Here is a 288,358-nt window from a genome sequence, read left to right on the forward strand (position 1 = left end):
AAGGCTAATTTTTCCCTATTTCAGAATTGGAAAAAAGCTTTTATGTGTCATCTCAAGAATATTGGAAAAATAAAGTTAACTTCTAATATAAAAAACAAAACCTATGATTCTTGTATATAAACTTGTAATTCTATGTAATATTTTATGTATATTATGTAAAGATAATTAGACAATAGTGATGCAAGACATACCTGAACCGTCTTAAGTGCAAAAAGCGATAAGGGCGGTTCTCTACGAGGGGCCTTTGAAAAGTCCATGCAAAGTCCGAGAGATGGCACCACTTGCATGTATTGAGGTCATGTTTAGTTATTAGCATCTTTGGAAAGAACACACACCAAGTTTCACCCATATTGGTCTATTTCTTTGTGTTTGGCATTCGTGTGAATCACGGAAGTTAAGTGATTGTCAAAAAGTGGGTGAAAAAGAATTTCATGTGGTGATTAAACATTACTTTATGAAAGGCAAATTGCCTCAGGAGACTAAAGAGAAGCTTGATAAACATTATGGTGACTCTGCACCTTCAATTAGAACAGTTTATAAGTGGTTTCAAAATTTTCGGAGTGGCCATATGGGCACAAGTGATGCCGAACATTCTGGACGCCCTGTGGAGGTTACAACTCCAAAAATCATTGATAAAATCCATGATATGGTGATGGATAACAGAAGAGTTAAGGTGTGTGAGATTGCTAGTGCTGTGGGCATCTCGAATGAAAGGGTACATAATATTTTCCATAAACATTTGGACATGAGAAAGCTATTCGCATGATGGGTTCCACGATTGCTCACGCTTTACCAAAAATGGAATCGTGTGGAGTGTTGCAAGTATGGTTTGCAGCTGTTCAGGAAGAATCTACAAGACTTTAAGCATCGTTTCATTACTGTGGATGAAACATGGATACATTACTATACTCCTGAGACCAAACAACAATCTAAACAATGATTGAATCTGCACCAAAAAAGGCGAAGACCATTCCTTCGGCTGGAAAAGTTATGGCGACTGTCTTTTGGGATTCGCAAGGGATGATCCTCATCGACTATCTGGAAAAGGGTAAAACTATTACAGGTGCATATTATTCATCATTATTGGACCGTTTGAAAACCGAGTTGCAAGAAAAATGCCGGCGATTGGACCGCAAAAAAGTCCTTTTTCTATCACGACAATGCACCAGCACATACCTCAGCAGTTGTGGTCGCAAAATTAATGGAAATAGGATTCCAACTAGTTTCACATCCACCCTATTCTCCAGGCTTGGCTCCCTTGGACTACTATTTGATCCACAATTTGAAGAAATGGCTGGCAGGACAAAGATTTTATTCAAACAAGGAGGTGATTGCAGAAACTAATAGCTATTTTGCAGACTTTGACAATTCCTATTATTCGGAAGGGATCAACAAATGAGAACAGTGCTGGATGAAGTGTATACATCTAAAAGGAGACTATGTTGAAAAATAAGAAAGGTTTACCTCAAACACGTAAGTAGTTTTTATTTTTGCATGGACTTTTCAAACGCCCCTCGTACCATGAGTACAGCATGTGCCTGCAGCAAGGATAAATCTTTTATAGTGGTGCAGCAGCACAGTACATGGCTACAGGAGGGAAGTGACGAAAAAATGAAGGTAACAAAATTACCTGGTCCTTGACAGACACTCGTGGTGTCGATTGTACAAAGTGGCTGCTTCGGACTCTGCAGTGATGTAGGATTCGTCATAGTCTATGAACAAGTATATGGGAACTTGTAGGGCTCCTACATTGTAGCTCCAGCAGAAATCAGAGGCACATGAGGTCACAATGCTACACGGACAGACTGACTGGCTCAAATACTGTACGATGTGTTATCTCATGCTAACAATGTCGAGTGGAGACAGAACTTAAATAATCAATATACCCACTTTAGGGACAATATGTAAGAAAATATAGACTGAAGTAAGGAGGGCATAGAGAAGGGGAAAATGTAAATAATATTATTGTATAAAATAATTTTGTGAAATGAATATTACATAGGGGGAAAAAAGAAAAAAAGAGAAAGAAAGACTGAGAGGGAGAAAAAGCTGACGTGTAGGAGTACAACAAAAACATAAATAAATAAAAATAAATTGTAATGTAATGTCTGCTCTGAATAAAGAAACCCTAAACATCCCAAAAGGTGCACCACTGTTGTATACTCCCATCCAGTAAAGTCTGGACAATGCCAGTATATGGTAGGGGACAGTCGTAGTGTACCTGAACTGGGGTACCCAAAAGACTGTGTGTGTGTTTTTTTTTTTTTTTTTTTGAACTGTCTATCACTTTCTCATGACTTATACGAAAATAAACCTAACAACATTACATGACATGTGGCATAAAATCAATGTTATCTCAGTAATTTCAATTTTTTTCACCTTTATTTATTAACAGTTTTCTTTTTTCTTTTATTATCACTTCTCTTATTTCAGATGCCTCCATGGTAGGATGTTTTATGGAGATGCTTCATCTTTTGTGCAAAGAAAATAGTCTAAACTTGTATCAAAAAGTAATCAACACAGTGTTTATTACATGTCTAGAGTGGGGTTTTATTTAGTAGGAGGTTGAACGTCTATTATGATTCCTACTACAATGATTTTATGTCACAAAGACAATGCCTTATCGATGTGACACGGTCAGAAAAAATTTATTTATGTCGTAAGAGGAAGGCTGCAGAAGATTCTGGAGCTGCTGCTATTAATACGAAATGAGGTAAAACGATAACTTCCGTGGACATTTATAAGACATGAATGAGAATTGGTAGTGTTATAGGTGAACGTTACAATAGCAGCTGTTCAGTCTGCTGCCCTCCCCACATATCTTCAAAGCTTACCATTATTTATACAAATTGTAAGGAAAAAAATTACTATACCATGTCACTCCCACTTCACCATCTGTACCACTTCTGCAACCTGCCACTCCATGACCGAGACACCAATGTGGCCCCACTCACCCTGTGTCATTGTAGAGTGGTGTCAGAAATACTCGTGGGCCTCATCTGGCAACTGGTTGATCTCCTTGCAACACAGCTTCATAATCACACAACACAGAGGGGTGAGTGAGCAGACTATTGGTTGTTTTTTACCAGTTTTATGTGCAGAAATCATGAAGTTTAGGCAAGTTGTGTATAGGGATTTGAGGGTACATTTGAACAGCCAGGGGAACTGGCTGATCTTTCATGTTTCTCTGTTAATGTGGAGGAGCATTCTGTATGACCTGCGAGATTTAATTTGTGAGAGCATTCTGCATCTTATACGGGGTCAGTACTAGTAACTGTATTAACTGCAGTTGCTTTGAGCATGTGGTTAATAGTGCACAGAGGCAAGATCAGTGATGATTTAGCTGAGAATCCTAATCCGTTAGTAGATCCCCACAGCCAGTTTCATCACACCCTTCTCCTGCAGTTAGCAGCTAATACTGGGGGTGGTCACAGGATTAGTTATTACAGGTGAGAACATTCTGGTTAGTAGGGAAGCAAAGATGTATGTCAGATGTACACAGGGACTAAGAGGTGCACAGACATATGATGAACTGAACAGAGGTCTGCTACAAAGGTACAAGAAGCAAAATAGTGCATGGATTTTTTCTTTTTGTTTTTTTTTTTTTTTGTTTTTTCTACGAGCAGTTGGATAGAATGTCAAAGAAGCAAAGTGAGTCGACAGAGAATTTTGTGGACAGAATACAGAACGTGAATGTGCAGACATATGAATTAGGGGAAAGTGATGCAAATAGAGTCATACTCCTTGGAGTGGAACAGAAAGCACTGGACACATTTTTGAGGAGCTTGCCACCTGATACATCTATAACGATGAGAACAGACACCATGAAGGATTAGTCCCATGGTGTTTGAAGGAACTGATGCAATAACAGGAATACGGCATAAGAGAGGCATATTTTCCACTGATGTGAGGGGTTATAGATGCGACAGGATAGGACATGCGCAGAGGCAATATCCTCAACCTTGGTATAGTAGATTTTGTGCAGTTGGACATCACCAATGTGATTGTAGGAATGGTAAGGGAAAACAGAACTCTTAGAAGCAGGCATTAAATGCAAAAGGGAACCCCAAGGCTGCCACACAGAGTTACCAATAAATTTTGATGCAACGAAAATGGATGCAGACTTGGATTGTAGTATAGAGGGAAAGTGAAGGGTGGAAAGCACAAGTTCTTAATGGACACAGGTGCACAGGTGTCAGTAGCAAGTATAGAATTCTTGGGTCAGAAGTGATTAATCCCTCTGCAGTACATAATTTATGTGGAGATTGGAGATAGTGATGTGGAGTCTTTGGGTACAGCAATGACAGATTTTCTGGTGGGGATGCAGCATTTTAGATAGTGTGCATAAATCATGCATCAAGTAAGTGATGGTTACTGCATGATTTTAGGATTGCACTTTCTGCCAAAACTGACTTTAAGCGACAAATAGTTTAACTAAGGGGAACAACATTCCAGCTATGGGGGATGGTCATCAGTGAAGTATGAAAGCTAAGTGCACCAACAGTAAGGGATGAACCAGTTAAACTGCAGACAACAGCACTAAGGATTAATTCATATGTGATTGTGCCACAAAGTATTGGGAAGTTGGTCTGGGTGAATGTGGGAGCACAATGGCCTGTTAATCCATTGTGCTTGGTAGAACAATCAGCAGAAAATGATGTATTAGACTCATCGTGATGCTTTGTAAGGAGAAGCTTAGTATGCATACAGGAGGAACTGGACAGGAACGAACAACAGCAACAGTAATCCAACCATTACCAGCTTGATGTGCATCTAACTGGGTAAGTGTAAAATTAATAAGACAACCACAAAACACAGATGGACCTTGCAAAATAATCTGTGCTCCTTTGTTAGCAACTTTGACCTTCAGATCTTCTAAGGCCTTATAAACAGTTAGACGCGAACGTCTATATCTTCTCCTATAACGAGGCATCTCAAATAATAGTCCGGAGCTGCTGCACGCGCTGCTGCACGCCGACTGAAGCCGGCTTAGACTGGTTACTCCTTATATGAACACATGCGCGCCAGGGCAAAAAATGGCCTGAAGACGTCACTAACTTGATTCTCAGCGGCCGGCGACAAGTTAAAACTAGTGTCGTCGGCCGGCCCCCCACTCCGCCCCTCCCCTACCTCCTCTCCCGCCTCAAAGACACTCTCTGGCGGCGCGCCAAAGAACTTAAACCACACAGAGGTGCCTCACACTGAGAGCATCCCAGAGTGCCCCAGAGGGCTACAACACTAAGAAGAATCGCTTCTCGGCTTTTGACAAGATCAATGCAGTTTTTTTTTTTTTAATAAAGGAAAAGGAGAAAGGATCTACATCTACATCGATACTCCGCAAGCCACCCAACGGTGTGTGGCGGAGGGCACTTTACGTGCCACTGTCATTACCTCCCTTTCCTGTTCCAGTCGCGCATGGTTCGCGGGAAGAACGACTGTCTGAAAGCCTCCGTGCGTGCTCTAATCTCTCTAATTTTACATTCGTGATCTCCTCGGGAAGTATAAGTAGGGGGAAGCAATATATTCGATACCTCATCCAGAAACGCACCCTCTCGAAACCTGGCGAGCAAGCTACACCGCGATGCAGAGCGCCTCTCTTGCAGAGTCTGCCACTTGAGTTTATTAAACATCTCCGTAACGCTATCACGGTTGCCAAATAACCCAGTGACGAAACGCGCCGCTCTTCTTTGGATCTTCTCTATCTCCTCCGTCAACCCGACCTGGTACGGATCCCACACTGATGAGCAATACTCAAGTATAGGTCGAACGAGTGTTTTGTAAACCACCTCCTTTGTTGATGGACTACATTTTCTAAACACTCTCCCAATGAATCTCAACCTGGTACCCGCCTTACCAACAATTAATTTTATATGATCATTCCACTTCAAATCGTTCCGTACGCATACTCCCAGATATTTTACAGAAGTAACTGCTACCAGTGTTTGTTCCGCTATCATATAATCATACAATAAAGGATCCTTCTTTCTATGTATTCGCAATACATTACATTTGTCTATGTTAAGGGTCAGTTGCCACTCCCTGCACCAAGTGCCTATCCGCTGCAGATCTTCCTGTATTTCGCTACAATTTTCTAATGCAGCAACTTCTCTGTATACTACAGCATCATCCGCGAAAAGCCGCATGGAACTTCCGACACTATCTACTAAGTCATTTATATATATTGTGAAAAGCAATGGTCCCATAACACTCCCCTGTGGCACGCCAGAGGTTACTTTAACGTCTGTAGACGTCTCTCCATTGATAAGGATAACAGAATCTTTATTTTAATTTCTATAATAATGTGTTACATCTCCAGTAACTTGTACTTTAGCACATCTTCCTGCACCTTTAATCCACAGACACACACTCTCCTGTTCACTTATTTTACGATGATTCCTTGTTCTGAACGAAAACGCCTGGTTAGATATGAAGTAGGAAACACCCAAGTCCCTATTATACACTTCTCCAACATGAAAAGTGCGGTAGGCTATAACATCTCTTGCATTAAATGCTTCCAAACCAGTAACATTCTTCACTTGATTACCATCATAACGAACAACAGCAACAGTAATCCAACCATTACCAGCTTGGTGTGCATCTAATTGGGTAAGTGTAAAATTAATAACACAACCACAAAACACAGATGGACCTTGCAAAATAATCTGTGCTCCTTTGTTAGCAACTTTGACCTCCAGATCTTCTAAGGCCTTATAAACAGTTAGACGCGAACGTCTATATCTTCTCCTATAACGAGGCATCTCAAATAATAGTCCGGTGCTGCTGCACGCCGACTGAAGCCGGCTTAGACTGGTTACTCCTTATATGAACACATGCGCGCCAGGGCAAAAAATGGCCCGATGACGTCACTAACTTGATTCTCAGCGGCCGGCGACAAGTTAAAACTAGTGTCGCCGGCCGGCCCCCCACTCCGCCTCTCCCCTACCACCTCTCCCGCCTCAAGGACACTCTCTGGCGGCGCGCCAAAGAACTTAAACCACACAGAGGTGCCTCACACTGAGAGCATCCCAGAGTGCCCCAGAGGGCTACAACACTAAGAAGAATTGCTTCTCGGCTTTTGACAAGATCAATGTAGTTTTCTTTTTTTTTAATAAAGGAAAAGGAGAAAGGATAAGAGAATCTTTATTTTAATTTCTATAATAATGTGTTACATCTCCAGTAACTTGTACTTTAGCACATCTTTCTGCACCTTTAATCCACAAACACACACTCTCCTGTTCACTTATTTTACGATGATTCCTTGTTCTGAACGAAAACGCCTGGTTAGATATGAAGTAGGAAACACCCAAGTCCCTATTATACACTTCTCCAACATGAAAAGTGCGGTAGGCTATAACATCTCTTGCATTAAATGCTTCCAAACCAGTAACATTCTTCACTTGATTACCATCATAACAAACAACAGCAACAGTAATCCAACCATTACCAGCTTGATGTTCATCTAATTGGGTAAGTGTAAAATTAATAATACAACCACAAAACACAGATGGACCTTGCAAAATAATCTGTGCTCCTTTGTTAGCAACTTTGACCTCCAGATCTTCTAAGGCCTTATAAACAGTTAGACGCGAACGTCTATATCTTCTCCTATAACGAGGCATCTCAAATAATAGTCCGGTGCTGCTGCACGCGCTGCTGCACGCTGACTGAAACCGGCTTAGACTGGTTACTCCTTATATGAACACATGCGCGCCAGGGCAAAAAATGGCCCGATGACGTCACTAACTCGATTCTCAGCGGCCGGCGACAAGTTAAAACTAGTGTCGCCGGCCGGCCCCCCACTCCGCCCCTCCCCTACCTCCTCTCCCGCCTCAAGGACACTCTCTGGGGGCGCGCCAAAGAACTTAAACCACACAGAGGTGCCTCACACTCAGAGCATCCCAGAGTGCCTCAGAGGGCTACAACACTAAGAAGAATTGCTTCTCGGCTTTTGACAAGATCAATGTAGTTTTTTTTTTTTTTTTTAATAAAGGAAAAGGAGAAAGGATAAGAGAATATTTATTTTAATTTCTATAATAATGTGTTACATCTCCAGTAACTTGTACTTTAGCACTGTGTGGACTGTGTGTACTGGGAACCGCCGTCGGCGCAGCCGGATCCGTTTACATCTAACACGTGTGGTACAGATGTGCCAGACCGTTTGGGCTGCGTGCCAGCTGCGTCGTTGGCTGCAGTGAGGGGAGGCGCTGGAGGGGAGGCGGGTGGGGGGACGGCCGGCGACACTAGTTTTAACTTGTCGCCGGCCGCTGAGAATCAAGTTGGGCGTGGCGCGTGCAAAAAACCGATGACGTCACATGGCGGGAAGCGTGCTCGCGCAGGCTTAAAGAAGGGGCAGAAGCTAGTGAAGCCTGGCTCAGTGTATAGTGTGACTGCGCCACGTACGGTTGTTGGTAGTAAAGTGGACTTTTATTTGTGGTTTTCTTGTTTACTTAATACAAATTTGAGTGAATATTGTTTTGCTGAGGAAGAATATATTGAAGGTGGGTTTCATATACATGCTTACATTAAAGTGTCTGACCCTATATTCATTGAAAGCATTCGGGCAGCATACGTTCGTGATTTTGGTGTGCGGGGTGATGATGGTAAGAAAATTACACCTGGATTTGATTTGCAACCTTGTAAGAGTACAAAATCTTGGCTTAATTATATTACCAAAGAGGATGTCGATCAATTGTTTAATGTAAAGAAATCAATGTTAAACTTCTTTTATCAATTGAACGATTATGCTGCCAGTTTGAATTCATCTGTGATTGATTGCACGCACCCGTTCATTGTACGGAATTGGGCAAAATTGAAATTAATAGAAAGATTTGTTCATGATTATAGACACACACTCTCCTGTTCACTTATTTTACGATGATTCCTTGTTCTGAACGAAAACGCCTGGTTAGATCTGAAGGCCTTATTACAGAAATTAAAATAAAGATTCTCTTTTCCTTTCTCCTTTTCCTTTATTAAAAAAAAACAAACTACATTGATCTTGTCAAAAGCCGAGAAGCGATTCTTCTTAGTGTTGTAGCCCTCTGGGGCACTCTGGGATGCTCTCAGTGTGAGGCACCTCTGTGTGGTTTAAGATCTTTGTGCGCTGCCAGAGAGTGTCCTTGAGGCGGGAGAGGAGGTAGGGGAGGGGCGGAGTGGGGGGCCGGCCGGCGACACTAGTTTTAACTTGTCGCCGGCCGCTGAGAATCAAGTTAGTGACGTCATCGGGCCATTTTTTGCCCTGGCGTGCATGTGTTCATATAAGGAGTAACCAGTCTAAGCCGGCTTCAGTCGGCGTGCAGCAGCACCGGACTATTATTTGAGATGCCTCGTTATAGGAGAAGATATAGACGTTCGCGTCTAACTGTTTATAAGGCCTTAGAAGATCTGGAGGTCAAAGTTGCTAACAAAGGAGCACAGATTATTTTGCAAGGTCCATCTGTGTTTTGTGGTTGTATTATTAATTTTACACTTACCCAATTAGATGCACATCAAGCTGGTAATGGTTGGATTACTGTTGCTGTTGTTCGTTATGATGGTAATCAAGCGAAGAATGTTACTGGTTTGGAAGCATTTAATGCAAGAGATGTTATAGCCTACCGCACTTTTCATGTTGGAGAAGTGTATAATAGGGACTTGGGTGTTTCCTACTTCATATCTAACCAGGCGTTTTCGTTCAGAATGTTACTGGTTTGGAAGCATTTAATGCAAGAGATGTTATAGCCTACCGCACTTTTCATGTTGGAGAAGTGTATAATAGGGACTTGGGTGTTTCCTACTTCATATCTAACCAGGCGTTTTCGTTCAGAACAAGGAATCATCGTAAAATAAGTGAACAGGAGAGTATGTGTCTGTGGATTAAAGGTGCAGGAAGATGTGCTAAAGTACAAGTTACTGGAGATGTAACACATTATTATAGAAATTAAAATAAAGATTCTCTTATCCTTCCTCCTTTTCCTTTATTAAAAAAAAAAAAAAACTACATTGATCTTGTCAAAAGCCGAGAAGCGATTCTTCTTAGTGTTGTAGCCCTCTGGGGCACTCTGGGATGCTCTCAGTGTGAGGCACCTCTGTGTGGTTTAAGTTCTTTGGCGCGCTGCCAGAGAGTGTCCTTGAGGCGGGAGAGGTGGTAGGGGAGGGGCGGAGTGGTGGGCCGGCCGGCGACACTAGTTTTAACTTGTCGCCGGCCGCTGAGAATCAAGTTAGTGACGTCATCGGGCCATTTTTTGCCCTGGCGCGCATGTGTTCATATAAGGAGTAACCAGTCTAAGCCGGCTTCAGTCGGCGTGCAGCAGCACCGGACTATTATTTGAGATGCCTCGTTATAGGAGAAGATATAGACGTTCGCGTCTAACTGTTTATAAGGCCTTAGAAGATCTGGAGGTCAAAGTTGCTAACAAAGGAGCACAGATTATTTTGCAAGGTCCATCTGTGTTTTGTGGTTGTATTATTAATTTTACACTTACCCAATTAGATGCACATCAAGCTGGTAATGGTTGGATTACTGTTGCTGTTGTTCGTTATGATGGTAATCAAGTGAAGAATGTTACTTGTTTGGAAGCATTTAATGCAAGAGATGTTATAGCCTACCGCACTTTTCATGTTGGAGAAGTGTATAATAGGGACTTGGGTGTTTCCTACTTCATATCTAACCAGGCGTTTTCGTTCAGAACAAGGAATCATCGTAAAATAAGTGAACAGGAGAGTGTGTGTCTGTGGATTAAAGGTGCAGGAAGATGTGCTAAAGTACAAGTTACTGGAGATGTAACACATTATTATAGAAATTAAAATAAAGATTCTCTTATCCTTCCTCCTTTTCCTTTATTAAAAAAAAAAAAAAAAAAACTACATTGATCTTGTCAAAAGCCGAGAAGCGTTTCTTCTTAGTGTTGTAGCCCTCTGGGGCACTCTGGGATGCTCTCAGTGTGAGGCACCTCTGTGTGGTTTAAGTTCTTTGGCGCGCCGCCAGAGAGTGTCCTTGAGGCGGGAGAGGAGGTGCCTGTGAATTTAGATAATTTTGGCATCGATGTAATACAGCTCAGCACAGGAATGTTGGTAGCTTATTCGGAAGTGGATACAGACTCAGTCAGAGTAACTGAGTCACTGGTGTATCATAGATTTCACTAAAGCCCACACTGTATGCAACCAGTATTAGAGAAATTCATTGAGCAATGGCTAGGATGGGGTAATAAGAGGAAAGCAGACATCATAGTTGTACTGAAAAAGTCACCATGGGACCAAAATATATAGATTCTGCTGTGACTATAGTCGTCTTAACAGTAAGACCATAGTGAAAGCACATCTGATGCGAAACATTACTGAAACTATTGACAGTTTGGGGCAGTGTAAGTAATTCTCTATCTTAGACCTGAGGAGTAGGTACCATTAGATAAAGATACACTTTGAGGATCATACAAAAACTGTGTTCTTGGTCCCCTGGGGCCATTTTCAGTATCACAGAATGCTATTTGGGTTGAAAAATACTCCAGCAATGTTTCAGCATTTGTTTTATGGACTGCTGAGGGAGTTGAAAACTCGCCAGTGCATGGTGTACCAAGATGATGTAATCATTTTTGTGAAGGATATGGCAGAGTATACACAACTTTTGTGAAAGGTTTTTAGAAGATTGCAAGTAGTGAATTGAACACTAAACATACAAAAATGTCACTTTGCATTAGAAGCAGTTATATATTATATTTAGAACAGTCAAGAGGTTAAGAAGGATCTCAGGCTGACATACACAGTACAGGAATTTCCAGTTACTAGTAATACCAAGGAGTTACAATCTTTCTTGGGTTTAGTGAGTTATTAATTATTACAGCAAAATTTGTAGAAGGGTTTGCACATATAGCAAGACCACTTATGCGAGTGTTAAAGAAAGGGCTAAAGTTTGAATGGACAAAGGAATGCCAACACGCATTTGAAGAGTTAAAGAGAGTGTTGACATCAAGTCCAGCAATAATTTTTCTGGACTAAGGGAAAGAGAGTATCTTGTCAACTGATGCTTCCAATCAGGCAGCAGGGTGTGTTCTCAGTCAAGTGATAGATGGGGAGGAGCAAACAGTGACATATGTCTCAAGGCAGTTGAACAGACCAGAGAAAACTACTCCATGACATGCTTAATGCGATATATGGAACCATGTATTTCAGGTATTATTTATATGGGAAGACATTTAAAGTAGTCAGGGACTGTGCAGCCCTTAAAGAGTCTTTGGAGCTTAAGGACCCTTCCAGTAGGGTGGCTAGGTGGGCACTAATGTTAAATGAATTTGAGTATGAAGTTTTACACAAGCCTGGTAAGAGACACACAGACACAGATAGTTAAAGCTGGAAAGTAGCTGTGATACAGACACTGGGTCACCACCTTGTGCAATGGCAAGCAGCACAATAGGCAGATTTGGAATGTAATCAGTACAAGTTGCATCCACCTTTTGCATTATAGAATGGGTTATTGTGTAAGACAGTGAGTTTGGGACCACGGGTAGTGCATAGTAGTGCCAAAAGAAGTGCATGACCATGTGTTGTGGGGACGTGGCAGTTGTAGAGCAACGAATAGGCCTGTAGTAAAGTGCTACTAGTGAATCGGTATGTAAGGGGTAGTTTGCAATGTGTGCAGTGGGCAGGTACAAGCCCTAAGCTAAAACCTTTGCAGAGGTACCAGAACCAACAGAGACTTTTACGATGACTGGGTTGGACATCCATGGGCCATTCAACAAGACTACAGCTGGAAATCAGTTTGTGTCAACCATCATTCATCATTTTTATAGGCATTTGGAAATGACTGCAATCCCTAACCAGCAGGCAGCAACGGTAGCACACGCATTGGCCAACAGCTAGGTACTCAAATTTGGAGTGCCAGAAACTATGATCACTGATCAAGGAACAAACAAGTTCGGAGCGAGTACAATAAATCACATCAATTACATGAGCAACTGCAAGGACAAAAATGCACCAGACAGTGAAATTAGTTCCACGCACAGTACGGTGGTGTAAGCAGGGTTGGTTGGATGCAGGGGGTTAGGTTATTAAAAACAATTTTCAGGACTGAGTATGTCAGGGACATCCTGGAACTAAATGACATGATAGGCAGAGTGGGAGATGTAGCAGGGAGGAATAATGCCATCAAAAAATGGCACACTACACAGTTAACCAGTTTGTAGCAAGAGGTACTGAACAATACGTTGATACTGTGAAGGCAATGGACATAATGCACCTGGAAAAGACAAATAGTCTGAATCAGGACCTGGAAGTTATACAAGCTTGGGTGGATACCTTGAACTGGAGAGTGGCAGTAGCATGACTGTTGCAGTCCTTAGCTGATAGCTTGAGGGATGCTTGGACAGTAGTAATGGATTTGCAGGAACCAGTCTTAAATGCAGCACATGGGCAGTGGAGCCCAGTTCTGGTAATGCCAAATTAGCTCTTGGTAGGCCTACAGAAAGTGTATAAAGAATTGTAGATGTACTTAGAATTTGTACTTGAACCAGGTAAGTCTAATTTAGCACTGCATCAGATCAGAAACGATTTAGCAAGAACTTGTATACTGGTACGGTTTCTGATTAGCTATGGGCAAGCCAGATTCAAATATGACACCATGCAGGCTTAATCACTAAGCGGGGAACTTCAAGGAAATTTATCCAAGTAAAAATGCTGGAGATACTACTGATTGCAGAAGATGGTGGTGGTCACATTGTGATGTCATTAACCAAATTTTAACATTGTCAGAAGGAGAGGGGTCCTACCTGTCCGACCCAGGTGGTACATGTAGGTACTGGCCAATGCGAAATACAGTTGTACTTAGGTAAAGCAGGGGATTAGGACTTCCCATGTGAATAATGGAGCCACAACCCTATTTTCAGCAAGTGCATTTGCAATGGATGTTTTCTGTAAACAACATTGAAGTTGTAGGAGAAAACTGCTATGAGCGAGGTAAGCTTTGTAAGCTTGGGAGAGTTGAACATTTGGATTTGCTCGCCAGTGGAATAATTATTAATGTAATGGACTGTGATGTAACAAGGCAGACTCTTCACCTGGCAGCTTCTGTTACAGGGGAAACAAAATTGAATATTACGCAGCCATAATTGTACTGGCCAGAGAAGCCACTAGTGATCCTTCAAGTGAAAAATCTGACCTACCTGAATAAAATGCTGGGCCCTACATGAATCATGTCCTTGAACCACCTAATGCACACACTAGTGGGGCATACTTCAGTAGAGCAAATGCTTTCACATGTTCAGCAAGATCAGGAGGAGCAACACATGATCAAGGCCATAGGCATCACAACCACAAGCAGCATGTTAGTGTTGATTCTGCTTTGCACAGCCTTCATCAACCTTAGACAGAGTGTCACTGGCCAATGCAATCCTCCAGTACATCAGATACTAATGGACTGGTTAACTGTTCATATATGAGAAGGTACAACAAATGCAAAAGCTAGATGTAGTAATATGTGAATTATATTGTAGGATGTAATTAGTTGTGATTTCAAGAACAAGAAATTTAGAGTAGTGTTGAAATGAGCACTGTGGTTGCCTTATGAGATGCCATGATGGTGTAACAAGGATGTATTCATGTAAATAGTTATTTACTGTTTTGGTGACATTGATGGTTAAGAGATAGCGCAAGTGAGAGTGGAGGTTCTAGGTAGTAGAAGAAGGACCAATGAGCCAGCAGGCTAGGATTTGCAGGGAGAATGTGCCTTACTTTTGGAGTTTTGTTGCTTGATGTAAGAGGAAAAACTGTAAAATAATCTATGTCATAACGTTTTGGTGAAGTCTTCTGTTACAGCCTGGTCACGAGTTTAGACATATGGTCCATGTCTTCCCAAAGAGGGGAGGTATGTAATGCCATCGCTAAATTTTGGGCATTACTGAATTAAAGCAGCTCAATTGTAGCCCCTTGTGAGGCAAATGGCCAAGCACAGAGATGCTAACATGTAATTCCACAAGTGAGCCTGTTTTTACACTCCACAGCAGCCAGGTTAACCGGTGCAATTGTGGTGACATCACAGAAAGGCCATGCAACAAAGGGCTGGCCTGCAGTATATTTCCACAACATAGGGTCAAAGAGGTGTTGATCTGTACATGCCTGGTAGCAGTGTAATGACACAGCAAGAGAGGAGCTACCTATCACTACAAATACTTCTGTTACTAGCACAGTTTTTGCAGTCTGGCAGAACCCTCCACAACATAGGGTCCAAATTAGTCTGCAACAAGCTATGGGCCACCCAGCAACCGATGCTGGTCTGGGCAGCCTGCTCCACCACACCAGTTCACTATTCTAAGCCCATCCAGTGGACTTAGGTGACACAATGGGGAGCCATCCCCCATGCTCCACAGCAACACCAAACTTCTGCCACAGAGGGCAGCAGTTCACAGCCGGGGTGGGTACTTCCACCGTCCCTCTGCACCAGGGTGAGCTTCTAACCCAGCAGCCGTGACCACCTAAGGAAATTCCGCAAATGTACATGTTGCTGGCACTGCTTACTCAGCGTTACATTGTGCTAGCTCAGACACATGCTGCTCAGGAAGGTAAACAATGTTAGCAAAGCAGAATGCAGACTTCAAATGGCCATCCCATTGCCACAGCCTTCCGATGTCATTGGTATCACTGGTGGGTCACACACCTGCAGAGGGTGAAGCCAGGGGTGTTGCAGCAGTCCAGCACTGTAATCCAAGATGAATAAAAGTTGTTTATCTTGTGGCGAAGTTTTCTAGTCACCCCTGGGTGGCACCATTGCTTCCACAACTTGCTACTCCACTATCTCTCCACCATAGTGGCCCCACTCATCCCACATCAGAATAGGATGTTAAATTATTTAAGTACTGCATTCCATACAGTCTCCTGTTTTCTTCATTCATAAACTGATTTAGCTTGAAGGGTACTGCACACAACCACAAATTATTCTGTAGATATTATCCTCCACTATTTACTCATCAATTCTTAGTCCTAAAACTAAATTGTAATATTTGCTACATGTGTGTGTGTTACAGGAAAATCATAACTAAACATATGAATAATGTGATGTTACACATCTTTCACGGTCTTTAGACACTATAAAGAATGACAAATGTGATGTTTTCTTTTTGATATTGCTCCAATTTATTGCTCTACATGTACCGAGCTATGCAGTTTTTCAGTACTGACAAAGGCAATTTCCTTAAAGTTAGAATTCTTCCAGGATTCTTTGAAATAGCTTAATATGGTAAGAACTTTAAACAGAGTGATATGAATCAAGCATGGTCCAGATCTGTTTGTCACATTAATGAGTAACAGTAACCTTGAATTCAGTATTTGAATAGTACCATGGCCGGATTATAGGGAGGGAAGGGAGGGGAGGGGTTGATTGCCTCCCTCCACCCCTCCTGCCACCAAGAGTTGAAACTAAATTAAAATCAAACAGTAATTTTTGTAAGCTGCACCAAAGTTAAGCACACAAATTTAGAATCTGGGTCAGTGGATCAGTCATTTAATTCAGTATTCCCCAAGCCACCTTACTTTGTGCGTCCAAGAGAATGTGCTACCTGTACCAGTGACTTGTGCTCCCCCTCTTGTTTGAATTGTGGGTGCCAAATATTAGCAAGGTTTCCCAATCTATCACACCAGTGCGTGCTTTGTGTTTTCCTTAAGGCACTATCTGCTTTGTCCCCATTGTTGTCATTGCTACTATTGTTAGACAGCTGGCCTACAATTCAGGAGCATATCCAAATAGTTTGGGCACCTTCATGTGACGCCACTGAAAAGTGTTTCTATGCAGTGCCCAAGCCTTCACACAGTGTGGCTCGATACACTGCCATTGAGAACAGTTGCCGCTGTTGCTGTGATCAGCTTTTGATGCTACTGTGAATAGCTTTGTTGGTACCATTACTACTATTGCTCTGCCGACATCATGTGCCGACCTTTCATAGGTGGCAATCCGAGGCTTGGCCAGTCAAATGCACCACCGAGTGACGTCATGTGAAGGCCACTACTGGAAACAATGTTCTGCCAGCAGTAGCTCAGTGTGAAGGGGATGTTCATCTTGACAGTGTGGAGTTTTTCAGTTTTGTGTGTCATTAAGTGAGTTTTGAAAATGACATCTTTCTTCTATTCAAAACAGAGGACAACATGTATGTGACTCTTTGCACATTATGATGACAAGTACTTTTTGTTCCTATATTACTTAATTTTGGAATGAGCTTTTTTCTGTGTGTTAACAATAATATTAAAGAAGTTACTCACAAATTGTTCCTATATTACTTAATTTTGGAATGAGCCTTTTTCTGTGTGTTAACAATAATATTAAAGAAGTTACTCACAAAAAGGGTTGCAAATGCTATACATTTCAAGAAATTTAAAAACTTTTTTGTCTAAAATAAAACACATTTTTGCAATTGGTTTATATTTTTGTGTGCATGTTATCCCTGAATGGACACAAATAAGAAATAAAATCAGTAAATTACTTGAATTAATGCTTTAAATTCCTTGTCAAAATCTTACAAAAACTGTATAAGAAACTTTGATTGTTGTACTGTGTGATTCACAACAGCAAGCAGATCAAAAACATCTTCATTACACATCACAAGTTAATAGAACTTGAGGAGAAAGGAGCAATAACAATATAAAGTTGATGGCATAATGAGGTAATATTTGAAAAGAGATAGAATATCTGTGCAATGCAGTTTGTCTCTGGAACAGATAAAAATTAAAACCTAGTTGTACACATTGTGTAAATAAAAGATATTGTTTATGAACTATTTTTAAGTATAAATTTTATTTCCTGTATTTCTTTTGTGCACCATTTACTTGACATGCAAGCAATGCTGCACCATCTTTCAGGAACAAGGTGTAATGATTGTCTCCACTTGTGAAAAATCCTTGTTCTTTGAGGCCCCAGGTAACAGGACTGTCAAGGAAGCCTTGAACATTCATACTTGTCCAACAAAGATTTCTTCTTTCTTCTGTATACTTCCTGTTACAACAATAAAAAATTATGATATTGGTGATGCTGACAACAGCAAAACAATTACAAAAATAGTGCATTACAAAGATATGAAATAAAGATAGACGTAACATACAGGAAAATAAAAGGGACATTTTGTAAAGTAAGAAGCAACTGTATAAATATTAGGAGTTCAGATGGTAGACTAGTATTAGGCAAAGAAGGGAAGACTGAAAGAAGTAAAGACTGCATAGAGGATCTATAGAATGGAAAAAGACTTGAAAGCAGTATTACAGAAAGAGAAGAGGAAGTACATAAAATGAGATGGGAGGTGTGATACTGCAAAAAGAACTTGACAGAGCTCTGAAAGGTTTAGTCAAAGCAAATCCCCTGGAGTAGACAAAATTCTGTATGAGTTACTGAGAACTTTGGGGGCCCCATGAAAACTATTCCACCTTGTATGCAAGATATATGAGGCAGACTTCATGATGAATGTAATAATTCCCACTCCAAAGCAAGCAGATGCTGACATTTGTGAATGTAATCTAACCATCAGTGTAATAAGTCATGCTTTGCATATTACTGATATGCATTATTTACAGAAGAAGGGAAAAACTGGTCGATGATGACCCTGGAGAAGATCAGTTTGGGTTCCAGAAAAATCTAGGAACTCCAAGGCCATACTGATCCTACAACTTATCTTAGAAGGGAGACTGAAGAAAGGCAAACCTACATTTACAGCATTTATAGATTTAGAGAAAGCTTTTGACAAAGCTGACTTTGACATTCTGAAGATAACAGGGACATACAGAGATTGAAAAGTTATCTTTTACAGATGTCAGATTGCAGTTATAGGAGTCAAGGGGCACAAATGGAAGAAGTAGATGAGAAAGGAGTTATACAGTCTGTCCACTGAGCAAAATGTAGGGAAAAACCGAAGAAACATTGGAAAGGGAATTAAACTTCATGGCGATGAAACAAAAACACTGTTCGCAAATGACAATTCTCTCAGAGATGACACCTGACTTGCAAGAGATGAAATGAATAGTGTCATGAAAAGATGTTATAAGATGAATATCAACAAAATTATAACAAGGGTGATGGAATATAAACAATTTAAAGCAGGCAATGTTGGGGGAATTAGAATATGAAATGAGGCACTAAAAGTTTTGCTATTTGAGCAGAAAAATAACTAATGATGGCTGGAATAGAGAGGACATAAAATGCAGACTGCCAATAGCAAGAAAAACAATACTGAAAAAGAGATAACTGTTAAACCAACTATAAATCTGAGTGTTGGAAATCTTTCTTGAAGGTATTCATGTGATGGTGTAACCCTGTACAGAAATAAAATGTGGACGATAAACAGTTTAGACAGAAAGGGAATAGAAGGTTTTGAAAGGTGGTGCTACTAAAGAATATTGAATAACTAATGAAGAGGTACTGAACTGAACTGGGGAAAAAGGAGTACTGGACCAAAAATGGTTCAAATGGCTCTGAGGACTATGGGACTTAACATCATCAGTTCCCTAGAACTTAGAACTACTTAAACCTAACTAACCTAAGGACATCACACACATCCATGCTCAAGGCAGGATTTGAACCTGTGACCATAACAGTCGCGCGGTTCCAGAATGAAGCGCCTGAAACCGCTCGGCCACCACGGCCGGGCTGTACTGGACCACAACCTGACTAAAAGAAGTGATTACTTGATAACACACATCCTGAGAACTCAAGGAAGCATTAATTTGGTAATGGAAGGAAGCATAAGGGGTAAAATCTGTGGAGGGAGACCACAACTTGAATACAGTAAACACGCTGCAGTAGTTATGCAGAGATGAAGAGTATTGTTCAGAATAAACTAGTGTGGAGGATTACATGAAACCAGTCTGCGGACTGAAGACCACAACAACAACAACAACTAAGTGTGTAAATACATTGTTGTTAGAGGGCCCGCAGAACCGACATGCAAGATGTGTTGCTAACCCCCCTTTCGGAAGCGTGGAGAGAAACATCACCAGCGGACAGAAACAGTAACAGACTTCCAAATAAACATGGAACTACTTCGCCAGACAACATGTGACAGTGTTCCACCAATCAGAACTCATATGACCACTGTAGCACTCTGCCGACCTGGCTTTATAAGCACGCCTAGTCCGTCAGACTGGCAGTGTTTATCAACTGCTAGGAACAGCTACCATCAGTACTTATGCCGGCCCTAGCCTTGTATTCACTTGCCTTAGTCTTGTAGTAGCACATTGTACTTTGTAGAGTAGTTTTGGTCAGTATTTTCTTCCATTGTCTTGTTTTCTTATCTCTTTTGCTGGCACAGTTTTTTTTTTTTTTTTTTTTTGTTCTGCGTTTAAAACTTAATTTATGCCAAGAACATGTTTTTTTTCTTTAATTGTAATAAAGTGAGTTAAAATTGAATGTTTGTTCTTTTCTGCCAACTGCAGCATACTACAGTTACTGGTGACGAGGATGGGATTTTCCTTTTCCGATGGAATGGCCTCCTCTGAGGAGCTTCTTCAGTCCTAGGTGGAAACTTTACAACAGATTCAGGCAACAGTCACACATTCAGAAATTCACTCTGACTCGCCAGCGTTGCAAGCAGCAGCCCATAGGGTTGATTCCATTGCAGGTAAATTGAACATGTTGCACGTGGCTCCAACGACGTTTCTGGCATGTGGGATCCATGATGAAACTTGAAGTCGAGCTATTTTTTTTTTTCAAGCAGCAGTCAGTCCACAGGTATATCGTTTAATTCAACAATTGAACCCTGAGCAGCCCCTCGAGATCTCTCATTTACTCACATTAAGGGCTGTCTTTTTGAGTGCTTTGACGCACAAATACATGTCACCCCCCACCTGTCAGACTTTCTTTTCTTGTCGAAAGTCTTCAGGTCAGACTTATCGGGAATGGATTACAATGTTCCAGGGTCTCTCCCGCGATTGTAAATTCCGGTGTGCCAACGTCACCTGCAGCCTTATGCCTCTTCATTGATTCGTGATATGGTGATGTTTCACACACCAGACAAGGGTCTTCAGTCTGATATTTTGAAGTTACAGGACCCATGTCCCTCGACACCTGTCTGCCGATCATTCATGCGTTTGAACAGTCTCACTGGCTACAACCACCGCATCTTGATCAAGCTGTTTTCGCAGCTTGCCAGTTGTCTAGCACCGAGTGTGAGCCTCATCTATCCATTGGCCCACTCCACGACAGGAAGTCATTCACTTGGCTTCTATCCCGTCTGGACTGTTTCCGGACTCAGCAATGGTAGGAGTGCCCCCACCAGCGAGCAAGATGTATGGCTCGCAGTCGAGTGGGCCACATCGCCGTGGTGTGTCAGGCTTCACAAAAACATCACGTTGATGCCATGCTTCCTGGGGATGCACAGGCTCGTCACAAATCACCACCTCAGGACCTGGAAGCCTCGCACTCTATTGACGGCCAAGTATTCTCAATCATTCCCCAATCAGGTGCCCATTTTATCATTACCTTGGAGGTTGCACATATTCCGGTGGTTTTCCAAATTGACACTGCATCATCTGTCTCTATTGTGGATGGTGCCATATACCAACGTTTGGGCTTGCCAGCTTTATCCCCGTACACTCACTTCTTGCAAAGTGCAGTAATCACTCTACATCCATCCACACAAATCTCTTACAATGGTCATTCCTTCACCGTTCAGTTTTTGGTGCCCAGTAACCTTCTGAGTGTGGAAATTTTTGGTCATCTGGATTTACCATTGCAGTACACAGTACAAGTGGTGTCAATTCCCTCATCAGATACCCTCATCGCCCCGTTGCTCAGAAAATATGACACATTGTTCCCATCCTCCACACCAGAGGTGAAGGGTTTCATCGTGCATGTTCAGCTTCTTCCCTCTGCTGTTCCTCATTTTTTTAAGGCCCACCTGGTTCCCTTTGCTCTCCGAGACAGGCTCCAGGTGGAACCTTGCCGCTTACAGGATGAAGGCATCCTTTTCCCCATTGCGCAGTCACTGGGCGATGCCTATTGTGATAGTCGAGAAGCCGAATGGTGCTTTATGCATCTGTGGCAACTTTAAGGTCACAGTCAATTCTCAGTCCGTCATCGATGACCATCCTGACCCATCGGTGGATGACATACTCACACGTCTCACGAGCTCGACCGTTTTTGCCAAAATTGATTTCCGCAATGCTTATTTGCAGCTGCCTTTGGACGAGGAATTGCAGCAGATCCTAGTCATCAGCACCCCGTGTGGCCTTTTTCGGTAGAACTGCCTCCTGTTTGGCACTGGCAGCACCCTGTAATTTTCCAATGTTATTTGGAACAGCTCACAAGCCAGATGCCCGGGGTGGCCAATTATCTGGATGACGTCATCGTCGGTGGCTCATCAGCGGTGGACCTTACGGACAAGCTAGACCAGCTGTTTCTGGTTTTTTCCAAGGCTAATCTGCATTGCCAGAAAGAAAAGTGTGACTTTTTGGAGCAAGAGGTCAGCTATCTCTAGTTAACGATTGATGCCTGCGGCCTACATGGCTCTTACGAGTATGTCGAAGTGATTCAAAACCTGCCTCCTCCCACCAACATGAAGCAACTGCAGTCTGTCCTCAGTCAAATCAACTATTATCGGCATTTTATACCCCATGCTGCTGAGATTCTAGTACCCCTGACTGGGTTATTGTGCAAGAGTGAGCGTCAGGTTTGGGACATGGCATGTGAGCTGGTTTTAACCAGTCTCAAGTCAGCTCTCTCCTGCCCTCCTTGTCTAGCTACTTACGATCCTTCCCTGCCCCTCATCATTGTTGCCGATGCCTTGGACTATGGCCTGGGTGTGGCCCTCTCACAAGTGGTTGACGGTGTTGAGAGGGTAGTGGTTTTTGCATCCAAAAAATTGACCGACGCTCAAAGTAAATATAGTCAAATCGAAAAGGAAGCTTTGGCGCTGGTTTTTTGTCTTGATGAAGTTCTATGATTTTGTGTACGGTCATTTCACGCTGCCAATCACAAATCTTTGCTTTTTTTGTTGCACCCAGGTGCTGCAGTGCTCGCCCTGATGGTGTGCTGCCTCCAGCATTGGGCGCTCTTCCTGGTGATGTTCGACTTTGATATTGTCTACTGAACTTCTGAACAGCATGCAAATGCCAATTTTCTGTCCTGGCTGCCTGCCGGGGTGGACTGTGAGTTTGACGCTTCCCCCTTGGTGTGTTTCCATGTGAACCTGGACATGGATGCAGCTCTGGACGCCCTTCTGTTGGATGTCAATGCAGTCCGGCAGGCCACTGCTCAGTATCAGACACTGCAAACTCTCACACTGCAAATGCTCCGCCACCAAATCACAGCGGGTTGGCTGGCCAGCCATCACAGCATCTGCAATGCAGAGGTCCAGCACTTTTGGGATCATTGGCCCAGTCTCTTTTTCCGCAGTGGAGTTATATTCTTTTGCACAGTGATTCTGACATTCCTCGGGTGGTCATATCACATGTGTTGTGCCGTCACGTCCTCGATGTTCTCAGTACTGGTCATTGGGCGTTGTTCTCACCTAACAGCTGGCCTACCGACACCTTTATTGGTGTGGTATGGATAAAGACATAGCATCCCTCATGTCAGCCTACAGCACATGCCAAACGTATCAGGCAGCACCCTCGCGCCAGTGTTTTTCATGGCCGGATGTTACTGCTCCATGGGAACATCTCCATTTGGATTTCGCAGGGCCATTTCATGGTTCCCAGTAGCTCATACTGTTCAACTCCAGGTCGGGATACCCTTATGTCTCCCGCATGATGTACACCACATCTGCTGATACTATCAAAATTCGCCGGCACCTCTTTGCTGTCAAGGGACTCCCCAAAACAACTGTTATGGATAATGGTCCACAGTTTACTTCAACCGAGTTTAAGCAATTCTGTACTGCCAATGGAATTTCCCTTGTCCATACCACCCGATTTCACCCTGCATCAAACAGCCGGGAGGAATGTTTTGTGGGGACATTCAGGACCCAGCTTGATAAGCTGCTGAGCCATCACCCGCTGGAGGAGGCTGTGTTTTTTTTCTTGGCTACATGCTGCGCCACCCCCATGCCAGTAAAACTTCAGTGGAGATACTTCACTGGCGACCATTCCATCCCCCCTTATCTTTCTTAGTTCCAGAGGCTTCTCACCCTCCTGCCCGCATGCTGACACACTCCTTTCACACCGAGCAGGAGGTCTTGGTGTGGACCTTCTCTCATCCATGGGCATGCTGGGTGCCTGGCGTCATCACCAGGCTCTGCAGCTGGGCGATGGCGTCTCTCCGGTGGGCCGACATGTCTGCAGCCCGCTGGCACCTCAACCAGATCTACCCCTGTTTGGTGGACCGCGACGCCCTGGGGGAGCTGCTGACCACCCTATGGCAGAACCTTTGCTTTCGCCTCAGCCGCATTCTCCACTGCCAGCTGCCCCTGCTGCGTCACCACCTCCCACTCCCTTGGACATCGACCAGGATGCCCTTACTCCTATGGACATTTGTGGTGCTGTGTAATCCTCCTCCTCCCCCCCCCCCAACCCCCCCCCCCCCCTCCCACCCCCCCCCCCCCCCCCCAGGTGGAGAAATGTTGTAGTGGCCCCTTATTGTTAGAGAGTCTACAGAACCAACAAGCAAGATGGGTTGCTAACCCCCTTTTAGCAGAGTGGAGAGATACATCGCCAGCAGACAGAAACAGTAACAGTCTTTCCAAATAAACACAGAACTATTTAGCCAGGCAACAAGTGACAGTGTTCCACCAAACAGAACTCATACGACTGCTGTAGCACTCCATCGACCTGGCTTTATAAGTAAGCCTAGACTGTCAGACTGGCAGTGTTTACCAACCGTGAGGAACAGCTCTGGCCAGTACTTACACTGGCCCTAGCCTTTTATTCACTTGCCTTAGTCTTGCAGTAGCATGTTGTATTTTGTAGAGTAGTTTTGGTCAGTATTTTCTTCCATTGTCTTGTTTCCTTATCTGTATTGCTACCACAGAGTTGTGGTTTTTCTTGTTTGTTCTGCATTTAAAACTTAGTGTATGCCAAGAAGGTGTTTTTTCTTTAATTGTAATAAAGTGTGTTCAAATTGACTGTAAGTTCTTTCCTGCCGACTGCAGGACACTACACAAATGATGAAAGACACCCCCCCCCCCCCCCCCCCCCAAGGATATAGTAAAGTTAAAATTTATTAATAACAAAAAATGAAACGCCGATCAACCATAAGCATTGGTAAAGACGTCAATTATGAATGCGTGCTAAGGCACAGACAAATGAGAAAACCATCATTCATTTTTTTGTACATGATTTTGTTATTCAAACTCTCTTGTATGTAGAAGTTCTGATAGGAAGTGCCGTTTGGAGGATGACAGGCTACGAGTGTTTTGTATCAAACACATTTCAAAATAAGGAAAAAATTGATACCAGTATTAAGTATTTTTTTATTCAAGTGAAGTGAAACCAAGTGAGGAGGATTTTCTTAATGACGACATGCACTGGTGTACTTGGAGTCCGCTGTCTCCATCTGCAATTGAAATGTAAGAGAAGAAGTCTGATAGCCTAAAAATTGCCTTTTAAAATGTTTCTCATACATACATGTATATTATATTTTATTTATTTTATTTACAACACAAATGTCGACCTGTGTGCCTGGACTCCAGGGCACCGGTTGTGAGTAGGGTTTGTTACCTACTGTTATAATAAGAAATTTCTATTGCCTTCTTGTTGTTGTTGTTGTCTTCAGTCCTGAGACTGGTTTGATGCAGCTCTCCATGATACTCTATCCTGTGCAAGCTTCTTCATCTCCCAGTACGTACTGCAGCCTACATCCTTCTGAATCTGCTTAGTGTATTCATCTCTTGGTCTCCATCTGTGATTTTTACCCTCCATGCTACCCTCCAAGGCTAAATTTGTGATCCCTTGATGCCTCAGAACATGTCCTACCAACCGGTCCCTTCTTCTTGTCAAGTTGTGCCACAAACTCCTCTTCTCCCCAATCCTATTCAATACCTTCTCATTAGTTATGTGATCTACCCAACTAATTTTCAGCATTCTTCTGTAGCACCACATTTCGAAAGCTTCTATTCTCTTCTTGTCCAAACTATTTATCGTCCACGTTTCACTTCCATACATGGCTACACTCCATACAAATACTTTCAGAAACGACTTCCTCACACTTAAATCTATACCCGATATTAACAAATTTCTCTTCTTCAGAAACGCTTTCCTTCCCATTGCCAGTCTACATTTTATATCCTCTCTACTTCGACCATCATCAGTTATTTTGCTCCCCAAATAGCAAAACTACTTTAAGTGTCTCATTTCCTAATCTAATTCCCTCAGCATCACCCGAATTAATTCGACAACATTCCATTATCCTCGTTTTGCTTTTGTTGATGTTCATCTTATATCCTTCTTTCAAGACACTGTCCATTCCGTTCAACAGCTCTTCCAAGTCCTTTGCTGTCTCTGACAGAATTACAATGTCATCGGTGAACCTCAACGTTTTTATTTCTTCTCCATGGACTTTAATACCTACTCTGAACTTTTCTTTTGTTTCCTTTACTGCTTGCTCAATATACAGGTTGAATAATATCGGGGAGAGGCTACAATCCTGTCTTACTCCCTTCCCAACCGCTGCTTCCCTTTCATGCCCCTCGACTCTTATAACTGCCATCTGGTTCCTGTACAAATTGTAAATAGCTTTTCGCTCCTTGTATTTTACCCCTGCCACCTTCAGAATTTGAAAGAGAGTATTCCAGTCAACATTGTCAAAAGCTTTCTCTAAGTCTACAAATGCCAGAAATGTAGGTTTGCCTTTCCTTAATCTAGCTTCTAAGATAAGTCGTAGGATCAGTATTGCCTCACGTGTTCCAACATTTCTGCGGAATCCAAAATGATCTTCGCCGAGGTCGGCTTCTACCAGTTTTTCCATTCGTCTGTAAAGAATTCGTGTTAGTATTTTGCAGCTGTGACTTATTAAACTGATAGTTTGGTAATTTTCACATCTGTCAATACCTGCTTTCTTTGGGATTGGAATTATTATATTCTTCTTGAAGTCTGAGGGTATTTCGCCTGTCTCATACATCTTGCTCACCAGATGGTAGAGTTTTGTCAGGACTGGCTCTCCCAAGGCCGTCAGTAGTTCTAATGGAATGTTGTCTACTGCCAGGGCCTTGTTTCGACTCAGGTCTTTCAGTGCTCTGTCAAACTCTTCACGCAGTATCGTATCTCCCATTTCATCTTCATCTACATCCTCTTCCACTTCCATAATATTGTCCTCAAGTACATCGCCCTTGTATAAACCCTCTATATACTCCTTCCACCTTTCTGCCTTCCCTTCCTTGCTTAGAACTGGGTTGCCATCTGCGCTCTTGATATTCATAGAAGTGGCTCTTTTCTCCAAAGGTCTCTCTAATTTTCCTGTAGGCAGTATCTATCTTACCCCTAGTGAGATAAGCCTCTACATCCTTACATTTGTCCTCTAGCCATCCCTGCTTAGCCATTTTACACTTCCTGTCAATCTCATTTTTTAGATGTTTGTATTCCTTTTTGCCTGCTTCATTTACTGTATTTTTATATTTTCTCCTTTCATCAATTAAATTCAATATTTCGTCTGTTACACAAGGATTTCTACTAGCCCTCGTCTTTTTACCTACTTGATCCTCTGCTGCCTTCACTACTTCATCCCTCAGAGCTACCCATTTTTCTTCTACTGTATTTCTTTCCCCCATTCCTGTCAATTGTTCCCTTATGCTCTTCCTGAAACTCTGTACAACCTCTGGTTTAGTCAATTTATCCAGGTCCCATCTCCTTAAATTCCCACCTTTTTGCAGTTCTTCAGTTTAATCTGCAGTTCATAACCAATAGATTGTGGTCAGAGTCCACATCTGCCCCTGGAAATGTCTTACAATTTAAAACCTGGTTCCTGAATCTCTGTCTTACCATTATATAATCTATCTGATACCTTGTAGTATCTCATGGATTCTTCCGTGTGTACAACCTTCTTTTATGATTCTTGAATCAAGTGTTAGCTATGATTAAGTTATGCTCTGTGCAAAATTCTACCAGACGGCTTCGTCTTTCATTTCTCTCCCCCAATCCATATTCACCCACTACATTTCCTTTTCTCCCTTTTCCTACCTTCGAATTCCAGTCACCCATGACTATTAAATTTTCATCTCCCTTCACTACCTGAATAATTTCTTTTATCTCATCATATATTTCATCAATTTCTTCATCATCTGCAGAGCTAGTTGGCATATAAATTTGTACTACTGTAGTAGGCATGGGCTTCGTGTCTGTCTTGGCCACAATAATACGTTCACTATGCTGTTGGTAGTAGCTTACCCGCATTCCTATTTTTTTATTCATTATTAAACCTACTCCTGCATTACCCCTATTTGATTTTGTATTTGTTGTTGTTGTTGTGGTCTTCAGTCCTGAGACTGGTTTGATGCAGCTCTCCATGCTACTCTATCCTGTGCAAGCTTTTTCATCTCCCAGTACCTACTGAAACCTACATCCTTCTGAATCTGCTTAGTGTATTCATTTCTTGGTCTCCCTCTACGATTTTTACCCTCCACGCTGCCCTCCAATACTAAATTGGTGATCCCTTGATACCTCAGAACATGTCCTACCAACCGATCCCTTCTTCTGGTCAAGTTGTGCCACAAACTTCTCTTCTCCCCAATCCTATTCAATACTTCCTCATTAGTTATGTGATCTACCCATCTAATCTTCAGCATTCTTCTGTAGCACCACATTTCGAAAGCTTCTATTCTCTTCTTGTCCAAACTATTTATCGTCCATGTTTCACTTCCATACATGCCTACACTCCATACAAATACTTTCGGAAATGACTTCCTGACACTTAAATCTATACTCGATGTTAACAAATTTCTCTTCTTCAGAAACGCTTTCCTTGCCATTGCCAGTCTACATTTTATATCCTCTCTACTTCGACCATCATCAGTTATTTTGCTCCCCAAATAGCAAAACTCCTTTACTACTTTAAGTGTCCCATTTCCTAATCTAATTCCCTCAGCATCACCCGACTTAATTAGACTACATTCCATTACCCTTGTTTTGCTTTTGTTGATGTTCATCTTACATCCTCCTTTCAAGACACTGTCCTTCAACTGCTCTTCCAAGTTCTTTGCTGTCTCTGACAGAATTGCAATGTCATCGGTGAACCTCAAAGTTTTTATTTCTTCTCCATGAATTTTAATACCTACTCCGAATTTTTCTTTTGTTTCCTTTACTGCTTGCTCAATATACAGATTGAACAACATCGGGGAGAGGCTGCAACCCTGTCTTACTACCTTCCCAACCACTGCTTCCCTTTCAGGTCCCTCGACTCTTTTGTATTTATAACCCAGTATTCACCTGACCAAAAGTCTTGTTCCTCCTACCACCGAACTTCACTAATTCCCACTATATCTAACTTCAGCCTATCCATTTTCCTTTTTAAATTTTCTAACCTACCAGCCCAATTAAGGGATCTGACATTCCACACTCCGATCCGTAGAACACCAGTTTTCTTTCTCCTGATAACGACGTCCTCTTGAGTAGTCCCCGTCCGGAGATCCGAATGGGGGACTATTTTACCTCCAGAATATTTTACCCAAGAGGATGCCATCATCATTTAACCATACAGTAGAGCTGCATGCCCTCGGGAAAAATTACGGCTGTAGTTTCCCCTTGATTTCAGCCGTTCGCAGTACCAGCACAGCAAGGCTGTTTTGGTTAGTGTTGCAAGGCCAGATCAGTCAATTACCCAGACTGTTGCCCCTGAAACTACTGAAAAGGCTGCTGCCCCTCTTCAGGAACCACACGTTTGTCTGGCCTCTCAACAGATATCCTCCATTGTTGTTGCACCTACGGTACGGCCATCTGTATCGCTGAGGCACTCAAGCCTCCCCACCAACGGCAAGGTCCATGGTTCATGGGGGTAGGATGGTCTCGTTACGAATTATAAAAGGTAATTGTCTTTATTTTCTGTTTGCATGAATCATGACGGGGAGTGAGTAAAGCAAAAAGGTAAAAATTAAGGAAATTTTTTGGAAAGTAATAAGAATTGGATGCAGGGTACGTAAAATTTTCCACAATAAGTTGTTTTGTTCGGTGCAGCAAAGCTAGGATGGCTACGGAAGTTGCTTGAATGGTTGCACTTGGTAGTGCCTCTTTTGATGTAGGTAGAAATCTTCTGCTCATTATTCCCTTCCTTGAATTTTATTGTGAAAAATTTACAGGAAATTTGCAATGTGATACATATTGTCATTAAAACTTAAAGAATTGCAATACAATAGTTTGCACATGATAATAGATGTAAAACAGGCTTTGACATCACGTAAATTACAATTATCAACTGTAATAATTAGCATATGAAATTTTAATGCTTTTGTGAAATTTTTATTTTTTTCATATTCATACAACATGGCCGAAAAATAGATGCCCATTGTTGATAGAGACTGTGAAAACGCCATCAGCTAGGATAGCATAGAATTGCGTGATCGAACATTTGAAGTTCAGGCACCACGTGTGCCTACCGCAGAAGGTTGAAGTAGGTCAGAGGTGAGTGTCGCAGGTGTGACAAATGATAGTGATGCACCACAGCAGAATATCCTTGATGACACAATATTTACAACTGATGAGACAATGTCACACATCTCCCAGAGTGACATACCACTCATGAATGAAACATTGGAGAGAGATTCCAATATGAATTTTGACAACACGTTACGAACATACTTGGTCACAACACAAACATTAACTTCAGAAGTACAGCTGACGGCAACCACCGTAGTACAACTAATGCACTCCTATGGCCGCTATTATCTAACATAAACACAAAATTAGATAGTATCAATACAAATTTCAGTAATATGAAACAAGATATGAACATGGTAAAACAGCAACAAAACACTGTTACACAAGATCTAAAGACAAAGAAACAAGAACAAAAACAAGTATTTGAAGATTTGTAAGACACGGTCTCACAGGACTTAGAGAAAAATTTTCACACTGAAATTGACAAAAAATTGAATGATATGAAAAAACAAGTAAAGCATGAAGTACTTTCTGAATTTAAAGGTTAAGACAGAAGGTAGAATCTTTTAATGACCCTCATTATCTAGTAGAGCAACAGATAAAGAAAATCACAAACATTGAAGCCTCACAAAGCCAGTTGTGTTTGACAGTAAAAAAGGTAACCACTGTTCTTAACAAACTAAAGACTCTGAAGGAGTACCTCTAGCTGGAGAAGAACTTACTTTAAGAGTAGCTACATTAGAAGTTGACTCTCAGGATGTACTAAGAAGGAGAGAGAGAGGATCAATGAAACTCTGAGTGATATAATTAGTCAAACTGCAGCAAGTACATTAGATAAGGGTAAAACCACTGCAGATTACGGAGTAACAGAAAAAAAACACCTAGTTTTGGTAGGGAGCAAGTCATTTTTTACAACATATTGTGTATCCTTCTTTCATAAATTTGTACCACAGCAACTGATGAACAGTGATATATTGCTCAACTTTTTTGCAAAATAGGTCTTGGTTATGGGATTATAAGTGTCAAGAGGACTTTCATAACATTAAGCATGTATTAGTCAATGCAAACATTCTTAGCCACCCTGATAAGTCTGAGGATTTTTGTTTATGCTCAGATGCCTCACCTGAGGGGCTGGGGGCATGCTTGTTCCAGACATGAGAAGAAGAAGAAGAAGAAGGTAAAGAAGTACCCAAGGTCATCAGTTCTGCTAGTCACATATTATCAGAAGCAGAAAGATCTTACTCTGTGTCAGAAGTGGAAGTTTAGCTGTAACATGGCCATTTAAAAAGTTTGAATATTTTTTGTGGGGCATGAACACTAAAGTTTAGTGTGACCATCAGTCACTGCCATTACTTTTAATATGTAACTTATTGCACCGTAGATTAGCTAGGTGGTGTCTATATTTACAAGAATTCAATTTCAAGATCATTTATATTAAAGGAAGTCAGAATGTTATTGCAGATGCCTTGTCCAGGTTACCGTAAGGTTTAGAGGAATTTGTTGAATTAACAGAGCAAGATATAGAACTCACAACATTATTAATGCAAGGTACAACACAACAGTCTGATTACCATAAGTTTTGTAAGCAAATGAAAGTTATACAACATCAAGATTGCAGATGGAGGAAAGTCATGCAAAACCTTAAGCAGGATGAAGGTGGAAATGTAAGTGAATGGTATCAGGAGTATAAGGGCATTTTGTTTCATAGGAAACATGAAAAATCTCATCAATGGTGTGTGTGTGTGTGTGTGTGTGTGTGTGTGTATTCCTGAAGATTATGTCGATGACTTTAAAAGACACAAACATGAAGTATGGAGACATTATGGAGTAGGCAAATGTACTGAAAAAATTGCAACACTTTGTTATTTTCCAAATTTGAGAAGGTGAGTCCTACAGGTATTAAGAAAATGTGCAATATGTCAAAAATCAAAACAGTCCATTGTGTCAAAATATACTGAGCTACACCCAATACTCACCAAAAATCCTCTAGATATAGTATCCCTCAACATAGCTGGTCCATATCTGTGAAGTAAAGGAGGAGTAAGATATGTAGTAGCACTATATGATATTTTTTCTAAACATATCAAAATGTATGCCTTTGAAAATGCAACAGCCACAGTGTGGTTTCAGTTGCCTAAGACTGACTGCAGTCGTGTGTGTGAGTTGTGTTTGTGTGTGTGTGTGTGTGTGTGTGTGTGTGTGTGTGTGTGTGTGTGTGTGCGCGCGCGCATGTGCACACCTGTGCATCTATTGTTAACAAAGGCCATTGGCCAAAACATTTACGTGTGAAAATCTTTTTATTGTGCCTATCTGCTACTCAGCAACTCTGCTATATGGTGAGTAGCAACTTTCCTTCTCATAACATTGTTACATTCCATCCTGGATTTTTCAATGTTTGATTGTCTTATGTATGTCCATACTCAAATTGGTCTTATACATATCTGCCATATGAAGAGTCAGGGTCATGTTTTCAGAAAACCAAGCAGAATGGCCATCTTAAGTGGTGGGTGAATGATCAAGTTCACAATATTTTCTCACAATGGAGACTATTTTTGAAGACTCGTGATGTATGCTAGGAAGGCCACAAAATGAAATCTTTCCTTGTCAGCATCTTGAACTGCGATGACTGGCTTCAGTTTGTATTGCAAAGCATTATGGCTTTTATGAGGTCAGTAGCCTTTATCTTCAGACACTCTCTACAAATGTGTGAGTTCCTCAAGCATTTGGGACTCATTACACCATCCACCATCCACCTGTGCACTAAACAGCACGTCCACAAAGCCACCAGTTTTGCTGTGAGCCAACACATCCAAAAAAAGTGAGGCATCTGTCCTTTCTTATCTCCATGATTAATTGAATGGTCTCATGTATGGAACTAAGATGATAAAAAAATTGATATAGTTGGTCTCTGCCTTGAGGTCATACTACAAAAGTATCATCCACATACCTAAAGAAAATATTAGATTTAAAACAGCAGCGTCAAGCACCTTCTCCTCAAGTCTTTGTAGAATCTCTGTTATGAAACCTGATAATGGATGATTGCCATCAAAAACTAATCATCAACAAATTTTATGTGCAAATGAGACTGCATACTGTGTACTACTTCTCTTCAAAATCTTCCATAAACAAGTTGATCAGCATGGGTGACAAGGGGCTACCCATGATGATGTCATCAATCTGTTCATAACATTAAAACATTAAACTAAAGACAATAAGCTAACAACATACCGTAAAATTCGTAGAAGCTTTAGAATGGGCTTTTTAGTGAAGAATCCTTGCCAGCTCACATAAGCAACTTGGCCAATTAGTTTACAGCCATCAGGAACACTGTAGGTTGACAAAAAATCCTCTCTTGGCTCCAAATTTCTATTTATAAGGAAACAATAGTTAAATACATATATCTGGTTTCTTGTTTAAACATACATAGTAAAACAAGAGTTAAATATGAAGGTGTAATAAATTTATTCGAATGGAAGAAATTTTGTCAAAGCAATAATTAGAACAGAGTCCCTCTAAAAGAAAACCAGGGTGGTATTTGGTAAAAGAGGGCCTTCTCCCTTTATTTGTCTATTATCAGGTCAGAAAAAATACAGTACTTAACAAGTATTCTCACAATGATAAAGTTAGCCAATGAGACAATGGAATTCATATGATAAAAAATTGAATTTTGAGAGATTTTGTACACAATTTTACCAAATAAGAATTTATTATAGTATTTAAAAATGTTTGTGAAAAAATTCTATTAAGATGCCCCACAATTACTTACAAACCTCATACCCGTAACTGTTACAGTGATAACAGAAATTACACCATGCCAAGAAATAAACAATGCTTATGAATCACTAGAATTTATTCACATCAAAAATTTATTTGCTTTTTACATACAAAAGTAAAAAGGAGAGAGAAAAAATATGGAATGTGTGGAATGGTCTCATAGTTCATCAGTGTGGTAAGTCCTAGTATGTTATACAGTGACATGTTCCATGATTAATGTGCATCAGCCACAGACATTTAATAGAATAAAAATAAAAGCAAAATAAATAAAGATTACTGAGAACATCTGATGTAGTAGGCACGAAGGTGCAAAAATATTGGCATGAGATAGCAAGTGACGAAGGACTGCATTAGATAAGTGCAAGGGAATATGAAAAAGTAAGCTGCTGGGCCAGAAGAGATTACTTTCATGCCAGCAAGCTGTCACATCTGCTGTAACGGTAGTTTGCTTCGCCAGGTACTGCCCTGCAGCTAATCACCGTTCTGAGTGTCTAAGGACCAAACACCCTCTGTCTCTTGCCAAACATCACTACATTCTAAATTATTGCTGCTGTTTACAACTCCGTAGTTCTTATATTTCAATTTTAGTGCTTTTGCACTTTGGATAATTAAAAAATATATTTGTCAAAAGTGAGAAATACATGCACAAAAACAGTAAAAATCTAGAAGGCTCTATTGAGTGAAGTACATTGTGGAATATATCTCCATTTACTAATTCTGTGTCACTTTAAATAATCTATCTGATTTATCTAAATAATTTATCTGATGAGTATATATTTTGAGCTGATGTAGTTGTTCTAAAGTAAATTCCATTTCTGCAAAGGAAACATTATCACTTGTAAAATATCCTCAAAACCAAATTGTTTAATTGAAACAATTCTGCCTTATGTATTATTTCAACATTATTTTTTTAAATAAATTACTTTCATTACTTGAAAGATCCAAGGACGCAACCATTATTTAGAAATACTATTATCAATGAATAATTCCTATTTGTAAACTAATTTACAAAACTTATGTTTGAAAATCCTATCACTATTAATTTCACCGAACAACTTTATTTAACCAAATGCTTAATGAAATTTTAATGTCAGAAAGGTCAAATGTTCGAATTGTCATAGATTTGTTAAGAATGTGTATCAGCCTTACGCACAATGCAGTACTGTCTTCATGTAAGACTGCAACTTACGTCAAGAGTGATGATGGTAGTTTTTATTGATGCAGTGATTCCCACTGTCACTACATAATACTGGAAAACTTGAAACTTTCAAGCTCCTTTGCCACTTGCATACGATGAGTTAGCACAATTATTGACTCCAATTTGCAGCAGTAATGTTATGGCTACATAATACATTGGTTTGCAGTTAAGCCTGCCAAATCTATGAAAGACTGAAGTAAAATTGAAAATTATGAGCATCCAATGCTTTCTTTCAGTCTATAACATATTATTCAGTTTTTTTCATCATAAGACTGCACTAGCTTACTGTTTACGGTATTGAACTTATAACATAGTTGCAAAATCACACACTCAGTTCTTTTGCACACAGCACTCCTTCAGCAATTCGTGATGAACTAATTCCACTTTCATGGAAAAATGCAGATATTTTCAATAACGAATAACAAAAATTTTAGTGGGAGTTAATGTATGGAGGTATTTAATGAAAAACTTCAGTTCAACAAATATCCATAAAATGTGACAGAGAGCAATTTTTACACTATACTTTTTCATCAAATTCAGAAAATATTAAAGTCATTTCCATGAAACATCAGTAGGATAGTGTACACTTTGCTATAATATTGCTTGGAAAGGATCACATTATGGGGTGTACATAAAGAGCTCCACTATTTGAATTTGTCATGGTTATGAGTCAAAAAAGGAAAATTTTACGGCAGAAGGCTAAAACTTCCTACAGCATAAACCTTGATTATATTTATTGTTACTGTAATGTAAATAGTTATTGAGTCTTGAGTATTGAGTCTTCAAGGACTGCAAAGCACAGTGTATTTTTGTTTTGTAATTTACAGTTTAGCAAAAACGTAAATTTAAAAATTGCTAACTGATGATCTTTTTGTGATGAACAACTGTTCATTACAATAAATGAAAGCTACACTTGGAAAAACAGGTGGATTTGAATTACAGAATCAGTGCATATGCTGTACTGCAAGCTCAAATGAGGGTGCTAGTATTTTAGTCACATTCTGAGCTGTAGCTGTACTTCTTGTAACAATGGTGAATAAAAACATATTAAAACAATATTCTTGATCATAATAATCATCATCATTATTGTTTGTTCCCCTGCTATTGACCATTCTTCCAATTGGTCAAAAAATTTCATATACTCAGGTGGAGTATCTCTCTTCACTTTCACTATATCCATTATTCAGGATACCCTAACTCACTAAGAAGTACGGGGTCCTTAGCAAAACAGTAAAGGAGTTGAAATATCTCTCTGACAGCACCATCAATGAACTGCTCTACTTTTACTTACCCAGGAAAATGTGTATCATACTCAAAACTCATTAATGTAGAAGAGGAAAAAGAAATCTTATGTTCCTAAGGAAATTTTTCCATACCCGATTCAGAAAGGCAAGACTTTTTAAAATAGACAGGCTACCAGTTTTTAAATACTAATATAACAACATTGTCAACATTTTCCCTTGAGAATCTACTTGAAGCCTTTTTTTTATCATTATGGCATATTCTTCAAGTATATAATAGGTCCCGGCATGATGGCTCACCTGCTTTTTTGTATCCCATCTCTACCATTTGGGAGAAAACTACATCTGTGTATAGGGAAGTACTGTTTCACCTTCTCAAATCTCCCAGTTGATACAAGTGTTAAACAAAAGTGAATCATTGTGTTATTCTTATTCTAAACAGCACACCTGTTGGAGAACAGGTTAGTTCATTCACATTTTTTGGGATATGTTTCTGGATATATTGATACAGAAATGTGCAAATTTTATTTCCACTTTCCTGGCTTTGTCCTCATGGTACTCAAAATAGTGTGAGTGCTTTTCAAATTTTATGTATTAAAAACATTGTCCCATAGCTTTTCCACATAAAGGTCACCACAAACAGAAATACTTGATAACTGCAAATTTTGTATGTAGTCAAATTTCAGTCCACAATCGTTATTTTTCTTTTCAAGGTGTTCAGAAACTTTAATAACTTTATTGCAAAATTTTTTAGACCTTCTAGACCAACTAGAGTGTTACAGGTTGTCAAACGTAACAAGAACATTTATACGTGAAAGCAGCAACAGGCCACCAATGTCTTCTGCACTCAATTAAATGCCCTTCCATATAGTCACTGCAAAAAGGGCATGAGTCAATGACTCATGACCTTTCTACATGGTGTGACGATTTCAAAGTCTGATACTGATGCCATTTGATGTTTGGCTACAGACCTCCTTGTATGTACTAATCTGGCTACCCTTCATCACCCAGTTCCAATATTTAGCTAAGTTTTGTAAAAAAGGTTGATTCATGACCTTTCCTCAATGACTGATTCATTTGTGGATTAAATTACATCTGCGATAGAAATCATGATACACTGGTATCTCTGGCCATTTGTTTCTATGAATACTACCTTGCAGTGGCAGTAGAGTACTTGCCAAATGTTGATGCATTTATTACAGCAGATGCTGTTTAGTTCACAAATAGAAATTAGTTTCAAAAATACATCTCCTAAGAAGCTTAAAGATATCAGCATGTACTTAATAAATCATAATTCTTCCAACTATGATAGTGTTACTAATAAAAAGGTAAAGTAATGACTATGATGCAAGCCCATGACCTTCCTACTGGCCTAACTGCAGGTAAAATGCAGCGTTTCTTTGTCATGACACTAGATGGGTAGTGTGATGGGGCCCATCACAGCGGCCACCATTTTCACTGGGAAGGATCCCCAGTACATATTTAATACCAGCCTTAGTGGACCTGGGACCATCCTGGAGTCATTGGAATGAGGAAAATTTCTTGCTCCATTCTGAGACTGAACCAGGGACTTCCAGCGCCGGAGTCTAGTGCTTTCCCACTAGACCGCCATGGCCACAATGTTACTGATAGAGTATTAAAATCTTATATTGATCAATATTTTCTATTATTATTGTTTTTACTATTATTTTGTTTTTACTAGTAGGGCCTGCAGCATGAACTAAGTGAAAATATAAAATTTTATAAGAAGTGAATTCCAGCAGCTGCAACATAATTTTTATTTTCTTATATTTAGGGATTACTGCACAACAGACTTGGCTTTTTTGCCTTACAATTCCATTTTCAAGTGCACCTGTGAGTGCTGTGAACAATGAGTATTATTTATGTCTTACTGATGATCGATAACATTTTTACTTATGTACAAGTGGAGTTCACAATCTTATGGCATCCAAGGGCCAATTGTGAGCTGTCTGTTATGAAATGATACCCATGTAGTTTTTTAATATAAAATTTTTTGTGTCAGCTGTTGGTCAACTGTTGGTATCCTTAGAGGTTTTATGTTTATAGATTTTTCTTCTTTGGGAATCAGGGGTGCTGTGTCTGTTGCATAGATGTTATTTGGGTAAAATTTTTTGTATATATGTTACCTGTGATTTCATATGTTCATCCTTTGTAATGGTCAAAAATTTGAATGAAATTTTCTAAGTAAGGCTTTTGTTTCAGGCCAGTTTGCTCATTGAGTAAGTTGTTAGAGAGATTTTTCATATCTGTGTATATCTGTAGTTTTTACAAAATATAGTACATCCCTTAGGTGTTCTGTGTAAAAACTGTACAGTGTTTTCAGTGTGGTCTGCTTTGTTGTTTTCATTTTCATTTTCAGTGAAATGGGAAGAAACATCAACATTAGATTCAAAGAACATATGATAGCACATGAAAGCAATCAATCAATCAGCTTTCTACATACATCTTAAAAATGAAAGCCACAAAACAGAAAACATATTTTAAATGAAATATCTAAACAACATACTACAAATATTTTGGAAGAATTAGAAATACACACCTATGCAATAAATTTCCCAGACAACTTAATCAATGAACAAACTGAAATGAAACACAAGCCCTACTTAGAAAATTTTATTGAAATTTTTGATAACAAGAGAGGATGAGCATATGAAATAACAGATAACACATGTACAAAAAATTTTAACCAGATAATATCTATGCAACAAACACACCATCCCTGAGTCCCAAAGAAGAAAAAAATCTGTAAATGTACAGCTTCTAAGGGTCCCAGCTTTCACATAGCCATCAAAAAGCTACAACAAAAAATGTCACACTGAAAAACGAGTAAAATAACATTATTTCATACCACACACTGCACAGCTGACCCCTGGATGCCATTTGATCATGAACTCCACCTATAAGTAGGTAAAAATGTCATTCATGAAAATGACGTTATTGATCATAAGTAAGATGATAACAAGATTCACTATTCACAACACCCAAAGGCGCACTTGAAAATGACATTGTAAGCCAAAACAGGCAAGTTTGGTGTGCAGAAAACATAAATAGAAGCAAATAAAGATTAGTTTCAGGTACTGGAATTGACTTCTTATATTATGTTGATTTGACAACAACACCCTTAAACTATCTGTTTAATCAACCAAAGAGTCAAGGGATATTTCCTGGAAGTATTTAATATATTATAATAGCACCCATGTATAAAAATTCAGTTAAGAAAGTCATCTCTAGTTACAGACACATTTCATTCCATCCAGCTCTGTGAACAACAATACAAAAAAGACTAACTGCCTCTTAGTTTAGTTTTTATAAAGGATTCTTTATAGAGACTCATCATCAGCCATTTGTCACCTACTGTTGAATAAAGGCCACCTCCTGACTTCTCTACCCATTTGGGTCTTCTGCTCTGTACACCATATTGGTCCTGCATATTTTGTAATGTCTACACATCTTTCATTAGCTTGTATTCTTGGTGTTTTTTTATCTCTTGGTGTAATCCAAGTATTCCCTTTATCTATTGAGCATCCATTTGTCTGGCCCCATGTCTTACCCAAATTCACATTATTGTCATAATTTTGTCTTATAATTTAATTTGATTTCTTGTCTCCATAGAAAGTCCCAACACGCATCTCTCCATAGTTCAAATAACTTATAAGAATGAAGCTGAATGATGTCCTAGACAATTGCTAGTATACCCTGTAATTTTCAGGGTATAAACGCACCAATCTTCCTCATAATTCCCAACATGCACCTCTTTATGGTTCAAATAACTTATAAGAGTACAGCTGCCTACTATTATAGAGTATTTCAACAGGTGAACAGCCTGTTGAGAGAGAGAGAGAGAGAGAGAGAGAGAGAGAGAGAGAGAGAGAGAAATATGCCCTTGTCTCTATTTATGAGGTCACTAACTAGTTTAATATCAATAGCTTATTTAACAAAGCTACCCAGTAACTGGAAGTGTATGCTTGAATCTCTGGCTTCTTATATGCCATAGTATGACCACCACCAAGGCAATGCTCTGGAATCAAGATTGATCCCTCTCTTAAAAGTGTGTCATGTTCTCTATATCTTAATGGTCTGAAATGTGTGACATGCCAAAACTCCAAGGGATATGAAGACACCCATCACAAATGCTTTTACAGACTCTATAAGGCCCTAATCTTAGAGAGAAATTACAAAACACACTTCATATCAATTTTCTTCAGAATACAACCCATCCTACTGGAAATAATGTCTGTGAAACGATAGAAAAGCTGAGACTTAGACACTGCCTCAGTATCACCGATCACCTGTTTCATAGTTGGTCAACAACACAATATGTCATGTCTGTCTCTCACTGTACATACTATTGTGAGGTCGTTTTTTCCAAAATGGGTACATGAGACACACATCAGACATGATTATCTTTTAGCATGAATGGTACAATGAGAGCCAGATCAGACATGCACTGTGCTATTGACCAACTGAGAATCAGGTACTGATGAGGACCATGACATAGTACTTAAGTAGAGTCAATTGAACCTACTGATACCAAACATCTGTTTCGCCCCACCATGATAACAATTATGTTTATAATGTCATACATGTGCAAACAGAAAGAGAACAGAACACTGAAAATATTTATTTTGCATATGTATTAGTTTTTGGAATGCAGGAATGATCTGTAGTATAGCCCAATCTCTAGATTAGGTCAGAAGATGACAGTCTGGTTATGAGATGGCACAGACGATGAATGTGAACATGAAGTCTTAGATGTGGTGACACACTGAACTGTAGTGTAGTCTGAGGTCTAGGTTAGGTATAAATGTGACAGTTTGTTGTGAGCTGGCAAAGCAGTTCAAATATTTTAGTTAACCTCTTAAGTCTACAGTTTTTCCCCCTATGAAGGTAGTCTTTCCAACAGGATTGGTCATTTTCTAAGGAAACCCTGTATGAAGTGTGTTTTTCAACCACCTTTCAAGATTAGTGCACTTGTACAGTCTGTGAAAGACGGTCATGGATAATGTACGGGAGCTGTCAATCACACCCCATTTAGTTTAGCATTCATACATAAATCAGACCATAGCACCATGGAGAACCATTGTATAGAGCATTGTTGGTTGTGTGCGGTGCCAGCTGTTTACTGTGTATGTTGTCTTTCCAAATACAGTGCACTTTGGTTTAAGCAACAATGCAGCCCTGCCCACTGAGGGCTTAAATTGCCATGCTCAGCGATCTCTCATTGCATTTGTGCCCTTGAAAATAACACAATGTCACTCAGCTATATTCTCATAAGCCAAGAGGAGCTCATGTCTCACAACTCTCCTTTTTCAGATAAGGCTTAAACTTTTGAATGTGTGTCAAGTTATAATTTCATATATCACTGCCATAACTCGAAACTGGTAAGACCCCATGACTGTAAACCTACAACTTAGGCATACTGGAAATGCAGCTTGAAAACTTTGCAAAAGCTGACTCTGCTAAGAACTGATGAGAATAGTCCTTATTACAGCATATTGATGATGAAGAGAACCAAACCAGATATTCACACTGTGCAGCTGTTAGTACCCATACAGTAAGAATCTTGATGTATTATCTTATGGGGAAAAATATAAATGGGCTTCTCGCCAACCCATACTGCAGAATGAGTGGTGACTAAAAGTCTGCTACTCTCCTGATTAAATTTACTATGGGTCACACGAAGACTCACCGCCCACTAAATGACAAACTGACATGAGATCCTTGCTTTCATATGATCAGTAAACAAACTAGTTATCTTGATCTGAGGCTAGGATACTGAGAACCACTCAGGCCTGGACTAAAACTGCTGTGAGCATAGTTCTGCCAAGGTTCAAACTATTTCCGTGTCTTATGACACTCTGTGGGCCCTGACAGGCTAGTGTACCATGGGTAAATCTGTTGAAGGTCCTACTGTCACATGTGGTGGACTGAGAGAACTTGGATAATGGCTGCAGACTATGGATGGATATGGATATGGCCAAATATTCTTTTGTCTGAATCTCACTGCATAAAGTATGGCTACACAGAAAATAACATAGACTTTAGAAACCCAACTGCTTCTGCTACATTTTTATTTAGGAAGACTAAATTAGCAAACTCTAGGATCTATACATAAGTTAGTTGTGTTACAATCAACTCAAGCATTTTACTCCAGAGTAACAGAAGAGAAGGCAAATTCAGGTGTAAGCTTTATTGCAAACAAGAAATGTTACAGATACTGAAGCAATCTTAGACAGAATAGCAAGACTTGTTTTTGAAATTAACAAAAGGTAGTACATGAAAATCATTCAAATTTATGTACAAAAATTCTATGGTGCTGATGAAATAGTAGATAAGTTCTATGGTGAGTTACAGAAACTGATAAGTGATAGCAAATTCCACTGCAAGATGATAACTGGCAATTTTCAATATTAGTTCCATCCTTCCCCCCTCCCCTTCAAAGCAGCAGCTTTCCAGTTAATTTGTATATGTAAAATTTAGTTTGACTAAACATAAATACTTTATAGTAGCTTAACAGAAGTTAATTATTAATGTACTTTCTAACAAATGATTTACTTTGTTCACAGGTATCTTGACTTGTTGCAAATCCCTAAGGACGCTGCTTCCTGAGGGGGATCTGCCGAATGTGATGTAGGAGAAGAAGTGAGGGAAACAGTAAATTCCTCTGTGGCAGAATATAGGATTGGGGCAGGTGGTGATACAACAAGAACCAGTTGTATTAATGAAATGAAAATGACAGTATCCTGGTCCACTCACGACAGAAAATAATCTGGTTTACAGCATTGGCTGTAAATGGAATTTAATAAAGGTCAAAGTCTACTTAACAATCTCACAACTACAGGAAGGAGAGTTAGTTGTGAAACTCTGAAAGAGAGAAAACAATTTTCATGTAATGAAACCCTTAAGAGTGGATCATGTAACCTGTCTTATAATCTTAATTCTCTCTTTTTGCCTACAGGTATTTGGCTATGGTAGACTGTGGTGATAGGAAATAATCATTGTAGTACTCATTATAATGGTAGTATACTTGTCATGATACCAGAATGTACAAAAAATCTGTAGAACTGAAAAGCTGGTATCTCTAAAAACACTATGTGAGTTTACTCACTGCCACATTACACACTACAATTCAGTGTCCTATAGCAGTAGGGAGCTGCAAACATGTAAATACAATTTGTTTTATTTAATTCAGAGGCATTACTTTTCAGCACATCCTCATTACATTTAAAGGTCAAACAGAAGTGAGAGGTGGAGAAGTGAAACGAAAGAGGTGAGTGAGCTGGAGAAAAGAAAAATAAAGAGGGTGAGAAAATGGGAAACTGCAACCAACAGAACTTCTGCAGCAAATCAAGATACTGTACGTGGATGCAAGATAGGGAAATAATAAATTCCACTGTAATTAACTTCACATCAGAGGACAAACTAGACTACACTTCGAAGGCCATCTACTAGACTACTCTAAATTTGAAGACAAATTCAAAGAGCAGTTAAGTCACCACATAAATAATAACTCTGCAGGTAAAGTATACAAATGTGTGGAAGTGACTGCTCCCAACTGGTTTATCATCTAGTTAGTAGAAAGAATCCCCTCTACGAATCAACCACGGGAGGGAAAAGGTCTGGTTTGAAATACTGTGGACAAGTTACCAATCAAGACCCAGGAATTGGCACTGATAGTTCAAGTCGGCTCAGTGGAAGAAAGTTTGTTTTTCCTTGAAAATAAAGACACTTTGTAGGAGTTGTCAGTGAAAAAACGTTGCAATGCTTCCCACATATGCTCAATAATATTCATGTCTGGGGAGTTTGGCGGCCAGTGGAAGTGTTTAAACTCAGAAGAGTGCACCTGGAGCCACTCTGTAGCAATTCTGGATATGTGGGTTGTCGCATTGTCCTGCTGGAATTGCCATAGTCCGTTGGAATGCACAATGGACATGAATGAATGTAGGTGATCACACAGGATGCTTACGTACATGTCGCTTGTCAGACTCATATCTAGACATATTAGGGATCCCACATCATTCCAACTGCAAAAGCCCTACACCATTACAAAGCCTCCACCAACTTGAACAGTCCCATGCTGACATGCAGAGTCCATGGATTCATGAGGTTGTTTGTCTCCATACCTGTACACATCCACCCGCTCGATGCAATTTGAAATGAGACTCGTCCGACTACGCAACATGTTTCCAGTCATCAACAGTCCAATGTCAGTGTTGATGGGCCCAGGCGAGGCGTAAAGCTTTGTGTCATATAGCCATGAAGGGTACACGAGTGGGCCTTTGACTCCGAAAGCCAATATCGATAATGTTTCATTGACTGGTTCACATGCTGACACTTGTTGATGGCCCAGGATTGAAATCGTCAACTGTTTGCAGAAGGGTTGAACTTCTGTCATGTTGAACGATTCTCTTCAGTTGTCATTGGTTCTGTTCTTGCAACATCTTTTTCTGACTGCAGCAGTGTTGGAGATTTGATGTTTTACTGCATTCCTGATATTCACAGTACACTCATGCAATGGCCATCCAGGAAAATCCCCACTTCACTGGTGCCCCAGAGATGCTGTGTCCCATCACTCATGCACTGACTATAAAACCACTTTCAGTCTCACTTAAATATCGATAACCTGCCATTGTGGTAGCAGTAAGCAATCTAACAACTGCACCAGACACTTCTTGACTTTGCAAAAACAGACATAATGTCTCATGGGATAACAGCAATCAGTAATTTTATAATGTCACTTTAAATCCGTCTTGATTGCAATTTTTTTTTTTTTTTTTATTATTCATATGACCGGTTTTGGTTCATTCAGAACCATCTTCAGATCTGTAAAAATAATTATACTAATTTACTATTTCACGAAAGCAAATCTTTTTCATCCTATCTAATCAACATCAAGTGTACCAGAACGTACCTGATATTTAAGTTACAGGAGTAACCCGTCCAATTCAGCAACTTTCACATGCTACGTCACATAAAATTGGTTGGCAGAGTGCACGTCATTTATATTAATTATAATACTATTACCGACAGGTGGCGTCTGGTACATTTGTTACATTAGCTTTGACATCTACATATTTTAATTAAATATTTTTAATATAAAAAAAGATCTACTGAATACAATATGTGCAAATGGAATGTAACAAATGTACCAGACGCCACCTGTCGGTAATAGTATTATAATTAATATAAATGACGTGCACTCTGCCAACCAATTTTATGTGACGTAGCATGTGAAAGTTGCTGAATTGGACGGGTTACTCCTGTAACTTAAATATCAGGTACGTTCTGGTACACTTGATGTTGATTAGATAGGATGAAAAAGATTTGCTTTCGTGAAATAGTAAATTAGTATAATTATTTTTACAGATCTGAAGATGGTTCTGAATGAACCGAAACCGGTCATATGAATAATAATAAAAAAAAAAATTTGCAATCAAGACGGATTTAAAGTAACTTCTTGACTTATATAGGCGTTGCCGATCACAGTGCCGAATTCTGCCTGTTTACGTATCTCTGTATTTGATACGCATGCCTGTACCAGTTTCTTTGGCGCTTCAGTGTAGAATAGGAAAGTTGCCATCAAGGCAGAATAGGAAAGTTGCCACCTAAAATGGGCACTAACTGAGGGGGTCTCTGGAGGCAGTGCGAAATCCATGGAAAGAAGGAGAAGGGTTAAGAAATGGGAACACAGAGAAAATGAATAAGTTTCACATGTGGGCCTGAAATACCAGAGCAAAAGAGTTACCACCCAAAAGTTCAGATTAAAGTAGGCAGAGAAGAAACCAAAGTCCTCTGAGATAGTTGTAGCAAAGTATCAGTGACCAGAGTGAAATTTTAAAATAAAGGTGTGGAAAAGAAAGGATACAAACTTTCCATGCTGGAAGGCTACAAATCATTCATGCTTAATAAAGAATTTCTTTTATTACAACGTACCTGGCAAACAAATGCTGGGAGAGGGTATTCAAATTTACAGCATGGCATTTCCATTGGTTTCTGATCAGTGAGTGGAGCACTAATCCCAATTTCTCTTACAGAAGATTTAAGTGAGTATTGTATAATGTTCTGCATTATATTTTTCACACATGGCCCAAACAGATCTTTCCCAGTCAATGCTGCTGTTTCTCCAGTAACTCTCAAATATGTAAGAGTTACTTTTGGTGTGGCCATCCCAATTAGCTGACAGGTGAAATGGCCGAGAACCCCTTACGATAAGGCTACCATCATTTCCAGTGTTCAACTGAAATCTTGTAGTTTGGCCAAATTATATCTCCAGAGCGAACAAAATTTCACCACGTATCATGTATCAGCTGACACTGAGCACAAATCTTTCCTTACTGCTCATGCTGTTGCTGACATCTTTCAGTTGGTGAAAAAAGTATGTCAGAAATTAATCCACTGACTCTGGCCAATAGAGAAATTTAATGTAAATTAAACTCACATTATGAGGCTTAAGTAACATGTTTCAGCTGCCAGGCATAGTTTTTTAAGATGTGAAACAAATACTAACAAAGAGATAGAAGGGCTGGCCAGTACTTATCTCAGCTCAGTACAGCCGATAGATACACAAAAAACAGAACTGAAAATTTAAAATTGAAAATTTAATTTTTTTTGTGTATCTATCGGCTGTACTGAGCTGAGGTAAGTACTGGCCAGCCCCTCTATCTCTTTGTTAGTATTTGTTTCACATCTTTATATGAGATTTTCCATTAATCATTTAGGCATAATTTTTTTTATGTTTTAAGAAGCTGAATCAAAGTTATAAAAAGTGGGTACCACAATTACAGAGCTTAACTAGAGAGCGAAAATTTCAGTGCACAAATGGCGACTGTAAAAAGTCATATGCATATTCTCTCATACAAGACATGTTGATCATGCAGTCAGCAGACAGTAAATTTCTTTGCAAGGCTGCTGCCATTAGTTTGGGCACATGAGCAGATGTGACTATCAGCTGAAACACTCCAGTGCATAGGCAGATTCTTGTTTACACTGCAGAGGCAGCTGGTGTGGCCACGTGATCAGTGCAGTCACACCACAACCTTACAGAGCATGCAAAGACCATGATGGAATCTACATCCCATAAACAGTTCTCTAATACTAAATTAAAATCTTGTGCATGGTGTGGTATCAAAACATGCATTGCAATTGTTGTCACAGGTGAGGACATAGAACAGAGCTGTGTAACACTTAGCAAAACAGGGAACAAAATAAGTCATTTAGGCATTTAAAAAGTGATTCAGAATAAAAATTCAAGTGATGTTCAAAATGAACATGAACAAATCAATAAACTTTTACAATCAAAACATAAAGTGAATGTGATCTTTTCTGCGAATAATGAAGCTTTATCTATCACTCTCAGAGTGAACAAATTGCCATTAAAATTTCAAACTGACACAGGGTCATCAATTGATGTAATTAGTCTTCAGGCATACAAGAAATTATGATTGTAGAAATTAAATGAATTTCAAAGTAAGTTATTTAGCTATACCAACCAACAGATACCAGTCAAAGTCCAAATTTTTAAGGGTGTTGCATACAAGCAATTCACAAAATATGCCAGATTCATAGTTGTTGATTCTCAGAAGGCAACAAATTTGCTGGGATTTAATCTCTTCAATATCCCTAGCTTCACCATTCATGAACGAGTGAATCAGATTCATACTGACATCCTGACAAACTGTTGCAAAACCAATTGCAAAAAATGGTTCAAAACCCATTGCAAAAGTACGATAATATATACATATTTTTCCAAAGCAACAAGTAGCATTAATGATTAGAAGGCACACACCGCAATGAAGACAACAGCTGTGTGAAAATTTATTGAAGCAGTTTGTATTAAAGGATAAAGTTAAGCAGGACCTTGACTCCCTTGAGCAGTATGGTATTATTGAGTATATGACCAGTAGTCAGTGAACAACATCAGTAGTGCTGTACAGAAATCAAATGGCACATTACGGATCTGTGGTAACTTCAAAGCAAAATGTGCAACATATCACTGATTCTTACCCAAATGCAAAACCAGAACAACTGATGTCTGCCTTAGCAAGCGGTGTATACTCTACAAAACTTGATTTCAAGGAGGTCTATTTTACAAATATCTTTAGATGACAACATACAAAGATTCATGGTTACATATACTCCGTTCAGTCTCTATGGAATACAGAAATGGTGCCATTTTGCACATCAGCAATATGTTCTGCACAGTCAATAGCATTCATGTCAGAGACACTGATAGTTGCCCAGAGGGACTACAGTCAGACTGTGTAAGAAGCACTTGTGACTACTTTCACTGTTAAAAATTTCATGACTATATCTATGGCTGTAAGTTCATTTCCATCACAGCCCACAAGAATTCAGCAGCTCTCTTTGGACCAAATAATACTGTTCCTTCAAAAACAGCTCAATGATTGCAGCATTGCACACTACTTTTGTCCAATTATGAATATAAAATCATTTTCAGGTCCACAGCACAAAATGTGAATGCAGATTTACTTTCACGACTGCCAATATAGTAGGATAAAATTTTTAACAATATTAGGAAAAGGATCATATAGAGGAGATGTTGAGTTGCAAATAGGCACAATGAAAAGACTGCTATACATTTAAGCTTTTGGTCAAATGGCCTTCTTTTGACATACAAAACACATGACATATTAAAACACACACACACACACACACACACACACACACACGGGAAGGTTGGACGACTTGGGGAAGGGAAGGGGGAGAAGGGAGTAGAAAAGCAGAGAAGTTCAAAAGGGAAAAAGACTAGTGGGTGAATTGGTAGAGTAGAAGGCTATGTAGTGCTGGAGTGGGAGCTGGGAAGGGGATTGGTAACTGGAGGACAGGGACTAATGAAAGTTGGGGCCAGGGGGTTTTTGGAAACATAGGATGTATTGCAGGAAAAGTTCCCAGCTGCACAATTCAGAAAAAGGTTAGTAGGAACTAGATGGCGCAGGCTGTGAAGCACCCATTGAAGTGCAGCGCATTATGCTAGGCAGCTTGTTCAGCAACTGCATGGTCCAGCCATGTCTTGGCCACAGTTTGTTGGTGGCCAATCATGTGGACAGGCAGCTTGTTAGTTGTCATTCCACATAGAAAGTAGAGCACATTGGTTCAAGATTAGCTTGTACATCACATGATTGGTTTCACAAGCAGCCCTATATTTGATGGATACGAGATCCCTCTGACTGGTCTGGGGTAGGTAGTGATGAGAGGACGTTTGGGACTGGTCTTACATCTAGATGTTCAAAAGTGACCAGGGCATGGCTATTAGGCATAGGGTAGAGGGAGTTGGCGTTAAGTGATGAGTAGGGTGCCGTGTGGTGAAGGAACAGGAACTGTGGGGAGTCAGTGGAAGAAATGGTTGTTGTGTTTTATGTAGGGAGGTAGGTAGTGAACAACAGGGTGAAAGTGTTAGTCCATGAGAGCGGAAATTTCTCAGTGGAGGCACAGTAACTGGCCAAAACGTGGCATCCTGGGCGGTTGGCCTTTTGGGCTGCAGGAAGCACACGAAAGGCAGGAGTGTGGGGAGTGGCAGGTGTCAGGAGAGAATGACACTTGAGGGGCAGGTTCTTGGTTGAGTCTAAAGATTTGAAGAGGGACTGGAGATCCTGTTGATTTCTGCAATGCGGTCACTGAGGCAGGGTTTGCATCAAATCATGATCCACTTGCACTGTCCCCTAATCACCTGTTGCTAAAATTCCAGAATTTCTTAACCTCAGACCTTGCCTCACCATCATTCCCCAAATCCCTCACCAAGCACATCAACCTTACATCAACAGGAAGAACCATAATCCACCCCCTAAAAACTAATACTGATCTTATAATCCTACCTGTCGACATAGGGTCCACAACTGAAGATTTGAACCACAGTGACTACCTGATGGATGGATTCTGCCAGCTGTCAGATTCATCCACCTGAAAACTCAGCCACAGTGACCCTATTCCATAAATCGAACAGGATCTTCGATCCCTCCTCAACCTGTTCCCTGAATCTATCTCCTCTCCTTACTTCAACACTAGTCTCACTGCATTCCTACCTCCTACATGTTTTCTGAAGTCCAAAAATCCAACCATCCAGGATGCCCCATCAAGGCTGATTACTGTACCACCACTGAGAGAATCTCTGCTCCTGTGGATCAACACCTTCAGTTTACTTATCGCACCCTACTCTCCTATATAAGACACCAACCATTTCGTCGATTGACTCTCCATAGTATCTGTTCCTTTACCACATGGTGCCCTGCTCAAATTACTTCTCCTTTGAGGGCATCACATATAAATAAACCCATGGTACGGCAACGGGCACACACACAGTACCATCTTATGCCAGCCTATTCTTGGGTCACCTATAGGTATCCTTCCTAACCACCCAGTCCCCCAAACGTCTCACATGGTTCAGGTTAATTGATGTGTTCCTCCAGTATCTCAACACTTTCTTTCCCTTTCACTTCACTTGATCCTCCTCAACTCAAAAAGTCACCTTCATTTTTACTGAACGCCACTTCAAGTATGGCTACATCAGTATCTCCATCCATATCTAACCTACCAACCAGCAACAATACCTCCACTTTGACAGCTGGCAACCATTTCATACCAAGATGTCCCTTTCCATACAGCCAAGGCACCTGTGGTTGTCACATCTGCAGTGGCAAGCAGTCCCTCTCCAAATACGAGGTGCGGCTAGAAAAAAACCGGACTGATGCTGGAAAAAACATTTATTTACAATTTCATGTTATCTCCTTCAATGTACTCTCCTCCTCGGTCTCTACACCGCTCCATACGAATTTTCCACTGTTCATAGCAATGCTGCAGATCATTTTCGGTAAGTCCACACATTACTTCCATCGCTTTTTCTTTTACTGCTTCAACAGTCTCAAATCTAGTTCCTTTCAAAGCTGACTTGACTTTAGGGAAAATAAAAAAGTCACAGGGGGCCAAATCAGGTGAGTAGGGTGGATGATCTAAGATGGGAATGTTGTGTTTTGCCAAAAACGTCTTCACTGACAACGCACTGTGAGCTGTGGCATTGTCTTGGTGAATGATCCATGACTTTTTTCTCCACAAATCGTTCCGTTTTCTCCGTACTCGCTCACGTAGGGTAGCCAGGACGCTAATGTAGTAATGCTGATTCACTGTTTGTCCCTCTGGTACCCAATCAATGTGCACAATCCCTTTGATGTAAAAAAAAACAATCATCATTGCCTTGAATTTCGATTTTGACATTCGTGCTTTTTTTTGTCATGGAGAACCAGGAGTTTTCCAATGCATCGATTGGCGTTTAGTTTCGGGATCGTAAGTAAAAAACCACGATTCATCGCAAGTAATAACATTTTGTAAGAAGGTGGGATCACTTTCAATGTTTTCCAGGATGTCAGAACAAATCATTCTTCGGCGTTCCTTCTGTTCAATTGTGAGACACTTTGGAACCATTTTTGAACACACTTTGTTCATGTTGAAACTTTCATGAAGAATCTGCCTAACACTTTCCTTGTCAACTCCTGTTAACTCAGACACTGCTCTGATTGTTAAACGGCGATCTTGTCGAACAAGTTTACTGATTTTTTCAATGTTTGCATCAGTTTTTGCTGACAATGGTCTGCCAGTGCGAGTGTCATCACTGGTGTCTTCGCGGCCACCTTTAAATCATTTAAACCACTCAAACACTTGTGTTCGCGATAAACAATCATCGCCGTACACTTGTTGTAACATTACAAACGTTTAACTTGCAGATTTTCCTAGTTTGAAACAAAATTTTATGTTAACACGCTGTTCTTTCTGTACACTCAACATTTTCCGACGCACAGACAAAACGTCAACTACTTAAAACAGATGCCGCGGGCAGACTGAGTGCAAGAAGCAGATGAAACTCGAGCAGTAGGCGGAGCGAGAGTCACGTGACAGGCCACGCGACTTTCAGCCGCATTGCATTCGTTTTATTGTTTCACCAGTACTAGTCCGGTTTTTTTCTAGCCACACCTCGTATACCAAGTGTCTCACAGAGGCCTTCACAGACTGAAATTACTCTCCCAAACTTATCCAGAAACAGATCTCCCATGCATTGTCTCACCAGTCACCTACCACCTCCCACATATTCACCAGGGTTTTTATTACCTCTCATTGTGCCCTGAAATCAGAAAGATCGTACCCACTATCCTTCTTGCACCTCCCACAGTGATCTTCCATCAACCACCAAACCTATGCAATATCCTTGTTCATCCCTACTCTACCACTGCCCCAAATCTCTTGCTTCATGGCTCACAGATGCAAGACCTGTCCCAAATATCCTTCTACTGCCACCTACCGGAGCCCAGTCACAACCATCTCATATCCCATCACAGGCAGGGCTACCTGTGAAAGTAGCCATGCGATCTACAAACTAACCTACAATCGCTGTGCTGCTTTCTATATGGGCATGTCAACCAACAAGCTGTCTGTCTGCACAAATGACCACCAACAGACTGTGGCCAACAGACAGCTGGACCACCCAGTTGATGAGCATTCTGCCCAACATAACACATTTAACTCCAGTGGGTGCTTCACAGCCTGCACCATTTGGATACCACCAACCAACACCAGAGTTTCTGACTTGTGCAGGATGGGAAATCATCCTACGTTCCCATAACCCACCTGCCCCCCCCCCCCCCCCTCCCAACAGCACCTAGGAGCTCTGTATTGTCCCCACCATGTCCCGGCACACTCCTACAACAAGCATTACACCATCCCCTGACCTGTCCTGCTATCACCCTCTCCCTGCCCCATGTCTCCTCATTACCCCTACCACCAGCTGCTGCTACCACCAGGCACAGTTATGACTGACAAGGGAATGATCCAATCTGCCATGTCAAAACCTACCCTGAAATTTTTCACACACACACACACACACACACACACACACACACACACACACAAAAAAAATTGCAGAGTTAAAATTTTAGCTGTTAAGTTGCACTGCAAGTATTTTTTTTTTAATGTTTGCTGCATGAAGAGACATTCCTAACAGTGGTTTGTACAGCCCTTCCTGTCTAGTGTGCAAAATTGGCAAATAAGCAGATGCAGCTGCGACAGGAGAATATAGCCCACATAGTTCGAAGTCTACTGTGTATGCATGCAAATTTTAAGTATTTAAACCATGCCAAAAATATCTAAAATCATTAACTTTTTGAACAACTTGCAGTTCACATTGACAGCTAAGCTGTTGCAGATGTAATAGTTACATGAGTGACTAGTAGAGAAGAGAAAATCAAGGAAGTGCATTACATTACATTAGAGATGTCTTCCACCAATCGGTACTCTAATTTGTTGACATGAAATATTTTATAACAATACCTGTAATGCATATTATAAAAAGCTTTTTTAAAATATATATTGTAATAATAATGAAACAGACCCTTGTTTATTCCCTTTAGTCTACACAAAAATGTGAAGTGTCTATTTGATGCCAAAAACAACCATTTCCTTTATATCAGGCAAATGTGGTAAAAGAAAAATTATTGGATTCAGGCACTTCACATTAACCACTAGTTTTATTTAGAAAATATTGGGATGGAGGAAGAAATGGTCATGGCCATTTTTCCTCAATTGTGCTATGTACCAGACACAATGGATCAAATTCATAAAAATGTAGTGATGCAAACTGACAATGGACAAATGTCTGAAGATTAACAATACCATTCCATTGATAAACCTGAAATGGCAAAGAAGTATCAGGCATTATACTATCTGAGAATTTTATGAAAAATGTTTTACACTGTTCTTTAGCAAGAGGCTGAATCGCACTATTAGTTTTGGGTGGAATCCGAGTTACACTAAGTCTTTTCATCATCCTCATAAAGAAAGAGGTGTTACGTCCAGGCCAAGAGACCAACAAATGCACTGAATTATTTTCTGAAACTGTTAAGACGACATTTCTGATGTAATATCGAAACTTACTCCCTCCCATTCTTCCAGATTTTGCTACGTTGATAACAAGATTTTTTAAACTAAACAGTTGCTTTTTATATTTTTGGTCTAATTTGCCTTGAGGTTCCTGAAGATACATTGAAGAGCCAAAGAAACTTGTACCCATGCCTAATATCGTGTGGGCCTTCACGAGTATGCAGAAGGGCCGCAACATGATGTGGCTTGGATTCGACTAATGTCTGAAGTAGTGCTGGAGGGAATTGACACCATGAATCCTGCAGGGCTGTCCATAAATCCGTAAGAGTATGAGGGGGTGGAGATCTCTTCTGAACAGCATGTTGCAAGGCATCCCACATACGTTCAATAATGTTCATGTCTGGGGAGTTTGGTAGCAAGCGGAATTATTTAAACTCAGAAGAGTGCTCCTGGAGCCACTCTGTAGCAATTCTGGATATGTGGGGTGTTGCACTGTCCTGCTGGGATTGCCCAAGTCTGTCGGAATGCACAATGGAGATGAATGGATGCAGGTGATCAGGCAGGATGCTTATATACGTGTCACCTGTCAGAGTCATATCTAGATGTATCTGGTGTCCCATATCACTCCAAATGCACACAACCCACAACATTACAGAGTCTCCACCTGCTTGAACAGTCCCCTGTTGACATGCAGGGTCCAGGGATTCATGATGTTGTCTCATACCCGTACACGTTCATCTGCTCGATATAATTTGAAATGAGACTCGTCTAACCAGGCAATATGTTTCCAGTCATCAACAGTCCAATGTTGGTGTTGACGGACCCAGGTGATGCATAAAGCTTTGTGTCGTGCAGTCATCAAGGGCACACGAGTGTGCCTTTAGCACCAAAAGCCCATATCAACGATGTTCTGTTGAATGGTTCCCATGCTGACACTTACTAATGGTCCAGCATTACAATCTGCTGCAATTTGTGGAAAGGCTGAACTTCTGTCACATTGAATGATTCTCTTCAGTCATCATTGGACATATTCTTGCACAATCTTTTTCTGGCCGCAGCGATGTTGGAGATTTGATGTTTTTACTGGATTCCTGCTATTCACAGTACACTCGTGCAATGGTCATATGGGAAAATCCCCACTTCATCGCTGCCTTGGAGATGCTGAGTCCCATCGCTCATGTGCTGACTATAATACCATATTCAAATTCACTTAAATCTTGATAACCTGCCATTGTAGCAGCAGTAACCGCTCTAACAACTGTGCCACACACTTGTTGTTGTATATAGATGTTGCCAAACACAGCACTGCTGTTTTTTGCCTGCTTACATATCTCTGTATCTGAATATGCATGCCTATGCCAGTTTCCTTGGTGCTTTAGTGTAGATCTAAAGATGTGGACACAGTAATCCACTGATACTTATCAATGGTATTGTTGTATACAAATGTCTAACAGCATTCATTGACTGCGAAGCAAATCAGTCTCTTTTTGCTTGAAATGGTAAAGTGTGGTTTACACCCATTTCTTGCACGAACCTGACCAATTGGCTCTTTACACAGGATTTTAGGGTACAAAAAAAGCTTCATCTTACGTGAGCTGCAAATTTCCCTGGAGTTTTCCTGAATCTATTTAACCAGGTCAAGGAAGCATGGAAGTCCTTAATGTTCATCTCACTTGCAATCCAGCAATCCAGTCTCGTAGATCTCTACCCCCCATCCCCGCCCTTCCCCCCAGTCCATGAACCATGGACCGTACTGTTGGTGAGGAGGCTTGCCTGTCTCAGTGATAAAGATAGCCATACCATAGTTGCAACCACAAGAGAGGGGTTCTGGTGAGAGGCTAGACAAATGTGTGGTTCCTGGAGAGGGGCAGCAGCCTTTCCAGTAGTTGCAGGGAAAAAGTCTGGATGATTGACTGGGTAACATCAGCCAAAATGGCCTTGCTGTCCTGGTACTGTAAATAACCGAAAGCATGGGGAAACTACACCAATAATTTTTCCCAAGGGCATGCATGTCTACTGTGTGGTAAAATATTCTGGAGGCAAAACAGTCCCCAATTCAGATATCTGGGTGGGGCTACTCAGGAGGAATTCATCATCAGGAGAAACAAAACTAGCATTCTACAGGTTGGAGCATGGAATGCTAGAACTCTTAATTGGGCAGGTAGGATAGAAAATTTAAAAAGGCAAACGGATAGGTTTAAGTTAGGGTATAGTGGGAATTTCTGAAGTTTGGTGGCAGGAGGAAGAGGACTCCTGATCTGGTGAATACAGCATTATAAATACAAAATCACATGGGGGTATTGCAGGAATAGGCTTAATAATGTGTAAGGAAATAGAAATCTGAGTAAGCTACTACGAACAGCATAGTGAGTGCATTATTGTAGCCAAGATATACATGAAGAGACAGAGACAGAGCGAGAGAGAGAGAGAGAGAGAGAGAGAGAGAGTGTATGTGTGTGTGTGTGTGTGTGTGTGTGTGTGTGTGTGCGCACGCGCATGTGCAAGTACAGTGGTGTCCAAAATTAAAGCAACAAATGGAAATTTTGCAAAGTTGTGCTTATTTTCCCTCGAAACAGTATAAAGAGATGACAGCAAAGTAGAAACAATGTACATAATACAGAATGTAAACAACCGCAACATGCATAAAGCTAGACAAAAATGCTCTTTATTTTTCCAAATTAATAGATTTGCACACACTTTCTGACAACTGGTTAATGTGCTCAGTATGGGGTGTGTCCACCTTTGGCAGCAATATAGGCCTGACAACAATAGGACATGCTGTGAATCTCTTGTTGAGGCAATAACATCCATTCTTCCTGCAGAGCTACTTGCAAGTGTTGGGGAGTATTTGATGAATGCTGACATGATACGACCCACCTTCCTAGGGCATCCCAGACGTGCTTTATGGAATTAAAATTGGGAGAGTGAGTAGGCCACGTCATGTGTGCAATATTTTCCACTTTTAAGAAAACATCAACCACCAATGCTCTGTGAATTCGACCATTATCGTCCATCGGTACAAAGCCTGGGCCCACACTACCTCACAACAACTGCACATGATTTCCCAAGATCTCGTCATGACACCTGACAACACTTAAACCTAGTTGATCCACCTGTACAATTTAATGAAGAGGTGTTTGAGTGGTCAACATAATCCGTACTCACACTGTTAAGAATCCTCATCAATATTGGCCTTTTTCCACAATTTTTGTGTCCCAAAATCATGTTCTACATTCCCTCCAGATGCGAATATGCTGAGAATCACTTTCCAGACCAAACTGGGACTCGCCTGTGAGAAGAACATTGGGCCACTGTTCAAACATCCAGGTGGCATGGTGACGACTGCACTCTAGATGTTTCCTTCTGTGAAGAAGCTTCAGAGCTACACATAACAGCAGATTTCTGACAATAAATGCCTCTCTGCCAAAGCCTTCTGTATGCTGTTTGCCTTTAAACAACACACCCAGTGGTGGCTGTGAGGTCAGATGCCAGTTGCCATGCAGTGCTAAGGCAGTACCATTGTGTACTTACAGCCAAATAATGGTTTTCTGTTTCTGATGTCACACGTGGTCGGCCCTGCCCTCATCTTCAGCATACAGTTTCAGTCTCTACAAACTTCCACCACATTCGAGAAACAACAGAATGATTCTGAAAACCTGTCTTTGCCACTCATTCGCCTAACCTCCACAATATAAGTTGTAGCTGATGACTCACTGCTGCAACACTGGAGGAGAAACAGAAACCAGCAAAATTGTCCACAAATAAGGAGCTTTATATGGGAATCCTTACAGCAGACGTGCTACTGTCTATGGCTCTGGTAAAGTGGGTAAAACTTTTAAAACGCTTCCCTGAGGGACACCCAAATTTATTTTACAGCGTGTCACGAACTCTGGACCTAATAAACTGCTTACACAGGAGAGACTAAATAAAGATGAGGAGGTGGCAACAAAAGTCCCATTGATGCAACTGCATGAAAATACAGTGCCTCCAAGTAGTATCGTATGTTTTACTGATATCAAAGAATATGCCAATACAGTGATGTTTACATAGGAGAAAATGGTTCAAATGGCTCTAAGCACTGTGGGACTTAACATCTGAGGTCATCAGTCCCATAGACTTAGAATGACTTAAACCTAACTAACCTAAGGACATCACACACATCCATGTCCGATGCAGGATTCGAACCTGTGACCATAAAAGCAGCGCGGTTCCGGACTGAAGAGCCTAGAACTGCTCGGCCACAACGGCCGGCTTTACATAGGAGAGCCTGCTTAATAGACGCCTCTGGCATGGTCATGTCGTCAACAGTGGATCGAAATCTCCCAAATCCACACTGAGGGTGGCTAAGAAGTTGCCTGGTCTCTAACAACCATACCAGACGTTGGTTAACCATTCGCTCCAGGGTCTTTCGAACACAACTTGTTACAGTACTACTCCGGTAACTACAGGGACATGCGCGGTCCTTTCCTGGTTTGAGGAAAGGTATCAAAACTGCCTATCTCCATGAGTTGGGGAATTGACCTGTCTGCCATTCCCTTTGACACTGCCATTCCCTTTGACACTGCTGGCAAATGTTGAAGCATGCAGTATTGGGTTTGGTCATGACCAGATGCAGTATCATGATCTTCAGACAGCGCCAATTTCAGCTCCCACTTGAAAAAAGGGTAGTTGTAAGGCTCAGAATTGTTGGGTCTGAGGTCCATTGTGCCCCTCCCTACAGTCACATGGTAGTGGCAAAACATCAGATCCTTGCTGGCAATGGCAGTAGTTTTTGCAAAATGATATGCCAGCATCTGAGCAGTGTCTCCAGGAGTTGTCTTGGGACACTCGTTTTGCATTGCTGCTATTGGTGAATGACTGTGTTTACCAGAAATCCTCCTGATGGTTTCCCAAACTTTTGTAAATCAAGGGGAACAGTTGATGGAGTCCAGGAATGCTTGCCATGACATTTTCTTGCTCTCTTTGATTACATGCTGAGCCTTGGTTCTTGTGACCCAAAATGCTGATAGGTGGCACTTAAACTGTTGAAGAGCCACACATCTGACCCAGATTGCTGAGTGGCAATCACCAGTCCACCAAGGTACAGGTTGCCTCCTAAGATAACGTGAGGATGGATAAGTCAGTGGCATGTAATATGGTCCACCCATTTCTGGACACGTTTGCAATGTTCAAACACAACCAGATGGCTGAACAACGTCCAGTTAGTCCTGTCGACCATCTATTTTGGTGACCTCTCTTCAGGTAATGCTCCAACTAGTAGGTGAATGCAGCATAGGAAGTGATTACTGGAGTGAAGATTGTCAATGATTACCCACCAAATGCGAATCAATGAGGGCTGGAGAGCACAAAGGGAGGTTGGTGCCTGAGAATGACCTAGTAGCAGCACAGAAATGGGTGGGGATACATGTGCTAAGGATGCACATTTCATGAAATGTCACGAGGTGCTCCAAAACCCAACCCTGAGGCCAAGTAGAGGTTGAGCCTCACAAGACATCTTGCAGTAGACTGCTTCTTGCAATAGACTCTCCTCCAACACACATGAATTTCAAAGGTCAGTAGACAGGGAGAAAGCAGAGGAATGGTGAACGTTATTGACAAACAGAGTGGCCTCTCCCTTGGCTCTTTCCACAGTCAGGTCATTCTTGCGATAGAGAATATAGCCCCACAGTACAGGGGTATCAGATACTTTACAAGGTGTATCCTGCAAAAACAAGCACAGGAAGCATCCCTGTGCAAGGAGTTTCACTTCCTCCATATGTGTCATGAACCCATTAATGTTCCACTACAGGATGGGAGCTATCTGTCACAGGAGTGGCACTTTCAACCTGACTTACTGCCAGCGAGTGGGCCCCCAATGGTTGAAGCTCAGTCTTGGGGCACGATGACTGTCACAGTCTGACACCAAGGTCCATTGCCTCTGAAGAAGATTTCAAGAGAGACGTGAGAGAGGATGATGTCGACATCATCTGACTGTGTACTTTCCACCTCTGTCAGTGCACTCTTCTTCACCTTCAACTTTGATTTCAATTTTTTTGTCTAAGGTGGTTTCAGAGCCACAACTGTGGAAGTGGTAGTGGCATCACTGGACAGTGGACAAGACTTGCTCTTTGGAGGGGCAGGGAGTTCAACAATGTCAACAACCACAATGGTATATGTGGACCCTAATCACAATTTATTGGTTATGAACTGTAGATTAAAACTGAAGAAACTGCTAAAAGATAGGAAGTTAAGGAGATGGCATATGGATAAGTTGAAAGAAAGAGAGGTTGTTGAGAGTTTTAGAGGGAGCATTAGGCAATGATTGACAATAACAGGGAAAACAAATGCAATAGAAGACAAATGGATAGTTTGAAGAGCTGAAATAGTGAAGGCTGTTGAGGATCAGAAGGGTAAGAGGACAAGGCCTAGTAGAAATTCTTGGATAATACAGGAGATTTAAATTTAATTGATGAAATAAGAAAACAAAAAATGCAGTAAATAAAGCAGGTAAAAGGAAATACAAATGTCTAAAAAATGGGCTGACAGAAAGTGAAAAATGGCTAAGAAGGGTGGCTGTAGCACAAATGTAAGGATTTAGAAGCACTTATACTCGGGGAGAGATAGATTATACTTACAGGAAAATTAAAGAGGCCTTTGGAGAGAAAAGAGAAGCAGCTGTACAAATATCAGGAGCTGAGATGGAAAACCAGTCCTAAACAAATAAGAGAAAGCTGAAAGGAGGAAGGAGTGGACAGAGGGTCTATACAAGGGAGACGTACTTGATGGCCATATTATAGAAATGGAAGAGGACGTAGATGATGATGAGAGGGAAGATACAATACTGTGAAAAGAAAGTTTGACGAAGTTCTGAAAGATCTAAGTTGAATCAAGGCCCCAGGGATAGATGATATACCATCAGAACTATTGATAGCCTTGGGAGAGCCAGTCATGACGAAACTCTTCCATCTGGTGTGTAAGATGTATGAGACAGATGAAATACCCTCAGATTTCAAGAAGTATATAATAATTCCAGTTCCAAAGAAAGCAGGTGCTGACAAGAGTGAGTATTACCAAGCTATCAGTTTAACAAGTCATGGCTGCAAAGTAGTAACACGAATTCTTTACAGAAGATGAAGCTGAACTTGGGGCAGGTCAATTTGGATTCCAGGGAAATGTAGGAAACAAGTGAGGCAATACTGACCCTACAATTTATCTTAGACAATAGGTTAAGAAAAGGCAAACCTAAATTTGTAGCATTTGTGGGCTTACAGAAAGCTTTTGAGAATAGTGACAAGAATACTCTCTTTGAAACTCTGAAGGGAGCAGAAGTAAAACACAGGTAGCAAAAGACTATTTACAACTTGTACAGAAACCAGTTGGTAATTATAAGAGTCTAGGAGCATGAAATGGAAGTAGTGTTTGAGAAGGGAGTGATATAGAGTTGCAGCATAATCCTGATGTTATTCAATTTGTACATTGAGCAAGCATTAAAGGAACCCAAAGAAAAATTTGGAGTTGGAATTAAAGTCCAAGCAGAAGAAATAAAAACTCTGAGAATTGCCAAAGCCAATGCAATTCTGTGACAGACAGCAAAGTACTTGGGAGAGCAGCTGAACAGAATGGACAGTGTCTTGAAGAGAGGATATAAGATTAACATCAACAAAAGTAAAACACGGATAATGGAATGTAGTCACATTAAATCAGCTGGAGGGAATTGGATTAGGAAATGAGACAAAGCATTACATGAGTTTTGCTATTTGGGCAGCAAAATAACAGATGATGGCCAAGGTAGAGAGGATATAAAATGTATACTGGTATGACAAGAAAAGCATTTCTGAAGAAGAGAAATTTGTTAACACAGAATATAGATTTAAGCCTGAGGAAGTCTTTTCTGAAAGTATTTGATGGAGTGTAACCATGTATGGAAGTGAGACATGGAATACAAACAGTTAAGACAAGAAGAGAATACACGTTTTTGAAATGTGGCGTTACAGAAAAATGCTGAAGATTAGATGGGTAGATCATGAATAGAATTGAGAAGAAATCTGTGGCACAGCCAGACTATAAGACGGGATCAGTTGATACGATACATTCTGAGACATTAAGGGATCAACAATTTAGTGCCTGTGGAGAGTGGGGGGTGGAGATGGTTTAAATCATAGAGGGAGACCAATGGATGAGCATAGAAAGCACATTCAGGAGGAAGTAAGTTGCATTAGTCATTTGGAGAGGATAATGTTTGCAAAAGATAGAGTAGCATGGAGAGCTGCATCAAACCAGTCTTTGGACTGAAGCCCATAATATCAACAACAATGATGCATTGACTCTCACAAACAGTTCTAAAGGTTTCCAAAAGTTCTTCTTCCACACTTTTATGAGTTTCATTTTGGTGCATATTTCATACCTGATTCACATATAATTCATGTTCAGATTTTATGAAACCAAACCAGTTTTGCACACTGCTTGCGTTTAAGCGTTTTCTCCCTCCTTCATTTCACCAAAAAATTTACAGCCTCTTCTTTGTCACTGAAAGATAGAACTGCACATGTTTGACTTGAGCTAGGAAGGTGCTCTGTTTTTGTTCTGGACATAGCACAACATTCATTGTTCGAACCACAATTCACGGAATCATCAGAGTTATTTCCTGTTTCTTCTGATGTTTCCACAATTTCTGACGAAACCACAACATCATCTGAATGAATGTCCAATAAATTAACTAATAAATATCACATATGTACATTATCAGGAGAAGTAGGTTAGTTCAACTGTATACCATGTTCTTCATAGTTCATCTTTGCAAGATTGAAAACATTAGTTGGATTTCACATTACTGAGAAACTCTGGGACATACATAAAGACAACACTATTGGCAAGTACATACAAAGGAAACATGAAGAACATTTATTCAGTTTTATCTCCATCATTAACACTTAGTGATATTGCAACAGCAACTGCTAATTATTATGGATGTTAAAGGAACGGAAAATTTGAGCAAACAGTAACTGCAAACAACTGTGTCAGAAAAACTATCAACGGAAATTGAAATTCATTTTACAAATTATGATCACAACATTCTGTGTTATCTGTTTATTGAAGTCCATTGACCAAGGCTCTGCAACTGCTGCATTGTGTGTGTGTGCTGTCTGCTAAGGCTATGGTAGGGATGCACATTTCTCCAGTCACACAGAGAGCTTAGAATTTGGCAATTTCTAACTTCTTTTAAAAAACACTTGCTGTGTCTTAGCAGCCAAAATTTTGACACAGTGTTTATTTCTGTGCATTTATCCTGTATTAAAAAAAAAAACATAGGGCAGGTTTCAACTTGTCAGTCTGGTGACACAGACACATTGGTGATGTGTGGGAATTGTGTTTGTGTGAACGTGTGTGGGCTTCCTATGACAAAAGAAGGACTTTTGGCTGAAAACTTATATGATAGTCTTTTTATTCTGCCTGTCTGCACCATGGTGTCTCCTTCCTATGGTGAGTAACAGTCTAGTCTTTTCATAATATTGTTATTACTCCATCTTGAACTTTCCACTGTAGGATAAAAATTTTGATTTTTCAGCAGACGAACATTTCTCATTAGATATACCCAGTCAAGATATTGTGGAAAATTATGCTTTGAATTCAAATTTAATTGCCACAGTTGTACCAAATGATTAAGTTTTATCTAAGGTTGAACAGTACATTCAGAGTAGCCTTTAAACAAAAAGCTGATTACTCATCCTGAAATTAAATCATTCTAGGATATGTGACATGCTCTTGCAATTTATAAAGACACCATTCTGCTACATTCCAAATCAGGAAAGATACAAGTGGTTATGTCGGAAGTGCTTAAATCCAGATGCTACTGGCTCATCATTATTAATGCATTTCCAAAATTTCCTTCTGTGATTCGAATGTCATCAATCATATCTATAAAAACAATTAAGCCTTTGTCAAGGATCTTCTGCACTGAAGGACTGGTGAAAGCTATCATTGCCAACAACAACATTCAATTTTTCTTCTGAAGAGTTCAAATTTTTGTTAAAGAAATGATATTTCACACTTTAAAACAGCACCATTTCATCCAGAAGCCAATGGACTTGCAGAAAGATTTGTGCAGATGCAAAGCCCACTCAGCAGTACATATGGACAATGCTTTACTTATATTTCTTTCTCAGTAGAGAGCCACTCCATACGATGCAAAATATCCAGCTAAAAGACTATATGTGAGACTGCATTGTACTTTAATATCAATTTTACAGTGTTTTGTGCATGTTTAGACCCAGTCTCAGCAAAAGTCGAGAAAAAACTTTTTAAAAAATGAAAGATCTGGTATGCACATAAATCTGAACATGAACTGTGGGTACCAGGCAAAATCAGACAGCAGCTCAGCTGTGTCATGTATAAAATAGAAACTTCTCATAGTGTCACAATATGCCATAGCAATTGGATGCAGCTGCAATGCATTGATGCACACCTATGCAGAACTCCTAGGCTGTTCTGTTTTTCAGATTCAGGAAACGTTAATGCAGCGGGTCCTACTGGTGCAGCCTGCAACGACCCTCAACCTCATCTCTAGCAATGGGAACCAGCTGCAGTCAACCAGTGATGACCAGATGGTTTGTTATGTCACACCTCACCCCACAGATGAACCAATCGACATGGATTGGTCAACCCTCGAATGACCGCCCCCACATGGTGATTCTGTACATGGTTTTCCATGGTGCCACGAGTGAATGCCAGGGGCAGTAACGAGTGTACTGCCCACGACATACTCACACATAGGGAAGCACGGAAATAAAGAAGCTTATGAAGCCAACTTCATCAGTCCCTATGCCTCCCCAGTTAGGGGTGCTGTATCTCTGCCAGATGCAGTACACAGAGTTATCTTCAGAGGGCACCTCATATGAGGCAGTAACAGCATGGCACCTCAAATATCAGCAACTATTTTGTGCTTCTGAACACAATATTCAAATAGGCCATTCATGTGACAATAGTAACATCTGCCACCAATGAAAGTGCAGAAACCTGGAACTACTTAACGCATCCATGAAATAGATCACAGAATGACATTCACACACTGAGTGCATAATTATGTAACCGCAAGGTGACACTTGGTCAGTTATTACTCAGTAATTGCCCAGTTCCTGCAGTTTTGTTTGGTTGATTTAAAAGAGGAGGGGAGGGACCAAACTGCTAGGTCATCGGTCCTCGATCTGATTTAAATAATTCCGCAAGGGTGGGAGTAAAATAATTGAGACATACAAAACACAGCTGGAAGAAAGGAGAAAACCACAAGAACAACGGATTGACAGCAAACACTAAAATGGAGGACAAGAAAACCACAGAGAAACAAGAAACATGTAAAAGAGATCAAAAGAAGAGAGCAGATTACCATGGCTAGCTAACAATGAGAATCAAAAGGAGAAGCTAGCCACTCTGTAACACATAAAAACCTACACCCTAAAAGCACTACAGTGGAGCACACAGAGGGTCAAAGGACTTGCACTAAAACTTAGATCAAATGATAAAACCCACCCTCACGAATAAAGTGTAAAATTAAAAGCTGCTGTTGAGGCATTGCCGCCCAATACTGAAGGTAGGGTGCTGCAAAAGTTAAAAGTCTGCCACAGAGTGGCTAAAAGTGGGCAGTCCAGCAAGACATGGACGACTGTCATTTGTGAGCCACAGCAACACTGAGGTGGGTCCTCGTGATGGAGGAGGTAGCCATGCATTAGCCAAGTATGGCCAATGTGGAGCCTGTAGAGGACAACTGATTCCCTGCAAGAGGACCACAAAGAAGGCTTCCACATATTCATAGTTTCCTTAATGACACACAGTTTGTTGTGCATACTATTATGCCATTCTATCTCCCAAAGCCGAAAAATCCTGCAGCATAACACAGAACACAGGTCAGCTTCGGCGATGCCCATCTCCAGATGTGGTTTCCGCATAGCCTGTTTGGCCAGCCTGTTGGCAAGTTCGTTGCCTGGGATTCTGACGTGTCCCGAGCTCCACACAAACACCACTGAACAGCAGGATCATTCCAGAGACAGATGGACTTCCGAATGGCTGCAACCAAAGTTAGGCGAGGGTAGCACTGGTCGACAGCTTGTAGGCTGCTCAAGGAGCCGTACACAAAAGAAATGACTCACCAGAGCATGAGCGGATGTGCTCAAGAGCATGAGATATGGCTGCAAGGTCTGCAGTGAAAACGCTGCAGCCATCTGGCAAGGAGTGCTGTTCAATATGTCCTCCATGAACATACGCAAAGCCTACATGACCATCAGCCACTGTCCTCTAAATTCTCCACAAAAAAACTGAGGTTTCATTGACAAGAAAGACTCCCCATCAACTCTCATACATACGAGGTACTCGGGTGAATAAGCTTAGCCTGGTGTTCCTCCAGTGGTGTGGCCAGGGGGGGGAATGATTTAGGGGTCGTATTTCTTAGCATTGAAGTTAGACCTTGACATCTAAGAGACTGCTAATGTTTGACCACCAGCAAGAGGTGACATACTACGCTTCATGGCATTTCATCTGCCCTGATGCCATCCATTCTGAACAGGGGCCCTCCCCATGGGAGCCACCCAGCTGCAGAAAAGGTCATCTGGCAGGATGGCGATTGCCAGGAGTCCTGATGCCCCAGGGTGATGGGGATCTACTCCTTGGCATATGTGGGGAGTTAATGGAGCAGGCATCAGCAGAGCAATCCCTGTGTGGTCAGGGGGCTACAACCAACATGATATATGGCGGCCCCACTACAACGGACAGGCTACCGTGCTGGATATCAGGCGCAAATGAGCTAAGAAGTCCATTATCGTTGACAGTGCAAAAAGCAATACTGCACAGAGGATGGAGGAAAACACTCCCAGGAGGGTGACCTCAACCAACAGATGGAGAATGAGCGGAAGTGCAGATCCACATTGACAAAGGGTCTCAGTGCATGATGGGCACTATGCACCATGAAAGACGCCCTTCTCCAGCTGGCTCGCTCTTCAGGACAATTTTGAAAAATGGAGGACAAAACCTACAGGGGACCATCAAATACAGGCCGAAACATGCGAGACTCCATTTAGTCACCTCTTACAGCAGGCAGGAGTAACTCAGACCTATTATAAGCCCTGGACACACAGGGGGGCCTGCAGCTTTCACCCAGATTCAACAGTTCTTTAGTTCTACAGTTGCCTAAAAGTAATCCACAGTACAAACCAGTTCTAGTCACTAAACATTCTATGCTGAGTGTCAAACATTATTCAAAGTGATTGTCAAAGTGTTTACTTATTGAGAGACTGGACTTAAACTCTTTCCATAATGAACTTCAGTTAGATTAGTTAGTAATTATCTACTGCATTACATTAGCTTAGGCAGAGAAGTTTATATCAGTGCCATGCCTTCAATAGAAGCCAAACAGAGTATATTTTGATGTACATTATTTTAGCAAATTATTGTTATTGTTTCCCATGTGAACTAGTGATTCTACTTTACAGATATTGCTTTGTGAAGAATAAGTAGCTAGCAAGCAAGCAGGCCACTTCCACTTAGGCATGGATATCAATGACAGGAGGATCACTTCCTGCAACCTTAATGATGTGCACCTACTGTTGGTGAACACAACACAAAATAACTGTAATATGATGCAACATACATAAAAAGATTTAATATAATTCAACTGCATGATTAACTGTCACTCACTGGAATCAGTGACAACTGGCAAGTTTATAGGAGAGTTTGTCTGGAGCAATCTAAGGAGTTAAAACATAAACCTAGCTGTGGGTAAGGAGATAACAGACCAAATTTATCACAGGAATCCTTAGGATGTCTAATTCATCCATGAAGGATGTTACTTGGAAAACCCCATTTGATTAGTCGTTGAGTAATGTTCCCAATCCTCAAGCACGTTACCAGATAGGATGGAGATAGAGGAGATTCAAGGAGCAGTCTGCTTTGTCATAGGTTTCGTCAGTCGGCATGAGAATGTCACAGAAATTTTGGCCAACTTTCTATAGGATATGCCACAAGAAAGTTGTTATTAATCACATAAAACTTCACTCTCAAATTTGTGAGAGTTCTTGTACCACTGTTGGACCAGAAACATTTTTCTCCTTCCAAAGCATTTTTTGTGTAATGACCAAGGCACAGAACTAGAGAAATTCTGGCATTAACAGAGCGGGAATAGCAGGAGGATACACCATATACCCCCTCCCCCTACCATTCCCTGTTCAATGACTTGCAAAAAACAGATGTAAAAATAAACATGAAGAAAGTAAGTCACAAAATATATTGTGTGTTAAATCTTTAAACAATATGTCTCCTTCCTTTTCTTTTTAATGTTTATCTTTTCAACTTTGATTTTGTTAACTAGTTGTCATTATTCTTGAATTTTCAAATATTTTGCATTTCTATACAGTACTTGCATCCCTCCAGTTTCATACATTCTTCAGGGCTTTTCTCCTTCACATTTATTCTTGTGCTGCCTTTTTGTCTCCTTCAGTCACATATTTCATTTTTTTCTGTATCCATTCCACTTCCTTTCCTAATTCTCATCCTCATTATGCTCTGTTCAGTTGTTGTACTCCTATATATGTCATTTCTTTACCACCATTTTGGCTAATGCTCCTAGTGTACACACTCTCACAATATAGCACTTAAACTGCATTTGTCATCACAAAGTTATCAAAATCATGTTTTCCAATGTACTAATAAAAACTTTTAAGTATTTCCAATTACTCTGGCTAAGACACATAAATACTGTATGCAACTGATTACTGTTATTTTACAGATTATCATAATTGCTCATGGTATCCAATTATGAAAACAGTCTAGACTCCAAACAATTGGCCTATAGGAAACCTAAAATCTGGATTCAGATGTTGTAGAGAAATGATGCAACATGGTTCTTGTGACAGGAACCTCGATGTTAGTGTTGTGAAACTCAGTTTATGGATCAGCTGTGACTATTTACATATTATTTTTTGACAATGATCGAGTGGATACTTAGAATGCTCTAGCCACATGATACACTGCTTGCATGTAATGAATAATCTAGAGTAACAGTTTAATTTGTTCATCTGTTGTTTATGTGTATAGCTGAAATATCTCTGGAATGACTAAACAAATAAATAAGTGAATAAATAAATAAAATGTTGAATCACAGTGATCATGAACAAAATGAATGTGTTACATTTACTATTTGTTGCATCTCTGTGAGCTATTTTAGAAAATACATCCATGTGTACGTAACTAATTCATTTTCTAAATAAAGTTATGTTACAGCAGTTTATTAACTGAAGTCCCATTCATACTGGCAACATATAACTAATAATGTAAAGTTATGAACTGTAGCAACTATGTATTAAAACTTTTGAAGGCGCAATGTACTGCAGGGCTGAGAAGTGAATGGAGAATAAAAAAAAAATGTAAAATGAAATCTTACAGATCTACTCCAACTGAAAAGGCTCCAAGCCATTCAAGTACATCACAATACTCTGATGATTCGTCTTCTTTTCTTGCTGTCACAGGAGGTACAGGAACATTGTAGCTAATTCGTTTTGAAAAATGTGGATGACACTGGTGTACATTATATCCCTTGTCATCAAAGTAGGCAGCAACTGAAGATGGACAGATATTTTCCGCTGAAAAGAACATATAGATGACAGATGAATTTGTATAATTTTAAGTAATAGTGCTTTTATTTCCAAAAATACTACAACAGTGATGAAGCATTAAGAAATACACTGCCAAAAGATGTCAGCATTGTGATGGGTTGAAACCAACTATTGTAGATTACCAATGTGATGATGTCACTGCAGATGAGAACTACTGCACTTAGAGCTACTGATGCTCAACTTTTGTTTGTTCCCAACAGTAACATTTCTAATAAGAGTAAAAGGATATTGTGATTGATAACTTATTTCTAAATCTGTTTTCCATGGAACAGATGTGAGACTCATTACAGTTTAGTATTATGCCAAATAATACTACCCCACAGAGAAATGGCAGCAATGGATAACAAGTAACATCTCGTACACTCAGCATAAATTCCTGGGAGCCTCATTCAGTGTGTTGAGGAAGCTATTCTGCTTGCCACGAGGAAACATGGTGCAGCCAGCTACATTTTGCGGTGCACACTGGAACAACACGGTACCAGTCAACTGGCCTTTGAGGTACCCTTGGATCATTCCAGCAACGGCAGAAAGGTTTGAGAAGATGAGTTTTCACGATAGAATATCAACAAACCTCACAATCTGCAGAATTTTTCCCAGAACATATCACATCAACAGGTTCTGAGTACAGAAGAATATTAGCCCATCCAGTTAGCCGTGTGGTCTAACACACTGCTTTCTGGGTGAGAAGGTGCTGGTCCCCGGTACAAATCTGTCTGGCAGATTAGTGCCGAGGTCCGGTGTGCTGGCCAGTCTTTGGATGGTTTTTAATGTGATTTTCAATCTGCCTCGGTGAATGCAGGCTGGTTCCTCTTATTCCGCCTCAGTTGCACTACATTGGCAATTGCTGTGCAAACACTTTCTCCATGTACACATACACCATCATTACTCTACCATGCAAACATTGGGGTTACACTCGTCTGGTGTGAGACATTCCCGGGGGGTCCATTGGCGGCTGAACCACACAATAACCCTGAGTTCGGTGTGAGCAATGATGGGGTGAGTGGAATGCTGTAGCACGTTGTGTACCACTGCGGGCTACGGCGGGGACAGAGCCTCTCCATCGTTTCTAGGTCCCCAGTTACATACAATACAGTACAATACAAATACAGAAGAATATTTGAACAAGGAGCTTCTGAGGTTCTCAGACATGCTAGGCTGCAACTTCCTAAATTTCCTCTGTACTGTTGGGAATTACAGGGGCCACCTAAATAGCTCAGGGGTACACTACACACCAAAGGTGACTGACTGTGTTTTGAGCATACACAAAGCTATTTTAGACCAGGTGATTCTTTATCCATTTCAAATAATGAAGGTTGTAGAAGAAATCTCAAAGTATTAGCATAAAACAAAAGAAATGACCTCCCTAAAACTAGCATGAGACTGTTATAATTCTTGTGATCAACTGTGAATGCATTCACAACAAAGTCGCAAAGTTTGCAGCAACCCTTAACAGCAGTGGAGCTCACATAACACTAGCTACATAAAGCTGGGTTAAACCCAGAATTGATAGCAGTGAGATTTTTGGGATAAAACTAAATCCATATCGAAAGGATAAGATTTGAGAAACTGAGGTGGCACATTTGACATAGTAGAAAAGAATTCAAATTCTCTAAGATACAAATCGAAACTGCATGCTATATTGTTTGGACAAGACACAGTCTAAAGCATGGGCATAAACTTATAATCGGATCCTTCAATCAGTCCCCAGAACCACACCTAGTTGTAACCAATAACAATAGAAAAAACCTTATCTGACTAAAACATATGTTCCTCAATTATATGATCATCACTGGAAGAGACCTTAATCCTCAACCAATTGATTGGGATGATTACAATTTTGTAAATGGAGGACATGACAAGACATTCGAAAAAGTAATTCTAAATACCTTCTCTGAAAACTACTTGGAGCAGACTGTTGTAAGGTCCACTTATGATGGTAATACACAGGTGTGCAAAACTTCTTAAGGACAAAAGCAACCTTCACATGTTGTGTCACTGTCAAGTAGCTTGACAAGATTTGGACTGAATAGAAAGTTCTGCTACAGAATGTAGAGAAGGTAACTGAAAGAAACACACAATGAGATAAACAGAAATGACACTTTTATTCAAAGGAAACAATTACACTGAAATCGCCATGAGTTATGATAGGCCTCTGGACATAACAAAAAGGTGGACACTGTTCTTAATAGGGTGTATGATCATGAAGGACAGCAAAGTATGCTCTGCAATGTGCTCCCATGATAGCCACAAGGTTGGTAAGAAGTTCTTGTGCTAGGGGGTTCCATTCTTCCATCAGGGCTGTTGACAGCTGCTGGATAATATTGGGAGCATGTGGACATGCTACAATATGTCTCCCCAACACCAACATGCATCCCACACGTGCTCAATGGGATTTAAGTCAGGAGAATGGACAGGCCAGTCCATTAGCCAAATATCCTCTCAATCCAAGACAGCCTCTTCCTGCACTGTACAATGTGGTCATGCATTGTCATCCATAAAAATAAAACCAGGACCAAATGCGACAGTGGAAAGATGCACATGGGGAACAAGTACAGTGACACAATAATGTTGACTGGTGAGGGTACTGTGTTCAAAGATTTGGAAGTCAGTATGCCAATGCAACAATATGTCTCTCCACATCATAACTCCTGGACCAACAAAACCATCATTTTCAATGATGTTTCTGAGTTTATTATGTGTTCCCACCTCTCACCATATGAGGTTATGTCCAGAATCAAGACTCAGACTGAATATGCTCTCATAAGAGAACATTGCACAATCCAAAACCACATCGGTTCTATGTTCTTGACACCATTGCAAAATTTTTAGTCGATATCTGGGTGTCAATGGAACACAACATACTGATCAATGGGCAAGCAGACAACCCCCATGCAGTTGACGTGCCACTGTGGAGTGAGAGACTGTGTATGTTGCAGTTCTGTTAAAAGTGGTTGCAACTGCATTTGCTATTTGACATGGGTCCCTTCTTGTCAGTTGTACAACACAGTGCTCATCTGCTGCTGTAGCTGACTACAGTCGACCACCTGCTCTCATTCGAGCAGCATGGTCTGTGGTTTGGAATGCTCCCCATGCATGTGAAACAGAGCAAAGAGCAATACCAAATTCCTAGGCTACAGTCATCATACTTCATCCTCCTTCCAGTTTCCAAATGATTATTATCCATGTGAAGTCATTCAAATGCTGTCTCTGGGCCACGTTATAATGCAGAACACCAGCACACTCCACCATAGCTGCTCGCTGATTGACAGATGCTATCTTCTTCATTTCTTTCAACTGTCTTGTTTTGTGGTGCCAATCCCATTTGGCACTACAGTCATGCTGACCTCACACCATGTGACATCCAGCTATATGTACGTGACTGGGGGAGGCCTCTGGTAACATGCTCCCACACTTTCATCCATCTCCACTGAGTTGTTCATATGTCATGTTACATTACCTATCTTGTACTTTAGTTTTGCAGAGAAATGTAGATCAGATCCAATAGCAACAAATAGATCTGACCTCCTTAATAAATAATATCAACGTGTATAAGGTAGTTGTAGCAACAATGGTTAATAAAGTATATAGGGCAACTAAAACATGCAGAAAGATATATGTGTTCAGAAATAGTACTGTGCTCAGTAAACTAGATAATGAAGCAGTAGTGACATAAATAATCTAACCATAATATAATAAATAATATCAATGTGTATAAGGTAGTTGTAGCAACAATGGTTAATAAAGTATATAGGGCAACTAAAACATGCAGAAAGATATATGTGTTCAGTAAATAGTACTGTACTCAGTAAACTAGATAATGAAGCAGTAGTGACATAGCCCCCCCAGGAGGCACTTGGAAAATTTACCGTGGTTCAAGTTTTGAAAATTACTTGACGAAACAATAGACAGATATGCACATAGTTGAACAGTTTGTGATGAAAGGGAACCTCCATGGTATACAGGATCAGTAAAAGAGCTTAAGAGAAATGGTGTCTACTGCATAAAATGTGTAAAACAAATGAGAAGGATGCTGAATGAAACGTGCTGGGCTCTCAAATGTGTGAAGCATTCCCTTATTACCATAGTGGAGAGTTTGTTGAAGCAGCAAATCCTTGGTAGTTCTGGCAGTTTACAAATTGCTTTCTCTGTGCACGTGTGTTACAAAGTATAGAATTTTAGCACTGCTTGAACACTGTGTTTTTGTGACATTTGAGATGTATTGTGAATTGTCTAAGTTCTTCATTTGTTCTCCATACACAAGGGGTGGCAATCACTAATGGGTGGAAACATGTGGCAAATCTCACTTCTGTACACATAAGTCAGTGTTTCAAGAAGGTTTTGTTTTTCGTTACAACTGACTAGGAAAGAGTGACAAAAAGATCCAACTCATTACATCTTTAATTAGAAACTGAAAAAAAAGAAAAGATTTGATGCCTGCAACCAGAATCAAACAATTTTAGTGATACTGTATGAAGCAATCTGGCATTTTCTCAGATCTTCAGATGGTGTTGGTTATATTTGATATACAGCATCCTCATTTCTGCTATACTTTATTTGAACAAGTTATCTTTTACATTAAACAATGGAAAATCTGGACTGAATGTAATAATATTATGCAAAAAGGTTAGTTGCTACTCAACATACAGCAGAGATGCTGAATTGCAGATAAGCACAACAAACTATGAGAAAGTGAGCTTTTGGTCAACAAGGCTTTCATTGGAAACACACACACACACACACACACACACACACACACACACATACACACACACATTACCACAGTGTCTGGCAGCTGAGACTGTGAGGAGCAGCACCTGATCAGAAATGCAGTTGGATGGTGGAGGCAAAGAGGAGGGTGGGGCACGGAGAGGGAGGAATAGCAGGGTAGGAGTGGGGTACAGTAAAGTGCCACTTGTGGGTGTGTACAGGGATGAGGTGGAGAGAGAGTAGGGCAGCTATGTGCAGTCGGGAGGCTACATGGAGGGGGGGGGGGGGGGAGGGGGAGGTAGTGGTAAAGGAGAGAGTAAATACATCCCAACTGCACCTGGCTGTACTACCCTCTCCACCTCAGCCCTGTATGTTCCCACAAACTGCACTTTACTGTCCCCCACCCCTACCCTACTATCCCCCCCCCCCCCCCCTCCTCACCCTAGCCGTCTCCTTACCGCCACCACCCGGTTGCCTTGCCTCTCCCATCATGTGTTGCTGTCACAGTTGGGCCTCAACAGCCAGAGACCAGAGACTGGTCACACATGGGTGAGTTTCAGGCATATGTGTGTGTGTGTGTGTGTGTGTGTGTGTGTGTGTGTTTTGTTTATTTCCGACATAGGCCCTGTTGGCCGAAAGCTCACTCTCTGACAGTCTTTCTGTTGTGTCTATTTGTGACTCAGCATCTCAACTATAAGCTGAGTAGCAACTATCCTTTTCAAAACATTGTTATCTCTCATTAATATGACAGGATATTCCATATTCAGGTATTGTTGTCTTGAAACTTTCACAAATATTAACTCCGGAATGTAGTTACAAAGTGAGGGTATTATCCACACTGCTTTTCAAAATATAATCACATGTGAAGCACAGAGTTTACACACATTATGAAAATCTGTTACAATAATTTCTATTATTATTATTATTATTATTATTATTAGTGTAAAACTGACAAAGAGTGTGACTGATCTAAATTGATGTCGCACATTTCACGGAGTTTTATTTCAGCCAAAGCAGCTTGGTCACCACCCAAGATTATCTTCTAGAGAAATATTAACAATCTTCCATTAGTCTTGACTATTTAGTGTTTGGTTAACAGCAGTATTATTTATCTTTTGCAAATTAGTCCAGAAACTTATTAAATATCTGAATAAGAACAAATGAATAAAGAAAGGGCATTCATAAGAAAATATTTGTTGATGATAAAATTTTGGTATTTTCATTCATTATTAGTATTACTTTGTAGACATTACCTACTCACTGTTTACACACACATCTGTTTTAATATTGGGGCTGATTTTAATAGGTACCTGCACACAACGTTCAGTTTGAACCAAACTAAAAGAAATTTTAATTTGTTAGGCAGGTAGGTTAGAAAATTTAAAAAGGGAAATGGATAGGTTAAAGTTAGATATAGTGGGAATTAGTGAAGTTCGGTGGCAGGAGGAACAAGACTTTTGGTCAGGCGAATACAGGGTTATAAATACAAAATCAAATAGGGGTAATGCAGGAGTCGGTTTAATAATGAATAACAAAATAGGAGTGCGGATAAACTACTGCAAACAGCATAGTGAACGCCTTATTGTGGCCAAGATAGACACGAAGCCGATGCCTACTACAGTAGTACAAGTTTATATGCCAACTAGCTCTGCAGATGATGAAGAAATTGAAGAAATGTATGATGAAATAAAAGAAATTATTCAGGTAGTGAAGGGAGACAAAAATTTAATAGTCATGGGTGACTGGAATTCGGTAGTAGGAAAAGGGAGAGAAGGAAACATAGTAGGTGAATATGGATTGGGGCTAAGAAATGAAAGAGGAAGACGCCTGGTAGAATTTTGCACAGAGCACAACTTAATCATAGCTAACACTTGGTTCAAGAATCATAAAAGAAGGTTGTATACATGGAAGAAGCCTGGAGATACTAACAGGATTCAGATAGATTATATAATGGTGAGACATAGATTTAGGAACCAGGTTTTAAATTGTAAGACATTTCCAGGGGCAGATGTGGACTCTGACCACAATCTATTGGTTATGAACTGTAGATTAAAACTGAAGAAACTGCAAAAAGGTTGGAATTTAAGGAGATGGGACCTGGATAAACTGACAAAACCAGAGGTTCTACAGAGTTTCACGGAGAGCATAAGGGAACAATTGACAGGAATGGGGGAAAGAAATACAGTAGAAGGAGAATGGGCAGCTTTGAGAGATGAAGTAGTGAAGGAAGCAGAGGATCAAGTAGGTAAAAAGACGAGGGCTAGTAGAAATCCTTGTGTAACAGAAGAAATATTGAATTTAACTGATGAAAGGAGAAAATATAAAAATGCAGTAAATGAAGCAGGCAAAAAGGAATACAAACGTCTCAAAAATGAGATTGACAGGAAGTGTAAAATGGCTATGCAGGGATGGCTAGAGGACAAATGTAAGGGTGTAGAGGCTTATCTCACTAGGGTTAAGATAGATACCGCCTACAGGAAAATTAAAGAGACCTTTGGAGAAAAGAAACCCACTTCTATGAATATCAAGAGCTCAGATGGAAACCCAGTTCTAAGCAAAGAAGGGAAAGCAGAAAGGTGGAAGGAGTATATAGAGGGTCTATACAAGGGCGATGTACTTGAGGACAATATTATGGAAATGGAAGAGGATTTAGATGAAGATGAAATGGGAGATACGATACTGTGTGAAGAGTTTGATAGAGCACTGAAAGACCTGAGTCAAAACAAGGCCACGGGAGTCGACAACATTCTATCAGAACTCCTGACGGCCTTGGGAGAGCCAGTCCTGGCAAAACTCTACCATCTGGTGAGCAAGATGTATGAGTCAGGCGAAATATCCTCAGACTTCAAGAAGAATATAATAGTTCCAATCCCAAAGAAAGCAGGTGTTGACAGGTGTGAAAATTACCGAACAATCAGTTTAATAAGTCACGGATGCAAAATACTAATGTGAATTCTTTACAGACAAATGGAAAAACTGGTAGAAGCCAACCTCGGCGAAGATCAGTTTGGATTTCGTAGAAATATTGGAACACGTGAGGCAATACTGACCCTACGACTTATCTCCTGTAAAGTTTGGAAGGTAGGAGACGAAATACTGGCAGAAGTAAAGCTGTGAGTACCAGGCGTGAGTTATGCTTCGGTAGCTCAGATGGTAGAGCACTTGCCCACGAAAGGCAAAGGTCCTGAGTTCGAGTCTCGGTCGGGCACACAGTTTTAATCTGCCAGGAAGTTTCATAATGAGGAGGTATTGAATAGGATTGGGGAGAAGGGAAGTTTGTGGCACAATTTGACTAGAAGAAGGGATCGGTTGGTAGGACATGTTCTGAGGCATCAAGGGATCACCAATTTGGTATTGGAGGGCAGCATAGAAGGTAAAAATTGTAGAGGGAGACCAAGAGATGAATACACTAAACAGATACAGAAGGATGTAGGTTGCAGTAGGTACTGGGAGATAAAGAAGCTTGCACAGGATAGAGTAGCATGGAGAGCTGCATCTAACCAGTCTCAGGACTATAGACCACAACAACAACAACAACAACAACAGGAAGTAAAGAGACTATTTTCACAGAACTGTGCGTGCATTACATTAACCCTTCTGCACAGAGCACTTCATTACAGAGAACTGCTTAATATAAGATGTCTCACTCTGTGATGACAGTGATTGAAGTCATGGAAAATAGATAAGTAATGATGCCAGGATACAATGACTCCCACATTAGAAATAAAAAGTGGAAGAAACTGACTGGAAGGAACAATATCATAGAACTTCTAGATATTTACCAAATAAAAATGTGGATTTCTGCAGCTTATCACTTATAGGTAGCAAAATTATCTAATACTGACCACCAATGCACTATATTGTTGATAAGTATAAGTTTCACAGGGGCAGAGGATTATCAGTTTAAAAGTATGTAAGTTATTAAATCTTTTAATAATAATTTACTCATTGTAATGGAAGTAGTTTCTACCACCAAGTTTTTTTTCCTCACTTGAATACCAGATCTGAAGATAAATTTAAAATATCGGAATTACTTAAGTTGAAGAACACTCTACTAGGACAGACTAAGTGACTCACTGTAGATACATGTAAAGCACAAGATAAAATAGCAGCCTCATGCAAACTGTAAGTTTGGAGCAGCTTGAGAAAAATCTTCAGATATGTTCCATGTTGATCAGTTCAACTGCTGATTGAATAGCATCCTGCTGGTCAGTAACCGTTGGAAATATTCAGCAGCATTGCCTGAATGCCATTTTGACAATGCACATGACTGTTTCGGATTGCTGCTCAAAAAGACTCAGAATCTTACTGAAAGATCTCTAAAAAAATCCAAAGATATTAAGGTCATACATTTAGGCTCATTCATTGTGGCTTGAAAGTTGGCATACAGACATTCATGGATGCCACATGAACTGATATCAAGGATGGCAGAGTAAAAGCAGGAACAAATTAAACAACAAGTGTATTATCACCAGTCACTGTTTATCTATATTCACAACACATTTGAAATGTTTAAATCTCCATCATTAAATGGATTTATACAGTCTACGAAGAAGAAGAAGAAGAAGAATGATGCTTCATGGAGGATTTATGTGAATGGGACAGAAAGGACTAGATGTGATGTTCATGTCCAGACAAACAACTGATTACAACTTCAGAAAATTTGGATGATTTATTCAAGAGAAATAGCTTCACAAATTGAACAATTCAATAATGCAATGATCCACCTCCAACCCATATGTGAGCAGTTATTCAGCTTGGCATTGATTGATACAGTTTTTGGAGTGTCCTCCTAAGTGATATTGCGCCAAAATCTATCCAACTGGCATGGCACATTAGACCATCAAAATTGTGAGCTGCTTGGAGGGTCCTATCCATAATGCTCCTAATGTTCTCAATGTCTTACTGGTCAAGGTAGGGTTTGGCAAGCACAAAGACAAGAGGGTAGAAACTCTCGCACTTGAAAACCAAAGGGGTCCTATTAGGTAAAGAAATGGCACACCAGACAATCACTCCTGGTTGTCAAGCCTTATGGTGGACAACAGTCAGATTGGTATCCCAATACTGTCCGCGATGTCTCCAGACATGTCTTTGGCCTGGAATCTCACTGAATGGAGTAACATTGTGTCCTGCTTCGAACTGAGCCCCAATAACTGGGAAATATGAGTCTGGAGAGACCACAGAGAGCGGTGTGATACCAACCTGACAGTCGCCCACAATATGGCCCGACAACCAGGAATGACAGTTTGGGTGCCATTTCTTTTCATAGATTGCAGAACACCTTTGGTAGTCAGCCGTGGCAGCCTTACACTATAGCATTGCATTGACAATACTCTATGCCCCATTTTGTTGCCTTTCATGATAAGTCATCTAGGGCTCACATTTCAGTAAGGTAACACCTGCCTGCATATGGTGAGAGTTTCTACCTCTTGTCTTTGTGCTTGCCAAACCTTACCTTGGCCAGCAAGATTGCTGGATCTCTCCCCAATGGAGAATGTTTGGAGCATCATGGCCAGGGCCCTCAAACCAGTTCAGGGAGTTGATGATTTAAGGCACAAATTGGACAGAATTTGACATGATATCTCTCACGAGGGCATCCAACAACTCTCTCAATCAATGTCAAGCTGAATAACTGTTTGTGTAAGGGTCCAGGGTGGGCACCACATTATTGACTTTTTCAATTTATGATACTCTTTCTCTTGAATATATCATCCAATTGCTCTGAAATAGTAATCTTTTGTTTGTTTGTACATGTGCACCAGATCTACTGATTCCCCCTTTTTTTTTGTTTTTTTGTTGGTTTTAGGGCCCAAAACTGCTATGGTCGTTAGCACCCAGTCTGTTGCTTAGGGAAAGGTTAAAAAACTGGAAATCGGCAGAAATGGGAGCGAAACTCAAAAAGTGGGGAAAATAAAAAGCAGAAGGAAAGCTTAGAAAACCACTACAGAAGGGGGGGGGGGGGGGAGGTTGTTTTCCCCAAAAAGGGCTTCAAATGACCGACGTCATCTCGCTGACACTAATAAACTCGAGGACGCGATCGGCTGAGCACGTGTCATCTGCTAAGATTGAAGATATATCAGGTGACAGCTGTAGACGGGCGTGTAGCAGAGTAAAATAGGGGCACTCAAGTTAAAGGTGTCTCACCATCCACAGCTGAGAGCAGTGGGGACAAAGCAGGGGAGGATCGCCACCTAAAAGATGTCGATGACAGTGCCCTATCTGGAGTCTAGTTAAAATTACCTCCTGTCAACAACGAGTTCAGGAGGAAGAGGTCGAAGCACAGTGAAGAGCTTTCATGTTGCAATTTATTATTGGGAAGTGTAGACCAATGTGCGTGCCATAAAAGAGCAACATGACGACATAAAACACGCTTTAGATCAGTGAAGGGAACCATGCGAACAGCAGGCTGAAGTAGAGAGACTGCAGCCTTGGCCGCTATATCAGCCACCTTGTTTCCACAGATACCAATGTGTCCTGCGATCCAGAAGAATGCCGCAGAGATGCTCCCCAAGTGGGGCAAGTGCAGGCAGTCCTGAATCCGGTGTACCAGAGGGTGGACAGGGTAAAGAGATTGGAGACTGAGGAGAGAGCTGAGCGAATCTGAGCATATAATATACTGCATCCACTGATGGTGACGGATGTATTTGACAGCTTCACAGTAAAAACCAAACACTGGTCGGGAAGCCAAAATCGATTAGGGGTGTCGCGAACAATATAGGGACTCCCAAAACCAAATGATACTTTTGAGCCATCAGTGTAAATAAATGTGGCATCCTTCATTTGTGCTCATAGAGCAACAAATGCCTGATGATAAACGAGAGAAGGGGTACCATCCTTGGGAAGCTGACCAAGGTCATGGAGTAGGCAGGTCTGGGGGCGGAGCCAAGGCAGTGCTGTACCCCAAATTGTCAAGAAAGTTTTAGGAAAGTGGAAAGAAAGAGAACGTAGCAGTTGACGGAAGCGGACTACCAGTGGTAGAAGAGATGAAGGGCGGCCTGCATACCCTAAATCCAAGATGGCTAGCATAACGACTCAGAAGGACAGCTCACCAATTGGACAGCAGAGGTTCAGCAGTCTCAGCATAAAGGCTTTCCACAGAGCTGGTGTAAAAAGCTCCAGATGCTAAACGCAATCCATGATGGTGGACAGAGTCGACATGCCGAAGAATAGACAGCTGAGCAGAGGAGTAAACTATGCTTCCATAGTCCAATTTTGAGCGCACTAAGGTGTGATAAGAGGTGGAGAAGGACCACTCAGCCTGCTCCCCAGGAGGTACCATTCAGAACACGGAGGGTGTTGACAGATTTGCAAACAGTGAGCCGAGAGACATGAAACGTGGGAGGACCAGCACTGTTTTCTGTCAAACATAAGACCCAAGAATTTAGCGATGTCTGTGAACGGAAGGAGACAATCCATAATTGGATTTATGGTGATGGCAAACAGTACAACACTTAGCACGGAGCCCTGGGGTACCCCGTTTTCCTGGAAGAAAGTACAGGAGAGAGTAGTGTTCACCTTCACACTAAATGTGCGCTCTGCCATAAATTTGTGAATAAAAAGGGGCATCCGACCTCAAAAGCCCCAAGAGGACAGTGTGCAGAGGATGCCTGTTCTCCAACAGGTATCGTATGCTCTCTCCAGATCAAAAAATATTGCTACCACTTGGCATTTCCTAAGAAAATTGTTCATGATATAAAAGTAGAGAGGAACAAGATGGTCAGCTGCAGAACGATGCTTTCGGAAACCGCATTGGGCAGGTGTTAAAAGGCTTCAGGACTCTAGCACTCCAGCCACCAGTCTAAACGGCAATTCACCATACGCTCCAAAACCTTACATACACTACTCGTGAGAGAAATGGGGCGATAGCCAGAGGGGAGATGTTTGTCCTTTCCAGGTTTCAGAACAGAAACGATGATAGCTTCCCGCTATCTTCTGGGAAAAGTACTGTCGGTCCAAATTCAATTATAAGGGCGAAGGAGGTAATGCAGACTATGATATGATAAATGCAGCAACATTTGGATGTGGATACCATCCGGTCCTGGGGCAGAAGAGCGAGAAAAAGAGATGCGTGTTGGAGTTCCTGCATGGAGAAAACAGTATTATAGCTTTCGCTATTTTGAGAGGAGAAAGCAAGAGGTTGCACTTCCACTGCACATTTATTCAGGAGAAAGTCTGGCGGGTAATTTGAAGAGCTTGAAATCTCAGCAAAGTGATGACCCAATGAGTTAGAAACTGTGACGGGGTCCACTAAGGTATCATGCGCGACAGTGAGCCCAGAATCTGGGAGAAACTAGACGCGCCGGGTAACCGTCGGATTTGACTCCAAACTTCTGAGGAGGGAGTGAAGGTGTTGAAAGAGCTAGTAAAGAGGTCCCAGCTTGCCTTCTTGCTATCGTTGATGACACGACAGCATCACGCATGTAACTGCTTATAGCGGATACAGTTGGCCAAAGTAGGATGACGGCAGAAAACGCGAAGAGCATGTTGCTGTTCAGGTATTGCGTCACGACACGCTTTGTTCCACCAAGGAACCGCAGAGCGCCGGGGCAAATCGGAGGTGCGAGGTATTGAATGTTCTGCGGCTGTAAGAATAACTTCTGTAACATGAGTGACCTGATCGTTGATGCTAGGAAAGTGAGTGCCATCGAATGTCCAATTGGCTTGGGTAAACTTCCAGAGTATTGGGTGTGTAGATGGCAGTTGTGGCTGCAATCAAAGGACACATGGAAAATGGTCACTCAAGTGTGTATCAGCAAGAGCAAACCATTCAAAGCACCGAGCTAGCTGAACAGTACCAACCGAAAGGTCCACATGAGAGAAATTCGTTGTGGAGGCAGACAAAAATGTAGGTTCTCCAGTGTTGAGGCAAACAAGATCCACTTGGTGGAAGACAGCAATCAATAGGGAGCCTCGTCATTTAACTTTTGCTTGTGAGCAGAAATGGTAGATGTAGAGGAAACCATTGCGGAAGTATCCCCCCATGATTACCGGCTTCTCCGATGGCGCGCTCCTTCTCCTCTCTGAGGGCGCTCCTTCTCCTCTCTGAGGGCACTCCCACCTTAGGTGATTGTTCACACCTCCTGAGAAATGGACAGAGGGAAGGTACCAGCTCGGGTAATCACCCCTCCCTGGGCCTGGCCATTACCAGGGGGTACGTACGTGTCCTACCTGTCTATCCAGGGTGGGGAATTACGCGTTACCCCGTCACCGGCTATGCGTGGGAATGCGTGGGTTGGCCTCCAGACACGCACAGGGAGGAAAGAAAGAGAAAGAGAGGAACAAAGAAAAGGAAAGAAGAGAGGTCTCAAACACTGCAGTGGAGAAGAGGGTAAAGAGAAGAGGCAAGGAAAAGAGAAGGACAAAGGGAGGACAAAGACTTTCCAGCATAGAAAGCAAAGAAGAGAGACTGTCTTACAGTTACAAGTGTCCGTCTCCAGACATAGGCATGAAACATACTCCCATAGGGGGAGAAGGGGAAGGGAAGGGGCAGAGGTGAGGGGGGCAGGGGGGGGGGGAGGGGAGGGGATGTGGAAAAGGAAGGTATGCAGCCCAGAAAGGAAAGAGAGCCGCACTAGTTTGGGGTCCCATGCTCGCCACGCACATATCCACAAAAGAGTTGTGGACCCCCTAGGGGCTACTGATTCCTGTCCCATTTGGATAATTCCTTCATGGTGTGTTGTTGTTGGATTCTTTCCCCCTCACAGAGTGTATTATGACAGAGAAAGGACATCTGAAACACGTTGTGCGTATAAATAACCAGTGACTGGTGACAGTAAACTTGTTTCATTTGATATCAACAATAGTCACAGTAAAGCCTAAACTAAATTGTTCAAATTTAAAAACAGAAATCTTAAAGTCCATTTTAAAATTTCCCTTTACAAAGGAAGTTCCACAATCACTGCTCCAAATTAATTCTTTCACCACTGCAAAGACTGTAATATAGGTATTAGTGTCAGTGATGATGAGAAATAGCTGAGTTAGCACATATTTGGTCACAATATACTGTAGCTGATAGCATTTTGTGTAAAGTTGCATAAATGCTTAGTTTAACATATCAGGGAAAATTGCATCTAAGGAATCTCAAGTGGAGGAACCATCACTGTTTTCAAAGTGCTGCTTTTCTGCTTATATATATATATTAATAAAAGAATAAAGATGTAATTCCCATGAGAAATAATTAACACAGAACAAAATTCCTGACTGAACAATATTTATCTCTGGCCACATGGTTAGAAAAATCATGGCTTATTTATGCTTCCTAGAAGCTGTATTTTTGTGGACACTGTCACATTCAACATTTTATTCTACAGCTACAAAGAATTTGTCTCATAATTTTTATACATACACCAATATTGCATTTGTGTGTGTGTGTGTGTGTGTGTGTGTGTGTGTGTGTGTATGCATCTGTCGTCTATTGTTGACAAAGGCCTTAATGGCAGAAAGCTTTAATTGTGAGAATCTTTCTGTCATGCCTATCTGTGACTCAGCATCTCCTCTATAAGGTGAGTAGCAACTTTCCTTTTCAAATATTGTTACACTCCATCTTGAATTTTACATTGTTTAATTTTTATACATATGTTTACAATATTTGTATGACATGTATCTGAGGCTGCACTGGGAACTTAGTTCAACATTCATCAAAATTAGCACAGGGAGGTGTCTGAAAGCACATATATGATAATTAACAATTTAGATTTAATTTTTGGTTATTTTAATGATGAACGTGGAATAATGCTAAATAAACAAAAATGTGAAATTAGTAGAAGACCTAGATTCACTGTGTACAATGGATTTCACACTAGTCAATTTAGGTTGCATCCATTATATATATTTTATGGGCTGCAACAGCATTTGGTACTTTGCTAACAGTTTTTGGAAGGCTACATGATTTTTGGAATCATAATTAGATACCGGTTACAACATTCATCTAGCCATGCTCACATACTCATGTTATATTCTGAGGCAACATCTAATGAAATATGAAAGTTCTATAATTGCTGTTTTTAACATCCCTGTATGGCTATCATCTTTCAAATTACCAATATTATGGACATAATTCTGGTAGACTTTATGGTTTAAGGATCTATACTGAAATTACAGACTAGGCATACTGCCTCACTCATACCAATTTCTTTACTTCTTTACTGAAATGTTTCAATGATACCAGCTACATTCAATAAGAACATTACTTGTGAATAAACACTTTATAATTAAACACCATCACAATAAAATATGGTGTACATTCTGATTTCATAAACTAAGTAAGTGCAAGGTATTATCAGTCAAATGTATATCAGATTATCTATGCAGAAGATGCTCACATTTCCAGAAAATTGGTAGAATTTGCTTAACTGCCCTATGCACTCCTGCCTTTCTGAGTTCACCTCATAACCACATTGCAACTTAGAGCATAATCAAGTATGAGCACCACAAGTGAACAGAAAATGCTATAACAACATTAGGGACACAACATCTTTTCTGGACATCAGTCAGTACTGAAACAAGTAATTTCAGTCAGTAGTCTTCTTGAACCTCCCCCGCTGTGATGTACTTCCCCATAGGAGCAGCATAAAAATGCAACAAACTAAGCCAAGCATAACTGCTTGTAGGTAATGTCTGCAACATTTGCTAGTTTGATCATGTCAGTGCGTCATACATTCAATAATGCTGGATGGACAGAACAAGGATCATGACAACAACAACGTTGTGTCTTATTTACCAGTTCTGTTGCCAAAATCTCCTCAATAATGAACCCTGTAGCTCAAATATTTATTACAATGACTTCCATAAAAGATCTAAACTATTTGGTACACTGACACCACCTAAGATTGCCCAAATAGAAATAGTGTAAAACTTAAGGACAATATAGTGACACAGCCTACAAAACTGCCAAAAAAAAAGAAGAGCATTAATTTGAATCTTTGAAGTTATGTAAGATAAAAGCATGGCTGGACTAAAAAATTAGATAAAGATTAAGATGGATTTGAACAAAATGCATATTCAAGATATGCAGTCATCAATCCTTCTAATAAAAGCAATGGGAATAGTTTGTTCCAAGGCATTTGATGGAATGTTTTACATGAAATAAAACTGGATACTAATGCAGACGTCTACATGTTGCAATATTGACAACATCTATAAGTAAACTGAACAACAAGTTTCAAATTCATTATGACAGACAATAACTAAATTAAATTTGTATGGAATATTCATATGTGACATGTATACTATTACAAACATAAAATATAAATCATTTCCTAAAAATGTTCTGCACAATTTATCGTAAAACTAAAGTACACATTTTAATTAATTTATGAATCAAAACTCAATGAAATATTACCTGGAGGGTCCCATGCTAAGACAATATCAAACTTCACATTGAAACAGTTCTTTAAACACCAAAAAACTCGCTCATAATTTTTATTTCCAGGCCCAAAATTACTTGCTTTGATGTCCAAGTTGATGACTAGAAAAGAAAGACAGACGCACTCATAAATTACTTTCCTTAGAGTAGTAAACATTGAGCAGTGCTGGAGAAGAACTGTATCTCTACATGATTCATTAATTTTCCTAGTTTTTTGGTGTAATTTATAAAACCAATTTGAAGTGAACTTTCTTGGTGCAAACTGTATTGCCAACTGCATCCTTAAGGTAATTTTTCTGGTTTTGCAAGCAATGTTCTAACAACTGAGCCAGTCATATATTTTCAGTGTCTACCGCCAAATTACGAAACCTGAGTTTTATTACTGTTATTGTTACTATTATTATTATTCTTTCTCTTCTCAGACGTTATGTCTGGTCAAAAATGGAAAGTGACGCGGACCTTGATCAAGCGTGACTTCCTTTTAACTGTACGGTATATGTTATATTGCATTTAGGAACTTTCGGGTAACTGAACATGTATCAATAATTACGGATTTCTGTAGTTGTATATATAAGTTTGGATGTAGACGTATTGCATTGATGTACTGGTGGATATTGTGTGGTATGACTCCTGTAGTTGATAGTATAGTTGGTATAATGTCAACTTTATCCTGATGCCACATGTCCTTGACTTCCTCAGCCAGTTGGATGTATTTTTCAATTTTTTCTCCTGTTTTATTTTGTATATTTGTTGTATTGGGTATGGATATTTCAATTAGTTGCGTTAATTTCTTCTTTTTATTGGTGAGTATGATGTCAGGTTTGTTATGTGGTGCTGTTTTATCTGTTATAATGGTTATGTTCCAGTATAATTTGTATTCATCATTCTCCAGTACATTTTGTGGTCCATATTTGTATGTGGGAATGTGTTGTTTTATTAGTTTATGTTGTAAGGCAAGCTGTTGATGTATTATTTTTGCTACATTGTCATGTCTTCTGGGGTATTCTGTATTTGCTAGTATTGTACATCCGCTTGTGATGTGATCTACTGTTTCTATTTGTTGTTTGCAAAGTCTGCATTTATCTGTTGTGGTATTGGGATCTTTAATAATATGCTTGATGTAATATCTGGTGTTTATTGTTTGATCCTGTATTGCAGTCATGAATCCTTCCATCTCACTGTATATATTGCCTTTTCTTAGCAATGTGTTGGATGCGTCCTGATCGATGTGTGGCTGTGTTAGATGATACGGGTGCTTGCCATGTAGTGTTTTCTTTTTCCAATTTACTTTCTTCGTATCTGTTGATGTTATGTGATCTAAAGGGTTGTAGAAGTGGTTATGAAATTGCAGTGGTGTAGCCGATGTATTTATATGAGTGATTGCTTTGTGTATTTTGCTAGTTTCTGGTCGTTCTGGAAATAATTTTCTTAAATTGTCTACCTGTCCATAATGTAGGTTTTTTTATGTTGATAAAGCCCCTTCGTCCTTCCTTTCTACTTAATGTGAATCTTTCTGTTGCTGAATGTATGTGATGTATTCTATATTTGTGGCATTGTGATCGTGTAAGTGTATTGAGTGCTTCTAGGTCTGTGTTGCTCCATTTCACTACTCCAAATGAGTAGGTCAATATTGGTATAGCATAAGTATTTATAGCTTTTGTCTTGTTTCTTGATGTCAATTCTGTTTTCAGTACTTTTGTTAGTCTTTGTCTATATTTTTCTTTCAGTTCTTCTTTAATATTTGTATTATCTATTCCTATTTTTTGTCTGTATCCTAGATATTTATAGGCATCTGTTTTTTTCATCGCTTCTACGGAGTCGCTGTGGTTATCCAATATGTAATCTTCTTGTTTAGTGAGTTTTCCCTTGACTATGCTATTTTTCTTACATTTGTCTGTTCCAAAAGCCATATTTATATCATTGCTGAATACTTCTGTTATCTTTAGTAATTGGTTGAGTTGTTGATTTGTTGCTGCCAGTAGTTTTAGATCATCCATGTATCGCAAATGTGTGATTTTGTGTGGGTATGTTCCAGTAATATTGTATCCATAATTTGTATTATTTAGCATGTTGGATAGTGGGTTCAGAGCAAGGCAGAACCAGAAAGGACTTAATGAGTCTCCTTGGTACATTCCACGTTTAATCTGTATTGGCTGTGATGTGATATTATTTGAATTTTTTTGGATATTAAGTGTGGTTTTCCAGTTTTTCATTACTATGTTTAGGAACTGTATCAATTTAGGATCTACTTTGTATATTTCCAATATTTGTAGTAACCATGAGTGGGGTACACTATCAAAAGCTTTTTGGTAATCAATGTATGCGTAGTGTAGCGACCTTTGTTTAGTTTTAGCTTGATATGTCACCTCTGCATCTATTATCAGTTGCTCTTTACATCCTTGTGCTCCTTTGCAACAGTCTTTTTGTTTTCTTCATTTATAATTTTGTTCTGTGTTGTAAATGTCATTAATTTCTGTGTAATGACTGAAGTTAATATTTTGTATATTGTTGGTAGGCATGTTATGGGGCGATATTTAGCTGGGTTTGCAGTGTCTGCTTGATCTTTAGGTTTCAGATAAGTTATTCCATGTGTAAGTGTATCAGGGAATGTGTATGGGTCTGCAATGTAACTGTTAAATAATTTAGCTAGATCTGAATGTGTTGAGGTGAACTTCTTTAGCCAGAAATTTGCTATTTTATCTTTTCCAGGGGCTTTCTAATTGTGCGTAGAATTAATTGCTCAAGTGACTTCATGTTCCAAAATTATCACTTCAGGCATTTGTGGTATCATCTTGTATGTGTCTGTTTCTGCTTGTATCCACCATGCATGCCTGTTATGTTGTACCGGGTTTGACCATATGTTGCTCCAGAAGTGTTCCATGTCTGTTATGTTTGGTGGATTGTCTATTTTAATGTGTGTGTTATCTATTGTCTGGTAAAATTTCTTTTGGTTTGTGTTGAATGTTTGGTTTTGTTTCCTTCTATTTTCACTTTTTTTGTATCTTCTAAGTCGTTTGGCCAATGCTTGTAATTTCTGCTTCTTTTCGTCTAATTGCTCTATTGCTTCTTGTTGTGAGATTTTACCTAAACTTTTTCGTTTTTTTTCCTGACATTTCATTTCTTATAAATTGTGTTAGCTGTCCGATGTCTTTTCTCAGTTTTTCTATTCTGATCTGTAGCCTGTGTTGCCATGCTGGTTTTGTGGGTTTCTTCTGTGTGTTGGTTGGTTCTGATCTCTGCCTAGTGTGTATATTTAGTGTAGTGAGTGCTCCTATATAAACCAGTAGTTGTAACTCTTCCATAGTTGTGTTTTCATTTATTTTGTTGTGTATGATTGTGTTGATAGTTTTTACTGTTGTTTTGACTTGTGGGTTATTTGGCGGTCTATGCAAGAATGGTGTAATGTCTGTATTTGTGTCTTTGTATTCTATATATATGTCAGCTGAAATTTTTCTTCTACATCTAACATGTGTGTCACTTCGTGTTCTATTTGTGCTTGTTCTGGTGGCTGTCTTACGATTTCGTTTTCCTCTGATTGTTTAATTGATGCGTGTTGTTCTTTGTTTGTTTGCTCTGGGATGTTTGAGTACATTACTGTATTTTCTTGTTCTTCTGATTGCACATTATTTTGTTCCAGTATTTGTTGTACTTGTTGTTTGATGTTTTCTAATTCTGACTGGGGTATCCCGTTATTTTTGATTATTACATGGATCTGATCAGCTAGTCGTTGTTCTGTTAAAAATTTTAATTCTGGGTATTTGGTAATAAATGTTGTGTATACTTGTGATCTGTATCCAGTAGTGTTGGTTCCTAGGTTTGTTGCTTGGTAATAACAGAACATGAGGTATCGATTAACTTCATCTGACCATCCCATCCTCTGTCTTTGTTTTCCTTCTAGGGTGGTTGCAGGAAGCATATCCTGCAAAACACCTCTATTTGGATTTAAATCATTTTCCAGTTGGCTAGCAGTGTCGTTACCATTGTGGGCGGGCATAGGGTTCAAGCGTTGTCCCCGACCATGACGGCGCTTGTCCGAGGCTTCTTTAGTTCTGTCCTGAACCAAGTAATCACACTAAAAGGGGGGTTAGCCCTATTAGTGGTTTGTTCTTTTCGCCGCCTTTTACGACTGGCAGAACATACCGGAGGCCTATTCTTTTCCCGGGCCTCCACGGGGATTATTATTATTATTAGGCTTATTAGTATTATGAAGAAATTATGTTATTCTACTCTTTAATAACTGACAGAGATTGCCCACAAAGCAATTGTGCAACCCATCCTGGAACATTCCTAAGTGTGCGAGACCTATGCCAAGTAGGACTAACAGGGGATGTTAATGTACACAAAGAAAAGCAGCAGGAATGGTTACAGATTTGTTTGACCAACAGGAGAATGTAACAGAAATCCTGAAAAACACAGTCACACACACACTTGAAAATAAACATCAACTACCATACAAAACTTGCTTACAAAGTTTCAAGATCTAGTATTAAATGAGAAGTCTAAGAATGTACTACAATCTCAAATACCACAAAGGTGGGCTTCCAGAAGTTACAGCACAATCAAGGGTATTTAAGTAGCATTCTTCCTGTGCTCCATATGTGAATGGAATGGGAAGAAACCCTAAAATGTGGTACAATGGGAAATATCCTTTGCCATGGACTCTGTAGTTCTTTTTTAGAGTATACTGCAACTGATTTTTTTAAAATTAGAACTCAAGTGTGCCCATACAATAGTGAGTAGTGGGAGAGTGAGAGTGGGGGGGGGGGGGGGGGGGGGGGGGGATATATGGCAAGTACCCACTAAAAGTTGTGTGTGGATACTAAGTTTTAAATAATTTTCTTGATAGAAAAACACTTGACTAAGCTACATTTTTCACTTTACCTGAGAGCTAGGTGAGTGGGACATAGCACCTTGGTATGGATGCCCTTGGTAGTACCTTTACCTTTGCAGTTATACTAACAGTCTATCACAGAGTTAATCTGAATCATAAGCATTTACATTACTGTTACCACAAAAGAAAATTCAGAAGATATTGCATATGTGAAGTCACAACAGGTGTTGAAGATCTTCACGTCACATTAATATCACTATTGATGTAATAATATAAGGAAAGATAGACTGCTACTAATGTAAAGATGACACTTGAAGTTGCAGCCAGGCATAACTAAAAGATACTTACACATGCTCTCTGCCACAGCCTTTCCCAGAAAATGAAAACACACACACACACACACACACACACACACACACACACACACACACACACACATATCATTCATTCACACACAAAAGCACACCTCTTCTACATATGACTACCACCTACGGCAGCTCAAACTATAATGCACCTCTCACACTGAATGGAAGCAGCAATCAGGAGGGGGTAGGGAAGTGCAAGGGACTGTAATGTACGGGTGAGAGGAGGAAAGAGTGCTGTCTGGCGGAGCATGCAGGGAAAAGACTGACACAGTCACTGCATTGGGAGGGGCAGGGAGGTGGGTAGGGGGACAGGGGGTGAAAAAGAAGAGGAGCAAGGAAGGGGTAAGGTGGGCAGGTGCAATGGCAGAGGGTGGGAAATGAAAATGGGGAGGAGGTGATACAACCGAGGGGATGAAGACTATTGGATGGAGGCTGTGTTGACAGTATGTCACCACAGGTTTAGGATGGGATAATTCTGGGAGTGGAGGATGTGAGAATGTGTTGTGAGGACAACTCCCATCTGTGCAGTTTAGAAAAGCTGGTGGTGAAGGGGAGGATCCAGATGCCTCAGGTAGTGAAGCAGCCATTGAAATCAAGAATGTTGTGTTCAGCTCATATTGTGCCACGGGGTGGTCTCCTTGGCTCTTGGCCACAGTTTGGTGGTGGCTATTCATCCTGCTGCACTGCTTGGCTGGTAGTCATACCAATATAAAGAGCTGTGTAATGATTACAACCAAGCTGCTATATGACATGGTTGCTTTCGCAACGGCCTGACTTCTGGTGGAGTAGGATAAGCCAGTGACAGGACTGGAATAGGAAGTGCTGGGTGGGTGGACTGCGAAGGTCTCGCACCTGGATCTTCCACAGGGATATGATCCTTGCGGCGAGGGGTAGGATTGGGAGTGACATAGGGATGGACTAGGATGTTGTGGCCATTGGATGGGCAATGGAACACCACTTTAGGAGGGGTGGGAAGGATCTTGGGTAGGATGTCCCTCATTTCAGAGCTTGATGATGACTAATCAAAGTTCTAGCAAAGGATGTAGTTCAGTTGCTCCAGTCCATTGTGGTGTTGGGTGACGAATGGGACACTCTTTTGTGGCTGGCTCTGGGGGGTGGTGGGAGGATTGGGTGTTTGAATGGGAATGGCAGGGAGGTCTTTGTGCAGGTTTGGTCTGGGTGATAGTGTCAGTCTGTGAAGGCCTTTATGAGAGCAATTTTTTTTTGTGAGGAAGAGATGACAGCTGTTGAAATAGAAGAGCTGTTAGTGGTTGGTGGGTTTAATGTGGACTGAGGTATGGATGGAGCCATCAGAGAAGAGGTGGTCAATGTCCAGGAAGATGGCATGTTGGGTTGGGGAGGACATGGTGAAAAGGATGGGAAAGAAGTTGCTGAGGTCGTGAAGGAACGAAGATAGGGTTTCTTGGCTCCAAGTCCATATCATGAAGATATCATCAAAGAACCCCACCCACTCTAGGGGTTTGGCATTTTGGGAGGCTAGGAAACTCTCCTCTACAGGCCCGTAAACAGGGTGGCATAGGAGGGTGCCATGCAGGTGCTCATGGATGTGCTGTGGATTTGTTTGTATACCTACTATAAAAATAGTAGTGAGTTAGGATAAAGTCAGTAAGGTGTATGAGGGATGAGGTAGTGGGTATTGAGGACATTGGGAAAGGTAATGTTCAATAAGGGTAAGATCATAGGCATGAAGGATGTTGGTGTAGAGGGAGGTGGCATCAACAGTGACCCGTAAGGATCCAGGAGGTAAAGATGTGGGGCTGGTGGAGTCGGTGAAGGTAGTGGTTGGTATCTTTGACATGGGAGGCTAGATTAGGTTCAAATGGTTGGAGGTGTTGGTCAATGATGGCCAAATTCTTTCAGTGGAGATTCAATAACCAGCCACAACGGTACGTCCATGATTGTTGGTTTTGTGGATTTGGGGGGACATGTAGAAGATAGATATGTGGTGTGCATGAGGGTGAAAAAAGAAATAGATTCAGGGGAGATGTTTTGGGAATGGCCTTGGGCTTCTGGGATGGGATCACTCTGGAGGAATCAGATAATTGGCAAAGGCCTTCTGCCAGGTAGTCAATGTGATTCATAACAATAGTGGTAGAACCTTTGTCTGTAGGTAGGATGATTAGGTCATGATTTGTTTTGAGGATGTGTGCACTTTCCGTTCTTCTGCTGGAAGGTTGTTGTTCTGAAGAAGGGATCTGAGGAAGGATGTTGAGACTAAATTGGAAGTAAGGATTCCTGGAAGGTGATCAGTGGGTGGTTAAGTGGGAGGGTTGGGGGATCATGGTTGGATGGTTGTATGAACTGGGAAAGGTAGGATTCAGAGTTGGGATTAGAATGGCTTTGATTGGAGGGATTGGTGGCAAAGTGCTTCCATTGCAGGCATTGGATGAAGGAGAGTAGGTCTTTGAGAAGTTCAGCAAGTTAATTTAATATTGAGTGTAGGGCTATAGGGGAGGCCTGTGGACAGGACTGAAACTTATGTGGAGCTGAGGGTTTTGGTGGAAATATTAACAACAATTAACAGGCTTTCACAAACAGGGCACTATCCCCCAGACCAAGTCCGCAAACAGATCTCCCATGATATTTCCCATCGCACTGCCAATCCTCCCACCACCCTGAAGAACCAGCCACAAAGGAGTGTCCCCTTCATCACCCAATACCAAGCCAACTACACTATAAATCCTTCAGCACGGATTTGTTCACTTACTATCAAGTCCTGATATGAGGACATCCTACCCAAGATCCTTCCCACCCCTGCTTCATTGGTGTTCTGTTGCCCAACTAACCTCCACCACATCCTAGTCCATTTCTATTTCAACTCTCAATCTCAATCCAAATCCCAATCCCAATCCCTTACCGCAAGGATCATATCTCTGCTGAAGACCCAAGTGCAAGACCTCCCCAATCCATCCACCCAGCACTTCCTATTCCAGTCCTATCAAAGGGTTATCCTACCTCATCAGAAGCCAGAACACCTGTGATAGTAGCCATTTCATATACCAAATTCGCTGCAATCACTGCACAGCTTTTTATGTCTTTATACTCATATGACTACCAAACAGTTGTCCAGCAGGATGAACAACAACTGCCAAACTGTAGCCAAGAGCCAAGTAAACCACCATGTGGCTGAGCATTACATACTTGATTTCAATGGCTGCTTCACTACCCGAGGCATCTGGACTCTCCCCTCCACCACCAGCTTTTCTGAACTTCACAGATGGAAGTTTTCTTACAACACATTCTCCATTACTGAAATTATCCTGGCCTCAACCTAAAGCAACATTCTGTCCCCATACGCTCCACCCAACACTTTCCACCCTCTCTGTTTTATCATCTCCCTCCTATTCTTGTCTCCCACCCTATTTATGTGCTGCTTGCTGCTAACGTACACACCCATCTTTTCCTTTCTCCACCCCTCTCCTTTTTGTCACCTCCTCCCCTCTACCCATCCCCTCACTGCCCCCCCACAAACCTCCCTGCCTTCAGTCTCCCAACACTGTGCTTGTTGGCAGTCTAGACCCTGCATACTCTGCCAGACAGTGCTCTTCCCATCCATACACTGCTATCCATTCCCCTTCCCCGCTTCCTCCAGATTGCTGCTTCCATTCTATGTGACAGCTGCATTCCACTCTGAGCTGCTGGAGATGGCAGTCATGTGTACAAGGACATCATTATCAGGAGAAAGAAAACTAGCACTCTACAGATCGGAACATGGAATATAAGGTTCTTTAATCAAGCAGGTAGATTAGAAAACTTAAAAAGGGAAATGGATAGGTTAAAGTTAGATATAGTGAGAATTAGTGAAGTTCAATGCAGAAGGAACAAGCCTTCTGGTCAGGTGAATACAGGATTACACATACAAAATCAGATAGGGGTAATGCAGGAGAAGGTCTAGTAATGAACAAATAAATAGGAACGCGGATAAGCTACTATGAACAGCATAGTGAATGCATTATTGTAGCCAAGACAGACACAAAGCCCACACCTACACAATGGTACAAGTTTATATACCAACTAGCTCCACGGATGATGAAGAGATTGAAGAAATTTATGATGCCATGAAAGAAATTATTCAGATAGTTAAGGGAGATGAACATTTAATAGTCATGGGGAACTGGAATTTGACAGTATGAAAAAGAAGTGAAGGAAAAGTAGTAGATAAGGAAAAGTAGTAGATGAATATGGAACCAGGTTTTAAATTGTAAGACACTTCCAGGGGCAGATGTGGACTCTGACCACAATCTATTGGTTATGAACTCTAGATTAAAACCGAAGAAACTACAAAAAGGTGGGAATTTAAGGAGATGGGACCTGGATAAACTGAAAGAACTGGAGATTTTAGAGTGTTTCAGAGTGAGCGTTGGGGAACAGTTGACAAGAACAGGAGAAAGAAGCACAATACAAGAAGAATGGGTAAATCTGAGAAATGAAATAGTGAAGGCAGCAGAGGATCAAGTATGTAAAAAGATGAGGGCTAGCAGAAATCCTTTGGTATAAGAAGATATATTGAATTAAAGAGAAAATATGTCTGCTTGTGTCTGTATATGTGTGGATGGATATGTGTGTGTGTGCGCGAGTGTACACCCGTCCTTTTTTCCCCCTAAGGTAAGTCTTTCCGCTCCCAGGATTGGAATGACTCCTTACCCTCTCCCTTAAAACCCACTTCCTTTCGTCTTTCCCTCTCCTTCCCTCTTTCCTGATGAGGCAACAGTTTGTTGCGAAAGCTTGAATTTTGTGTGTATGTTTGTGTTCGTTTGTGTGTCTGTCGACCTGCCAGCACTTTCATTTGGTAAGTCACATCATCTTTGTTTTTAGATATATAAACAAAGATGATGTGACTTACCAAACGAAAGCGCTGGCAGGTTGCTCCCGGGTTGGAATGACTCCTTACCCTCTCCCTTAAAACCCACATCCTTTCCTCTTTCCCTCTCCTTCCCTCTTTGCTGATGAAGCAATCGTTGGTTGTGAAAGCTTGAATTTTGTGTGTATGTTTGTGTATCTATCAAATGGCATATGTATGATATCTGTACAATGTTTGGTTCTCGTGCAATAAATAATTGAAAATGTTCCCGGACTTCATGCACACCCAGTATTTATCCGTTTCCAAGATACAGCAGTTCAGTGATACCCTACGTCTACATGTAACACATGGACATAAAACCCAGTGTGAGGTGAAAATGTAATTTACAAAGTGATGTAGAAATGGAGAAATATGCTGCAAAGTATGTTCATTATCATCAGAAGAGTTCTGGAAATCTCATATTGTAGTATTGAAGCAAAATTTTTATGCACGTAAAATCTGATCTGACTGATCTGAGGAGTAAAATTAGTTTTCGTTACTTGAATTTCAATAAGTAAACTATAAAAAATTTTCTGACCTATAAAGTTCATTTCATGTGAGTGACCATGTCCTGTTGTGGCCGGCAAAAGAAGGGAACCAGTGGAAAAATATGCCTACTGAAGCCAGTGGTGGATACATATGGGAGGATGGGAGGCATGCACACCCCCTCCCCCCTCCCCCCCACCCTTGCGGGGCTGCTCACACTACCATCCACGCTGCCCCCACCAGTCAGTCCACATCGTTTGTCAGTCGACTTGGTAGAACTGAGTTATCGAGTAGCTGTACTTTCCTAAGTAGCACGCACGTTCGTGTCATCGTATTTCATATGTTTCTGTCTGGCACATAGATAGCTAACACATACCTATGAGAAAAGTCATGGCCCTTCTAGTGCTCTTGATACGTTATTCGGTCTGGCATTTGTTTGAGAAAAGTTGTAAATATTCTACGGTTTTCTTGTACAGAGAAACTTCGATACTTAGCATTATAAATATGGACTATTCACCGAATAGGAAGTTAGTTTACATTCAGAAGAAGAAATATTAAGACTGAAGAATGAATAAGTAAAAAGTCCTAGTTGCTGCAAATGCAAGTGTGAAGATTAGTCAAGAGTGAGTGTGATCAGTTGATTGAAAAGAATTAATAATAGTAATTCATAGTAATTTCTCAGTAAAAATATTGTTATCAGTCTCGTAACAATATTATTACTAATAACATAACAATAGTTTCCCATATCTAACTTGTAATACGAGTTAGGTATGGCAAATTATTGATGCATATATCTCTGGTAATAGTGACTTTCGAGAATATTGCTAAAAACACATTGTTACTATATAGGCCCTCTATTGAATGCACTAGAAAGGAACAGAATCGACAATAAAAGTTCCACACACATAAATTGCTGGATGATGACATCATTGGAGATACACCCTTATATTATATGTTGTAAGGTACATATTGGCTTGTCGCTTTCACAGTAGGTATTTGTTCACACTCCATAAAAGTCTGGAAGCGAGCACCCTGGCAGCAAATGTTCTCGAAACAACCATGCCACGTATATAAGGGAAGCAAAGCCACTGCTAGGTAGTCAGTTTGAAAGCTACAATCATCGCGACAACTTGGAAGTGAGAAAAAGAGAACAACTACAATTATTGGCTATTACCACAGACTTCAGTCAGTGTTGTGCTTAGTGATATTAGAAACACGTGAAGTGTGACCGTGTCTGTTTTATTGCTAAGTGTACTAGTGTTGCATTTTTCAGTGCGAATAAAATAAATGGTTCAAATGGCTCTGAGCACTATGGGACTTAACAACTGTGGTCATCAGTCCCCTAGAACTTAGAACTACTTAAACCTAACTAACCTAAAGACATCACACACATCCATGCCCGAGGCAGGATTCGAACCTGCGACCGTAGCAGTCGCGAGGTTCCGGACTGAGCGCCTAGAACCGCTAGACCACCGCGGCCGGCTCAGTGCGAATAAAGTGTGCATTTGAGAATAATTGGCACCTCATTTTCCTCTGTCACAATATTATAATAAAATGGATCATAATGCAATAAGAAGCAGAAAAGTAGAAACATCTGAAGATACCAGTCACCATTCAGCTACAAAAACACCACCAGATGTACAGGCAGAGCCCAGCACTTCTTCGAAAATTCCACGGCAGAGCCCAGCACTTCTTCGAAAATTCCACAACAAAGTTTATTTACTGATTCCTTTATTCCCATGGATATTGGCAATTATTTGGATATATTAGCATCAGGAAATATTAGTTATGATATAAAACACAAGCTGCTCACAGTTGCAAGGAAACCTGAAAAGGGTTATATCTTTCCTTCTTCCAAGCACAACAAGAGGGGACGGATTGAACACAGACAATTGCATGATAATCACTTTGAACAGTATCCATGGCTGGTGTTCTCACAAGTCGAAAAGGGACTTCTTTGCATTAATTGTTCAATTTTTATGAATAATAAAATGGTTGGAGGAAAGAAATCCATTATCGCCAAGAAACTTGTGACTGAACCACTAACAAAGTTTGCCAAAGTTATTGACAAAGATGATGACCTTGAGACTCCCTCTCAGCTCAAGTACCACACTGAAGCATCAACAGAAGCAAAATTCCTTTTGGCAACACGAGACAACAGCGAACTTGAGATCATAAATCAGTTGTCAAGACAGAGAATGGAAAGCATTAGGGAAAACAGAGACCATCTTATACCTATAATAAAAACAATCATATTTCATGGAAAGGAAAATATTCCTCTGTGGGGGCATAGAGATGATGGGATTCTATTAGAAAACAAAAACGATCATGAAAGTATAGTGAGTAATGAGGGAAACTTTAGAGCTGTTCTAAGATTTAGAATAGACGCTGGAGACTTGCAACTAAAATAGCACCGTGAGACCACTACAGGGAACACCACTTACATAAGTAAAACATCATGTAACAAACTTAATTCATGCCGTGAAACAGTGATGTTATCGAGGATACTGGAGGAAATCAAAGATTCTCGTTATTACAGCATAATCTTCGATGAGACTACGGACACAGCACACATTGCCCAACTGAGTTTAGCTACAAGATATGATGGTGATTACGGCAAATTACACGAAAGATTTTTGGGTTTCATTGACATCCATAAAGACAATGATTGTAGTGGAAAATTTGACAATGAACTTCAAGAGAGTCAAGATGAAGAGCGTAGCATTAATGGTGAAGTATTAGGTAATAAGATTCTAAGGAGAATGGAAATCCTTTCTCTGTCACTGGAGAACCATGTGGATATAGGCTATGATGTCAGAATTGAAAGGAGCTGTGGCTACAATAAAAAAGGAAGCAATCAACACGGAATTAGCACCATGTCGAAGTCATCAGCTCAACCTCACTCTCTCTTGCAGTTGCAAAGTTACAAGTGTGAGAAATTCACTTGGTACATTTGAAGAAGAAGTAGCATTCTTTACAGCATGTTTCAAGCGGTTCCCAGCATTGAAGAGTCACCTAAAACACTCGCTCCAGTCACATTGTCAAACGAGATAGGTTGAGCGACATGATGCTGTTATTCAATTCGCAGTTGATCTCGGAACAGTTTGCGAAGTTCTTACAGGAATACAGTGTTGGAGGGATAGAACAATGGCTGCAAAAGCCAATAGAACAATAGCTGCCAAAGCGAATATTCTCCTTCGAGCTCCCTCTAGTTGCAAGTTTATTATCATTCTGTTTACACTGAGTGACATTGTGAGCATAACATATCCAGTCAGCAAAACCTTACAAGACAGCTAGCTTGGACATCACGATGGCAAAAGCAAAATTAGATTTGACGCTCAAGGTGTATGACAGCATGAGAGCTAATGCTGATAGCCACTTTGCTCTTATTGTTGAAGAGACGAAGGCAGTTATGGAAGAGTTAGACATGAAGATGAGCGTTCCTCATCTTACAGGCACACGAAGACACAGGGAAAACTGCAATCATAATTATGAAGCTATGACATACTGGAAAAGAACTGTTTTTATTCCAGTACTGAACCTTGTTACAACTGACATGAGAGAACATTTTGCTGAAGAAAATATTTATCATTTAAAATTCAACATACTTTTGCCCTCACAATTACTGAAACATGATGGTAATGATCTGGCACATAAATTGAATAAGTGCTTAACTTAACTACCGTTCTTTGAAGAAGAATTACTCTTTGTGATTAAAAAGTGATTAATGGGAGAGATTCTTCAATACAAGCAAACGAGCATAAACACCCTTAATGATCATGATTCTGTTATGAAAGTGTTGTCTGTTTGTCTCAGATCTGACTATCCTACTTTCCACATGCTATACAAAAAATTTGATTGTCTACCTGCATCTATTGCTACATAGGAAGAAGCTTTTCAAAACTGCAGCTTACAAAGACGTGGCTGAGGTTGACAATGAAGGAGGATCGACTTAATGGCTTTGCTCTGTTGAACGTTCAACCTGACATTGACTATCCTATTGATGATATAATTAACCAGTTTACCAGGAAGAATAGGTGTATTAGAAGTCATCGCTTAAGGAAGAGAACCACAACTCTAACTTTTTTATATCATAAGATGGCATTGTCTTGTATATGTATATAATCAGTTTAAATAAAACTTTCTTAAACTTTGCATTTGAGTTGATTATTTTTTATTACGGTAAAAGTAAAAGTAGCTCAAGATATCTTTAGTGCCCCCTCCTTGAGGTTTTTCTGTATTCACCACTGACTGAAACACAGAAAAGACAAATGTGCTCCTGTTTAAAAGACTGACTAAAGAAGAGAGACACCAACAGCATATTCTACCCTATTCAGCAACTTTACAAAAATTTCCAAAAAATTTTGGCATTTAGACATATTCACACTTCTGTATGCTGAGAAAGAGAAGGAGACAGTGGCAGCAAGAAAGAGACAGAAAAGTAATAAATACTGAAAGATAGTAGACAGAAGATGTGGTATAGAAAGATTAGATTAGATTAGTAATTGTTCCATAGATCACGAATACGATGCTTCATGATGATGTGGAACATGTCAAGTTAATAAAAGGTGTCTATACAAGATATTACATTACACAAAATATTACATGACACTTAATTATTATTTTTTTTATTTTTATTTTTATTTTTTTTTTTGGGAGGGGGGGGGGGTTTTCGGGAAATTACCCACTTCCTATATCCAAAAATTCATCTAATGAGTAGAAGGAGTTGCCAGTAATAAATTCTTTTAATTTCCTTGTAAATGCTATATGGCTACCTGTCAGTGTTTTGATGCTATTAGGTACGTGACCAAAGACTTTAGTGGCAGCATAATTTACCCCCTTCCGAGCCAAAGTTAGATTTAAACTTGAGAAGTGAAGATCATCCTTTCTCCTAGTGTAGTAGCCATGTATACTGCTATTACTTTTGAATTCGTTTGGAATGTTAATAACAAATTTCATAAGTGAGTGTGTGTGTGTGTGTATATATATATATATATATATATATATATATATATATATATATATATAATGGAAGGAAACATTCCACGTGGGAAAAATTATATATAAAAACAAAGATGAGGTGACTTACCGAACAAAAGCGCTGGCAGGTCGATAGACACACAAACAAACACAAACATACACACAAAATTCAAGCTTTCGCAACAAACTGTTGCCTCATCAGGAAAGAGGGAAGGAGAGGGGAAGACGAAAGGAGGTGGGTTTTAAAGGAGAGGGTAAGGAGTCATTCCAATCCCGGGAGCGGAAAGACTTACCTTAGGGGGAAAAAAGGACAGGTATACACTCCAAGTGTAACATGAGGTGAAATGAAAATGAAAATAAAAATATATGGGGAGAGATAAAGGTGAACCGGAAAGAAACTGGAGATCTGGAATGAAAAAAGGCGAATAGGTGTTGGTTACAGCTGGGCTATGTTGGACTTGGGTTGGTAGACAACGATGTGCATAAAGGTTAGGTGGTTGTGTTGCCGCCAAAACACGTTAAAGGACGGAGAAATTCGGGAAAATTCCGAAAAAACTGCGTGTAGTATATTAAAAGGAGTGGTATTGTGGTGGCAGATTATGAAAATGAGGCTAACAATTGTCTGACGAAGAAATAATCGCGTTAAAACCTGTGGGAAGCGGCTAAAAATGATCAGTGGTGTGGGAAAAACGGAAATGGAAATGAAGCGAAAGTTATTGGAACTGGCCGAAATGGTTGTTTAAAAGGTGAAAGGAGCTGTTTGTGAACTAGAAACGGTGGATATTATAGCGGCGGTAGTGCTGAAAGCGGCAAAAAAATTTTTGGTTATGGTTTGGAAGTGGGTTACGTATTATTGAGTATATATATAGGCGGGATAAAATAGTATAGCAGATTACGGTAAAAAGGAGAAGGTGAATACAAAGTGAAACTACTGGCAAAAACAGAAAGAGGAAAATAAGACGACAGAAAAGATTTCGAAATGCAACAGTGACAATAACAAACGTAATTGTTGGATTCAAATTAATGATATCAATATAATGGAAGGAAACATTCCACGTGGGAAAAATTATATATAAAAACAAAGATGAGGTGACTTACCGAACAAAAGCGCTGGCAGGTCGATAGACACACAAACAAACACAAACATACACACAAAATTCAAGCTTTCGCAACAAACTGTTGCCTCATCAGGAAAGAGGGAAGGAGAGGGGAAGACGAAAGGAGGTGGGTTTTAAAGGAGAGGGTAAGGAGTCATTCCAATCCCGGGAGCGGAAAGACTTACCTTAGGGGGAAAAAAGGACAGGTATACACATCTGCTTGTGTCTGTATGTGTGGATGGATATGTGCGTGTGTGCGAGTGTATACCTGTCCTTTTTTCCCCCTAAGGTAAGTCTTTCCGCTCCCGGGATTGGAATGACTCCTTACCCTCTCCCTTAAAACCCACTTCCTTTCGTCTTCCCCTCTCCTTCCCTCTTTCCTGATGAGGCAACAGTTTGTTGCGAAAGCTTGAATTTTGTGTGTATGTTTGTGTTTGTTTGTGTGTCTATCGACCTGCCAGCGCTTTTGTTCGGTAAGTCACCTCATCTTTGTTTTTATATATTTTGTGAGGCTACAGTGAAGATCTCTAGCTCTTTAAATAAGTGTCTGTAGGATGATCTTGGGTGAGCTTCAGCAATTATTCTGATTACACGCTTTTGTGCAATGAACACTCTTTTACTCAATGATGAGTTACCCAGAATATGATGCCATACAAAAGCAGAGAATGAAAGTAGACGTGGTAAGCTAATTTACACAGATGTATATCACCAAAATTTGCGATGATCCTAATAGCATAAGTAGCTGAACTCAAACGTTTCAGCAGATCCTCAGTGCGTTTTTTCCAGTTCAACCCCTCATGAATGCATACACCTAGAAATTTTGAATATTCTACCTTAGCTACCAATTTCTGATCAAAGTCTAAATTTATTAATGGTGTCATTCCATTTGCTGTCTGGAACTGTATGTACTGTGTTTTGTCAAAGTTTAATGAGAGCCCATCTGCAGAGAACCACTTAATGATTTTCTGAAAAACATCATTTACAATTTCACCAGTTAATTCTTGTCTGTTGGGTGTGATAGCTATACTTGTATCATCACCAAAAAGTACCAGCTTTGCACCTTCGTGAATATAGAATGGCAAGTCATTAACATATATTAAGAACAGCAGAGGACCCACGACTGAACCTTGTGGCACCCCATTCTTGATTGTTCCCCAGTTTGAGAAATCACCAGTTTTTTGCATATTACGTGAACTGCTTATTTCAACTTCGTGCACTCTTCCAGTTAGGTACGATTTAAACCATTTGAGCACTGTCCCATTCATACCACAGTACTTGAGCTTATCTAGAAGTATTCCATGATTTACACAATCAAAAGCCTTTGATAGATCACAAAAAATCCCAACGGGTGACTTCTGGTCACTCAGAGCATTTAATATTTCATTAGTGAAAGTATATATATAGCATTTTCCATTGAAAAACCCTTTTGGAGATCAAACTGACATTTTGTTAAGACTTTATTTTTACAAAGGTGTGAAGTTACTCTACAATACATTACTTTTTCAAGAATTTTGGATAAGGCAGTCAGAAGAGAGAATGGGTGGTAGTTGTTGACATCAGACGTATCCCCTTTTATATGCAGTGGTTTAACAATGGCATACTTCACTCTATCTGGAAAAAATACCATTTCGGAGAGCTATTACCTATGTGGCTAAGAATCCCACTTATTTCTTGGGAACAAGCTTTTAGTATCCTGCTGGAAATGCCATCAATTCCATGTGAGCTTTTATTGTTGAGAGAGTTTATCATCTTCCTAATTTCAGAAGGAGAGGTGGGTGGAATTTCAATTGTATCAAATGGTGTGGGTAAGGCCTCTCCAATTAACTGCCTTGCTTCTTCTAATGAACATTTAGATCCTATTTTCTCTACAACATTTAAAAAATGATTATTCAAAATGTTTTCGACTTCCGGCTTGTTGTTTGTCGAGTTTCCATTCGCTTTGATGGTGATGCCGTCATCCAGTACTTTTGGTTGCCCTGTCTCCCTTGTAATAATATTCCAAATTGCGAATGAGCAAATGAGACAATGGCAGTGAGAGAGAGAGGAGGAGAGGGACAAAATAGCAGTGGAAAACAGACAACAGCGACATAACAGTACTAGGAAAAAGGGTAAAGGAGACAGTGCCAGTGGGAGAGGAACCAAGAGAATGAGAAAGAGAAAGTGGAAGTGGGCGAGAGCCAGTGATGATGAGAGGCAGAATCTATTACGATGACAACAAGAAAGAGAGAGATAGTGACAATGAGAAGAGAGCAACATTGGGAAGAAATGAATGAAATAGTAGCAATAAGAGAGAGCAAAGGAAGAAATTGGAAGTAAGAGGAGACAGCAGTAGTATGACAGAACAAAGGAGACTGCATCCGTGAGACACAAAATTGTGACAGTTACAAAGACACATAGAGATAATAACAATGAGTTGGGCTGAATGAGTTAGTGAGAATGGGCAACTGAGAGAGGATTAGTATGAAAAAATTGCTGCGATTGACTAGTGGATGGAAATGAATAACAGTTAGGGTATGTTGTAGGAGGAAGAGATGAGTTGCATGTTAAAAAGAGTGTGAACGTGTTCACATGTCAAATTTTTGGGAAGATTTATACAGGTGCTGAGAAGATAGAATGAAATAGCTGGTACCCCACTTGTCAGTCAGAGTCTGAAGGACAGAACAAATGTGATTTACGGAACTTGGCACTTTACAGGGAAACACGCAAGATAGGTACAAGTTGTGCATAGCACTGAACACATTGACTGGACAACATTAATACAGGTTACAGGATAGGCCAAACACTCATCTGCAATCGTTTAAATAATACTGTTTCTTTGATTGCTCACCAGAGTGCACCAGTGGGCTGAACCACTTGGCCTCTATAAGTGGGCCAGTGAACTGTATGGAGGCATAATCTGTGAAATCATGCACGTCATGAGTGAAAATACATCAGTTTGTTGATGAAAAGCTATGAAGTTACAATAAATCACTAATGTTGAGAAAAGTGGAAAACAACTCCAGGTTATTCACTATATACTTTCTGCAGCAAATGAATACACTGTGTTAAACTGATTATCAATAATGTACATCATCAACTGAGCAAGGCAAGTATAAATTTTGGAACAAAATCAGCTTCAATGTTGAATATAATTTAAAAATATAAAATCTAAATTGTGTATGGTAGGTGGTAATGACAAGTACATGTGAGGCAAGAGTACAAGCTTTTAGGTCCCTAAAGCAGAAATTCACCATTCTCTCACCAGAAAGCACATATATCATCATTTCCTCACTTCTATTCTGGGACCTCGTTTCCATCAGGTGCTTACAGTTTGAGAAAATGGAGTAAGTCACTTTTGTACATTTTCAATATAAAATTTGTATAGTTTTGACTGAGTGTTAGGCGAGCCTATTCCATTTAAAAATTAGATAAACTTGGCAGCGGAACTGGTAGCTATAAGCTTTCAAAATCCACCTTGATCCCCATGACTTTAGTCGTGTGTGTTATCTGTAGATTTCCAAGAAAGAAAATTGTGGAATGAGGTAAAAGTACAGAGGTCTAATAGGGAAGAAATTAGCAGTGAGTATTGCTACCCCATCAAGTAACTATCTGTGGACTTTTATCCCACTGTGTAGCCTCTTCAAGGTAATTCAGGCATTTTTTGTTAGTAGTCATTTATCTTAGATGCCTCAGTAGTCACATTAAAGAACTAAAATGAATTTTTGTTTTCTGTAATTTTGCTTTCATTGGGTAGCAGTTTTTTCAAAGATAGCTACCTCTCAAACACACTTTGAATTTAAAAATGTCTTCCATAGCAGCATTTTTCCCCAGAAACTGACTGAGAACACCAACTCAACAGCCATCAACAGAGCTGCTCTATCATCAAGCCTTTGTCCTTACTGAAAATGGGAGCTCAATATGGTAAGCATCCAAAGCTATCAGGTGTCCTGAGGCTGCCTTAAGACAATGTCTTAAAACTGGCAAAGGTATTGATTCACAAAAACTTCTTCATTGGAGGAAGAACAAGCTATAGTGCAACACTGCATTTCCCTCAATGATGATGATGATGATGATGATGATGATGATAATTATTATTATTATTTTGCCTTACTCTCAGATCATTATAACATTTATTTTTTGAATTCAATGGAGAAAAAAAAATCAATCATAGGTTCCCAGCTGAAAGAAGACTTGCTGGTAGAGACTTCACTTGTGATTTTATGAAAAGAAATAAAGTGTCACTCAGAACAGCCTTGAAAACCAGCATGTGTAATGGGGTTTAGTGAGATACAACTAAACAAATATTTTGACAACCTGGAGACAGTCTTCAAGAAATATGATATTCCTCCTGGTTGCATTTATACTGTGGACGAGGTGGGCCTTCGACCTGTTCTTAATATGCTTCCTAAACATGTAGCTCCAACAGGGAAGAGAGAAGTGGGGAAATCTATGGCTGCAGAACAGAGGCGGTCACCGTTGTCTATTCCATGAATGACTTGAAACATCCTGTTCACCCTTGCCACAGAAGTGACTTCATTCATTACTCATAAATGGAGGTCTAATGGGATGGGATGTGGCTATGTGACCATAACACCACTTCTTACATAGCTTGATCATTTCACAAAGTTTACAAGTCCTGCAGACAAAAAATCAGTTTTATTAATCTTAGATAACAGAATCCCCCACAAAAGCCTGGAGGCTAGTTTGTTTGCTAAAGATAGTCACATGCACAGTTTGCCACCCCACAGTAGCCATAAGAGACAGCCACTCCATTGCAACTTTTTCAGACCTTTTAAGGCATTTGATGAGACGGCAGTAGATTTGTGGAATGTGTCTCATCCCAGGCAGGTCTTCAGCTTGTATAATGTAGCCAAACTTGTGAGAGTGACACTCGAAAAGGCAGCTACTATTGCAAATGGTGTCAAAGGATTCAGGGTTGTGAGACTGTTTCCTCTTCATCAGAACAAATTTTCAGATGCTGATTTTGTGCCATCAGAAGTGACAAATCAATCTCTGTGGAGCTTGACAACTGAGGCTTCATAGTCATTGGTAGAAATGAAGATACTGAACCAACAAGGAATGAAGAAGTCACTGTAGAAAACAGGGAGCATGGTGGCAGGAGTCGTGCAAAGTAAGAGCGACAGGCTATTGCTTCTGAACCAGGACTTTAGAATGTTTCTCTCATTGTGAGTGAGTCACCTTTCTTCTTCTTCAAACATGGAATATTTTAATTGCTGTGCTAGCTCCTCCCCCAGCACATCCACCCTTTCTGGCAATCCTACATCCGTTGCACTCTTGCTACCATCAGAGGAAATAATTCAGCTTTCTTAAGTTCAAATAAAATGGAAATGTAGGAAGGGGTATTCATCAGCATGATTAATTTTGACCTCTCTTAAGGCAGCCCATGAGGTGGAATCTGCTGCAAATGAGACGTTAGACAAGGAGAAGAAACAGAAAGCCCTTGTTAGATGTAGTAAAAAGAATCTCAAACTTTCTACTGTTACAAAAGTCCATAGGAACAAACTATTTTGTCTTATGCAGTGGAATCTGAGACAAAGATGTGTCTGCATAACAGTAGCTCAGACCTGGACACGAATTTTTCAGCGAACAATGCTGATGTCGAAGATAGTTTTGTTATAAGTAAAAGATAACTCACAGCTGCAAAGGTCCTCGGAAAAACTAGGCATGATTTCACCTTTACCTACATAATGTGGTCCATTCTTTAAATCATGGTTATGACGGAGTTTTTTTACAAGCATCTCCCGGAAACATCAAAGTTTTAAGAAACAAACAAGGAAAGTTATGTCAAAAACAAGGACATTCATAAGAAACTGGCAAAACTAATTTATAAATGCTCAGGAAGGTTTGCTAATGCTATTAGCTTTTCGGATAAGCTGTCCAGATTACCAATTTGCTAGAAGTAGTGTTAAAATAAGACTGAATATGAAACCTCTATTTTATTTAATTATGTTTCTTAATTTCAAAATGGCTCTTTTCTCTTCTTTTCCATTGTTCCATTAAGGCTTTTTCTATTTTGTTCCACTGTCTTTATTAGTCAAGTCAATATCCAAAAGTCATCCTTACTTGTCAACTAGCTCTAGTTCGTAAGACTTTAATAAATAAAAGGCTATCGCTAATTATTATTATATTGAAATGAATTAAAAAAATAAAAATAAAGTTCCTGGTTTGTTTTTCCATGTATTTTTGTAATCATTTGGTTTCCTTCAATTATGGGTAAAAGCATGTACTGTGTACTCTTACCCTAGGCGCACATGCTCTTACCTCACAATGTGTAGTGATTCGAGAATTTCTGTGTAAATTCTAGAACCACTCAGCCTTCTACTGTCTCGAACACACGATATTCTGGATATGAGTGTCGGATGGTAAAATCCTACCTACTGCGCTTCACATGTTTGTGTGTGCAGGTTTAAAATCAGTCGCGGGAAGAAAGTAGACGCGGCGGTCGGACAGCACCGACAAGTACCTGGCGGGCAATCAATAGATGTTTTAGTGAGTGTGTAAGGAAGAACCATGGAGTTTATATGCAGCTCTGTGCTTATTGTGTCATTGACTATTGTTATTAAAACAAGAACAGTTGAAAAAGTACTCTTGTAGACTTTTGACGCTACTCTGTTAGAGGCAAGACTCATTTTTATGATTCATGTTAAGAAAGGTCATGGTATCCAAGCCAACTTTCTTTTAACTGTAGCTCTATTTGTTTCTAACATCCAACTGTACGAGAGACTTGCAGGTAGTTACATATTCACGTGGAAAGCGAAATTTTTGTGTATGGAGGTCAAATACATCATTAGTTGACGAAAAGTAAAGTTTGTACTTATTTCATAAGTACAAAGAGTCTAAAATACCTAGTGTTATTCAATGGAGAAGAAGTCAAGTGGGTTTCCAGCAGCTGGCTATTCAGTAAAGAAGAGTGGCTGCAAATTCCAAGTAAGCCATCTCATAAAGAAGTAGAAGGTAGTTTGAGAGAATAAGCCGATATAACCCAGATCCACACTCACACCTTAAGTCGTCAGAACATTAGACATGGGGTACGAGTTTGAAAAATTATTTTTTAGGAAAACTTTTGTTACTCCTTTAATAATAATTGGAGACAATGAAACTTTTATGCGATCTTACCAAGTGTCAAACTGGTTGTTGCACATTTAATTTATATAAAACTGCTGCAAGTCTTTTTTAAAAATATTTAATAAAACCAAAAACGCATATTTTTAACCCCACCTACTCTATTGTTTAAGTAGTACATTTTAATATGCATGTTATTGAGCAAACGACTTGATATAAATTTTGTTTTGCATTTGGAAGACTTATCAAATCTTCTACCACTGTTAGTTTTAGTCTCACTGTTGGTTGTATTCTAGTTGTATGTGTATGGCTGTGGGTACAATGACTACGTGTAAATCTTGCATTGTGTATGTTGTATGTATCTTGTAAGTTTTCTTGGTAAATTCTGCATCAGTATTTTGGTGTCATGGATGTTAAACAAATAGAAAGTTTGAGAAAAACCAAACTTATCAACTAAGTACAGCAGACAAAAGGAGCATTCCAACTAGATTTACTCCAGCCACCTTTTCTGAAACTTTAGCCCATGCCCTTGGTCATATCAAACACATGAAAATTCCATCCAAACTGTGGGTGTCATTAATTTCATCTTTTACCATCTGTTTATAGCCATATGTCAGAATAGCTTGACCAAAACTTCTTATATGTAAATGATGGTACTGATATTAGCTTCAAGAAATTTAGTTATAGTGGTGATTTTACAATGGTTATGTGAGATCAAAATTTTGTGAAAGAGCAACACTGTAACTAATCAGGAAACTGTCAGGGTCACACCCAAAATGAAATTACAAAAAGACTTTGTAGAAGGGAAGAAGACTGACTAGTGTGGTGAATACTCATAACAGGGCACATCTTTACAAGCCACTTTTAGCACTGGACAGCAAGGAAGAACAATACTGTCATTTTGAAATAACAAGAAGTGGATTTATACTGATGTGAGTTATCTCCACCATGGTTCAGCACTAATCACATGTCTTAGAAATCTCTTGAGGTATGCCTTGTTAGTGAACATGGATAGTAATAGCAATGGTCATGACATATTTTTGTGCACCAGTATTCTCAAGATGAACATCTTGATGAAAAATTACAGAAAACACTTAAACAAGACTGAACTTCAATATACAATGCTTTACTTGAAAATAAGAGTAAAGGTGAAGTAGAAAAATGATTCTCAGATATGACATTTTGGATTTATTACCAGAAATAGTTGTGGAATTTTCTGAGAAGAAAAGAATGTGTATGCTAAATATAAACTCATTTATCAAAACAGATAAATTTATCCCATGATGGGTATTCTGGTAAGCAAAAATTCTATAATTTTAAGGTCAGGCAAATATCTTGTTTACCCAGCAGTGTGTCTCCCTCAGAACTAGCATTATGCTGAGGGCAGTGACACCACTATAAAAGCTTTCCACATATACACTTTATACAAAACCTGTTTCTATTGCAGCTATCCAGCATGCTTTTTAAAGAAAACTTAACATAATTTCACAAGATAATTTGATGGTGCTCTAGAAAATTTTTAATGCAATGGGTGTTTGTTTAAAGGAAAACTCCAGAATAACCAAGTTTCTACCAAAGACGCAGAGAGATTTTGAGAAGCATGTTTACAGAGCCCACCAACAGCCACATTTAAATATAGTTTATGAAATCAGAGAGATGGAGATTTTTCATTATTTGTTTGTATGGGAAAGTATGGCAATCTCATGACTAACTTATGCGGGAATGAGTTATAGATCCATGGAGCTTGATGCTAATTACCTGAAGAGTTGCTTGTTCACTGTATGGTATGTTTATTCTTGTCAAGTTGCATTACTACTGATTTGCTAATAAAAGTGACTGTCATTATTTGAGAGCATTAATTTTGCCTTCATAATTGGTGACCCCGAAATAAAAGTAGTTTCACACTGGACAAGTGGTTTTCACTTTTTGCATAAGACAATGTTTTCATGGAAGACACACACAAACTGTTGCATGCCATCAGCAGCAAGATCCAACATCCACAGCAAGATATTGAGGTTTTGGAACTTTCCTCATCTTCATAGCAATCAATGAGTGGAGTGCCACAGGTAAATCCAACTGTGGACCAAGTTGTGTAGTCCCACTACACTGATATGTGAGGTGAGACCAGATATAACAAAGCTACTGGTTCCGCAACTGCACAACAAACTAAAGACTTTTTGGCCGCCAGCTCATGCAATTCTTCCACACTGCAATTATAGTTCTGTGCTTCAAAATTTACATCTGCACAATATAAAATCATCATCATCTTGGACAGTTTCCAGCCACTGGCTGGGTCTGTCGGGAACACAAGCCTCTCCATCGTGTTCTGTCTTTCCACCATTCCCCCCTCTTCCACCTTTGTCCAGTTCTCTCCTCTTCTCGTCACACATTCCTTCACTCCCTTCACCCATCTATCTCTTGGTCTTCCTCTGGGCCTCTTCCCCTCCAGTTGCAGATCAAACATCCTCTTCGGAATTCTTCCCTCATCCATTCTCTTCATGTGTCCATACCACTGCAGTCTTGATTTTTCTACCCTGTCCTGTACTGGTTCCTCCTTTAGTCTTTCCCTCACATACACATTTCACAATCTGTCTCGTCTTGTTACACTCAACCTGCTCCTCTGGAACTTCATTTCACTAGCCTGTATTCTACTTTTGTCGCTTTTGTGCATTACCCATGTCTCTCTTCCGTATGCCAATATGGGGACAAAGTAGGTTCGGTATATAATTCCCTTGTATTTCTGTGGCACCTCCTTGCTCCAAATAAGCCCCCTAATGCATTTGTAGAACTGCCCTGCTTCTCTGCACATTTCATTTATTTCCATTGTGTTTCCCCCCTTACTTTCAATCATGCTTCCCAGGTATTTGAAGTTCTCTACCACTTGTAGTTTTTCCCCTCCACAAGTTATATCCACATTTGGCCTATTCTTCTTCCTTGTTGTGACAATTATTTCACTTTTCTTTGCAGAGAAATGCATTCCATATTGTGCTGCCGTTGCCTCCCATACATCTAACTGCTCTTGCACCTCCTTCTCGCAATTTCCCCATAACATCAGGTCATCGGCAAAAAGCACTGCTTTCATTTTATGATCTCCAATTGCATCTGATACTTGCTGTAGGATTTCATCCATAACAATAATAAACAATAAAGGCGAAAGTGCACTTCCCTGTCGCAGCCCATTTTCCAGCTTGAACCATGCAGTACGTTCCCTCCCCACTTTCACACAACTCTCACTTCCCTCATACATTTTTCTGACTTTTCGTGTTATCTCTTCATCTATCCCTTTTGCGTTCAGCACATCCCAGAGCTTGTCCCTACAGATACTGTCATACGCCTTCTCAATATCTAAAAAGGCCATGATTAAGTCCTTCCTGTACTCATAGTGCCTTTCCTGCAGTTGCCTTACCGCAAATATGAGGTCCGTTGTTGATCTTCCCGGTCTGAAACCATACTGCTCCTCTTGCAGTCTTCTTTCAATACTGCTTCTTATTCTCTTCTCCAGGATCTTTTCATAGATTTTTCCACAGTGGCATAGCAGGGTGATTCCTCTGTAGTTCTCACATCTCCTTTTATCCCCTTTCTTGAAGATCGGGACTATAATTCCTTTCTTCCAATCCTCAGGAATTCTGTTCTCCTTCCACACCACCCTCAGCACTCTGTATAGCCACTGGGTTCCTACTTCTCCTGCTGCTCGTATCATATCCACTGTTACTTCGTCCCAACCTGGTGCCTTACCCCCTTTCATCCTCTTTATGGCTTCTTCCACTTCATTTCAAGTTAGATCATCAATTTCCCCACTATTATAATCGTCTGCTGCCTTAGGCTCTCCAACGCTGTTAGTTACCCGCTTGGCGGTATTCAACAGATCTTCAAAGTACTCCTTCCAAATCTTTTTGAGCTCATGCATTTCCTCCACAACTCTTCCATTATTATCCATGATCCTCAGGCACTTGCTTCTGTCATTCCTCTTATTTCTTACCATGGTGTAAAGTACTTTTTTGTTCCCTTCACTGTCCTCTTCTAACATTCTTGTCCATTTTTCCATCCACTTCTTCTTCTCCGCCCTTACTATGGTCTGTGCCGCTTTCTTGCTTTCCTTATATTTTACCCTAGCTTCCTCTGTTCGGGTCTGGAACCATTCTCTGAAGGCTTTGTTCTTTCGAAGTACTGCCTCTTTATATATGTTGTTCCACCATGGGGTTTCCTTACTTCTCCTCTTTGTGCTAGTTCTTCCGCACAGTCTCAGCTGCCTCAACTAGAGCCCTCTTAAAATCTCCCCATTCTTCTTCCACTGTTCTCTGATCTTCCTTTGGCAGCTTCTTCCTGATCAGTGTCTGGTACTGGGTCTTCCGTTCATCCTCTTTCAGCATCCATGTCTTCAACCTTTTCTCCTGTATATCTGTTGCCCTCCTATCTTTTTTCTCTCTCAGGGTGGCTACCAACAGCCGATGGTCACTGTCTAAGGCCTCAGATGGAAAGACCTTAACATCTGTGAGGCTGCTCATCATCTGCCTATCCACTAGTACATAGTCTACTACTGAAGTTTGGGACCAGTCTCCACTGTACCATGTTATTTTGTGGCTACTTCTCTTCTTGTACCAGGAATTTGCGATCGCCAGCCCATTCCTCTTGCAGATTTCCAGCAACAATTTTCCTTCTCTATTTCGGTTCCCCCAGCCCTCTGGTCCCATTATCTCCTCGAATCCTTTCCTGTCTGTGCCAACATGTGCATTGAGGTGGCCTATTATAATCTGATTACCTCCATTTAGCTGCTTTTGCATGTCATCTTCAAATTCCTCCTTCTCCTTTTTTGTACACCCCACCTGTGGGGCATATGCTTGGATGATTTCAATGCTTTTTCCTTTCACTCGTACTCTGGCTTTTATCATTCGATCATTGATACCTTCCACCTCCTCCTGCAGACCCTCTCTGACCACTATTGCCACTCCATTTCTTCCCCTCTCATTCCCTATCCAGTACAGTTTATATCCTTTATTTAGTGGTTTTTCACCAACTCCTCTCCACCTAGTCTCAGCAAGTCCCAAGATGTCCAATTTCCTCCTTTCCATCATTTCTACAATTTCTTCTAACTTCCCAGTTAGAGTCCTTATGTTTAAGGTGCCCAGTCATAAACCATCTCGTAATCCTTTTCCATTGCTTGGTCGGTTTCCTTTAAATCCGTTCCGTGATCCGAGGCATGTTCCCTTTTTAAAAGCAGTTGATTTATCCACTACTGGCTTGCTAGGCCTATCGCAGCTTCACCAGAGCCCTGTTAGCCGTCACGTTTCAGGGTTCCCATAGGGCCTTCCCAGCTACCGTAGCGGTCCTGGGGCACACGAAGTCCCCGCTGTACATCGCCCCTATAGGCAGTCTAGAGAAAGTTTTTGTAGGTCAGCAGATTGTGGAAGACCACAAGCAGCTTACACTGGCAATCAACAACCTAGACCAGAAGGAGGGGTTCTTTGGGGAAGGAGACCAGACAGCGAGGTCATTGGTCTCATCGGATTAGGGAAGGACGGGGAAGGAAGTCAGCCATGCCCTTTCAAAGGAACCATCCCGGCATTTGCCTGGAGCGATTTAGGGAAATCACGGAAAACCTAAATCAGGATGGCCGGACGCGGGATTGAACCGTTGTCCTCCCGAATGCGAGTCCAGAAAGCGATCACCTATGTTTTGGACATTACTTTGAACCCACCTCATCAGCAAGCCTACCTTTCTCTCAAAATGGCTTTAGTTGCCTGTTACACTAAATTATCTGATCAAAAGCTTAAACAAGTGCTGTATCACAAAAAATGTGGTAACAAAATCCTATCAGAATTTGGAGACATTTATGTATTATGGTCAACAATAGTGTGGTTCCTGGTGAATTATCATTACATGTTTGGCAACAACTGCACCTCAGCTGCACTTAGTTTTTATTGTGCACAAAGAACATTCTTTACAAAAATTACTTCAGGTTATCGATAGGATGCACACAATGCTAGATTTGACTGCTGTGGTACCATAATGTCAGCTACTAGCAATGTTACAGCCAAATACAACTGCTGAACTCACCTGAAGAGATGATGCCTCACTGCACCCCACTTTGTACTGTCACTTTCCGACCATAGCTGAAGAGTCCAAAGTCTACATGCCATGGCTGAGATAATAGCCAAGCAGTTTCAGACATTACTGTTACAGACTGGCCAAAATAAGAGGTTGCTTTCACAATATTTTTATATTTGTCAATGTCAAGATTGCAGGCAAGTCTAAGCTAGCTCTACCAACACCTACTGGTACCACAGATGTTCCAGGACATGAGCTGAAAAGTGCACAATACTGCATGGCTACCCAACAAGCAAGGACTATCTTTATTATGTGCAACAGAGTGCAATACCTGCAAACAGTGCCAACAACAAAAGACGAGGTCTAACAACTGATCATAGATGGCAGCAGAGCAGCAAATTCACTATCTACAGAAGTTCAGCACCTGCTCAAACAACTCAATCACAGCTAACTGTAGTGTGCAATACAGCATCACAGCAGTCACACATTTCTGATAAAATTCCTGGTTTGGTTTTTTTTTTTTTTTTTTTTTTTTAAATAAGACACTGGTTCAGAGGTCAGCATACTACTTGCCTCATGTGCAACCGATGTAATCCTCGATGAGCCTTTACATTTAAATGGCTATAAGCAGCTATATTATCCTCACTAATGGCCACAAAAATCTGATGATTGATGCAGGGTTTTCTGACCACTTCAACTGTGGTTGCAGACACTGATTCAGCAAACTTCTTTCATGTTTCACACTTACAGTGGACTTGATGAATACATGTTGAATAAACAGGACTGATGGTTACAAAGTTATTTCATTTATGAAGCTTTGCAGGGACTGGCATTCTGTTTTGCATATTTGGATGATATCCTGGAACTCTCTTCCAACACTCACTCACAGGACAGACATGATCATAGAGTACGACAGACTATATGGCTCTGGATCTGTGTTAAGCAAAGACAAATATGTCACTGCCAAAAGCGAAGAAAACTTCCTCAGCTATAGGGTCTTGGCAACAGTATCTACCTGTTAGTGGAGAAGTTATCCATTTTAGGTGACCTGCCGAAACCAAATGATTACCAAACATTAAGACTTTTCTGTGCATGGTGAATTTTTATTGCTGTCACTTTCTGGTGACTGCTTCTATTCAATCACCTCAAACAAACACACTTTCTGGTCACAGCACCAAGGGCTACTCAGCGCTCAGATGGGCTCTGGAAATGGACACCCCTTTCTGTGATCTGCAGGTGAGCCTTGCAGAGGCAGTGCTGCTCGCCCACCTCATACTATCTATGCCATTGTTTATTGCTGAGGACACCAGCCAAAGACAATGGGTGCCCCTCTGCACAAGGAAATCAGCAATAACTGACAATTGTTAAGATTTTTTCTTTTTCTTACAAAAAATAGTAATTTCAAAAATGGAGCACTTACAATAGAGAGCTGTTGGCCACATATTAGAGTGTGAGGCATGTTCACCCTCAAATCGAACTCTGGCCAGTGACAATCAATACAGTCCACAAACCAATCATGTCAGCTTTTCAAAATATCAGTGTTAGGTGTTCCCCTCAACAATTCTGGCACATCGAATATATTGGTCAATTTACCTTGGGAACAGGGCGTATTATAATATGCGAAAACACAACCCCCTACTATTTTTCTGGCATTTGCAGTTTGGTTAACATGTTGCACTACAACAATCTTACAAAGGCCCAAGTGACAGATAAACAATTGAAAATTTTACTAAATGATCATTCCATGGGACTTAGGTTGAAGCAAACCAAGGTGGCAGGTAGCAATTCCAAAATGTAGTGCGACGAAAGTCACAGCCTTACATTTCACCACATTTTCACCAAGTGGCTTTCGACAGTGTCCACAATCTAGTACATACAGGGGCAAATGCCACAACTAAATTATCAACCAACAGTTTTTGATGGCTGCCAATAGCAAAAGATGCTTCAATATGGGCTCAAAGGTACCTTCAAAGCCAATGCTGCAAAGTGGGTCACCATCTTCATGCAGATAATGGACACTTCCCTGTGTCTCCAGCAACATTTGGTAATGTACACATTGACCTCACTGGGCATCCGATGCCTTCACGAGGTTACAAGCAACTGTGCGTGGCAGTTGGCAGATGCACAAGGTGGGCAAAAGCTATGCAAATCATGGACACACATGCCAAGATGATTGCAAAAATGTTCATTACAAACTGTTTAGCATGCTTCAGCTATCCACTACATATTACAACACACTAGTTGCTGTTAATTTAAGTCCAAACTGTTCAAAAAATTGGTTAAATTGTGCAGCTCCCAGTTCCACCACACAAGTTATCATCCAGTCACAACAGAATGGCTGAAAGGTAGCATAGAATTTTTAAGGTCACCCTTGTGAATGGCAAAGAGATGTGGACAGATGCACTTCCTCTGGTCCTTTTAGGACTACACTGACATACACATTCTGCAAGTCACTGTACACTGTAGGGCGCAACATACCCTGTACCAATACTCATCATTTCCTTTTCTGTTCCACTTACAAATCTAGTGAGGGAAAAACGACTATCTGTACGCCTCCATATGAGCCCTAATTTTCCTAATCTTATCTTCATAGGCCATATGTGAAATGTACATCGGCAACAGTAGAATCACTCTACTGTCAGCCAAATGCCTGTTATTTAAATTTTGTCAGTTGTGCTCCTCAAAAAGAACATCACCTTACCTCCACCAATTCCCAAAGCATCTCTGTAATACTTTGAATTGTCTTCCCTGAATCTGTATGTGGTGTGGATCCCAAACATTTGAACAGTCTCAACAGTGGATCACACTAGTGTCCTATATATGGCCTCCTTTACAGATGAGCCATACTTTCCTAAAATTCTCCCAATAAACTGAAGTCAACTATTTGCCTTCCCTAATACAAGCCTTACCTGCTCGTTCCATTTCGTATCACTCTGCAGTGTTACAACCATATATTTAAATGATGTTACCGTGATGAGCAGCACGCTATTAATCTGTATTAAAAGATTATGGGTTTGTTTTCCCCACTTGTCTGCATTAACTTACATTTTCCTACATTTAGAGGTAGCTGCCATTCAGTACACCAACTAGAAATTCTGTCCAAGTCATTTTGCATCCTCCTACAGTAAACTGCTGCTTACCTTGTCTGCCAGATCGTTTATGTATATAGAAAATAACAGTGGTCTTATTACACTTCCATGGAGCACATCTGATGATACTTTTGTCTCTGACAAACACTCATCATCAAGGACAAGATACTGGGTTCTGTTACTTATGAAGTCTTACAGCCACTCACATACCTGGGAACCTATTCTGTATGCTTTTACCTTCACCAATATTTGGAAGCGTGGCACCTTGTCAAACGCTTTACAGAAATCTAGTACATAATCCACCTGTTGCCCTTCATACATGGTTCACACCATCTGATGTGAGGAAAGGGTAAGCTGAGTTTCACATGAGTGATGCTTTCTGAAACTGCGCTTTTCCCTCTCAAGAAAATTTATTATTTTAGAACTGAGAATATGTTCAACAATTCTGTAGAAAGCCGATGTTAATGAGATTGGTCTTTAATTTTGTGGGTCCATTCTTTTACCCTTCTTATATGTAGGTGTCACCTGCACATTTTCCAGTTGCTGGGACATTGTGCTGGGCGAAAGATTTGCGATAAATGCAAGCTAAGTAACGGATCTATGGTGTAGAGTACTGTTTGAAAAACCAAACTGGGATTCCATCAGGACCTAATGACTTATTTGCTTTTAACTTTTTCAGCTGTGTCTCTACATCAGCGATGCTTATTACTATGCCCCCCATATGGGGGTCTGCGCAATGGTCAAATGACGAGTATGCTTGTATGATGCTCCTGCATGGCTGATTTCTTAAATACGACATTTAAAATTTTTGCTTTACTTTTGCTATCTTTCACTGCCACACCAGACTGTATAGAAGCCTTAGACTCAATAAGCAATTCTACATGGGACCAAAATAATGTCTGGTTCTCAGCAAGATCTATTGCAAAGGTAAGATGGTTGTAGTAGTCGTAAGCTTCGCGCATCGATCTTTTCACAGACACACAAATTTCTATTAACTTTTGTCTGTCATCATTTGGGCATTCTCTGAACCAAGAGTGCAACAGCCTTTGCTTCCTCAGAAATTGTCCAATTTTGTTGTTAAACCGTGGTGGGTCTTTTCTACCCTTAATCCACTTATTCAGCACATACTACTCAGGAGCATGATTTACAATATGCTTAAAGTTTGGCTTATAAATCCAGCATTGATGCATTGGTGGTTCAAATGGTTTATGGGGAAATATTGATGATTCCAGCAGACTACATCACATCTGCACCACTGCCATATCAGGTGGAACTACTACTCTTTGTACAGCAGATTCTGGAGATGCTGCAATATCCAACAGTTACCTGCTTCATATCATGTCAATCACTTGACTTTTTACACAAGGCATTGGCGGACTGCCCCCATGTCATGCTACACACCAATGTAGATTGAGCCCCTCTTCAGCTCCAATAAACTGGACCTTACCAAATGTTGCAACATGGGAGCCGTCTGTTAGAATTTTGCACAATAGCAGATGCAGCAAGGTTTTATTGAGGAAGTGAAACCAGTGTCAGTCATACCCTCAATGCCTATGGACAAAACGTCGACAACCATGATTATGTAATGGCTCAGGTGGAAGGTTGGCCTGACAAGGAGTTATTGAGTGTTGTGAAATTGGGAGTAACAGAGAAAGTTACAACTTACATGGGGTGCACAGAAGTTCTTAAGGGAGCCACAACATTTGAAGAATTTAAAGAAGGGTTAATTCAGAGATATATGAAATGAAATAGGGCCAGACACTATAGGGAAGAATTAGAGGTAGTAACTACAAGAAATATGGAAACTGTGGAACAATTCATAAATAGGATAAGGAAAATTAATGGATGTACCTATGAATTAAGACAGGATGCTGCAGTCAAAGAAATTCTTTTGCAAGGAGCTGAGCAAGGGGCGACTGACACTTTTTTAAGAGATTTGCATGCAGAAATGTTAAGATGACTCTGATGGATTTGCGAACAGCAGTGTGGTTAGCTCCAGAATGTGAGAAGATCGATCTGTTGACTGGAATGCAGGGTAAATGCACACTGTTTGCGGCTAATATAAAATTTTTCATTTGTGGACGAATGGGCTTGTAAGTAGACATTGTTGCTAGCCTCAGGGCGATGTGAGGAAGTAATAGTTCTGGAAGTAGAGGACCAGGGAGGAACAGGGTGTTAAATGCCAACTAGAACCACAGGTCCACCTTTGGTAATTCTTCCCAGTAAGACTGGATGCTATGAAATCATATGCAGAAGTGGATAGTGAAATAAGAGGAATAGTAGGGAAGAAGGGTTGCAGGATATTACTAGACACAAGGGCACATATGTCCGTTGCCAGTGGTGATTTGGTGAAACATAAACAATGGGACCCACCACATACAGATTGCGTGGAGTGGATGATAAAAAGTCACACCATTAGGAAAGGTGGACATAGGCTTTTTGCCTGGATACAATTCTGTTTAAATAATGTGTAGAGATTGTGTCACACGTGAATGAGGGCTACAACATGATTCTGGGATTATATTTCTTATATCAACATTGTGCCATAGTCAACCTTCAGTAATATACGGTGGAACTTGACGGAAAAATGTTTCAGCTAGGTGAAGCCATTGCCAGTGTATCAATGTCGCAAGGGAAGTCTGTCACGAAAAACAAACCAATTAAACCGTGAATGATCACTTTAAGACTCGATTCACACAACTGCATACCTAGAGGGACTGGGAAATCACTCTGGGTCAGTACTGAACCTAGCCTGTCAGTAGGAATTTTGTGTGGAACCATTAGAAGAGAATGTAGTATTAGATCAGATGGGTTGCTTAGGAAAGGAGGTACTGTACACGTACAAGAAATAAAAAAGTGAAAAAATAAGATAATTTTAACACAGAGAACATAAGCTTAACATAGGGGCTGTTAATTGCCAATAAGGATATCCTGGAGGCACATGAATGGGATACGAGGGGCGTCAGCCACGGACAAATGCTGGGTACCACTGAAACTGCATTATGAGGAAAAGTGAAACACCTAGAGAGAAGCAGTAGGGAACAGATGGAAAAATTACTTTTGGAATTTAACGATTTATTTTTTTTCCAAAAGGGCCATTACCAACTACACATATTACACTCAACCGACAAAGAAACTGACATAGACACACATACTCAAATACAGAGATATGTAAACATACAGAATACAGCACTGTGGTCAACAATGCCTATATAAGACAACAAGTGTTTGACACAGTTGTTAGGTCAGTTACTGCTGCTACAATGACAGGTTATCAAGATTTAAGTGAGTTTGAACACAGTGTTTTAGTTGGCACCAAAGCTATGGGACACAGCATCTTCGAGGTAGCGAAGAGGTGGGGATTTTCTCGTATGACCACGTAACGGTAAAATATCAAATCTCCAACATCGCTGCAGGCTGAAAAAGATCCTGCAAGAATGGCACCAATGACGACTGAAGAGAGTCGTTCAACATGACAGAAGTGCAACACTTCCATAAATGTCTGCAGATTTCAATACTGGGTGACCAACAAGCGTCAGCGGGCAAACCATTCAATGAAACATCATAGATATGGGCTTTTGGAGCCAAGGGCCCACTTGTGTACCCTTGATGACTGCACTACACAAAAGTTTACACCTCGCCTGGGTCTGTCAACACCGACATTGGACTGTTGATGACTGGAAACTTGTTGTCTGGTTGGCCGAGTCTCATTTCAAATTGTATAGAACAGATGGACGTGTACAGATATGGAGACCACTTCATGAATCATGGACCCTGCATGTCAGGAGGGGACTGTTCAAGATGGCGGAGGCTCTGCAATGGTGTGAGTCGTATGCAGTTGGGGTGATACAGGACTTCTGATACATCTAGATATGAATCTGACAGGTAACACGTACATAAGCATCCTGTCTGATCAGCTGCATCCATTCACGTCCATTGTGCATTCCGACGGACTTCGGCAATCCCTGCGTGACAATGCAACACCCCAAATGTCCAGAATTACTATACCGTGGCTCCAGAAACACTCTTCTGAGTTTAAAAACTTCAGCTGGCCACCGAACTCCCCAGACACGAACATTATTGAGCATATCTGGGATGGCTTGCAACATGCTGTTCAGAAGAGATCTCCATCACCTCGTACTCTTATGGATTTATGGACAGCCCTGCAGGATTCATGGTGTCAATTCATTTCAACACTGCTTCAGTCATTAGTCAAGGACATGCCACGTCATGTTGCAGCACTTCTGCGTGCTCGAGGGGGCACTACAAGACATTAGGCAAGTGTACCAGTTTCTTTGGTTCTTCAGTGTACATAGTGCTACATTCCAACAGGAAATGAATCACCAGCCTACTGTAAACCATACAGAATACCTAGGTACCTGCATCCAATTTTGGAGGCATTTATCGATCAACAGCTGAAAGATGGAATAATTGAAGAAAGTAATAGTGCATGGGGAATATGGGGGGGGGGGGGGGGGGGGGGGGGGGGTAGTTGTTGTGAAGAAATAAATCGATGGAACATGAAAATATAGGTTTTGTTGTGACTACAGACATCTAAATTGCGGAAACCATAATGGATGTCTACTCTCTGCCAAACATCACAAAAACCTTGGATCATTTAGGGAAATGCAAATATTGTTCAACAACTTATTTTAAGAATGGTTGTCACCAGATAGTGGTTGCACCACAGGACCAACAGTGTTTTCGGCGTCCTGGGGATACTACCAATTAAGAAGAATCCCATTCAGATTAAAAATGGACCCGCAACTTTTCACGGATTGTTAGGCAGAGTGCCAGAGGTTTAAAACCATGGCAATGCTTAGGTATCTCAATGGCATAATCGTCTATGGGAGTGATACGAAACAGCATATGGAGTGATTAAGGGAAGTATTCCTAAGGCTAAAAGCAGTAAATTTAACACTGAGTACAGAAAAACGTGATGGAAGAGGTGGCATACCTTGGTCATATCATAAGTAAAGATGACGTTAAGACAGATCCAAGATTAGTCAGAGCTGTAAGTGAATTTTCTGCGCCAGCATCTATAAAGGAGTTGCAATTATTCTTAGGAGTTGCAAACTATTACAGCCAGTTAAAAAGAGGTACTAAATTTGTTTGGTCCGAGGTGTGCCAGCATGCTTTTAAGGAGATAAAAAAACTTTAACGTTAAGCCTGATATTAGTATTTCCAGATTTTAATAGAGAATTTGTTTTATCATGTGATGCATCAAACCACACACTTGGCTGTGTGTTGAAACAAGAGGTCAAAGGCATAAAGTGTCCAGTAGCTTATGCATCAAGACAAATAAATTCTGCAGAAGGAAATTATTCCACAATGGAGATAGTGATTTTCAGACTTAATTACAAAATCGTGTATTTCAAATGTTATCTTTGCATTAAAAAGTTTACAGTAATAAAATATCATGTGGTGTTAAATCAGTTGTTGGGGTAAAGGGAACCTTCTAGAAGACTGATGTGATGGGTAGTAAGACTAAGTGAATTTGATTTTGAAGTCACGTGTAAACCTGGGAAGAAGCACAAAAATTCAGATGGTTTAAATAGAAAAGAAGTGGTGTTATATATTGTGAGTAATTAGCATAAGGAAGGCAAACCGTACACAGAGCAGATGACAAATGAAAGCAAAATTTTAAGCAGTCGCACTTTTGTATGTGGGGTGGGTTGCAATGCACAGAAACCAAGTTGTGACTGTGGGTAGTGGTAACAGTGAAGTTAAGGAACAGTGTGAAGCTCATAATTACATATTAGCAGATCATGAAGGTTGCAGATCTACCAACAGAAGAGTAGCAGAAAGGTATTGATGGAAGAATAGGCAGACAGATGTAAACCTGTATGTGTAGAATTGCCTACAGTGCACACAGAGAGTGGGTTTGTGTCAAACAAGAGTTCCATTGCAACATTAGCACCATTCAAACTTCTGAGGATTGATGTTTTAGGTCCATTCAATAAAACACCTGTAGGGAATAAATACATACTCAGAACCAAAGATCATTTTTCAAGATACATAGAAATGGTTGTTATGCCATACCAGCAAACAGTAACAGTAGTGCTAGCACTTGTGAATAATTGGATATTGAGGTTTGGAGTGCCTAAAACAGTAATAACAGACCAGGGAATGAGGCTTCATGTCAGGTCTATTCAAGGTACTTTGTAAGTTATTGAATGTGAAGAAGTTAAGAATCAGTTCTCTCCATTCACAAGCCAGTGGAAGAACTGAAAGATTGCAAAGAATAATCGGGAAGATGTTTGGGTTCTATGTTGACTCACATTACACCACTGTACCAATACCTGTGGTGTATTTAGCACTGGGTGCACATATATTTCAATCTATGATACAGAGCTTTCATTTAAGGCATCTCAAACAGGAAATTAAAGTCAGGTGAAATGGTGTGATATATGAGAGAGCTATTTTCCATTTTATATGTGAAGTATATGTGCTAAGCATTCCTCAAAGACACGACTTGATGGTCGAGTCCTGCATAAATAAAGAAATTACCAGAACAAATAGGATATTTAGGAAGATATGTAGCAGCTTCCCAAATGTGACTTTCATAAATGCAACAAGCTCACAAAGAGAGCATTTCACAAGGCATGGTTTACACAGAAACAACCGCGGAAAAACTATTCTGTGCAAAGAAATTTTGGAAAAATTTGAAAAACTACAAGGGCAATCACACACAGCCATAATACTACCAATGAAGGAAGAGGCAGGAAAGTCTCCACTGTGCCATATAAAAGAAAAAGAAACAACCTCATCACCAACAGAAGCAGACCCACAAACCTCACAATGCCCGACAGAGGAAAAAGAAGCAACATCAGCAACAGAAGAGGACCCACTACCCCCACCCCCAAAAGAGGAACAGATAATGCAAACAACAGGAAAAAAAGTAAGGTCATCAGAGACCCGACAGATAAGATATGGGAGGGGAGAAAGAAAAAAGAAACCTATCAGGGATCAGGACTTCCTACATAATGAAGCCGGAAACCGGCCAACCTACAAGAGGCTGTCATCGAAGGAAACTCAGGATTTTCACTGGCCCAAGACCAGCAATGCCACAACATAGCAGACAATCTGAGAAGCACACCAGTACTAGAGTGTCATAACCAGATGTACCTGGAGATGACAAAACCAGGAGAAAACGAAGGGAGAAAAAACATGAAGATAATGTTACTGAATGAAGAAGGATTGAAAAACGCAGCATGCATAGCTCCAACAGACTTTCTCGAAGGTTATGACGTAGCAATATTCACAGAAACTTTTCTCACAGATCATTGGCAACACCCGAAATTCTATAGCATAAATATGCAAAGCAAGGAGAAAGGGGGCGACCCCAACGGGGAATAACAGTCCTACTGAAACCATGGATAACACCAATTATAGCGACAACAGAACTAAATCACTCCATTCTAATAGAAGTAAAACACATCACAATATTAGCAACCTACTTCCAGTCAAGCAAATCGGCCATAGACATAATCGATGAACTGGGCCAACAAATAAGACGGAGCAAGAAAGACATCCCTTTACTTATCACAGGGGATTTAAACTGTCGGTTGGATGTACAGAATCACAAAACAAAATTAGTAATCGAATCACTACAAGAAGAAGGCCTCATCCTGCTAAACGACACAAACGTCCCTACGTGCTTCTGCCATAATGGCTAAAGTGCTATTGATATCGCCCTCATAAGAGGAAACATAAAAGGGGACATAAACCCACTTTGGAATGCAAACCACACGCCTATAAGAAAACACATCCCGATGAACATAGCCATACAAAGTGATTGGAAGGCAAGAGAGAACCAAGAGAAGAGACTGCGCTCAAGGAGACTGGGTCCAAGGAAAGTGGAAGAATACCACGACCAGATAGAACAAATTGAGTCCTTAATCGACAACTCAAAAGTAGAGGAGGCAGCGCTTGAACTGGAGAAACTCTTAAAATAAGCAACTACCCCCAGGAAAGTGAGAAGAGCTAAACCATGGTTCGATCAAGAGTGTTATCAGCAAAGAAAAGAAGTACTCCAAGCTTTACACCGACTAAAAACGGACACAGATAATCACTCACTACTACAAACATACGCTGAGAAAAGAAAATCCTACAAAACACTAACAAGGGAGAAGAGAATGGCACACAGGGAAGAAGAGGGAAGAAGACTAGCTGAAGAAGCCAGGAGAGACCCATTCATTGCAATCCACCCGCGAAAGCAGGCACAGTCACACTATATAAGCATGGAAGAATGGACGAGACATTTCAAAGACATTCTCAACAAAGATGGTAGAGAAGGAGCACAGGTAGCAAGTCAAGAGCTCACACTGCAAGAGATGTCAGCCTGGTCCCCACTCACTCCAAATGAGGTCTGAAACATCGTTGAATCAACAAAAAGGAAGACAGCAGCGGGACCGGACATGCTTTACAACGAATACCTTAAAGACACAGCCCATCTGCTAGCACCAACCTGGACAAAACTTTATAACAAATGCATTGAAACAGCAAAAATCCCAGGCCAGTGGAGAAAATCAATAGCAAGGGTAATGTACAAAGGGAAGGGCGACCCAAAGGACACAAACTAATACAGAGGAATAGCCTTGGAAAACAACCCTTTTAAGGTATTCACAAAACTAATCACAGGAGGAATAAGACACACTTTGGAAGACCACCTCCCAGAATCTCAATTCGGGTTCAGGGAAAAAAGATCCACTATCACAGCAGTGGAGCTGCTTTCAAAAAACATATGGGAAACCATCGATAAGAAGCAAAAATATTATGCTGTATTCATAGACTTCACAAGGGCCTTCGACCTCCTCGATCGATCATTAGTAAACAGGATGCTTGATGAAACCCTGGGAAGAGACAGCGTCTGGACGAGGATTATAAACTCCATAAATGAATAGAATGAGATAAGGATCTCGGACAACCTCGACCTGTCTGAAATAATAAGGCAAACAAACGGAGAACTCCAAGGAGACCCACTAAGCCCGCTCCTGTTCATTCTGGCAGCAAAGGACATTACGGAAATCGCTCATGACGAATAAAAGGAAAGCAAATATCTATCACAAAAGATTACAAATATCTAGGGATAACACTCCAGCCGTCCGCAAAGTGCTTCACTAAACACACAACAGAGAAAGCGACACAGGCCATCAGAGCGATAAACGAAATAAGTTCCATCAGAACACTAAATCTAGACACAGCTATGGCACTCTTCAAATCGAAAATGATACCGATTCTGGCTTATGGGATAGAAACATTGGAAAGAGTAAAAGAAACCTATATCAAAAGAGCATTAGGGGTAGCAAAAACCACAAGATCAAGATTAGTCTACCTTCTCGCCCGAGAATCTTTCCTCATCGAGGATCTAAGGACAAGATTCTTACTTCCCAACACATCAGCATCGGAGAACCTACTAAGATCACTACTCAAGAAAAGAGAGGAAGTACCAACGGAATTCTATTGATCCGGGGCCATGATCGACCGCACTTGGCCAGCAGCAAATTTTGAGATGAGACATGTACTTACAAGGCTCGCAGTACACGAATTCCACCATGAAATTTGTGCAAATACAACATACCATGAACCGTCAAACCTTTGCAAGGGTACACTATGTGGACAGTCTTGTGAGAGAGGACAAGATCAATTAGAGAATATGCAATAAATGGTTCAAATGATAATCTGTTATAATACATGCACTGAATGTAATCTACTAAGAATTATGCAGACACTCCATACATCCTTGTAATTCACTCTCAAATGATTGCAATCTAATGTATAACTATAATGGCTATTTTGCTGCAATAAATCGTTTACATTTTCCATTTTCCTAATTATTCTATAAAATACATTGAAGACTCAAGTTCAAACAGTCTCACTACAGTCCTGAGGCAGTAGAAATTGAAAGCCTTTGTACAAAAAGCATATTTGCCCCCGCAAACACTCACTGACCTTTGAGATCATACAATACTGTAGCGAAGTAGCAGCAATAATTCCATTCTTGAACAGACACAAACTGTTTAGCTGGCAGCTGTGTATACCAAATGCACCGTTGCTACATATACCATGTTATCAACAGACGTCTGTTCGGTATTAGTAATTTCTTTTGCTGCTTACATGAACTGACACTACGAAAACAACACTGTGACAACAGCAGGTATTTACAGTAGTGCGCTGGCGGAAAGAATTCTTCCCTTAAACAGCAGATAGGAACATAAGAATTAGGGAGCACTCATGTACCTATCCAATTAAATTCTTAAATTGTCTCTCGAGTTGTTACTTTAGGTATGTTTTGCACCCTGCATTCTGTGCCTGCACCCTTGGGGGACATCTCACCATCCCCTCAGTAGAGTACTGATCTCAATAAACTACAACCCTGCTACTGTCAAATTCCATTACTTTCTGCCAGATGTTTCTCCTTACACACAATCTTCTCACACACAAATAACATTCAAATACAATTTCTGAATGAGAAACTCACTGTGTAATTTTTTTTAATGTACAAAGCGTAAACAGAATTGCTACTACTTCATGCAGTTGCACCAAAATGCTAACCATTTTTATCTAAAGGCATGTGGTAAACCTTGTGCCAATTTGATACTTGTTGCACGCTCTCTTCATGGTGTTACAATTTTAATGGCCAGAAGTGTACACTGTGGCAACAAAAGTCATGGGATACCTCCTAATACGGTGTTGGACATCCTTTTGCCCAGCATAGTGCAGCAACTCAATGTAGCATGGACTCAACAAGTTGCTGGAAGTCCCCCAGCAGAATGCTGGCTCTGTAGCTGACCATAATTGCAGAAGTGTTGCCAATGCAGGATTTTGTGTACAAACTGACCTCCTGATTATGTCCCATAAATGTTCAATGGGATTTATGTCAGGCAGTTTGGGTGGCCAAATCATTCACTTAAAGTGTCCAGAATGTTTTTCAAACCAATCGCGAACAATTGTGAGCTGGTGACATGGCACATTGTCATCCATAAAAATTCCACTGTTTGGAAACGTGACGTCCATGAAGGGCTGCAAATGGTCTCCAGGTAGCTGAACCTGACCAGGCACCCAGTCCATACCATTTAAACACAGCTCATACCTTTATGCAGCCACCACTTGCTTGCACAGTGCTTTGTTGACAACTTGGGTCCATGGCACTGTGTGACCTACACCACACTCGAACCTTACCATCAGTTCTTACCAACTGACATCACGGGTCATGGGACCAGGCCATAATTTTCCAGTTGTCTAGTGTCCAACAGATATGGTCACAAGTCCAGGAGAGGCACTCCAGGTAATGTCATGCTGCTAACAAAGGCACTTGCGTCAGTCATCTGCTGCCATAGTCCATTAATGCCGCACTGTCCAAACAGATACGTTCGTCACATGTCCCACATTGATTTCCATGGATATTTAATGCAGTGTTGCTTGTCTGTTAGCACTGAAAACTCTGTGAAAACGCCACTACTCTCAGTCATTAAGTGAAGGCCTTTGACCAACGCATTGTCCATGGTGAGAGGTAGTGCCTGAAATTTGATATTCTGGGCACGCTCTTGACACTGTGGATTTCAGAGTATTGAATACTGCAACGATTTCCAAACTTGGATGTTCCATTCATCTAGCTCCACCTACCAGTCTGCGTTCAAAATCTGTTAATTTCCATTGTGTGGCTATAATCAACCTTTCCACATTAATCACCTGAGTACAAATGACAGCTCTGACAATGCAATGCTGTTTTACACCTTGTGTACACGATACTACTGCCATCTGTATATGTGCACATTGCTGTCCCATGATTTTTGTCAACCCAGTGCTTAATCAAACAACGATTCTGGTGCTCAAATGCTTGTATATACCTGCTTAATAAGTGTGCATACAGGAATACAACTCCTTCCCTCAGCTTAACACAAATGTGTGAGGTGACCAACTAACTGCCGTCATTTAATACCCATTAAGAGAAACCATCAATGATAATACTTGTGGTAACGTTTATGCAATTGGCTGATGGGCATTATAAGAGTGAAGAAATAAAAAAAAATTAAAAATTAACTATGTAATCAGGAATGTGACAACATGAAAACAGTTTTTCAATGGAATTCTGTATATTATGGAAATAAATGATAATTTCTTTTCATATGCAATCTTTCACAACAAAGTGACTTTTCATCAGAATGTGTGGATATGGAAAACAGAATTCTTCTACATTCCCAGTATCTGTAAGAAATAAAGAGTTTCTCAGTAAATTTTTCACTCACTGTCAAGTACTTCTGTGATGACAACACAAGAAATATTATGTCAAAAGTTATCAACAATATTGCTGCAACTTCAATCATATTACACAAACAGGATGGATAACTCAAAAAAGGGAAAAAAAGACATGGAAATATTTATCACATCATACTTGAAGCAGCACACAGATTTGAGCAATTGAATGCTTTTCAGTTTAATTTCCATATCACACAGAAGCTGCACTTGTAACATTATGTTTCCAACCAGGGAACTAAGGACAAAAGAGCTATATGGCACAATCTGACTAAAATAAGAGAGAGGCTCACAGCACATATCCTGAGGTGGCAAAGGCTTGTTAATTTGGCAGTGCAGTGCAGAATTTTGATGGTGGGGTTAAAAATGAACAGTACTCCAAAAGCAACTTGTGTCTGAGCCATTACACATCCCTGCCCCACATCAGCTAGCTGTGACTGAGTGATTTCCTTTTCTTGATTTCATTTATTTATTTGTTTTCATGCCAGAATATACACTATTCTAGTTTGGAGAAGAGTTAATCATAATGCGTTGATGGATTATCTTTAAATTTAAAATTACACAATTATGCACTTTGCTTGGACTGCGAGGGGAGGAGGGGGGGGGGGGCAATATCTGCTACTCTTTACTTCCTGATTTGTATTTTGATATAACGAACAACAAAGTAACACTAGGAAAGAGTTATTGAAAAAGGCTTTTGAAGCAATATTAGTACACATTTTATAGTGATTTTCACATTACTGTGTAAAGGTAATGGTCACCCAACAAAAAGTCTTAAAATTTTGGAGATTGCAATAACTGCAATAAACTTAATAGTGGTGTGTAATGAATCACGTCAGACCTTCAGGCGAAGTTTTACAATGATCTAATAACATGCCTCGGTGTAAAAATAAATTAAACTGGATGATTTATATCCATATCACTTTTTCTCTCTTAAGTGTGTGAACCTATTTACTGATTCTTTGACTGGGACTCACGTCACAAGCTTCTGTGATACTTGAAATCAGTTTTAGTCAAACAGCACATCATCCCTCTGGTCAAACCTAGAGCTTACATTAAATACACCACCAGTTTATAAATTCTTTCAATTCTCATTTGCAGTCTACATTCAATGATATATCTCAGTAATCATTTGACTGCTTCTGATGCCTCAATTTACACCAATCTGTCTTTCCCTCAGTGCTGTAGACATGTTAACTTGCACTACCTGCTCAGCCTAAGGCCTGAGGAAGCATATGGACGCAGTGTCACTCGAGTGCTGGTTCATGTGGACACATCAAACACACATATTTGTATTTCTGTCCTGTTCTCTCAGTAGCTTATTGAGGTTTGGGTTGTTTGGTTAGAGCATTTGTGACCATTTGCTGTTCGGGGGTCTCCTGTTGATGTTTTCAACTTCTCTTTTGTTTATGGGTCAATGAATGCTGTTGATCATTCTTTAGAATCTGAAAGAGACAGCTGAACTCCAGAGAAAGAAGTACACTTTGGAGTCTTGTTTGGTGGATAAGAAAGTTATTTTGTCTAATAATGAATGGAATTAACAATTCGATTTTAGTGTTCAACAGTCAATTACGAAATTGACACAGTACCTGATTAAATCTGAAACCAATTTATTTTATGCATACATTAAGATGTACAAGAATTTGTAAATTTTCAGCAGTTAAAGAAGAAATATTTTAGATTTGACAAACTTCATTGCTTCATTCCCATTTGGTCTTTCACGGTTTGCATGAAATGTTAGCAGTATTTGGCCAGGGAAGAACTTTTGAAGACTCTAATTTCAAGCAAAATTATGCTCCAATAGTGTTTTGTGTTTCACCTCAGTGTTAACTCTGCCAGTACCTAATGAGAAAGTTCATGTAAAATTAAGAATGTTGTCAAAAGCCATCAGATAGTGAATTTAATCTGCATCAAGAATTTTCACTGATGAAAGTTTATTGTTGTTAAAGGGCAATTATTCCTTAAACAATGTATTTCATTCAACCAAAGTAGTTTTTAAGTCGGCCAAAGGTATTCAAGTCCAAATGAGTTACTCTGGCATTACTACCATGAAACATGCATCACCTGTTGTATTACTTTTAGACATGGATTTAACATATCAAAAGTGCAGTAGAAACTGAACCAAGGCCAGTTCTCTTTATATAAACTGATACAATGCTCAGTAATCAAGCAATATGACACAGAACTCCTCCCCAAGACACATTGACTTGTCAAAGGCACCTTCTGTGATGGGCTGGGAGGCTTGTATGCTCCAAGGAAGCTGGAGCCTACGCTGGCAGTAGCGTAGCTACTGGCAGGGTCATCCGAGCCAGATTGGCCCAGTGGAGAAGCTAGACGAAGTGCATCTCACACCATAGGATGCAGGGTGGTGCTATAGACTAGTTTGTAAACCACCTCTGAGGGCTAAGCCTGAAATGAAAGCCCGATACTCCAGGCTCGGTGTCTAGTGCAAACTCGATACCACATCCCTGTAATAAGCCTATAATTGTGGATAATTTAACAGGAAATGCTGGATTGTGCAGATGAAGACGAATATGCACATATTGGTGACTAAATTTGGTACATGGAATGTGCATATGTTATGAAACTATTACCAATGAGATGCTGAGGTATGGGATGAGACTTGTTGCAGTCCAGGAAATTAGGTGGAAGGGAAGTGGTAAGATACATAAGCAGAAGTTTTCCCTTAATATTCAGTAAAAGATGAAAGACTAGGAGAGCATGGAGTTGGGTTTATAGTCTACAAAGACATGTGCAGATCTGTTACTGCTTTCACTCCACATAATGACAGAATATATATGCTGTGTATTGAAGGGAAATTTCACAAGGTGATCTTTGTGGTTGTATATGCACCAATGGAAGAATCAGATAAAGATGTGGTAGACAGTTTTTATGATCAGCTGGAGGAGGTTTGTGTTAAAATACCTTAATACAACTCCCAAATAGTCCTTGGTGACTATAATCCTAAAACGGGCAAGGAGGAGCCCTTCATAAGTGTGTTTGGTAAGGAATGTCTACACAAGGAAACTAGTATTTACATTATGAGGGTTGGCTACTTTACTGCTGTAAACAAATTAAAGGCAATAAGTACCTGTATCTCGTAGAAAAATATCTACAAAGAGACATGGAAAATACAAAGAACAAATGAAGGAGACCAAAAAGACTACTTATTGGATCAAAGAGATGGGCATCTGATATGGAAAATGTGCACACTTTCCAAGGAGCTAATTCAGACTGATCAGTACCCAGCAGGAGTCAAAATTAGGCAGAAACTTGCTGTTACTGCCAAAGAAAATAGAACCAGAATAAACAAATGGAATACAGTACAACTTGAAACATAAGTCTACTGTTCAAGAGCATAAGGACTGACTGAGACAGAGTTACAAACAGATGACAGAGGCTATACAAACAAAGAATGGAACTCTATTAAAAATGAAATTTTGACAACAGCCCATGAAATACTTGGGAAACCAAAAAGAATTAGAAATGATGAGTGCAGACAGGCACAGGAACAGAAAAAGGAAGTAAGACTGAAATGTGTACAACAAAATATAAGATCAAATCAGGCGTTATATAGGGTGGTCAGAAACAGTATGAAAAGTTTATAAAGGTGTTGCAGGGTAGATTGTGCTGAGAAATAACAATTAAGAAAAAAATTCAATATGCTACACCATTTCTGACTTAATTAGCATTGAAGTTAGCCTATCAGGTCACTGCGTGCACAAGCTCAAGCAGCCTGCCACTGGCAGTGTTGCTAAATGTGTTCACCATTTGGTTTACTCAAACTGAACACATTTAGCTTTTACTCACCCAACTTAAATTTATCATTTCCAAAGAGGGCACATTTTAACTCGTAATGAGCATTTATACATGTGGTAACTTGCAGACCCATAGATATCTGTGCATCACCGCATTTTAAAGCACGCAAATGAATGTGCAATGGTCTGATTGGAAAACATCAATGCCAATTACATCAAAAATGGCCCACATATAGAATTTCTTAACAATTATTTCTCAGCACAACCTATCCAGCAACACCCTTACAAGCTTTTCAGACTGTTTCTGACCATTCTGTATAAAGACAAGAGAATAGAAGTAGCAGCAGAATGTAGGAGGGAAAAAAGTGAACCCATAAAAAGATAGAAGACCTGGCAGAGCACTATCAAAGGAATGAAAGCAGAAAATTTTAGAAGGAAATTAAAGAAGAATACAGACCGAAAATAGCAGCATGTAAAGCCAAAACATCAAATTTGTTGATAGATAAACAAATGTCCTGGAAATATGGGGAGAACACATCGGTCAGAAAATGAAAGACGCAGAGAACTAAAATGGAGTAAAGAAAGGAGTAGTTACTGTGAAGAAATGCAGAGATTAAAGAAATTAACGTAAATGAGGGCCAGGTGGGTGTCGAGAACAAGGACATGTTCTAACTCTAGCTCCCACCTGCAGAATTCTGGATAACTGGTGTCTGTGGGAATACCCAGACAGCTCGTGTGTGAAACGGGTACCACGGTCATCACTGTCATGTTGTAGAATGTGCTCTGCAACAGGATATTGTGTATTGCCAGTATACACCCTTTGTCTATGACCATTCACATCCTAACTGATAGCTTGGTGGTGACCATGCTGATGTAAAAGGCTGAATAGTGTTTACATAACAGATGGGATATGACTTGTCACTTCACAGGTGGCTCTCCCTTTGATAGTATATGTTTTGCCAGTTACAAGGTTGGTGTAGGTGGTGGTAGGAGGGTGCACACGGCAAGTCTTGCAGTCGGAACGGTCACAGTGGTAGGAGCCATAGGGTAGCGAGATGGCAGCAGGATCATGGGGTTGACAAGGATGTTGCGGAAATGGGGAGGGCGACGAAAAGCTATTCTACGTGTAGTGGGCAAAATCTCACACTGAATGAACCTCATTTCAGGGCATGACTTTAGGAAGTCAACACATTGTTGAAGTAGCTGATGAATAAATTCAAGACCAGAATAATACTGAGTGAGACGTGGTGTACTTCGAAATTGTTTTTTAGTGGGACCAGCAATACCAGGATTGGGTGTGATGGCCTGGGAAATCTGCTTTTGAAGTAGACTGGTGGGGAAATCATGTCCAGTATAAGCTAAGCTGAGAATAGCGGTATACTGCTGTAAAGAGTCTGCATCAAAACAAATATGTTTGCCACAAATGCCAAGGGTGTATGGGAGGGAAAATTTGACTGGAAAGGATAGCAACTGTTACAATGTAAGTATGGTACAGTTGTTTCTCAGTAGGTTTAGTGTGGACAGGCATGTGTAACTGGCCTTTGGTGAGGATAAGATCAACATCAAGGAAAGTTGTATAGATTCAGAATAGGACCAAGTCAAATTAATTAGGCATATACACTCCTGGAAATGGAAAAAAGAACACATTGACACCAGTGTGTCAGACCCACCATACTTGCTCCGGACACTGCGAGAGGGCTGTACAAGCAATGATCACACGCACGGCACAGCGGACACACCAGGAACCGCGGTGTTGCCCGTCGAATGGCGCTAGCTGCGCAGCATTTGTGCACCGCCGCCGTCAGTGTCAGCCAGTTTGCCGTGGCATACGGAGCTCCATCGCAGTCTTTAACACTGGTAGCATGCCGCGACAGCGTGGACGTGAACCGTATGTGCAGTTGACGGACTTTGAGCGAGAGCGTATAGTGGGCATGCGGGAGGCCGGGTGGACGTACCGCCGAATTGCTCAACACGTGGGGCGTGAGGTCTCCACAGTACATCGATGTTGTCGCCAGTGGTCGGCGGAAGGTGCACGTGCCCGTCGACCTGGGACCGGACCGCAGCGACGCACGGATGCACGCCAAGACCGTAGGATCCTACGCAGTGCCGTAGGGGACCGCACCGCCACTTCCCAGCAAATTAGGGACACTGTTGCTCCTGGGGTATCGGCGAGGACCATTCGCAACCGTCTCCACGAAGCTGGGCTACGGTCCCGCACACCGTTAGGCCGTCTTCCGCTCACGCCCCAACATCGTGCAGCCCGCCTCCAGTGGTGTCGCGACAGGCGTGAATGGAGGGACGAATGGAGACGTGTCGTCTTCAGCGATGAGAGTCGCTTCTGCCTTGGTGCCAATGATGGTCGTATGCGTGTTTGGCGCCATGCAGGTGAGCGCCACAATCAGGACTGCATACGACCGAGGCACACAGGGCCAACACCCGGCATCATGGTGTGGGGAGCGATCTCCTACACTGGCCGTACACCACTGGTGATCGTCGAGGGGACACTGAATAGTGCACGGTACATCCAAACCGTCATCGAACCCATCGTTCTACCATTCCTAGACCGGCAAGGGAACTTGCTGTTCCAACAGGACAATGCACGTCCCCATGTATCCCGTGCCACCCAACGTGCTCTAGAAGGTGTAAGTCAACTACCCTGGCCAGCAAGATCTCCGGATCTGTCCCCCATTGAGCACGTTTGGGACTGGATGAAGCGTCGTCTCACGCGGTCTGCACGTCCAGCACGAACGCTGGTCCAACTGAGGCGCCAGGTGGAAATGGCATGGCAAGCCGTTCCACAGGACTACATCCAGCATCTCTACGATCGTCTCCATGGGAGAATAGCAGCCTGCATTGCTGCGAAAGGTGGATATACACTGTACTAGTGCCGACATTGTGCATGCTCTGTTGCCTGTGTCTATGTGCCTGTGGTTCTGTCAGTGTGATCATGTGATGCATCTGACCCCAGGAATGTGTCAATAAAGTTTCCCCTTCCTGGGACAATGAATTCACGGTGTTCTTATTTCAATTTCCAGGAGTGTATATTTAGAGATTCCAGCAATTTTAACAGATCAGCCTCACCATAAGTCCATATGGTAAAGGTGTCACCAAGGCCTATGGATCACAGGAACTCCGCCCATGTGACCCATGAAAAGATTGGCATAGGAAGCAACCATCCTGCTTCCCATGGCCATACCCTGCTCTGTTGGAATGTATGCCACTCAAAGGTGAAGCAGTTTCCAGAATGAGATTTTCACTCTGCAGCGGGGTGTGGGCTGATATGAAACTTCCTGGCAGATTAAAACTGTGTGCCCAACTGAGACTTGAACTTGGGACCTTTGCCTTTCACGGGCAAGTGCTCTACCATCTTATATATTAAGTCTCCATACTCTTCAATCATTCCATCAATAACTGTTCCAACAGATGGTGTAATAATGAATGCAACTTCAGAAAATTTACTATTCATATGTCTAATTTCAGCATGTGCTACCTGATGTACAAAACAATGAATCCCATACAAATCATCTGTTGACCATTATGACTTTTGCTCTTTCTCATCATCTAAATCTTTAATCTCTTGCTATTGTAATGCTATTCCACAGCAAATTTGCGTATCTGTCAATAATGTGACTGCATAGTAGATATTAAAAATTCCCATCCCTCTCTTCCATGATATCCATTAAATTTTAAAGACTTGTAACAACAGATCACTAGACTTTTTGTGCAAACAGCGACTGGGCCTGTAAAATTCCTTTCTACCACGAACAAAGAGCGAAGGATAAAAAGTGCTGGCACCCCGTTTCCACATGGCTAAAGGAGGTTGTGCTGAGTGTAAACTGCTACACCATTAGAAATAGCGTCATACTGCACGATTAAATAAAAAGTAGCGCTGTACCAATCGGTTCTATGAAGAACTCAGCAAAGCCAAGATGCACTGAGTATTCAAGAATAGACTGAGCCTTGGACTGCACACATGCAACACATTGTGCGCACATGCAGTTTTGCATGCAGTGGCTGACCTCGATTTACATCAACGATATAGTAATTGTATCTAAAACATGGGTTGACCACCTTCAAACTTCAGAACATTTTTTTTACTAGATTAAGTTCACAAGGCACCAGGATTAAACAATTAAAGTCACAATTTGGTAGGAAAGATGTGAAGTTTTTAGGAAATATTGGAAATGTCACAGGAATTAGCTCAGATCGACAGTCTAGATGATGTTAGACTGGGTCCTGAACTGTCAAGTCAACTAAAATCATACGTAGGAATGGTATGAAACAATATAATGATGTGTGTGTGAGTTCCATTTTTGTGAGTGTGTGCATTTGTGTACGTTGTCTACTTTTGACAAAGGCCTTGTTGGCTGAAAACTAACTTTCTGACAGTCTTTTTTGTTGTGCCTTTCTGTGACTCAGCATCTCCGCTACATGGTGAGCAGCAACTATCCTTTCATTATACTATTACAACCCATCCTGGATTTTCCTACAAGTGGTGTGGTTTTACAGAACATTTCTGCGAGATTCAGTATTAAATGCACTAAACATAATGAAACTGTCACAACAAAACACTCCATGGAGCTGAACTACACACAGTAAACAAGTATTCAATAACCTAACGAAGTTTAGCACATGCTCCACTACTGGAGAATGGAGTCATTTAAATGGAATAGATTATTATGAATCAAGTTGCTCTTTAACATAACTCAGCGTGACTTCTGGAAACATTGTTTCTAACTCTATTTTCAGACAGCATTAGTACTTAGTGTAATGGTGGAAATTAGTTTTGAAAATCATACCAACAATTAGCTGACTCTCACACAGACAAATTATGCATTGTCAACAAGTAATGAACTATTCTCATGCTGACAGATGGATTTAATGCTTGCTCTTTTACACCTACTCTGGTAGCTGTGTTCAAAGTGGTTGTATTCCAGTAATGCAGCTGAGTGAGACCCAACAACTGCTGTATAAAGAATATTGTATTGCATTACTAATGCCTAAATTAAAGAAGTAGTACACATGATATGTATATATATTTAACACTAAAGTAAAGTTCTTTTTGAACAGATTCCTGTTATACCAGAAATATTCATGTGTGCTATTCTGGAGTGGGAATCTGAGCTCTTTCCATCATGTGTTTAAGACCTTTATTGCGGTTTGTGGGTAGACAGTATGTGAAATTTTCAAGGTGTGTTCAAGAAGTAAGGTGACTATGTTTTTATGAAAAAATATTTATTTATTTATCAATATTCATGTTGTCCCCCTTCAAAGTAATCTCCCTCGGATACAATACACTTGTGCCAACGCTTTTTCCAATCCTTGAAGCACTTCTAATAACACATTTTGGTACAGCCTCGAGTACTTCCAGAGATGCGGTTTTTATTTCCTCAATCGGTGAAAATCTTTGTCCTTTCATACGACTTTTCAGTTCTGAAAACAGGAAAAAGTCACAGAGGGCCAAATCCAGCAAATACAGTGGCTGAGGCATGACAGTCATGTTGTTTTTGGCCAAAAGATCTCTCACAAGCAATGATGAATGGTCAGGTGCATTGTCGTGATGCAAAAGTCATGAATCGTTTTTCCACAATTCCGGATGTTTTTCGCGTATTGCTTCTTCCAAAAGGTGCATAACATCAAGATAATACTCATTATTGACTGTAAAACCTTGAGGCAAAAATTCATGATGCACTACACCACAGTAATTAACAAAAACAGTGAGCAAAACTCCGACTCTTGATCGAACTTGGTGTGCTTTTTTTGGTCTTGGCTCTCTGGGCTGCTTCCATTGGGACGATTGAACTTCAGTTTCGACTTCATAACCATAAACCCATGTTTCATCACCAGTTATGACACTTTTGAGCAAATCATGCTCATTACTGATGTCATTCAAGAGCTCCTGAGCAATGCTGATGGGACAGTTCTTCTGATCAAAACTGAGAAGTTTTGGAACAAACTTCGCTGACACGCGTCCCATGCCCAAAACATCCGAAAAAATTACATGACATGAGCCGACTGATATGCCAACATTCTCAGCTACTTCTCTTACGGTAATTCGATGATTTTCCAAAATAATTTTCTTCACAGCTTTGACATTACCACATGTTGTTGATGTGCTGGGGCATCCAGAGTGAGGTTCGTCATTAGCATCTTCTCAGCCATCTTAAGAGCCTGTACTGCTTGTACACTTTTTTTTACTTAGAGCAGACTCACTGTATGCCACTGTCAATATTTCAAGTGTTTTAGACCACTTGATTCCATTTTTCACACAAAATTTGATGCAAATTCTTTGCTCCATTTTTTATAATAATTGAAAATCGCTGAACACACTAAAACACGTCTAACCTTTCTCTCTATCAAAAACAAACAAAGTGTGCTGTACACTTGAAACTGTGAACATATGTTCAGGACATGTGGGGGGGGGGGGAATTGTAATCGAATGTACACGCAGTTTGAAAAGTCACCTTACTTTATGAACAGCCCTCATATTTAATGCTAAATAAGTTATGTGATAACTTGGTATAACAAATGTGAGCAGAGGCTGTGGTCTCATATTGGCTTTTGGGTTAGGAAAGCAGATAAATAGTTCTCAAGCTTACACATATATGGGCCCAGCATATGTGAGGGTACAGAGGTACTCTTCAAGCTGGCTGTAAATGAGCTAGCATGTTAAGATTCAACAATAAGCTATTCAAATAAAGTCTTAATGCATGGGCAAAGGTTGTTGAAATGATTCTGAGGGCCTCCATTCAGCTCACTGACCTCAATGTAAGTTTTTGCCTTTAGTATGCAGTGCCATATGGTGCGCCACAAGGTATAACCAATCACAAGACTACATCTTGGAGTTGTGCAACAATGACATACAATTCATGTACTTACTGGAGAGAGTGTTGGTGTGTGTGTGTGTGTGGGGGGGGGGGGGGGGGGCGGGTGTTACTCAATACAAAGATACAAAAGGGAGATTTTTTGCTAGAACCCAAGTTAAATAACTAATTAAATTTGCATTCTGAATGAATAAATCAATTGTTATTATTGCAAATATGTGTGTCTTATTCGAAATAAAGATGGGTATATGAAGAAAGTCTGGAAGAAGCGAAAGTTCAGATAAAAATACATAAAAAAATTATGCCAAGATCATTGGAAGCCTCACAAAGTGTTGCAAATTAGCTACACTCTAGAAACAGATTCAGGTAATGTACAAGATATAAGTACAGGACAGATTGCGACATTTTCTTTCAGTAAAACCAAAACACCTAGGAAGACAATTCCATGAAGTCAAAACAGAACAAAAGCTCTTAAACTATTGCCATTAATCAAATACTGACACTGAGATAAAGTATCCCTCCTCTCCTCCTTCCTTTCATTTCTGTCATTTGCCCCTGGGGCCCAAACAGCAATGTAAATGTCTTTTGTTAAGTCTAGCTTTCCTTTTCATACCTATACTTGCACACAGCTTGACTATTCCTGGACTAAAGAAGAGACACACAAAGATCCAAACTCTTGTAATTGGTAAACAAATCTGTTGCAAAGGACAATGAGACATGAAAACAAGGCGAGTGCCTTCATCAAATGTCAGTCAGAATTGCAACAATCATGAAATACAATGAGGCAAATTGTCTGCCTCTCATAAAACTTCAGTTATACATGCTCCATAAATGCAGTAAGTGAGTAAATATGCAACTATTGGTCACTTATTGCTTGTTTAGAAAAGGCAAGCCAATGTTTTTCTGCATTCCTTTTGACTAAATTTAGACACAGTGGAGGAACTTTTTAAAGTGTTTTACACTATCAGTATCACAACTCTGTAGCTTTTGATACATCAGTTCGCTACACTAAGTTTTATGTCAAAAATTATGAGTGGTGGTGGTGGTGGTGGTGGTGGTGGTGGTGGTGGTGGTGGTGGTGGGGGGGGGGGGGGGGGGGGGGTAGTCCTGTCGCTCTTTCTTTTTGTTACCTGCTACCTTTCAGTTACTCTCCATGTTTCCTTCTAATTATGTTTAGAAGGCTATGGACTAAAATATTTCAATCATTTTTCCTGTGAACTTCAACGCTGACCTGATATTTTCACTTTTTTCTGAAAGCTTCCTTCCTTTTATTTAGTACAAATCTTGCCTGGCTTCTTCTTAGATTTCAACTGGAAACTGTAGTCCATCAAATTGTTGTTATCATCTAGATTGTCACATTGCACCTTATGGTACGAACAAGTAAGATTCCTGGTTATTGCAAGTATTATTATACTCCATGAAGCACGATATTTTGCTTTCTCTATATTATTATTAGGTGAGATCCCTGGCTATTGCAAGTATTATTATACTTCATGAAGCACGATATTTTGATTTCTCTATATTATTATTATTATTATTATTATTATTTCTTTCCTTTCCCAGATGTTATATCTGGTTAAAGATGGAAAGTGACGCGGACCTTGATCAAGTGTGACTTCCTTTTAACTGTACGGTATATGTTACATTGCATTTAGGAACTTTCGGGTAATTGAACATGTATCAATAATTACAGATTTCTGTAGCTGCATATATACATTTGGATGTAGCTGTATTGCGTTGATGTACTGGTGGATATTGTGTGGTATGACTCCTGTAGTTGATAGTATAATTGGTATAATGTCAACTTTATCCTGATGCCACATGTCCTTGACTTCCTCAGCCAGTTGGATGTATTTTTCAATTTTTTCTCCTGTTTTATTTTGTATATTTGTTGTATTGGGTATGGATATTTCAATTAGTTGTGTCAATTTCTTCTTTTTATTGGTGAGTATGATGTCAGGTTTGTTATGTGGTGTTGTTTTATCTGTTATAATGGTTCTGTTCCAGTATAATTTGTATTCATCATTCTCCAGTACATTTTGTGATGCATACTTGTATGTGGGAACGTGTTGTTTTATAAGTTTATGTTGTAAGGCAAGCTGCTGCTGTATTATTTTTGCTACAGTGTCATGTCTTCTGGTGTATTCTGTATTTGCTAGTACTGCACATCTGCTTGTGATGTGATCTACTGTTTCTATTTGTTTTCCGCAAAGTCTGCATTCATCTGATGTGGTATTGGGATCTTTAATATTATGCTTGCTGGAATATCTGGTGTTTATTGTTTGATCCTGTATTGCAATCATGAATCCTTCCATCTCACTGTATATTTTGCCTTTTCTTAGCTATGTGTTGGATGCGTCTTGATCGATGTGTGGCTGTGTTAGATGATATGGGTGCTTGCCATGTAGTGTTTTCTTCTTTCAATTTACTTTCTTCAAATCTGTTGGTGTTATGTGAACTAAAGGGTTGTAGAAGTGGTTATGAAATCGCAATGGTGTAGCCGATGTATTTATATGAGTGATTGCTTTGTGTATTTTGCTAGTTTCTGCTCGTTCTGGAAATAATTTTCTTAAATTGTCTACCTGTCCACAATGTAGGTTTTTTATGTCAATAAATCCCCTTCATCCTTCCTTTCTGCTTAATGTGAATCTTTAAGTTGCTGAATGTATGTGATGTATTCTATATTTGTGGCATTGTGATCGTGTAAGTGTATTGAGTGCTTCTAGGTCTGTGTTGCTCCATTTCACTACTCCAAATGAGTAGGTCAATATTGGTATAGCATAAGTATTTATAGCTTTTGTCTTGTTTCTTGCTGTCAATTCTGTTTTCAGTATTTTTGTTAGTCTTTGTCTATATTTTTCTTTTAGTTGTTCTTTAATATTTGCATTATCTATTCCTATTTTTTGTCTGTATCCTAGATATTTATAGGCATCTTTTTTTTCCATCGCTTCTATGCAGTCGCTGTGGTTATCCAATATGTAATCTTCCTGTTTAGTGTGTTTTCCCTTGACTATGCTATTTTTCTTACATTTGTCTGTTCCAAAAGCCATATTTATATCATTGCTGAATACTTCTGTTATCTTTAGTAATTGGTTGAGTTGTTGATTTGTTGCTGCCAGTAGTTTTAGATCATCCATGTATAGCAAATGTGTAATTTTGTGTTGGTATGTTCCAGTAATATTATATCCATAATTTGTATTATTTATCATGTTGGATAGTGGGTTCAGAGCAAGGCAGAACCAGAAAGGACTTAATGAGTCTCCTTTGTATAATCCACGCTTAATCTGTATTGGCTGTAATGTGATATTATTTCAATTTGTTTGGATATTAAGTGTGGTTTTCCAATTTTTCATTACTATGTTTAGGAACTGTATCAGTTTAGGATCCACGTTATATATTTCCAATATTTGTAGTAACCATGAGTGGGGTACACTATCAAAAGCTTTTTGGTAAGCAATCTATGCATAGTGTAGCAACCTTTGTTTAGTTTTAGCTTGACATGTCACATCTGCATCTATTATCAGTTGCTCTTTACATCTTCGTGCTCCTTTGCAGCAGCCTTTTCGTTCTTCATCTATAATTTTGTTCTGTGTTGTATGTGTCATTCATTTCTGTGTAATGACTGAAGTTAATATTTTGTATATTGTTGGTAGGCATGTTATGAGGCGATATTTTGCTGGGTTTGGTGTGCCTGCTTGATCTTTAGGTTTCAGATAAGTTATTCCTTGTGTAAGTGTATCAGGGGCTGTGTATGGGTCTGCAATGTAACTGTTAAATAATTTAGTTGGATGTAAATTTGTTGAGGTGAACTACTTTAGCCAGAAATTTGCTATTTTATCTTTTCCAAGGGCTTTCCAATTGTGCATAGAATTAATTGCTCAAGTGACTTCAAGTTGCAAAATTATCACTTCAGGCATTTGTGGTATCATCTTGTATGTGTCTGTTTCTGCTTGTATCCACCATGCATGCCTGTTATGTTGTACCGGGTTTGACCATATGTTGCTCCAGAAGTGTTCCATGTCTGTTATGTTTGGTGGATTGTCTATTTTAATGTGTGTGTTATCTATAGTTTGGTAAAATTTCTTTTGGTTTGTGTTGAATGTTTGGTTTTGTTTCCTTCTATTTTCACTTTTTTTGTATCTTCTAAGTCGTTTGGCCTATGCTTGTAATTTCTGCTTCTTTTCGTCTAATTGCTCTATCGCTTCTTGTTGTGAGATTTTACCTAACCTTTTTCGTTTTTTTTCTGACATTTCATTTCTTATAAATTGTGTTAGCTGTCCGATGTCTTTTCTCAGTTTTTCTATTCTGATCTGTAGCCTGTGTTGCCATGCTGGTTTTGTGGGTTTCTTCTGTGTGTTGGTTGGTTCTGATCTCTGCCTAGTGTGTATATTTAGTGTAGTGAGTGCTCCTATATAAACCAGTAGTTGTAACTCTTCCATAGTTGTATTTTCATTTATTTTGTTGTGTATGATTGTGTTGATAGTTGTTATTGTTGTATTGACTTTGTGGGTTATTTGGCGGTCTATGCAAGAATGGCCTAATGTCCGTATCTGTGTCTTTGTATTCTATATATGTCAGCTGAAATTTCTCTTCTATATCTAACATGTGTGTCACTTCATGTTCTTTTTGCGCTTGTTCTGGTGGCTGTCTTAAGATTTCGTTTTCCTCTGATTGTTTAATTGATGTGTGTTGTTCTTTGTTTGTTTGCTCTGGGACGTTTGAGTCCATTACTGTATTTTCTTCTTCTTCTGATTGCACATTATTATTATTATTATTATTATTATTATTATTATTATTATTATTATTATTATTTCCTTTATTGTAATTTGATATATCCACCTTTGAAAGCTGTAAATGCTGATACACCCTGAGAACAAAACTAAACATCAATCATGCAGATATTATTCTTTGTGCGAAATGCAGAAGTATCAGTGTCAATTACTTGAGTATTTCTTTGAGAGCTGAACGTTTTAAAAAGGGTCATCCAGCAATTCAAAAAAATTAAATAAATAAAAAAGACAACCAGTGCCCCCCTGTACTTGCTAAAGATGCATACACTATGTGATCAAAAGTATCCAGACACCCCCAAAACCATATGTTTTCCATATTAGGTGCATTGTGCTGCCACCTACTACCAGGTACTCCATATCAGCAACCTTAGTAGTCATTAGACATCGTGAGAGAGCAAAATGGTGTGCTCTGCAGAACTCACAGACTTCGAGCGTGGTCAGGTGATTGGATGTCACTTGTGTCATACTTCTGTACGCGAGATTTCCACACTCCTAACATCCCTGGGTCCACTGTTTCTGTTGTGATAGTGAAGAGGAAACGTGAAGGGACACATATAGCACAAAAGCGTACAGGTCGACTTCGTCTGTTGACTGACAGAGACCACCGACAGTTGAAGAGGGTCGTAATGTGTAATAGGCAGACATCTATCCAGACCATCACACAGGAATTCCAAACTGCATAAGGATCCACTGCAAGTACTATGACAGTTAGGTAGGAGGTGAGAAAACTTTGATTTCATGGTCAAGTGGCTGCTCATAAGCCACACATCACACCAGTAAGTGCCAAACAACGCCTTGCTTGGTGTAAGGAGCATAAACATTGGACGACTGAACAGTGGATAAATGTTGTGAGTAGTGACAAAACACAGTACACGGGGTGGCGTTGCAATGGCAGGGTGTTGGTATGATGAATGCCCAGTGAACGACAACAGCCAGCATGTGTAGTGCCAACAGTAAAATCCGGAGGTGGTGGTGTTATGGTGTGGTTGTGTTTTTCATGGAGGGGGCTTGCATCCCTTGTCGTTTTGCATGGCACTATCACAACACAGGCCTACAATGATTTTTAAGTACCTTCTTGCTTCCCACTGTTGAAGGGCAATTGGGGCATGACAATTGCATCTTTCAACACAATCAAGCACTCGTTCATAAAGCATGGCCAGTGGCGGAGTGGTTACATGGCAATAACATCCCTGTAGTGGACTGGCCTGCACAGAGTCCTGACCTGAGTCCTATAGAACACCTTTGGGATATTTTGGAACGCTGACTTCAGTACAGCAATCTGTAAAGAATGGGTTGCCATTCCCCAAGAAGCCTGCAAGAGTGGAAGCTGTCATGAAGGCTAAGGGTGGGCCAACACCATATTGAATTCCAGCATTAGCGATGGAGGGCGCCACGAACTTTTAAGTCATTTTCAGCCAGATGTCCAGGTACATTTGAACACACAGTGTATTATTATAGGCATATATAGGGATACAACACAGATTATGCTTCATCTGAGTTGCATACAGTCAATTCTGATAAAATGTCAGCTGATAATAAATCAATAACAAATTTAGAAGTTGTATTATAGCACCTGGAATGGTTTAAAGTCTGAGAAGTTAAACCAAGCGTTCTTTTGTTGGCAGAATGAAATTTTCACTCTGCAGTGGAGTGCACACTGATATGAAACTTCCTGGCAGATTAAAACTGTGTGCCAGATCGAAAATCAAACATGGGACCTTCGCCCTTCATGATCAAGTGCTCTAGCAACTGAGCTACCCAAGCATGACTTACAACATATTGTATCAGCTTTACTTCCACTAGTACCTCATCTTGTGCCTTCCAAACTTCAAAGAAGTTCTGTGAAACTTGCAGGACTAGCACTCTTGTAAACAAGGATATTTTGGAGACATGGCTTAGTCACAGGCTGTGGGATGTTTCCAGAATGTAATTTTCACTTTGCTTGGGTAGCTTAGTCAACAGTGCACCTGCTCATGTAAGACAAAAGTTTCGAGTTTGAGTCTTCGTCCAAGACACAGTTTTAATCTGACACGAAGGTTCATTTTTTTGTTGCTATGAAACAGCACTAGCAGTTAACAGTTGCAAAACAGTCTCTACAAAAGAAATGTTACTTGACCTGTAGAAGCAAAATATTCATGGTATTACTGCTATAAATGGTTCAAATGGCTCTGAGCACTATGGGACTCAACTGCTGAGGTCATTAGTCCCCTAGAACTTAGAACTAGTTAAACCTAACTAACCTAAGGACATCACAAACATCCATGCCCGAGGCAGGGTTCGAACCTGCGACCGTAGCGGTCTTGCGGTTCCAGACTGCAGCGCCTTTAACCGCACGGCCACTTCGGCCGGCTTATTACTGCTATAGTCAAGCCTTTTGCTAAAAAGTGTTTTCAAAGAGGCAGCTTCAGTGGAGCAAAGAACACAACTAGGACTACCAATCAATGTAAACTTTTAAAGTGTGGGCTGTAATTATTGTACGACAGTGAAACTGGTAGATATTCTAATGTGTTAATGCAAAACCAATTTACGCTGGAAACAATTAGTTCCAATTCTGGCCACTAGGTGGCCTGTCACTGTGAATGCACATATAGAAATGTTTCCACATGTAATGGGTTAGGAATGGGACGTGGGCAGAAAAGATAACAAACAAGTGGGAAATGCATGATGTGGATTTTATTTTTAACCACTGCTTACATGATCTGTTTGATACGAGCACCACAGACATTGATGAGATGCTCTACAATGCCAGATTTGCAGCTGATGGTCAAAATCGGAACTAATTTTTTTTCAGCATAAATTGCTTCTGCATTAATACATTGAAATATCTACGAAGTTTCACTGACATATGATAATTACAGCTCCCACTTTAATTATAACTGCCTGGTACTTTCACTCTGTGTTCCCTACATGTTTATGCATGGAGAACACTAGAAGCAGGATGAAATCAAGATAGTGTGTTATTGAAACTATGAAACACATTTGACGAAAGGTATGGATGGCCGTACCAAGGTTTTTAGTATACTCTATGAATGCAATGATATCAAGAAAGGATCTTGGGTGACTATGTTCAATGTAAACATAATTCTCAACAGAAAATTGTATTTTTAATCTTCATAATGCTACTGGAAATGAAATAAAAGATCTACCACAGTCTCAAGCCACTGAGGTCTGCAATGGAACAGTAATTAAGGGCCTGTTCTCCCCTCCTGTGTCTTTCAAAGAATTTCAATTGTTTCTTGAAGTAGAATAGTGTAAAAACTCATTAATCACCAATTTGGATTTGTATACATCGATCCATGATGATTTAGGCTGTCTGAAATACTGAACAGTAGTCCTAATTATGTGGATCCCATATTATTTTGTCTAGCTTCCCTATTTCTTACCAAGATGAGGCAGCAGCACATACATGTGTAAAAAAATCTAGAATGTCTAACTATTTCAGATTCAGCCCCTCAACCTGTTCATTCATTGTGTAATACAGCCTTAATTCATTCTATTAACTTATCATTCTCTTACAGGAATACAACAGGTAACAGTAAAAAGTAAATAGTATTCACACAATATTAGAAGAAACATGTATATATAACCTCGAAATCTATGTAGTGCCATGAGGAATGGGTCATCCTGAAAAGTTAAAGCTTCTTCCCTTGAAATGTGTTCTGTTCCCTCCCTACATACAGCAACAGGTGATGATACAAGTGTTTATCAATTACAGCATTGTTATAAGAGCACGGAAAATTGACTTCCTCTACTTGTACTTTGCATTTATGACAATCTAAATTATTCTGCAATTCTTGCAGTCCGTTTTTGTGGTATTTTCACTTGACTTCTTTTGTATTCTCTGCCTCAATGTTTAAAGAGAGAGAATGTGTAAATGTTCATACATAAATGCTAATATTGCATACAGAATTTCATTAAATGAAGTTCTGATGACAATGTGGCACAAGATTTTATCTCAATTGCTTTTATGTAAATGCATGATTTTACGAATTTAATTTCTCTGCCAGAATTCATCCCAGTCTCAAAGACTTTCCGTAGTGCTTTTATCCCATATTTTCTGATTTTAGTAATAACAAGCTAGTTCACAATGATGCAGATAATTGCACGGTTTTCTTTAACATGGGATGGTTCTGTCTTCAAGTATTAATATCTGAAATAATGAAATAAATGTTGAGTACTGACTAACTCACAGCCATTAACAAAACCACCACATACTATATCAACATTTATTCCAAACAGGCTTATTATCACTGACATCAGTTTTTAATATTCCAAGAATTAAAACACCAAGAACAGCTGCCTAAGCACTGAAATTTAGTTCACACAAATCATACACACATACATGAAATAATGTATTTAACATAACATAACTGTAGATTACAGACAAGCCAATTACAGTAAACATACATATATTTGTATATTTTTGCACTACTCAATTTGAAAGATATTTATACACTTTGACATATCACAGTTTCAGCCTCATTTCTTAATAGAATAAAAATTTTCAAAAGGACAAGCCTTTATACAAAATCATAATGGATAGTGAAGCAAACATAGACAGTTACTCTGTGTGTGTCAGAGACGGGAAAGGGGGGGGGGGGGGGGGGATTGGAGTGAATCGTAGCTAGTGCATTAGGAGAATGAAATAGTGGCAGTGGTGGTGTGTAAAGAAAAGAGAATTAATTTCAATAAAATGTACAAGTAAAACTATTTCAATATTTAATAATCAAGTTGTTGAAACTAACTGTATACAATACTTTATTCAGAAACCTATATAGGCACAAAGTTCTATAGCAAGTAACAAAGCAGTAAACTTAACAAATTTACTTCTATAAAAAAAAAAAAAAAAAACTTGCCACTCATTTTTGCCATTGCCTTTAATTTGCTGTAACTTCTTGTGGAAGTATACACATATTAGCTGAAATATTGTTTTGCAGCAATATTATTCCAGCTTTTCTGTCTGTCATACTGGGTAAGACAGATCCAAATAGTATATATAAACTTTTATAACCAGATTTCTCTCTCTCTCTCACTTTCATGTTCAGTGATTCAACTCCAGTTGTGTCAAAAGTTTAGTAGCACATATTACCACTGCGCTCCATAAGAAGCTATTTTCATTTAATACAATAAATACTTTTAATTACACTCCATAACTCTAAATGAAGTTTATCTTGGACATTTGGTATTGACAATATTCATGTTATAATTGCATATTAATCACTACATGGAATTTCAGAAACTTTTACATCAAGTTCTTTTCCTTCTTGCCAGTGTTCAGTGTAGTTATTCTTCACCTATGTCAGGTGTTATATTCATGGATATTTGGAGGACTTACAATAAAACTGTTCTCTCTCACTTTAATCAATTGCCTCAGCCAATGTTATTTGTAAACTAGCTACACAGTATAACAATGATTAGCACCAATAACAGTAGTTAAACTGATTTGTACGGCATTACATAATATGTGTAAAGCATAGGTAAATAGGAGGAGGATTTGTTCCATGAAATTTCAGGTGAACTACTGGATGTTGTTAACTTCCAGCTATGATAAACACACACAGTGCCAAAATATTGTGGCAGAAATTATTATCTTCTGGCAGTTTGCCTGAAGTTTTAGGAACCACTATATATGCCAGGAAAGTTTTAAATGTCACGGAACAGTATGTTATGAGACACGAGAGGATGAGTTATACACTAGAAAGTCACACATTAAAACCCAAAACAATAAAGGTATATAAACCAGATCACACACATCATGCATATTTTATCTTGGCACATGAATTTCCTGGTTTAGAATTGGTAGAAATCTCACGACTTCAAACCAATAGTGTCCCTGTCCATCCACTGCCAACTTTGGTGATCAAACAATATAATGTGTGGTAGTACTGTAGTCCCTGTCAAATGCCATGTTTTATTCCCTTCTACTATGTGTGCTGAATGTGTGATAAGCAGTTTCTGCTCCATTGTGGGTAGTATCTACAACTCCTCATCACTGTCCAGAGAGAGTAGATATTTACTACACAGTACTAGTATGATGCTTAGCCTGTTTGCTCCATCGATATCATTCCTTTCACAGTGGTATGCTCCATCGACATCGTTCCTTTTGCAGTAGCAATCTACTTACAGGAAGAGCCTTGTCACCTATGTTCCTCAAACATCCCTCTAAAATCAATCAAGTTAAAGTGTGTGCATATTAATGAATCTTCAACATAGCAGTAGTCTTGGTTGTGAATACTTAAACTTTCAACTTCTACACTGAATGAAGCAATCCCAGTGATGACAAATAATAAAATAGAGGTACCACTAGAAGAAACAAATCAGTGCAGGGATAATCACCAGGCCACCGTCAGAAAAGTGTAATATTTAAACAATAATTCATGTTTACTATTTCAATAATAATACTGATTGCATGCCATTAAATGACAGCTGCTTGTTACTCACTTAGAAATAATATTTGCAGAATCTAAAAATGTTACGCATTTATAGGTGAAAAATAAATTCAGATTTTTTTTTAGCATAGCGAAGAAAGATTAATGTTAGCTGTACCTCTCTCTTGTGGCCATACAGACTCAAGTGTCCCTGTGTGACAGATCCAATGAGTATTTCATTTCCTTTGTCAGCACAAAGTGAAGTATTTGCACCAAGTGTAGGCTACAATTGTTTGATAAACAGAGTAATTAGGACTATGGAAATTAACTCTTACTAAAATACATAGTCTTTGGTGGCTGAAATAACAAACAAAACAGCTTGAAACATTAAGCTGAAACTGCTAAAGGTCCTGTACAACAGCAGAGAGAGCTAACAATCAGATCAAGAATCTGGTTGAAATGATCTGCACTGAACCACACAACATGACAATAGTTTATTTATCCATGTCAGATGAAGATGATCAATAAAAAAAAGGACAGCTGCCATTACGGTTGCATTTGTTATATTACTGTATGATGGGAAGTAGCTTCCACTGCACTTTTTTAATAGGTATTGCTAGAGGTGACGTGGTCTGAGGCCGAAACTGAAAGATTCTAGAATCATTGAGTAGAACTATATGGAAACATTGAAGTGTCTCAAAGTCTCTCAAGAAAATAGTGGGAAGCTATCAAGTCTATTTTATGGAATCAATTTTGTGAATTTTTAGATAAAGAAAAAACTAGTCCAAGGTAATACCTGGAGAGAGAGAGAGAGAGAGAGAGAGAGAGAGAGAGAGAGGGGGGGGGGGGGGCAGAGAGTAGGGATTGCTTTAGTATCACGTTTTTAATTGATGACTATTTAGACTTGGACAATATAAACCAGATAGAGGGACTAAAACGTCAACTGACTTGGTACACTTCCTGACATGACCAAAAAAATAATTAGTATTTCTTAGCAGGATTTAAATACAAATTAGGTTGTTCCTTAAATGAACACATCTTACCTTTCTACAAAGGTTCATGGAATTTTGTGATTAGACTGAGAAATGTGCATTAGCTAAATGATAAATGAGTTTACTTTTTGGCAGAATGGAGGTGCGACCACTTGTAAAGACTAAAATTTATGCTAAAACGCATTAATTTTTCCCATGGCAAATTTTATTAATTATATACAAGTACAAAAGTAGGTGTGTGTGTGTGTGTGTGTGTGTGTGTGTGTGTGTGTGTGTGTTTACGACACATGCTCCTAAACTACAGTACAGATTTCAGCCAAATTTGATACACATATTGATTATTGTCTAGGAAGAAGTACTGCAAGAACCACCTACATCCCAAAAGTGATGGGGTGTGGATGAAAAAGTTGGTAACCTAACATCTAGCCTGCTCAGCACAACAGGCGTGTTATGGGATTGTATTGGAATGCATTAAAGGGACCTTCTGAGTGGATGGGCATGGCTGAGCAGAGTGTGCAGAGGGGGAGATGGACAGACAGAGAGGGCAGAGAAAGGGGAAGGATGGGGTGGACAGAGAGGGTAGGAGGATGGGATGGACAGGTAGGGGGAGGAGGGGATGGGCAGGTAGGGGGAGGAGGGGATGGGCAGGTAGGGGGAGGAGGGGATGGGCAGGTATGGGGAGGAGGGGATGGGTAAAGTGGGAAAGAGCAGATAGACAAGTACGAGGAGGAGGCGATGGACAAAGTGGAGGAGGGGGGGATGGACAGTCAGGGGGAGGGGGGGATGGACAGTCAGGGGGAGGGGGGGATGGACAGGCAGGGGGAGGAGGGGATGGACAGAGAGATGGGATGGAGAGCATGAGGGAAGGAGGGAATGGTGAGGGGAAGAGGGCAGAAGGGAGGGAAGGGGAGGAGGGAGGAGGAGGAGGAGGAGGAGGAGGAGGAGGAGATGAACAGAGAGAGGGGGAGGGGGACTGGAAGGAGGAGGAGATTGACAGAGACAGGGAAATGACGGGATGGACAGAGAGAGTAGATGGAGAGAGAGAGAGAGAGAGAGAGAGAGAGAGAGAGAGAGAGAGGAGGAGGGGATGGGGAGAGCCAGTAGATGGACAGAGTGATGGGAAGGAGCAGAGAGGGGGAGTATGAGACACATGCAGGAGGCAGGTGGAGAGAGGTAGTGGGCAGCTGGAGAAGAAAGAGGGAGAGGAAAATATGGACAGAGATATGATGAGGAGGATATGGACAGTGAGATGGGGGAGAAGGTTACGCATAGAGAAAAGGGAGAGGAGGACATGTGAGCAATACACAAGTGTCAAGTGCACACATGGGCAAAGTTGCGTTCTACCAGTTGACATCACAGCAGCTGAGAAGAGTGCTTCACCTACCATCTTTGAAGGATGCCATGGGTATAACAAGTCTTATTGTATTTTATCCTTATAAGCATTTTGTCATATTTTATTGTTAATCTAGTAAGGTTTCTATTACTTTCTAAATTAAATTACAGGTCTGATGATTGTCATGTGATATGACCGAAACTGGTCACCTATGTTATTGCAGCATACGTGGTGCGATCAAGCCTGAATTTTAAAACGAAATATTTTTTTAAAAATTAAAATGTATACTGAGAGCAGTACTGTGCAGTTTTAACTAGCTGAATAGAAATTAGTGGGTGCTAAATTTATATTTCATAAATTCTGGAGTACCTGCAACCAGAATATAGCTGTAGCAGTAATGCAACCACAAACAAAAAATGTTGGACACTAGTGTAACACAGAAACAATCAAGTTTCTGCACACCCATTTTTGCTTACTGAATATTCTTAATTTAATGTCTGACAGTGAAATGAAGTTGACAGTCCAAAATATGACCCGTGCTACAAGACTGTATAGTGATTTGTTTTTTTCTTCATCTAGAGTACTTTGCACTATAGAGTATAACAGAAAAATAATTCCAAAGCAAAAGAAACTAATAATATTTTTTATATTATTCCACCAAACAAACATTATAAAATTGAGGTGAATGTAATGTTCTTGCCAATAAATCACACCAAGACTAACCACATGAGACTAAAATGACATACAGTGGGAACCATAACTGTCAGCTCCTCCTTTTTACTATGGTAAAGAGAAAGGGGGGGGGGGGGGAAAAAGAGGGGGGGGGGAGGAGAAAGAGGGGGGGGGGAGAAAGAGGGGGGGAGAAAGAGGGGGGGGGAGAGAAAGAGAGAGAGAGAGAGAGAGAGAGAGAGAGAGAGAGAGAGAATACACACATGTAAAGTGGGCAGATATTTTTTAACAAGCCAACAGTGCATAAACAGCTTCCTATCTGGTGATCTGATTGCAATAAGACATAAGAAAACAAATTTTGCTGTTGAGGAAGTATTCTTTTTTTCTTCCTCCCTGCGCTATGCAATTACTGCCAAGCAGGGGGTGGGGGAGGGAGAGGGGGGAGAGAGAGAGAGAGAGAGAGAGAGAGAGAGAGAGAGAGAGAGAGAGAGAGAGAGAGTCTCAGAATCTACATACTGTATGAGTGGGTAGGAGAGAAGGGACTGTGATAGGAAAGGAAGGGGGCAAGATCATTTTGCAAATGAAACTGCTTGAAAAGAACACTAAGTCAAAACCACTTCACACATAACTGAAAAATGTCTATCTTATTTGTTGGGAATGAAAATGGCTACTTTGTGGCACATACAGGAACAAAATATCCATGTAAATCATACAAATCAATGTAAAGAAGTAGTACCTAAATGAAACCAGAAATAATCATGAGTACAAGAGAAGTGAGCTCATGTTCATACTTTAAGTCTTTGAAAGGGTTTATTCGGTATCCTTTAAGCCTTTTGATCCTCATCTTGATTCTACTTATATCATTCCCCATGAGTCCAACATCAATCTGAATGTTAACCCTTTCAAGACAGCTTCAAAAAGTCAAAATAAAATTTACATTGGGTTGGCACTTAAAAGGCATTTTTCAAAATTTTCGGTAATATTTCTTGGGTTCCAGTACTTTTTAACAGTTAATAAACCTCATTTTGTCAACTGTGATCTCTTATGTGGGAGCAGTAAAACCAATACATCCACTGTTTATCCAAGGCTTCTGATTTGGTATGTAGGTTTTCAGCTCCTGTGTCATAATTTATAGTTTTCCCCAATAAACTATCACTTCTTGCACAGCTATTGCAGCATTAAGATACACAGTTAATTTTGACATTTGTCAATTGTAAAATAAATCCATTAATGTTTGTTTGACAGTAAATGTAGACTGTGAAAAATAGTCGCTAACACATGTATAAGGCTATCTTCTAAGTGCTAGATTGTAAAACAAATGGTTTTTTAATATATTTACCTGCTTGATTTTGTAATGTGTGCTGATGTGGCATTGACTATAAACAAAATAAACATAATTATAGCTAATGGACTTTTCCAGCAGTGATGATGAACCCATCAGTTAGATTCACAAGATTGAATTTTTTAACAAATGAAAGACAACACAGCACTACATAAGAAATTATAGCCAACTATTGAGATGGCTGTGTGTATATAACTGATACTGTAAATCTCTTTTGAGATTGCTTAAATAATGTTAACTGCCTGAACAGCAGTAAATAATCAATGGAAAATTTCAACTAAACAATTGACATGAGAGAGAGAGAAAGCTGCCTATAAAGCAACTAAAAGAAGTCAACAGCAAAATTACGTTTGTGTGGTATGTCAAATTTGAATAAACAATACTGTTGTCAATATACACAACACCCATTCCTCCTTGGAAATAACATCTCAAAAATATAAAACATAGCTACAAATTTACAATGATCACATTTGTTTTACAAAACCAATGAATTTCCTTCCTTCTTTATATGATTTTGTTTTTTGTTATTATTATTAATACAGTAGTAGTTGTTGTTGCACCTCCCGCTGCAGAACTGCAGTAATATTTAATTCTACAATTCTCACTAGATCTAGCATTGTAACCTGATACCTACAAATGCTCAAAAAGGAACTCTGGAGACAGAAACACAGTCCTCACAAACTACTGGAAAAGGCATTATCAGATTAAACAAATGTACGGAACATAATGATCAGTAACATGGGAGAACACAAAACAAAAGTATTGCAAACCAACAACAATGACAACACAGAGAGAGAGAGAGAGAGAGAGAGAGAGAGAGAGAGAGAGAGAGAGAGAGAGGAGGAGGGGGGCAGGGAGAGGGGAGGGGGGGGGGGGGTCTTCAGAAACTATATCAATATTACAGTCTGTCTGTCACTAACAACACAAACAAGAAAAGCACCACACGATAAAATTATATGAAAATGTATAGATCGAAAATGAAAAAGCAGCCATGTCACAAAAGCATGCACAAAGTTACTTTCTGCAATAAACCATCAAGAAATACCATGTTAAGGATATTAACAGTTATAAGTAACTTTCAAAATATTTGTTTCCTTAACAACAACTATGATTAACCCATCAATATTGTTCAACTATCCATGTAATTAATTCTGCTGAGTCCACAGCACCTTGCAACATTTTTTTTCTGTGTTACATTATTAAACAGTCTTCTGACATAGCAAGTACCACTAAATACATCAAATATGTACAATGCAATACTCAAACTTTCTTAATAGCCTCATGAAAGACTTATAAAAATAAGCATTTCTTACAACACTGCCACAAAATATATTCACACGTTTACCAACATCTGCTGGTTTTTTTGTACCTCAGGTACCATTGCTATCACAAACATTATTACAATTTGATGCCAACATCACAGAGTAATGCAGCAGCAAATAATTACATTCGACCTGCGTTGCTTCACTTCTAACAACACAATGTTATACACAATTAGGAATCGACCACAATGCACTAGTATGACAGAGTTGGTCTCACATCCAAATCAGTGTTACTATTTTTCAGGTGTTCCCGAAACTGCTGAAGCTCAGCTGGAGAGATTCCTTGCCAACTTTCTAGTTCAGACAAAACCCTGAGATTATCACAGTGGTTCATTAACAAATTTACAGTATGCATACTCAAATTATCACTATACAAAATTTTTAATTCTTCAAGTTTTTGCATTGGGTTGACTGACAGAACTTTAGCCATTGTGTCATCACCAATACCAGTAGAGGAACCTAACTGTATATACTTAATGTTAAAACAACTAGATAATAAAAATTCAAGATGTACAAGTGCACAGTCTACAACACACATTATGTATTCCAAATACTGGAAAGGTTTAACTGAAAGTGTCTTCATTGATACAGATGTATGCTCTAGAAAATCACAGTTATAAAAAACTAATTTTTTTAAGTTTGGGCAAAACTGGCTAATGTATATAAGTGCATTTAGATCGATTTCTTCCACATGTTCAAGGTGCAACCATGTCAGATTTTGTCCTTTGACTTCCAACAAAAGCTTGACATGGTCAGTATAAAAATCACAAGACATAAGTTTCAGTTCTCTTAAATCATTTAGAGCTGCAAGTACTGTAAGGTCACTAATTCTTTCATCATGGTAAATGGAAACATGTCTGACACAAGGACACATCTCTATAAGTAAATTTAAATGATAGGTTGTCACATCTCGGCTCTGGAAAATATGTAATCCCAGTGGATGAGAATATGTGCCAGAAAACCGTAAATGTTCAAGAATGGTGCCAAATTCATCACAGCGCCCAAGATCTCTTAAGTTTTTTAAACCCACTAACAATTCAGCATAGCCTTCAATAGATACAGAAGTTCGATATAACAGTAACTGCCTCAAATCCTGGCAATTCAATAAAGATGGTATACTGCGATCAGTTACAGAGCGTGATGAAGTAACATCTAAGATGCGTAACCTACTACAGTTGTTTGCTACAATTGATATAATATGATCAGTACAGTCAAAACAAAGACAAAGCGATACTAAATTTTTCATTGCTGTGATGCCCTGTATAACTGTCTTTTCAAAGTCAGAAGTTTTCCAGCCACCAGAACCAGATCCAAGATTCAAAGTTTCAAGGCCAGTCATCTTCTCTAATGTTTGATACAAAACATGTCGCATAATTTTTGGCCACACTGAGATATTCATTTCACGTAGATGATAGTTGACTGCAACTTCTGTTAACTTAACAACTATATTCATTTTATTGAGAAAGAGCCACATAGGTTGATCCTGGCTATAAGAATCTTTTGTTTCTTTTATTAATTCACTGACTGATGTTAAAATATGAGTAGCCATTTTATCAAACAGAGATCTAGGAACACTTGAGTATAATAGTTCATTCAGCCATTGGAAGGTGTTCTGCAAATACTCAGGACGTTGAGTTGGCATTTCATGTGAAATAGGTGATCCTGGAGATATCATGATGCGGCCTATGTGTGCCACAAACTGACCAACAGCTGCAAGACTCAATCTTTCTAAAGATAAGGGCTGTTTTTTCTTAGGCATTGTTACTAACAGAATGCACTTGTCAAGCACAGAACTGCAAAGAAAATAATTATATTTAGAATTTTAAACAATGTCTATAAATTAGTGCATCATAATATTTTTCATAAAAGAGTACAATTATTTAAAACATAAACAAAAAATCCTATTCAGGAAGCTTATTAAATACATTACCTTATCAGCACTTCTTTAAGTTGATGCAGTAATGCTATTTAAAGTTATAAACAAATTTAATATTTGTGGCTGGAATATTAACCGGTTCAAAACTTATAAACACGTATGTACAGCCTCAGGTTCTAATTTCAAAGTTCAAAGAAAGCAATTAACTGGTTCACATATGCGGATCAGAACATAATGTCATGATCTAATAGACCGCTTTGTTTAAATACAATTTATGACAAGTGGTTTAACTGGTCTCACTGATGTTTGAAGCAGCAATGGAAGAAATCTTGGATAAATTTTTTGCTGCTACATCACTTGAGAAGAATAAATGGGTTGACAGATGCTGAAGACACAGCTAACAAGGAGTGACTGAATAAATGGGAAATTGAAATTAAAAGTGTGTGTTACAGGATGGTGTGAGGGAGAGTGCATAAGAAGAGGGTGAGTGAATGAGACATGAAGGGGACAAAAAATGGAAAATGAGGGATTCAAATGCACATTTGACTGACACAGGACCAAATGTAAAACAAGTAGCAGACCAGTCTTATTGCATAATGCCACAATATTAGCACACATTCTTTCCATAGACAATTGACCATTACGTAATTGCTAGAGTCTTTATACATCTCATGTTTCATCACCAATTGTCGGTCTTTTTAACATGTGCAGCTGTTCAGATGATAGTGCACATTTAACACCTACTTTGTGGTGGCTTGTAGACATCATTACTGTACAAGCAACTGTAGGTACCAAAAAAGCTGTTCCACCTGTAAAGATCATCTAACAAGATGATATTTTGCTGAAACTTATCCCGCCAGATTGAAACTAGCAACACCACCATTTGTTCTACCAATAACAACTGAAATATCCGACAAATGCGAACACATGTGCACTCACTCTCTCTCTCTCTCTAGCAAGAATTAACTTGGTCACGTGACTAGGTACACCATGCTCCAGTTCAAAGTAGTGCATGTTGTTTGCCTTACAGTGGAAACATGAAAAATTATCATGGAATATCCTTTTGCAGGCAGCCACAGTGACTTGCTGCTAACAAAAATTTATTGGTGATGATAAGAAGAAAGCAGTGACAGCACACACAGAAATGTTAATGCTGGGTAATTATGGTAGGAGGGGCACCATGAGGAGATGAGTGGAATTCTTGTATTCACCACAAAGAAAAACAGCAAAGTGCAGACAGTAAATATGCCACTGACAATACGGATAAATGTGTTATTAGGAAGCAACTTCTGTGATATTACAAACAATAAAAGGAAATACCAACTTTGTGAAAACCCCATGGCTTATGTCGCAAGGAAATGGACGTCAATACTTGCAAACAAACTCTGACAAGGTGAGGGCACAGCATCAGTGATGGGCATCAGAGAATGAATTGAATGCCAATGTGGTTTAAGTTCATAGCTATTTCAACCTGAATCCGTTCAACTCAGTGGGTCTTCATTAAGGCTATACCATACCCAGAAAAAGAGACAAATTGCGTTTACTTACCAGCCATTAAAATAGCCTAAGTTTTTAAGACAGTACTACCTCACAATGTGAAGGTGACAGGCTACTGTGCTGATGGGCACTAGTTGTTTCATGCCCCACTAGCAGATAATGAGTTGGATGCAGATGAACTGGCAAGAGAATCATAGTGGAATAGTGCACAACACTGCCACAGAGGACATGTGCTAAGTGTTGCAAGGCAGACCGTCCAATCCAGGCATTTACCTGTCAGCGGCAATAGGCCTGTCTGGGCAGTTCTTATGTGAACATCATCTGCTTTTACCTCACACTGTACTCTGTTTTTGCTGTGCTCAGTTACTCACACTCAATGGCCATGTTGTGTTTGCTCTAGGCTCATCTCCACGCAGCGTTCAGACACCCTCCTGCTCCGCAGATTCACCCTCTGCTCAAATTATTCTTGGAACCGAGAGCTCTATGAAACCCGAAATAGAAAGCGAAAAGAATAGCAAGTCATAGAACATATATCAGAATGACGCAGTAGACATCATAGGATGGGGAGTGTTCACCGGCATCGAGAAAAATATTGTGTCTATCAAGGTCAGAACCAAGTCTGACTGTGAAGTTACCTTGATGCAATTAGCAACTCAAGTTAATTACTGGATGTCATTGCCAGCCACCCAAGTCCATTGTAACAGTTGTAGAATCATTCAACGGAAGTCTATGTTCAGTAGCATGGAAATACCTGATCATGCAATATTAGTCAGAGATGACTTTAATCTGCCGAGTATAGACTGGGACACTGTGGATTGATTGCATGTGGTATGGACAGTCTTCTGAAGTACCTTTGAACACATTTTGCTAAAGTTTCCTTGAACAACTACTTAGACAACCCACACACACTGAAATATTTTAGACCTAGTAGCTACAAACAGGCCTGACCTTATCAATAGTGTCAGTGATTAGACAGGGAATAGTGAACAAGACATCATTATAGTGACAATGGTTACTCAAGTTAACACAACAATCAAAAGACTGCAGCAGTATTTCTGCTAAAACAAGCTGATACGCAGTTTTTGGCATCCCATTTAGACAACGAATGGACATCAGTGAGTTCCAACATGATGGATATAGAGGAATTATGAACAAGGTTGAAACTGATTGTAAATCACGCTCTGAAGACTTATGTGTAATAAGGGATAATAACCTCTGTGGTTTAATAACAAAATTCAGAAAATGCTGAGGATTCAGACTGTTGCACTTTTGATTCAAAAAAGAATGTCCAAATGTTGACATGCAAAATTTAGCAGAAATTTACACAAGGCTCACAACAACTTCCACTGTCATACCTTTGTGAAAGTTCTTGCCAAGAACTCAAGCAACTTCAGTGCATACATAAAATCACAAAGTGGGTCAAAGGTTTCTATCCCATCACTCATCAACCAGCCTGAGTTGGCAATCTATCACACCAAAAGGAAAACTAAAGTTTGAAATTCACACTTAAGAAAACATTCATGCAGGATGGTGATCAAATATACCATCATTTGACTGTCGCACAGACTCCCACATGGAGGCCATAGAAACAGGCATCCCTGCTGTCGAGAAGCAATTGAAAGAGTTGAAAACAAATAAGTTGCAAGGTCCGGGTGGAATCCCTATTTGGTTTTACAGAGAGTCTGTCCCTTACTCAGCCTGCATTTATCACAAATTCTCTCTCACCACGGGCAAAGTTCCAAACAACTGGAATAAAAATGCATGGTATTCCTTATGTAAGGAACATAACAGAGCAGTCCCACATAATTATATACCATTATCCTTAACATTGGTCTGCTGCAGAATTCTTGAAAATATTCTGAGTTTGAATGTAATAAATTTCCTTGAGACAGAAAAGCTTCTGTCCACGAATCAGCACAGACTTAGAAAGCGTCACTCATGGAAACTCAAGACTGCCCTTCTCTCATATGATATCCTGAGAACAACGGATGAAGGGCAACAGGTAGATTCCACGTTTTAGAATTCTGGAAAATGTGTGACACGAGGCCCCGCTGCAGACTGTTACCAAAGATACGAGCATATGGAATAGGTCCTCATAAATGTGAGTGGCTCAAAGACTTCTTAAGTAATAGAAACCAGTACATTGCCCTCGATACTGAGCGTCCATCAGAAACAAAGGTACCGTTAGGAGTGCCCCAGAGAAGTGTTGTAGGACCACTCTTCTTCTCTATATACATAAATGATATGATGGACAGGGCGAGCAACAGTTTAGGGCTGTTTGCTGATGGTGCTGTGATGTACAGGACGGTGTCATCGTTGAGTGACTGTAGGAGGATGCAGGATGACATAGACAAACTTTCTAGTAGGTGTTATGAACGGCAGCTTGTTCTAAATGTAGTTAATGGGAATGAGTAGGAAAAACAATCATGTGATGTTTGAATACAGTATTACTGTAGTTTGAATACAATATTACCGTATTTGTAATGTACTGCATGACACAGCCACATCAATCAATATCTAGGTGTAATCTTGCAAAGCGGTATGGAATGGAATGAGCACATAGGTAGTAGTAGGGAAGACAAGTGGTTGCCTCATTTCATTGGGAGAATTTTAGAAAATTCTAGCTCATGTGTAAAGGATATGGCATAAAGAACACTAGTCCAACCCATTCTTGAGTATTGTTCGAATGTTTGAGACCCCCACCAGGTTGGATTAAAGGAAACCATTGATGTGATTCACAGGCGTGCTGCTAGATTTGTTATAGTTGGTTCGATCAGCAGGCAAGTATTATGGAGCTGCTTCATGAACTCAAATGGGAATAGCTGGAGTGAAGACTATGATCTTTTTGCAAGGCACTCTTAAGGAAATTTAGAGAATGGGACTGAATGCAGAATGATTCTACTATCAGTACTGTACATTTCACATAAGGATCACAAACATAAGAAAAATTAGGCCTTGTGTGGAGGCTTATATACAGTTTTTCTCTTGATCTATTTGTGGGTGGAACTGGAAAGGAAATGACTAGCAGTGATACATAGTGCCCTCTGCTACGCACCATATGGTGGCCTGTGGAGTATGTACACTGATCAGCCACAACATTATGAACACCAATCTATTTTCTTATAAACCCGTCCAGGTGACAGCATCATCATCTGGTGAGCAATGACTGCTAGTCAAACATATTTCACCATGCATGTATCAGTGAGTGTGCTGTCTGTGGGTAGAATGGGGAAGGTGTGCAATCTATCTGCATATGACAGGTTCAGATGTGATGGCCCAGAGGCTCGGAACAAGGGTTTCGCAAATGGTATGACTTGTCAAGTGTTCAATGAGTGTTGTAGTGAGTGTTTTCAACACATAGCGAAACCAAGATGAAACCACGTCCAGATGTTGCAGGGTTTGGCGGCCATACCTCATTACAGATGTCAGACGTCGTAGGCTGTGCAGACTGGTAAATCAGGACAGATGGCAAACTGTGGTGGAACTAACATCAGACTTTAATGCTGGGCATATTAAAAGTGTGTCTTAACACACAGTATGCCGAACACTCCTAACAATGGACCTTTGCCGCCAACAACCCATGCATGCGCCAATGTTAACACCACAACATAGACAACTATGACTGAAATGGACATATGACCATCAGCACTGGACCTTGGTGCAGAGATAGAGCACATTGCTTGGTGTGATTATTCCTGAGACCTCCTTCATCACACTGATGGAAGGGCACAAATGCATCATCTTAAAGGGAACAGGGCACCTATACTGTGGAACAGAGACAAGCTGGCAGCAGCTCCATCGGGCTCTGGGGAACATTCACTTGGGCATCCATGGGTCTGATGGAGCTTGTGCAAGGCAACATGATGGCCAATGAGTATTGTACACTGGTTGCAGAACATGTACTCCCCTTCATGACAATCATTTTTCCCACTCTTTCAAAAAGATAAAGCATCATGTCACAAGAACAGGAGTGTGAAGGAGTGGTTCAAGGAACACAGTGGTGAGTTCCAATTGATGTGCTGACACCCCCCCCCCCCCCCCCTCCACCCCAACTTCCCAGATCTGAACCCGATAAAACACATCTGGGATGCGATTGAAAATCATGTCAGAGCTCATCGTCCTCACCCACCTCCCTCTCCAGAATGTAAGGGAATTGGGTGACATTGTGTGTAGGGGGGAGAGAGAGGGGGGCGGGGGTGCACACCCATGTGCCAACTCCCCCCCCAGCAATGTACCAAGGCCTTATTGCTTCCACACCATGACACTTTGCCACTGTTTTTACCTGCATAAGGTGGGCAGACCAGCTATTAGGTAGATGGTCATAATGTTCTGGTTGATCAGTGTATGTAGATGCTCTGCTTCTTCCTGGGTTCAGCTCCCCAAGCTTTTAGGTGGGCAACCATCAGAAAGTATAGTATCATTCTGTGCCGTCAGTGACGGTACCGTGTCGTTGACATGCCTGTGCAGATACTACAGTCGTGACATGGCACTTTCTTACACTTTTAACACTTTTCTTTTCCAGTGTGAGATTGTAGCCATCATGGACCCAGCATGTTTGCAACGCTGGTGGGAGTAGCTGCTCCTCCAGGAGCAGCAATAAAAACTGCAGTATGAGTAGAGATTGAACAGAATGTGGAACTGATCTATATGCAGGCTGCCCTGCTGGCAAGCCAGGCACCTGCTGAGAAGCCTCCTCCTTCACTGCCCTTGACACCATTTGCCAATTTTGATCAGTCTATAGAAATTGGGAGCATTACCTAAGGTTGTTCTTGCTGCACTGACAGGTAAACTATATCATCAATCCATCTCCTAGGGCTGCCTTGTTAATGCCCAGCAGTTTGAGACTGTACACAATCAAGCAAAATTTGAAGCCCTCTATCAAACCTGAGGAACTTAACTTTGAGGATGTATGTCAGTTGCTCATGTAGTACTTTGATCATCAAACCCATGAGGTGGCAGCACAGTTACAGTTTAACCATGGTGGCAGTACAGTTATCATTTAACTAGCACCACAAGTGTCCCAGAGTTACAAATAGCATGGATAACTGATCTGCAGGGATCTCATAGAACTATAAGTTTGAGTATTCCTAATGTCCCACCTCATACTTGGACTTGCTAATTAGGGATGTGATTGTCCTGACCTAATAATCCAAATTAGAACACTGGCACTATTTGACCCATCTTTAGCCTAAATCACCAAGATTGTGGAATCACATGAACACATACAGTAGTGGCAAAGGACACTCTGTCTAACAACTGGCAACTGGCAAAGTAAGATGTGCATGACAAACATCCCTCAGTGCCCTATGGGGTGAGGCAGGCGGCCCTGCCTTCTGCTGAGCCACCATATGTTGATGCCATTGATGATTTGAGTGCAGTGACATCATGGTGCTGCCTTTTTTGGCCCACAATGGTATAGACAGGTTTGAGACAAGTCACACCGGGTGTATAGGGTGTATATGCGGACAAGGAAAAAAATTCTTGATTTTTCCCCAGATTTCCTGGTTAAAAATACACTTTCTCCCAGACCAAAACACACTTTTCCCATGTTAAATGACAGTATACTTTCCCTTGGATCTGAAAAACTTATCAATCCTTTGAAGGGTTAAGGTTTCATGCACTGGCTTGAAATTCCCAGTACATTAGTAAATCACCACGAGTGAGGGAGTGGGGGGGAAGGGGGGGGGGGAGAGTTATATGCAGCCACAAGGACGCTGCATATTTTCATATTACAAAGGTATAAATTTAAATTCCACCAAACTCGGCAAGTTAGTTTCCGAAGCATTGAAATCGAGTTTGCAATGCGCTTTTGTAAGTCAATCATGCCACGTGATCTCGCCAGCCATTGAAAGCATATATTCAGAGCATAGAACACGTGATGTAGTCAGTCAACAGCAACAGCACTGTTAAATAGCGCGAACACATGAGTAGGGAAAGTTAATGGTTTAAATTAATATACAATTGTGGCTGCAAGGGAAGCTACGCTTTCACATATAATACTGGTCTCGAAGATCAATTAACCATCAGAAAAGCTAAGGTTTCACGTATAAATTGGTCTTATTTTTTTACGAGTGTTATAATGCAAGAGCATCAGAATTTCGGAAACCATTCTAAAATACCCAATTCCGTTTAAAGTGTACATTTGTATGTCCAGATTCACAATGAAGAAGGCCCCAACCCGAAATTAAGCTTTTCAGTAAGGTTTTCGGGATGTAAATTTTCTTGGATTATCATTACTGCATTATCTCGAGTTTGGTTCTTTATTATCGTGGTGTCGAATGAAATAAAGACTTGTACCTGGCCGCCGAACTTCTCCGAATAGGGGTCTCCCGGCCAACGATGCCATACGCTCATTTCATTTTATCGACAGTGCCATACGTGCTAGAAGATAAAAAAGTGTACTTGAAATCCAGCAAACAGTTGAAACTAGCCAATAGTATGGAATGAAACACTTCGTTTCAAATAAATTGACTGCCTCAGTGGAAAAGATTAATAACAACCAAATTTCTTTAGCAACCCAACAAATATAACTTCACCGTTCTGCAAGGTGATTAATGCTTGACTGTTAAAAACCTGGAATTAAAATAAAACCAAAAACCTGAAACGAATAACGTATTTTAGCCTTGCATAATTATGTGATCTATTTTATCTATGAATCTGCAAAATCTATGAATTGATGGCTCTCAGCCACAGAAATCCGTTTTGTTTTCATTTGACACGAGATCTGTAAACGAAGAGGAAACAACAAAATAACTAAATGTGTCCCAAAAAAAATTTCTGTGTTGCATCTGGCTGCTTGCTACAGCCACACTTCCAAGTAGCCAGAAGCAGGAGAACGTACTGTTCTACACAACTGGCATATTCTCTAACGAAGCAAACACAAACAACTGTGAAGTCATGCTCATTGCAAGCAGTTTGCTGTTATGAAGTATTGCATAGTCTTTCATCTGAATGCCTTTAACATGTTTTGTTGTTGGCACATGTTTGCATGTGCAGTTTGTTTTGTTGTAAATGGTGTATTTCCTTTGTAACTTCGGTTTTATTTAATTTTTTTCCCCCGTTTATGTTTTATTGCTGCAATATAATTCTGCAGTAGTGAGGTAGAGTAATATTCTTCGTTAGACTATCAGTTGTTAGCAATCAAAATTACAAAAATTTCATGGAAAACTAATACTCTGAAAAATTCCCGGAGTTCTAAAAGATTCCCATGTTTTTCCTGGTTTTCTCCTGGATGAAAAAATTCCCCGGTTTCTCCCGGATCGTCCGGTTGTACTGTGGCATATACACCCTGTCACAGCACAGTAATCCCTGTTCACAGCATTTTTTGGGTTCTCAGCATCACTCTCCCACTGTACTTGATTTTCCTCAATGGGAAAGTCAGCAGACATGCCCAAACTGTCAGTTGGTGCACATTCAATGGAACTGCCCACATGTAGCTGCCCACATGTAGATGTCATGTGTGGGGTATGTCATAATGTTGGCCATTTGACAATGGTTTGTGACAGTGAGCCTCGGGATGGTCATCGGAGGCCTCAGCGTTTTCCTTTGAATTGGAGGCTGTTTCTGATGCCCCACAAGCAGCACATCAGTGTATTCTGCTTACATTGGTAGTGGATGGGTGGCCAATTGAGTTCGAGGTAGGCAAAAGAACGATGGACAATCTAATTAACTTAAATATGTACAGTCTCTTAGGCTGCCCTGTGACACAATGGCCACTACATCATTGTGTCTCATAGTAAACAAGCATATCCCTTTGAGGGGGCAATTCTCAACCTCTTATCAGCATTCAGAATGGCAAGTTACATTGTTAGTGGTTAATTCACCAGTAGCACAAAGTATTTTTGGGTTAGATGCCATTTCTGTTTTTAGTTTCTAGACTGTTGACAACGTACAGTCAATGTCTCAACAGTTCTCTTGTAACACTTGGACTCTCTTTTCTATGGCTGTACAACCATCTGTTTGAGAATACCCTGGGTCAAGTCAAAAATTCTGAAGCACACATCTCTCAAATTGTACGCAATACTTAAATTTTATGGCCCTACCCCATTCCCTTCATCATGCATGACTAGGTCAGGGTCAAGTTGCAGCACTGGTAGGCCATCGGCATAGTTTCTCCTACTTCACGAAGCCAAAGGGTCACCCCTCTGGCAGTGACTCAGAAGTCAGATGTTGTCGTGTGCCTCTGCAGTGATGTTAAAAAGACTGACCTCAGGGAATGTGTCACGGACTCGTATGCAATTTTCCCACCAGAGGAATTGTTGGCGAAATTGTCATGGGGCCAGTATTTTTCATGCATCAACTTGCATGACATTGTTAATGGGTACAGTTCAGTGGAATTTTCGCATGGGCACCAGCTATGGCGTCTTTTGGATTTGCTGCACCCTGAGTCATATGCCCCAGACCATCAAAGCCCACTGCAATTTTCTTGCTGGCCTGTCATTTGGGGCCAGTCTTCGATCGGCACTGGGTGTCATGATAGGTTGCACAGGTCAGCATTTGCTGGTAGTGGATGTCTATCAGGAGCAGCAATGCAATCAGTTGCATCCGCGACCTATTGGACCCTCACTGCTGCTGTCCATGAGCATGCCAGGTGATGGGTTCAGTCATGGCATTCTTCTGATGCAAGATTCCCTGTTGCTGCAGTGCGCTCATTCACTGCCATCCCCACTATGATATCTACAAACCTACTTTGACTGCAAAACCGGATGTGGACAGGGATACCTCCCATGACTCCCATGGAATTTGATCTGCTGCCATCCTTCCCCCACTCACCAGTGGATGAGGCCTCACCCATGGCAATTCATGTAGACCAACTGTTACCCCAGCCTGCTCTACAGTGGAGCCAGTGTGTCAGCATTGTTCCCTACAATGGTCGATCTGCTGCCAGAAAATCTCACACACACTCCTGTTTCATGCTGGAGGTCACGGCACAGACCTGGCCATTTTTTGGCTCTATGTGGCCTATTCAGTATGGGATTTTTGTATCCAGGACAGCAGATAATGCAAATGAACTAATCTGGGTATTGCAGTGGACTTGTGCAGAACCTGCCACAGATGGAGTCTGCAAGGGATTGCATGGGCAGAGCCACTGACCCAGTTGCTGGTGACAATATACACGGCCCAGCAGTTCTTACACATACATCAGCTATCCTGCCTCATGCTGTACTCTCTTATCCACATACACAGTTACTCAGTCACTCATGCTGGTCACATTGTGTTTGCTCTGTACTCATCTACCTGGTGTTTGGATACACTGCCCCAGTACATCGACTCTAATGTTGAGTTCCATTCTCTCTTCCTAGGTTCAGCTCTCTTGGCTTGTAATCGAGGCTCTATCAGCTACCGTATTTACTCGAATCTAAGCCGCACTTTTTTTCCGGTTTTTGCAATCCAAAAAACCACCTGCAGCTTAGACTCGAGTGCAAAGCCAGCGGAAATTCTGAAAAAAGTTGGTGGGTGCCGCCACAACTTACTTCTCCCGTCGAATAAATGTAGCGCTACGCAGGCATGCTTTGTAGGCACAAAGATAAATACTGGCGCCAAAACCTCTGCGTCAGTAAATAAATTTAAAAAACAAAGGTGGAAGACGAGCTATTTTCAATGTTCCAAGAAAATCCGACTGGCAAGACTGTTTGGGATGTTTGTCAATATGGCCAACTCTACATTCTGAATTTTTTTCCTATCTGTGAGAAGAGATGGTTGCTATAATAGGAACTTTTATAAATTGTAAATCACATGCAGTATTCTCGTGACCATAAGAATAATACACATATAAACATTTTGCCATGTATTGTTTCATGTTTGCCGCTATCTCATTTAAATCCGGTCTGCCTAATAAACTACGAAACTAGAGTGAGACAACAGCAAACGCGGAAGAATATAAATATCATGTCATGTTTATATTCATATTATTCTTATGCTTAATAGTGATACAGTCAGAAATGAAGCACGGCAATTGACTAGATTTTTAAATCTAAGATGACTCTAATTTCTGTGTAGAATGTAATGTACTAAAGAGGCGCCTGCAAAGATTTTCAAACGGAGAAAAATTTTCGCTAAACTCTCGTTCAGAACATCTTCTATCATACGCAGTCTATTATTTGGTTCTTGTTGATCATTATCAAAGAGAGCAGCAGTGTAAGTAACAACAAATAGCAGTTTCTTGCCATTGTTTCGCTAATGAGACGATTCCTCTTTTTAAAAAAGCGGCGGTAGCGCGCACAAAAGCAAGCCATGCCGCGAGCGGCGACAGGCCGTAAACACACACTATCAGAATGCGACAAACAATGCATGACACAGTACAGTAACACATTTTCAGCTTAGAGTGATGTAAACACCTTTAACAAAGAAAACTGCGCTTATCAGATCAAAGAAAAATAAGCTATCAATTCAAACCAAACGAAGCACATGGAAAAGGAAGGGTACCCGTATAAATACAGACGAAACGCCTGACGCATAGCAATCGCTACCTGGTAAAGCTTCACTGCTAACTTACGACTCGAACCAAACTACTGTAGCTGTATCGTCATTCATTCGACCTAAATTGTGTCTCATATTACAATGGACAAACTTTGTTTCGATTTGGAGATGCGGCCTATAATTTTTCTCTCCCCTTGAATTTCGAGTCTCAAATTTCAGGTGCGGCTTAGATTCGGGAAAATATTTTTTCCTTGATTTCGAGTCTCATTTTTCAGGTGCGGCTTAGATTCAAGTGCGGCTTAGATTCGAGTAAATACGGTAGTACAGTGTGGTCAGGAACGGTCTGAAAATCTTGTAAGAGTGTTACAGTGTAGGTTGTACTGAGAAAAAGTTGTTCAGGAAAAAATGTGTATGTTGCACCACTTCCAAGTTAATTAACATTGAACTTAACCAAACAGTCTCCTGCACATGCAAATCCAAGAGCAGGGCAAAGACGGAGTTGCCAAACATCATCTTTGTTTGGTTTTCTAAAAGCGAACAAGAGGGCGATACAAAAATTGGTTGTGGGATGGTAGTAAGGATCACACCCAAGCCAGAGGCTGAACAGTCCCTGCACCATTAGGACAACCGACACTAACTGTATCTGGCAGACTGCTTGAATTTTCATGAGCAACGCCCTCAATGGCTGACCTCAATACTAAGTAACTTGGAAATGGTGCAACAAATCATTTTTTTTCTTACCAATTATTTCTCAGGATGATGTACTCTGAGACACCCTTACAAGCCTTTCAGATTCTGTCTGACCACCCTGTACAGTAATATTCTGTGCTGATAGTGGTGGTACCACAGCATTACCATGCCTGTGCAGATACAAAAGGTTGGGTACCAATCATTAGTGAATTTTGTTATTCTTGCTTTATTTTCACTTTCGATAATGGCCTTCCTTACAATTGTTACACAACAGATGACTAAGAGGGAAAATACAACAGATTCCATATTAAATATGAACTAAGAGCATACAAATTCATTTATTACGTTACGATTTGTAATTTCTAGAGCTACATTCATGATAGACACAATGGAAACATAAACTGTTCTTCCACAATGAATATTGTATGAAGATCGTCTTGCCATACTGGCATTTAAATCCTATATATTTAAGGGGCAGCTATTATCAACAACATTCTAAAATATTACTTTTACAGGTATTGACTTTGAAGCCATAAATTAGTCTCTAATCCAAATTCAGCAGTATCCTCCCTTCTTTTGTGTTGCATACAACAACACACTTCAATAATGACAAAAATGAAATTGTCATATGACCTGTACCGAACTCATGACCCCCAACTGTGCCAGTTCAAAGCCATTCACACTAGGTTATCCAACCATTACAAAAAATCAGCACAATTTTAATAGATGGTAAGGTTATTCATCTCTACCACTTTCCTATGGTGCTACCTTGTGTTCATACGCCCACCAGGATGAAAGGCTTTGGTGTGAGGTACTTTGCACCTTAAACTACATCACCATTGTGTCTGTTCTCCAATCCGCATCGTACATTCTCCACTTGTGAGAAAAACAGTTCCATCTATAAAATTTATTGTTTAAATGTATCAGAGCTAACGACTTCTTAGGTACAAACAAGAAGTTTTAAAAACGCAATGAAATGTCAGTTCATAGACATTATGTTGTGAATAAATGCTGGCAAAGTGATATCACTCTAGGAGTGCGAATTTATCTTTCACTTAATGTTATGCAGGGAACTGGCATGCATAACTGTGGCCTGTGCCAGTGCTTCACTTGATAAGAATACTGGACTGTACGCTATTACAACCTCCCCTCCCAATTTCTAAAGTATAAACATGACGGTGCTAACACCATATGCTGCGTAATACATGGAAGATGGTTTCAAATGCTGTCATCCATTTCACCTACATATAATGTTCTGTATTCATTTTCTCATGAATATATTTTTTGAATATTCTATACATGTGGAACAACTGCTCTCCTACTTCCACCTACTTTCAATTGTTTGTACAAGTTTGTGAAATTTCTACCCATCACCACAAAGAACGTAGTACTGTATATGTGTGGCCTGACAGTGTTTCTCATAGATAATTGCTAGTGTAATCTTTTTCCTTTAATATATCCTGTGTTCTGTGACTGCCTATTGATTTGAGTCTTGTCATCAGTGTTCATATTATCTGTGTTTGTGATGGCTCGTGCTGCATTATTCACGCAGTTGCATTGCCACATTATCTTCTGTTCCCCCTTGCTTTGCTCACTTTGTCATTCTTCAGTCTCTCTACTATAATATCCAGGGGCACCAAATTCATCGTCTTGAATAAAAAAAACCTTGTTTCACAAAGTGTTTAGCATTCAGCGCATGTTGGTCTATCGATTGATCATATTATTTTGAAATGTATTCCTGTTGTTTTTTGAAAATTTTTGAACAAATTCTATGTTGATATCTGAATGAATCATTAATTAATTTTTGAATGCTTGTGCATAATGTACATGACGTCTCTGCCAGGGGAGTCCCTGTTGCATCTAGAAATAAAAACCTTTCCCACAGACAAAATGGGATGCGGCTATACAATCTGAGCCAAATACACCTGAACGTGTGAATACCAATCACTGTTTGTTTATGTGCTCAACTGGGTGTGCGAACGATAAGCATTGTTATAATTATTAGCAAAATCCATGGATTCTGACAGCCAGAGTAGAAATAAATGACTAACACAAATACCGGGTAAGAAAGATTATCTTCTCGGAGTATGAAAATGAAATTTTGACAGAAAACTTTTGCCAGATCACTACACTACTAAGGGTCAATTGTACAGTGCCCGGTTAGCAGTCGCTAACTTCTATTCTCGGAATAGTATGGAAAACACATCGCACAAATATGTAATAATGCCTAACCGGAGAATAAATGCAGGCTAATTGAACCGGTGATTCTGGCAGGGTTAGCGAAGTTAACCAGAGAATAAGTTGAGATTATGGTAGAAATAGATACAGAATTAGTGATAAGAAGATCAATTGTTAGAATGAGGAAGGAGAAGAAACAGGGACATCACACAAATTATATGGAAGAATATGACGATTCCAAATTTAAATAAAAATTTTGTAGTACTGCATTCTGATCACATGCTTCAGAAACTGGAGTGTATCACTGAAATGTGAACTACTTCCTAACATAAAACTTTCTGCTTGTAGTAGGCCTAATAGGCATTTGATATCGGTACTTTATGAATTATGTCATGTTATTTACGTAAATGAGGTAGATAAAAATGACCATTTGTGAAGAAGCAGTCTCGCTTATTTGGCGTGTGTTACAATTGCTACATATTAGAAACACCTATTTCATTTTATCTAGCAGACAGTGACAAAATAGACATAATCAAAAGGAGAAACCACACTACTCTTGGGTACTATCCGTATTAACAGCTTTTTCAGTATTAGACAATGACATTTTGATTTTTCAAGTAGCAACACATCTGACAAACAATGATGCAAGGTAATAGATTCTTTTGCAGAAAGCAAAGCACACTTTGTAAAGCTGAAGCAAGTTTAGAGAAAAAAATGCTGGGATCTAAGGACTGACAAAATGTTTGCTGTCTTGCTTGTCTCTAGTCTTTACTGCTTTTATGTTTCTTATATTTAATGTTATGTTACAATACAGAGAAAGTTATTAGTTAATACACAATAAAGAGCGCAAATTTTCTGAAGAGTTCTTATTCTCCTGTTCTCCTGGTCACAACGAATCCCTGGCAGTATTAATTGTGAGTTTTTTAAGTGGGTGGAGGGGGGGGGGGGGGGGGGGGGCAGGATGTCAAACTGGACAACTGAGGTAGGAGAGCACCACACGACATTTTAATTTCCACTACCCTGAATAAAGACTTGATGGCATTCATTACAAAATAAATGCATTTGCATTCCACACAGCAAAATACAGTGACATGCCATAGAGGAATGCTGTGTTAAGAGGCATGGCACTGCACTTTGGCATACTGAAGACCAAATAACATGTTTTACATTTCCTCAAACATAAATGTTTTATATATCAAACTCTTCAGAAAGAGCTGCACTACAAAATGAACATATTTTTGAAAAAATCGATTTTTTTTTTAAATTTTCAACATCCTATCTCACAGGCTCAAGGGTAGGGGGTCCCCCCTATGAAGTTTTTGCCCTGGTTTGGAACTATCATAGGCTGAGAACTGACACTTCAGGAGGAACATCTTGAGGTGTGAAGTAGATTCCCCGTATTCTACACAGAACACACATGTAATATTACATTTCATTTAGTTCGCTGACACTCGAAAACTATTCCATGTACAAAGATGCAGCTAGCCTCAGTGGTTCTGGAAGTGCTGCACTATGTTTTCAGTTTAGTTTTATTAATAGTAACGAATCTTTAAAATGATAATTATAAATTTCACAAAAATGCATTTCCAGCCAATGTTACAGGATGTTTTACATGTGAGAAACCTCTGTGTTATTTAATTTAGGTGATCATGTGCAAATGAACTCTTAACAATACAACAAATTTTCATTTCCTCAAAATTTAAACTCTGTCGGAGATCTCTAATGAGACTTACTTTAAGTTACATTTGACACATGATGTTGCATGCATCTCAATAGTTGCCCGTTTGGTTTTACCGAGAAAAACAGAGGGCTAGGTTTATTATTAGCCTGTTATTACATTTTCTGATCAAGCTTTCTACTTATTTGCAACATAACAAAAAATGTGCCTCTTAATTGAGGTCAGGATGCTTATCTTATTAGCTGGAAAGAAAGGAGGAGGAGGAGGAGATTAGTGTTTAATGTCCTGTTGACAACAAGGTCATTAGAGACAGAGCACAAGCTCGGATTAGGAAAGTGTAGGGAAGGAAATTGGTCGTGCCCTTTCAAAGGAATTATCCTGGCATTTGCCTGAAGCGATTTAGGGAAATCGCGGAAAACCTAAGTCAGGATGGGAGGAGGTGAGTTTGAACTGTTGTCCTCCCAAATGCAAGCCCAGTGTGCTAACCACTGCATCACCTCGCCCGGTGGAAAGAAAGAAGAATAGTAATAACAAAAAACATTACACTCAGAATTCCAATAATTATAATGCAGCAAGAGGGATTTCTTTTGTGAGATTGACAAGGGAATGATTCAATCTGATGTGTCAAGACATATCCTGAAATTTTTCATACACGAAGAAGACTCTGAAAGAAATGCAATGTCAAAATTTTAGCTGCTAAGCCAAATTGCAAATGCTTCTTTTTTTAAAATTAACATTACTCATTTTTGTTGCACAAGGAGCTACTTATAACAGCAATTTGTGCAATCCTTCCTGCCTAGTGTGCGAGTTGGTGAACTAGCAAATGCAGCTATGACAGAAGAACGTAGCACAAAGTCCAACGTGCACACCTATGGATATTAGGCACTTATGCCACGTCAAAAATGTCTCAAATATTAATTTTTTGAATAACTTGCAGTTCAAGTCAACAGCAGTTCATACCAACAGCTAAACTGTTGCTGATGTAATTGTTAAACAAATGACTAGCACAGGAAAGTAAATCAAGGCAGTACATGATGTTACACTGCAGATGACTTCCATCAGGGTTACAGGGTTGATAGAAGAGATAGAGAAGATCCAACGTAGAGCAGCGCTCTTCGTTACAGGATCATTTAGTAATTAGTGTTACGGAGATGATAGATGAACTCCAGTGGAAGACTCTGCAGGAGAGACGCTCAGTAGCTCGATACAGGCTTTTGTTAAAGTTTCGAGAACGTACCTTCACCGAAGAGTCAAGCAGTATATTGCTCCCTCCTATGTATATCTCCCAAAGAGACCATGAGGATAAAATCAGAGAGATTAGAGCCCACACAGAAGCATACTGACAATCCTTCTTTCCACGAACAATACAAGACTGGAATAGAAGGGAGAACCAATAGAGGTACTCAAGGTACCCTCCGCCACACACCGACAGGTAGCTTGCGGAGTATGGATGTAGATGTAGATGTAGATCAGTCGGGACTTCAATTTGTTGACATGAGTTATTTTATAGCAATTCAGGTAGTACAAATCTTATAACAACTTTTGAATAATATATATTTTACTAACAAAGGAACACTTCCTTGTTTATTCCCTGTAACCATCACAAAAATCAAAAGTGTCTCATTGGATGATGAAAAAATCATTTTCCTTCCAGCAGACACTTTTAATAAAAGAAAATCAATGCATTCGGGGACTTCAAAGTAATTGCTAGTTTTATTTAGATAGAATTGGGATTGAGTAAATAAATGGTCATAGCCATGTTCTGCATATTATGCTGCACACAAGGCATGCCTGATCAAATTTACAAAATGTGGTGATGCAAACTGACAATGCACAAATGAATGAAGTTTAACAATACTACTCTGCTGATAAATGTGAAATGACAAAGAGGCATTGGGAAATAACATTGTCTGTCAATTTTCTGAAAAATGCTGTACACTGCCACAAAAATTCCTTTATCGAGAGGGTGAATCATACCTCTAGTTCCAGGTTGAGTCCGAATTATATTAAGTCTTCTCATCATCCCCATAATGACAGAAGTGTTACATCCAGGTCAACAGACCAACAAATTTAATGAATTATTTTCTGCAACAGGTAAGAAGATGTTTCTGAAGCAATAACGAAACTACTTCTCTCCCATTTTTCCAGCTTTTGCCACACCGATTACAAGATTTTTGCAACCAAACAGTTGTTTGCAAATTTTTGGAACTAATTTGCTTTGAGGTTCCTGAAGAAAGATATAAAGCTACAGAAACACTAATCCATTGATACTTATCACTGGCTCTTTTATATATGAAAGTATAATAGCATTGATCACCTGCAAAGCGACTGTCTTTTTTTTGCTCAATAAGGTGAAGTGCGGTTTCCACACATTTCTTGGATGAAACCTGACCGACTGACTGACTTGACTTTATACACAGGATTTTGGCGATAACAAGAAGCTTCATCTGCACATCAGCTACAAATTTCTCTGTAGTATTACCTATTAAAGACATCTCTTCTATATGTTTACTGGAAATGAACTTTGTAATTTTGTGACTTCCTTTTCCATATAATTTTTGAAGTTGTTTAACCAGGTAAAAAAAGAATGGAAATCATTAATGTTCATCTCACCCACAGTTCAGAGGACCCAGTCTCAAAGCTGTCACTCATTTATGGTGCACTGACTCATGTGCAGTTGCAGGTCTTTCCGACAGATTTTCCTTCAGACTTTTGCCGGTTTAATTTTGATGCATATTTTGCACTTCGAGTAAACCTTTCTTCCACTGATACAATGCACATTAGGATTTTATGAAATGAGACCGGCTTTCCACACTGGTAAACTTTAAGCATTTTCTCCCTTCTTCATTTAACCAGACAATTTAAAGCCTTTTGTTTGTCACTGAAAGCTATTACTGTACTCGTTTTCCTTGGGATAGGAAAGTATAATATTTTTGTTACGGATTTTAATGAGCATAACAATTATCATTCGAACCACAATTCACAGAATCGACAATTTCCTGTTTCTCTAATATCCCCACAATTTCTAATGAAATGTCAACGTCATTCTAATAAATAAAACATATGTAGGTCTTTAAAAGAAGTAAGTGATTTCAACTGCATATCACATTCTTCATATTTCATCTTTGCAAGGTTGAAAACATTAACTGGATTCCACATTACTGGACCCTGGAACCTGCACAAAGACAGATGCTATTAGCAAGTGTATATATATATATCCGTTGTTAATACCTGACGGTACCCGAATGGCAACTGTTAACTATTATGGATATTAAATGAGTTGAAAATTTGAGTGAATAGCAACTGTGAACAACTGTGTCTGAGAAACTATCAATGTAAACAGAAATTCAATTTACAAATTACAATTGTTTTGTGCTGTGTTATCTTGCTAGTGCTTTATATCTATTCACCGTCAACCAAGGCTATGCACCAGCTGTGTTGCACATGCACTGCCTGCTACAGCTATGGTAGAGGTGTAAAGATCATTTCCTTGAAAGACTGAGATAAGCTTTGTGGCAGCCTAGTGACTGCATGTCCATATGTTTTTGCCAGATTGCCTATTTCTTATACGCGGAACCATGGTTTATTCACAGATATTAGTCCCACATGTTCCACCTTTTTAAATGTATCACTTACTTCAATGCTCCGGCACATCTCTTTTTGCTTTGCTAAGGTGGATGTCTAGTCAACAAAAAGAGAATAGTTAGGAGCATTATAAAGGACAACTGTTGACAGTGTAGTCACGTAATGCCCAAACTGACTCTCTTAACTGATCTCATATGGAAATCCTCTGCCCAAGAGACCGACAGTGAACATTTCCACTGAAAAACATTTGGCAAACTTACTTAAGGGAACAATTGACATAGTCATGGGTGACTGGAATTCGGTAGTAGGAAAAGGGAGAGAAGGAAACATAGTGGGTGAATATGGATTGGGGCTAAGAAATGAAAGAGGAAGCCGTCTGTTAGAATTTTGCACTGAGCATAACTTAATCATAGCTAACACTTGGTTCAAGAATCATAAAAGAAGGTTGTATACATGGAAGAATCCTGGAGATACTAAAAGGTATCAGATAGATTATATAATGGTAAGACAGAGATTTAGGAACCAGGTTTTAAATTGTAAGACATTTCCAGGAGCAGATGTGGACTCTGACCACAATCTATTGGTTATGATCTGTAGATTAAAACTGAAGAAACTGCTAAAAGGTGGGAATTTAAGGAGATGGGACCTAGATAAACTGACTAAACCAGAGGTTGGAGAGAGTTTCAGGGAGAGCATAAGGGAACAATTGACAGGAATGGGGGAAAGAAATACAGTAGCAGAAGAATGGGTAGCTCTGAGGGATGAAGTAGTGAAGGCAGCAGAGTATCAAGTAGGTAAAAAGACGAGGGCTAGTAGAAATCCTTGGGTAACAGAAGAAATATTGAATTTAATTGATGAAAGGAGAAAATATAAAAATGCAGTAAATGAAGCAGGCAAAAAGGAATACAAACGTCTCAAAAATGAGATCGACAGGAAGTGCAAAATGGCTAAGCAGGGATGGCTAGAGGACAAATGTAAGGATGTAAAGGCTTATCTCACTAGGGGTAAGATAGATACTGCCTACAGGAAAATTAAAGAGACCTTTGGAGATAAGAGAACCACTTGCATGAACATAAAGAGCTCAGATGGAAACCCAGTTCTAAGCAAAGAAGGGAAAGCAGAAAGGTGGAAGGAGTATATAGAGGGTCTATACAAGGGCGATGTACTTGAGGACAATATTATGGAAATGGAAGAGGATGCAGATGAAGATGAAATGGGAGATACGATACTGCGTGAAGAGTTTGACAGAGCACTAAAAGACCTGAGTCGAAACAAGGCCCCCAGAGTAGACAACATTCCACTAGAACTACTGATAACCTTGGGAGAGCCAGTCCTGACAAAACTTTACCATCTGGTGAGCAAGATATATGAAACAGGCGAAATACCCTCAGACTTCAAGAAGAATATAATAATTCCAATCCCAAAGAAAGCAGGTATTGACAGATGTGAAAATTACCGAACTATCAGTTTAATAAGTAACAGCTGCAAAATACTAACACGAATTCTTTACAGACAAATGGAAAAACTAGTAGAAGCCAACATCGAGGAAGATCAGTTTGGATTCCGTATAAACACTGGAACACGTGAGGCAATACTGACCTTACGACTTATCTTAGAAGAAAGATTAATGAAAGGCAAACCTACGTTTCTAGCATTTGTACATTTAGAGAAAGCTTTTGACAATGTTTACTGGAATACTCTCTTTCAAATTCTAAAGGTGGCAGGGGTAAAATACAGGGAGCGAAAGGCTATTTACAATTTGTACAGAAACCAGATGGCAGTTATAAGAGTTGAGGGCATGAAAGGGAAGCAGTGGTTGGGAAAGGAGTAAGACAGGGTTGTAGCCTCTCCCCGATGTTATTCAATCTGTATATTGAGCAAGCAGTAAAGGAAACAAAAGAAAATTTCAGAGTAGGTATTAAAATACATGGAGAAGAAATAAAAACTTTGAGGTTCGCCGATGACATTGTAATTCTGTCAGAGACAGCAAAGGACTTGGAAGAGCAGTTGAATGGAATGGACAGTGTCTTGAAAGGAGGATATAAGATGAACATCAACAAAAGCAAAATGAGGATAATGGAATGTAGTCGAATTAAGTCGGGTGATGCTGAGGGAATTAGATTAGGAAATGAGACACTTAAAGTAGTAAAGGAGTTTTGCTATTTGGGGAGCAAAATTACTGATGATGGTCGAAGTAGAGAGGATATAAAATGTAGACTGGCAATGGCAAGGAAAGCGTTTCTGAAGAAGAGAAATTTGTTAACATCGAGTATAGATTTAAGTGTCAGGAAGTCATTTCTGAAAGTATTTGTATGGAGTGTAGCCATGCATGGAAGTGAAACATGGATGATAAATAGTTTGGACAAGAAGAGAATAGAAGCTTTCGAAATGTGGTGCTACAGAAGAATGCTGAAGATTAAATGGGTAGATCACGTAACTAATGAGGAAGTATTGAATAGGATTGGGGAGAATAGAAGTTTGTGGCACAACTTGACCAGAAGAAGGGATCGGTTGGTAGGACATGTTCTGAGGCATCAAGGGATCACCAATTTAGTATTGGAGGGCAGCGTGGAGGGTAAAAATCGTAGAGGGAGACCAAGAGATGAATACACTAAGCAGATTCAGAAGGATGTAGGTTGCAGTAGGTACTGGGAGATGAAGAAGCTTGCACAGGATAGAGTAGCATGGAGAGCTGCATCAAACCAGTCTCAGGACTGAAGACCACAACAACAACACTTCTGACACTGTTCAGAACCAGAGAAAACAGAACAATTGTAATAAGACACAAAATATTAGCCTCGTAACTTTAAGAAATGAAAACAAAATGTCAGCAACAATGGACAATCCCAAAAGACAGCATGCCTCCTGAAGGTGCAGAACAGTGCCAACAGCAAGTGTTGTAGTGGTCGGAGTGGCTCCTTTGGCCACACATGTTGTGGGGTTGGCTAAATTCATGCCACACCTTCCTCACCACCTTCACGCAACCATTACTTCCCTTGTAGCTGTCAATCCTAAAGTAATTTTGAACAGAATATGCATGCCCCCAGGCAGCTACTGTCCAGTTTCTGTGATGTTTGTCTCATTGAAGTTGAGCAGCTTTATATGGCACTTTGAGTACTGGCCTTTCGTGAGGTACCCGATTCCAAATTCCATAGCATGCTGTTGCTTTTGCAATATTAGGTCAGAAACTGATTGTGATGGATGTGCATTCATTGACAGCACCAATTCCTGCTAGGTCAGAAACTGACTGCCACTGGTAAGCCATGGCACACAGCTCCAATTCCTGTAGGTTAGGATCATTTTACAACAATTGTTCTTATGCAGAGTTACATGGCTGCAAGTGGCACTACATTCCTTCTACACTTATTCGACAATCCGTTTTGATACATCAACAAACTTTATCGGACAACTTCCTTCATTGTGTTGTCACGGGTACATCCAAACGTGATGGCTCCTTTCTGCCATTCTGTCATGTCTCCACATCAGCCCATCTACTGGACTAATTACAACCAACTGACACATAAACAGCACTTGACTGTCATGAATTACATCAGTGGCAGATGGTCATATGTCCATCTGGTACCAGTCCTATAACATCTACAGTCGTCCCGAATCAATAAGTGCACTCGTTTGAGGGGGGTGACTAGTATTTTGTCTAGACAGTATGTTTGCCAATATATGTGACATTGAGGAGCCTATAATAACTGCATCATATTCTTTCTCAAACTAGGAGTAATTTTAGTACATAATAACTTTAAGATGATTTGTTTTTCAGTACACACTTTTTTGGGAAACTGTGGGTTCTCTTCTATTAGTTTTATTGGTTCTTTGGATAGCATTAACATGTACATACATCCTTGTACAACAGAACAAATACGCTAGCCAATCTACATCAAGCCAATAGCTTACAGATATAATTCTTGGTGGTACAAAAAGAATCTTGTTTTTTTGATCTTATGTAATGTGGAAGCACTATCAATTCTGATGCCTACTGTGAGACATTAAAAAACTGAGATTAATTATTCAAAACCATCAAAGCAGTGTGTTAACTAGTGGTGATGTGTTTATTGCATGACATTGCTTGGCCACACAACTATCTAGCATGCAAAAGAATTGTTTCAGTTCAAATGTGACTTTTCCCAACATACACAACGCATCACACACTTGGTACAAAGTTATTTCCACCTATTCCTACAAATGAAAAAGTGGCTTGGCCTGCAAAGCTTTGACTATGACAGAACATAAAGGTGCTGTCATGGCCGACTGTAAGTTAAAGTTGCAGAATTTGATGCAGAGCTACTTTGTTAATTTTCTAAGACAAATGAGAAATGCTCAAATCTGAGTGGTGATTCTGTAAAGAAGTAATACAAAGATATAGTTTGAAGATCTTTCTAATAAATTTATTTGAACTATTCCAGTACTTTATTTATAGCCCTGCGAAGGTTACTTTCCAAGCAGTCCCCACGTTCTGGCAAGATACTGAAAGAGAATGCAGTAGGGTTCTATAAGGGTACCAAGACAGAAAAAAATTGAAATAAAAGATGCTGTAAAGATGGAAATGGCACCACTGATAACAAAACATTCAAATACAGAAATAGCATACTTTATGTACGGATGATGCAGGTAATAACAGCCTGCTGTTGATCTACAATGACTGCAAACCACAGGAAGAAAACCTGTGTTGTGTACTTCAAGTAGTTTATTGCACAGTTACATATAATATAGGGATATGAGAGGTTGGAAAGGAGAGAGCTATGAGTTAAACAAGGGAAAGTACAGGTTGGAATATCAACAGATTTGGAAATATGAGATGTGATGGGCTCAGGCTTTAAGAATCTCTTGATACACAGCAGACTGTAAAATACATAGTGCACGGTTCAGGAATATGGATAGGATGCTTTTGAGTTTTAGAGAAGTCTGTTTAAGATGGGTATTAAATGTGCTTTTGTTAGAAGGTGTGATTTGAATGATGATGTAAGAAAGCTTGCTGCTTTCAGGAATATTTTCTTTTTGTTATAGAATTTTTTGATGCATTATTGCCAACAAGCACTGCAACATCACCTACTTTATTCAAATTTAATTAAGAAAATTTCCTTCATATTGAACTTCTTCATAAATTGGTAATAATTTCATCTTATCTAGCATTTGACACTTTTATTGTTGAAGTTGAGTTCACAAAACGGGTCATCCATTTTTGAGCAGAGGTCGCTGCAGTTGGTAACTGGTTGATTTTTTTTTTCTTTCTTTGTGTGTGTGTGTAAGGGAGGTGCGGGGGGGGGGGGGGGGGGGGGGCTGTTTGGTGGTAGCAGGGGTGAGGGGAGTTGAGGCATAATAGGACATCCTAATCACTAAGTTGCTACATATAATATGTACAACTGATACCCTACTTAGATGAGGTTTTTACAAGGCAATGTAACTTTCATCCCAATGCATTAAATTTCTATCTTTGATACACAAATTAAATGGAAGTCTTTATTAGTATGGGCATCTCAATTAATATGGCCTCTAGAAAATATTATATTCTTCCCATTCTAGTATTTATTTATGAAATGTTTAGTAAGGGAGTCAGCTGAGTGTCACGGAGGATAAATTATGCACAAATTTCAAATAAATTAATACAAAAGAATAACAATAAGGCCTAATATTTCAGCTAACACACGTTAAAAAGTATAAACTGTTTTTAATATTTAGATTAAGATGTGTAAACCATGATCGCCTGTATTGAAGTCAGTCACGTCTGTATCTCTATCTTTGATAAAGTAAGACTTAAAACAAATTTTGGTAAGCTCATGTAAAGTTCGGTAAGGTAGCAGTGGCTATCAACAAAAATGCTCTGTACTGTCCTCAGGTAGCACAAATGCATCAAATTAACACCACAAACATCAAAAACTTTATTGGTATGTGGTGGAATCACATTATAAGTATTACTCCTCAGATAAAAGTGTGGTTCTGCCATCTACAAACAGAATTATATGTCATCAAGAGATATAACAGGTCTCCCAGCAGAACATTGTACGAAAAACTAATTATTTACTTGCAGATTTGTAGTCTTTCTGATCACATTATAAATCTGAGAGTTTTGCTAGATGTTTCCCACATATGTGGACAGACTCTAGCAACCATTTCATCCCACCATTACAAAGAAAGTGTAAGGAATTATTCAACTGATATAAAATTCATTTACTGATATAGACAGAAGGGTACATTACAAATCCAATGACTGCAATCACTGGCCAGTTACAGGCATATCAAATGATTTGGAAAACTTAATACCAGTAAGCAAATTTCCCTAATAAAATCAATTTTTCTCTAGAGTCTTAACCAACTGGTATGTTGCTGGGGTATAGGACTAACAGATGATAAGGTTAGAATATATCTGAGACCCACCAAGCATATTACTAGAAAGGTCTCAAGATAGCATATAGCATGGACAGATGGGGAAAAAGAAAAGAGCCGTTTGATCCAAACTTGCTTCAAAGCAATGTTGGTTCAGGGGAAAACCACCTTGCCTCACTGTGCTTAAGTGGTATCAGTTCGGAATAGCCAATCTAAATCAGTGCAGCTGTTCCTGTCAGGTTGTCTACACATACTATTTTTACTAATGGAGGCACACCACCTACATAATAAAACTAACCATGACATTCTCTCCAGCACTCTTATGCATTCTCTCATCTCATCTATTTGGTTTTTTTTATTGTTCATGAAGATTGGCATGAAAGTCTGCCACCTACTCAGCTAACAACATGTTCTGATCTCCATCACCATATCAGATGTGTACAGAGTACGAAAGTATCCGGTCATGTCACAAGAGGATACACACAGCTATCACAATTGTCAAAATTAGATGTGTACGCAGTCTACTCTGCAAGCTGAATGTACTGCACATGCCAAGACTACTTTGGTAAGAGTGCTGCACATAACACACTATGCAATGGAATCTCATTTACTCTCGTTCTCAACCAATGTCTCCCCTTATTCTTGTGAGGCAGCCTAAAACAGAGTAGAAATACGCCAATCCACAATGCCAGATTTTTTGTAGTAACTGACTATCCTCCACAGAATAATAAAAAAAGAGTTCTGATTGGTAAAAAGTGTGGGGAAACTACTCAAAGAAAGGGGGGGAGACAGACTGACCATGAGAAGGAATGAGATTTGGATGCAAAGGACAGCATATGCAGAAACTCATATCAAACTTGCAACATTGTGGTGTAGGCAATTGGTCCACAAAACGGCCTCTCCGTGAGTATTTTTGGCAATCACAGCTGCCTTGTACATCCACTTGCAAAGCAATCAGATTTCTACTCTGATTAACTGTCAATGCCATCTAGGGACTTTTCTAATAATATGATCTGTGGGTATCAAAACCATTCTTATCTTACTGCATAATGATCCTATATTTCAGTAATAATTTAGTTGTTCATGATTCCCCAAAAAAGTTTTATTTTATAAGGGAAATTTGCATATTAAGTTTTCCAACTCATTTAATGTGCACGCAATCAACCATTGGATTTGTAATTTCCCTTTCTGTCTAGATGTGTGGGTAGACTGTACTTCAATGAACTATATAAATTCAGTAAAAGCTGGATGAAACGGTTATTAGGGCATCTAGTGAAATTCTCAGGCTTATAACACGATAAATTAAAATTATAATTTATTGAGCATGGGAAGAAATAACATGATTAGTCTCATTTCAAACATAAATGAAAAGCTAATGAGACCGTGAAATCCATCAGTGTCTCACACCCATCATTAAAAGTGTTTCTGATTTAATCAAAAAAGTTTCATCTCACATTAAATATAAAAAGTCAGTTATGTGAAACTGATATAGTTTTGTCACAAAAGTTTTTGATAACTAAGTTTTCTTAAATCCTTCAATTGCAAGCCAGTTCTTAAGGTGTAAGTACAGGTGATAATCAATATAACTGAGATTAGAAATATATGGTGAACTGAAGTTCTGCACTGGATTTTTTTTAGTTTTCTTGATTCAGCAGACAGCATATGTGAACCCATAATAATCATGGGGGAAAAAAATCTTGATTCCAGCATTCCAATTGTTCTGCACAATGCATTGTAATTCTGGAAGAGTTTCACAAAATCACATCTCTTTAAGCTCAGAATACAGCTCACTTCATTTTTCCCTTTGCGATACATCTCCTTGAGTTGTTTTTAAATCTTTAGTGAACTGTAAATTGTGAATATATGAAATGTCCACACTCAAGAAAGCCACACAAATTACATGTTTCTGTCACTAATGACAAATCACAATTCAAATAATCATCTTCTACTTACTTCAGTGACTAAAAATATGTACAGGCACAGTGTCAATCGCTGTCCTGTGCAATTCTTTGTTAGCATTTTGTTAACAATTATGCAACCTATTTACACAAACCTACCTTATTTGTCATAAGTCTACATTCTGTTTCCCTATAAACTTTTGCAATGTAACAGAAATCTCTCCACTCAAAATGAGTGTGTCTTTGAAATACATCAATCATTCACAGCTCCTCACTCGTTGTGTGCATTTGAAATTCACAAAATCTAAACACTGATCTGCATTTACCACTGGCAGATAATTATTTTTGTACACATGAAAATAAGTAGGAGACTGGAGATAACCTGAAAATATACTGGCCTACACATCAGTTGAAGCCTTTTATCGTGTGAGAATTAATCAGAGTTGGTAGTCACTTTTTAAATCAAATAATTCTTCCTTCTGAAAGGCATATGATATTTTCTCTATATTTAAGTATTTATTACAATTAATTGAATCGAAAGTTAGATTTAGGAAATGGTCAGGGGTTGTATTCGGTCTACGATCGCAAGCAAAATATTAAAATATTAATCTTTTTGTTTTGTATGATAAATTTATAGGCTGTGACACATGTAGATGAAACAAATGCTACAGCAGAATTGCAGATCATTGTCAAAGACAAATGTGTAATGTAGAGTAATGATGATATTGTGCCTGAAGAATTATTATGCATATTGATTTCAAATAGAGGTTCTTGAATGAAATGATAAGAATGTATAAAAAAAATATTAATACAACTTACTGTATCTATCAGAGTCTCTCTGAAAGAAAGATCGTCTTCCTTCAAGTCCAAGTTGTTGATATGTCCCTTTGTTCAGAGAAAGAATCAACAAGCCATTTGGGGTGACAGCAATAGAATCATCCACATCAATTCGGGTATTGTCACTCAATAAAGTCAGTTCACCTGCAATAATGATGTTATCAGTCTCACACTGCAAATGTAGAATTACTAATCTACTATTACAGCCTAACTATGTATTCTGCACAACCAATATTTATATTTGTCCAACTACTGCACTAGTCAATGAGAAACAAAACTATTGTGATGAACTTACAACATCTGTATCAAAGGAAATTCAGTTGAGAAAACTAGTAAATTATGAGAAAGCAATGAAGGGAACGACAGATTGCTACTTACCATACAGAAAACATGTAAAGCTGCAGACTGACACAATTAAGACACTTACATAAAGCTTTCGCCCAAGGCCTACATCAGGAAAAGAGAAAAGCACACCATCCATACACACAAGCAAGCACACCTTATGCGCACATGACTGCCAACTCCAGCAGCTCAGGCTCCTCAAAGTGAAAGGGTCACTAACATTGTCAAAGGCCAGAACATATGAAGACTGTCTTTCAGCTGACTTCCTCTGATGGTAGACATACTTCAATGTACGTTGAGTTACACAATTGTCATGATTCAGGATTACTGTAAAATGGATCTGTTGTTTGTTTGACCAGAGTTCCTCAAATATAGAAGAATCAATTAAGAAAGAGTTAACTGAGTATTTCAATACTGCTGAGTAGTGAAGAATTTTCTTTCAGCATCACCCTGCAGGAAGTAGTCCAACATACATGACCGTTGACAGAATAGTTGAACCATGCGAACTTTTAGAACGGTGACCGTAATTATCTGCAAGAATTAGCGCAGATCCAATGTGGATCTTACGCGCGTGCGCACGCACGCATGCACGCGCGCGTGCGTGCGTGCGCACGCGTGCACACACACACACACACACACACACACACACACACACACACAAGCTATCCAGAGCATATTTCACTCCACGGGTGAAGTGGTATTAATTCTGTCCCTCTGTTGTTTGACCAAGGAAAGAGTAGAATTTAATCAAAAATCTCTGTCTTTATTTATAAGCTCATCTGTGCATCAAAAGGCTGGAATATCAAGGTCACTTGTTAACTTAATATCAACTGATTCCTTAATAACACCATCCCAATAGTCTGAAGCACATGCTAGACTCACCATGCTATTATATTCTGTATGATGACCAGCACCAAGGCGATGTTCAGCACTAGGAGATATGCTCGGCTGTTGTTATTGTGTGTGTGATGCTTATGCCCAATACACCAGTCCTCCATACTCCTGATGGTCCGACCAATGTATGAAATACAGTAGACATTGCTGGTATACTCATTGTTATGTACTTTGACACTAAATGCCAAATGGCTACTTTATATTTGCTGCCAAAATGTTACTTGCATTGTGACAAGCTGAACAGTTTTCAACCTTTCAATATATCGAATGAAAATTTGTATTAAAGTTAGTTTTAATTGTGGGTCAAAGTGTAGCACTGCACTGGAAATAGTACACGTTGTTTTGGCAAATCATCTATAAACACAATAAGTATACACAAAGGGTAAAAAGAGTCCAAGAGGGGTGTACAAATGTTGACAATGACATAAAACAAGCTGTTCTTCTTTGAACTTTATTGCTGTCTTGCATCAATCTTGTCTGTTACAACTCACACAGAATATGGTGAGTGAAGCACAATGACCAGTTTTCGTCCAAGGTGCTGGGCGAGTTCATTCATTTGTTCGCAAGGGGACACTGATAAGTGTTTTTCCACCTTTCGGCCAGTCAGCGATGACAGAATTGAGGCATACACCCTGCAATCTTTCTCAAACGATTTTACAGAAACAATTCAGTAAAAAAGTAAAATTAAATAAAATTTAAAAAAAATCATTTTCACTTTACTTATAGCTTTATATGTTAGGTTCATGATGAGGTGACCATCACTTCGTTAATGGTCACAGTTATTCTGATATTTATGTGAAAGTAAGACAACGTGCGAAATTTGGAAAAGCGTATAATGAAAAATAGAGGTCGCTATGATTTTGCATTTGGTGCATATTACATAATATGTTGTTGTATATGAAACTTAGCTAACATATTGAATTTTTCTTTAGACTTGGGTACAGGTATCTATCTGTCACCAATCTTGAGAAAACTGATCTGATGTAGCACACTCATTTGCAAAGACACAATGAAATATCCACAACATTCCTCATATTTCATAAACAGTTTCAGATGTCAAAATGAGATTTTGGCAAATGTTAGCACACAAGGAGGAGAGTATTTTACCATATTGTTATTACGTAAAACTTCATTATCTATTGTGTTATTCCACAAACTACAGACATTTTCGGTGAAAGAATGTAATTTTTAAGGGCTATTGATAGCTGGTGAAACAAAAAATGCTATGGGTTTTGGTACAACATATGCGAAGACATTACATGCTTTTTTTTGTAACAAGGATGTGTTTTTTCAAAAGCTACTCACTTTATTTTTCCTCAGTTCCTCACTTAATAAACTTAATAAACCACTGTTTCAGAATTCTCTTGTAACTGTGTCTGCACAACATGTTAGTGTGGTGAGACAGTGTTAACTATGCTGTGTTTTGGCAAAAGAAGCAAATTTTGACATGACAACCAGAGAAATGTGCAGGTTTTACTCAAAATTCACCGCTCATGATGTTTCTCTGAAAATGACCAATGGTTAACAAGACAGGCGAAAATAAATTTCGGCAGAATTCTTTTTAGATACTAATGAAAGCAGAGGTGACAGTAGATCTTCCTGAATGGTCATCATGTAAGTGTGGGCATGGAGGGGACCCATTTAATATTTACAAAAAAAAATGTAAGATAGGCTTCAGCTTAGAATGGGCACTTCGAGTGTTCGACATTTCGCCAACAGTGCTCTGAGCAACCCCCCACCACAGCCACTCTCCCCACACTTCCCCAGCCGACTACGCATCTAGCAGCCATGGCATTTTGCATGCACTATAAGGACCCCATATCGCACAGCAATACTCTAGCAAAGGACAGACAAGCTGTGGTGAAACACATTGTTCACCCAGAAAAACATGTTCCACCTCTTCCTCACAATCAGAGGAAAGATGTTCTTGTCAAACACTGTTTAAGTAGGTGGTATGTAAATAACTTTAGACTGTGCATGTGCTGGTTTAATGGACATAAAGAGTCTGAGCGAGACATGTAAGCATAGAAGATACATCTGCTGTGAAGGTGTCGCTTATACTTTGATGTCACAGCTAGGTGGTGTTTTAGAAGGCAGAGAACAAGATGTACTGTCAACAATGACAACACCCAGAAAAATAGTTGAAAGAATTTAAGGAAATGTCATTCTATTGTGTTCTATTCAAAGAGGCAGTTTGGAGATGATGACCTAGTATACTGCCTACTACGAGACCTGTCCACTCTAGTTTTAACTGTTATATCAGAGCAACAAAGTATAGAAGACTTACTGAAAGATGTTTATGTCATTTAGTAGCTCAAACACTTTGAAGCTCTCTTCCATCCCTCAACCCTCTGCAGACAGAGAAGCAGCTGCACGGCAAGAGTTGGTGGCACTGCATATCAGGTCCACTGCATCAAGAAAATTCAACAAAGGCGACCATATAAGAAGACAATTATGGTAAAAAGTATCCAGGATAGCATCAGAGTGAGAGATCATTTTGAAGGCAACACATCTCCTCGCCTTAGCCCAGCTGTAGAACAGTGAAGTTAACATTCCATTTTGGCACCCTAAGTGAGGATGGGGATAAGGGGATGAAGAGAAGAGCGTTTTATCAAAAATAGGAGATATTTTCGAAAGTGATGGAAGAAAATATGACACTGCATAGAGCAACTGAGGTAAACAGTGAGGGCTACACAGGTGAGCACACTCTTTAGTGCTGCCCAAAGTAATTAAAAGAAGAAATAATTTCCACTTGGTGCAAGCAAAAAAAAAAAAAAAAAAAAAAAAAAAAAAAAAAAAAAAAAAATGAATTGCTGCACAAAACTGAATATAAGGAAACAATTGACCATAACAAGTAGGCGAAAAGTAAGACATAGTTGGGTGCTTGACTGAAAACTTCTGGGACATGAGTCAAGAAGCAATACGTCAATGATATGGAAGAATTCCAAGTGCTGATTTCAAGGCTATGAGTGGAGCAGCGATCTCCAGGAGCGTCTCTACACTGACCAATGCAACGGCAGTGCTGCATCACTTCTCAGTGCACCGACCAGTCAGTTGGCTGCATGATAATTGCAAAGTAGCTCATCACGATGTCACTTTACCCACAAACAACACATCAGCTGAGCAATGCATCTAGCTGTGTGCCTGATTAGGTGAGCTGTAATCAGCCACAAGCTAAAATTTTGTTTTCTAGTGATCTGTTTCTGAAGTGGTGTAAGTATATGTATTACTGATTCTTTGTTTTGATATTAAAACACAAGCACAGGTTCCCATGGTCTTGTGAGAACATATTGTGTTGTTATTGCATAGCCACCATTACATAGCAGTCTGTCAGAAGCACTAAAGAAATTGGACAAACTGTCAAAAGTGTTAAAGCCATTAAACAAGAGTTGTCTGTTAGTATGGAAGTCAATAAAGAAGTGTTGTCAACTAGTATTACAAATTTAAAAACAAAAGGGGAGGAGTTAGTTACAAAAGTAGATCCTTCAATTTCAAATAGGTGCTACCTTAGTAAAATTACCTAAGGAGTTACAGCCTGAAATAGAAAAACAATGTGATTTTGTCAGGTAGGAAGTTGTAGAACAGTTTAAAGAGGTATAGAGCAAAATGAAACACATATAGAAACTACCAACTAGGGAGTTCAAAAACATGAAAAGTCAAATCTCAAACACACAAAATCAAGCAGATGTGTTAGAATATAATAGAGAAGTGGTCGAAGTAACCGGTGATACAAATGCTTCAACTAGTTTGAACGAGCACCTACAGACACTAGTTGAATCACAAGTACAAAAGAATGTTGATTCTGCTAGCACTATCACTAACAAAGTGTTATCCAAAGGTTGCACAGACATCTTGAAAATTAATTTTGTTGTTAAACATTTACAACAGGAAGCAGTAAATTGGAGATCTAAATGCAGAAATAATTTTAAGATATTATTAAGTCAATTTCAAGTAGCACTGAAGAGAGAATTTATTTGTCCTAGTGAGTATTCTTCAGTATACAATAACTGTAGGCCTGTTTAAGAAAATTGCATAAATAATAATGAATATTCGGAGGAGGAATTACATGCTTCTTGCTGTTTGTGTCACGGAAGTTTGATGATTAGTGCAGATGCTAAGATGTGTATTGCTTATAGGCATTAATCTAATAAGTATATGGACATTAAGGAATATTTGAATAGAGTATTAAGCTATGAATGTGCTTTGCATAATATGTTACGCCAATTATCAGTTGAAGGATAAAAGTTTATTAGTAGCGATCCATGTGGCAGTTCAGGCATCCTACATTTAGAGACTTAAAGGATTATTCTCCCAACCTGGGGGGAGGTGGTAGTAATTAATCTAGGGACATCACTGATCATTAGGGATGTGATGTCTCTTACATGGCTTGGTACAAAATGGTAGAAACTTTATTTATTTGCTACATGTTTGCAATTATATTTAATTATGTTTATTACCTCAGCAATTAGTTTTTATACTTGTCTGAGTGACTGTTAGTCATGCTATCAAAGTGTTTTCCAAACTACTTAAAGTATAATAGATTTACTTGGGCAATGACTGATTCTTTGAATTTTCATTTCTTTACGTGCTGACTTGCCACAAATATGAGATACGAAGTCATGGAAAGTAGCATAGAGTGAAACATCAGCATGCAATTCTTTATCATAAATAAAAACTTAAAACGCTCCTATCTCAACAAATTTGAGAATCTTGTGCTATTATAGATGACAATTTCAAAATAGTAAAAAACAATCACCCTTGAGTAAAAGCAATGAGATAATGATCAAGCCTGGTAAAACAGGACCATTGTCTCGTGGGTATTCTTGATGTACAAAAGAGGGTAATGGTTAAGCAGGTATTCACAAGCAATTTAAACAAATAATCTAAAGAAAGAAATGAATATATTTAAAAGAATGATACCTTCTTCTCAAGTAAGTTGCATTAGGTAATAATACCTATCTAACACAAAACTGCCTAATATGATGTTTAATACTGTTAAAACTAAAATAATCAAAAATTGATATAAATGGGAAAAGAGATATGATCACAATTTTATTTTATTGTGTGAATGGAAGGGGATCTCAGTCTCAAGATACCTTAACTTTGATAATAACAACAATTTAACAAAAAGTTAAAGGTCATAACAGATTGCAATTAGTTAAGAAATCTGTTTCACAAGACATCTTTCATCTTACTGCAAGAATCTTTGGTAAAACAAGCTGTTCATCCAGAGGAACCTGTTCCACCACTTCCTCACAATCAGATGAAAGATGTTCTCATGATTAGTATGTACAGAACTTTCTATTGTGAGTGCATTGGTTCGAGGGATGTAAAGAGTCGGACTGAGATGTACGAACACAGAATGTCACCACGGCACAACGCTGATTAAGCATCTCCACCTGCTGTGAAAGGGACACTTATGCTTTGGTGTTGCAACTTTGCAGTGTTTTGGAAGGCAGAGAACAAGAGTGCTGCCAAAAATGACAGCACCTGGAAAAACAGATGAAAAAAAGCTTAAGGAAAATGTCACTCTATTCTGTTCTAAAGGCCTGTTCGGAGACAATGTTCTGATGTACTGACTAGTAAGAGATCTGTTCACCCTATGTTGTTGTTGTTATATCAGAGCAATAAAGAACAGAAGAGTTATTGAAAGACATTTACATCATTTAGTAGCTCAAATACTTCAATGCTCTCTTTCAGGCCTCAATCATCTGCATATAGAGAAGAACTCACATGGCAAGAGTTGATGGCACTGCATAGCAAATCCACTGCATCAAAACAATTCAAAAACAGTGACCTTATAAAAAGATAATTAAGGTAAAGAGTGTCCAGGATAGCATCAGGGTGTCATTGCTTTGAAGGTAACATGTCTCCTGGACTTAGTCCAGCCACAGAACAGCAAAGTTACATTCCAAAGCGCAGCACAAGCATACCTTAAGCATATCTTAAGCAGACATGTTGCACCTTCTAAATGTTCTGCTAATAAAATTGCAGTTTCTGGTTTCCCTTCCCCACAACAATTTTAGTGTGATTGTTCCAATTTAAGTTGTTCGTAATTGTAATTCATAGGTACTTAGTTGAATGGTTAGCCTTTAAATTTGTGTAATTTAACATGTAACTGAACTTTAAGGAATTTCTTTCAGTATTCATGTGGATGACCTCTTTTTTTTTCATTATTTAGCATGAATTGCTACTTCTAGCACCATAAATGTATATTACCTATACCATTTTGTAACTAGTTTTGAGCTTCTGATGGCTTTAGTAGAAAGATGACAGCATCATCTGCAAACAATCTACATTGGCTCCTCAGATTGTCTCCTAATCCATTTATACAGATTAGAAGCACCAGATGGCCTATTAACACTTTCTTGGAAAATGTCAGATATCACTTCCATTTTACCTGATGACTTTTGCTATAAACTTTGACCTTTCTGATAGCAAATCATTAATCCAGTCACACAACTGAGACGATACTCCAAAGGTACACAATTTAATAGAACCTGCTTCTGAGAAATAGTTTCAAAAGCCTTTTAGAAATCTAGAAATATGGAATCAATTTGAAATACCTTGTCAATAGCATTCATTATTCCATGAGAATGAAGGGATAGTTGCGTTTCACAAGAACAATATTTTCTGAACTCGTGCTGACTATGTATCAATAGATTGCTTTCCTGAAGACAACTCATAATGTTTGAACACAGTTTATGTTGCAAAATCCTACTGCAAATTGACATCAGTGAAATGGGGCTGTAATTCATTGGATTCCTCCTACATCCTTTCTTGAGCATCACTGTGATCTGTGCAAGTTTTCAGTTTATAGATTCAGATCTTCCACCTCTAATATTTTTGATGACTAAGAGTGTGTGAAGAGTGTGCACAAACTTCCCACTTCTCTTGTACGAGTCGACTTACTTGCTTTATACAGCCCATCTTCTTCTCTGGATAGCCGGCTACCGGAATCTCTATAAACTTTTTCTCTGAAGAATGACGCTAGGTACAGGAACCTCCTACCACTTGCAAAATAATTCGGTACTTGAAGAAAACTTTTCAATAACTTTTGGTATATTTGAGCTTCATAAGAACAAAATTCACACTTCTCATATAAACATTTAACTTCTCGTAAGTAACTCTTATCGTCTCACATTAGAAACAGATTTAAATCCATTTAGAAAAGAGTTGGCTACAAACATATAAAATATGTCTGGCCTCCAGCAAGCCCAAGATAAAGAGTTTTTCACAATTCACAATCTCAATTGTTCTTTTGTCACTAACAATAGTCACAGTTAAAAAAAAAATAGCACAGAATAACACAGAAGTTCCTTGGTGCTGCCATGTGCTTTCATTACGACTTCCATGGACTGACCGACAAGTACTTGTCAGTGCCGTTCGACCGCCATGTCTACTGTCTTCATACGACAAACTTCAAACCTGCACACACAGACAGGTGACATGCAGTAGACAGGGTTCCCTTCTCTCACTCACATCTAAAATATTGTTTATTCGAGACGGTGTAAGGCCAAGTGGTTCTAGAATTTACGCCAAAATTCTCAAAGCACTACACACCGCGGGAGCAGTCATATACGACTTACGTAAGGAACTACTGTATCAGCATATCCACATCTAACTGGTATTCAATCTGGAGTGGAGGATTTGCTCTTATTAAGTGATTTGAGCTGCTTTGCTGTGCTGAAGATATGTATTTCTAAGTTACTCATGTTGGCAGCAGTTCTTGATTTTCAATTCTAGAGTATTCACTTCATTCTCATTGGTGAACGAACTCTGGAAAACCTCTGCTTTAGTGGCACCATCATTGGTAATATTACCATTGCTATTGTTTAGAGAAGGTATTGATTGTGTCTTGCCACTGGTGTACTTCACATATGACCAGAATCTCTCTGGGTTTTCTGCCAGATTTCAAGACAGTGATCCGTTGTGGAAACCATTACATGCATTTCGCATTAAGTTTGCACCAAATTTCGAGGTTCCGTAAAACTTCGCCGATCTTGAGCAATTTTCATTCTTTTAAATTGGGCATGCTTTTTTTTCTTAGCTTCTGCAACAGTGGTCTGACCTGCTTTACTGTACTATGGATGGTCAGTTCTGTCTCTTATTAACTTACTTGGCATAAACCTTTCCTTTGCTGTCAATACTGTTTCTTTGCATTTATGTCACATCTGGACTATGCTTACATAGTTTGGAAGAAATGCTGGCTGTCTCTTAGGAAGCCCTCAAGCAAATTTTCATGTGATTTTTTAAAATAGATATATGTTGTGTTTATTTTTGGTTGCTTTGGATGTTATGGTGTCCAGTCTCAGTACAATGACCTTGTGGTCAATAATTGCTATACCCATCATCATAATGTTCCCTACTTGCTCGGGATTATTTGTTGCCAAGAGATAAGAGTATATTTTTGCAACCATTTACAATTTAAGTGGGCTCCTGAACTATTGTTCAAAATAATTTTCAGAGGAAGCATTTAATTTGATTGCGGATGATGTCTTATGCCTACCACCAACTTTAAACATTTACCTTCGCCAACATATCAAGGATAGATTGGAGTCACAACCAAACATAATTTTACGAGTGGGGTACCTATGCGAAACGAAGCTCAACTCTTCTTTGAACTGTATCATCCGAGTCACGGGAGGGGGGAGGGGGGCGGTAAAAGAAACTGATTATTAATTTGTTCCAATTGTCAAGTACAACCTCTGTCCATTCTAGCTCACAGGAACCATCTACTTCATTTCTGCTACAGTATTGGCTTTCAGTTAGAACCTGGCACTTTGGTTCTTTTCCAACAGAGCTATGACAGTTTACTACTATAATACCTATGGCTCCTAGGTTAACCCCTAACCTGTGTCTGACCTGCACCCTTTGACACTGAAACCCTTTTTGTTCTTTTCTGAGGCCCTCTAACTTATGAAACCACCAAGTCCACTCCACATTACCACTGCTACCCATGTAGCCACCTTCTGTATGTAGTGTACCCCTGACATATTACGCAGGACCCAATACCTCACTCCCCGTGGCTCAAATCAAGGCTACATGGTTGTGGAAACATCTAAGCCTCTGGATTCAGACCCTCCCCTCAGTTCTGCACCAAAGCCTTGCAGTCAGCCCTGTTGGTTGGATGGTTTAAAAGAGGAGGAGGGCCCAAACTGCTAGGTCATCAATCCCTTGTTCCAATTAAAATAATTCCACAAGGGTGGGAGTAAAGTAATCGAGACATACAAAACACAGGTGGAAGAAAGATAGAAGGGCAAAAACACTTAGAGAGAGAGAGAGAGAGAGAGAGAGAGAGAGATGCAAGAAACATGTAGAAGAGATCAAAACAAGAGAGCAGATTACCATGGCTGGCTGACCATGACAATAAAAAGGAGAAGCTAGCTACTCTGCAACACATTAAAACCTCCATCCTGAAAGCACTAGGCTGGAGGTCACAGAGGGACAAAGGATATGCGCTAAAACTTAGATCAAATGATACAACCTATCCTCACGAATAAAACATAAAGCCAATGAGGTGTTGTCAGATGAAATTAGTAGCAACGAGTCCGGTAACCCAAGATTTCGTTGCAGGGCAGTCAAAGTGGGGCAGTGCACCAGAATATGGGCCACTATCAACCAGGTGCCACACTGACACTGAGGCGAGTCTTCATGACACAGGAGGTAGCCATGGGTCACCCAAGCTTAGCCAATGCGGAGCCAGCAGAGAACCACAGCGTCCCTGCGAGAGGCCCGCATGGAGGACTTCCACATGTTTGTAGTCTCCTTAATGACACACAGTTTGTTGTGCGTACTGTTATGCCATTCCATCTCCAAAAGCCAGAAAACCCTGCAGCGTACGACAGAACGCAGGTCAGTTTCGGAGACACCCATCTCCAGAAGCGGTTTCTGTGTAGCCTGTTTGCCAGCCTGTCGGCAAGTTCATTGCCTGGGATTCCGACGTGTCCTGGGGTCCATGCAAACACCACTGAATGATGGAACCATTCCAGGGCACAGATGGACTCCTGAATGGACGCTAACAAAGAATGGTCAATAGTTTATATGCTGCTCACGGAGTCAGTACACAGGAGAAATTACTCGCCAGGGCATGAGCGCATGTGCTAAAGAGCATGAGATATGGCTGCCAGCTCTGCAGTGAAACCACTGCAACGATCGGCAAGGAGTGCCAGCCAATATGTCCTCCATGAACATATGCAAAGCCTACGCGACCATCAGCCACTGAGCAGTCACTGTAAAGCATTTCATAGCCCTGGTACATGTCGAGAATCGAGAGGAAGTGATAGCGGAGAGCCAAAGGGTTAACGGGGTCTTTAGGACCATGTGAAAAGTCCAGAAGAAACTGCAGCCTAGGTGTACACCAAGGAGGTGTACGTGAATGGACCTCCAGGAGAGGTGGTAGCAGGAAGGACTCCAGTTCAGACAGAAGGGACTGGACGCGAACCGCAATTGTAAGCCCTGACCTGGGCCGCCAATATGGGAGATGAACTGCTGTGGTTGGGATAAGGAGACAATAATTCGAATACGCAGGAAAACTATGAATATGTGCAATGTAACTGGCCAGCAGTTGTGCACACCTAACCTACAATGGAGGGACTCCGGCCTCCACCAGGACGCTAGTCACCAGACTTGTCCTAAAAGCTCCCGTCGCTAGTCGAATGCCACAACAGTGCACTGGGTTGAGTAAACGCAACACTGAGGGTGCCGCCGAACCGCAAACCAGACTCCCATAGTCAAGGCGGGACTGAAAAAGGGCTCTGTAGAGCTGCAGCAGCGTAGAGTGATCTGCACCCCAGATGGTGTTGCTCAGGCAGTGGAGGGCATTGAGGTACTGACAGCACTTCCGCTTAAGCTGACGAAGGTGAGATACCCAAGTCAATCGGGCATTGAAAACCAGTCCTAAGAACCAATATGTCTCCACTACAGTGAGTGGATCATCATTAATGTAAATTTCTGGTTCTGGATGAATGGTGTGACGCCGACAGAATTGCATGCTGAAAACTGTAAGCCGTGGGCTAGAGCCCATGACTGTACCTTGTGAATGGCTCCCTGTAGATGCCACTCCACAACACCAGTCCTGGAGCAGCAGTACGAAATGCAGACGTCATCTGCGTACAGACAAGGTGAGACTGAAAGCCCAACAGCTGCTGCTACACCATTAATAACCACTAAAAATAGAGAGACACTCAATACAGAGCCCTGTGGAATGCCATTTTCCTGAATACAGAAGGGACCATGGGAGGCACTGACTTGGGCACGGAAAGTATGGAGCGATAGGAAATTCTGGATAAAAATTGGGAGTTGGATGCTTTTTGTAAACCAAAAAAGACAGCAACAAGGTGTTGGCATCTGGAAAAGGCTGTTCAGATGGCAGAATCGAGGGACACAAGATTATCAGTGGTAGAGTGCCCCTGGTGGAAGCTGCCCTGACATGGAGCCAGTAGGCCACTTGAGTCCAGGACCCAGACCCAAGCCCTGACACACCATACCTTCCAGCAACTTACAAACAATGTTGGTAAGGCTGATGGGTCGATAGCTATCCCCATCAAGTGGTTTTTGACAGTGTTTCAGAACCGGAATGATGGTGCTCTCCCACCACTGCGATGGAAAGACGCCATTGGACCAGAACCGGTTGAGGATGACGAGAAGTTGGTTGGTTGGTTTGGGGAAGGAGACCAGACAGCGTGGTCATCGGTCTCATCGGATTAGGGAAAGATGGGGAAGGAAGTCGGCTGTGCCCTTTCAGAGGAGCCATCCCAGCATTTGCCTGGATTGATTTAGGGAAATCACGGAAAACCTAAATCAGGATGGCCGGACACGGGATTGAACCGAATGCGAGTCCAGTGTCTAACCACTGCACCACCTCGCTCGGTGATGACGAGAAGATGACACTTTTAGTCATATGAGAGATGTTTAAGCATCTGACTGTGGATCTGATCTGGCCCAGGAACAGTGTCTGGGCAATGTGCAAGGGCACTGAGGAGCTCCCATTCTGTAAATAGGGGGTTATAGGGTTCTCTGTGGTATGTAGTGAACGAGAGGACTTTCCCTTCCATCTGTCATCTGAGAATGCAAAAGGCTGGTGCATAATTATCCGATGCAGAGGTTCGAGCATAGTGCTCAGCAAAGTGCTCGGCACTCATGTTTGTGTCGGTAGATAATACACCATTCATGTTAATGCCAGGGATACCTGTTGGGGTCTGGTATACCCAAAAACATGTCTGATCTTTATCCAGACTTTGGAAGGTGACATATAGCACCCACGCTCTTTAATTGCCTCAGCGACTTCCAGCGACCACCAAGGTACCGACTTTTGCGGGGGCACCCCAAAGAACGATGGACTGAATTTTCCATCACAGAAATGATCATTATAGCTACCTGCTCAACCACAACATCGATGGCACCATGCTCAACCACGCAGGTCGCCATGTGCTCTCCAAAGGATAGATGGGAGAAGTCCTAGGCTGCAAAGCGATAAATCAATGGCTGAGTAACTACCATGAGCCACACTGAAATTTGTGGCGGCCCCAGTATTTAAGAGGCAGAGGTCAAACTGAGGCAGTAAAGTTTCGACATCTCTGTCTCGGCCAGTAAGCACGGTGCCACCGTACAAGGGGATTACGAGTGTTAAAACTCCCAAAAGTAGGAAAGGTCTAGGGAGTTGAGCAATAAGTGCAGCCAATACGTTCAGGGGTACTGAACCATATACATTGCAGACTGTTATTTCCTGTGTCATCCATATCCTAGCAGCCACAGCTTCAAAAGAGGTTTGAAGGGGCACAGGCATGCCGAGTTCAGGACATAGACACAAACTCCACCTGAAACTCTATTATACTAGCCACAGCTCTTGTAATATCCCCTGTAGCCACAAAGGGCAGGAGTCTGTATTGCCGGGAACCAGGTACAGCTTAACATTGCCATAGCTCAGCCAGGTAGTGGAAAAAATCGCCGCAATTCCACTGGAGGACAATCTGATCGTGAGGCTGGGAAGGCATGGAACATTCAATGAGGCCCTTTACACCTCAGGGTCACCTGCCGCCACTGACTTATTTCCTCAGCAGTTTGTAGCCAATGTGCCCGGCGAAATCTGGATTCTCAGTGGACGCCAGAATCTACACCCCATCCTCAGATGCAGAGCTTGTAGGTAGCAGTGGTGTGGGTCCCACTGCAATTCCCTTTGTTTTGGGGTCTTCTTTTTGGGTTTCTCTCGCTGCTCCTTGGGTTTCTCTGGCTGAGAGGGCTTCACTGATACAGTCTCAGGGACTGAAGATGATCATGAAGCCCTACAACCAACTGCTTTTGAGCACTTCAGCCACTGGCAGGTGTCATTTTTCTCACTAACAGAAACCTGGGAAGAGTGTGACCCAAGGGACCCCTTCCTAGCGAGAGGAGCCGAAGAAGACTTACGCTTCTCCAGCGCAGAAGTGGGGACTGATATCCCCAATGGTTGGGGGGGGGGGGGGGGGGGCAGTGCCCCCGGGGTAGGTGGTGCGGGAGCAACAGGGAGGGAAGTGCCCCCCACCATCAAGGGGGTGGATGTAGTCTTCCGGCTCTGAGAGCAGACTGGAATTCGTGGAACTGATGGAGCTACAATTGTTCTCATAGTGGTGGCGTAAGTGGAAGTCATAGCCACATGATGGAGGTGCTCAAATTTCACCGTAGCCTCAGTGTAGGTCAGTCGGTCCAGGGTCTCATATTCCATGATTTTCCATTCTTGCTGTAAAATCTTGCAATCTGGTGAGCAAGGGGAATGATGCTCTCCACCTTTGACACAGATTGGAGGCGAGGCACATGGAGTACTGGGATGCAAAGGATGTCCACAATCTTGACATGTGACATTGTAAGTACAGCGGGATGACATATGGCCAAACTTCCAGCACTTAAAGCACCGCATCAAGAGAGGGATATATGGCTTGACATCACAGCGGTAGACCATCACCTTGACCTTCTCGGGCAATGCGTCACCCTCAAAGGCTAAGATAAAGGCACCGGTGGCAACCTGATTGTCTCTCAGACCCCTACAGACGTGGCAGACAAAATTAACACCTCGGCATTCTAAGTCGGCATGCAGCTCGTCGTCAGACTGCAAAAGAAGGTCCCCATGGAATGTAATACCCTGGACCATATTTAAGCTCTTATGAAGCGGGGTGAATATGCTTCGCTGCCATTCTTAGCCTGCCATTCCTCTCATGGTGTGGCCAGGGGGAGGGGGAGGGGGGGGCAGGATAATGATTTGGGGTCATATTGTTTAGCACTGAGGTTACACCTTGACCATTTAGAGACAGCTAGTGTTTGACCATCAGCAAGAGATGATGTCATCTGCCCTGATGCCACCCACTCCGACCAGGGGCCCTCCCCATAGGTGCCACCTGGCTGCAGCAAAGGCCACCTGGCAGGATGGCCATTGCTGGGAGTCCCGAAGCCCCGGGGTGACTGGCATCTACTCCTTGGCATATGTAGGGAGTTAACAGTACAGGCATCAACAGAGTGATCCATGTGTGGTCAGGGAGCTACAGCCAACAGGGTACATAGTGGCTTCACCACAATGGACTAGCTGGATATCAGGTGCAACCAAGCAAACAGGTCCATTATCATCATCAGCGCAGAAAATGCACCCAGGAGGGTGACCTCGCCCAACAGCTGGAGAATGAGCAGAAGTGCAGATCCACGTCGATGAAGGATGTGAGAGGTCTCAGCGCATGATGGACATGATGCACCATGTAAGGCACCCTTTGCCAATTGGCTCGCTCTTCGGGAAAATTTGGAAAAATGGAGGTCAAACCCAACGGAGGACCATCACATAAAGGCCAAAACAAGTGAGACTCCTTTTAGTCACCTCTTATGACAGCCAGGAATACCTCAGCCCTATTCTAACCCTTGAACCCGCAGGGGGAGTCCTGTTTGACTGGCAGTCTTTATCAATTCAGATAGCCCCACAAAACAGAGAGCATCGTTTCTGATAAAAAGCAGCATACATCATTAGTACCAACACAGCCACCACCTGAAGTTGACTGCACCCTGTGCTCTTCATGGCATCTGGAAGGACCTATTCCACATCTGAGATGATTCTCCCTCCCCCCTCCAAATACCAATAATCCCCACCCTCTGCCCTCTCTGACTGTCTGGATCTTGCAGACTAAGAGCCTTCCTCTAAAACAGGACAGGTGACTTTATCAGCCATGGGTAGCATCATACAATCACAACTGGTGATTCCTTTCACCCCCCCCCCCCCACACACACACACACACACACACAAACAAACACACACACAGGGAAGTCTTTTACTGCCTGCTACACCTCGAAATGTAGAAATAGGCACATGGGATGAGGCATTAAATGCATTATCATAGAACCTGAAGACATAAGCACCTGACCCAATGAGCAATGCACATGCTAAGCTGACACCCAACAGCACAATTTACTAAGTCTGGAAACTAACTGGGTAACGACAATGCTGATCAAAGCACAAACATGCACTAGTGAAGGCCAGAGCACATATGTCAAATTTTCAGGACAGCAAATCATAGTACAAGTAGAATGTGAGTCAGCAACAACTTGGTTCTTTCGAAGAGGTACTGCAGGTTAGTGTTGTGTAACATATCACTTTAGTAAACTGATGTCTTGCACACTGTAGTACTGACAAATGATGACTGGCATCAGAAAAATATGTTTTAGTTAGGATAGTGAGTTTAAATTTGCATTCTGTTTGGAAGACTCATTAGGTCTATGCATGTATGCTGATGATACTTGATGCAGCAGCATTTCTTTAAGGTGGGACAACAATAGCTGCTTTATAATGCTTCATACCTGCTTCTTTGGACGGTTTATTCTATGCAGTCTCGTCCCGGCATGGAGATGAATGGCTCTGTGTCATGAGAACAATAAAATATGTTTAACTGTCATTATGATTCTAGAGATCTGTCATTCATGCCCTGTCATATGGAGTACATATATCAGCATGAATTATTATACTATGAACAAAAGTCAATATACAAGTGTTTCTGGAGATATAGTTTGGATCATTCAGTATGGGTCTAGAACTGAGTAAATATTTCAGCCAGCAGCACAAAAGATGCAGAGGTAACTAAATCCATAATGAAGAAGAAACTCATAGAGTTATTGATCATTTAAGTAAAAGATAGAAGATCAGAATAAATAAGCTGTGCTGATCATAAAATTTTATCGTAGCACATACACTATGTGACCAAAGTATCTGGACACCAGGCTGAAAATGAGTTACAAGTTTGTGGTGCCCTCCATCGCTAACGCTGGAATTCAATATGGTGTTGGCCCACCCTTAGCCTTGATGGTGGCTTCCACTCTCACAGGCATACATTTAATCAGGTGCTGGAAGGTTTCTGGGAGAATGGCAGCCCATTCTTCACAGAGTGCAGCACTGAGGGGAGGTATCAATGTCCATCGGTGGGGCCTGGCACGAAGTTGGCGTTCCAAAACATCCCAAAAGTGTTCTATAGGATTCAGATCAGGACTCTGTGCAGGCCAGTCCATTACAGGGATGTTATTTTCATGTAACTACTCCGCCACAGACCGTGCATTATGAACAGGTGCTCGATCGTGTTGAAGGATGCAATCGCCATCCTGAATTGCTCTTTAGCAGTGGGAAGCAAGAAGGTGCTTAAAACATCAATGTAGGCCTGTACTGTAATAGTTCCATGCGAAACAACAAGGGGTGCATGAAAAACACGACCACACCATAATGCCACCACCTCCGAATTTTACTGTTGGCACTACACACGCTGGCAGATGACGTTCAGTGGGCATTCGCCACACCCACACCCTGCCATCGGACTGCCACATTGTGTCCTGTGATTCATCACTCCAGACAACATTTTTTCACTAATCAGTCATCCAATGTTTATGCTCTTTACACCAAGTGAGACATAGTTTGGCATTTACTGGCACGATGTGTGGCTTATGAGCAGCCGCTTAACCATAATATCCAAGTTTTTTCACCTCCTGCCTGCCTGCCTGTCATAGTACTCGCAAAGGATTCCGATGCAGTTTGGACTTCCTGTGCGATGGTCTGGATAGATGTATGTCTATTACACATTACAGCCCTCTTCAACTGTCAGTGGTCTATCAGTCAACAGACGAGGTTGGTTTGTATGCTTTTGTGCTGTACACATTCCTTCACATTTCCACTTCACTGTCACATCGGAAACAGTGGACCTAGGGATTTTTAGGAGTGTGGAAATCTGGCATACAGACATACTACACAAGTGACATGCAATCACCTGACCACGTTCGAAGTCTGTGAGTTCTGCAGAGGGTCCCATTCTGCTCTCTTACAATGTCTAATGACTAATGAGGTCACTGATATGGAGTACCTGGCACCACAATGCGCCTAATAGGAAAAACGTACATTTTAGGGGGTGTCCGGATACTTTTGATCACATAATGTACACAGTTCAAACAAAAGATCAGATCATTCTGGCAACCGACAGTTCTGAGCAACTGACATTCTGGCACTCCAAGTGAAAGGAGCCAGAAAATTTCTGAGCTGGAAAAGCGAAGGAATTGATAAGAGTAGAATCAAGCAAACACAAATTAAGAAGGAGTAACAGTTCTGAAGAAAAATTTCAGTGAAATATATTGCTGTTGTCCTTATCAATGGTATCAACTTGCAAGTCAACACCAGCACTGTACTGAAAAGGCATTAAGAAGAACTGTGTAGACAATGAGCCATCATTAAATCCATTGACTACAATTATGTTGAAGAAAATTTTAATACGTCTACAAGTTGGAAGATAGTCAACTGCAACTTGTACGGGTACTATGATCCTTTCAGCAGGCTACAAAGACACCCCAGCAGCTGATGGTGATCATGTCTGCAGCTTATCTACCTGCAGCAATGACAGCTTAGTAGTGTAGTTCACCCATCGCATCTTTACAGCTTCCTGTCAGCATCATGACACCAGAATCCATGCAAACATTGTTTGGTGAGTTGTTTTTAATCCAAACTGATTTTTGCTGATGTGGTGGTGGTGGTGGTGGTGGTGGTGGTGGTGGTGGTGGTGTGTATATTAGGACATAATTTAGGGTGGTTTTGAAATTCGAAAGTTTGTTACTTGCTCAATGAAAATGTCGAAGTATTATTTTATTCATGGCAGTAATTTTCCACAATATTTCAGTCACCAGTTGCAAATAAATTTTTATTACGTTTTACCAGTTTTGATAAATTAATTTGTCATCTTCAGAAGCTTGGTATTGGTTTAGCAGGTGCCAATATCTTCTCTATAAAAGTATAATGCCATAATATGTCCAGAAATGTACATATTGTATGTGATTATTTTAAGCACTAATTGAAAATTTACAGTAACTGAATCACATCTATGCATCTATTGTGCTAGATACTTGTGTTAATTGTAAGTCTATTATTAATGCAATTGAATACCTGTACTAACCAAAAGTACTGAGCAATGGATAAAGAGTTATTTAAAACCTTTATGGAACAATTTAATGCCCAGTTTGTTGCAAATAATACAGATTTAAAAACTGAACTAAATACAGTTATTGAAGGTCGAGGTATTAATTTTGAAAAGTCTTTGGTGGACACACAAGAACAGAAAAATGCTGAATTAAATAGTACGACAGAAAGTACATATTCCACGTTAAAAATACAGGGCGTCTCAAAATCTACAGTTGGCTTGCACAATGTATCCAAGTCAACTGTCACAATGACACCAATGATTAGGTTCTTTAACTCATTGATGTGGCTGATAAAATATCAGAAACAGAAGCTATTATAGTAACAATATCAAGGGAGTTACATTTTGGCATAACTGTGCAATCTGATTTTGTAGTGAATCCACTAATCACAACCTTTAAAGTCCGCCCCTGGTAGCTGAGTGGTCAGCGCTACAGAATGTCAATCCTAAGGGCCTGGGTTCGATTCCTGGCTGGGTCGAAGTCCACTCAGGGACTGGGTGTTGTGTTGTCCTAATCATCATCATTTCATCCCCACTGACACGCAAGTCGCCGAAGTGGCATCAAATCGAAAGACTTACACCTGGCGAACGGTCTACCGAACGGGAGGCCCTAGTCACACGACATTTACATTTTACAGACTTTAAATATTGAAAGAAAATGAACATTAGACATGAGTGTCAGTCTACATATTCCAATGCTAGATAAACATTTACATAAGACTGGCCTCCGTGTTGCGCTTACTCAACTTTAGATGAAGATATTAGCAATTTATGTGAATTTCAACAAGATGCTAAATATTAACATGCCTCCATTGACAGAGGTTTTCATTATTCAAAATATAAGGGAAAAATTATCTGCATTTGATAAATGATTCCAATTAAACTGGTGGAACACTTATTTGACAGGTTTTAGCCAACAATTTTGCAATAATGTGCCTATAATCATTTGGTGTTAATTTGTATGAATGCACAGTACAGTATTTTCATAAGATTTAACTCTCATTACTTAGAGTATCAATAAGTAAAGTGATTACTTACAGAAAGTGCAGATTGAGTTATTGCTGTAAATTTTAATTTGCAATTTGTCTTCTGTCCATTAGTGACTTCAGATATTTTCGGAAAATGAAAAAGATTCAAAAGGGCAGTAGGCAGATGGTAGACAGTCTCTTACATACATTAAGCAAACAGAGGTATAAGGGTTGTCGAGAGAGATTTGCAATATCTTTCGTGATGCCACAGACCCGCAGGAATGAAAATCAGGAGTCTTTTACGTGAGGAGAAGCCGTGTACTTATCCGACTACACAGGGTAACTAATATTTCAATTTCTGTATGAGAAGAATTTGGAAATTTGTGGTATGGTCTTATGCGACCAAACTGCTGAGGTCAGCAGTCCCTAAGCCTGCACACTACTTAATTTAACTTAAACTAACTTACGCTACACACACCCGTGCCCGAGGGAGGACTCGAACCTCTGACGGAAATATGTATAAGAGTTTCTTATTCTCCAACTAACCTGTTTTCTATGAATTACAGCTGATTCGGTTATTTTCTTATACATTTATTTATTTATTTATTTTAAATCATATGTAGTTATTTTACCTGAATTTAACTGATGCCAATTCCTATCTACAATTATGCTAAGTTACCAAAACACGAGAAAGGTCATATTAGTAACTAAAATAATAAAATGCAAGACAATAACGTGGTAAAAATACTGCCATTAATGTCTCTCTCATTCTCTTGCAGGCACTTCCTGAAAACAATATATACAAATACGTTCTTATAGGCAGCAATTACTTATAGCGGTTCACGATATACCTCGCACGTTCATGTTTGTGCCGTATCTATTCTGAGCAACAAAATTTGTGTCAACATTAAATAATTTAACAAAAATCAGTTATTTTGTTTGGAGAACCATCTTAATGAGTGCTGATCATTACCAGTGATATGTTGAACGGGGGAAGAAATGAAGATGTACCCATATACAGTACATATAGCAATTGACGTGCTTACTTTCAGCCCAGATCCTGATCAAGTCTAAGTAAGGACATTCAGAACCAAAAGCAGCATAGTACATTGGCAATAAATATAGGTGGCTATTTGGGGTAATGTACAGAGGAGTACGCTTATGACACAATTGCTGAGGAAGCTCAGTAACCATGTACACGTTCTAAGCAAAATCACAGACACCAGAATACACATAGGGGTCAGGTGCACACGGATTGTGAGCTGTGATGTCACCATGAACCCTCTCGCCTTGCTGCACTGCATTGAAGTTTATAGGCATACACCACACACATTCAATTCATACACAGGTGTCACTGTAATCAAGATTTTCCATGTTTTAATGTAATATTATTGTTATTATTATTAAGCTCTATATTAGTAGGTTTTCTTTCTTTTTTCCTTTTTTAACAAATGTGTTGGTCAGTTTCTTCTTGTCATTCTTTTTTCTCTCTTCCTGGTCAAAATATAAATCACTGGATACTTCGATTTCATCAAAGCTACGAGCTATGTTTCATTCAAATTTTGTTAATAATGTTTAATTTTCGAAACACTACAGCTTAAATCAATAAAATTTGGTGGACTGCTACACGGCCCGAGTCTTCTTTTTATAGTATCTTCACTAGGAAGAGGGTGTTTCAATACATTCCTGATAAAAGGTACTGCTTTATAAGGTACACAATGTAAAGTCGGAGCCTTTGCAATACCTTCAGATGACCACTTAGTACAGTGTCGTTTCATAAGTACTTGTCAACAGTCAAAAAAAGAGCCCTGAATCACTTTTCGAACCTGTTTTAATTTCAGCAACCCAGCACTACAACATGAGAGACGCTCCTCTGCCTAAGGTATTTTTTTTCTATTCTATTCTATGTGGCTTCAGCTGCCAGAGACTACAGTCGTGTGTGTGTGTGTGTGTGTGTGTGTGTGTGTGTGTGTGTGTGTTTTTGACAAAGGTCTTGTTGGCCGAAAGCTTATTTGTGACAGTCTTTTTGCTGTGCTTATCTACGACTCAGCATCTCCATTACATAGTGAGTCACAACTTTCCTTTTCGTAATATTGTTATTTCCATTTCCATAATTTCTAATTGTTGGTGTATGCATGCATTGTTGCACTGACAGTAGTGCTTGTTTTCACAGTTAAAGTTTTGTCTAGCAGTTATTTCTTCATTAACTAGTAATATATTTACCTGTAAAGTATCTTCTATTTCTTTACAGCAGCTTTGTTTTCGTGCCCGAATATGTTTGTCTTTATTAAGCTCATTACTATGCCCTAAATCGGCACCAGAGGATGTTAGATTTAGAGTGGAACAGCATCAGTCTTCAACTTGCATTTCAAAGGAATATTTGTCAGTTCACTTTTCAAATTCCATTTATAATCCTAATCAGCGAAATGTATTGATCAGACACAAATATTTTCAGCTGAAAACTAATCTGCACATTTACAAGCATTTATCTTTTTTCGTTTCGTCTCATTGTTTTTAGGAAATATATGAAACTTAATTCCTAACTTACTAACTTGTGTGTAGTAAAACAGGCACTCAAGCAGAAAACCATTATTTGTTGCATGAAAGCTTACTCTGAAAGATCCCTCAACACAATGATAGTTACGGCGTAACTCTACTCAATCGCCATTCAGTAAAAAATTCACACTGCCGTAAACAACCTTGTTTGCACTTGTAAACATGATTACAACATAATATGTTATGGCAATCGCGGGCTACTGAGCTCTGGTTGGGTTCACTCTGATGTCAGCACTGGTAGCTTGCTATTGTGCATGTCATCCGTGATCACTACTATGTATTCCACTGCCTGTGAATAAAATAGCAGTAAATTATCTTAAGATATATGAGGAAAGAGGAAAGTAGAGTGGCAGATAATGATTAAGCAGGATACTATACTCTTATATATAAACTGCGTAATGAATTTGGTACCAAGTAGGTGGACCGAAGGATAAAGAATGACACTATTACTGTGTAGCTTGATGGCTGTTTAGGGAGTATTCTTCTGTGGATGGTTGTGTATGAGCCTATAGGATTAGGATACCACTGATTTTGAGGCTTACATGTACTTGACAGTTCCTATAGGATCAGAATACTACTGATTTTGAGTCTTACTACAAGGCTGCAAAGCATGTGAACCTACTCGAGTTCTGGGGTCAACTGTGTACACAAGTTTAATAAAATGAATGCTAAGGAACAAGTTTCTGAGGTTTGTGTACTGTTCAAAGTATGTAACAAAAAATAAAGAATTGTAGTATGAAAGGTAACGAAAACTGCTAGCTGTTCTGAGTGAGTGATTCCTCTAGTCTGATGACAGTACCACAAAGAATTAAAAAAAAATACTACAATATTATGAAAATGATAGACTACTACTTACCATATACCAGTTATTTTGAGTTGCAGATGGGTACAACAAAATGTCCACTATCACATAAGCTTTCAGCCAGAACATGTTACAAAGCATGGAACTAGAATTCAGTGTACAATACAGTTCTTTCTATAAAGCAAGAATATCTAAAATAATCTTTCTTATCAACCTAACTGTGGATAATGCTCTACCTTTAGTTAAAGAGAGTGTTAATAGTTCTACAACAGCAGTGCATTCATCAGGTTCTCGTTCATAGGGTAGTTTATCAAGAGTTAGTGAAATAAGTTAAGAATCTGATTTGATCAAATTGTGATAGTATGAAGCAGAGATAAATCAAGATATCAGACATGAGAAATACCTCAATGAGAAGCAAAACTGTATGGGTTAGGTTGGTCTGCAGGCCAAAGTGCACATGAGAGACTGAAGGAACAAGTTGTCATACCCCAGGATCACTTTCTGTCACTGATGGAGGTGGATCATCATCAACAAGTATAGATTCTGAGTCTGATGGCATGGAAGGATCTGGTGCCTCTGGGATCAACAGGGAAGACCTCTGAGATCTTCTTTTCCTCCCTAACTACTTTACAGAGTTGGGTTTCTTGAAAGTGCTTACTTGCTGTGAGGGGTAGGAACGGAAGAGGAGTGGGCAGTTCTGGGACCCACAGTCCACAAGTTCTTCAGCCACTGGCAGGTGTCGCGTCATAGGCCTGTAAATTGCCAGGAAGAAGGTTATTTCCAGAGGATGCGGCCTGTATGGCTAGATGCAAGGATAGGTAATTGAAGACAGTGCTGCACGAACCACAAGAAGGTATGATGTATCTCCCCCAAACGCTAATTTATTTGCTCGACTTACAGAAGCCAATTTTGGGTGAAAGGAGGTAGTAGTACTTGCACTGCTAATGACATGGCCATACTAGTTGCAAGGGAAGGATGTGATCATACTTTTTCCGCACTTCAAAATACAAGAGGTGATTGGAGACTTTAAGTTTCTTAATTAAGGGGTCATTCATTGAAAATTGAGGGGAGAGGTCACAGCTGCACTTGACACAGAATAGTGATTCCTCACATGGTAAATTTTCATGAAGCAGCTGATTAGTTACCACAAATTCAGTTTTTTGTACAAAGGGATGGCATACACCAAAATCATTGATATGTAAAGCATAGAATCAGATGTAGGAAATACGGCTTTATATCACAATGGTAACAAAGGTTTTAACTTTCTCAGGAAACAAAACACACTGAAAAGTGAGAATGAATGCTCTGGCATAAACCTCGTTTGGCAGGACACTGTATATGATGCATGGAAGGAAAACACGCACTTGTCTGAGTTTTCACGTAAATACTCTCCTGTCCGCAATATTATGTCCCTGTGAAAAATTAAACCCCGTACCATGTTCAGGCTCTCATGGCGTGTTAACAAGACAGGTGTGTCATCAAATTCTTGCAAAAAAATATTGCTTGGGACTGGGTAGGATTCATTGTTTTGCTTAAGGCATAACCACTTCATAGTTCACTGAGGGAAGAGATTTCTCCAAGTACTAAGTAGTAGCTTCAGAAAGTATGTCATACATGGCATCCCATGCTAATTCCATTACACAACAGTGTTGCACTGTCAGAAGAAAGTTCATTCAAAATCCATTTTTCCATTGGTGTTGTGAGTAGTTAGCAGTTCACTCCACTGCCAATTACAAAGGATTCAGCAGCAATACAGTTGGAGGTATTGGAACTGCAAGAGGTCCACATACTAGAAGGACTGAAAATGGTAGTTCAGCTATTGAATTTTAGAAATGCAGGAGAAAAATACCTCCAACCAAAGATTGTGCCAAGAGACTTACATTTTTTGGGTCTCTTGTACGTGAATCACTGTACTCTGCACTTAAAATCACTAAATCTAGATATCACTCTAAACTAACAGATGAACATTTAATTGAACTTACATGAACTGCACTCACCAGATATCAGCAAGAATTGAAACAGCTTACAGTAAAAATGAACACTTGCAAAAGGACATTACAGTGGCTTCTTATTTCTTGTTATGTAATGAAATGTTTAGTGATGTCAGTTTTAAAATAAATGTTTCTTTGCTAATGACATAAAAATGTTACTTCAGTGATGATAATGTTAGTCTCTAAACAGTGTGGCTCTCTTCAAATAAATTTCATATATTTACAGCTTTCAAAGGTAAAGTTAGTGACCAGTCTGCTATGTAAATGATCAGGTGTACAACAGTAATGGTAACCTCACCATCTTTGCAAGTGATGCATTTGCCATTGCCTGTAATGTATGCCCAGAAAAAAACTGCACAAATATCCAGTCCGATCTGGATAAGGCTTTGAAGTGTTGTAAAGATTCACAACTTGTGTTAACGATACAGAAATGGAAAACAGTGCACTTCACAAAACACAGAATAGTAGTATCGTATAACTGCAATATCAGTCACAGTTGGCATCAGCCAACTCTCACAAATGCATGAGAGTAGGAATTTGTATGGATATGAAATGGAATGCTCACATAGACTCAATCTTAAGTAAAGCAGGTAGCATACTTTGATTCATTGGCAGGAGACAGAGAAAATGCAGGAATGTCTACTTAAAATGTTTCAAGGATCAGTATTAAATGAAGAATCTAGGACTACACTATAGCCTTCTGAAAACTGTAAAGCTTGCGATGGGTGACAAAAACTTACTAAAGAAAATATATTATACTGTCATTTGTTTGTACAGTAGCTGAGGTAAAAATGTTTGCAGGCATGCTCCGTTGTCTGCTGGACATATACTGAAAGCATTACCTGTAAATCTTTTCTTAATGAGCGGCTCCAAATTCTGAATTGAAAATAGTTCAGATATTTAAACCACTACTGTTTCTCTCTCACCATTGTCCACGTTAGTAATCAAACAACACTGTTTACAGTACCAAAATTAGTTTCATTAGTAATTGATACTGACTTGTGCTGTCAATTTTTTTGTTTTCGAAACATTGTGCTGAAGCAGTCACCAGTTAATCACAAGTGCTAAAAACTGCCAATTTCAGTTCTGATTATGTGTAACATGTGAGTACTTGCTACCTCTGTGCGCCACTTGCATACCTGTTTGGATCTGATGATGGCAGTAGCCCAAAACGTGACACTTATGTAATGAGTAAAAATACACTGTACAATCTAAACAGTACTATTTCAAAATAGTCCATAACTATGGTACACTCATTAAAGGATTTTATTTAACAGAATACTTCACTATTCAAGTGAGGGAGAAGGCTCTGCTTCTCCACCCATCCCCCTTCCCCCAACCCACCTATTAGCATTTAAGAAAAAGGTTTAGAGGCACTAGCTATCATACTTACCCATCAAACGAGCATGAGGTGATAATTAGTAAAATCACACACAATGCCCACTCAATTTAACTAGTTTTTTGGAGATCTTGTTTCCTGTAATACTACTGTGTTGTATTGCACTGCAGTGCATTGTATTGTATTGTATTTGTCTACAAAACAGCTTATGCATAAGACAATTGGCAAATCAGCTAATTTGTATACAAGTGAAAAGATGCCTAATGTATGTTTGCAACATCCAAAAGCAAAATTTAGACACTGTATTTGTTAACTGGTTAGTTGTACTTGCCTGATGAAAATATTTGTTAATGGTGATAACTAATAGCATAGGGAAAGTATTTATGTGTTGTTCTTTGCATCCAAACAACAACAATAATAATAATAATAATATACTTAAAGACTACCTTATCAAAAGTAAACATGTTGACAATCATGGCTGCAGTACAGTCATAAGGTTTAAATGCAACTTGTGGCTGGTTGTTGTTTAAGTTATAAACATTATAGTAGTCTTTAGGATTTCTGTACTGCAGTAGCATGAAAGGAAGAAATGAAATTGATAATGACATTTTTGTAGGTATCTAAGCTAAATGGCTCTGAAGACAAGCAATTGCTCAGAAATAAATTCTTGCAGTGTCTAAACTATAGCTCAAATAGCAGAGTCAGATTGTTAGTTCAGCATTTTAGAAGGAAGTAACATTGTATGTTCACAGTATGTACTGATGTTCATTATTCAACACCCAAGAGTTACTGAATAGGGTGTGTGTACTGCACATGGAAGGTAAAGACTGCACCAACTGTGACATGCTAAAGCAGTCAGAGTAGCGAAGCATCCTCAAAACTGCTCATTTTGGGAATTTACTCAGGTCATACACAAGAATTTTTCATCGGCTGAACTCAATGGTAAACAGGTTTGTAAATAACGACCTGATTAATAGTAATATGTTGTCTTTACATCGAGTCATTTACATTTACTTTTCAAAATTACACACATTTTCATCAAAATAGTCTTTAAACATTTAAAAATATATCACAAATCTACTAAATAAAATAAAGGACGCACATAAATTACAGATGTTGTGGATAAGCAGGTTAAAGTCATAGTTATGTAACACTGTAAGTCATACTAGTACATACACAGAGTGAATCAGCACTTCGACAAACTTTTGAAGGTTGTACAGAATTATTTTCCAAGCATTTTGAGACAAGGGACTCATGGTCTCCAGCATCTCTTTACACAGCAATTTCATTTTATCTGATCTCTTACTCCTTGTACCAATATTGCATTCAAAATATCTGCAAAACAGTGTCAATGTCAATGGTATACACAGTGTGCGTTGTTTTGAAACAAACTTGTTCCATTCACTTGTGGCCAGCAGTGTCAGTTGCACATTAACAGCAATACACAGGTTCACAGATGAAGAATTGCCCAATATGCATCTTGTCTATGGGTTCACTGAATTTTGCAACAAACAGACAAGCAGCCCAACAACCTCTGCTCAGCTGTCCCTACAGCAACAGCAACCAATTCATAGTAGTTTTGCATCTCTACATAGGTGCCCAAAAATTATAGGGTTCTTTGGCATTACTATGTTTTGGTGAATGCTCATCACTGTTGTGAAAGTATTTTCACAGAAACACAGATAACTCCAGTAACAAAGTTGAACAGATTCAGGCAGGTAATGAAGATGTGTGCCCTTGGTAAGTCATGAGCAAGACACTGCTCCACATCATTGCTCCCAAGTTGGGTAAGAATAGTCTGAGAAACACACTGCTCACTTGAGGATGCTTGTGTGGCACTCTAGTCACTTGATCTTAACATTAATGAGTACATTCAGAATGCCACTGGTCAAATATGAACATGCCTTAGGCCCAGCACTGACCAATCTCTGAGAGTTGTGGTCAGTAGTTGAGTGGTCACGGATCAAGACAGCTCAACAAGCTTTTCAGAGGGTTGTAGAGTCCATGTCACGACACTTCACTACAGCCATCAGTGTCAATGCCATGCATAAGAATATTCTAAGATAAAGAATTAATTAGGTATGTAAAATTATTCACATAATAAGGGTTGAAAAATACCTCTTCTTACAAAAGCATCCAGAAAGTTTCTGTTGATAAGCTCCACTGCAGGTACAGCAAAAATTCTGTAGTAAGCACAGTCTTCCAACAGTGCATCTACAATTGAACTTGGAACTGATAAAGTATCTGGTATGACAACAGATATCTGAAAAATTAAAATAAACAAAATGGACTATTTGTACAAGCTGGATTTTTTCACAGCAGCAATTAAAATAAGATTCAATATATATGAGTGTCACTGCAAAAGATTTAAGAGTTACTAATTTTCTTCTGAGAAATCTCAGCTTTACATCTTTTGGAAGACATTTCTATTATGTTTTATTACCACAATATATTACCAACACACTTATTAAACGGCTGGACAGACATACCCACAGTAACCCATCAAACAAATACTTAAAAAAATAGATGATAAGGTTTGTCCATTTATAACACTTGACACAACAACCTGTTATAAAGGTATACTAATACAAGAGTGTCACTACCAAGTCAGCACAAAATATTAGTATTTTCAGTCCGATATAACCACTGCCAGAAGAGTTACTGCAACTTTCTAAAAGATTGTTTGGCGAAATTGATGTCAGGTTATGAGGTATGCAGTGCTTGTCTCAGTAAATCTAATGGATTTGCCTTTGACGATAATCCCCCAACCCTTCCAGGTATTGCTGGGAAAAATCAATTTAATTTACTAGCAAATGACAGGAATTCCATTATCCTTTGTCTCCCAGCCATTGTGCTCGCGAATTTAAACAACATTTAAGATTATTCATTTCATGCCTAATGATTCTCTAAATTATCCTTGCCTTGCCTTCAATTTTTTGTATCTTTTCTCATAGTACATTGTTTTTGCCTTTATGATAACGTGGTGAAGAATTTTGCAACATTCCTTATACATGATTAAGTAATGATTGGAGATATTCACCTGGTCTAAATAAATTTGGTTGGGGGTTAAGGGCTAAACAACAAAATTAGCACCCTTGGTCCATGGGTAGTTCATCAGGAGTTAGTGACATCCGTCAGAAACATGTTCTGATGATGAAAGTACACAGGAGTTAGTGACATCCGTCAGAAACATGTTCTGATGAAAGTACACAGAAGGAGGAAGCATTGACGGTAGCACTGATGTCTGATGTCAGAGCTGAGAAATGATCTGTGTGTGGAGAAATACATGGGTTAGGCCAGTACACAGGTCAGAGCAGACATGAGGTCCCCATGGCTTATCCATGACGTGAGAAACAACACCTGTATCCAACCCACACCAAGCTGGTTGAGGATGAAGAATTCCTTCTAGTCCGGAGATACAGAACAAGTGAGAAGGAGAAATGTAATGGACATCAGCTGGACCACTATGATTTATTACAAACACAATTATAAAAACAGCATCAGAGAAATAGGTAAGGGAGCACAGGGGGTGGGGGAGGGGGCAGAGTCCCTGGGGCTCTGCATATGACAGCAGCAGCCTCACCCATAGCCACCCCACTGCCCCACTCCTGATCCATTATAGTCAAGCCATTAAAGAGCAACCACTATTCAGTAGTGTGCTACCCCTAAAATGGAAAATAGGGTTCAGCAGAAAAAGGCAAATTGCATCTAAAAGCAGTTAAAACAACACCACCCACCTTGCCCCCATAGGTAGTGTAATAGGATGAACTGCACAGTGCCTGGAGTCAGGGATGAAGCACAAGAAATAAGCATCGACCACCACTGGTCATCGCCCAGCCCGCTCATCACCCCTCAAGCAGCAGCAGCAGCAGCTGCAGCAGCAGCAAAATGCTTCCATAACATTATTCTGTGTGTCAGTGCCCCAGTGCCAGCCTTCAGAAAGCTACTTATGTCTGACGACACCCAGTTTGGTCACTGCCTCTGAACCAGACCATTTCCACGTGACACCCAAGTGTGGACACTTCCGTAATGTCAGCCAGTAGCAGCGACATTTACATCCCTCCCGGACTAACTGTTGTCATCAGCCAGCTGGGCAACATAGCTGTGCCCAGTCTGCAGCCTTTGAGTCTTCACCGTAATGATGTTGCCACCACCACTGCCATCCCCAAGTGTGAACCAGGGACCACAGCCTGACTGCCCAACCTCTGGAAGCCAACAGTGCTGCCATCTCAACAAACTGCTTGCCAATGTACTTGCTGCTGCCCCACGACCAGGGCTTGAACAGATCACCTACCAGCAATCTGCCAGCTACCCACAGCTGCTCTTCAGCCTTTGGTTCAGAGTTGGGCTCACATCACCGTCGACTGCCTCACACTGCAAAGAGCCAACTGTGATGCATTGGTTGCCACCAGCTCAACACCACCTTCTCGGCAGCGTGTGTACTTCACATGCTGTGTCTACAAAGCCCACTGCTACAAGTTCGAATATTATGAGTCGATGCTAAACAGCACCAGATGAGTGGGTATACTTGAATGACTGCCAAAGCTGACTGAATTAATAAGTACTTGTTTTACATTTCTCTCTTATTTCTCTGAAGCTACTTGTTATCTGCTACATTCTGAAGTAAAAAGTGGGATAGTCTGGAGAGGAAGAAGGTATGCTTCATTCTGATAATAGAAGTCTGCAAATGGTGACTCAACTATGACAGCAACAGATGTAAGTAGCAGCTCAGGCTTCAAATTTTACTAGAGGGATCCTTATATTCTGGTATCTTTATATCCTTGTATCTCTATTTTCCACTATGTCCGTTTCTGACTCAGTTGTGTTTAGTAATGGTTGACAGCCAAGCCTTTAACACTTGTGACATGTACTCAATGTTATTTACCAGGGCACACAGTCCTGTGCAAAAAGTTTCACAAGGTAATTTGTTGGGTTTGCCATTAAAAAAGAAGTATTACACAAGGCAAGGCCAGGAGTACACATGGCTTAGATGTGGGAAACTGAGTTGTGAATGTGATTTGACTACCCGATAGAAGGTAGATAATAAGATAAATGTAATCAGTGGTAGCTCAGCATGGTTCGAGTGTTACAATGGGATCGAATTGTTCAGATTTCCCATCTTTACGCTGTGCAACACTGACCCAAAGTAACAATATGATGTGAGATGATTGTTAAACATGATGACAATATCAAAACTACTCCAACTCAGCCAGGATACACTGCACATAATAGGAGTAAATCTGACAGCAATGTCTGTAGAAATTAGTTGTTATGGGAGAACATGTAAGGTATTAGAGAAAATATAATGAAGTTTTTCAAAGGTGCATTATGGGCATGGGAGGGTAGTTAAAATGCGACTATGACCCAGGAAGTAAGTCTGTGGCATCTGACAGATAGGTGAAGTGGGGCCACTGGACTACTACTATTCTCTCAGAATGAGAGAGAGCTGTCAGTTCAGATGTTGAGCTTCGTTATGAAGTATCATGAGGAATTTGATGATGATGATGTATTATGGGTGTTTACTGATGTACTGTGAGAATGAAAGGTGCAATAGTTGTGTTCAGGGTTCTTGCTGATCGATACAGCTGAGAATGCAACAATAATGCTGCCACTGACTTCCTTCCTTTCGCAGACAGTTTTCATTATTTGTTACATCATACTACAAGGTAAGGTCGGTATTACACTACCAAATTTCTTTGTCCAAGTTGATATATCAAATATTTTTGTCAAAGAATTTTGATGGTGTAATAGGGCACTTTGTCAAATCTTGTCTGTCATGAAATAAATTTGATCAAAACTAGGGCTTCACTGTAGATTTGATCATAAAAGTCACTTGTCTTCTGTTCACTGCAATGTGACATATTGCCACGTGGAGTGCTAGCATCGCTGCAGCATTCTGTCATCTGTAGTGTGTTTATAAACATGGCAGATAAATACAATTGGTGTGTACTGACAACTACAAAATTAAGAGAAATGTATGAAGCTGATGAGGCGTTTTACAATGTGAGGCACTCTGAATACAAAAACACATTAAGGAGATTGGAGACATAACCTAACCCCACTCTCTCCCATAGCAAGAAATCTGGGTGCTACAGTGAGTCTGTTTTCTGCAGATATAGCAGTTCTTAAGTGAGTATTGTGCTTTGTGATATGAGGATTCACTTCACTGAGCAAATACTGAAATTTATGCTCATCCATTCTTAATGAATTTATGTACGACTCGACGTCCTCCACTACAAGCTCACACAACAAGTTTTGTTGAATGCTTTTACGTCTCGTCGTAAAACCCACGGCTTCACCCAGGTACGTTTCCTTTTTTTCCCCCGCTTCTCTTCCACATGTGCACACATTGCAATTGTGGTACATGCAACTGCTGTGGTTAATAACAAGTTGTTGTTGTCAGCCATCTTGAAGTTTGACGAAAAATATGATGACAGTGTAATATCCCATTTTAGCGCCACATCAAAGATTTTTGCCAAATAAATTTGACAAATATTTCATCATATCTTTGATCAAATCTTTGGCAAAGAAATTTGACAGTGTAATACCAGCCTAACATGATAGTATGCGTATAAGGTAGTGAAAAGAGAAGTGTACAAGGCACAGAGTGCCTGATAGTACTTTTTTGTGCCAGAGAGGATGTAATACTGCCCGTGTAAATGCAATCTATGACTTAATGTTATATGTGAGAATTTTATTCAATTTATTATAGGTATATGGTGTACGTAATATGAGAATGTGGAAGATACGAATTTCAAGATGCAAATTGTAAGTGGGTTAAAATGCCTTCCTTGTCCCAACCCTTCCCCATGATATGAAATGGTGCAGCTGCTAACAGGACTAAATGAGTTGAAGTGAAAATAGTGCAAATAAGAACATAGAGACTTGGTGGTTGTGTAAATAGTATCACTTGAGTGAAGAATGGGACAGCAAGTGTAAAAAAATTGTAAACAAATCAGTGGTTCTGTTACAGACAGTTTTCCACGGAAATTTGCAGACCAGATTTTTCTTGGAAGGAGGAACTGTAATGGAATGAATTGCACAACTGCTTGGAGCCAAGGCCATAGCACCAGGAAACAGGTACAGATCACCCCCAAGTCATTGTACTGCCTGCTAAGCACCCCTCAGCAGGAGGAATATGCTTCCTGACACTGTTCTGTGTGTCTCTGAGGAGGTTAAGCAGAGATCCCAGAAGAGGGCTGCGAGGTGCATTCCAACTGGTAACCCCACCAAAGGATAGGTGTCAGGGGGTCAATGTCACTTGTGCATAAAAAACATGTGCTAAGTTGGATGACAAAGAAATTGCTGGATGGTGACTAACTAAATGAGCAACAGTTGAAACTGCCAGCAATGAAGAGGGAAGAGTCCTGCTTCAGCATGGAGACTCGCTACAGGATTAGTCCAGAAGGCACCAGCAGCCCATCTGACCTGGGTCTGACCATTTCAAAGCTGAAGGTACCACTGACCCATAAACCTGGCAAATGTAGTTTAGTCAAGATGAGACCAAAGACTGGTAAATACAGAGAAGGGTAATGCGAATCACACACCAAGAGGTGTGGACAATTAAGCATAGAGTGTTAAGCTTTTGCATTCAGCTAGTCTTTAGTTGATGAATATGGGGCAGCATAGTCAAGTGCTGGGTATCCACGTAGAGTTCTGGATCAGACCAGTTTGTGGTAAGACAACATAAATGCATGACCTGCATTTTTGCAGGAGATAAGTGGAAACCACAGCAAAGGGTCCAAGCAGAGGCCCTGCAAATGGTGCCTTGGAACTGGCTATGGAGTAGGAGCTGTAGCAAATACAAAATAACCAACAATTAGAGTGGAAGTGACCAGTGGCCCAGCAGAGGTCACTAGCCCACTGATTGCAATGGGGAAGACTGACACTCAGCACAGTGTTTGCTCTTCTCTTGGACCTGCTGAGAGCTGAGTGAAGTGCCAACTCAAACCCAGAACAACCAGTGGGGTAAAAACTGATAATTACAAATCAGTAGCTAGCCTTGAACGTCCCACTGATGGAGATTAAATAAAATGTCATGGCGCAAAGGAAAATCATGAACCTTATGTAGACTGCAATGAAGAGTAGGCATTTAGAAAAAGAATGGTCTCCCATTTCCATCCTAACCAGATAGTCAGTTGGATAGTCACTGATAGAGGGACGAAAGGCCCTGAGATTCAAGAACACAGCTTAATCAGTGGGCAACCATGCTTTCAAGCGGATTGCAGAGCACATTGGTAGCTCTCAACAGACGTCGGGTTTTTTTCCTGCCTTAGGGTTTGGGGCAATGATAATATCTTGCTACTGAAAAGGGAAAACATTTTCAAGCCAGAAATCACTGAAAACTCTCAGTAGATGGCTTTCAAGTAACATTCAGATGTTTGATCACCTGATAATGCAGTCAACCAAGGCCTGAGGCCATATTGCAAGACGAGTCAAGAGCCTACATCAGTTCCCAGTCAGTCAAAGGTTCATGATATATGTCACCTTTTGGTGGGGATGTCTTCAACTTATCATTTCTGGGTTAGGAAGATAGCAGGGTAAGAAGGGGTCATCAATTCTGTTGTAAAGCGGGTCACAAGGTGTTCAGTAAGAACCGACACATCAGTATAATAACCACCCTAAAGGACGAAGACCTGGAAAAGGTGTTAATCTTTCGCCGCCCAGAAGGCTACAGAGTATGCACCATACCTGGGGGGGAAGAGGCACACATTTCCAAGGAAGAGACTTAGTGTTCCTAGAATTACTTCCTTCTGAGCTTAATTTGCGATCTCTAGTGTGACATTGCTTAAAAGTGAGCATGCCAGCCTGTGAAGGATGCTGCTTGAGACATTGCAGGGCCCCACACCACTCCTAAATAGCTCTTGTAATGTCTTTGGTCCATTGCAGGAGAGACTGGCCTTGGAGTGTGCCAGTAGAAAGAGGAATATCAGTTCCAGAGGTGCAAGGATTGCATCAGAGATGTCACCCACAACCTTGTCAATGCAATTAACAGAGAGGAGACAGAAGTGACAGCAGAGCCACTTTGCTCTTCAAAGGGTCCATCATGGTAATTGGCCCATTTCACACTGACAAAGAAGTGACAGGATCACTGGTAAATGGTCGATGATGCAAAGGTCGTTCTGGAGCAACCAAAGTAGTGAAGTCATGAGAGATTGGGGGAAAGAGATTGTAAGGTCGATAGATGAAAAGGTGACACAAAGGACACTGAAATGGGTAGGAGTACCACTACTGAGGAGGCACAGATGACCTCTCCCAGACGGAAGTGATACTTCCACATGGGGGCGATGCACATTGAAATCCTCAAGTAGGAGAAAGGGCAGGGGCATTTTGGATTAAGGTGGTCATCTCAAGGGAAGTAAGTGCCCTGCCACAAAGTACATAAATGTTACAAACAGTGATCACTGGTGTAATTTGCACTCACACTGCTATTACTTCCAATGTGTTACGGAGGAGAGTACACTCGTTGATGGCATCTGTGCAAACCAATAAACAGGCTAGTTTAGCTGCCCTCCCAGCACCAGTACAATTCTGACAGAATGCACAGTAACCACAAGGCATTAGGGAATGGTCATCAGTCAAGTAAGTTTCTTGTGGGATGATGCAGACTGTAGAATAAAAGGAAATTAACTGTTGCAGTTCTGCCCAGTGACAGTGGTATCCATTACAATTCCATTGGATCATCAAATTGAGGGTGTTCTGGTTAGGTGTCAAGAGGCTAAAAGGCAGGATAGTATCAATGAATATTTGCTCATAATCCAATAGTGTCAAGAGGCTAAAAGGCGGGATAATATCATTGAATATTTGCTCATAATCCAATGGTGTGTGTTGGTGGCCGCGATTGTTGTGAGAGGCTTGTTTACTGTAGGCATGGACACAGATCAGTAGGCATCTGTAACACCCACAGGTCATGGTTATTTTAGCTGGTGGCTAGTGTCGGGCCTCTGATATGCGGGTTTCCAGGAACAGGGGTCCTGAGAGGGAGCTCTGTCATGGATATATGCTGCAGGAGGAAGCTTCTCTAGCTGGGTGTGGGAAATGGTTCCCAAAGATGGTGTCACTGGAACCATGAGAGTTGTTTCATAATAACCCATAAAAGGTCCCAATAATGATATTTAGTCAATCACTAAGCAGTGGCATTTAAGTTACTCACTGTTGGTTTAGTATCTGTTCTAAGGATGGTTTATGACTTCCATTTTGTTCTAAACCCCTTTTTTGTTTCTGTATAACTTTGTGGACCTTGGGAAGACAATATAATCAGGGAGGCACAGAGCTGCATTACTTCAGACTGTTGGTGACCTCCTTGGGTAGACAGCTCTAGTCCAGAAGTGAAGTAGTTTTCATTTGAGCATGTGACATGGGGTCCTTGACAACTTTATATTGTGTGCTCAAATAAGTTGTATGTCTTCTCTATGTAGATGTCTCTTCGTAGCAAAAAAAGTGAATTACCTTCATCTGCAGGAAGAACCAATGTTTGGAATCATTATAGAGATTACAAAAGGAAGCTATCGCAGATGAGGCTATGTTACCATTTTGCTGACAGGATCTTGCTAGTGCCTGCCATGCTTTACACCTTATTTTTTTCATCAGTGTCGCCACAAAGTTTTTTGGAGGCTTTTTCAATTCCTCCAATAAAACACGTTAATGATAAGGGCTTCAGTGTAGGAGAAAAATTCAAGGACTTTCCTAAAACAATCATTTTCATGTTTCTTAGGATCTCTATTTGTTAAATTAAGAACAGAAAATTTAAAACACATTTCTTGCTGTGGCAGATTAGCCAGGTGGTTAAACTTTGCAACTTGCACTGTGTTGCAGCTATGATGGATCCAGTCTGATTTTACCAAAATTATACCTTCAGCACACTCCCAGGAAGCAGAAGCGAGACCAGCTGTTACATAGGCATGTACATGACACAGTTCTTCTGAGATCAAATCCAAGCTTTGACATAAGATCAGATGCAAAAGTGTTTTGTAGGCAGTCTCCTTCACTGACTGCATTTTCCCAGTACCTTGCCAATGAACTGAAGTCTGCCACCTGCTGATTGTGAGCCTATGTGATCATTTCATTTCATATCCATTAAAATTGTTACAGTCACATATCTGTGAGTTAAATGATTCTGCTGTGACTCATTGTTATTACTGCTACATATGTTACTATTCTGTATTTTGAGCAGTTGCACAATTTTACTTTTCTGTATATTTAAAGCAAATTCTAAATCTTTGCAAAACTTCAAAATCTTATCACTATCTGTCTTGACAATTGGGCAGCTCTTTTCAGGCAGTATTTCATTATGGACAACTGTATACCCTGCAAAAATCTGAGGTGGTTGTTAATGTTGTCTACATCATCAATACACAACATGTACAGTATGGGTCCCAATACACTTCCTTTGGACACATCTAAAATTACTTCTCCTTCTATTCCTATTTACAATTATTTATCCTAGACAACACAGAAGGTCCACCATACAAAGAAATCCTCAACCCAGTCCCAAATTTCACTTGATATCCACATGTTATTTTTATTAATAAATCATGATGTGGCATAGAGTCTAATGCCTTTCAGTAATCAAGAAATACAGCATTCACCTGATTTCCTCAATCCATAGCTTTCAGAATCTGATGTGAAAAGCAAAAATCATAAGTTGGGTTACATATCACCCACATTTTTTGAACACACGCTGGTTGGCATCTTTTGATAAGATTACGCTATGACAGCCATTACAGGCTTCAGATGCTGCCAATTTGACAGCCAAACGCATTTCATTCAGAATCTCCCATCTACAGTTCTACACTTTATTTTACACCTATTAAGTAGCAGCTCTGTTTCTTTTCGGTGACTATTGAGCACAAGATCCCACCCATAATGGACTGTTGTTCTAAGTAAAATCAGACAATGGAAACTCCAGGTTGGAATACCAACAACAAAGAAGGACATAGATTGTTAATCACAGTAAAGATGACCCGTTTAGTTGCAGACATGCACAGGCTGCCAATGGCAGCGGTTTTGTGTGTGTGAGGTGTGCTTGCTTGTGTGATTGTGGACGTGTATTTTGCTGAAGAAGGCTATGGCAAAAGGCTATAATGTGTAACAGTCTTTCCATTGTGCTTGTCTGCAACTCAATGAGTCATCTTTACAGTGAGTAGCCATCTATTCTTCTCCGAATATTGTTCTAGGTACATACCTGCCCAGTGCTTGGTTGCCATTCTTTTAAAGTTGAGCAACAATTTCCCTACATGCACCTGCCGTGAAGTTAATGGTCTGAGTTATCTTTGTCATATGATATGGCTTTCACATTATCCAATTTACAGAGCATGCAACTCTTTCTATTTGTTTTACTGGCCCTTTGTACTTTGGTAATGAGTTTTCATTCTACCTCATGGTTACTGATAACATTTCCATACCAACATCCTCAAATAGGTCTGGTCTGTTTGTTGCCAGCAGACCCAATAAAATCCCATCATGAGCAGGTTTATGCACTATCTGTACCAGGTAGTTTTCAGAGAATGCATTCAGAGCTGTTTCACAGCATGTCTTGCCACATGCACCATGAACAAGACTGTAATTATTCCAAATGATTGTTGGATGATTAAAGTCTCTTTCAGTAATGGCAGTGTGAATGAGAACATATTTATGGGGAGAGTCAAGGATTCTATACAGTTTTTGCTTACATCTGTGAGTGAGCCTGACTCTCAATAGAAGGATCCAATTAAGTTTATGCCATGCAGCTTCAATTTCTGTCTCACTGGATCTGAGACCTTGTCTACTGTAACAAATATGCCACCTCCATTTCCCATTAGTCTATCTTTTCAATACACACATGTAACCAAAAAATCTTGCTGCTGTCAATTTCGGGTTCTAAACAGTTCTCAGTACCGTGTATTAAACGAGTTTAACTGCATAGCTTCAAACTCTGAGACTTTATAATGCTTTGCCAAGTGAGCATAGTGATTTCAATCGTTTAAGGGGTGGGGTGGGGGGAGAGGCTGGGGTATTTCTTTGTTACACCAGCACTCAAGAGTTAGGGTCCACTACAGCTATGATTCTCTGGACTGAATGGAGAGTTGCCTAAACCAAAAACTCATTTGCATACACTCCCTATACAGACAGCCACCTGTGTACCAGCCTATGATGTGTAGTGCAACCCTGAGCTATTCCAGAGGGCACCGTTCTCAACCTTGTAGTGCATGTGTAGGAAGTTGTATATCTCAGAACCTCTGAAACTTCTTATTCAAACCTTCCACTTGATTCAGAACCAGATGGTCATAATCAGTGCCAGACACAATTCTGCAGATTGTGAACTTTGAACCAACACTCATGTTCTCCGTCTTTTTTGTCGGTTGCTGCAATGATCCAGGCATAATACCAACTCCAAATGACAGGCTTTATTCATTCCAATGTGTGCCTCAAAAAGGAGATGGTTGCACCCTGTTCCTCCATTGACTGCTAGAATGGCCTCTTCAACATTTTGAATGAGATGTCCAGGGATACACAAAGCTTGTACTGGCATGATCTTTCCCTCCCCTTGCTGTATTTCCATCAGGGGCACCACTTTCCATCATACATTTGAACCACCAACAATTAACAGACTTCTACCCTTGTGCTTCCCTTTGACAAGCGACACAACAGGCTTCGCAAAATGTGAAGTGTGCCTCATTGGTACAGTTTCAGTGGAAGAACAGGACACCTCAAATATGATGGTTATGGGGATGTGTGTAATACCCTGATTTCTCCATGGTCCTTGCCTCCTTACGGAGCCTTTAGAGATGCCATCTGAGAGGAGTCTGAGGCTAGGGTACTGTCCCTCAGTCTTCACTAGTACATGCCTATAATGCAAGGGGCTGTGGTCCATGAGTAGTTGCATGTCTGCCAGTTCAAGTAGTAATTTTTCCCACCACATTCAATTAAGTGCCAAGTTAATCTGGACGTATAATATTGTTATCAAGTTCAATGGTGGCCTTTAGAAGATCTTTGACGGGGTCGCGATTTGGTTTACTACACTCCTTGCCCCACATATCTTTGGTGTCTCTGGTACATTACTCTCAGTAGTTCACCCAATCACATCCATGTGTGATTAACCCACTCAAGTGACTCCTGAAGCCCTGCATTTACACATTCACCAGAAAACTTCAGCCAGATTGTCATATCACTCAAAGAGTGATAAAATCTTTACTACACAAATTACATCTTTCCATCGTACCCACTACATATCTGCACGTACTTATAGAGTGTGAATACATGATAGGAAAGAGGTTGAATATTTTGTTAGGCCTAATGAGGTTTGAAGCATAATTAAGGAGCGTACACAGGTGCAAGACATGCAGCTCATGAGATGATGTAAATGGAAGAAAAAATTTCACTGTAAACTTGAATAAACATTACATCAATTTACTCCTCTACTCACAAACTGTTAAGTGTAGAGGAAAGTGTGCAATGTTCACTGTTTATTAATTTATAATCTCTGTAGATAAAAGTTACAAGTATTAGCCACACAGCAAAGTACTTGCCCTTTTGCAGTGAAATTGCGAAGTGTAATACTTGTACTTTATAGTACCATACATACTACTCTTGACAAAACAGTGACACCATGCATAAAATCACATAAAAAACAAATGACTACAAATGTCTGTGTAAGGAAGAAATTTGACTAAACCTATCTTGTGCTGAAATCTGAGATTAAAAATAGCTTTCCATCTATGCTCAAGCAGATCATGAGCTGCTGAGTTTGCAAGTGTGTTTGCACTTTTACAGAATATCTTACAGCTACAATTATTAATTTTTCTGAACCCTTACCAGATTTTCCCCATCTGACATCTATAGTAGAAGTAAGGCAACATGAACGACAACCCACTGAAACCCTTAAAACACTGAGTTGCATGGCAAGTTGCAGGAAAGCCACCACCACAGACCTGAATTATGGTGGAAAGCTGGTAAGATCTGTATGCCACAGGCAGCACACCACATGGCAACAACTTTTTGAGACAATTATATGAAATTACCTGGACTAAGTATTCAGTACTACTTCACCAACTAACAACCAAATCGTAACCTTTCAATCTAACATAGGACTTGGGCTATGCTAAAGGGCAGTATTCCACCACAACTAAGATTTCATTTTTATATTCATTGGCTTCACTCAGATATGAATTGTCACCTCTCGACTTACCTTATAAGCACACTTTACAGTTCAGCCTGTTAACACAACCTACATTCCGAAAAATGTCACAAGCCACATAATTACTAATGGGCTGAAGCCGACATCTGGTTTTGATAAATTTAGTGGATCCAACTATCCCACACAAAGTTATAGCCAGAACACCAACTTTCAGTTAGATTAAGCCATCTGTGGACTTTCATGCAGGAAAAACCTGAGGCCATAATAAACAATTAAATGCTGACAAAGAAACTATTAAATATGATTCTAAATGTCACTGTATTACCTCATCCTCCATTTAGTACAAGAAGTTTCAAATTTATGTCTTTATCCAATGGGGTGGTTTTCATTATTTACACAGACAATGAGGACGGTGTGTCACGAGTCTGGTAAAATTTGAATCTTATTACAAAATAATAATTTAAAAGTGTTTGTATTTGCATTACTTTTCTCCAATACAATCTATCAAAACACTGAAAAAGAGAGAGAGCTGTGGCTCAAGCATAGCACACTATCAATGCCAGCAGTGCTTCTGGAATATGTGGGTTGGTATCAAGTCACTTTTGTGGAATCACTTTGAGGATAACTTCTGGCAACCAACAAAAGGCAATAAGAGAGATCACATATCTGAGTGCTGAAATTGAAACTATTCAATATTCTATAGACTGATCTAAATCACAACAATGAGCTATCCTGAACATTCGACTTCTTCCAGGTCCATCACCATAATTGGTTCTGAAAAGGTTGGACCTACTCAAAACACAATGAGACAATCTACACAGCTCGTAAGTCTCTACAACTGCTTGGTTAAAAAAAAAAAAAATCCTATTTATATATGTTGATTGCCAGATCATATTAAATTTATATCTTCTATTACAAATGAGAAGACATCTGCAGATTTTCATTACATTTCACCAGCTTGTCTTTTTGATTAGTACAATGCTTAATTACTTCCTTCCATTACTAAATTCTCTATTACTTCCAACGTGCACAGGACATATCCAACAATCTGCGTTCTCTTTCTGTTGCAGTTTTTGTGCATCTGAAGCTGAGAAAAGTTTTAAGATGGAGAACGATTTATGCATATCACAATAAAATGAAGTACTCTACTTGGTTAAAATAAGTTAAATTATCAAAGAAAACAAACCTTTTCGAATATCTTGCATCAAATAGCAAAAACATTGACATACCTGAAATAAATGGATACAGATCTGAACCTCAAAGAAGAAGAATGAAAAAAGTCAGAGATCACCATGAAATGGCACCCTGGTTATCACAGGTAGAAACCTGATCTGTTTCTATATGGCCTCAAAAGCAGAACTAAGTGTTAGTAATAATGAAATTCGCTACATCAAATATTACACTGAGTGGAGGAATGGAAGGAACAGAACAGGGGAAGATGAGCAATCCTCAGACACATGGGAAGACAAGGTGAAAAAAAGAAAGAAAAAATTGTTAGCTTTGGCCTTTAATGCCATCAACAATGCAACTATTCATACCACTACACAATAAATATGGTAATTATGACATCATACATTCAGACATATTTTAATTTATGTCTAGAATTTTTAATGGACAAATAAAATACATAAAAAAGAGTGAGAACAAGAAACAAGTCAGGCTATCATGACACATCTATTGGCTTCATGAACTCACAACTTAAGCTAAACATTAAACTACACTACAGATCAAGCTACCATCACAAACATCATTTAAAAAAAAAATAGTGCTGATGGAGACGTAAGTGTTCATCACAGAATGACATAACACTGCAAATTTGACTATATATGGCAAAGCCGTAACACACACACACACACACACACACACACAGGAAGAGAGAGAATCAGCAGGGGAAAAATGCAGAGAGGAATATGAGATAAAATTGCCTAAGGAAGGTACAAACAGCATGAGTAGTACAATAAAAATACGAAAAACCTGGATATAAATAGGAAGAATTTTATGGAGGAGGAGAAGAGGAAGTAAAGAAGTAAATACAGAGAGATTTGTAACTGCAAGGGGGGTGGGGCGGGGTTGGATTACAGTGTGAGCAGAATGGCAGTTTCCACTTGTCAGGTGGCAGAGATTAGAAAACGCTTGTAGTATAAAAATGGTAGGAAGATCTACATCACACAAGCCATGAAGCAAATATGAACATGCAATGACCACTAACCGAACCTCTTATTAGTCTCTGTCCTCCTGTCTCCCTCATCATACCACTGCTCTTCCACATACCTCTTGTTTTACAGCCTTATACTTTCCAGTCCTCCTCTACTGTACTTTGAAGTGAGCAAACAAATCACTCACAGTATGTTTGTTAATCTTAAGTGCTGTGAACCACAGGCATAAGAACAATATTGAAAATGAGGTTAAATGGGCTTTTGCAAACATCTCCTCAGATGAATTTTACTCTCAATAGACGTGAAAAATTAAGGTAACAAACAGTTACAAAACTAAAGGAGTGGAACATGAGAAATAAACAGAAGGAGAGACCTTCAAGGGAAATGGGAATGCAGTGTCAAGACAGAGGACAGGATTCAAAAATGAGAAAAGAAGAAAGGCTGGGTTAGTTAAGCAGGAGAGAGTCCAGTGGGTGTCTTTCAGAAAAGTTAGTATTTGGGGTGGGGGAAGGGGGAGAAAACCACATGCCACAGGTACTGAAGCAGCTGTTGAAACCACTGGTACTGAGATGATTGCTGCCTGCCACATGAAGCACTTACTATTTCAGCCTGATAAAGATAGCTGCAGAGAGGTATTATCAATTCAGTTCAAGATTTTAATATTATGGCAGGTAGAAGAAACTATCACTCAATAGCGGCAATGATTGGTTTAATCTTGCTTCTTAGCAGCTGCAATGTTTGCTGCCACTGTGAGTTAATAATGACTATCAAAGGACTGGGATCCATGAAAAGTTGTAAATGATGATTTTGTGAAAGTTACTGCCTGGTTCTGCACAGGTGAGCTAGCTTTAAACTTTGAAGGGAAAAAAACTAGTTTTGTACTGTTGATAATATCCCACCTCCTGTTCAACTAGTATACCAACTATAAATAATGAAGAAAGTAGAAAATAATAAATTCTTAGGTGTGCATATTGATGAAGACAAACTAGACAAATCATATATTGCAGACTTGCTAAAATATTTAAGTTCAGATAATTTTGCCATAAAAATAACAACATATTTTCACTCGGTGATGTGTTGTGGGATAATATTCTGTGGTAACTCCTCACTCAGGCAAAGTATTCATTACATAAAATAAGAGAATTAGAATCATGTGTGGAGTTCATGCCCATACATCCTGCAGGTGTCTGTTCATGCAGCTGGGAATATTAATCACAGCCTCACAGTACAATTATTCACTTATGAAATCTGTTTCAAAAATCCCTCTTTAAGTATGATGCCAACAGATATTCTCCTAGCACAATGGTAGAAGGAAAAATGATCTGCATTATCCTTTAATGGATCTAACTGTGACAAGCAAGCGGCAAATTGCACAGCTATAAAACTCTTCAACAACCTATCCATGGAAATAAAATGTCTGCTAGTTATAAATCCTCCTATACAACAGAGGAATTGCTGAGTAGAGATCATTACTATTAGCCCTAGCCATAAAATAAGACCTGTAAATGCAGTTAATTTTTCTTTTTTTATATTTGTGTTGTTCTGTTCTGTTGACACGTCCCACATCATAAAATTTAACATGAATCCTCATCTATGAAACAAGAAAGTAACTGTGTACCCAAAAATTACAATGATGAAATCATATTTGGTTTCCATCTGGGAGGCTGATGTCACCATCATCATCACCACCACCACCACCAGGCAGAGTCTTTGCCATAAGGATGATGCAAGTGACATAGTGACACTCATCGAAACATGGCAGGATTTCAATACAGCAATCCAGATGGCTTCGCATGAGGATGATGACAGATACAGCAAAATTGTGGAATTTCAACACAGCCACCCAGATGGAAGCCCAAGAATATTTCATCAGCATTATATGCTGGCAAAGAATACACTTGCAATCATTTCAACATTTTATGATTTCTGCCACAGCTCATAATTGGGACTTCACCATTTTTATTAATTTCATGGGTATTAAAGTTACATACAGTTTTTGATTCATCCTTCAATTTAATTTTTGTGTGTGGTAAGTGTTTATTTCACATCTAAGGACACACTGTGTGAACTTATAGTAATTTTACTAATGTAATTTTACTTTTTGGTTACAGCTTTTCCCCTGAATTGCCTACAGGATTCCTTTCTTACTATGTGTTAAACTTTCCCAAATATCAGATGCTGCTTAATTTCACCTCTGTTTGCTTTTCACGAAAGTATGACTTCAGTGTTTTTCTCCGCATAGTGTGAATGAATTATGGAGTATGTTTCTGTTCTACACATTTTTATCTTTACAACTGAATGTACCTGCTTCGTACATTTTATCATAACCTTTTGACCATCACGGTCAGGTTAACCATTTTCTAACACACTTAATTACATCTAAAAAAAAAAAGGGACAGAGATCTAAACAGAAGTTTTCAATGGCTGTCGCACTGTTCAACCTGTACTGGAATTTTAACTGTGAAGGGGGAGGGGAGGTAACTTTATAAACGTTCAGCATGTAGCCATATTTAGAAATTAATTTGCGATTTGAATGTAAAATGATTCGTTTCAAATCATTACAATTTATCACGCAAATGACCCCCGGAACATTAAATTAACGAAGTAAAAAACTTGAAAAATACAGTATGAAAGATAAATGTATGTACAATGAATCCCTGATTTAAGCCTAATACTATTCACATTTTAGCTGTTTGGAAAGACTTAAAGCAATCCTTTTTGAGGCTATCGACGTACAGTATTTACTAGTTTGTGTAATAAAATCAGCTCCAGTGTTTTATCACTATTTTCGAAGAACTGAATGACACAATATTCATTAGTCTACACCTCCCCTTTCCATTTACTAACTCTAGAATAGCATGAAAATGGCTTATAGCCATCTAGATGTATCTGATGGACTTAAGTTGTTATCAACTCATGCTCTGGTAATTATAACATCTCCTGATATTTGACTTTCCGTCCCTCTCCCACATCCATATACTTATGCTCGACGTTCCAGCTTGTGTGTATGTAACTCTCGCCCATTGCTTCGCTCAAACCGAATATTTTTTTCCTAAGTTATTAGCATTTGTTTCAACAGATTATACGTTTACTTTATAATCTGCTATTCAGGCGGGCTTTCAACAAAATCAAAATAAGATGATCACAGCTTTTTGGTGATTGCATGCGTGTGGAAATTACTCACACAACATTTTTATCAGATTCATTCACATGCAGTGTGAAGCAACAAAATAAGTGACGATACGTAGAGAATCATGAAGATTAGAACTTCACTACCTAATTAAGAATATAGAAACTTCTGGGTGAATTAACATTTTGGTGATCATACAACGCTGACTTCAAAATTTCACTCCGAACTGCATCCGCGGATGTAAGCAACTTTAACACGGACAAATCAATCTGTAAGTTGTAATTCAATTCAGATGTGTGGCTGAACAACTCCAGACGGAACAACAAAAACAACATTGTTCCATACCATATGATTAAAATGGTGAGATGAAACAATAGCGTGGGATTTTTCCGCATCGTCTTCTTCCTTCAGTACCTTACTTGAAAGTTTACTACAAGGAGAAGAGAAAGACCAAATTTCTGGAGATAACATTCTCACTGTCTCCCATGCTTCAGTGCACACAACAACAAACCTGAAACGACGAAGTCGCCAATGATTTTATTACATTTGTTTTGATGTGAAATTTCAAAGCAGTTACTGCGCGCAAAAACGCAAGACCTCTGTCCAAGGGTGTTGAACCAACAGATATCTCTCTGGCAGCCAGAAAACACTACAATTTGTCTGCGCACGTGTAATCTGTGCTCACAAATCGTTGCGTGAGGTCAGAAAATTTGCGCAAAAATGGAACACACAACTTTCAGTAAATTTATTCAAGTCTCTGAGCGAAAAACATATCTGGTCAGAAAAGTTGCAAGTTAAGTACACAAGGTACGATTTGCAGGATAGCAAAGCAAAAGAGGACACAATTAAGTGCGTTTTCATATGTTCCTTACATACCACTCTTGAAAGTACACTAAAAGTAATGTCATAAACTACACAAATTTTACCTGCGCAGACAAATCGTAGCGTATTGTCTAGGCTACTAGAGAGAGAGAGAGAGAGCTATTCGTGATAACCTGAATCTCCTTCGACATAATTCTTCGCCTAATCACCTTTTCAACTATCTTTAAAAATTTCTTCAGAAACTCACTCGTAGAATGACTATCAGTCATCTCGCCTTCCACAATATCCTCAGTATAAGTCAGTTTAGATTTCGTGCCTGCCTTTCTACTGAACAAGCAATCAAGTTTTCGAATCCATTGACAAAACTCCAGTAGAAATCTTTTGTGATCTCTCTAAAGCCTTCTATTGTATAAACCATCAAATTCTTTTGAGATACCCAGATTATTATGGCTTAGGTGCCATAGTGATGTGTTTTGATAGGAGAATACGAGGATTATTTCAGATGGTGTTATATAATAGAATATGTACAGTGATACTTAGAAAGAGTGAAAACTAGTATAGATGGTGACTTCCAGAAACAACTAAAGATCTGTGCTGTATTTATCGACCTGTCTGCCGTTTACGATGTCATGTGGAGACAGGGTGGAGTCTACCAATTGCTCTTTGTAATAACAGGTAGAAGAATAACATATCTTATTAACAATATGTTGACTGAAGAACATATCAGGTAATTATAGGCAATGCCACTAGTGCCCAAAAAACCCTTAACAAAGACCCACATCAAGGCTCATTTCTATCACTACTACTATTTAATCTGTATACTGCAGATTGCAAGCCACTCAGTCTAGGAAGTGTCGTTATGCTGATGATTGAATGATAGTGGAGGAAGAAGGAGATTAGCTTTTAATGTCTCATTGTGAGCAAGGTAATTAGAGAAGGTGTACAAGCTCGGATTAGAGAAGGATGGAAAAGGAAAGCAGCTGTGCCTTTTCGAACGAATCACTCATCATGGCATTTTCCCTAAGCGATCTAGGGAATCGGGATGGCCAGACACAGGGTTGAACCATCGTCCTTCTAAACAGATGATAGCAAGAACACAAAAAATCCCTTTTATTTCTTCAACACTATTGCAGACGTGATCACTTATATAAATTATAAACATAAACACTGCTTTATGTAAATTTGTAAATTATGTACACATTTTATTTGTATTTCTAATGTGATGTGTAATTGCCATACAACCAATTAATATCGTTAGGCTGCACTGTTTGTTCATCACTTCATTTATTTCTAAGGGAATAAAGCAGACTGCGATGCTTAATGGCTCATCTGGAGAACCTGCCTCATGTATGTGGGGCACCTGTTGCTGCACTGTGTCACAAGGCTCTGTTTTTGGTCTACTGCTATTTCTTGTTTTCATTAATGGTCTCACTCTTTATTCTGATACAAAGCGTAAATTTACCGCTTTCGAAGACGATACAACAACTCTCACTGAGAAATTGTCAAATAACGGTTTTGAACACAATGTGGAGAAAGTTTTCACCTAAACGTCAAATTGGTTTTCTTTAAACACTCTCTAGCTCAACGCAGATAAAAACCCATTACATGAAATCTCATGCTCTACAAAGAACCCTTCAAGAAAGTAACATACAATAAAGAGATCAACCAATACAGAAATCTGAGGGTACAAATGTCCTGGTTGCTTCTGTAGACAGCAAATGTAATTGAGGATGTTAAATTAAACACCTTTCAGCCGTCAATTTTCAACCTTATTTTATTACACAACCAGTTTCAGCGTTTTATTACGCCATCTTCAGGCCCCTGACTGATGTGTAGGACTAAACCACCTCGCTTGTGATCGAAGCTGGGGCCAGAAATATTGGTATTAGTAGAATCTACTTGCTACAGTGACTGCTTCAAACAACTGTTACATCTAACAGTTGGCAAGTGATGTTTGAAGTAGCAATTAGATATCTACTAATACCAGTATTGCTGGCCCCTGCGTCACTCACAAGAGAGGTAGATTAGTCCTACACGTCGGTCAGGGGCCTGAAGACGGCGTAATAAAGTGCTGAAACTGGATGCCTAATGAAATAAGGTTGAAAATTGACAACTGAAAGGTGTTTAATTTGACATCCTCAATCGAACAGCTGAGTCCCGCGACCATCGCTAAAAAGATGGACATATAGAGGGAAATGCAATTAGTCAACCAACATTCTCCACCTTTTTATAAGATTTGCTCAGTAATGAATTATCCCCCAGCAACTGATGCAGATACTGTTAACGCTTCCTACTGAGGCAGCTTTCTATCATTAATGTCAAATGCTGATATATTGTGGGGGAACTAACCTCTCACAAAACAAAAATTTCACTACCCAAAAAACTCTTCAGAATAAAGAGTGATGTCCATCACATGAACACTTGAAGATGCCTGTTTCAAAAGATAGGGATCCTAACCACCATTTCACAGTATATTTTTCCTTGTTGACTTTTGTCTCTTTACAAAGATAGGAGCTACTGTGATGAATCCAAAATAAGAACAAAAAAGTCTGCAAATTGAATTACAAATCTTAATCTGGTTGAAGAAAAGTATTTATTACTCCAGAATTAAACTTATTTATGCACTCTCAACACATATTAAATGTCATAATAAACAATTGCCCAAATTTAAACCAATTCTCAAACAAATTCTAATACAGAAATTTTTTGTATGTTTGATGAATTTCTGAGACAAAGGGATTATTACTGCTTAAGTTAGAATCGTCTTAGAATTACTTTTAATTAATGTTACTTGAGGAAATCTAATTGAAACATGATTACGATTCATAACTTGAGAACAGTATAAATTATAAAGTCTGTATCATGTTTTTCATCTTTTTGCCTTCTTGAGTATTTGTTAACTTCTAATTTATACCACTGTTCTATTGATTTGGTCGCTATCATAAATATGTGGAAATTTGGTTTTTGTATTCATGTATTTATTGCAATATTTAACAAATTATTGCTTTCTGTATATGTTACTCATCATTCCACAGTGAAACACAATTTTCTTTAGTTGAGGTCTTATTTACAATGTATCTTTTATTGTCGTGTAAGCTATACACTGGAAAGACTCATGGGATACCTGCCAATATGGTGCGGACCTCCTTTCACCCTGAATAGTGCTGCAGCTTGACATGACAGACTCAACAAATCGTTGAAAGACCCCTGCAGAACTACTGAGCCATGCTGCCCCTACAAATAAAGATGCTGCCACAGCTAATGCAAAATACTATGGAAGTGGGTCAGACCAGAACTGACCAGACACAGCTACACTGGGGGCTACCTGCTGATGTGGCAAGTACTGTCTCCAAGTTGTCGATATGATTACTACATGCAGCAACTGAGTGGAGGCACCTGATACATAATAGTAATGACCCAAAATGCTCATTGAAAACTAAGTTGTATTCATCTATTATTCTAATTTAGCATATAATTATTTTAATTTAGCATTAGTTGTTATGCACATGGTTTCATGTTATATGTAACAATATTTTATTTATGGACATCTAATTGCAAATCTTTTCATGTCCTATTTTCTATTTAAGGCAATGTATGACAAATCCTATATCATTTTTATAATGATGAGATACAAGGATGCAACACATTGAAGGGAGAGCTGCTGTGGCATGAGAGATTTGGTTGTTTCACATACAAGCCATGGTTTTGTTGTGGCTTATGTGACAGAAGCTGATGCTGTAGCAAAATATATAAATACTTGTCTCAGTCTCTCAATGTGCTCTGTTATTTGCAGTCAGATCTCCTTTAGCCTCCACTGTGAACTGCCACCCACTGCTACAGCCAGCACCTTTACAGAGTCACTGCCATCATCACTTCATCATTTGTGCAACACTGCATACTGCCAAGCTGACTGCTAATGGACACTCCTCTTCGCATGCTGCTCAACATTTAAGTCCAGGGAATGTTGGATCCTCAGAGTATTGTCACAATTGCTGGACTGTGTTGAACAATAAAAGACTAATGCTTTCATGTTGATACCTTGGATCACTACAATGTTTCCACTCAATACTTTACTGCTATCCCGCCCAGGGTGGAGAATTACTGGCTTCCTGACATTATAAACTCAGTTTCACCGCCACCCATAGTGGCCATCCACTCCTGGTCATTACAAGTGGTGTCAGACTTGCGGCTAACATCTGCAGCAGGAGCCAGGACACTGTCACAGGGCACAACATGCAACATCAAAATGTAGTGGGTAAGTGCACTCATTTTATTATTTTTTTTTTACCTACTGGTATCATATTGAGTCAATACATCTTCTATCATGTTTTTAACCCTTTCAGATATGAATATTTTCCTGCAGGAAAGAAGGTTTTTATTTATGTGGTAATGCTCTTAGGAATTTTTTAAATGATTTTAGGTGCAAGATTTATCCAAAAATATGTACCCATTTTCAAAACATACTTTGTTCACTTGGCTTCATTTTATGGGCTAAAATAAGTAATTACGAAATATTCTCTGTTGTAATAAAGAGTAAAATAATCATTCAGTAATTACCAAGTAAAACAACAATAACAATATTCAGTTACAGAGTGCAATATAGCAAACTAGCCACATCTGTGTATTCTGCTGGCCATGAGCTACTGTGTGAAACACAACAGTTGGCAGCACTTGCTCATGATGCAAACTTTGAGCTTTCACAAATGTGTACCTCAGACTTCCATTGTGGAAAAATATTTCCCTTGCAGCTAAGACACAGTAAAAGTTAATACACACAATTGTAGCCAGATGGTCTGAAAGCATTATTATGCTTTCATATGTGAAGTATGCCAAGTTAACTCAGTATCCTAAGGGTGTGTAAATATACGAGGCGTGTTTTTTAAGTAAGTACCATTTTGAAATTAAAAAAAGATATCTCAATAATTTTATTTTTATATGAAAGCCTGTATCTTAATCTACTTTTCTACATGATTTCCGTCAATATTGAGGCACTTGTCATAACATTGTACTAGTATTTGAATACCTTCCTCATAGAAGTCTGCCGCCTGACTTGTTAACCACTGCATCACCACTGTTTTGACTTCGTCATTGTCTTGAAGATGCTGACCGCCCAGGTGTTTCTTCTAATGCAGGAACAGAAGGTAAGTCACTGGGCGCAAGATCTATGCTGTACGGAGGATGATCTAGAGTTTCCCATCGAAAAGAAGTGATGAGATCTTTAGTCTGATTCGCTGCATGCAGACAGCCATTGTCTTGCAGCAAAACGATGCCCTTGCTCAACTTCCATGGATTGTTGCTTTGGTTCTGGTGTGACATGGCTACAAATGTTTCATCGCCCGTAACAATTTGGCTTAAGAAATCATCACCGTCATTGTGGTGCCACTCAAGGAAAGTCAATGCACTGTCTAAAGGTTTGGTTTTGTGCACATCCATCAACATTTTCGGTACCCAATGTGCGCAGAAATCGTAAAGCGTCTGTTTTCTCTCACATTATTGTCCACTTTCTGCGCCAAACTTTCATTAACGACCGAAGGACGTCCACTCCATTGATCATCATCCACGTTTGTGCGGCCATCTTTAAATGCTCTCACCCCCTTACTTACCATTCCATCACTCATAATGTTTTCTCCGTAAATTTCACAGATCTCACGATGAATATCGATCGCTTTTAGGCCTTTAGCACTAAGAAATCTTATAACAGCCTGTATTTCACAATCGACGGGACTCACGATTATCGGAGGTATCTTAAACACTCAGTACTCAACGTAAACAAGGAAGAATCAGACTGTAATGGCGTCAGTGCGTAGATTAAGGTACAGGCTTTCATGTAAAAATAAAATTATTGAGAAATCTTAGCACGTCTTTTTTTAATTTCAAAACGGTACTTACTTATAAAAACACGCCTCGTAATTGTTAGTTTTCGCTTAGTTCTTCTGGACAACATACCTTTGGCATAAGCAATGGATGTGGCTCAATGTCCAGAAGTATGTAAACTGTTAACTTCAGGAGGTCACCCTGAGTTTTGTGATGAAGTATTACATTAGTTTTTTAAAGGATTTCATCTTGATTTAAGCTGCTAGTATATTATTTTGCGACTACAATTCTGACATTAAGCCTTTGCCAAACATTGCAAAGGTAATCGTAAAATAAAATTCTAGCATCTGGAAGCAAAATGAAATCCTTTAAAAAAATTACTGAAGTTGTGGACCCATAATACCATTAAATATTATGATAATGTTACATTTAGTCGCCATTCTTGTCATTTAATGATGTTTTTCCTGTTGTAGCTGTTTTCTTGTATTTATTGAATAGAGTCTCCACAACGTCAGAGTATGAGACGCAGGATGTTTCCAAGTGAGAGGCGATTAGAGCCATGTGAGACTGCACCATTCAAAATGGGCAGTGTAACTGCCTGCAAGCAAGGGGAATGGCTCATTGTTTCCAGTGTGTAGAGTACGGTAGTAATTATGAACAGCCACTCAAGTGGAGTAGCTAAGTTACAGTAAGAAATGCTAGAATAGTATTACGTTGAAGAGTCCCTGTCGTTTGTATTTTGCGCGACTGACCAAGGGTTAATCATGTCGTTGTCGATACCACAGGAGGCTTCCTGGAGAATGTCGTAAATATTAGCAGTCCAGCTAGCTGAGTTGGAAGCAGACAATGTAAACATATCTAAGGAAATAGGGACTATCTGAGCAGACCAAGAAAATACAGCAGAGAAACTAAATTTTAGGGAGAAGAACAATGCTCTGCACTGTAGAGTTACTCCAGAGTACGCAGACAAGAGGCAAAAAGATTCTGACTAGTGGTTGGCTAAAAGCGAGCACTAATGTGTTCCTCCAGCAAAAAGAAATATGAGGCTTTTAGAGAGGCTTGAAAGATGGTGAAAGGGTATCACTTGCATGGAAGCAGAAAATAAGGAGAAATCATTTAATACTGTAAGTTTAATTGACGTGCAGAGTACTACAGTTCCAGAAGATAAGAAGAGTAACGTAAAATTATCAGATCCAAGAGAAAAAGGGGATAACCTTGGAAGTACTATTTACGTTAAGTATGCAGCGAATGAACCTGGTGGTTAAGATAAAAAAGCTGAAATTGACATATGAGTGGGAGAGTGGTGTGCTGACCACATGCCTCACCATACCTGCATCCAATGATGCCTTTGGGCTGATGATGACACGGCGGCCGGTCGGTACTGCTGGGCCTTCCAAGGCCTTTTTGGATGAAGAGGAGAGAGAGAAACCTCCATGAAGCTGTAAAGTCAGTGGAGGACCTGGTAAAGCAAAAGAAGGCAGGAAAGAAGAAACAGAAGAGAAACCTTGAAGGGATAGAGGACCCCTAATACAAATATGGGGCCTTTTGAAGAGGTGACATAAGAAAAAAGGTAGATTGACATCCAAATTGCATTTCCTGAAAATTATGTTTTTTAAAGTTTTTGTACCTTCTTCTCAGAATCTATGAAGGCTATAATTATGAACGTTTCTGAACATATTTCTGTAAACCAAGTAAATGTTCTCTCTAGGGTAGCTTATGAAATCCTGAGTTTAAGCTGAGAAGTGGGGCAAAGTGATTGGAATTTTGCACAAATTTTATATTATACATAAAAAATTATAGTTAAAAATTACTAAAATTCTCTAGGGTAGCTTATGAAATCCTGAGTGTAAGCTGAGAGGTGGGGCAAAGTGATTGGAATTTTGCACAAATTTTATATTATACATAAAAAATTATAGTTAAAAATTACTAAAATTTTTCTATTTGATATATCCAAAAAAACCTCATGTGAGAAGCTTATTATATGTAAAGAGATTAAAAGAGAAAATTTGGTAGAAATCTCTTGAATAGTTTTCGAGGGAAAGGTACTATACTATTTTTGAAAATAAAGTTTTGAAATTCCATAAAAACGTTAATTGTATATATGACCCCAGGAACTTAACAGTAAATATGTCAGTTTCGTGTACAGCATGGTACAAAATTTCATTGCCATATCTTCAAAATTGTAGATTTAGCGCACTTTCAAATTCTCTGTGCTTTTCGTGAATGTCCCCCCTTAAGGAACACCAGTTTTGCCATTAATTACTTCGTGGGTCTTCCTCTGAACCCAAGGACTGTTTATTCGAGGATGGAGATGGAAACATCCAACCATTTGTTGAATATCATAGTTAATCATGTAATACGACAGAATGCCTGCACAAAGAAAGCAGTTTCCTAACAACAGGAAGTTACAAATATTTGGGATTTTCGAGTGCACTGTCCATGGAAGCACTGCGGAAAATTACAGTGAACATCTGCTAAGCTACACAAAGTTTACGGAGGGTTTCTTGAAGGCAAGTAAAGTACATCAACTCGAACAGGTTCCATTACTTTGCTTAATGTTTTGTGGTAAATAATTTAGTTTTTAATATTCCTATCGTTTACCATTTTCCAGAGAGTAACTTCATCCTTCTGCTCTAATAACAGGTGTTTTCTTATCCCAGTACCTGATTTTCCTTGCTCACAGCTTTCAAAAACATATGTGGCTCCTATATATTTCAATCATTGCAATGATGAATCCTCAAAAGCACCGGCATGTATCAGTCATTCCACATTTACATCCAACTGCACAACTTAATAGAGTTTCTTCCCAATGTACTTGTCTATGGAGCGCTGGAAGAATTATTGTTTAAATTCTCTCTTTTTACTGAAATTAGTGTGAAGGCATGCAACATGTACTGTTTGGTGTATGCAGCAAAGCGACATAAATCTCGTGTGTTGACTTGATGCAGATTCAGTCGACTGTTGGTCCACTATCTGTCGATCTAGGAAAGAAAATTCAAAAGTGAGCGGCTACTCTCTCATAAAAAGTTTTCAGTTCAGGAAATTAACTCGTAATATAGGATATATGTCAGTAGCCTGTTTTCGCACTTTGTCACACAAAATAGGGTATAAACAGCAAACAAAGTGTCAGAGGCAGAAAGCCCGATCTAAATTGTCACAAAGTGGTTTCTTAAATGGCGGCAACTTGCACATTTTAAAATGCTTCGTGAATCACAAGATGAACTCGATGACAGCTGAAATTATTTGCGAATTGGTATGCAGGAGTACAAATATGTACGGACATTCATACCTCCTCACATAATATAACAAAATACTGTACTTTTATGAGGAAAGCAATTCTACACGAGTGGTTAATAGCAACATTTACGATTCTGGCAAAGAAAGAAACGGTAAAGGTTTCTTATTTTCGACTAAAATGACTAAACAGGCACAGGGAAAAAGAATACCCATCATAAGAGAAGGTCCACACATTGTTCCAAAAAAAATATTTCATGAAGGCTGTGTATAAGAAAATTCAAAAGTGAGCGGCTACTCTCACTCTCTGTCTCTGACTCTACTGTCAATTGAGGACCATTTTCACAAAACTTGTAGGAAGAGAGGTACTAGTTGTGCGTATAGAGAATAATGTGCACTGGTACTGAGGAGGCAGTTCTGTAGTTTATTAGTAGAATAGGCAATATACTGTGACACTCAAGTCCGATGTACAGAGAGAACTGAAATCAGAATCAAAGACGTTACTGTTGCCTGCTACCCAGGGCAGCGATATCGATATTTACAGTGAGAGACGATAAATAGTTGCTATGTCACCACAGAGATTCTCTCCTCCCCTCCCCCCCCCCCCCCCCCCCCCCCGTCAACCGTGATGCGGAATATGCATGCCACAATGATCCCAGAGAACTCGTAGTCTTGTAGGTGGGCAGGGGGCCAGAGAGCACAACTGTAGTGTGAAGTAATTGGAGCTGGTGCGATGGCGTCACCCAAAGTGGAGTGTTGGGTGATGTGGTGCTGTTGTCTGCTGTTGTTGGAACACCCACATTGTAGGCCAGGGTGATGATGATGAAGAAGCCCTCAGTAGTTAGATGGGACATCAGCTCCACTGTGTCCATGTCGGATGGTATAGGAGAGGTGTGGAAGTAGCGATGTGAAATCGTGCTGGCTCTAGATTTCCTGTACCCATAATGCGCGAATGACGAGATTATCGTTAGCGAGCGTCACTGATACGTCCTCAGGGAAGAAGTCTGAAAGGTTTACCTGCAAAAATGTGAAGGGGGTAGAAGAGGGCAAACTAAATGTAGAGCCAAAGGGTGGCTGATGAGATGTGTCTCCAATGGTCCAAGCAAGCTCCAGTCTATTGACAGGTACTGTCGATCTTTTGCCCCTGATCATAGTATCAAATGTGTTTGTGCCACGTCCTATCACTTCGCGAGGACCAGTATATGGCGGATATAGCGTGAGTTTCACTGCACTGATGCCTAGTATTACATGTGAGTAGGTGGAAAGGTCTTTGTGTATTAAGACCTATGATTTTGAATTGTGAAGGGGGAGGAGTACATCAAGTTTTGTACAACTCATCTAACGCAAGCAATTAGACCTGGTTCAAAAAAAAATGTTTCAAATGGCTCTGAGCACTATGGGACTTAACTTCTGAGGTCATCAGTCCCCTAGAACTTAGAACTACTTAAACCTAACTAACGTAAGGACATCACACATATCCATGCCCGAGGCAGGATTCGAACCTGCGACCATAGTGGTCACCCGGTTCCAGAGTGTAGCGCCTAGAACCGCTCAGCCACCCGGCCGGCAATTAGACCTGGCAGGTCGATATCGGCAGGAGACATGGCCTGCACAAAGAAATCGGCGGGAAGTGGCAATGTCTCACCATAGAGGACTTCTGCTAAGGATACATCGAGATCCTCCTTATGGGTGGTACCTATGCCAAGTATGACCCAGGGAAGGACCTCTCTCCATGATTCCGAATGGCACATTAGCAATGCTTTTAAGTCCGGTGCCATCTTTCCAGTAGTCCATTTGACAGCTGATAAGTGGTTGTATGGAAGTGGTGGCAGCCGGAGAGACAGCACAGTTCGTTTAATATTGAGGATTCAAACAATCTGCCCTGGTCGGAAGTGAGCGATACAGGACAGTTGCAACGTACAGGTATGGACAGAGACTACGGTGATGGTCTCAGCGGAGACGTCTGCAGTAGGTGTTGCCTCAACCCACCACATGACACTGCCTGGGGACAGAGTCCATGGACAGAATGTGTATTATATCGGCGAAATAGTGGTAGTATGTGTAAATTGTAAGAGGTCTGCACTCTACATTGTCTCGGAAGTAATGCACAGATTTGTAGACAGTAAGGAATTCTTCATTTAAGGTTGACCATTTACATGTTTGAAAGTTTAGTAAAGAAAAATCACAGAGGCTGAAGTATGCTGGCTCTCTCTTCCTGTAATACAGCGCTGATAGCCTGGCAGTTAGCGTCTGATGTTATGGTAGGGTGTGCGTTGGGAGACGGATGAGCCAGAATAGTTGTATTCAGTAAATTGTCCTTGATCTTTTCAAAGGCGGTTTGCATGGATTGTGTCTACTCTATGTGACATTTACCCAATGCATTCTTCCTGCATAGAACTTGTGTCAAGGGAAGGAGAGTCTCAGCTGCATACGGGATGTGTCTTCTGTAGAATCTAACGACACCTAAAAATATGTGTAATTCTTGATAATTAGTTTATAGTGGCAAGAGTCATATCTGATCGGTCTTTTCAAGTGTTTGGTAGATGCGTGAAGCATCTTCGTGGTGGTCGATGAACGTCACACGAGTTTGTCGTAATTGACATCTGTCCTCATTAATGAAATACCTGTGGGCTGGTAGTCTATCGAGAACTTCTTGAAGATGTGTATCACGCTCTTCCACCGAAGGCAAGAATATAATGACATCGTCTAAACAGGCATAACGAAAAGGTAAACTGAACAAAGCACTGAATATAAAACGTTGCTACGTTTGCACGGAATTGTTTAATCTGTAAGGCATGTACACGAACTCCAAAAGGTGTAATGATCACTATCTTTGGCAGATCCTCTTCTTCCATGGGAATCCATCGGTCTTTTTCAAAAATTAGATTTATGGGTGATGCCCGAACACTGTCCTACAGGCGAACGATCCCCTCTTTTACGTATTAGTTCATCCATGGTGGGCTTCGTTTTTTATTTTTTTATTTATTTATTTATTTATTGTTCCGTGGGACCACATTTAGGAGAAGTCTCCATGGTCATGGAACGAGTCAATACATGAAATTATAACACGATTGTAGAAACACATAAAATGAAACAAGTCGTTAGTTTAAATAAAGAAAATCAAGAATGTAACACTGGAATTTGCTTAATTTTTTATCTCTTCCAGGAGCTCCTCGACAGAATAGAAGGAGTGAGCCATGAGGAAACTCTTCAGTTTAGACTTAAAAGTGTTTGGGCTACTGCTAAGATTTTTGAGTTCTTGTGGTAGCTTATTGAAAATGGATGCAGCAGAATACTGCACTCCTTTCTGCACAAGAGTCAAGGAAGTGCATTCCACATGCAGATTTGATTTCTGCCTAGTATTAACTGAGTGAAAGCTGCTAACTCTTGGGAATAAGCTAATATTGCTAACAACAAACGACATTAAAGAAAATACATACTGTGAGGGCAATGTCAAAATTCCCAGACTATTGAATAGGGGTCGACAAGAGGTTTTCGAACTTACACCATACATAGCTCGAACAGCCCGTTTTTGAGCCAAAAATACCCTTTTTGAATCAGAAGAATTACCCCAAAAAATAATACCATATGACATAAGCGTATGAAAATATGCGAAGTATACTACTTTTCGTGTTGAAATGTCACTTATTTCAGATACTGTTCTAATGGTAAATAAAGCGGCATTTAGTTTCTGAACAAGATCCTGAACATGGGCTTTCCACAACAGCTTACTATCTATCCGTACGCCTAGGAACTTGAACTGTTCCGTCTCGCTTATAACATGCCCATTCTGTCTGATTAAAATGTCAGTTCTTGTTGAATTGTGGGTTAGAAACTGTAAAAACTGAGTCTTACTGTGATTTAGCATCAAATTATTTTCCACAAGCCACGAACTTACTTCATGAACTACATTATTTGATAATGTTTCAATATTACACACAAGATCCTTCACTACCAAGGTGGTGTCATCAGCAAACAGAAATATTTTTGAATCACCTGTAATACTAGAAGGCATATCATTTACATAAATAAGGAACAGCAGTGGCCCCAGCACCGACCCTTGGGGAACGCCCCATTTAACAGTGCCCCATTGGGACTGAACATCATTACCACTCTCAATATTGCGGAGGATTACCTTCTGCTTTCTGTTCTTAAAGTAGGAGGCGAACCAATTGTAAGCTACTCCCCTTACTCCATAATGTTCCAACTTCTGCAGTAATATTTTGTGGTCAACACAGTCAAAAGCCTTCGTTAAATCAAAGAAAACACCTAACGTTCTCAACCTTTTATTTAATCCGTCCAAAACCTCACAGAGAAAAGAGAATATAGCATTTTCAGTTGTTAAGCCATTTCTAAAACCAAACTGTACATTTGACAGCAAATTATGTGAATTTAAATGCTGCAGTAACCTTGTATATACAAGCCTCTCGATAACTTTAGCAAACACCGATGGCATAGAAATAGGTCTATAATTGTCAACATTATCCCTGTCTCCCTTTTTATAAAGTGGCTTCACTACCGAGTACTTTAATCGGTCAGGAAACCGACCACTGCTAAAGGAAAAGTTACAGATATGGCTAAGTACTGAGCTAATATACGTGGAACAATACTTCAGTATTCTGCTAGATACCCCGTCATATCCATGAGAGTTCTTGGTCTTTAGTGATTTAATTATTAACTCAATCTCCCTCTTGTCAGTATCATGGAGGAGCATTTCAGGTAACAGTCTCGGAACACTTTTTTCTAAGAGCGCTATATGATTCCCTGTTGGGACTAGGTTTCTATTTAGTTCACCTGCTATATTCAGAAAGTGATTATTAAGTACTGTACATATATGCGACTTATCAGCAACACGGACATCCCCACTACGCACTGATTCTATATCCTCGACCTGTCTCTGCAGACCAGCCACTTCCTTTACGACTGACCATATGGTTTTAATTTTATCCTGAGACTTAGCTATTCTATCTGCATACCACATACTTTTTGCCTTCCTAATAACTTTTTTAAGCACCTTACAATACTGTTTGTAATGGGCTGCTGCATTTAGATTTTGACTGTTTCTAACGTTTTGATATAATTGCCACTTTGTTCTACAAGATATTCTTATCCCTTTAGTCAGCCACCCAGGCTGCCTGTTTGTGCTAGTACCCTGTTTTAAACGTTCTAACGGAAAGCAACTTTCAAAGAGCACGAGAAAAGTCTTGAGGAAAGCATTATATTTATCGTCTACTGTATCAGCACTATAAACATCTTGCCAATCTTGTTCCTTGATAAGGTTTACAAAAGTCTGTACAGCAACTGGATCAGCTTTCCTAAAAAGTTGGTAACTATATTTAACATGTGTTGAAGCACAAAAATCTTTTAGACTTAAAATTTGTGCATCATGATCTGAAAGGCCATTCACCTTTTTGCTAACAGAATGCCCTTCTAATAATGACGAATGAACAAAAATATTGTCTATGGTTGTTCTACTGTTCCCTTGCACTCTCGTTGGAAAGAATACGGTTTGCATAAGATTATATGAATTAAGGAGGTCTACCAGCATCCTTTTCCTTGCACAATCACTTATACAATTAATATTGAAGTCACCACATATAACTAACTTTTTGTATTTCCTATAAAGTGAACCAAGAACCTCCTCTAGCTTTAGCAAAAATGTTGCGAAATCGGAGTCTGGGGATCTATAAATAACAACAGTAAGAAGTTTAGCTCCACTAAATTTAACCACACCTGCACAACATTCAAACACCTTTTCAGTGCAGTACTTTGAAACATCTCAGTTTGTGCTGTTGGGAAACATCAAGGTGTATGTCAGATGGATGAGCCTGGTATAGTAGTGATGTGATAGACAGTACGATTGCGAATGGCGCAAAGGCTGTGTGGCCAATCAGTGAGGAGCACATCAGGGTTGAGAGCACAACGCACTTTAGAGAGGGATCAGTTGGTGAGGCAATTGGTACATTGTCAAAATCGTGCACTACACTCAGACTCAACTCTACACTAACCTTTTCAGACTCCTTGTGGACAGGATGTAGTACTGTGTTGGCATCCTCTGTGGTCGTGGACTATTGTAGATGTTGTAGAACAGCAAGATGTTGTTTGGCTGTGTGTAGTGTAGCGGCAGTGTCTGCAATGTGTTGCCAGAAGTCTTATGTGTCGTGCCTCATGGTCCAACATCAAAGAGGGAAGTTGTTGTAGAGTGTAGAACACTTAAGGAAAAGGTCTAGTGGTGTATCTCCCAGTGATGATGGGGTGAATGGCGTTGGAGCTAGCTATGGCAGAGCATCACCGATAACTCCACCAATTGACTGCTGACCATTGTGGAATAATAACAAGCCACGGGTGAGATTCGGAAGCAGCTGATAATGATGCAGAAAGTCTGCTGCCATGACCAGCTAGACAGTTTCGACGACAAAGAATGTTCAAGGTTTGTGTTTTTCTGCCTCAGATCTAAGATAATGGACATGGCGCTGCCGACAGCTATGATAGCGTCATGAGCAGCATGTAATCGAGAGGATGATGTGAGGAAGGTAGGCGGCACTTGAGGTGGTGGGAGAGTGCTGACGTCAGCTCCCATGTCAATGAGGAAGTAAGTTCGTGTGAGACAGTCATAAGCAAATATGCAAATATGCAGGAGCCCTCAAAGGACTGATGTGAGATGGCAGAGATCTGCAGGTGTGGTTGGTTTGGCGTCTTGTGGTTGTAGAGCTACCTAGTATGCCTATGGTAGGTCGCTGTAAACATTTGAGTAAAGGGGTCCTGCAGTTGTGAGTCACATGTCTAAATCTACTGTGGAACCAACAGTATTGCTTGGCTGCTGAATGAGTGGATGTGGGAACACTGTATTCTGTTGTGGCGTTTGTTTGCAAACAATGCTTGAGGGGTGGCAGGCTGGAGGGCAAGCAAATTTGTTGTAGCATTCAGTATTTTTTGCCTGTTTGCACTGTGAAGGTTGCACAGGGTGTGGTGGTTAGGCACTTGCGCCAGTTTGGAGGGATGTAGCTGTCCTCGATCATTTTGCAGCTGCAAGGAGCCAAGGCAGTGATGACATCTGGTCCCGTGGGTGGGAGCTCGGGCCAGTTCAGCAGGAATTTGCTATCTCGGTCGCGCTGTTGCTGAATGAGACGACTGCCTTCTTGACGTCAGATTGGCTGTTAATGAGACGATGGTGCTGCACCAGGGTGTGGATTCGGGCCACGAGGTGGAGTCTGGCGCTGAGGGGGCCTCTCTCATCAGACAGCATTGCAGTCTGTTCATGTGTAGGAAGTTTAAGAAGCCATAGTGTTTAGATCATGCAGCCAAGCATCAGTGTAGGATCAATCTGCGACTGGAGACGGCGCCTGAGTGAGGACGACAAGCTATGTCTGAGAGTTTCTTTATGCTTAGCCAGGTACAGCTGCTGCTCCAGGGAGCAACAGGGCTTTGGCCATCTCATACTTACTGTGAGCAGATGCTGCCAGGAAGAGGTCACTGATTATGTCCACATCAGCACTTAGATAGCTAAGTAAAGTTACAAATCTCATGTCATCATCGACATGCCTTGGGTGAACATCAGACACTCACATAAAGTGAATCATACTGCCAGGGAATCAGTACAGAATGGCGATAGTTTAAAACGAGGCTGGGTGGTGTTATGAGTGTTTGTGGGCTGTGCATATGGCACTGGCCATAAATCTCCATTCCATTATAACTGTAAGTAAATAAGGATTACATTTTTCAACAAGTTGTCACACACAGCTCTTCTCCTATTTAAATAAATATGAGAAAGCATCAGAAAGTTGGCTCAAGTGTAAGTTATTCATCTGAATAAATCTTAGAAATTAAAAATTTTTGGTGTGCTTTACATAGGTAATAAAGTAATCGTTATTAATTGCTGTTTATTTACTTTTTTTTCAATGATCATATCTGTAATCTGTAATTGTTGTATAAATGTATATAGTTATTGTCCAAAACTTTACAATGATGTCTCCTTAGCTGGGCCAATTGTATGAAAAATACTACAAGTTTGACAAATGTTCTATTAAAATTGAAGGTAAATCATTTTAAATATACCAGATGATCAAAAAGTCAGAATAAATTTGAAAACTGAATAAATCACGAAATAGTGTAGATAGAGAGGTACAAATTTACACAAATGCTTGATATGACATGGGGTTTTATTAGAACCAAAAAAATACAAAAGTTCAAAAAATGTGTGACAGATGGCGCTGCATCTGATCAGAATAGCAATAATTAGCATAACAAAGTAAGACAAAGCAAAGATGATGTTCGTTACAGGAAATGCTCAATATGTCCACCATCATTTCTCAACAATAGCTGCAGTCGAGGAATAGTGTTGTGAACAGCACTGTAAAGCCAGTCTGGAGTTATGGTGAGGCATTGGCGTCGGGTGTTGTCTTTCGGCATCCCTAGAGATGTCAGTCGATCACAATACACTTGCGACTTCAGGTAACACGGAAGCCAATAATCGCACGGACTGAGGTCTGGGGACCTGGGAGGCCAAGCATGACGAAAGTGGCGGCTGAGCACATGGTCATCACCAAACGCTGCGTGCAAGAGATCTTTCACACGTCTAGCAATATGGGGTGGAGCGCCATCCTGAATAAACATCATACATTCGAGCAGGTGTTTATCAGCCAGGCTGGGGATGATGTGATTCTGTAACATATCGACGTACCTCTCACCCATCACGGTAGCAGTCACTGACATTTTGCTGTCCAGCGCCATCTGTCGCACATTTTGTGAACTTTGTTTTTTTTTGTTCTAATGAAACTCCATGTCATTCCAAGCATGTGTGTCAATTTTTACCTCTTTATCTACATTATTCCGTGGTTTATTGAGTTTTCAAATTTATACTGACTTTTTGATCACCCAGTACATTTGATATTTGTATTATCCAGCTATCAATTTCAGAATATTATAACTGTGAGATCTTATGGACAAAATGCAAAGAAAAAAATAAAAATGTAACTTGGTTTCCAGTTATTGTTCAGAGGCTAGTTAGAAAAAGTAAAGAGGATTGTCGGATATTTCGTCAAATGAATTTTTAAATGTATGATAGTAAAACTTTTCCGTGAAAAATATGATAAATACTAGCTTAGGAAGGATGAAATGTTTTGCAAATTTATCTGTGGAGGACCTAACATTAAATATATATCGATATACTTCCAGTTTGATAAGTCCTTCATATGTAGTTTGCTTTTCAAAGTTCTATTAAACTGAAAGTTTAAATTGCCATTCTTCCTCCATTCATTTATTTAAAAATGCTTATTAGAAATTTAAATGTAAAGTTTCTTCAAGCTATATGTTCAAATATATAATAATTCTAAATTTGATTGGTGAGTTCAAACAATCAAAAATGGGAAAAGTTACTGTCAGATACACAAATTGTATTTTATTCAATGAAAAATAGATAAACTTTTGAATCTCTTATTTGCAATGAGGAAGCATTTCACTTAGCTTTTCTATACCTATAGCCCTATGTTTTGTTCCATATCTATTGCACATTAATTGCTGTTTCTTTAGAAGTTTGTTTACAGAGGCTGTCTACCATGAACAGCTCCTCCCAACACGAATTATTGTACTAGATACATAAGCACCTATAACTTGGAAAAACTATTCTTCTAAACTTCAGCCATAGATATTCTATATGTTTCTGCCCAGAGCAAAGGATTTCAGTTTCGGATTTGACACTTGTCTCCTTATCTAGTTCACTGAATATAGCAATGATGCAAGACAAAAATTGAATATACATGTTCAAAGTGGCAACACAAAGTTATTTCAAAACAGTCACATCCATCCTAGCATCAAACTATACAATGCATTACCAGAGACTACCAAACACATACAGAATGTTGGTCACTTCAAATCTAAATTGAAGTTGTACTTGGTTGATCACTGCTTTTATACAGTAAATGAATATCTACAAAAATAATTTTCTCTGTATTAACCGAGTGTCGTCTCATATAGAAGAACACATGTGTATTATCTTCCTAAATATAGCCTATCAACATTTATTTAAGTATTCACCATTAATTGATATACTAATGCATGTCATTTTATGTACAAAGGTATAATTATTTATAAAATTTTTAATATTGACATACAAATCCAAATATTTCTTGCACATTGTTCAGCTGTAGTAGATGAAATGGATCAATAAATCAATCAACTTCTTACTTTAGTAATCCTCATTGTTACAAATCCTTCGTTGCCTTAGGTACTAGTTTCAATCTGGACTTCCTTACAGAGGCCAGGTCTCCTTTGTGTCATTAGATTTAATACACTTGTATCATGAGTGAGCTTCCAGAATATACATTTAGACAGTTTTTAGCAATGGCATTTATCATTGTTTTTCAAGATGTTTTGCCACTTTAAGTATCCAGCCAATTGCCAGATAATTCATATTTCCCCAGTTATGACACTTTGGGGAATGTACCCATTATTGGCCAAACATTTTCCTTAAAATTTCAGTTAAATTGGGAGGTGAGTGTGATAGCTAATAGAAATTATCCAGTTATATATTTATAACAACTTTTGATACTGAGTTGTGCTGAAACAATCTCGCCATGTAACTTGAGTTTCCTAATTGGTGGATTTGAGTTTCTTGGCTCATCTGCCACGTGTTTATTACCTCTGTTTCTCACTAACGTAACTTTTAAATACAAAATTAGATTTAATTCAAAAATTTCATGGCTATCAATTTCAGGTTTCATCTAGCTTCCTGTATCTGCTATTATGTGAGCATCTCTGCTTTTTAGAACTTCTTCTAAAACTGGCTCATCTCTAATGACCTCTTTGTTGACAGAGTGTTAATCACTAACTTTCCTTTCTTACTTCTAAATCTGCAACACAGGCTTGCTTTGGAAGTTGATCACTAGGATTAAGCAGTCTTGTATGGGGGAGAAGAATTTCTTTGGATTCTACACTACTTTGGTGTTTCCTACAGTTAATATCATCTGAACTGGATGCAGAGATGCCTTGTGTAAAAGAAAATCGTGTGCATCCTAGACAGCAGCACCTCATGTGTAGTGCATCCAATTACGGGGCTCCTCAGTTCTCAGTCCTATGGTACAGTTTTGTTAACAATCAAATTGCATGTCGATGGAATATCATCTTAGTTGTGCGACTGGATTCGTGATTTTGTGTTTGAAACATAACAATTCGTAGTAAATGACAGAAATCATCTAGTGAAACTGAAGTGGTATTGTAATGTTATGTGTGCCTCACTGTTTTTTTTTCTTTGACTAATTTGTACCTGATTTTATTCTTAGAAGCTCAGTAATGTATGTAAATACTGTAAATGTAAATGTGATTCAAAAAGTACTTGAAGTGAGTGAAGTGCAGCTGGACAGCAAAAACTTCTTTGGCGCGCAATCCCCACGATAGTATTAGAGAATCTTTGAGTATGGACTCTAAAAAAAATACAATTGATTTTATTTAAAAAAAGACTATTAATCTGTATGTTGTGGAAAGAGGACGTGTTGCTTGGCCGTCGCTCAGAACGTATTGTTACATTTAAGGAAAATTGATATTTTAGTGATAAAACTGAGTGAAGTATGTGTAAGAGTTGCCAAACATTTATGTATACAAATTTTCTGGAAGTGATGAATAGAAATATCTTGTTTTTGGAAAAGAAGGTGAACTTCATTGTTGTCGCCATCTATCAATCGACAGAATAGTAAGTGTACAAAGTTCACTAAAATACTGGAAAAGAAATTCATTCTCTACAGTTTTCACTCAGTAAGTAACAACCTCTCATAATTTCTTAATTACAGTAATTGGATTATGTTCTTGTACAATAGTATGGTGCTGAACTCCACTGACCAATTTTGATGTAGCAGGACGTGTAGTTTGAAGGAAGTTTGTGTGTCAAGAAATCTCCTTTTCTCACAAAAAGCAGATTGCTGTTTGATCTTACTTACAACAGTGGTCCCTTAGGTATGAAAAGCTACGAAAACTTGGGCTCAAAGCTATCCGCAATACGGCCAAGTAACTAAGAGTCGTATTTTAAACCTTAAAGAACAATAACTTCCTCCAAATTGCAATACGTCTACAACTGGTGCAGAAGCTGATCATTCAAGGAGGCAGCAACCAAAATTCAGGTACCAGTTACGACTTAAAGTAAAAATCTCAATCAAAAATGAATCTCTCTCTCTCCAAACACATATATAAATATTGATAGTATATTTAAAAAGAAAGCCATTTTACATTGGCGCCCGAACAGGAACGCGAAACGAAATTAAAAATATTTCACGCTGTTGTTCGAAACGCCTTTATAATTATCTTGTATTTGTTAGACTTGAAATATTTAAGAAGTTGAAAAAAAAAATTTTCCTCGTTGCTAATCGATGTCACTTATTTTCATGCACCACGACAAAATTATGCCGGAAACAACACTGATTTGCTGAGCTGCTAAATAAAAAGCGTATTGGATGATGAATTTTGCCATGAAAAGAACATTTGGACTTTGAAAAATTCTTCAGCAGTTGCAGACACGCAAGAGTGATTATCTTTTTTATTTCCGTTGAGAAGCTTCATTAATGCCCTCTCATGTAGCAAGTTTCTGTGCTTTTTTCCATCAACCTATCCAAATTTAGTAGAAAGTGCAAGGAGGTATTTGGTAGGAAGACATTTAGTAGCATTGTATCATTTCAGGTATTATTATAGTCAGTATTAGCTTTAAAAAAATTCATTTGTCTGCATCTCCATATTGCATAAACGGCACTGGCATTCAGTTGTCTCTGATCAGTAGCGTCCATCGTGTCATTTTGTGTGAGCGTAGGCAATTGTTAGGTATACATCATCATTACGTCAGTGCATCCCAGAAGGCTTAGCAAGCTATTGCGTAACTTTCTCGCACAGGAATTTCATACAACCCTGCTCGCGAACCCAACAAACAATGGCAGAGGGCAGACCAAATTCCGTTGCAGATGACAGTGAAGAAGTAGTTGACACCTAATACCAACTTAGATCTCGAATCGTGCAGACCAGGAATGAACTACCACCTGATAGGCCAGATGAAATAAACACCACACACAGTACTGTAGTAAACGCATCGCCCAGCAGCGTACAGGAACTAAAAACCACTCAGATAATACAGACTTCAACATACAATGATGTTTCAAATGTAATCGAAGTCTTGTTTGCGCGCCTGTTGACACAAAGGGAAGAAGAGAAACAGCAGGAACGAACACAAAGGGAACAGGAAAGACAAGAATTTATCCATAGTTTAGATGATAAGTTCGAAGCGCAAACCAAAAGTTTTGACGAAAGGCTTGATTCAAAATTAGATTCTATTTTAGAAGCGCTAACGTAAAGCCTCGATGAAAAGTTAGCAAATCTAGTAACCAAGACTGAACTTGACAGCATTGTAACAGCTATGAAAGGTGACTTTGAGACTAAAGTAGTTACTACCGCTCAAGGTGCAAAACAAGAGGTAACCACTGAAGCTCATCAGATGTTAAGAGACATGGAGTAACAAGAAACAGCAAGAAATTGATGATAGGATTCAGAAAAGGTTTGACGAATTTGCAAAGCAGATGGAGGATAACCGAAATCATTATCATAAGGACGTATATGAAGTAAAATTAGAACTCGAGCTAGTTAACAAACTAGTTGTTACCTGTAAAGACACTTTACATACAATGACAAAGTAAAACAGTTGACTGACAAATTCTCTCAGCTGGTTGTGTGGATGAAGAGTCTCCTGAAATTGTGTAGAAGACAAAAAAAGTATTATTTTAAAACTTTAATGTAAAAAAAACAAGCATTTAATATTCAGGTATTGTTGATCTAGTTTGATTATAAAGCGAGTTTTGAAAATGAAAACTGTTTTTCTACTCCCAGCAGTTGATAAATTATCAAAAATTTTATGTATATGCAAAGACTATCTTAAAACATCGTCAGAACTGTACGAAATTTGCTAATTGTAAAGAAAAATTTCCATCTTAACTTGCTTGTTAATTAAATAAATATGTCTCTACAGTGGCAATGACGACACAAAAGTGGTGACGAGGATAATTCAGTGCAGACTGAAGTTAATCAACTTGGCCAAAGATTTTGCTTGCTTCTCTTGTGTTTTAGCTTGCAGGGGTGATCATTTTGCTAATTTGCTGTTGTTTGTTCTTGCATGTATTCCATGAGGGAAGCCACAGAACTAATCAAATTTCTCTTTTCAGAGACTTTGCTTGTTTTGTTGCTATAACATATTTGTGTAAACCATGGCTGCAACGCCCCCTCCACTCCCTGCCCCACTCCTCAGCCACAGACGGTCAATGTGCCGGATCTAACATAAGTTTTTCAGTTTCGGAACCAAGAGATCACTGCCCTTAACAACTGTACAACAACGACTGGCTGAAAAAGCTGCGTCGGCAAGTTAACGACACAGAAGAGGAATGGCTCGAATACCAGACACTGTTCCAAGCACATTGTGAAGTTCATTGAGTTCAAGGTACTGTAAAGCTACAATACTGTCGATTGCAGGGTCCCCAGTGTTCACGTTAATACAAAAACTATTCCCAACTGCGTCTCCTATCGAACTCAGTTACGACGAAGAAATCGCTGCATTAATCAAGTACTATGACCAGCATGTCCAAGTAGCTGCAGCAAGATATCAGTTCTTTCGCTTGCAGTAAAAGCAGGAACAGACGTACCGTTAGTGGTACACGTAGATTGAACAGGCATGACTAGGAAGCGTAAATTTAAGTGTAGTTTTGGCAATTTTAACGGTGACTTAATGATAAGGGATTCAATAACATGCAATGCTCCAGATAGTAGAATACGAGAACAGATCCTTAAGTACTCTGATCCATCACTTCCTCATATATTGCAAATCTTAGAGCAATATTATTAGGGCGTCATAGCGGCCGACAAGGTTGACCAGGCCCGCATTTGTCGGGTCGAGTAGCCCCTTGCTCACGACCGTCCTAAGCAGCCACAACAACGAGCGCGTACACAGCCACGCGGATAGCCACGTAGACAGGTGAACCGGCCTGTGAATTTAGTGAGTTGTTGCCCTAGATGTTGATCTCGCCATAAAAGACAGGTTTGCCCATCACGAAAGCATGTAGAAAAAAAAAGGCCATATCCAAGCAGTTTGTATGCAACGGCACAGAAACGCCAATTTTCCCTCTCCAAGAGAAAACAGGCTCATGCACATGCACATGCACATGCAGTGAACACTGTGTTTTCTAAACCTACAATAGGTTCTGAGAAAAGTAATATTAAGGTTGTGGTTCATTCTCACCTTAGTACTGTGTAACGACGTTCTAACAAACTATTCGTCTCATTACGAATTGCTGGTTGTCGTGTGAATTTTAACGGTGACTTAATGATAAGGGATTCTTAATCGTGCCGCATACGAACAGTTAGGCACGCCTTTCTAAATGTAGCAAGCACCTCACTGCTTACAAGAGACAGGAAATTCCGGATTTTCCGCCTCAAATCTCGTCTCGGAAAGTGTGACATTTTTCAAACTCACCTACAGTACTTAGATTACGTGATAAAAATTCAGGGTGTGCACTCTCTCCAGTCTCATTTGCTTGCAATCCGTGACCTGTCTGTTCCTCGCAATGTGTCTGGCAAGAGGACGTAACTCAATCGGTTGATACCGAATGCCGCTCAGATCGGGCACTACTGCATCTCTAGCGTCGGGAAAATGTGCCGTTTGTGCGGGCCAGATACCGTCAAATGCATTTCAGAAATTCAAATATTCTTTGCTTAGTGACAGATGTTTAGTACATTTTGACCCGGTCAAGCCAGTAGTTTTGCAAGTCGACACTTCTTCCTACTGAATCGGAGCTGTGCTTTCGCACAGAATTGGTGTCCAAGACAGACCTAGTTGTAAACTTAAACTCGGTGCAATTATTCACAAATTGAAAAAGAAGCTCTCGCTATTGTGTATGGTGTGACAAAATTCCATCATTACTTGTCTAGTCGCAAGATCAATTTAGTGACAGATCGGAAGCCTTTGCAGTCCCTGTTTCATCCGTCAAAGCCGGTTCCTACATGCATTGCTCAAAAATTGCAACGCTAGACTGTGTTGCTATCGCAGTGTCAGTATGAAATTGTGCACATACCTACGGCAAAGCATGGCAATGCAGACGTCCTATCTCGCCTTCCGATTGGCCCGGACTCTTGATTTAGGTGCATCTACCGCATCTTGTTGCCAAATCGATGCGCAGGACTCTGAACTGCTGGAATCTTTCCCCTTGTACTACAGAAAAATTGCGCAGGCCACGGAAGCAGACCCAGATCTCGAGATTTTGTTGCATTACATTCGCACATCTTGGCCTCGTTTGCTGGCCGGAGTGGCCGAGCGGTTCTAGGTGCTACAGTCTGGAACTGCGCGACCGCTACGGTCGCAGGTTCGAATCCTGCCTCGGCCATGGATGTGTGTGATGTCCTTACGTTAGTTAGGTTTAATTAGTTCTAAGTTCTAGGTGACTGATGACCTCAGACGTTAAGTCGCATAGTGCTCAGAGCCATTTGAACCATTTTGGCCTCGTTTATTGAACAGTATCCACCATTCAGTTGTGCGGCGATACATTGCTCGTCGGCCGAGCTTTTCAGTTCAACAGGGTGTGATTCTACTCTTAGTTCAAAATGATAGTGGACAAACGCGTGTGCTTATTCCCAAAGTGTTGCAAAAGGATGTGTTGTGGTTGCTCCACCAAGAACATTGAGAATTGCTCGCACTAACGCATGCGCGGAAAACCATTTCGCTCCGCAATTTACAGCTTGGCCTAAGATTCAATCGCCATAGCAACGAGTACACATAGACTTTTCAGGACCATTTTGGAACACTTGTTGGCTCATAGTGGTAGACTCTTTTAGCAAATTTCCATTTGCGGTGCCTATGAACTATCACATCACGTAAAGCCATTCAAGTGTAGTCCTCCACATTTTGGAAGGTTTGCCAGAAGTACTTGTGTCGGACAACGGACCACAGTTCACTTCATGTGACTTTGAACAGTTATGTGAATGCAACGGCATTTGTCATCTAACAATTGCTCCATTTCACCCACAGTCCAACGGAGAAGCAGAACGTTTCATACGCACTTCTAAGCAACAGATGGTCAAGCTTCACACCACCCACACACGGGAACAGGCACTGCAACTCTTTCTCGCCCACTGTCGCTCCCACCCACCAGATGGACCACCACAGGCGTAACTTCTGCATGGCCGCCGCCATCGGACGCTGCTGCACTTGAACTGCAGCACCTGGCGCCGCCAATGGTCGGCAAGTATCGCTTCACGCCGCGCAATCTTGTTCTTTTCAGGACTTATGGCAAATGTGGCCGCTGGGAAAGAGGTGTGATCCAAGAATGCATTGGCTCTTTTATGTATTTGATTGTAGGTCCAGATGGTTTGCAGCGCCGCCACCAGAACCAAATTTGTGCTTGTCATTTGTCCTGTTATTAAGCTACTTTTCTTCCCCCAGGGCCTCACAGGATCACGCGGGCTGTGCAATCGCCCGCTGATGGCACCAGGGCACCCCTGGAGGAGTGGCTGTACGATGCACCCTCGCCCCCACTGTCCCCACTCGCCAACCACATGGAACCTCCATGTTTGTCGCCCCAGGAGACGCACTCAGGTCTGACGTGTGCCCTGGCAGCAGTTTTCCGGTGGATGTTCCTGTTGCCTCGCAAGCCAGATGGTGGGGTACGGTTGGGAGTACTCCATCCTCCACAACTACGGCTACCAGCTCATCTCTACAACCAGCGTCCTGTCTCCATTCCTGTTGTTCACAGCCTCCCTACACGACAACGGTACAGCGTTTCAGAGGGGAGGAATGTGCTGGTGTAAGCTATCTCTAGCAAACTGGTGGCAAAGAAGTTTCGAAGACCGATAGTAGGCGCTGGAGCAGGCGCGCCTATCAGGAGAGAGGCCACAGACAGGTTCGCAAGCAATGTGCCGCCAACGCCCTCTTGACTGCTAGTACTGAGATCGTCGCCGTGGACTGGAGGACCCAGTCATTCAGTCAGCTGAATCAATTGCAGTCACACTCAGTTCAGTTATTGTTCTAACTGGCATCTGTCAGTTCATGTCAACGTCTATGAGAGCGTAGTGTTTATAGCGGGACTTGTACTTCACCAGTAGTGAGGCTAATGTGGACTATTACGGAAGAGTTTGTACCACAACATCTTGCTTAAACATAAGTATCTTCTTATTCTTGTGAATAAGGAACCCTGTTAATACATGTGTGCAGTTGTGTTGGAGACAGAGGATACCAGCCACCAAACATCATCCTATCCGTGCTGCCCATGGTGCAAGAATCTACAGTTGCAATGACGACTCAAAAGATATATTGTAAGAAACTTTAAAACAGATACACACAGCTGTCTGACACATACACAACACGTATAGCCAGAATCAAAGACAGGAAGAGGGAGATAGTTGAAAAAATTGATATTGGGCTAAGGAAACTGTTGTGGGTTGGCAAGAGAGCCAACCCGTTTTTGAGAGGAAGCCGAAAGGCACACGTTTTAGCTCACGCAGGCTGGCGTGAGGTCTGGAACAGGTCAAGGAAATGAGACTAGCAAAAAAGGATGTAGATGTGGAATACTTAACTTTAATCCATAAATGGTGAACATCGCTCTTGACGGTACATGTTTTACAGCATCAATAGTAACTGGTAATGGCGCCTTGCTAGGTCGTAGCAAATGTCGTAGCTGAAGGCTATGCTAACTATCGTCTCGGCAAATGAGAGCATATTTTGTTAGTGAACCATCGCTAGCAAAGTCGGCTGCACAACTGGCGCGAGTGCTAGGAAGTCTCTCTAGACCTGCCGTGTGGCGGCGCTCGGTCTGCAATCACTGATAGTGGCGACACGCGGGTCCGACGTATACTAACGGACCGCGGCCGATTTAAAGGCTACCACCTAGCAAGTGTGGTGTCTGGCGGTGACACCACATTCCTCCCCCGCAAATCGGCGTACGGTTGTGTTATAAGGCTTCCGCCCGCCGTGGGGAGGACCCCATGTTGACGCATGCGACGAGGTGGGGAGCCTAACAGCAGGCGAGGCTGTGCCACCCGCACCCTGCCATTCGGTCCGAGGGGAGCTAGGAAACGCCTGAAAACCTGCTCCAGGGTGCACGCCAACATGCGGTGTATGCGCCCGCAGAGAGACAGGAGGGGCCGAAGGGTCGACCTCCATCGGGCCGGGCACCCGACGGGCGAAGACGACATACCTGTATGATCCGGAGCGGGCAAGAGTTCCATGTCGAAGGACAACTAGTCACGGGAAGCGATCGGCGGCGCGTGAGCCAGGGAGGCGCCCGGCGGCTGCAGCGAAGCGTCCACTGCGGGCGTCGCCGGCGGGAGAACAGGCGGCGGAGGCGGCGGCGGCGGCGGCGGCGCGTCGCCATGCGGCAAAATGGAAGGCAGCGCCGGTAACACCTGGGGCTGAGGTGAGCCAGTAGATGGGTCCCCAGGGCGCTGACTGGACGGCACCGTCGCTGAAAGCAGACGGCGAGCGGCAGATCCCATGTGACGACAGAGGCGCAGCTGGTTGAGATACCGGCGCACCTCACCAGAGGCCCCCAAAACCAGATACATAGCGCGGCCGAGGCAGCGAAGAATGCGCCCTTCGAGCCAACGCCGTGAACCTCGATAGTGGCGATAGTAGACAACGTCGCCTGGAGCAAAAGCAGGTGTCTGCCGCTGCACAGGAACCTGATGCGGCGGATGTAGCAAAGACATCAAGGTTCGATGTGGACGACCGTGGAGCAACTCAGCCGGCGAGCGACCATCTCGGGGCTGAGAGCGATACGAGGACAAAAAGAGCAACAACGCGTCCTCCCGAGAATGCGACTCTTTCAACTTCAACATCTGTGACTTGAAAGTCCTGGCCAATCGTTCAGCAGCACCGCTTGACTGTGGCGTAAACTGCGCGGACGTCAGATGTTGAATACCATTGGCCTTGCAGAATGACTGAAATTCTGCGGACATGAATTGTGGGCCATTGTCGGAAACAATAGTCTGTGGAAGACCTTCAACGCAAAAGATAGCGGATAACGCTTGGATGGTGGCAGATGACGTCGTAGAAGACATGCGGACAACAAAAGGAAAATCACTGAATGAATCTACCACACCCAACCATCAAGCATTCCAGAATGGACCAGCAAAATCGATGTGTAAGCGTTGCCAAGGGGACAACGCATCGGCGTTTCCGTGCTTAGCAGTGGACCGATACAAGATATCGTAGCGGTACTGCGAGAGGAAAATAGACCGGCGAATGAATTTCTGTGCTGTACGTGGAGGTACAGGCTTGGTCGGATGAAAAAACGATGTCAAAGGTTTGTGGTCTGTGATGATGGTAAAGTGACGACCATACAAGAAATCATGAAACTTTGCAACATCAAATACGAGAGCCAATGCTTCTTCCTCGATCTGTGAATAATTTCTTTGGGCAGACGAGAGCAATTTGGACGCAAAGGCAATAGGGCGATCGTGCAATCCATCTTTGTGCGCAAGCACAGCACCGATCCCGAAATCCGATGCATCCACCATCAACAAAAGGGGCTTCCGGGGATCGAATGGCGTAAGGCAAGTATTGGAAAGCAACGCCGATTTCAACTGGCGAAAGGCGCGTTCGCATTCCGTCGTCCAGACGAACGGAACACCTTTACGGCGTAAGCGATGAAGCGGAGCTGAAATGGAAGAGACGTGTGGGACATATTTGTTATAGTAATTTATTTTTTCCAGCACACTCTGTAGCTGCTTAAAATTCTGCGGCGAAGGCAAGTCTTGTATGGCACGGAGGTGCTTTGGACTAGGATGTATGCCTTGGGCATTGAGTACATGTCCCAGATAGGGTAAGTCACGAGCAAAAAACACACATTTGTCCTTCCGCAAGCGAAGACCATTTTGTCGCAAGACCTGAAATAATGTTCAGAGATTGGCTAAATGTTCTTCTTCCGTCTTTCTGGAGATCACAATATCGTCCAGATAGTTTGCTGCAGTAGGGACCGACGTACAAACAGTTTGTAGATATTACTGAAACAATGCAGGGGCGGATGCACACCTGAATGGCAGTCGTTTGAATCGATACAAACCAAGATGCGTGTTAACCACCAAAACGCGCTGGGATTCTTCGTCCACCGGTATTTGCAAGTACGCATCTGCTAGGTCGAACTTCGAAAAATATTTACCCAGGCACAGGTTGTCAAAAAGATCTTCCGGGCGGGGTAAAGGAAAGGTTGCAGTCACTAGTTGTGGATTCACTGTTGCCTTGAAGTCCACGCAAAGTCTCAATTTTCCGGAAGGTTTTGGCAAAATTACTAAGGGTGATGCCCAGAGAGAAGCCTGCACACGTTCAATTACACCTTGTGATTCCAAATCGTGTAATGTTTTTGCGACCTCATCACGCAATGCGTGGGGAACATTGCGCGCTCTGACAAATTTCGGTTGCGCGTTTACTTTCAGTTCCAAATGTGCTTTATAGTTCTTAGTGCAACCGAGGCCCGGTGCAAAAACGTCTGCAAATTCTTCACAGAGACGAGAAACACTGTCTGAAGGCACAGTCTGGTTCACTGAGAGGACCTGATTTACTATAGACAAGTTAAACAACTGAAATAAATCGAAACCAAACAAGTTCACTGCAGCAGAAGAACGAAGGACGTAAAATGACACAAGATTCGTTTGTCCCTTGTATGTTGCAAGAAGGCTGCACTGTCCTAACACAGGGATCACTTCTCCTGAATAACTACTTAACATTTGCGGCACGCAACAGAAGTGTGCCCAGCTGTTTGTATGTTTCGTGATTGATCAGTGAAACTGCAGCTCCGGTATCGAGCTGGAATGGCATCACTTTGCCATTAATGTCCAAATCCACAAAAAGTTTATTGTCCTGCTGACGACAAGAGCGACTGTCTCGTGCAACATGAACTGACACTGGTACAAAATCACTTGCGACTTGACGGGAGTTCCTGCGATGTCGACGCACATTATTTGTGGGACGAACACAGTCACTGTTAGAGAGAGTGGCACTGGGCAGAGTGGCATGAAATATATGAGTTTCCATGGGCGAAGTGTCGCGAGCCTGAGTATCCTTGGTTCGATTCCGATTCCGGCGCGAAGCAAAGGGCCTGGAATGGTTTTGAGCTTCCGATAGGAGCTTTTCCTGACAAACACTTTGAACATGTCCTTTTTTATTACAGTAAAAGCAAATAGCTTGGCGTGACGGGCAATTCTCACGCGAATATCTAGTAGCACACCGCGGGCATGATTTTAGCACTGCATTTGCTTGCCGACACAGTACACGTGGCTGAGAGTTTGGTGGCAGTTGCGCGGCCGGGCGCGAGGACTGTTTACTGTTCCATGCTGCTCGCCCGGCGGGCTGGGTAACCTGACACACGGGTGGCGAAGTTTCAAAGGATTCCTGAGCAAAGTCAAGTGTGTCCTGCCGATCCAATATGTCCATATTGACTAGTTCCAAAATCTGTTCCCTTATACGAACATCAGAAACGTTCTGTGCAATTGCATCACGCACCATAGTATCTGAATAAGGGAGTCCACATTGACACTCAAAAGCACAATCCCTAGTAAGGCGTTACAAGGTTGCAACCCACTCCCTATTAGTCTGACCTGCCGTACGTTTCGTACGAAAGAAGGTATACCTTTTCGCAACTACATTGACTGATTCCTTGAAATATGCATCTAATGCAGACAAAATTTCGTCGTAGGACAGAGTTGCTACGTTGCGTCGGGGAAATAATTTGACTATCACACGGTATGTGGTCACCCCTACGGAAGAAAGGAGAAAAGGCTGCCGCTCATTACCTTGAATTCTGTAGGCGGAGAGATGGAATCCAAATTGGCGTGACCACTCCGTCCAGCTTTCCAGTGCAGCATCAAAAGGACGAAAAGTCGGTGCAACTGCCTGTTGTGGCTGCGGTCGCGGTGGGGCGGCAGCCGCCGCATCGTTTTGCATTGCACATTGACCCTGGACGAGCTGTCCAAGGGCATCCAGTAAGGCCAGCGTCTGCTGATTCTGTAAGCGATAAAATTCGGACAGTACATCTGGAGATGGTGGCGAAGCCATTACACAAGTAAATCAGGGCAGTATAGTTACGAACGCGGTGTGGCCTCGTCGCCAAATGTTGTGGGTTGGCAAGAGAGCCAACCCGTTTTTGAGAGGAAGCCGAAAGGCACGCATTTTAGCTCACGCAGGCTGGCGTGACGTCTGGAACAGGTCAAGGAAATTAGACTAGCAAAAAAGGACGTAGCTGTGGAATACTTAACTTTAATCCATAAATGGTGAACATCGCTCTTGACGGTACATGTTTTACAGCATCAATAGTAACTGGTAATGGCGCCTTGCTAGGTCGTAGCAAATGACGTAGCTGTAGGCTATGCTAACTATCGTCTCGGCAAATGAGAACATATTTTGTCAGTGAACCATCGCTAGCAAAGTCGGCTGCACAACTGGGGCGAGTGCTAGGAAGTCTCTCTAGACCTGCCGTGTGGCGGCGCTCGGTCAGCAATCACTGATAGTGGCGACACGCGGGTCCGAATATACTAACGGACCGCGGCCGATTTAAAGGCTACCACCTAGCAAGTGTGGTGTCTGGTGGTGACACCACAGAAACATTAGAATATAGATAAATGTTCATTTTTCCTTTTATACATATCTCTCTTTGGGGTGGACATGTTTATGATATAATATTAATATCATTACCCTACGCTGTGTTTCGATACTTATTAAATGACACAAGCTTTATGGCCGAACCAAAGTATGATCCTTCATAACTGCACCCTACTGTATACTAGAGTTTTCCACGATTTCTGGACCACCGTATACAGTAGTTGTGCATTTTATAAATGTACATAACATAAATAATCAAATTTCATGTGGAAGTACCACTTAACTTACTTTTTGGCCTTACTAGGGATCAAATACCTTTATTTGTGGCCAAGTTTATATTTTATTTATCTCCTGCACATGTCAGCTTTATTTACATTACAATTAATTTACATGAAATTTACAAAAGTTCAATAGTTCAGTTTACGAGAGATCATCACTTGACAGAGGGTATGTTTAAATAAGATACTTCTACTCCATGACTGACGTGTCGTGGCCACCCATATTTTGTGTGGCCATATCTCCACATGTTAAGTGTGTTCATCGTGTGCGTGCCTTGCAGTACCATCAGTTCAACTACAGAAAACAGTTCAGCCTCGGCTGCACAGCTTTGTAAATGATGATGAACTGCTCGTCATTAGTGTGCAGGTGGTAACTCCATGGGATAAGTGCACATTGATCTGCGATTGGTTAAAAAGTGATGGAAAGCCTTACAATTTCCGACCATGGTTATGTAAACCACATCGTCCATCACATATTTCAGTGTCCAAAAGGTCGTCTCATGTCATGGGCATCACGTCAAATGCTTACCATATTCCAGGTAAGTCCATAAATTACTTGCTTTAATTTCTCCTTTGTAGTCAAGTTCTGTGTCCAACGCCAAACAAAGGGCATGTAGAAAATTTTCGTCATTGTAGGCATGTGCAAGTTTGATCACAGCCTCACGTGAATGTGTATTCCTCATTTAACATACGCTAAATATGTGATATACGGATAGTTTTTCTTGAAGTTTCTTTTCATTTCACATATGTTAAACACCCTTTTCATATAGGTTTTCTTACATGTCTTTCTACATGTGTATAAAATTATGCATGACCTGCATAAAGAAATTAAAATATGACATAACATTGCTCCTTCTAACTACACATAAATGTAATTTTAATATAAACTGACAAGCAAGGTCCAATACATTTCACTCATATACAAGTTTATACATGAATTTGTCACATCTTTTCGATGTTTGCATAATAATATTTAAACACAAGCGAATAACATTTAAGAAGTCATTCTCACCTTCAAAATTCGTAAGGCAAAATATCAGTGATAAGTTATTTCATATTAACTCCCATAATTAATAAATCACCGGGTGTTTACAACTTTCATGATGAGGTAGTACCCCTTCAACTTTTAAATTCATGATATAATCTTTTTTTTTACAGAAACAGACAAAGACGAAGTACATATTTCATAATTCGACTCAAGAACAGCTGTCAGAATGAGTAACTTAGATACCCTCAGAGTAGTGAAGCAACGTAAATCATTTAATAAAAACAAGGCCAGACTGTATACAAATTAGATTACTTTCAGAGTGTGCTGATACTATAGATCCATAATTAACAATCATATGCAACCATGCACTCGATGAAAGATCAGTACCCAAAGACTGGAAAGTTGCACAGGTCACACCAATATTCAAGTAAGATAGTAGGAGTAATCCATTAAATTACAGGCCCATATCATTAACATCGATGTGAAGCAGGATTCTGGAACATATATTGTGTTCGAAATATGAATTACCTCGAAGATAATGGTCTATTGACACACAGTCAACACAGATTTAGAAAACATCATTCTTTTGAAACACGACTAGCTCTTTACACACACAAATTGTTGAGTGCTATTGACAAGGGATTTCAACTTGATTCTGTATTTCTAGATTTCCAGAAGGCTTTGACACTACCCACACAAGCAGCTTCTAGTGAAATTGCGTGGTTATGGAATATCGTCTCATTTATGTGATTGGATTCATGATTTCATGTCAGAGAGGTCACATTTCATCGTAACTGATAGAAAGTCATCGTGTAAAACAGAAGTGATTTCTGGCGTTCCCCAAGGTAGTGTTATAGGCCCTCTGCTGTTCCTTATCTATACCAACGATTTAGGAGACAATCTGAGTTGCCATCTTGAGTCGTTTGCAGATGATGCAGTCATTTATTGTCAAGTATAGTCATCAGAAGTTCGAAACAAATTGCAAAAAGATTTAGAAAAGCAAAAATTGGCAACTGGCCATAAAAACTAAAAGTCTGAGGTTATCTGCATGAGTGCTGAAAGGAAACCGTTAAAATTCGTTTACTCAATAAATACATCAAATTTAAAGGCCATAAATTCTACTACATACATAAGAATTACAATTATAAACAAATTGGAAAGAACACATAGAAAATGTGGTGGGGAAGGCAAACCAAAGACTGTGTGTTATTAGCAGGAGACTTAGAAAGTATAAAAGATCTACTAAAGAGACTGCCACACTATGCTTGTCCATCTTCTTTTGGAGTACTGCTGCTGCTGCTAGGTGTGGCATCCTTACCAGATAGGATTAACGGAGTACATCGAGAAAGTTTAAAGAAGGGCAGCACGTTTTATACTATTGCGAAATAGGGGAGACAGTGTCACTGAAATGATACAGGATTTGAGGTGCACATAATTACAACAAAGACGTTTTTTGGTTGTGCGGGCTCTTTTTAGGAAATTTCTATCACAAAATTTCTCCTCTGAGTGCTAAAATATTTTGTTGACGCCGACTTACATAAGGAGAAATGATAATCATAATAAAATAACGGAAATCAGAACTTGTACAGAAAGATATAGGTGTTCGTTTTTTCTGTGCACAGTTCGAGATTGGAATAACAGAGAATTATTGTGAATGTGGTTCGATGAACCTTCTTGTCAGGCTCTTAAGTGTGATTTGCAGAGTTTGCATGTAGACATGTAGACGTCGAATTTGCAAAACATGTTACATATCAAGACTGTAAAAATCAGTATACATATGTGAAATCTGATGATATGCATGAACTACTACTATCATCTCATTTAACCCAAGTGTTTGTAATTCTAGATTGTAACGAAGGAAATAGAGAACTTCACCCTCCAATTTCCAACACAAGCACGCATAATTATGCTTAGCCACGCCTCTCTCATATCTACCAGAAGGTGGGATACGAATCTACAGGGAATTATGATAAGGAATGGGAATAGGCATTTATGGTCACCTGCTGAAATCCATCATTTACGCATCACACAATAATTGAGCAAATTCTCTGTGAATGCTTCTTGTATTTTGTGACAAACTACTTACTCAGTGTCTGGAGCACTATAGATAAAATTCTAACATCATTGTATCATAACAGTTTATTAGCAGCATTTGTTTAAAAGTACCTATAATGATTGTACTGCAGCGTACTTAATTTATATTTTTCACTGTGGGACACAGCTCCTATGTAATGTAATATGCATATGTGTAAATACTTTGTTATAAAGGTTGTGTCAAAAGAAATGTTGGTTTAAAGACAAACAAATAAACTGTGATCATGTATAATTGTGTCTTCAACACTTGCATTTCGCCTTTGTATCGATTACTTGCATTCAACAGTGTACAGTCTGACACCTTATTTATATCCTTGGATAGTACAGGAACTCAACTTCTTTTCATAACATTTTATTTATGTAACTTCTTAATATTCACACATAACGTTTACACTACCACATTCATACACATATTCCTATACAAATAATTACAGATATTGCAGTGTTGTCCAGTTCTTTTGGTACCAGCTACCTAAATTCTCTTTCTTGTCATTACCCGGAGGTGCCCTTTTGTCGATCCCTGTAAAAAAGGCTCGAGGTCAAACAATATATCATGCACACTTGAAATGTGTATAGTTTCATTCAGTATGAAAATTTTTTTAGTTCATTATTTTCTGAATGATTCTCAGAATTCACCCCTTTTTTGAGAGCACATATATTAACAGACAGTCTGTCACTAGGACTTACCTCTTCTATCTCTTCCATATTCATACAATGAGTGCACATGTAACTAATAGGTCTCTTCCTAGATGTGTCACACTGTCATTACCCCCTCTCTTTTATTATTCAGAGCGTGAATATATCTCTAGAATCATTCATTTTTTCATGGTACATACAGATTTTCTATACTGTAGTGCTTAGTTTATTTTGTATCTACCCATAATGTACATTTTTGTGTATATATTGTAAATAATAACCTAGTGTGTAGACATCTTCCTGTAGTTGTTCAATTTCTTTCCTTCCATGTAACAACTTCCTTATTTTAGTTCACTTTTATTATATAAATTTTATTCTTCTAGTGTAGACCTCAGTATTTATTTTAGTAATCAATTTAGATTCATAATCTTTTGGGTATATTCTACTTTGTTTACACTAATGTTAGCTGAGCCTCTGGCATATTAAGCAGCATGTTCAACTTGTTTGTCTTTGTGAATGGGCTGTGGTCACTGACCTGTGATGCAAATTTGCTACTGAGCTAGCATGTTCCCTCTCATCATAATGCAATAACATTTATTTCTCCCCGCAACATTTATCAGTTTGCAGTCGGAAAGTGTATGTATTTTAGTAGTGAATTCACATCATGGCAATTAAATTCAGCTTATTATTTATTTCCCAACATCCTTTTGTCAGTAAACAAAATCTTAAATAACTACCGACCAACCCTATTTCTATTTAAACACATATAAATAACAAGAGAGAAACTTTTCCTAAAATTAAGCGAATGTCTTTCATAATTTATAGAGAAATATTTACACTACACTTAAGCAAAATAACTTGATGAGTTGGTTTAACCTATTTTCAAACCCATTCAATGTACAAATTTCATTAGACCCTTGTGTGGATAAGGGTCCTCATCCTTTCCACTTATAGGGTAAGCTAGTCATACAGTGTTTTTTGAGGGACTTGCGTGATTACAAGTGGACCGTGTATAAGAGTTTCCATTTGACGTTAAGAGTTTTCCATGCTTGCTAGACTTTGGGTATATTTGCAACAATACTTCTTATCCTGAACGGAATTGTACAGTGTGCCCAAATCTTTTGGTGTAAGACGTTCTTCTCTGCTCGACCTTTTCTCTTAGATTAATCAAACCTTGACGTCTTTTTCTTCAGATGACATATCTCTCTTGGATACTTACAGCAGTGGTTTTCCCACTCGTCCATTTCTCGTTTCCTTAATATTAATTCAATGGTTGTAAAACCTGTCGAACTATGTGGCAAGTTGTTAATGATTTGCTTAAATGGCAAGACGAACTCGATCCATTTTGTATGTTTCTGTGGTTTATAGTAGCATATAAATCTATTAAATTCCTTAAACACTCTTACTATGGGGCTTGCTTCGGGGTGGAATTGTGATGCCAGTATGTGTTTTATTTAATTTGCGGTCGTGAATTCCATCCATCTGTTAACTGTGAAGTACAATGCATTATCAATTAACAGTATCTGCAACTTCTCTACTCTCGAGAGATAGTCGTCTGTAATTCTTCTAATAACAGAAGTGGCGGTCATTGACCTCATTGCAGACAACTTAACATGCCTGGAAAAAAACACAATATAAGGCAAATTACATACTTTACATAAACTTTTCCTTTTGTATAGAGACTGGCAGCATAATTCTAAAGCTTTTGTGGGGACTATAGGACGGAGATCAATTAATTTTGATTTATTTGAGTGTTTGATTATCTGACAAGCAACACATGTTCGAATTACTTCGAGGATTCGGCGCCGCATGTTGGGGAAGTAGCAGAATGTGTTTGTCTTATCAATGCATTTACGAACACCATAATGACCCCATACATCATGCGTTTCAGGTAACATATGCACTACCGTTCTTGTTTAGGTGTATAACTGTGAAAGAGTTCTCCTTTATAAACAGTGTAAAATTTTTTAAAGCTATTATTATATCTCCTTTACATACTTTGAGTCTTACCTTTTTCCAGCATGGATTTTTTCCTGCAATTTCTCCAGGCTATTTCACATTTTTACATAATGTGGTTGGTGCGTTTTGTCTTGCATAAGTAGGATACAGATTTAAAAATTCTATTCGGCGAATTCTAAAAATTCATTTAACCCTTTGGGTAGCTTCGACAAGGTGTCAGCATTTATTTTTTTTTGTTTACCTTAGATGTACACTGCCTCAAAACTGAATTCCTGCCAGTAAAGACTACATCTAGCTATTCTTCTGTGCAGCAATTTACACATCAAGAGAAAAGAAAGTGCTTCGTGGTCACAGTATAATTATCTTGGGTGCTTGTTGTCGATCTGTCTCAGTGACTTGTAATAGGTATGCCTCTTAGATTATAGTGGTGTATTTCACTTTATGTAACTTTAGTAACTGTTCTCATAAGTTGTCTGGATGCGTCTTATCAAGAATAATGATCCTCTTTATATTTCATGCGTCGAGTACAAACCTGACGCTAATGTCGGTTTTGGCGATAGCTAAAGCAGGATCACAATTCGGCGAATATGAGCATTGTATGACCGCCCAATCTATCGTCCTCTGTGCCTCCTTCTTGGACCAGCGTATGGAGTATGATAAAAATCAGAACGTTTCATGTGGGTAAACATCCATTTTATATGTGTAACCCTTTATTACTTCTGGGCACTTTCCAAACACCACACATGCCATTACCAAAGTATTAATTGCTGTAGCTCCTCTTTCTGGTCTTCTGACAAACAAACTTCTTCACTTACCTTCGCTTGTACTAGTGCTAGATCGATACTTCTTTCATGTAGCTGTCTTTTTGTGCATCACAGAACAATACATCTGAATAAGACAATTGTACTCTAATGTCTATATTTGGCAGAGGTTTGTTTTCTATTGTACTGGTTCTGATAAACTCTGCTGATAACTTTTGTTCATTAATTATAAAGAAACACTTTGCCTGTCCCATGTCAATATGTACCTTGTACGGTCAGAAGGTATCCATACCAGTAAGACAATTAACTACAAGTTTTTCTATTACTAGAAAAATGTATTTTAAAGAAAATTTTTCAACAGTAATGCGTATTAATGCTTGAAGCTTCGCCTCCCTTGGATTTGTTACCTACTGCAGTCAAGATCGGACAGTTCTACAAAGGGAAGGTTGGTATGTGTGTCCGCTTTTGTAACTTATTAAATAAACCTTGTGAGATTATATTTTTTGACGCATCTGTATTCAGTACAGCGTGCATATTTAAGTCAGCTATCCTGGCATTTATTACGGCCTGAACAGACACTCTTTTGTTCTCTTCCAAACTGCCCACATTTGTCAGATACAAGTCCCCCTTGATATCTACTTCTTTATCATATCTCAGAAAATAATTAGGAATTAATTGTATGACCCCATCCACATCCTCAATCTGTGAATGGGCTCCTTTCATGACCTGTTTTGGTTTTCTTGATTAGTTGGGGTGTAATCTCTTCATTATTGTTAATCTCAGCTGTATGCACAGTGTGGTCTTGACTTCGCTAATTTGTGTCTTGTGATGCTCATGAATTAAATTCTCTCTGACCTTCAGCTCCGTCCAGTACATAATTGTTGTTCCATTGGTTGTAGCTACCAGGAGGATGGCTGTCTACCGCCGGTTGGCCCTTGCCAATTATTATATTTGTTATTACTCCCACCAGGGTTACATTTTGAATCTGTTGTCTGAAACCCCTCTGCTTGATATATGCTGGTCCATTGTTATTAGGCTTCCTTTAAAACCCTGTTTGCGTGCTTGGTTTCCTAGTTACCATAGTTATCTCTTGTGTGATTATTATTAAGCAGGTAGTATGGGTGCCGACCATGTTGATGTCTTCCGCATTTACTTCTTACCAGATCACTATTTTCCAGATGTTCACTTCACACATTATTGGTCTGGGGTTGCGGCCACCCCTCTTCATAATCAGGTCAATCCAGCACATCTAAGAAGTATTCTACATCATTCTCGGATGCTGTGATTAATTTTTCCTTGACATGTGGTGGGGACTTCAATGTTGATTCACTGAAAGAGTGTAATAGGAAGAATAACCTGGAAGTCTTGCTCGGTTCTTTCAATTTGACATCTTTCACTGATTTTCCTACTCGGGTAGTAAAGGACAGCAGCACATTGATAGATAACACTTTTATAGACCAAGATAGGTTTAAAAAAATAAATTCTTGTACTGTTGAGAATGGCCTTTCTGATCGTGATGCTCAGCTAGTTACAGTATATGACGTAGCTCCATTCAGTAATTCAAAACTACCCTCCAAAGTTGTGCATAAAATTAATGACTCAACAATTAGAAATTTCAGAGAAAATCTTCAGCAGTTAGACTGGGATGAGGTGTACAAGGAACCCAATGCTAATTTAAAATTTAACTTACTTCATGATACACTTGTAAGAGAATTTGAAAACTGTTTCCCCAACAAAGTAGTTAAATCTAATTGTAAGAAACCATGCAAAAAACCTTGGCTTACTAAAGGAGTAAAAATATCTTGTAACCACAAAATGGAACTATATCTAACAACAAGAAAAGGTAATGACCTAGAAACAGCCAAATATTATAAAAACTACTGTGCTACACTAAGAAAGGTTATTAAAAAGTCCAGAAGCATGTGTATCATATCTGAGATTAACACCTCTGATAACAAAATCAAAACAATTTGGAATATTATTACAAGGGATGCAGTGCAACCAAGAGTACAGGATGATGGCATCACCATCAAGGTGAATGGAAACATGATAAACAACAAGCCAGAAGTCAAAAACATTTTGAAAAATCTTTTTTAAATGTTGTACAGCAAATAGGATCTAAATGTTCATTAGAAGAAGCATGGCAGTTAATGGAAAAGGCGTTACCCACACCATTTGATACAATTCAAATTCCACCCACCTCTCCTTCTCTCAAGAATAAAAGCTCACATGGAACTGATGACATTTCCAGCAGGATAATAAAAGCTTGTTCCCAAGAAATAAGTGGGATTCTTAGTCACATATGTAATAGCTCTCTGAAGCAGGGTATTTTCCTAGATAGACTTAAGTATGCCATTGTTAAACCACTGCACAAAAAAAGGGGATATGTCTGATGTCAATAACTACCGCCCAATCTCTCTTCTGACTGCCTTATCCAAAATTCTTGAAAAAGTAATGTATTGTAGAGTAGCTTCACACCTTTGTAAAAATAAAGTTTTAACAAAATGTCTGTTTGGTTTCCAGAAGGGTTTTCAACAGAAAATGCTATATATATATATATATATATATATATATATATATATATATATATATATATATATATATATATATATATATATATATTCACTAATGAAATATTAAATGCTCTGTGTAACCAGAAGTCACCCGTTGGGATTTTTTTTTATCTATCAAAGGCTTTTGATTGTGTAAATCATGGAATACTTCTAGATAAGCTCAAGTACTGTGGTATGAATGGGACAGGGTTCAAATGGTTTAAATCATACCTAACTGGAAGAGTGCAGAAAGTTGAAATAGGCAGTTCACATAATATGCAAAAAACTGGTGATTTTACAAACTGGCGAACAATCAAGAATGGGGTGCCACAAGGTTCGGTCTTGGGTCCCCTGCTGTTCTTAATGTATATTAATGACTTGCTATTCTATATTCACAAAGATGCAAAGCTGGTACTTTTTGCTGATGATACAAGTATAGCTATCACACCCAACACACAAGAATTAACTGGTGAAATTGTAAACGATGTTTTTCAGAAAATCATTAAGTGGTTCTCTGCAGATTGGCTATCATTAAACTTTGACAAAACACAGTATATACAGTTCCACACAGTAAATGCAATGACATCATTAATAAATATAGACTTCGATCAGATATCGGTAGCTAAGGTAGAATATTCAAAATTTCTAGTTATATGCATTGATGAGGAGTTGAACTGGAAAAAACACACTTAGGATTTGCTGAAACGTATGACTTCAGCTAAATATGCTATTAGGGTCATTGCAAATTTTGGTGATATACATCTGAGTAAATTAGCTTACCATGCCCATTTTCATTCTCTGCTTTCGTATGGCATCATATTCTGGGTTAACTCATCATTGAGTAAAAGAATGTTCATTGCACACAAGCGTGTAATCAGAATAATTGCTGGAGTCATCCAAGATCATCCTGAAGACACTTATTTAAAGAGCTAGAGATCTTCACAATATATATATTCACTTATGAAATTTGTTATTAACAATCTGAATGAATTCAAAAGTAATAGCAGTGTACATGGCTACTACACTAGGAGAAAGGATGATCTTTACTACTCAAGGTTAAATCTAACTTTGGCTCAGAAGGGGGTAAATTATGCTGCCACCAAAGTCTTTGGTCATTTACCAAATAGTATCAAAAGTCTGGCAGATAGCCATATAGCATTTAAAAGAAAATTAAAAGAATTTCTTAATGGCAACTCCTTCTACTCATTAGATGAATTTTTGGATATAGTAAATGGGTAATTTTCCCAACGCCCACAAAAAAAATAAAAAATTTAAGTGTCATGTAATATTTTTTGTAATGTAATATCTTGTATAGACACCTTTTATTAACCTGACATGTTCCACATCATTGCGAAGTGTCGTATTCATGATCTATGGAACAAGTACTAATCTAATCTAATCTAATCTAACGCTTGGGAGTACCCCACAGTGTATGTGATATTCTGTGCCTCGGTCCATTTGAATGGTAACACATTACAGAAGCTGTGATGAATACCACGGGGCGCGTTCTTATACACTCTGTAATAAAAATCGGAAACTGCCCATGCCATATCAATCTTTCATCACCTAGAAGATTCGACAAGCAGGAGGTACCATCCGCTACTGCCATTGCATTGTCTGCCTGCATATGGTTATACATCGTGTATGCTGGTGCAACTGGTACCGACATTGGCAGTGCCTGTTGTATTTTATACTCCCCTTCCTCTCCGCCTGAAGGTCTAGTGGCAAATGATGGATAGGTATTGCAGCTCTCTATTCTGCCTGACTGCACCTGACTTCTAGCAACTATTGGGTTCTTTGTGATATCAGTACCTCTAGTTAAACTGTTCGGAAACTTTTCTTCGGCTCCCTTTAAAAGTAATTTAGTCCTGGCTACTAGCTCATATTCTTTCTCGTTGACTACCTCTTCGACCCCTTCTACGAGTACATAGGTCTTATGCTCTTGCACTATCTTCTGTACCCTTTTCTAGCAATCCCGCTTTTGGCTCTCTCCATAAAGTTCTTTACATCCTCTGCATTTTAAGCTTCGTGTCGCTCACGTTTTTCAGCCTACATGCCATTCTTCCTGTGTCTTGCCAACATCCAATACCTTTTTACCTAGCTTATCCATTTCCTGAGACAGATATCTGAATAACTCCGTCTTTAATTCTTTTCCCTTTTCAGACAACTTACATGTTAAATTATTTGACAGGCCAGTGTTCACATTTTTACTTAAGTCATCAAATTTTTGCGGTTATTCATTTGAAAGTTTCTCAGATTTTTGTGTCACATGATTCTTAAAATTATTAAACGTTTGTGCTTGTTGTTTTGAAGGATCTTTGACTTTTTGTGCTACATTATTAAATTTTGGTGTTATATCATTAAAGTTTTGTGTTTTTTTCATTCAGTTTTTGTGTTTGTTCATTTCTAAACCATAAAAAGTTGCAGAAGTTGTATCAGTGCTGGGGTATCTTTTTGAATACCAACTGAGTCGTATCTGGTCCGTTTCGCCCGATGCGGAAATTTTAGTTTTGCTAGAATCTACGCTACCGCGTGTTTCACTAGCTTCATGTGAAAAAATGTTTCCCGGTGATATTCGTGAATTTATTTCGTTTACCATAAGTAAAGTCATATTGTTAATCACAGCGTTACTATCCTCAGTCGTAGCTGAGCTTAAATAATATGCGTAGTTGTTCGACTCACCAATACTTTCACACAGACTATCATATGTCGTTGTGTTAGTTGTCGCGACATTTTGTGCCGAATTCTCAACAATGGCTTTATCTGCTGTATCCATATATGTCCTTGTGATTTACTAATTGCAAAATTTTGAAATGAGATTTCTATTCTTAATTACTCTGAGAAAACTTTCTAAATTATCCTGTGACGTGTTGCGAACATATAGTGCAACTCATTGTTGTTGCATTTACACTCACTCAGAATTCTCAACCGAAAAGTCATTTTTAATAAATACATTATTTTACTACAGTTTAAAATGCTCCAGCTCTTGTGTTGGGAGAGGAGAGGTACAACTATCACGACTATTAGATATGAGTGAGGAGTTACCATGTGCAGCCATGCAAGCTGCAAGTTAGAATTTTCCTACCTCAGTGATGGGTTTCGCACTATCTTTTTGTGGTAGTTTCCATATGACACTAATAATTTAAATTCATGTGTAAAACTATTTGCAAAAGGATTTGAGTTGTGTGCAAACATTAACAGCTTAAAGCAGCAATAAAGACAACAGAAAAGACAGTGCACATTAGCCATGAAGGTTTAACGGGATCGCTACTAGGTTTCTAAGGGGGTGGGGGAGGGAGGGGAGGGAGTATTGGAGCATAATACTGATAAAATTTAAAAGGCCAGTCAGGAAGTGGATGTACTGCCAGTCAATACGAATCATGTTGAGTGTACTATCGTGAAGAACTCATACCTTAACGACAGATTAATCCACACTACAGTGACGGAAAAGGAAATCGCAACGGGAGGAAGGAGTTGTTGACATAACGAATGATGGTAGGCGTGATTCTACATCTGGAAGATAATGCCTATTAAAATGTTGCGCAAATCGCATAAGAGTGGCGCTAGTGGAGTAGCAATGAGGATGCAAATCAGGTTTGCTTTAAATACACACTGTAACGGTAGTGAGCGTTAGTTACCTTTGAGACTGAACATGGTGAGATGATGTTAGTCAAGAATGCCTTTAAGCTGACTAAGACGCCATTACCAACACCCACTGAGGTTGAGAAAGGTCGCGTAATAGAACTGCGAGAAGCTGGGATACTGCGGAAAGACGTGGCGGGAATGAACCACTGTACTTGATTACTGGCAACGGTAACCACGAGAATGTATGGTCGTAAGGAGACCGTCCTCCGGACGGTCATGTGGCACCACCGAGAGGAAAGACTATGTGTTCAGCGTATGGCTCTGGCGCATCGTACTGCATCTGCAACAGCTATTTGGGCAGCGGTTGGCATCACTGTGACACAACGAATAGTTAAAAATCGGTTACTGCAAGAACAGCTCCGTTAGAAGGAGGCTAGTTGAGGGCCTGCAGGAACCTGTTTCTGTGCTAAACACATTGGACCTACTGGACCTCCCACTGGAGTTATGATCTGGGCTGAGATTACATATGACAACAGGAGTACTCTCGTGGTTTTCCCAAAAACCCTATCTACAACATAGTACGTCAATCTTCACTCGATCTGTCGTGTTGCCATTCATGAACAGCATTTGAAGAGATGTTTTCTCACAGGTTAACGCTCTCCCAAACACCGCTGTTATAACCCAACATGCTCTACAGAGTGTCAACATGCTGCCTTGGCCAGTTCGATCATCAGATCTGTATCCAATCGAGCGCATGTGGGACATCATTGGACAACGGCTTCAGCATCATTCAGGAACAGTGTTAACAGTCCATGTATTGACCGAGCATATGTAACAAGTATGGAACTACGTCCCATAAACTGACATCTGGCACTTGTAAAACTCAATGCATGCACTTACTCTTGCTTGGATTCAACACTCTGGGAGTTACACTGGTTATTAATGCATCAGCATTTCACATTTACAATGGCTATCTCACACTTACATTAACCTGTGATCTTGCAATGTTAATCACTTAAAGAAGTTACCTAGACAAATGATTTCTCAAAATTTAATTACTTAATTACTTAATTTCTCTTTCTTTCTTTCTGTTGCGCTGTATTTTTTGCGACAGTGAATCCAGATTATAAAGTATCGGAGGTTCCCAGCAACCCAGTAACCTCCCTGTGACTATCTAGACAATAGGCCATCTCAAACTGAATGTCAGTCAGAACGTGAGTCTAATAAATTTTCGCGGTGAGTATATTTCGTTCGTCTTCATGTGAAGCCGCATTGTGGATATAAAGTATAAATAAATAATATAAATAAATATAAAGTATAAATACAGTGCACACAACTATCAGAAGACCACTTTGCAGCAGAGACAGAACTTGACAACACCCGAGAACTACGAGTTTCTTAAATCCATAGCACTGAAACGTCGCAATGACTATACTCGATACAGCAACTTCTGTTCAATATAATGAACCTATGATTCAATATGATGAACCTATGATTAGTCAGGAATATTTTCGCACAATCCTTTTGCTGCAGTAGTGTTTAATAATAATGACGAGACAAAAATTCTTATTCAACGCCAAGATGGTTTAACAATTTTGGAAAGTGTATTTATACCTAAGAATGCTCCAGCAGCAATGGTAACACCGCACTTTACATTTATAGCATTTGCCTTTCAGTTTCAAGAAATGAGATACGAACTTAATGCGGTTTAAATTGAGTGCACCAGAAACATTGGAATTACATTGATTCTCAAAAATATGTCTCTGCGCCGACATCAGATTTGAATGCCTTAAAAAACACTATATGGTTCATAGGCAGGGGCGCCTGCAGGGGGGGGGGGGCAGTGGGGGCAGTGGGGGCAGTTGCCCCTAGTGAGAATTCATTCAGTTTAAGAATATAAAAAATACCTGTAACTCTAGGGCTCAGTTACGTATGATTTAAAATACCTGTAAAATTACCACTAAAATAACCGGAAAATATTTATAAAATGACGTAAAAATGATATAAAACATATGTAATCAGAATTACAGGATGAACTAGAGCAATGAAAAACTTTAAAGGAGAATCGAACTAAAATTAAAAAAGATGATAAACTTAAAAATTGTATGTTTTTCTTTAAGAATTCTCGTTCGTTGAAGATGTGCAAAATTGTTATATATCCGTCTTACAGCTATTGCCTACGAAGAATCTTTATTTTTATTTCTACACCAACACATGGTAGAAATTAACAACAGCAAGTGAGGCAACAATGAGATTAATCAGATGCACCAGCAGTTTATTGTTAACTTTTACAAATGCATTCTTGAGCAACATTTAAGCGTTTTTCCTGAAGGCACGCCTATTGTTCGTTCTTTACATATGAAAAGAATCAGTTGTGTCATAAAGGGACGTTAAACACAAACGTAAAAAAATGATAACTTCCTTGAAAAATAATCTACGATACAGTATGTGTATGACGAAAAATACAAAATTAAAGATAGATATCTATAGGCGGAATATTCGAGATTTTATTAACTGATAAGGAAAGACCGTTTGTATGTTAACAAACTCCGGGCATTACTAATAAGCTATAATAAAATCAAGCGAATCTGCTGATCTACAAACTACTACATGTGTACGTGGTCCCATTAAGAACGGTACCCATGGTGAGAGTTCCATCTCAAAAATGTTGACTTATAGGGTACTAAAATGTCACCCTCCCTGTTCCCACCTCACTTGGTACAAACCTCTTCATAAACCTCAACTGGCAACACAATACAGTTGCACAACAAAACACACTCGGCAAAATTTTATTCTTTCAAATTTCAAATAATGGTTAACAATTGTCAGACGCTAATATAAATTAGCGTACTGTATTATGTTCCTTTTCGTTTGTTGAAGAAGTGTTCGAGGGTACTGTGTGGCCACTAATATCGCTACTTGTCTGTAGAAGTAGGCAATATTCGTCATTGGCACTACTGTCAACGAACGTGATCTAGCAGGCTGTAGCGTGAGCTACCTTCATTTCCGGAAAGTTCTAGATGAGGCTTGCTATGTTCTAATAGGAACATATCGCATAAATATTTCCACATTCATCGCAAGAAACCGCTCCAAATGATCGCGCGAAACTCAAAAGTCGCTGGCTTGTGGTCTAATGGACACCACCCTGTTTCATTGTTGAACCAAAACCCCTCCCTCCCTCCCACCACTGTGATACGATTTCAGCTTCTGTTCTTTAGTCATCACTCAGCTCGGTTCGGCATCGCATCGCGCTAAGGGTTGTGTAAATTCATTGTGAGTTGTAAGTGGACAGTGGTGCATGATTGTGGTTTGCATAGACGTTTGTGCGTTGTGAATGTAAAAGCGCAGTGTATACAGTGGCAAAATGACCGTTTTTTGTATCTCATAAGCGAATGAAAACTACAAATGAAAGTGGACTTGTCGAAGAAGATACTGTCTATGATGAGGTATCACAGGAAAAGGGTGAGTCAAACACAACCATCACTATTAAAAATTCCAGTAGTTGTCCTGATGGAGAAAAGAAAGACGAAGCCAATACCTCTGCTGGCTTCAAGTGCGTTGATG

General features: G+C 39.9%; 1 protein-coding gene across 3 annotated transcripts; it reads right to left on the reverse strand.

Annotated features, from left to right (window-relative positions):
* Window positions 1-17,392: 17,392 nt before the first annotated feature.
* Window positions 17,393-239,030, reverse strand: LOC124591520 (ribonuclease P protein subunit p40-like). 3 transcript variants are annotated; one of them, XM_047131741.1, is made up of 8 exons: window positions 238,824-239,030; window positions 220,196-220,340; window positions 190,719-190,880; window positions 87,247-87,372; window positions 69,968-70,166; window positions 33,685-33,822; window positions 32,433-32,478; window positions 17,749-17,947 (listed from the first exon to the last, which is right to left on the reverse strand). In XM_047131741.1, the coding sequence occupies exons 1-8, from the start codon at window positions 238,947-238,949 to the stop codon at window positions 17,885-17,887; spliced, it is 1,005 nt and encodes a 334-aa protein (XP_046987697.1). In that variant the 5' UTR covers window positions 238,950-239,030; the 3' UTR covers window positions 17,749-17,884. The 3 variants fall into 3 exon arrangements, with proteins under 3 accessions (XP_046987696.1, XP_046987697.1, XP_046987694.1); XM_047131740.1 differs by lacking the exon at window positions 32,433-32,478 and having other exon boundaries at window positions 17,393-17,947; window positions 238,824-239,028; XM_047131738.1 differs by lacking the exons at window positions 17,749-17,947; window positions 32,433-32,478; window positions 33,685-33,822; ... (2 more) ...; window positions 220,196-220,340; window positions 238,824-239,030 and adding an exon at window positions 159,424-161,535 and having other exon boundaries at window positions 190,719-190,840.
* Window positions 239,031-288,358: the final 49,328 nt, after the last annotated feature.

The sequence above is a fragment of the Schistocerca americana genome, chromosome 2 (assembly GCF_021461395.2).
Source record: "Schistocerca americana isolate TAMUIC-IGC-003095 chromosome 2, iqSchAmer2.1, whole genome shotgun sequence".
In the NCBI taxonomy this organism is placed as follows: Eukaryota; Metazoa; Arthropoda; class Insecta; order Orthoptera; family Acrididae; genus Schistocerca; species Schistocerca americana.

Excerpts from the sequence above, each read along its gene's own strand:
- LOC124591520 (XM_047131738.1), bottom strand. The coding sequence starts at position 161,501 with ATGCCTAAGAAAAAACAGCCCTTATCTTTAGAAAGATTGAGTCTTGCA.